This window comes from Lissotriton vulgaris, chromosome 3_1, assembly GCF_964263255.1.
Source record: "Lissotriton vulgaris chromosome 3_1, aLisVul1.2, whole genome shotgun sequence".
In the NCBI taxonomy this organism is placed as follows: domain Eukaryota; kingdom Metazoa; phylum Chordata; class Amphibia; order Caudata; family Salamandridae; genus Lissotriton; species Lissotriton vulgaris.
In genome coordinates, this window is record NC_141689.1 from 467,790,524 (window position 1) to 468,078,881 (window position 288,358).

Here is a 288,358-nt window from a genome sequence, read left to right on the forward strand (position 1 = left end):
ACCCATAAATTGCTGAGTTGCTTTTTTCTGGAAATTTTGTGGAAATTACTTTGTGAAAATGTTGAGAAAACAACAGGAACAAAAAGCTATAAGGTAATGAAGCGTACTCCGAACATCATAACAAAAAGGCATTTACTTAGAGCTTGTGTGCAGCAGGTGGCGCTCGTGAGTCATATTATGGCACCAGCAGTTGCTTTATTCTCAGACAAGGTTAATTCGTCTACGAGATTGACTGACAGTCTGACAGATCGAATGATCATAAGAATCGGGTGGAAAGAGGGAAACTGAGTGCTTCGAGCTGCAGTGACTGCCAAGACTGGAGTTCAGGCAGCTTCTTCCGCCTTCTAGGATGCCAGGGGATCTCGCCGAGGCCTGCTCGAGTTACTACTCTGCCAACAACACCTTTGTAGATAGTTTTGAATGCCCCAGGCGAGGGGATGAGGCGGAACTTTTGTACTGCTGCGGCTTTATCGACATGAAGTACTGCTGCAGTGAGCCCGGGAACTACTTTCCGTACAAGCATGGCTACATGTGGACACTAAGGTAAGGCTTTCTCAGCGTGGAGCTTTAATTTTAACGAGCGTGTGCATTCTGGATGTTGTATTTCTGGTCAACTTCTATTGTACCGAGTAGACTAGTACACCCAAAAAGTATGATTTGTGACAGAAAAGCCCAAGACAGGAGATGTCGGCTAACCCTTCCCATGGATTGGTGTGTGTAAATACCTAACTAGATTCATAGTAATAATACTATTTTGATATAATGGACACCCTTCCTCTATAACTCCCATGTGTGTGTGACATAAAACTGTGTGTGGGACGGTATTACTTACTATATGAATATCTACAGTGGCCACGTCACGATGCTTCGAATATAACACTTTGGGTCATCAGGCGAAGGACCTGGGGGTGTGATGTGACCAGGGAACGGCCAAACACATAACTACAAGGCCCGTAAAACAAAATAGACCATAACGCGAGGAAGGACTATTAAAGTAAATAAATACCCCGCCCCACACACACCAACGTCACTGTTGGTTTCTCGCTGTGCGCTAAAACTTTATTCTTTTTGTCATGCACCTTATTTCTCAACATGTTTATTATATTGAGGTGGAGTGGCAGTGTTTGTTAAGTGTCACTGTAATGTTTGACCTATACCTTGATAGCGTTTAGAAATACGTGAAGTGCGACGGCTAACATGAAGGAAGTCGCATTGAACAGCTCGAATATTTTTTTATTGTACAGGGACAACATTTCAATAAGGAACATTTGACAGGCATTCCGAAATTTTAGAATCTTTGCTGTCAAAAACACAAAATTCATTTTCACTGACTAATTAGTGTCCTTGTAAATGCGGTAGGCAGCACTTTAAAGAAACACATTGTGATCAAATTCGGCAGAAAGGATAGCGACTTACTTAAATGATTGCAATAGATAACAAATTATGTGTAATAATAAACCTAGCGTAGCATAACTTTAAAACCAGTTTCATTAGTGTGCTCAGGTGATTCTGACTCTGGCATTCATTCTCAGGGGAAACAGAGTGGTTGGAACAGTGGGGGAACCATGGTAGGGAGACCCCCGCCCTCCCACTCAGTATTTATTTATTTATAAGTTTATAATGCGCTCTGCCACCTGGAAGGTATTCTAGCGCCAGCCAAATAACACGGGAAAGGGAGGGGTGCAAAAAAATATAGGAGGAGCGATGTATAAAGAATAAAGAATATGAAGAAGAAAGTCATCTGAAACTCCACCCATTTACTCAGGAGAAGAGCGGCGAGCCGTATCTAAAATGCCTTCCGGAACTAGAACAGACCCCGTCGGTTACTTACGGAAGGGAAAAAACGAAGGGGCATATCATCAAGAGGGGGCGATAATTATCGCTAAGCGCACTTAGCGCTAGTATAATTATCGCCACCCAACTCTGAATTTTATCTCAGAGATAGCGTGCTATCAGCAACGCTTATCACCACAGCGATAACATTCAGAGCGCAAGCTGCCTAGCTGTGTGATTATAGCTGGAAATCCAGCGATAATCGCACAACTTTAGGCTATAGCTTGCTGATAGGGCCACACATACTTAGCCATGATATCCACCTCCCATAGGATATCATGGCTAAGTCAGTGTCAAAGCAGGCGTAAGGAAAGTAGCGATAATAGAGGTTATCGCTACTTCTCCTGTCGCTATGCTGCTTTGCGCGATGCTTGACAATAGGAGAAATGTCGCTTGAGGAACGCCCACTCTGCATCTCATTAGAGATGCAAAGCTGGGCGTTGAGGGAAAGTGAGAAGAAGCATGGATTCACGCGTTAGCGTGTCCTAGCTAATAGGACGTTAAAATTATCGCCGCTTTTCGCCCGAAAACGGCCATAAAAGCGGCAATACTTTTTTAACACTGCCTTGTTGATATGCCCCCAAGTCTTAAGTGCCCTCTAAAACTGTCACAGATCGGTCACAGAGAGAGGAAGGGAACTCTCAAGCAGGGCCGCCTGTTGTGTAGTGTGCCCAGGGCCCACATGATAGTCTAATGAATGACACTGAGTCAGGTAGTACATTGGTGCACCCGGGCCCTTTAATTAACAGGCTCATGTCACTCGTGACGCCTGTGATGGATGGGTGTGGGGTGCATGTGTGTCCACTTCCCCAAGGGAATGGTTAACAAACTCAGTGTCTGCTGAGACTCTACATCGTGCCCAGCAGGGCACAACACCGCCCTGACCAGGAAGGACCGAGCACCTTGCCTGGATTTCCTGAACGTGGTCACGCATAGTAGTCAGATTAGCTGCTGTGTGCAGCAAGGACAGCGACGCTCTGTTCCTCACTCCGAGTGGACCAGTGATTGGCTGCTGTGTGCGGCAAGGACAGGAACACTCTTTTCCTCACTTCGAGTGACCAGTGATTGGCGTGATAGTTATCGTACCTGAAAACAATGCGACTCTGTGGGCCAAGACCTCACAGACATGCTACTGAAACTGCTGCATACTTGTTAGCCACGCCCCAGGGTGACATCATCCTCACACCCAGAATTCAGATGTGCCCATGTGGGAGGAGTGTAGACGTAACCTCAAAGTAACTGCGCTTGTGCTTCTTTAAAGACATGCAGTTTTGCCGCTCACTAAAACTTAGGAGAACAAAAAGTATAAGAACTTTGGTGGTTACCTCGAAGTAAAACCCCAGTTCGAGATGACATTACTGTAGGAAGTTATTGTGTAACTGCAGCAAATAATCCGTAGGCAGCAGGCTGTGTTGTAGTGTATGGTTTCCATGTCTGGTAAAGTCAGGGCTTTAAGTGGGGGGGGGGAGAAGGGGGCAGTGGAGGGCTGAGCCCCCCAGTTATTTTGAGGGGCCTCGAAAGGGGGCTCTAGGAGGCTCTATTTTCGGGCCTCAAAGGTCAAAGGTAGGGTGAGCAGGCGTCCCGGTTTTTGTTTAGTATTACTAGTGTGGGTAATATGTCTGGATAGTGAAATACTGGCAATTTCGTTTTTCACTATTGAAAGGCTATCTTGCCCATAGGATAACATGGGTAATGCTGTGTGACATGTTTACCTACAGTTGCTGTGATTGCTGAGCGAGGGACTGTCTGCTGTGTGCTGTGTCCCCCCAACTTGAAGAGGAGCTGTGCTGTGTGCTTTGCCCCTCTGAAGCCTGCCTGTCTCCAAGGGCCTAAGAAGAGCTGGGAAGTCAGGGATACAAACGTTCTCCAGCACCCACCCTTCCAGCTGCAGTGTGGGTCTCTGCGCTGTGCCTTTGTGAACCTCGCCCTCTGTGAAATCTGTCTCAGTGTGCTCATCGGCACACAGCTGGGGCGTAAGGTCATGAGGCCTGCTCTGCCTCAAACGTGATCTGCCACAGGATCGAGTCCCTCGCGCTCTGTGTGTGCGGATTAATGCACCCCTGAGGAACTTTGTAGCACCTGCTTTGCCCCCGAGCGTTGTGTGCGCATTGACTCCACCGAAGCCCCTCAGCCTGTGTTGTGTGCCCCAGGCCGGGTTCGCCGCTCTGAGAAGGAGCCTTGAAAACACCCTGCCAGTATTCACCACCACCGGTGGTCATTTCCATGCCACGCTCGGATTGGTCACAGCAATGAGGATTTCCCCCATTAACGTGGAGGTTCATCAGGCAGAGTTACGTTGCATCTGGAGAGGCGCGAGGCATCCCCTAGCAACAGGGGTTTCCTCTCGCTCGTAATCGAGGAAAGGAGTTGCCTGAACCTGAGGCCGAGGTGCGTCCCAATCAGCAAAAGCGACTTCACCAGAGATCAGCGCGGACTGCAGAGCCCCCTTAACATCCTAAGGTAACCGGTAACCAGAGTTTGCACAGGGGGGGGGAGATTATGATCACACACGCTACCAGCAGGCCTGCCTTCTCTTTACTGGTCGCCCTGTTGCTACTTACGTGTCAGTAGTGTAATGAAACTTGAGGGGGCCCCCTGCAAAGTACCTGGAGGGGGCCCCCTCTGACCACACAGGAGCTTGGGGGGACTGCGGAGGGCCTTTGTTACACCACTGGGGGGAGATTCCTATTCAAGACTTCTGGACTTTAGCCCAATAGCTGCCTTCGCTTTCCAGTTTATAATTCAGTTCACATCTGGTTGGCAGCCCTCGAAGTTGCTCATTGTCGCCCTCTCTATTTCTTGGGTCACCGTTAACACCTCTCCTGCCATGCCCCTTTGTAGTGCTGCTTCTTGCCTACTTTGTTTGGTGGGTCTTACAAGTGTGTTTGCAGCAGTGCGCCGGGTACTTCAGTCAGATTCCTGGCACGCCCCCGGGTCACTGTTGTACCACTCACTGCTGAAACCAGTACGGTTTGTTTCATAAGGAATCTATTCCTTGTTATATGTCCAGTATTATCTGTACAGCACATGCCCTCAGTCCTACAGCCAGTCAGCTTTCCTCCCCTTGTAACACCAAGACAGGGGATGCTGACTCTTGAAACAGAGCTGTGCAAAGGAGGTGGGCTCCAGTTCGCCATTGCTCTCTCCTCCCATTTCCTGGTTCTCTAAAGACAGAGGGATTCTCTTTCTCACCTGATTTCTGGGCCTGTTGGCACTTTCCATCCTGTGCATTAGTGCAGAGATTGAGGGATGACGGGCTTTCAGTGGATTCATGAGTACGAAACTTGACAGCAATTCATGTTAGAATTATTCCCATCACCGTGTTGGTTGTTGCAGCTGACTCCGTAAATGCAGCGGCTACGCCCAGTTGTGTGTACCACGCTCAATTGTCATAGGAACCAAGCTATACCTCTCTGATGAGACCTAAGTACGTTCTGCTGACCCCATCTCTAGTTGCACATTAGGTGCCCCAACTAATCCATTGTAGTGTAATAAGAAGGTGTTTTACAGTTGTGAAATATGGGAAAATGCCACTTTGAGTGATTCTGTGACTGGATGCGACTTCATGATTTTTTTAAGCACACAATGCTAGTTATCTTGATTTAGAGCATGCCCCTACTCGGATAGGCCACACCCCTTTAAGAAATTTGCCACGCCCCTTTTAGAGCACCCCAGTTTTTTTCCCACTTAAAGCCCTGGGTAATGTCCTGCTCTGGAAGCCTCTTAAGGGTATTTTTGAACTATCTTTGTAGGGTATTTTAGTTAAAAAAATTTGGGGCATATCTTCTGTGTTAGTAGCTCCCTGTTTTATGTGCCATATTTTACCAAGGGTGCTTTGACTGCTTGATTTATTTTTGTTTCAAAAAAGTGGTGCATAAGAAGGCTTTTTTGGGAGCCATGGCCACATTCATTGCAGAGCACTGGAACTTCAACTAGAATTTTCAAACAAACTTTGTGTCAATTATTTTTTATAAAGAATCTGTCACCTCGATCATCTACATAACATGTAGTGTTGCAACCGCAGCCGCCACAGCACCCAAAAACTGCGGCACCTTGCGTGGATCTGCGGTTCCAGGGTCTAAGGAAATGCTGCATGAAGCTTGTAGCTGCAGGCTGTGAGTGTCACTCACTTAGGGCTACATGTCCTCGTACTCCTGGTTCCGAGCTGCTGTTCCTTGCTCCTCCAGCTCCAAAAACGCAATCACGTGCCTGAGTGATTGCAGTTGCCTTTCAAAGCTGCTCCGAAGCTAGGCCGCTTCATGGCTTTCCTGCTTCTTTCCCTTTTCCATTATGGCTGTTTCTTACTGGTTTCCCTTCTAGTTTTCTCAAACCTTTTTTGTTTCCTGCTGTGTGATGTTTGATGTCATTTCCCTTTACAGTTCATCTATACTACTATTATAAAGAGAGAACTTGCACCTTTTGGCCAGGTAAACTCGGGAACCACAGCGCCATTCTACACACCCGATACATCTATGAAAATGTCAGGGTGTGTAGATGGACATAGGCTATATACAGTTTTAAAAAAAAGTAAATTAAAAAAATTACGTTTGTAAACAAAGTAGTCCCCTGAAAGTAGCGCCGGCCGGGACCTAGCGCTGGCCGCGACGCAACGTGCGTGATAACGACGAAGGAGTAGGGCGGTGCAGTGACGAGCGGCCGTGCAGTGAGGAGCGGCGGCACAGGTAAGGAAAGGGAAAGTGAGACTGTGATGCAGGGGGAGGAAAGAAGGAGGCAGCAGTAAATGAAAATGTCGGTGCAGGAGGGGGGTGCAAGTGAGTCTGGGCGGGAGGGGCGCGAGTGAGTCTGGGCGGGCGCGAGTGAGTCGGGCGGGAGGGGGGCGCGAGTGAGTCGGGGCGGTAGGGAGTCGGTGCGGGAGGGGGTCGGGGCGGGAGCAGGTGTACTGCCCCCAGCCCCTTTCTGCCCCAGGCAACACTGGGGCGGGCTGCTAGTTTACTATATAAAGGGTTCAGTCCGGTTGGAGGGTGTGTTGCAACAAAAATGTGTTCCTTGCTTGCTGTCTTCATTTGCTGATCCTGACTCCTGAAAAATTCTACTATTGGACTCCGGGTTTTCTTTAGTCCCCTGAAGTCTTCGTCCAGGAAGGAGATTTTTTTACATTTTTGGATTTTACTTCCTCAAAGGTGGCAGTTTCTCAAGGGCACTTGCCTACCACATATTCCTGAGTGTGAAGACATTGTGCCTTCTGGAAACAGTCACCTGTACATTGGACAGAAGAAGACCCGCCCTGAATTACAGGTAAGTGTCTAAACCTGAACAGGAGCCTCTTTGGGTCTTAATGAAGTCATTTTATTGCAAATGCAAAAGGCAGCACAAATAAGTGTGCACATATTTACTGAAGGATGTCTTCCCTGTCATGATACAAGGCTGAATAAGTTGCGTGATTAGATGATCAGGCCATTTATTTTTAGCCATGGCGTTTGGGTACGCTGTAACTTTTTATTCCCAAATATTGAGAAAGAGAGAATGTATGTATGTGGGTGTGTGTGTGAATATATATATCTATATACCTATATATAATATATATATTTTTTTCACTGAAAAAACCACAGGTTACAGGGACGTTATAGTTAGTTGGACATTTTTCTCGTACAAAACCAGAGAAATTCGGCTGTTATAGTTAGTTGAGCTACCTATATCTCAAGCCCTCGCAATGCACTGCTGATGACGTCACATATTACATCATTCATAACATAGTCAGGGACATCACTGATGACATCACTGATGACATCTTAAGTGACATCAATGATGACATCATCCACGTGATAATCTGATGCTCCTCATCATACCCTAAATTAACCTTTGGTACACCCAACTCTAAAATACAGACTACCATTTTCGAAACAATAGACACACCAATAACAGTTACTACATACCTACTCACTGATTCCTAGGTCAACACACTCATCCACCCATTCACCCATACAGTCACTCATACATGCAGTCACTCATCAGTACAGTACTATCATATGCACTCATACTCCTATACAGACACTTACACACCACAACTCATTCATAGAGTTAGTCACACAAGTAGTCAGTCATGCAAAAGAATCAATCGCACTCCCATTTACTCACCTATACAGTTATACACACACCACCTCAATTATTCATACAGATACTAACACATACTTACTCTCTTGTACAATCACTGATACAAGCACACACTCATCCATACAGCCATTCTCACAATCACTCACTCTCACATATAGTCATTTATATACTCCATTACTCACATATACTGTCTTTCACATATGTAGTTATTCACACATGTACCAGTGAGACATCCATTCGCTCACCAACACACCCATACACACATTCGCCCACCCATGCAGCTCTTCACTGATGCACTCTTGAACCCATTCACCAAGTGAATCACCCAGTCAAACATCTATGCACAGAGTCACACACCCCCCACTCACCCTCACAGATACTCAGGCACCCATAGAGTTGCTTAAACAACCAATCAATAACCCAACAACTCATGTAGCTACTCACCAATCCATGCAGCCGCTTAAACACCAACTGATAAAGTGATAGAGAAATTCACACAGTTTAGTCACTAACCAATGCATTCTGTAAGACATGTTTAATCACTCACTTATAAAGTCATTTGAGATGTCATCAGTGATGTCACTGACCATGTCATGAATGAAGTATTATGTGACGTCATCAGTAGTGCATTGCGGGGGCGCGAGTTTTAGTTAGCTGAACTAAGTATAACGCCGGAATTTCTATGGTTTTGTACGTGTGAAATGTCCAACTAAATATAAAGTTCCTGAAACCTATGGTTTTTTTCACTGAATTTCTATGGTTTTTTCAATGCTAATTACTAACTATAACGTGCCTGAAACCTATGTTTTTTTCAGTGAATTTCTATGTTTTTTTAAATGCTAATTTCTAACTATAACATGCCTGAAACCTATGGTTTTGTCAGTGAATTTCAAAGAAATTTTAAATGAAAATTTGTAAGTTTAATGTACCTCAATCCTATGTTTTTTTAATATTCTGAATGTCATATGACAAATAAAGCCAGTATTCAGCCAGCCAGCACTGCGTTAAGTCAGGAGAAGTCAACGACTACTTTGTCACAAGAGATGTTAGATATATGGTTAACTGAAGGAGCAGATTCAATGACGATGGGCACTAATAGACCTGTACCTGATATTAGTACCTCAGGGTTGGCCCCATTGACACCATTTAAACCATCCTCTACCTTTTGCCCTGTTATGCCATGGGATGGTATTGGCGTATTTCATGAGAACGTGACCATTGAACTGAAGGATCTACATAGAAAAACATGCAAGGGTCATTACAAGCATAACCAACTGACAGTGGATTATGAACTGCTGGTGTTCAAGCTCAACAAGGACAAAAATATTATTGTCCGCCCCAGTGATAAAGGGGGCAATGTTGTATTACTAACAAGGACTCAATATGATAAAGAGACATATGCACAATTAAATAATTGTGATCATTATGTAAGAGTGAATGCAGGTGTGATCAAGGATATGCAGAGTGAGTTTCATTTACTGCTGTCTAGATGGAGAACAATGAAACTGATATCCGATTGTGAATACAAATATTTGAAAACCGATTATCCTGTTACCCCTTCCATTTACTTTATGCCAAAAGTTCATAAGGATTTTACTAACCCACCAGGTAGACCTATAATCACTGCCAGGGGGTGGGCCTTCTTGAAAAACATCTGTGTATATCGATTACTTTTTACAAACTTATGTCAAGTCCCTGGACTCATATATCCAAGACACAGGGAATTTTTTATGTAAACTCAAGAACTTCCAGTGGCAGTCTGGTGATTGGATGCTGGTGTTAGATGTTACAGCCCTTTATACCAGCATCCGTCATCATGACGGTATTTTGGCAGTAAAATACTACCTTGAACGAAGGGATGACAGTTTTGATCAACATAATCAGATGCTCATTGAAATGCTTAAGTTTTGCCTGGTAAATAAAGTTTTTATGTTCAATAGCTTGCTCTACAGAGAGCGACAGGGAGTAGCAATAGGGGCCAGTTTTTCCCCAAGCTTCGCATGTTTGCACATGGGAGCTTGGGAGGAACCGGTCCTCAGAACTTGCTTCAAATATGAAATGGCAACCAATGTCATTGCCTGGTACCGTTTCATAGACGACTTGTTCATGGTTTGGAGGGGTAGTCAAGAAGAGGCAGTAAAATTTGTTGGTGAACTTAATGAAAATCAATACAATATTAGGTTCACTGTTACTATGTGTCAGAAACAAGTCCCCTTCTTGGATACAGAAGTGTATGCCAGCGTTGACAAATTGGAGAGTAGGCTGTACCGTAAAAGCACAACCGGGAATACCACTCTACATGCTGGTAGCACCCATCCTGCTCATTTGGTAATGAGTATCCCATATGGGGAAATGTTACGCCTCAGAATACTGTGCAGCAATGATAAGGACCTACAGGAGGCACAGACAGCAAGCACCAACAGGTTTTTAGAAAGAGGTTATCACATCAGCGTCATAAATAGGGCAAGACTAAAATCCATGAAAATAGACCGTTCTGCCCTATTGGCCAAATATGATACCTCTGCTGAGATATCTGAACAAAGAACAGTAGCTAGTGCAGGCGACGCTGATACAGTAGATCCTTTTCGGGTTATCATTGGTTATTGTAACCAACATAAAGAAATTGGGAGAATCATCAACAGGAACTGGCCAATAATACTTAAAGATCCTGTTATTGGCCATGTACTACCTAAAAAGGCCTCCATCACATTCAGTAAAGCCCCCAACATGAGAGATAGGTTGGTGGATACTGGGCCTGAGATGTTGGATAAGTCTGTGTGGTTGAAGAACAACAAAGGTTTCTAAAGATGCAAAACCTGTAAAGCCTGCAGACACGGCACAAATAAATTAACATACAAGGACGGATTTAGTGATCATAAACAACAGATCAACAAATTGCTAACGTGTAAAACAGAATTTGCTATATACGTCCTTGAGTGCCCCTGCGGTCTACGTTATGTGGGGAGCACTAAGCTCCCCATACATAAACGTATTCTGCAGCACCTTAGAGCAATAACGTCTCAGGATAACACCTACCCAGTTGCACGTCATTTTAAGCAGTTACACCAAAGCAACAACAAGGGATTGAAATATTTTGTGGTGGACGCCATACTAGCCAGTAGGCGTGGAGGCAATAGGGAGGCAAACTGGAAACTAAAACTGGAAACTAAATACATTCTAAAAACACCAAGCAGCCTTGTGGGTTAAATCTCACAGAAGACCTGTATACTTGTTTACATTAGGATCTGGCAGTATTTGGTTAGATAGTCTACATTTATAATTAATAGTGCTGGAATCTGAATTCTTAATAAGGTTTTTTAGTGTTTCTACTATTTATTATTTTAATATGACTGTTGATTTTAAGCTTTTACCATCATGTATAGTATAACAGAATGCAATCCAGAATTAACAATAGATGAAATTGTTTTGTGCTATTTTGTACTAGACCTTTACCCCCGACATACTGGTAAAATTGTGGTCAAATGTCTTCATGGAAAGAGATATAGGTGATGTGAAGTGTATTAACTGTGATTTCTTCTCCATCGCCATACCCAGGATATGTCTTAGATTTTCTTAGCATTATCGGTATGTCATCTGTGATCAGTATTTTCGATTATGTCCAATAGGGATCTGTTGGACATCCTCTAAATATTACAATTAGGGAGCACATAAGGTAACTTCATGATGTCTTAGGATCAAAACAGACTGGGCTCAGTCTGTTTTAACTGATTTTTTAAACCAAATATTTTTGAATATTATTTATTTGCACATTTGCACACCCACTCATTTAGCACATTAGGTATGGGTTACCCGTATTTATGTATATAGTTTAGATTAGCTTGGTATTACATTGTACATTGGGGATTTAACCCAGTATTGTTTTTACTAACATTAACGTCGATATATATGACGAGTTATGTTTGCAAAAATCATATATTGCTGATTTTAATACAATTAGTTATTCTTATGTACAAGAAACAGTATTAAATTGTTACAGCAATATTAAGTGAATTCAGGTCTGTCTTCACTGTTAACTAAACTGTGACCAAATCAACTGTTAGCACTAGCACTTTCAAAATTCACCCTTCACCTTAACTCGCTGTCATGTGATCAAGGCTCAGGTGAGCCTAAACTTTATGGCGACAGCAGAATAAAGAAACGAGCATCCAAATACCTTTGGTCCGTGTCTGCTTCCTGTGCGTGTTCGTGGGAGGACAAGCTTGCTTTGAAGACGGAGGTTGCTGTATGTATATATATATATATATATATATATATATATATATATATATATATATATATATATATATATATATATATACTACTATTATAAAGACAGAACTGTGTCCTTTGAGCCAGGTAAACTCGAAAAGTACACCACCAATCACAACACCCAATACAGCGTTGGAAAGGGGAGGTCCAGGAGATGGACATAGGCTGTACATTTGGGCAACATATACATTACAAAGTGAAAACAATATTCGGGGTAAAGTAGTTCCTTGTGGGCGTTCTTCTGCTGTTAGGGAGTAGCATGGGCATGTCAAACTAAAATTGTGGGTGGCAACATTGGCAGAGGGGCATGGTCCATACAACGTCACCCGCTTCCAGGGGCTGCGAGTTTCAGGCACACAGAGCGCAGCAGGCACTCACAAAACACCGTGAGTTCAGTAACACAGAAACTCGCTGCATGAAGACAGAAACTCGCTGCAACATTGAGGCATCTATAGAAGTAAGCGATAGTGACAGTGGGCACATAAAGAGTGTGGGCGTGGGCGAGAGTAACTTAATGAGGGAGGTGACATAAAAAGCATGGGTGGAGGTTTGAGGGACGTCGCCATGTGTAAGTAAACGGAAAAAACATTCACATATGACATGAACGTAGAAGTTGATGTGTATTTACTTCAGGCAGACACACTTGGCACATCAGTTCTATAACTACGCCTTATAAGGGGGGCGGCTTCCATCAATGGCGCGGCTTCCATCAACAAGACGCATTACGTAGGAGCGCTACATTCATGGCCCGCCTATTGCTATTACATACGCCACAGCCTTCACGACGCCACCCAAAGGGTTCCCTAAGGAAAACACACATAGACTCGACGCTCCTGCTGCTCCCGCTGCTGGCCACTCTTCTGAGCGTCTCCTGCAGTGGTGCTGCTCCCAGTCCCCTTCTGCCCCAGACAACGTCGGGATGGGCTGCTAGTATATATATATATATATATAATATATATATATATATATATATTTATATATATATATTACCGCTCCTGGTGCTGCAACCCACCATACAGAGAAAAACGGACACTTCGTAATTCAATTCACTCACTGTTGGCTACAGTGACTCTTTATTCAGCCATCAGCGCAAAATCAGACAAGATGCGCGTTTCGGCCAGCTGAGTGGCCTTGCTCACTACCCGCATTGCTGAAGAGAAATGTTTAAATACACCTGTGATACAGTCACGTGATTTGTGCAAACTACAATTGTAATTGAAAGTGAAAACACACTAACAGGTAAAAACTACAGAATTCCGTTTTGTCGATGCTGTGTTTAAACGATGAGATAGGCAGTCTGACTCAAAGCCAAAAGTATAGTTTACTTTAGACTGGCTTCAAGTAATCTTATATACATTGCACAAAGGTAGCGAAAACAATTCACACTTTTAAGAGGTACTGCCCCTGGAATATAAACTTAAAAAATGCTCGCTATGTATGGAAGAACAGATGTATTCGTGCAAATACACAGGCAATTCATATATCTTTTGTGCCGTCTGCCTTATCTTGAATCTTTATGTCATGGCAAGCTTCAATTTGTAAGATATATTTTCCTTTCCCTTTTGTGCCGTTCAATAAATATAATGTCTGCTCAAATGCATTTACATAACATCAAATTCGAAATCGGCTAAAAATATAAAATTCAAATAGCCAGCCAACAACACTCCTTTTTTGAAGACCATTCTAGCACATTTCTTGACCTGTCATGTGATAATCTCATTAGTGCTAATAAAGTGACTTGTGCAACAAAATATAAAAAAATATACAAAATACATACTAAATCAAAATTCTCAGTATAAAGGAGAGAGCGGCACCGAACTGATACCTGAAAACCTCTCTTGTATGTAAGGACGAATACGACAGTGGTTTATTTCACGTTGGTTATTAAGTGTCAGGGGAAAGCTGACATCACAACTCATAACCTTAATTTCCAGTGTTGTATTTAATTCTAAGATAGAATATCATGACATAAAGAATCAGGAGAATTACACAAAATTCAATCTCAACTCCAACTGTATAGAAATGACTCTAACCTATGGGAACCTTTGTGACTGTGTGAAGCCCTTGCTGCCACTTATCCAGACGCCTATCTGCATCTTTGGGACCTTCAGAACTCGGGTGCTTGCCCTCCCGCCTCCCGCTGCCTGACTCCTCTAACACCTTGGAGCCCGGTAGCCGAGAGGAGTGTGGTCGGAGGGGGGAAAACTACACTACCCAGCATTCAGAGCGGCGCACGCCGCGTCATCTGCGCGCCAGGAGGCGCTGAAATAGCGCGTCACCCCCGTCTCGCGGGACGCGAGCGGGACGCCGGGCAAAGCCCGGGCAAAGGGCGGGCCGTCTGAGGACGATAGAGGACGGGACGGGCCACCCCACTTAGTCCCACGCTATCTGATATTCCCAAGTAAGTTCCCTACAGACACCCCTCCTATTCACGCCTCGCCTCTACAAGGCGACTAATCTTCATATATATCGCCATGTCCACTAGGGGTAGTCGCAGCAAGACCACTGCAGGAGCAGGGAAGGTCACTGGCCCAATCGATAATTTCATATCCAGGGCCAATGAGGCAATTGACCATGGAATATCACTCCTGGAGCGCAGAGTCTCCCTGGAACTGGCCCAAGCCAAACGCTCTTCCTTGGGACTCCTCGCCTCAGCTAACACCCCTAATAGGATTAACCCTGCTGATGGCATACCCGTAGTTATTGCTAGAGCAGAGATTCACACCATGCCTAACACTGTGGATCTATCAGCAACACAACTACTTTCAGAATCATTACGGAGCCTGGAGAAATCTCCAAACCTAGATGTTACAGATAACTTCAACACACAATTAGATCTCGTTACCAACTCTATTCCAGCTATGAGTTTTTCTGAGAATCTGACCACAACGCCTATCTTGTCCCAGCTACCCCCTATTCCGATAACAGATACTACACATGCCCTTGCAACTGACCCTATCCTGATTATAGACTCTGACTTGATGGCTACTAATATATACCCTCCCCGAGAATCAGCCATTATACATACCTTTGAGGACTCAACCCATTTCAAGAGCATCGCGTGGTTTAAGGGAGGGAGCCACACAGAAACAGCCCCAAGGTTCAAACACATCCATACCTAAGGGGAATTCTCTACCTCAGAGAAAGCAGGGGAAAAGTTTATTCAACAACTCAAAAAAGGCAAAAAAGAAAGCAAATACCGGGTTGGATCACAAAGGAGACTCGTCCATCATGGAGTCATTATGCAAAGATTGCCCCTCAACAAACCAACTTATAATGAAGGTTGGGGAATTCTTAAGTGTCCATCTAGCAACTATAGATAAGAGACTAGGGAACATAGAAAAACAACTAAATGAACTAAGTGTCCTAGTCAAAACTCCATCCACAAAAGGAATATCAACTCTAGTGGCAGCCAAACCGCACACTCAACAACCTCCGGGACAACCCGTGAATAAACCTGTTGCAGTTTCGAGCAACACACCCAAGCTAACTTCACCCCCAAAGGATGTCACGAAAAAACCAATCCCACCCACTATAAACACAAACCCACAAGGAAAACAACCTAACCCGTCACAACCAAAGGGGGGTAGTCCCAACAACCACAAGGACAGGAACAAAGGAAATCGAGAAAGATTTCCCGCTAACCTGCCCCCTGGATCAAGTCCATATGTAGTGGTGATGACGGGAGTCCCCGAGATATTAGACAACACTGACAAACCTACTGGGTCCCTACTAAACAAAGTCAGTTATTGGCTAAATAACAATAGACCCTTACCCCCATACTGCAAGAGCAAAATTCTAACAGTTAGGAGAGTACCGTGGGTGGGCCACGAGATAAAGAAAACACATGGTGACTGTGTGATTATTAACTTCGAGGACCCACGCACGGTAGAACACATCTGTTCATGGAGAAGTGAGGGATACAGCGAAGGCACCTCTCTTTTTTCTACCCATCTAGGAATCATGGCAGGTTTGACCAGCACGACCAGGCCTTTGATGGAGGTTGGTGTTGCGTGGGGCAAAGAGACGCGGGGAATAGCTGGGGTGAGTGGGAGCGAAACAACTATAGATACCCTCAGAGAAATATAATAAGTAGAGATGCTTACTGGGGAATTCCAGTTTTCAATAGATTCAGCAGCCTAGAGATGGTTGACTGACTCCCATCACCATCCCGCCCACTGAACACTGAACTGGAGGGAACCAAACAGGGTTGTCCCATCGAGATCACTAAAAACACAGAGGTGTATGATAAGGAGAGCCCTAGTACACTCCTAGCTCAAACCTGTATAAGGATGTCACCAATAAGAGTAGAGCAAGCAGGCGGTAATACTAAAGGGTCCACAACATCTGACCCCGAGATCCCTACAGCCTCCAAAAAGCCCCTGACACGCACATGACCCACGGGAAATCATACCCTCACAAAAAATTTAACAACGAACTAAGGATCATTAGCTGGAACGTAGCTGGACTCCAACAGCGGGTGCAGGACCTAGAATGGTTAAAATGTATATCCAACAAAGATATAATAATGCTACAAGAGACATGGGCCACTTCTGAAATAGCTATAGAGGGCTTTGAATGTCATAGCATTAGTGCACAGAAGCCAGTTTTCGGACGCCCCATGGGAGGCCTCCTGATCGGATTCAGGATAACTTTAGGGGGGGCTATCAAATTAATACCAACTAAAAGCCCAAACATTCAAATAATTGAGTTCACACGCAGGTTCCCGTTATATCTGATCAACTTCTATAATAATGACTTTCACTCGACTCCTGAATGAAAAGTAACAACCTAGGACATTTGATGGTACAAATCACATATAGATCAAAAAAGATGTAAAAGTAAACTACAGCTGGCTAAAAAACAGGCTTTTATTAAACAATTAACACAATTAAAAAAAAAAAAATTCATTCATGTTACATCAAATGACAATTATAAAATCACATTATGTACTTAACAATTACACATAGTAAATTCATAAACAGTTTTTTTATATAAAATATGGGGATAAGTGGCATGAAAATTTGGTCTCTACGCGCGTTTCGGCGGCCAGCGCCTTCTTCCTGGAGCAGCCACACAATATCTACAAAGTCAAGATGCATAAAATATAAATTATATCAATTCCAACTCACAGATTAAAAGCAAGTTTCTAAACATTCTCATTAAGTACAAAGAAAAGCTTTAAAATTATTTTAGCAACTGTAGAAAAAGAGAGGACAACTTAATAGTTTACATATGTCTTGTCATTTCCTTAAAGAATTAGTTCTGTCTCTTTTTGTAGGTTGGAGAGTTTTAGAAAAAAGGTAAATGCCATTGATGGGCCTTTGTGAAAAAATGTTTTCTCTGTAAGTTATCATTTATCCTTGGCACATTCTGTATTAGTCTATGTTGGATTTCTGGAGGTATTCAGGAGGTACAGAGTGGAGTAACCAATTTCCAAAATTACGCAATAGATACAAGACTTTTCAAATTAATTAATGGTTTTCCTATGTCTCAGACTGCAGGGATAAGCTTTTATATTAGATGGTTTAATGCTTACTAATGGTTCGTTTTATCAAAGAGTTGCTTTAAGATAAATTTTCGTTCTCTCATTCGAAATCTTTTGATGATAAATGGATTAAAACTGAGGATAGAAAGGACAATACCATGTTTGTCTGATAATTATAATTTGCAAACCAAATTAGGTGGGTAATTCGGTGATTATTTTACCTGATTGTTTCGATTATTAAATAGTAAATCCCGCCAACCGGAACCCTTTTATGATGATATTGGATAAAATTCGTTCTTGGGTATTTCTGGATTTCTGATTGATGCCATGGTTGGGAGAATAAACATAATGGACGCTTAGGCGTTTTATTTTATTATCAGCTTCTTTTCTTATATAAAGATGATCTATCTCATTATTTAACATAATTATTTAGAATATATGGGTTAACGGTTCTTACCTCCTAGACTTTATCTAGTTTACTTTGGGTTTGGTCAAATAGACTTCAAATTGATAGTTGGTCTATTGTTGGTACTTTCCTTAAGGATCTGATAACCTAGGGGGGTACATGAATATTATGATCAGTGGTTAAACATATGCTGTATATATAGTGGTAACTATGCTCCTTCTAGTAACAAACCATGCCTTACCTAAGAAGAAGAAAAATGCTTGTCTTTTTCAGGTTTCAGATGTAGGAAGGATGTTAATCCTTAGGTGTATTCCGAGCAAAATTTTAAAAGATCTCCCTGCCTATGGATTTAAAAAAATGAAGGGAGACAGGTGTCACTAGAAGTTAAATACCAAAATCTACTTTTACTTCTCTCAAGTGATCTATTTTTGGGGGCTTGTGGTGAGGATCATACCTGTAACTGGTCGGCAGGGCTCCCTATGTCCGGTGGCGGGATGAGATGTCTTGATGAGCGGCAAGCGCGGGAAAAATAAAGGTCAGTAGCCTGTTTCCCAGCGCCGGTATTTATGTGGTCATTAAGTACTTTAAATTGTTTGCACCTGCAGTCACGTAGCTAGAACGTGAAGGTGCGGAGTTGCGGAGTTTTAATTTAGAAGTGGCGGAGTTTAGAGAGCTCTTATTTAATTGGGTCTTGGAAGGTGGCGGAATTTCGTAAACTCGCGTTTGATTGGCGTACGCTCGTTCGGTACTTGTAATTGGTTGTTCTCATGTTCGAGGGGCTCGGCAATGTTTACATTCTTGTCAAAGTTATAATGTGCGCTATTTTCCCAAGCAACTACAAGATGGAGCGTTCCGAGTGGCTCCTATTAATGAATGTTTTTGTGGTTTATATCTCTGACATGAAAGTATGGTACTTTGATGGCAAGAAAGAGATATATGCTTTAAACAATTAATGGGTGACTCGATGGTTCAACGTGAGATCATATTTTCAATTCTTTGTCAAAGTTCGCGTTTAAAGTGGAATTCTTTTATTTTGTGGCTGATCGGTTAAGGAACTGGATGAAATTGTCAATATCTTATGTTAACATATCGATGTTAAGTTATATATAATATATCTAGCGTAGAAGATGTGATATCTCTGTTGCATCACAAAGTTATATCTACGTTAAACCACTACTAGGCGCAATGGGTGATTTCAAGTAAGATCTTCCTATCGATCCTATTACTAAGTCGCGTTAAAGCGCGGCGATTTTTCTTTTCAGATGGTAAGAGTATGCAAAATAAAGGAAGTCTTTGTCCGTATTTCAGTCTTACATATAGGTATTGACTTAGACTGTTGATTATAGGGTTTGGTTACTTCTATATTAGTGTTTATAATTTATCGTTTTGATTTCTAAATTGGTCCGGTGTATGTTATTATTTCAAAGGGGCTATGGATGTTAATCTATGTAGGAGATTCATAAAAAAATGATGAGTATGTGATGGATCAAGGGTCTACTGTTTAACCTATATGATTAAATTAACAGAACACTATCTTGTGATTGTATGGACATAAATGTGTGTCGTTTATATATTGGGGTTACTCACTTTAAAGAATTGCGTGTTCCCACGGGATTTCGCTGTTTAGGCCTTGTCTAAAGGTGTTCAAGACAAAAATCCAGAAAACTTCTCGTTTCTTGCGGATAGATGTGCCTCCTTTTGAGTCTGGAACGTGGATCTTCTCTAAGATCCTCCATTTGAAATCATTAGCACTGTGCCCTTTATCTAGAAAGTGTTTGACCATTGGGCATATAGTTTTTTTGGTTCTTATCGCCGAACGATGTTCATTTAGGCGTGTTTGAATAGCTCTCGAGGTCTCACCTATGTATCCTTGGAGACATGGACATTGTATGAAGTAGACTACGTTATTTGTTTTACAATTCCACATTTCCTTTGCCTTGGTTCTGTGGCCATTGTGCTCAAATTCTTCACCTAACAAGATGCTGTTACATGAATTGCACGATGAGCATGGAAAAGTTCCTTTTAATGGGTGGTTGGTTAGAATTGAACGTTGATTCAGTACATCTTTTTGGGAACTATTCGTAAAGCGAGAGTGAACAATGAATTCTTTTAGATTTTTATTTCTTTTGTGAGCAAAAATCGGTTTCATCAGTTTCTGATCATTTGTACAGTTACTATTTAATATATGCCAATTTGAATTTATGACATATCTTATTTTTTTGTTTATTGTTGAATGCCTTGTTACGCATACTAATTGGTCATTGGGTTTAATCGTTTTTGTTCTGAGTAAGCAGTCCCTATCGTAGTATCGGGCTCGTTTATATGATTCTCTTATTAATCGGTGTGGATAGCCTCTCTCAAGAAATTTAGTTCTCATCACTGCTGCTTGTTTATCGAAGTCTTTTATATTTGTACAATTGCGTCTGACACGTAAGAACTGTGAAAAGGGGATGCTATTTTTCTGGGTCCGAGGGTGGAAACTTTGGTAGTGGAGTAAGGTGTTTCTTGCCGTAGGCTTTATGTGGAGGTCTACTTCCAGGGTTCCTTCATTGTCTAAAATTTCTATATCCAGAAATTCGACTTTCTTGTTGCTAACATGAGAAGTGAAGTTTAGGTTGGGATTCGCTCCATTTATCCATTGCAGGAATTCGTGGAGATTATCTCTCCCATCGGTCCAGACAAAAAAGATGTCATCAATATATCTGGACCAATGGGAGATAGACTCATAGAAAGGGGCAACTACATTATGGATAAATTCTTTCTCAAATGCTGCCATAAAGATGTTGGCTACTGATGGGGCTACTGAAGCCCCCATGCTTACGCCCTTGACTTGGCGGTATAAGTGATTGCCGAATTCGAAAACATTCTCCGTCAATACAATTTCTAGACATTTAAGCAGGAATTCTTTTGGGCATGGTATTTGGTGAAGATCAATGAACCAACTTGTGGTTGTTAATGCGTCTGTCAAGGGAATATTGCTATACAGGGACTCTACGTCCATTGTGACCAATAATTCATTATTTGAATTGAACGGAATTCCTTCAATTTTTTGGATTATATGTCCTGTATCTCGAATGTAGGATTCGATCTTGGGGACAAAAGGACGTAAATAGTTATCCACGTATTTGGAGAGTGGCTCAGTTGGTGTTCCTATTGTAGAAACTATGGGTCTATATGGGGGATTGTTAGCATCTTTATGGATCTTTGGTAGACCATAAATGCAGGCAATTATCCAACATAGACTAATACAGAATGTGCCAAGGATAAATGATAACTTACAGAGAAAACATTTTTTCACAAAGGCCCATCAATGGCATTTACCTTTTTTCTAAAACTCTCCAACCTACAAAAAGAGACAGAACTAATTCTTTAAGGAAATGACAAGACATATGTAAACTATTAAGTTGTCCTCTCTTTTTCTACAGTTGCTAAAATAATTTTAAAGCTTTTCTTTGTACTTAATGAGAATGTTTAGAAACTTGCTTTTAATCTGTGAGTTGGAATTGATATAATTTATATTTTGTGCATCTTGACTTTGTAGATATTGTGTGGCTGCTCCAGGAAGAAGGCGCTGGCCGCCGAAACGCGCGTAGAGACCAAATTTTCATGCCACTTATCCCCATATTTTATATAAAAAAACTGTTTATGAATTTACTATGTGTAATTGTTAAGTACATAATGTGATTTTATAATTGTCATTTGATGTAACATGAATGAATTTTTTTTTTTTTAATTGTGTTAATTGTTTAATAAAAGCCTGTTTTTTAGCCAGCTGTAGTTTACTTTTACATCTTTTTTGATCTATATGTGATTTGTACCATCAAATGTCCTAGGTTGTTACTTTTCATTCGTGCTTATTTCCCTGGCCGAGGAATTGTGAGATTCGTTAATTCAGGGGGTCCTTGATACATACACATTGATTTCACTCGACTCCTAACAGGAATTACATAGAGCTATTCGGGAACATTGCAAAGATAACTGAACCCCTTAACAACTGTGCAAACAATAGGATCATCCTAGCTGGAGATTTTAATGCTAAACTGGCTAAAACTAAAGAAGGTGTCACGCAACTAGACAGGGCTACCAAACGGGGAAAGGAACTAGAAAGTTTCATAAACACGCATACCCTATTGGATATTATGGACATATGCAAAACTAGTGAAACTGCATATATTCCAACCTTTAGAGGCAGAGACTTCTCCAGCACGGTGGACTATATCTTCATGTCTGTAGAACTCTTAGACAGAGTTACCCAGGCAAGAGTCTTAGAAACAGCTTTTGGAGACCATAATGCACTGGAAGCCACCTTAAGACTGGGTCCGATCCAAGCACCGCCTCGCACCTTGGGAGCCAGGGATATTGTGCTATCAACTAACAACTTAAGGCTGAAGTGGAAAGGGGTGGACAGCGGACGCATTATGGACACAATTATAAGTAACCACCAATCAATAGTCGATTCGTGTTCACTCACTGATGGGAACCACCAAAGGATAGTCAAAGACTTTGCAAATCTTTGTAATGTTATTAAGACTCTCTTGACTGTCCCCAACAGAAAACATAATGATGAGCCTAGGTGGTTCGACAGCCGCTGCTCAGCGACAAATAAGGCTCTCCGCAGGGCCTTAAATTCCAAACCCAGGAGCCAAGTAGATGTACGGTCCGCCAGACAAACCTACAAAACAGCTATAGGGATAAGGAAGGCCGCTATGGTGGAAGAACATTGGAAGGAACTAACTGTTTCCGCTGCTGTGGGAAATAGCGCCACCTTCTGGCCTGCTGTAAGGAAGATGCGGGATATGGGAAAACAGTTATCACCGATCAGCTGTACCATCTCAAGCCACCAATGGGAACAACATTTCTCCAAAATATATGCCAACCCTATTGCTTCTACAGAAGATTATAGCCCTGGCAAATTGACCTCACTAGATATAACCCAGGGGGAGGTCATCTTGGCTATTAATCAAAGCCTCGGGAACAAGGCGCCTGGGCTGGATGGCTTCCCAATTGATCTAATCAAACACAAGCCAGAATTCTGGGGACCCATTCTGGTTAATGTTTTCAACTGCTTGCCGTTGACCGCCATTCCTGATACCTGGTCCACAAGTATAATAGTGCCCATCTACAAAAAAGGTGAAAGATCTGACCCTGCAAATTATAGGCCCATCTCACTCTTAGACAACACCTTGAAAATTCTGGGCCGGGTGCTGTATAATAGGGTGAACGATTGGGCCGAAGAAGCAGGGGTGATGGACAGATGCCAAATGGGCTTCAGAAGTAAGGTCGGGACAACAGAACAATGCTTGAATCTCAATCTCGTAATTGGCAAATATACCATAGCTAGGGCTTCACCTATTACCTAGCATTTATGGACTTATCGTCCGCATTCGACCTAGTGAACAGGTCGAAATTGTGGGCGACCCTTCTCTCCTATGGCCTCGACGAACCTTTGGTACATTTCCTGGCTTACCTACACGCAGACACTAAAGCTCAGGTACGAATTGGCATGGAGGGTGAGATCTCGGGCAATCAAGGTTGAAAGAGGCGTCCGACAGGGGTGCGTTTTAGCACCCCTGCTGTTCATAATTTATATAAACGGACTGAGTGACTCTCTGAAAAAGACGACAACCGATGCCCCGAGAGTTCAAGGGAGGCTGTTACCCGCACTCCTGTATGCCGATGATGCGGTGATTATGGGCTTAACACCAAATGCCCTACGTGCCCTGGTCAAGAACTTTGCACATTTTATGGGAAACTTGGACTTGAAAGTGAATTTTAAAAAATTGTTTATTATGACCTGCGGGCCAGGGGCCAAACAACTCAATTCCATCTCCATAGGACAAGATAAGTTGCACTCTACAAAATCGTTTCCCTACTTAGGTATGGTCTTTGCTGCGAACGGCCTGTGGAGTGGGCATCTGGCCCACGCCACAGGCAAGTTCTCAAAGGCCATAAATTCAATCCTTTCCCTTCCACGGCCAAAGAGGACCGAAACAACTAAGGCAATTGTGAAAATATACAGACTGCAATGCGTCCCGGTAGCAACCTATGGCGCTGAGATTTGGGGGATTGGGAAAACATCTAGCCTGCAGACAGAGGAGAATCGGTTATGCAGGAAACTTCTTGGAGCCCCAATCTCTTCATCCGGGTACATTTGCCACGCTGAACTTAACCTGCCCTATATAACTGATTTTATTGCCACGTGGCCTGCTGTATTTTGGCTGGCCATTTGGGCCAATGACCGCGCCACCTTAACACAGGAAATTGTGTCAGAATGTCTAGCTTGTGATAAAGGTATGAGTATCCCGTGGCTCCGGGCGACAAAGGAAAGCCTAAACAGCATTGGCAAAATCCATCTTTTTAACAACCCCTCCCAGATTAAGAGTACGGACAAAAAGGATGTACAATCTGAACTCTACGCCCTTTATAAGGAAAAGAGGTTGGAGAATGAATTGCAAAAACAGACTGTCAAATCATATGTGAATAACGTAAATAATGATTCACCCCCACAGCAAATTCCTCTATACCTAAGACTTCCATTGACCAACTGGGAAAGATCGTTATTATATCGCTTGAGAGACTATAAAATACTCACTTAGCTTCCCCATGGGCCATGGCATGATGAGCTCTGGAAATACGCCATGCCCCTGCGACGGACACAGCAGGCAAAATGATTTACACTTCTTTTTTAACTGTAAATTTTACATGAAATATATTACGTGGTTTTTAGTCCCATATTTTAAAAAACAAAGACCAGTTTCCCTGACTCAATCGTACTCCATGCTTTTAAAACTAGAAAGCGATGAATTGATTTTTCGTGTAAGTTCATTCCTAAAAGTTATCTTTTTTACACGCAAATCGATGGAATCTCCCTGAATTGTTTATGTGCTGTATAGTTCCCCATGCTCTTGCACTTTAGCAAATTGGACTGCACTTTAGTAAATTGAACTATATTGACTGTTTACATTAACGCTCGTATAAACTCTACAGTCTTTAACCATTTGTGAAAGTTACGTAACTATTTTAAATGTATCTTTTAAATGTGCTGCTTTTATGGATTTTTTGTAATCCGAATAAAGTATTTTTGAATTGAATTGACTCTAACCTATTGTCTTACCACCGTTATAACTGTGTATCACTGTGGAGGCATTAGAGGTAATGATGTATATCCTTGCACATGTTAAGCCCCCTCGGTGACTTTGTGTCGAGTTCGATTATATACTTGGTCTCTAGCTGTCTCAGTTTTTTCTCACGGTTACCTCCTCGCTTACAAGGAGAGACGCTATCTATGACAAAGTATTTCAATACATTAAGGTTGCTCGCATGTTCTGAAATTACCTGTCTGGCCACTAGATAGGTGGAATCAGCATTAACTGTGGCACGCAGATGTTGTAGGATTCTTTGGTATGCCGGCAGCTTGGTGCTGCTGACATACCTTAATCCACAGATACATTGAAGGATATACACCACATGGTCAGTGCGACAAGTGTAGTGTCCCTTCAGAGTGATGGGCACATCCAAGAAAGCGTTTGTGTATGATTTGACATTCATGCCGAATTTACATGCTCGGCATGTGCTGCATTTATGGAAGCCTTTGCTCGCGCTAAGCCACCCTACTTTTAGATCGGATTCTGGACTTGTTCTGACTAGGTCACTGCGCATAGAGCGCGCTTTTCTATAGGTATAGTTAGGCTTCCAGGTAACATTTGAGACAACACTGCGTCTGTTTGTACAATCGGCCACTGTGCATTGATAATGCTCTTAATAGACTTGGCCTGCCAACTATATGTTGAAATGAATCTACACGTGATAGATGGACTAGACGTGGAAACATCGTCCTGGGACAAAGAAGTGTCAGAATCTGTGGCTATTACTGAACATATATATATCCTTTCATTTGTGGCTCAATGGGGCCGGAGCATAAAAGATACTAGTGACATGCTAAGACATCTACAAAACATTCCTTGGCAAGAATCTTACAGTTTAATCACAATGGATGTGATTTCACTGTACACAAACATCAAAAATGAGATAGGAATCACAGCTTGTGAGTATTTCCTCAAGAAAAGAAACATCCAATACATCAAGCATAATCAGATGATTCTAGAAATGATCAATCTATGTGTAATGCACAATGTATTCCTATTTGGAGAGGAAATATACAGCCAATCAAGTGGAACAGCAATGTGATTTTCCTTTAGTCCGAGCTACGCGTGCCTGGCAGTGGGCTGGTGGGAGCAGCACTTTGCCTGGCACCCGGACAACAACACACACATGGAAAAAAACATAGTTTGGTTACGTTTCATTGACGATCTATTAATCATCGGGGACAGTAATGAACAAGAATTCATGGATTACTTTTCAATACTGAACACAACAGAGGCAGGATTTAAATTCAAATACTTTATGAGTAAAGTACGAGTAAATTTTCTGGACACAGAAATATATATCAATCAAGGGCAGATCCACACAACATTACATCCAAAAAAGACATCCACTAATTCTGTACTCCATGCCAATAGTTTTCATCAGAGTTCACTAATTCGAAGTATCCCGTATGGGGAATTCGTGAGAATCCGCAGGATCTGCTCAGAGGAAAGTGAATGGGACAAACACAGCAAAAGAACCGCATCAAACTTCAAACGAAGAGGTTACCCTGCAAAGATAATTGAAATGGGTTTACAAAAATGAAAAGAAAAAGTAAGGGAGGAAATAATAAAGGTGAAACCATCAAAGACTGAAACACAAACAATAAGGTTCATCACAACCTTTTCGCAAGAGTCAAGTCAATTAGCGAAAATATTGAAAAAGAATTGGAAAATTCTGAAATTAGATCAAACAGTGGCGGAAATTGTGGGAGAACAGCCCAATAAACCATACAAAAGAGCGGGAAATCTGAAAGATAAACTGGTGCAGAGCCATTATTGGAAAAAACAAAGCAAAAAGAAACAGTGGTTAAAGGCAACAGGTTTTGTCAAATGTTCAAATTGTAAAGTGTGCCAAATTGCGAAGAATCCAAAGGAGGTGATTGGCATAAACCGGAAGACATGGCACATTCGACAATTGATAAATTGCAAAACTCAATATGTTGTATATATATCATCGAGTGCCCATGCCCATTAAGATATGTGGGGAGCACGATCTGTGAAGTCAAAAAACGGATCCTTGAACATGTTCGGGCAATTGTGAAAAAGACAGGAGTAACGCAGTTGCAAAGCACATGGAGGGAAAACATGGAAGTGACTGGAACTTTTGAAATGTTATGGTGTGGAAAGTGTGGAAAAACATGTGCGGGTGGAAATAGCGAAAAAAGACTACGACAGTGTGAGTCACGATGGATTCTATCACATAGAACCTTTGCCCCGCATGGTCTGAATCAGGATGAAGAGATGTATGTACATCTGGGATAAAAACTATTCATTGAAGTAACTATCGTTAAAGAATTAATTTTAACACGAAATTGAAAATCGTGTGGGACCTTTGGCAATTTATAAACTTGCAAAAGTAAACTAAATGGAGCTAAATTTAGTACATGATGGTAATGTATTAGAAATAAGAATATGAAGTGGTCTAACCATGATTTTCTTTTTGATTATTCCCCCTTCCTTCCCTTTCTGAAGAAATTTTTATTTTTTCCTTTCCCTTTCCCTCCTTTCCCGGTTTTTGGATAACTAGCAATTTTAATTGGTACGTAGAAATGTTGAACCAAAAAACTTTTATAGAAAAGTATGCAAATCATTAACTTATAGGATGTGTTAAGTAGCGTCAGTAATCGATATGTCTGTGATCCTATAAAGATTTAATCAAAGTATGAATCTGAACCAGAACATTATAATCTTGACGTCAGAAATTAATGTATGCCCACTGGAGGGCTGGAAACACAGAACGATTAGAAAGTGTTAGAAATTGAACCTAACCCTTCGCTTTATTATTTGGAAATAATAATACACAAAATGAAATGTAAACAGGGTTTAATAACACCACGAAGTAGGGACTGAATGGATAATGAATGAATTATCATTGAAATAATGTATTGAAACTACATGTTCCAGAATTCCTCTGTTGAGGAAACAGGAAGTCAGATGTTATATGCAAAAAAAGTATAAACATTGTAAACTCAGTGTGCAAGATCAACCGTGATCAAGGTGTTGGAGGACACCGAAACGCGTGGGTTGTGCGATGACCCGTGTGGATTACAATAAAAGAACATTAATGTGCAAGTGTCCGTGAGTGCGCCTCCATTCTTCTTGGTGAGAGAACGTTTGAAGAATATATATATATATATATATATATATATATATATATATATATATATATATATATATATATATATATATATATTTTAAAAAAATGTGAATAATGTTTAGTTAGGAAAAGTATATTCATTCTTTTTTTATTATTATACAGAAGTCACGTACCCTTTGCGCATCCTACACGATGGCTACTCGCATTCCGGTAACCATTTTGAAAAGTCGCGCTGGGATCGCAACTTCGGCAAAATATCTTTAAATTAATTATAAATAAAAGTTTTCCTTTAAGTGTTTGTTTTTTAAAGTATTATTTTCAATATAATTTAGACGAATGTAAAGTTACAAAATGCGGGGTGTAGCTGCTTAATGTGCGCAACATCTCCCTGCACATATTTCTGGAGTCGTGACTTTGGCGTATTTATAAAGTTGAAAAAATTACTATAGAAAGTTTGAATATGATATTAGACTGAACTGTTTTGCTAATGTACTTATTAAAAGTCTGTAGACATTTTTATTTATAATGTGTAATGATATATATGATTTGCGCGGGTGCGCGAAGGGTGCGTGATTAATGCACACAACCTAAGCAACTTTATGTCAGCTAAAGAAAAAAGGAATCTGATTGGTTGAAATCAATTTTATTGTGAAAGAAGGAGGATCCATCCTTCTGAAATTTCTCTTACTTTTTGACCTTGATAGAGAGAAGACCTGTTTCTTGCTTCTCGTTGTAGTGATATACCTTTTTCTTTCTTTCTCCCAAAAACCTTTATTGCACCATTAAGTTACACAGCGGAACGCCTACAACCCATCGGGCTGGCCGCTATAGCAATTTGTTAGTCACATTGCAGTACCACAAAGTCTTTAGTAGAGTATCCGTCTTAATACAAAGCAATATAGCCGCTGCGATGATGAGGTGCAGCATATGCATCAGTGTCACAGTTGTTAGTGGTTTTTGATTTTCCCTTTTTCATAAACAACAACAAACCAAAGTAAACGTTAGGAATAGTAATGTGGCCGTGTGCAGAGCAATACTGACTGTGTTGTAAGTACCTCACTAAAGTGTCCCGTTCTAGTCCCTCTCCCACTCACGCTAAGAGCCCCTGGGGGCCATGTTTGTGCTCGAGTATATATCCCTCTTAACTGGAGTTCCATGTAGTCCCCCCCCCTGTCAAACCCGCCTAGTAACGTAGTAAAGAAGTCACTCGCATTGTCCCTGGCTTCCCCCTCCCTAACAAATCGTCCGCAGTGCTAGCCCTCTTCTTCTTCCTCATCTGACTCATCCTGGTCTTCCTCCGGCAAGGGATCACAAATCTCCCCTCTGTATACATTCCATTTGGTCCAGATTTTATTCCATTTCCACGGGCAGGCACGGTTAGAGTACACCGCCCTTTCCGTTATCATTACCTTATCCATGTTCAAACACCATTGTGACTTGGTTGGCACTTCTGCCGCTCCCCAGCGTTGTGCGATTTCTCATTTTGCTACCATCAATCCTATTGTAACCCAGAGTTGCCCATGTCTAGAGAGTGATATACCTTTTTTGTGTGTTTTTTTCGTTAACACACTATGGCTTCTAGTTTTACTGAAGTTGATCCACTTGCAGTAGAGGAGGAAGAACAGATGGTGCAGCAGAAGAAGAAAAGAAAGGAAAGCATAGTTTGGACCTTTTTTAGTGTACCGGAGGGAGACAAAAAGGTAAATGCAAGAAAAGTAACTTGCATTATCTGTGAGAGAGTGCTGTCCAGAGGCTCTGATAAAAAGTACTCTTACTGTACTAGTAGTATGAAAAAGCATATGGAGACCGTCCACCCTGTACACCTTGCAACCGAGGAAAGAAAGAAACAGTTGAATGCTCCTGCTGAAGAAGACCCCAGTACACCATCAACTTCTACACAGATTCCATCTGCACCAAGGCCTCACATCATGCCTAAATTTTTAAATGCAGAATGTTAGTTGCATTAAGTGCACCACCGAGCTCTATGTTGGCAAACAGTGCATTGATGTCATCTCTGCTGCTCTTTAAGTGCACAAATGTTAATTCTTTTTATAATGTGTTTTTGTTTTTGTTCAAGAGATCATTTCCTGATCTTCATTTTTCTATGTTGTTTTTAAAATAAAAAACACACAAAAAAGTAAAAAAAGGTAGAAAACAATACAAAAAAAATGTAAAATTGTTCCGAAAAAAATGAACCGGTTCTTACGGAACCACATCTACTGGTTAAAAAAAGAAAAATTACCTGAGTGATTGCATCAGAATATGGACACTATGTGGGTGATCGGAGAAATGTAAGTATAGTGCATGGTTATTTTATGAATGTTTGAAAAGTGGCAACGTGATTGAATGAGTTCATGGATAATAGCAGGGTAATTGGAGGAGTGCATGAGTAGTGTGTAAGTGATTAGATGAGTGCATGTGTAGTGCACAAGTGATTTTAGTAGTGGATGGTTACTGCCTGGGTCATTCAATTAGTACATGGCTACCCACTGGATGAATAGAGTACTGCAATGACAGTGCATGGTGAATTTATAAGTATTGGCAGAGTGATTGGATAAGTACATGGTGCTGAATGGGTGATTGGAGGAGTGCATTGGAAGTGACAAGGGGATTGCTGGAGTGCATAGGTACTAGCTGAGTAATTGGCGGAGTGAATCAGTAGTCTGTAGGTGGTTAGACGTCTGCATGAGTAGTGTATGGAGGATTGTAGCAGCGCATGAGTTACTGCCTGGATCATTGAATGAGTACACAGTTAGTGACTGGATGATTAGAGTACTGCAAAGAGAATGCATGGTGAATTCATAAGTGCTTGGGTATTGGCGGAGTATTTGGATAAGTCTATGGTGCTGCATGGGTGATTGGAGGAGTGCATGTGAAGTGAGAGTGGGATTGCTGGAGTGCATGGGTACTACCTGAGAAAATGAAGGTGTGAATAACCAGTGTATAAGTGGTTAGGACCGCATGGGTAGTGAACATGTTATTGTAGCACTGCATGTGTTAGTGTCTGGGTTATTGCATGAGTACATGGTTAGTGACTGGATGATTAGAGTACTGCAAGGAGAGTGTATGTTGAATTTATAAGTGATTGGGTATTATCAGAGTGATTTGATTAGTATATGGTACTAACTGGGTGACTGGAGAAATGCATGGGGAGTAACAGTGTAATTGCGGGACTGCATGGGTACTACCTGGGAAAATTAAGGTGTGAATAAGCACTGTATAAGTGGTTAGAGGACTGCATGGATAGTGCACATGTTATTGTAGCACTGCAAGTGTTAGTGTCTGGGTGTTGCATGAATACTTAGGTAGTGACTGGATGATTAGAGTACTGCAAGGAGAGTGTATGGTGAATTTATAAGTGCTTGGGTATTGGCGGAGTGATTGGGTTAGCATGTGGTACTGGCTGGGTGACTGGAGGAGTGTACGGGGAGTGACAGTGTTATTGCTGGACTGTACGGGTACTACCTGGGAAAATGGAGGTGTCAATAAGCGGTGTATAAGTGGTTAGAGGACTGCATGGATAGTGCACATGTTATTGTGGCACTGCATGTGTTAGTGTCTGGGTCAGTGCATGAGTACATGGGTACTGACTGGTTGATTAGAGTACTGCAAGGAGAGTTCATGGTGAATTTTTAAGTGCTTCGATATTGGCGCAGTGATTTGATAAGGACATGGTACTGGCTGGATGATTGGAGGAGTGCACGGAAAGTGACAGTGTGCTTGCTGGACTGCATGGGTACTACCTGGGTAATTGGAGGCGTGAATTAGTAGTGTGCAAGAGGGTAGAAGACTGCATGGATAGTGTACATCTAATTGTACCACTACATGTGTTAGTGCCTGGGTCATTGCATGAGTGCATGGATAGTGACTGGATACTTGGAGTAATTGCAGGAGTAAATCAGTAGTGTGTAGGTGGTTAGAGGCCTGCATAGATAGTGCACATGTGATTATAGCACTGCATGTCTTAGTGCCTGGGTCACTGCATGAGTATATGGATAATGACTGGATATTTGGAGAGCTGCAACGAGAGTGCATGATGAATTTATAAGTGCTTGGGTTTTGGGAGAGGAATTGGATAAGGATATGGGACTGGCTGAGTAACAGGAGGAGTTCATTAGTAGTAACAGGGAGATTAGTAAACTGTATAGATAACAGTCAAAGGAATGTAGAAGTGCATGACTAAGTGCCTGGGTAATTGCATGAGTATATGGGTACTGATTGGATGATAAGATTGCTGCAAGTTGACAGCATGGGGAAATTATAAGTGCTTGGGTTTTGGCTAGATGACTGGAAGAGTGCACGGAGAGTGACAGTGTGATTGCTGGACTGCATGGGTACTACTTGGGTAATTGGAGGAGTGAATCAGTAGTATGGAGGTGATTAGAGGACTACATAGATAGTGCACATTTGAGTGTAGGCACTGCATGTGTTAATGCCCGAGCCATTGTACAAGTACATGGTTAGTGACTGGATACTTAGAGTGCTGCAAGTTGACAGCATGGTGAATTTTTGAGTGCTTCGGTTTTGGGGGAGTGATTGGATTAGTACATGGTACTGGCTTGTTTTTGGAGGAGTACACTCGGCATGACATTGTGATTGCTAGACTGCATGGCTACTACCTGGGTAATTAGAGGAGTGAATCAGTAGTGTTTAGGTAGTTAGAAGACTGCATAGATAGTTGCACTGTGATTGTAGCACTGCATGTGTTAGTGCCTGGGTCATTGCATGACTACATGGATAGTAACTGGATACTTAAACTGCTGCAAGTTGACCGCATGGTGAATTTATAAGTGCTTGGGTTTTGGCGCAGTGATTAGATAAGGACATGGTACTGGCTGGATTATTGGAGGAGTGCATGAAGACTGACAGTGTGATTGCTGGAGTACATGGGTACTACCAGGGTAAATAGAGGAATGATTCAGTAGAGTGGAGGTGGTTAGATGACTGCATGGATAGTGCACATCTACGTGTAGCACTGCATGTGTTAGTGTGTGGGTCATTGTACAAGTACATGGATAGTGACTGGATACTTAGAGTGCTGAAAGTTGACAGCATGGTGAATTTGTAAGTTCTTGTGTTTTGGAGTAGTGATTGGATTAGTACATGGTACTGGCTGGTTGTGTAGAGGAGGCCAAGGGGAGTCACAGTGTGATTGCTGGACTGCATGGGTACTACCTTGGTAATTGTAGGAGTGAATCAGTATTGTGTAGGTTATTAGAGGGCTACATAGACAGTGCACATGTGGTTTGTAGCACTGCATGTCTTAGTGCCTGGGCCATTGCATGAGTACATGGATAGAGACTGGATATTTAGAGTGCTGCAACAAGAGTGCATGATGAATTTATAAGTGCTTGGGTTTTGTCAGAGTGATTGGCTAAGTACATGGGATGGGTTGGGTTATTGAAGGAGTGCATAGGTAGTAACAGGGAGATTAGTAAACTGTATCGGTAGCAGTCAAAGGAATGTAGACGTGCATGAATAAGTGCCTGGAAAATTGCATCATTAGATTGGTACTGACTGGATGATTAGAGTACTACAATGTGACTGCATGCTGAATTTATAATTGCTTGGGTATTGGTGCAGTGATGAGGTAAGGTCATGGTACTGGCTGGATGATTGGAGAAGTGCACGGAAAGTGACAGTGTGTTTGCTAGACTGCATGGGTCCTACCTGGATAATTGGAGGAGTGAACCAGTAGTGTGGAGGTGGTTAGAGGACTGCATGGATATTGCACATGTTATTGTAGCACTGCATCTGTTAGTGTCTTGGTCATTACATAAGTACATGGGCACTGACTGGATGATTAGAGTATTATTATTATTATTATGCATCTTATAAAGCGCATGGTTATCACTGATGGGAGTTTCCCGGCGCTGAGCAGAGAAAGAAGAAATGCAGGGCAGCATGGTGGGACCCGTCAGAACTATGGTTGACTGAAGAGCCACGTCTTCACTAACTTACGAAAATTGGGTACGGATGGGGCCAATTTAATATGTTGCTGTAAAGAATTCCACAGGGAGACTGCTTTTACTGAAAAAGACCATCCACCCAGTCTGGCTTTTGAAAAGCGGGGGATAACAAGAAGTTCTTGGTAGTTTGACCTTAAGTTTCTCGTATGACTTCGTTTTTTACTGCATTTTCTTAGATAGTGCGGGCCAGTACCTTTTATTGCTCTGTAATTGAGAATTAGTTCCTTAAATTCTGTGTGTTTTCTTACTGGAAGCTAGTGAAGGGTACACAGATGTGGCGAGATGTGATGTCTTGTGGCTGCATTCTGTAGTCTCTGCAGCTTTCTGTACATGTAGGCTGGCAGGCCTAGATATAGACTATTAGCGTAGTCCAATTGGGATGTCACTAGTGCATGAACAATCGTTTTTCTACATTCAACCGGAAGCAGGTGAAGAAATGTACGTAAGGCTTTTAGTTTCTAAAAGCACATAGATGAAAACTGAGCTATCTGGTTTTTACATGACAAAGTCTCGTCGATTTTAAAGCCCAGATTTCTTGCTGATGGAACAGGACAGGGAGCTGGATTGAGTACCGATGGCCACCAGAGGTCTGATTTAAGGGGTGATGGTTGATTTAAGAAAAGAACTTCGTTTTTTCGGCATTAAGCCGTAGACAGTTTCTGGTCATCCAGGTGGCTATATCAGCTAGAGAGTCCCGAAATTTGGTGAAGGCTGCTTCCGAATGATCCTTGAAGGAAAACATCAGCTGAGTGTCATCAGCATATGAAATGAAATGACACTAACATCGTAATGTTCAATGAGTGGGGCCAGTGGTGCGAGATAAACATTAAAAAGAGTTGGGCTAAAGGCCGAGCCCTGAGGAACTCCACATATTAGGGGGTGGGGTGATGAAACAAATGGCTGTAATCGTATTTTCTGGACTCATCCTTCGAGGAAGGATTAGAACCAGGCCAGCATGGTCCCAGAGATCCTTAAATGCCTGAGCCTGTCAAGTAGGGTATTGTGTGAGACCGTGTCAAATGCTGCTGAGAAGTCAAGTAGCACCAACATTGCACAGCAGCCTTTGTCAAGGGATTCTCGGATGGATTCGGTGACTTCCAGTAAAGCTGTTTCGGTACTGTAGCCAGCACGAAATCCGGATTGTGTGTCATGCAATAGTTTGTTAGATTCTAAAAAGCTGGACAGCCATTTTTGAACCTCCTTCTCGAGAACCTTAGCCGGGGCTGTTAAAAGGGAAATAGGTCAACATATTTTTTAAAAGGCCGGATCAGCATTTTCTTTTTTTAGGATGGGTTGTATGAGGGCTGTTTTCCATACAGATGGATAGATACCAGTATATAGTGAGGCATTCGAAAGTTCATTTAATGAGGGAATAATCAGATGTGCTAATGTACTGAAAAATCTGGCCGGAATGGGGTCCAGGGGGGAGACAGTCTTAGTTTTTAGCAGTAGTTTAAGCGAGTCTTCCATACTGAAAGGGCCAAAGTCCGTCCATGTTTCTTTGTGTGGAGACCGAGGTGTAACTGGGCTATCACTCTCAGTGAATGAGGTAGATATATCTTCAATTTTATCATGGAAAAAACTTGCTAAGTTCTCACAAAGAGTTTCTGATGGAGTTATATTACTGTTCAAGGCCTCTGGCTTCATAAAGCTTTGAACGATTTTAAAAACTTCTTTTTTTAGAGTTTTTGGATGCTTTAATTCGGCTAGCAAAGTAATCTTTTATAGCTATGCGTTTCACTTTATGGAATTGATTCACTGCCTTCCTATAGATGTTTTTTGCATCCATGCTGTAGGATTTTCGTCATATTCGCTCAAGTCTTTTGCAACAGCTTTTTTCTAATTGGAGATCTTGCGTAAACCAGGGTGCGGAGGGTTTAAGCTTGGCTGATTTTATTTCTTTTACGGGTGCAATAGTATCCAAAGCGGTAGTGACCCAATGATTAAAGCTTATTGCATCACTATCAGGTTCACCTGAAAAAACATGAGAAGTATTCTGAAGTATAGGGCCAATAGTTTCTGGGGTAATTTTCCGGCAATTTCTTTAAATCTCATGTTTATTGTCCCTGCTGTCTAGGCTGGTAGTGAAGCTAAGATTGAATGGGACCAAGTAGTGGTCTGACCATGTCACTGGGATCGGTTTCTCGGCCACAAGGGTAGAGATGTTTGTAAAAACAAGATCTAAAACATGAGCAGTTATATGTGTAGGTGCTGTAACCATTTGATTAAGATTTATACCTTTAAGGGAATCGATCAGTTGGGACGCTGAGGAACAATATACCTCGTCTATATGAATGTTAAAGTCCCCTAAGACCAGATAATTTGTGTACTTCAGCGAATGATCAGCTATTAGGTCGCATATATTCCATAGCTCCATCGGTTTTAAGCCAGGTTTTCTATAGATAAGTATTCCTACAGTGCTTCAATGTGAGTGCATGGTGTATTTATACGTGTTCAATATTGGCGCAGTGATTAGATAAGGACATAGTACTGGCTAGATGATTGGAGGAGTGCTCGGAAAGTGACAGTGTGATTGCTGGACTGCATGGGTACTACCTGGGTAATTGGAGGAGTGAATTAGCAGTGTGGAGTTGGTTAGAGGACTGCATGGATAGTTCACATCTGATTGTACCACTACATGTGTTAGTTTCTGGGTCATTGCACGAGTACATGGATAGTGACTGGATACTTAGAGTGTTGCAAGGAGAGTGCATGATGAATTTATAAGTGCTTGGGTTTTGGCAGAGTGATTGGATAAGGACATGGGACTGGCTGGGTAATTGAAGGAGTGCATAGGTAGTAATAGGGAGATTAGTAAACTGACTGTACAAGTAGCACTCAAAGGAATGTAGATGTGCATGAATAAGTGCCTGGATAATTGCATGAGTACATGGGTACTGACGGGATGATTAGAGTACTGGAATGTGCCTTCATGCTGAATTTATAGGTGCATGGTTATTGGCGCAGTGATGAGGTAAGGACATGGTACTGGCTGGATGATTGAAGAAGTGCACGGAAAGTGACAGTGTGATTGCTGGACTGGATGGCTACTACCTGGATAATTGGGTGAGTGAATCGGTAGAGTGGACGTGGTTAGAGGACTGCATGGATAGTTCACATCTGATTGTAGCACTGCATGTATTAATGCCTGAGTCATTGTACAAGTACATGGATAGTGACTGGATACTTAGAGTGCTGCAAGTTGACAGCATGGTGAATTTATAAGTGCTTGGGTTTTCGCGCAGTGATTAGATAAGGACATGGTATAGGCTGGATGTTTGGAGGAGGCACGGAGAGTGACAGTGTGATTGCTGGACTGCATGGGTTCTACTGGATCTCTCGGCTGCATTCGACACCGTCTGCCACCACACCCTATGCACACGCCTACATGACGCAGGAATATGTGACAAAGCCCTGGACTGGACCACCTCCTTCCTTACCGACAGAACTCCGAGGGTTCGCCTCCCCCCTTTCCTTTCTGAAGCTTCCAAGATCATCTGCGGCGTGCCCCAAGGATCATCACTCAGCCATATCCTTTTCAACGTGTACATGGCACCGCTCACCAATATCTTCCGCTCGCACAACCTCAACATCGTCTCCTATGCCGACGACACTCAGCTGACCCTCTGTCTCACCAAGAATCCCGCCACCGCCAAAACCAATCTCCACGAAGGAATGAAGGCCGTTGCCTACTGGATGCAGAACAGCCGCCTAAAACTTAACTCAGACAAGACAGAGGTCCTCATCCTCGGCTCCACCCCCTCCACCTGGGATGACTCTTGGTGGCCAACTGCCCTCCGAGCTGCACCCACACCCACTAACCACGCATGCAACCTGGGGTTCATCCTCGGCTCATCGCTCTCAATGACCCAGCAAGTCAACGCCGTCCCTCCTTCTGCTTCAGCACCCTCCGCATGCTCTGCACGATCTACAGATGGATCCCTACCAGAACCAGAAGGACAGTCACCCAGGCCCTCGTCAGCAGCAGACAGGACTACAGCAACGTCCTCCACCCGGGAACCATGGCCATGCTCCAGAAAAGACTGCAACGCATACAGAACGCCTACGCACGCCTCATCCTCTATATACCTGACCACATCCACATCACCACCCACCTGAAAGACCTGCACTGGCTCCCAGTCAACAAGAGGATCACCTTCAAGCTCCTCAACCATGCTCACAAAGCACTCTACAACGCCGGGCCAGCATACCTCAACAAACGTCTCACCTTCTACATCCCAAACCGCCAGCTTCGCTCCAACAACCTTGCCCTCGCCATTGTCCCATGCATCCACAGGACCTCCACCGGTGGCAGATATTCTCCTACTTTGCCGCCAAGAGATGGAACACCCTACCCACTTAGCTGTGATAGACACAGGACCTGCTGACTTTCAGGAGACTTCTCAAAACCTGGCTGTTCGAGCCGTAGCTGAACCCCCCCTTCAGCGCATTGAGACCCTTACGGGTGATTAGTGCGCTCTACAAATGATTGATTGATTGATTGATTGATTCAATCACTCTTGCTATCCAGACTCGACTATGGGAATGCCACCCTCACTGGTACAACAAAATTTCACCTAGCTCCCCTCAAAACTACTCTCAACGCAGCAGCCAGAATGTTCACTGGAATTAGGAAATACGATCACATTTTACCAGCACTCAGAGAACTAAAATGACTCACAATCGAATTGCGTGCCAGTTTTAGAACTGCCTGCCTCACGCACAAAGCCTTGCACACAGTAAAACCTGAGTATCTGGCTGCTAAACTCAAGAGGGCTGGTCAGACAAGAAACCTCAGGAGCTCCAGCACCTTACTGCTCAGCCCATCGTTGTCTCAGCACCACTGGTTGAATTAGTCATCGATATGGAGGTGTACTAATCGGTCCTTGAAACAGCCAATGCCTTCGAATAGCTGTGTAAATTTGAGATGCAGATCATCCACACCTCCTGATGGATACTGAATACAAACTAGACAAACCGGAGACAGCTCAGCAGAATGTCAGAGCCTCCTTTGGTGTCATACACTGTGGCTAGTTAAGTGTGTCTCTCATGGGAGACTTCAGTTGTGAATACACCTGCCAGCGGGAGTGGAATTGATGAACCAAAACCGAATACCTGTGTAGTTGAGGGGCGCAGAACAGGCTGCGAGGGTAGGCTTGAAGCAATGGTAGGCTTTGTAGAAAGGAGTGTGCCGAAATGTTAATGGAAGCGCCTGCAGTCACTCTGTAGTCTTTATCAAGTTGGTCACAAGCTAGGCTTTTATGCTTTTTCTTTACTGCAAACTTTATTTGATTTGCCTACTCAAGTACACCCTGACAGTATTATCCTAAAATCAAATTTTCTGAAAAAAGCAATGGTAATGGAGACAGTCATATAAGTTGCTAATAGCGCCATAAGCACCCACATCCCTATCTTTGTCACAAAAATCAGACCACAACATTATCACTAATAAGCTTATGTATGAGTAGACCTTTCAGAAGGCAAAGCATGCCTGTTAAGTCTTGTAATGCTTAAGCGTGTAACTTTGTGTCTCACAAATGGATCCCTAAATAACATGCCTTTGAGTCCAGCCATTTATGTCTCGTGCAGCAACCACCCGCCAGTTTCTGACTATATCACCCTGAACAAGAAGTAGACCTAAAATAAGAAAACCTTCAATGTATCTATCAGTGCCCAGTTCATCTAGGATATGAAGCAGAGCCAGATTTGGAGTTGGGAGAACCGACCAGCTGACCTCTGCAGACATCTTCTCAGTTACTTGAGGCCATATGCGCTAATTACACTACGTTTCCAAACAGTGTCAATAAAATCATCTTCTGTCACCTGACAATGAAGGTAGCGTGAATAGGAATCCCTCTTAAAGAGCCACCTAGTCCTGATCATTAATTATTGCTGTGCCAAGAAACCCTTCAGGGTGAACATCTGCTTTACAAATACACATGGTTGATGAAACTCTGAAGTAAAAATTAGGTTGTCTGCGTACAGTGTGACCAATAAGATTGATTTGGTGGCCATAGATGTTAACCTCCTTCGCTTGGATCTCCAGAAAGTGGCAAACCGGGTCACAGTAACAGAAGATAATGTGAAGGTGTTGCAACGTGAAATGACTGTGTTAAGAGAGAGTGTCATAGCTTTAGAAGCTCAAGGTGTGCATGGAGGAATGCATAGAAGATTCAAAGGGAAGAACCAGAAGAAATATTCTCTGATTTGTAGGATTTCCAGAAAAAGCGGAGGATCAATCAGCGTAACTGTTCTTCAAAGAATTGAGACACTCAGCCCGGCTACGAAAATGGCAGATGCGAACAGCCGACCGAGACATCTTCAATTTGATATGGAGAATTGTGGCCTGTCCAGATGGCACCCTTATGAATACAGGTGGGTTGTCGGGTTACCAAGTTCCTCTTCAGTGCCGTCAGAGTGACCCATGCATGGGCAGTGACAGCACCATCGTGGGTCCCTACTAACTGACATCCTTGAAACTGTGAGTACAGTCCTGCTGAGAGGAGGGGGCCTGAAAGGATGGCTGCAGGGTGACAGGGGAGAGAATCCCACCTTCCAGGACTTCCCTGAAACTGTTAACACATAATTGTATATGGGGGGGGAGGTGGGCAACAGATAATTGTTCTCTTCTATGTCTTGTATTTATTTTTAAAAATCATGGCATTATGGTTCGAAGACTACATCGAGTAAGTAGGTGCGGCCTACCTGTATACAACATGTTCTTTATGGCCAGCAGGAGCAATAGGGAAGAAAGGGGAACAAGCACAAAGGGGGCTGCTTGAGAGCTTCTGCCTTGTGGCAACCACTGGGCTCCCCCCTCTAGCACAGTTTGAAGTTTTCTCTTTGCATTAAGAGGCCTGTGTTGACTATTCACTTATCTTATGCGTATGCAGTGGGAGACGCAAGTTTACAATCTGCCTAGTCTTAGACGGGACAAGTAAGCACTACTGCCCAAGGGGTAAGGGTGTTGGAAGGGGACTTTTGCTTTAAAGGTTTCACTGGTTTGGGTACTTACTCAATGCTCTTATATGTTGATGATATGGTAATTATCTCTGTTCTTTCCTGTGGGATTGCTGAGTGCCGACATGTTCTGGAGTCTTGAGTGGTTGTTGGACATTGTTCTGAGTGATGATGACAGATGATGCATTTAATTTTATGACATGTAATGTCAGGGGCTTGGCACAAAGGAAGAAACGCTGTACAGTGCATGCCTATCTGTAACGTTATCATGTTTCTATTGACTTTTTGGAAGAAACTTATGTTTGGGGAGCAATCTAAACTGGGAGAATAAAGACAAACACATAAAGATTTATTAGACGACTGCCGCAGGTTGGAGAAACATACATATATGGCACACCACCTGATGTTACACGAGGGTGATAAAACAAGAGCAATGCTAGCCCGTTTGAGGAAACAACTAGAGGGTTGAGAACCACTGCTGCTTCTCCGGAACAATGCTGGGACTCTGGTCTGTTCCCATGTGGCCATCAATGATGCCTTCATGCCCATCTTAGTGCAACATATACAGCACAGGGGGTGGCACAGGTAACCGTGGGGTCGGCTTTCTAGCCTGCATACACCTTCTACGGTTACCTGACAATGACTGAACCTCGCTGGTGGGGCACATTACTCGAGAGGAGATGCTGGTCTCCATTACAAAATTATACACTGCCAGATGAATTTTTATCAAAAATACAAGGACTCAGTTGTAGACAAACTACTGGAGGTATACTAGGAAGCTCTCCAGAGGGGACACTTACCCAATACTATGCTTGATGCCCTTTTAATACTAAGTCCCAAGCTGGGAAAAGACTCGCTGGATGCCTCCTCTTATAGGCCGATCTTGCTTTTAAATGTAGACATAAAAATCATTAGTGGCATAGTAGCAGCCCGATTAGTACCACATCTGCCGGCATTGGTCAACGTTGACCAATGTAGTTTCATACCATGCAAAATCTCAAGTGCTTATCACACATCTACGGTACCAAGCATTGGGATGATGGCGACTATGCCCTGGTTATTTTAGACATCAAACAAGCATTCGATTCTGTGAACAGGGAATACCTCCGTTAAGTACTTGCTAATGTGGGGCTTGGCCCACGATACATAGCTTGGAACAAACTACTTTATATGGATCCGGGAGCTAGAGTTTGCATGGGGGGAATTGTCTCCAGAAAATTCCAACTACCCAGGGGCACACACCAGGACTGTTCCCTGTCACCTCCTGTTTGCACTGGTCATGGAGCCTCTGGCAGTGTTCACACGCCATACACTGGGATCCTGAGGGACTAAAGGGGGTGATGTCACCCATGTGATATCCTTGTATGCGAATGACGCCATAGTGGTTCTAATAAGCTCTGAATATTCGGTACCCATACTTCTGAACGTCCTAAAAATGTTTAGAGGAGCCTGTGGCCTGTATGCCAACATAAAAGTCTCAACTCTTCCCATTGGGACGTTTGGCTGGTGCTCCTGCGGCAGCTGTTTGACGGTTGGGACTCCCTTGGGGAATGGAAAGGATTTGCTATTTGGGAGTTAGACTGGCTTACACAGAACCAACTTATTTGGAACTCAACTATGGTAGAGTGTTGGAGGGTCTCCCAGTCTCGGTTCACTTCTGGAGGGACTTAACCTGTCCTTGATGGGCATGGCTGTGATTGTGAAAATGGTGGCTCTATTAACTGCAGGGCATGTGCTGCAACATTTTTTGGCATTGCTTTATCAAACTTGATTGACTTATTATAGCCTTCCTATGGGCCCAGAATAGAAAACTCATCGGACTATCCATTCTCAGACAGACCTGGGAGAGGGGTGGATTAGGGATGCCAAATATAGAATTCTACTACTTAGCAGCACACTTACAACATGCGATCCACTGGTTAGACCCGGCCTACAACTGGAAAAAGAAATTGCTACGCAGCTCTCATGGGGTCCAGCCACTCTCCATTCTGCTTATGAGTGGGGCGCGTGTCCCACCAAATACGTTTTTGATGGGCATGGCTGTGATTGTGAAAATGGTGGCTCTATTAACTGCAGGGCATGTGCTGCAACATTTTTTGGCATTGCTTTATCAAACTTGATTGACTTATTATAGCCTTCCTATGGGCCCAGAAGAGAAAACTCATCGGACTATCCATTCTCAGACAGACCTGGGAGAGGAGTGGATTAGGGATGCCTAATATAGAATTCTACTACTTAGCAGCACACTTACAACATGCGATCCACTGGTTAGACCCGGCCTACAACTGGAAAAAGAAATTGCTACGCAGCTCTCATGGGGTCCAGCCACTCTCCATTCTGCTTATGAGTGCGGCGCGTGTCCCACCAAATACGTTTTTTTTTTAGTAAGACAGGTATGCTGAATATGAGAAATGACAGTACAAAGAGTTTTACTGCATGCCCTGTATGCGAGGGATATGCCAATATGGGATCTGAAACTGTTTGCACAAATTGTAGATGTAATGTCAATATAGAAGTGGAAAGACGGAGGTTGCGCCGTCCTCGAAGACTTATTCCTTAGGGGCCAATTTATAACCCGAAAGGACGCTATGGACTCCATTGCGCTTCATACGGGACAATATTTTCAATGTATAAAGATTTCCGCAACAGCACAGGAGATATGGCCTTGTTTTCCAGAAGAGCCAGAACCCTCCCAGACGTTAATATCACTCTTATTAGTGACGGGGAGGCGCAGATTGATTTCACACCAAAGGCACTCAAAGTGAACTCCCCGGCAATGACCCCAAAGCCCACGCTAAATGGGAGGTGGCCCTGGGAGAGCCCCTGTCCACTCAAACTTGGGAAAAAGTCCATGCAGGGGTACAGAAGATAAGCTCAAATGCATGGTTTAAGCCTACTCCAGGCATATCTCTCTCCTAAAATCTTACACACCATTTTTTACCACCCGGTTGGCCCGATCAGCAACAAAGAAAACTGTTTGAAAAACTCAACAGGAACACAATTCAGCCTCAGAGTTTTCACAACTGAGGCTTCCTCAGCGGAGGTCAGTACCTCCACCTGCTGCCTCGCCAACGGATTATGTCACCCAATTCGGAGAGAAATCTTGAGTTCTCAAAGTTGGTAGCCAGTAGAAGGCCGTCTACCTCACGAAAAAAGGAGGCAAAGACCTCTGCCAGCGCATGTCTTCATAATCCGCTGACCGTCTCCTTTCTGAATCTCATCCACATGCCTCTTAAATCTTCCCTTTTACTAAGCTCATGCAGTAACATAAATGCAAAGGTCTGAGTCTATCCATGTTATTGCGGCGTCCTCTAATAATTTAAAGTAGAGGGCCAGCTTAGCTTGCTGTGGGTCATTTCTTACATCTTTTACATTCCTGCTATGGCCCCCATGATATTGGTCCTCAAGATCCATAAATCAATAATCAAGGGAATTGTAAGCGCGCTACTCACCTGTGAGGGTCTCAAGGGGCTGGGGGGAATATGCAGCTCCGCTCACTCGAAGAGCCAGGTCTTGAGTGTCTTGCTGAAGATGTTCGGGGAGGGGGCGCGTCTGATGTCGATCAGGAGCTTGTTCCAGGTATTGGCCGTGATGTAGGAGAAGGCTCTTCCACCTGTTGAGGCGGATGCGCAGGGTTTCGGCGAGGGCGAGATCAGCTGATCGAGGTTTCTCTTGGGTACGTGGAAGGAGAGTCTCTCGTTGAGGATATGGGGTTGGGTGTTGTGGAGGCATTTGTATGCGTGGGTGAGTATTTTGAAAGTGACTCTCATCTCGACGAGGAGCCAGAGGAAGTTACACAAGTGTTGGGTAATGTGTTTGTGCCGAGGGATGCCTAGGACGAGTCTGGCTGGCGACGTTCTGTATGGTCTGGAGTTTGTGGAGCAGGGACTTGTTGATCCCAGCATAGAGGGCTTTTCCGTAGTCCAGTCTGCTGGCTATGAGTGTGTGGGTGACGGTCTTCCTTGACTCAGGGGTGGATCCATTTGAAGGTCTTTTGGAGGATGTGGAGGGTGTTGAGGCGACGGCTTTGACCTGTTGGGTCATGGAGAGGGAGGAGTCAAGTATGATACAGAGGTTTCGGGCATGTTCCGTGGGGGTGGGAAGGCTGCCGAGGGCGGTGGGCCACCAGGTGTCGTCCCATGCAGAGGGGGAGGGTCCAAGGACGAGGACCTTAGACTTCTCCGAGTTGAGCTTCTGGCCACTGCTGCTCCTCCAGGATGCGATGTCTTTCATTCCTTCCTGGAAACTGAGTCTGGTAGTGAGGGAGAGGATGAGCTGGGTGTCGTTGGCGTAGGATACTATGCTGAGTCCGTGCTGTCTGACAATGGTGGCGAGGGGTGCCATGTAGATGTTGAAGAGCATGGGGCTGAGGGATGATCCTTGGGAACTCCGCAGTTGATTTCTGTGGGTTCGGTAGGAGAGGGTGGCAGTCTGATTCTATGGGTTCTGCCAGTGAGAAAGGAGCAGATCCAATCAAGGGTGGTTCCCTCTATGCCGGCGTTGTGGAGTCTGGCAGTGAGTGTGCAGTGGGAGAGGGTGTTGAACACTGTAGAGAGGCCGAGTAGGAACAGGGCTCTGGTGTGTCCTTGGTCTAGGAGAGGAGGGTGCTGATGTCGTCTGTGGCAGCGAGTATAGCGGTCTCCATGCTATGATTGCTGTGGAATCCGGATTGGGAGGGGTCGAGGATGGAGTTTTCTTTGCTGTGTTTTGTTAGCTGGGCATTGACATCGGCCAGCCAGCAAGAGAGAGTCGGAGCAGTGGCCTCAGTGGTGAGTGCAACGGAGTCACTGTCGCAGAGCAGCTCGGGAGCGGCTTGATCCTGCAGGGAAGGCTGATAGGCAACAGAGGGACCACCCCCCTCCGCTCAGGTACCGTGGGTAATTATGTACTTTTGGAGAAGACAGCCCGGTCCAAGAACTGAATGGGACACTGACTGGTGTCTCACCCGCGGCCCGCTGTGGGCAGCTGAAGCCGCCCTTATGGTGGCCCTTTGTTTCTTGTTTTTTTTCCCTTTTATGTTGCCCCCTCGGGGCTTTTGCAGTTACCGGTTGGGGAGGCACTCCTGTTGAGGCTCTCCAGACCTGAAGGGGGGGAGGGGGGTGGGCGTTTGGGGGGGAGTTGGAGGGGGATGAGGGGGGGTGGTGGTGGTAGAGTGAATGTGTGTCGAGGTTTGTTTCTGCTCTTGTAGTCTCAAGGTGGGGGGTACGAGAGAGGGAGCTGGGGGGGTCTGGGCTTGTTGAGGTTCCAAAGGTGCTGGATGGAGTGGTGTGTGTCGGGTATAGGGTGAAGGGACGCTGAGCTGAGTGAAAGTACTTATCTGTGATGCCGGTCACTGTCGGTACATGGAACGTGAAGGGGCTGAATTCCCCTCAAAAGAGGCAGACGGTGTGGAAATATATTCTTGATCATGATCTGGATGTGGTGGGCCTCCAAGAAACGCATCTGGCGAGGAAGGACGAGTCCCGCCTCAAGCATAAACAGTATCCGCTGATTTATAGATCCTCAGCCCACACTAAGCACAGAGGGGTGGCTCTTATGTTCCATTCAGCAGTGCGATTTCAGCCGTTATGGGTTAGGAACGATAAAGAGGGTAGATGGATCTTGGTCAAGGGGGTGCTCCGTGGCAAATTGTGCACCTTTCTAGTCCTATACGCTCCCAATGCTGGTCAGAATAAGTTCCTCCAAGACTTACTGACTACGGTGGAGGACTTTGTTGAGGGGGCACTTGTGGTACTGGGGGATTTTAACTTGGTATGGGATCGTGAGCTGGACTGCTCTCGGCCCCAGAGGGCTGACGCAGGAGTCTGTTCGGCTGAGACACGTAGGCGGTTTACGGACTGTGGGCTAGATGACGGGTGGCGGGCCCTTCATCCCCTCGCCCGAGATTACACTTACTACTCACATGTCCATCAGTCTTATTCCCGCCTGGACTATGGGTTTCTGAGCCGGTCCTTGCGGGGAGCCTTGAGCGATGCTAGGATCTTCCCCCTTTCAGTCTCCGATCATAGCCTACTGGCCCTCTGTTTTCATTGGGCTCCGGATGGTACAGGAACGCGCAAGTGGTATTTCCCAGCCTCCTTGGTCAGAGACGACCCCTCCTGTAGAGCCCTGCGGGCTGCGATCCGCAAATTGTTTGACCTTAACCCTGTCCAGGACACCCGCCCCCAGGCCTGCACTGAGGAGCGAGGGGCTCTCCTGGGGGCTCCCTAAACCTAGAACCGCCGGCGGCCCATATCTGTGACGGCCCCCGGTGGCGGCCTTCTAGCGGTGCGTCGCAGGCTACCTAACTGCTGCCTCGCACACAAGTGGGCCGGGACATGAGAGTGCGGCCCGTGGAGGTGATGCTCCTCTCCTGCTAAAGGAGGCGCGGGACACGCGGATCCGCGCTTGGAGTGACCTGCGCTACCGGAGGGGAGCAGAGAGGGGTCCCCTGGCAGAGTGGCCTGGCCCTGGTAACGACACAGAGGGGAGCACCGTGGGCCCACTGGGGGGCGATTGAGAGCTGCACCGAGACCTCGGGGTTGCGGCGGAGCCTCTGGCGCGACTTGCAGGGGATCGCCATTGTTGCAAAGGGCTCACCAGCTGGCGCCAGCGACTTGACGGATCGCGATGGCTCAAAGAAATCGCAAGGACAAACCCGGCAAAGAGGGGCCCCTGAGGGGATCGCAGGCGACGACATCCCCAGGCGCTAGCTCCAGCTCGTCTCCACGGCTGCGGGATGATGAGGCTCTGGCCACCAAAGCCTTCATGCTAGAACTCTTTTCGGCCATCAAGGAGGACATCTCGGAGCTTCGATCTCAGCTCGCCTCGGACCTCCGGGAGGTGAGGAGGGATGTCGTTGCATTGGCGAGAGGGTCGCGACGTTGGAAGAGCACGATCTGGGCACGGCAGGGGACGTACATCAGCTCCAACAAGATGTGATCAGGCTGACGGAGCAAAACCTGGATCTACAGGCCCACGCTGAGGACTTGGAGAACCGTTCTCGCCGAAATAACATCCGCATACGTGCGGTGCCCTGGGGAGGAGAGGCGGGGGACTTGCGTGGATATGTGGAGGCACTTTTTTTGCAGATCCTTGGTGAAGAAGACCTGCATGAGATTAGAATGGACAGAGTGCATAGAGTGGGGCTACCGAGAGGCACGGGGGCTCCACCCCCGGACATTTTGGTCCGCATTCACGACTTTCTGCTCAAGGAACGCATACTCCGGAAAGCGAGAGGGATTGCTGACTTGTAGTTGAGAGAGCATCATCCCCAACTCTTCCAGGATTTGGCCGCTTCAACGCTACAAAAGAGGTGCACCTTTAAACCTGTGACGACCTACCTGAGGGAACAGGGTGTGACGTACTCCTGGGGTCATCCCTTTCGCCTTATCTTTCGCTGGCAGAATAGGCTGGTCCAGGTTCGATCGCTGCAGGCGGCCAGGGAGTTGCTGGGCCTGGACGACGCAGCCCCCTCCCCAGGGGCGGATCGATCACCGGCGCGGCGGCGGCGCCGTTCGTCTTCCTGGCAGAGGGTGGGGCGCCCGACGGGGCACGGTAGGCCGGATCCATCGGCCAGCCAGCAAGAGAGAGTCGGAGCAGTGGCCTCAGTGGTGAGTGCAACGGAGTCACTGTCGCAGAGCAGCTCGGGAGTGGCTTGATCCTGCAGGGAAGGCTGATAGGCAACAGAGGGACCACCCCCCTCCGCTCAGGTACCGTGGGTAATTATGTACTTTTGGAGAAGACAGCCCGGTCCAAGAACTGAATGGGACACTGACTGGTGTCTCACCCGCGGCCCGCTGTGGGCAGCTGAAGCCGCCCTTATGGTGGCCCTTTGTTTCTTGTTTTTTTTCCCTTTTATGTTGCCCCCTCGGGGCTTTTGCAGTTACCGGTTGGGGAGGCACTCCTGTTGAGGCTCTCCAGACCTGAAGGGGGGGAGGGGGGTGGGCGTTTGGGGGGGAGTTGGAGGGGGATGAGGGGGGGTGGTGGTGGTAGAGTGAATGTGTGTCGAGGTTTGTTTCTGCTCTTGTAGTCTCAAGGTGGGGGGTACGAGGGAGGGAGCTGGGGGGGTCTGGGCTTGTTGAGGTTCCAAAGGTGCTGGATGGAGTGGTGTGTGTCGGGTATAGGGTGAAGGGACGCTGAGCTGAGTGAAAGTACTTATCTGTGATGCCGGTCACTGTCGGTACATGGAACGTGAAGGGGCTGAATTCCCCTCAAAAGAGGCAGACGGTGTGGAAATATATTCTTGATCATGATCTGGATGTGGTGGGCCTCCAAGAAACACATCTGGCGAGGAAGGACGAGTCCCGCCTCAAGCATAAACAGTATCCGCTGATTTATAGATCCTCAGCCCACACTAAGCACAGAGGGGTGGCTCTTATGTTCCATTCAGCAGTGCGATTTCAGCCGTTATGGGTTAGGAACGATAAAGAGGGTAGATGGATCTTGGTCAAGGGGGTGCTCCGTGGCAAATTGTGCACCTTTCTAGTCCTATACGCTCCCAATGCTGGTCAGAATAAGTTCCTCCAAGACTTACTGACTACGGTGGAGGACTTTGTTGAGGGGGCACTTGTGGTACTGGGGGATTTTAACTTGGTATGGGATCGTGAGCTGGACTGCTCTCGGCCCCAGAGGGCTGACGCAGGAGTCTGTTCGGCTGAGACACGTAGGCGGTTTACGGACTGTGGGCTAGATGACGGGTGGCGGGCCCTTCATCCCCTCGCCCGAGATTACACTTACTACTCACATGTCCATCAGTCTTATTCCCGCCTGGACTATGGGTTTCTGAGCCGGTCCTTGCGGGGAGCCTTGAGCGATGCTAGGATCTTCCCCCTTTCAGTCTCCGATCATAGCCTACTGGCCCTCTGTTTTCATTGGGCTCCGGATGGTACGGGAACGCGCAAGTGGTATTTCCCAGCCTCCTTGGTCAGAGACGACCCCTCCTGTAGAGCCCTGCGGGCTGCGATCCGCAAATTGTTTGACCTTAACCCTGTCCAGGACACCTCGGTTTTTGTCACTTGGGATGCCTTCAAGGCGTCGATCAGGGGTAGTTGCTTAGCACTCAACGCGGCTATTAATAGGCAGCGGCGGGTAGAAAGAGAAGGGTTAGAGGACGAACTGGCCAGGTTGGAATTGACACATAAACAGAATCCCACCAGACAGACGCTCCGCTTGCTGACTGTGGTCCGGGGTAAACTTAGGTCCCACTATAATAATAGAGCGGAGTTCACTCTCCTGAAACTGCGCCGTCTCTCCTACTCACAGGGTAACAAGATTGGGAAGCACCTAGTGCGCCAGTTGAGGGACAAACGGGAGAAGGAGTATATAGGCGGTATCCAGGACCCCGGGGGTGACCTGCACCATCGTGAGGAGGAAAAGGCAGAACTTTTTGGCGAGTTCTATGCTGCGCTATACTCGGGTGATTCCCTAGACCCTGCGACACAGCGTGACTACCTTACTGCACTTCCACTTCCTCACGTCTCTCCCGAGTGGAACGACTTGCTTGAGGCCCCCTTCACTAGGGAGGAGGTTCTGACGGCGATCAAAGCCCTGAAACCCAATAAGGCACCCGGGGCGGACGGCTATACGGCACTCTTTTATCGAACCTTTGCGGCAGAGTTGTGTGACCACCTGGTACTCCTCTTCAATGCCATGGCGGAATCGGGCACGACCACGAACTCCATGGCAGAGGCCGTTGTATCGGTTATCCCCAAGCCAGGGAAGGACCCTACCAAATGTGCCTCCTATAGGCCTATAGCCCTGCTGAATATAGACGCCAAATTATACTCGTCCATATTGGCAGCTAGGTTGCAGGATCTCATGCCCGCTCTCATCCACCCCGACCAATCGGATTCATTAAGGGGCGCCAGACCCATGATAACACTCGCCGTGTGGTCCACCTTATTGAAAAGGCTAATCGCTTTCGTATTCCGGCGGTATTGGTGGGGTTGGATGCGGAAAAAGCCTTTGATCGGGTGGACTGGGGATTCCTTTTCCAGACCCTAACGGCTTTTGGCTTTTCGTCCAAGTTTGTATCCATGATACGAGCGAACTATAGCTGCCCTCGCTCCAGGGTCTCGGTCAACGGTCACCTGTCGGCCTTCTTCCCCCACTCCCGTGGCACGAGGCAGGGATGCCCACTTTCGCCCCTACTCTTTGCCCTGAGTATAGAGCCGCTGACGATGGCGCTGCGGGAACACCCTGACATCCGGGGACTGCCTTTCACGGGCGAACAACATAAAATCTTGCTATTTGCAGATGACGTCTTGCTGTCTTTAGCAGATCCTGCACGCTCCCTACCCCAGGTCCAAACTGAACTGGAACGCTTTGAGGAGGTTGCGGGCTTTAAGGTCAACTACAACAAGTCCTTAATTTTTAACCTTACGCTCTCCCTGGCGGAGGTGGACCGCCTTCGCCCGCTGTCTCCCCTGCCATGGACCCTTTCTTCCCTTCTGTACCTGAGGATCCACCTCACTCCTACTGTGGGGAAACTGTACGCCGCCAACTCCCCCCCCCTGCTGACACGTATCCGCTCCGATCTGAGGCGCTGGCTACCTCTCTACATCTCGTGGCTGGGGCGGATTCACGCAATTAAAATGACGCTTCTCCCCAAGCTGCTATATTTATTCCAGGCGCTCCCCATCGTGGTCGATGCCGACTTCTTTCGCAGTATAAAAACCCTCATGCTCCGCTTTATTTGGCGGGGAGGGAGGGCTCGCCTTTCCTTTGCCGCACTTAGGCACCCGCGAGAGGAGGGGGGGGTCGGCCTTCCTGATATGCTTCTCTACTATAAGGCGGCGCTGCTCCGAGTACTGGTAGAGTGGTCTCAACCGATGTCAGAAAAACACTGGCTCCATATGGACAGGAGTGTGGCGGGGAGGACGATATGGGATCTGGCGTGGAAGCCCAAGAGGGACAGGCCTAAAAATGCGTATATCAGCACCCCCACGGGTACCACCTTGAAGGTGTGGGATTCACTCGCTGGGGATGAGAGGTGGAATGAGGTCCTGCCGACGGAACGATACCATCATGCCCAGCTTCTCCACTGGGCGCTTTCCCCTACTGTTCGCGACGCCGCTACTAGAGCTCTCACCCCCTTTGAGGCCTTTATCGCTCGGACCTCTGGCATGAGGGGAGCTATCTCCTTTCTTTACCGTCGCCTCCTGTCCACGGCAATGTCCCCCAGGCCGCGATACATGGGATCGTGGGAGGATTTGTTGGACCGCGAGATTTCTGATGTAGAGTGGTCGCAGTTGTGGAGGGATTTGGCGAAACACAATCACTCAGTTGAACTCCGAGAGGCCCATCTTAAAACGATGATGGACTGGTACCTCACCCCAGCCAAACCACACCGTATATATCCGGGCGCTTCCGATAGATGCTGGCGGGGCTGTGGACTGTTAGGTGACTTCCGCCACGTGTGGTGGGACTGCCCCGCTATTCACCCCTATTGGGAGGAAATCCTCTCTCATATTAAAGAGATCCTGGGACACCCCTTGGCGGACTCACTGACACGTGCTACTAGGCCTCCGAGATCCACTGCTGGAACATCAGACCCGGGTGGATAAAAAGACCTTATGGTTGTGCATCTGGGCGGCCAAGACTACCCTGGCAGCGGCCTGGAAGAAAAGGGAGGCCCCAGTGATTTCTTTATGGTATGCTAGACTGTGGCGTTTGTTAAGCATGGAGCGCATGGCTGAGGTCTTCCTGGGGGATTTTAAAAACTTTACCTTCCGCTGGGGTCCACTGGTCCGCTTCCTCTCTAAGGGGCTTCCATCTGCGGTCTACCCACCCACATTGCGGGCCCTACATCTCTTCCAGGTATGAGTATTAGTCGTATGATTGAGTGTGAACGAAGGACGCTACCACCACCGGGAGGGGTGGTGGGGGTTGGGGGGGGTTTCTGGGGTTCTTTAGTTGAATTTTCTGGGACACCATTCCTCGATTGTGGCGGGAGAGGTACAAAGATGCTCCGAAGAGGCTGCTGCTGGTTGCAGTCATCCATGATATCGAGGGCTACCGGGTCTGTGTCACTAACACCCGTGGGCACACATTGGACCTGGAGTGCACGAACTGTGACGGTTTATCTTACGAGCCCCGGCCCTCTGGATGAGGGTCTTCACCTTTATTCTTAATCTCTCCCGCCTGCCAGGATTGCCCCCTGTGAGGGGAGTTGTGCGAGATTGTCGCAAATGTTTTTCTCTCTGTTTTCTATCAATAAAATACACCTTTGACAAAAAGAAATGGTCTTAGAGGCCCTTGATTTTTAGATGGAAGTAGAATCCGAGCCTGGATGGTGGCCACTGCCTGTTGTTTCTCACTTTTTATTCCAGTAATGTATTTCCTTCGCTTTAATGCGTTCCCAGAATGTCACCAAGTGTTCTCTTGATTCTGTACATATCTGGAAGTAAACGTCAGTCTCGTCTCTAAAAAAATCTGTAAGGTTTTCGTCTGTTGGCCACCACGCATTAATTTGTCACATACTCCCCGTGTAACTAGTAGGACAACAAATTCAACGGGAGAGTGCAATCTTGTATGAATTCTTGGTAGAGCTATTTTACAGTGTGGTCTGTGTGGGAAGAATTGAGTGTTGTGTGTGAGGGCCAGGGGCGTGCTGCAGTGTAGTAGTTAAAGTTGGCACTGCAAACAGCAGGCAGCCTTCCAAGTGCTCCTAGTGTGTATGCAATGTAAAAAATGTAATGTATTACTTGTAAAGTGCACTGTTGCCAGCCGGCGTCCTGGCGCTGTATACCGCTGGGGAACCCGTCCTGGCTTTCCCTGTGGGATGGTCCCTACTGGGAGTCCCCAAGTGGAGCCAAGCATCCCCGGCGTTGATGGGGCCATTGTGGAGATTAGGCAAGCTAATGCCCAGTGTTGCCAAGTGGAACCCCTGGTTAGAGTAGGCACCGAGGCGAGAATTATCGAGTCTGCTGACCCTGGTCCACGACCCTGCCGCGTCGGGAATTGAACCCTGGTCCCGGGCCGACTTCTGCTTCCAGGTCTGCTGCCTCTAACCAGTGAGCCACACCACTCCACTGTATGGAGGTTGATGATACATTTCTCTGCTGCATGGTCCTTGGGATTATGCTGTTTGGTATACACTGTTACTCTGCGTCAAACAGATGATTTTACAGGTGGCAGTATATTCACAGAGCCTTCTCTGACACTAAACTGAAGGTTTGCATGTTGTGTGATGAGGTAAGGTGCATACGGGGGAAAGGGGTGGAGGGGAGTTAATAATTCTTCAAAATTCCTGGTGATTTGGGAGCTTTCCTATTCAGGATTGGGGAGAAATCAAATGCTTGGTTGTATCTAGTCTGTGTAGTGAGGTTCAATGGTGTACTGTGTTAGATGCTGAAAAGAGGTAAATTAGGAGTCCTGTTGCCCGGTTCTGGTTAGCTGTTGCTTTGAGGGTAATACAGATAGCTATTAGTGATGCCTCAGTGCAATTGCCAGGATGGAGCCTGGTTTGGTAATCAGATAAAATGTTCCATTTGAGGAACACAAATGGTTGCATGAAGGCAGGTATCTTGATTAGTATGCCTATTAACAGTGGCAGCTGCCAGCTATGCAGAGTGGTGTGGTGGGCAAATAGCTGGTGGGTGCATACACGAGCAAACCTACATTAACTATATTCATGGTAGCATGCATTACATTATCGATTTCAAGTTAAAATGTTAAACTTTAAAACAGCAATGTAATGCATGTTGGAAATTTAGGGCATACATACACACATCCAATACTTATAAAAATGAAATAAAATCACTTACCTTGCAGGAGGTCTTTGCTCAGTTCCTGGTGTTCTTCTCTCCTCCATTATGGACCCAGCCAACTCCCCTAACCAATCCTGGCACTTCTCTCATGCAGTTAACAAGCATGAGAGAAGCAACAGGATTGTATGGAGCAGGCTCTCTCAGTGCTCCAAAAAGCATTGGAGGCAGTGCTTAATCTGCAGCAGTGGTTTCCAGTGCTTCACACCAGCACTTAACTGTCAACACCGTAACTTATCACAGTCTACTACAGGGTAGCACTGTTTGTCTCATTTAGAGAGCAGCACAACAACATTGGTTTATTTATTCAACAAATACAAAAATTACTAATAACTGCAGCAAAAAAAACTTTGGGGTTCTGGAATATTCTGAAATGGGACAATTGTGGGAGTGTAATGGTTAGTAGTTGTGTTGGTACTGTAAAGAAGAAAGCAAAACGGTCCTGGAATCCCGAGACTGGATATGAATCCCAAGTACGTTTTTTAGCTTGGAGGAAAGTTGGCTCAAGGCTCTGACCTTTCCAGCCTCTAGAGAACAAAAGTACATAAGGGTTGCAAGCATTTTTTCCTCCTTTACCAAAAGGTTTTTTTCATTCATTCCCATCAATGGGCATGTTTTTCCTTTAAATACTCCAGTAACAGTTGATTTGTGTAAGCAGATTTCTTTTTATTGGTACTTTCGCTTGATTGTATCCATTTTTGCACATTTTTCATTTATCCATTATACAGTTGATTCTTACAACAAAGGACAGAACAGCCAACACGTGTTTCGCCCTGTTTGGCTAGTAAGGCCAGGGCTTTCTCAAGGCTGTTAATTGGAAAAAAAGGGGCAAATGTAAGTAATGGGTCAGTCAAAGAAGGACTGAAAGTACAGAGAGATTTAGAAATGGGTGAAAAGAAGTAAGCCCTAATACTACACCCAGTGCTGTTTAAAAAAACCTTTAGAAAAAGCTGGGCTTTCTAAAGTTTCATATAGATAGTATAAAAAGTCGTGAGATTTAAGATCAAAAAAGTATATTTTATATCAGTTGTGTTGGTACTGTCGTTAGCAGCAGTTGCTCTCTTCAGCAAATATTTGATGTAGGGTGTCTTAAAGTCTTTTGAAAGGGAGTTGGAGCCAAGAGACCAGTTGATGGTGGACCTAGCTGGTGGGATGAGCTTGAAAAAGGATAACGATTGAGAAAGACAAAGAGAGTGATAGCAGAGAAAGTTCCCTTTCATTCTCTTTCTGTCTTGTTTGTCGTCTCTTTCTTCTATTTAAAATTTTAGAACAATGCAAGCCTAATGTTTTTAATATATGAGTTGTTTGCCCTCAATAGTGTTCTCGAGTAAGTGAAGTACATGGGGAAAGCAGTGAGGGTAATATACTGTATCAGGCTTTAATTACAGTCCTGTATGTCATTGCCTCATCATTAGCACCTCTGAATTATTTTAAAAAACTTTATTGAGTTTTTCACTTTAAATGCTTGTAGGAAAGTAGGATCTGCTTTCATGGTTACCCCTACTTTTTGCTGATGCTATTCTGTTTTCTCACTAGTCTGACTGGGAGCTTGCTAATCAGGACCCCAGTCACTGTGCTTCCTCCCTAAATGTGACAGTGGTAAGTACTTTGGTACCTTCCCAATTGGCTACTGGTGTACCATGTAAGTCCCTAGTATATGGTACTGAGGTACCCAGGGCATAGGTACACCAAGGGTCTCCCATGGGCTGCAGCATGTATTATGCCACCCATGAGAGACCACTCAAACTTTGACTATAGGCCTGACATTGCAGCCTGTGTAAGTCGGTGCTAGCACCACTTACAACAGATTTAAGTTTCCTTTTATCTGAGGTCGCCACACTGAAAACATATAAGTCACCCCTATGGTAGGCTCTTTAGTCCGGAGGGCAGGATACTTTGTTACAAGTGTGAGGCTACCCCTGCATGAGCAGGACCCTGCAAATGACCCCAGAGTCGATTCTCTAGGCTTTGTAAGTGCGGCCAGACATTTAATACATATAGTGGACATCAAGTCAAATACAAGATGTTTAACTATATATTGGCTGCACCGAAAGCAGTCATTTTTGGTATCAAACATGTTGGAATCCCACCCTAACACCGATTCGAGTGTTGGAAGTGGGATCCCATGTACTAGGGGGCTCCCCTAGGGTGCTCCCCTGTATCCCTTTTCCCGGCACCAGCCTTTCAGAGTCTAACAGCCAGCTATTGCTGATGCTGACCACAGACATAATTCTGCCCTCTTGCTGCTGAGCCAAGCTTGAGCAGGGAAAGGTAATTATGCTTGACTTCGGTGCCACCTTCGACACTGTAGCCCATTACACCTTCCTACAGTGTCTGAATAAAGGAGGCATCTCGGGCCCTGCTCTGAAATGGTTGAAATCTTTTTTAGTTGATCGTAGCTTTCAGGTTAGACAGTGTCATATAGCTAATTCTTTTCAATATACTGTGTTAAGTTAGCATGAGCTTATTAAATGTTTAAACGCCATTTTTCCTTTTTTCTTCATTTTGCACAGGACACATAATTGTTGTTTTAGCTTTCAACCCAGAAGAGCTTTGTGATTTACTTGAGAATTAATATGTTATTGCTCTGATATCAGGTTTGCTCAGTACACTGTCTGCACAGTGAGTGCTGAAGGCTCCAAGGATAACTCGACACAGAGTTGTTGTGAGGTCTGATCTTCGCACCTCCATAGACATAACACACATGCTGCTGCCAAAATCTGGCTCTAGGCGGGTTTTATATTGTTGTGCTGAACACACACGTAACACACTTGATGGTGCTTTGCATGCAGAGAGCTGGTGGAAGATGATGCGATCCTCTGCCACTGAGATTTTGAGGTATGGGCCCGCCCTGCCAAAACCCAAATGAGACCTTCATAGATATAAAATATTATGCTAAATAGGGAGGGTGAGAATTAGGTGTTGTTAATTCCTATTCATTACAGCATCTTAGTATGCTGTCACCATTCGCCTTTAATGGACTGATAACTATGCTGATAACTTTGTTGCTTATAATATGTTTGCTTGTATTATGTAATATACTAGGTTTGAGAACCCTGCATTAGTAAATAAGTATTTCAAATTTGCACGTGTCCTCATTTACTCCACGTTCTGGTTTGAAATGATTATATAGCGAAAGAGTGTTCATGTGTTCCACGATACCTGAGGTAATCTAAGTTCATGTTCTGGTTTGTCTAAACAGCACTGAGACGGCTCTGATTAAGTCCACGGAGGAGATCCGGAAGGTGCTTGACGAAGGGGGCCAGGCGGTGCTGATTCTTTTAGACCTGTCAGCAGCCTTCGATACCGTCCACCATGCTTTGTTACTAGATCGGTTGGAGGGCTGCGGGGTTCGCGGCCAAGCACTCAAGCTCCTGGAGGCCTTTTTAACTGAGCGGGTACAAGTGGTGGCCATGGGGGAGTATGAATCAAGACCTTTCGAGCTCCCGGGGGGGGGGTCCCGCAGGGATCCTCCCTAAGCCCCACTTTATTCAACATCTATGTAGCCGCTCTTGCCCCTGTAATCAGATCCTTCGGGTTCGAGTTAACATCATACGCCGATGACACCCAGATTGTGGTCTCGGTGCTCCCGGGGACTGAGAGGGAGGTGGCAGGCAGGTTTCAGGATTGCATGTCAGCAGTCAGCTTGTGGATGGCAAAAAGCTGTTTAAAACTGAACTCATCAAAGACTGAGGTGATCATTTTTGGCCCAAGTACTAATCTTTGGAGCCCTAACTGGTGGCCCACTGATATGGGGGCCCCTCCTATCCCTGTTACAAAGGTGAAGAATTTGGGGGTCGTCATGGATAACCTTCTCACCTTCAAACCCCAAGTCAATGCGCTGAGTTCCTCAGTACATCACATTCTGAGAATTATCAGAAAGGTTCTACCGTACCTTCCTGAGGGCTGTAGAAAGACGGTGGTGACAGCCCTTGTCCTATCACGCATTGACTATTGTAACAGTCTTTTTCTCGAGGCACAACAGGGAGTGCTCAATAAGCTTCAAGTCTTACAAAATGCGGCTGCCCGCTTGATTGGGGGTTTGCCCAAGTTTTCCTCAGTCTCTAAGGAGTTGGATAAACTGCACTGGCTTCCGGTACGGAAACGAATTAGGTTCAAGACCCTTTGTATTGTCTTTAAGGCACTGCATGGCCTTGGCCCAGTGTTCCTTCAAGATCTTTTTCAGTGGTATAGACCAAGTAGACAACTGAGGTCGGCCAGTCTGGGGCTGGTTAAAACCACCCGAATCAAGAGGGCACGCTGGGGTGGAAGGAGCTTTGTCAGGGGAGCTGCGATGGCGTGGAACTCCCTCCCTCTCTCCCTCAAACTCAATACAAATCTCCTGGCATTCAGGAAGGATCTAAAAACATGGCTTTTCTCCCAATAAGTACCTAGACTTTCGATTCTCTGGAAGTATCACTTCCGCGCCAGGACGCCGACTGGTATCAGTGCGCTCTATAAGTGTAAAAAATAAATAAATAAATAAATAAATTGGGAGTTTGTTATGACCAATGAGACACTGTAGCTAGCTCGGTAAGGGGATTTTGGGTACTGAGGTGAGTTTTGGGCCATCCTAATTCACCGAGGTTCCAGGTCTCTATGCACAGTTCTGTAGGAGAACGGAATTCCCGCTACAACAGGAAATACACTACTCCAAGTATTTTAAACTGGATCAGTGAGTTCCTCAGGGCTCTGCCTTTAGTCCCTGTTTAACCTGTACATGTCTCCTTAGGTGGAGATAGTTAAGGGTTTTGGAGTAGAGGTGGTATCTTATGCTGACGAAACCCAGCTCCTTATCCCAGTCATCGGAGATTGCTGCCTCCAATTTCAAGGCCTGCATGCAAGATCTGGACTCCTGGATGGATAAGAACTGCTTGAAGCTGAATGGCAGCAAGACCGAGGTAATGGTGGTTGGAGGTGATTCTTCAAGCTGGACGTCAGAATGGTGGCCTCCGAGTTTAGGCCCCACCCCCATACCCTCCACTGAGGCAAAAAATCTGGGTATATGGATGGACTCTACTCTTTCATATGATGGACATATTAGGCGGGTAGTCAGGAAATGTTACAGAGTACTAAAAAACTCTGTAAAACATTGGACCTCCTACCGCTAGGGGCTAGGAAGACGATGGTGCATGCTTTAATTACCTCGCGCCTTGACTATGGTAACATCCTAGATCTTGGGGCCACAGCAAAGGGTCTTGGCAGACTGCAAGTCTTGCAGAATGCGGCCGCAAGGCTGGTTCTTATGCTGCCTAGGAGAGCAGCTTCAAAAAAAGCCCTGGACTCACTTCACTGGCTCCCAGTTAGGGAAAGAGTTATGTTTAAGACCTTATGCATCTGCCACCGTATATCTCAGAACACTGGCCCTGCCTACCTGAGCGACCTGGTCACCAGGTATGTGCCTAAGGGGTGTCTTAGATCTAGTGGGACGGGGCTGCTGTTAATCCCTAAAGTTAAAAAGGCCAGAATGGGGGGTCGTTCCTTCAGGTTCCAGGCTGTTCAGAACTGGAATAAGCTCCTGCAAAAACTGAGGTTGGAATGCTCTGAAGCGAAATTTCGAAAGCTGCTTAAGACATATCTGTTCTCCAGCTAGCATGAAGTGGTCCCAATTTTGGCTATGTCATTTCTTCTCACCCAGCGCGGGGACACGCCGAGATGGCGTAACCATGCGCTTTATAAATTTCTTATTATATATTATTATTATATAGAACAATAGGTTTCTTTTCGTAGGGAGGTGTGACGACCTCCCCAGACAGGACTTAGTGTATTGGGCTGGGGTGGGAGCGCTTGCCAGCGCCACCATACTGCTTTGAAGGGCACATTTGGTGCCCTCCTTGCATACTCTGGTTTTAGCCCCTGGCTCCCACTCTGGTGCGAAACTTGACAAAAGACATGGGAGTATCCTCCCCTCTGTCCAGCCCCTCCTCTGAGAGAGTCCCTTGAATAGTCCCAATCATTTCCCTAGGGTAAGTAAGGGCTTACCTGTGGGTGGCTCTTCCGATTCACCCTGGGGCAAGATTCAAACCTTAAACCATTCAATTTCTACTCTCTAGGCACTTTGGACTCCGTTGGACTTTGCATGGAACCAGGACTGCACCAACAAAGATTCCTGCTGCTCCTGGTCTTGTCGACCTGCCAGACGTCTGCGCCGTTTGTGCCTGTGTTTCATCCAGGTTCCTCTGCAGGCCTGTGGCCAACAAAGACACTGAAAGGAATCTCCCTTAGAGTGAAGGAGTCACTCCTCTGCATCTGCAGCCACCGCAAACAAGCTGACCGGTTTGCTGCTGCTGACGTCCTTCGGACTCCGAAAGGCTCAGCAACACAGGTGGTAGTTCTGCAACTCCCTCGAGGCCGGCACTGTCTTCTCAGCAAGCTTGAAGCCAGTATCCCTTGCTGGAACCGTGGAGTAGAACCCCTTTGGACTTGCTGTTGCCAAGGCTTGTTGACTCTGTTCTCCAGAGATCTTTGGACTACAACAAGCTCTAGCCTTGAGCATCTCTTCCTGCCAAGGTCTTTGTCCTCGCCGCATCCTCTGCACCGTGGGCCTGCCTCTTTGGTGAGCTGCTCAAGGTACTCTTGCAACTCCTATACCTTCGGCCTGTGGGTCCTCTGGAGGGTCTTCTTTGACTTCAGTGGGCTCCCCTGCTTGCGTGGGGCCGTCTTTGACTTTCTTGCGAGTTCCAACTGTGCACCTTCTTTGTTTACCATGCCTGTTGTTGCTGCCAAGGCTTGTTGGTGCTCTCGCCGGACACCGACCCCCTGGTTCTTGACTTCCAACATGGGCAGCTCTTGAATGGCTCCTGGTCTTCCACGGCGTCATCTGTTTCTCACAGCTTCAGGGACAAGGTCACTGTCATAACTCCTGCATCTTCTGTCATCAGTGGTCATTGGTCCTCCGTGCCTCCTAGTCACTTCAGAATGGCATAGACCCAGTCCCATCTGCTTGCAGGTACTCCTCTTCAGGAATCCATCCTTGGATTCCACCGAACTCTTTCACCTTCTTTGCCAGCAACATCTTTTCTAAAGTCCTCCATTGTGATCTACGGCGGTTTCCGACGTCACTTCACACTTATGCACCTGGCTTCCTTGGTGTAGGTATCCTGGCTCCTGGGGTATCCATGGGTGGGGTGATTCTCCTGGGTCAGGCGACTCTCCAGCCTTCCATTTTCCACAGGGTTTCTTCAGGGTCCACTGGGAAGGGTCCTTCTTAAAAACTGCAACTGCGACTTTCCCAATGACTTTCATTGAGTATGCAGCTGTGTTTCCACTCTGCACTCAACCTATGTGGGGTTCCTGGGTACGTACTTCAGGTGGTTTCTTGTGTCCAAAGCTCTGAGTCTTCTGGTCCAAGTCCTGGCTTTGGTTGCAGTTCGCATTCCACTTCTTTAGTATAGGGTTTGGTCTCACCTGTATTGTGTTGATATCTCTGGGTAGGAGATATACCAATGTGTTAGTGAGTGATTATAATAAATATAACTATTTTTATAACTACACTGTGTGATTATATTTCATTTAAAATACACTATATCATTAGTTCTGGTAAACCATGCAGGTGTGGAGTGCCTGAATGTGGGTGGTCTTCCCAATTTTGTTGTTGTCAGTATGCTGATGTTCTGTTTGAATCTAATGGATAATCTGTACGTAATTCTCTCTAAGTAAAGTGAGCCGGGTCTCTCTATTTTTCTCGGCTGGGTTCTGCACGTCTCGTTCGCTATTTCTTCATGGGTCACCCACATTCAGGCGCTCCACGCCTGCATGGTTGAAAACAAGATACAAAAGAAATCCATGAGAATCTGCCAAAGGGTTGATAAGAGACACTTGGTCCTGAGGAGAATCCCTTGAACAAAGGGATTCGAAATGCGTCGACCACAATATTTTAGGCCAATCAAGTTTAATCATCTTTTCAAGTATTGTATGGTTTTTTGAATCATGGATGGCCTATTTTGAAATTTATCATTCTATGTTTGTTTTTTAAAGCTGTACATCTACATATAAAAAGATTTGTTTTAGGCACCCCGGGGTGGGTTTAGAGTGAATCAAGGATGGATGTATGAATGTGGTTATGAGTCCAAACACAAGTATGAATGCAACACTATATGTGAGTATGAAAGGGAGAGTGCTGCTGGAAGATTGTTGAAAAAGGAACACTAATTAGGAATTAGGTTCCATAAAGGGTGATATTTTCTGTGGGGAGATTTGTTCAGTTTGTATTGATTATTGAGATTTTGTCATGAGTTGCTTTTGAAAAAATTCTGAAAATTGAAAAAATAAAATAGATTGATTCAAACGGAAAGAATGGTTAAGAGGGACTGGTTTAATTCCTTTTCCTTTCTTGAAATACCAAAGCAAGTGGCAGAATTGGCGGTTCTAGTTGTTTATTGTTAAGGTGATCTAGTGTCATCTTTGATGCATTCTCTAAAGGCGAAAAGTATCTCGTCCCATAGTGATGCAATAGATTTTCTAGGTAGGACGTTGCCTCCTCACGCCTCAGTGGCACAGACTCCACCTCAGCCCAGTGGGTCACTGTGGCATGCCCGTGAGTCAGTCGGGGCAGTGAGGCAGCATTCCATTGCATGATTGACCTCCTAGTGATCAGTAAGTGAGTCCGCATTCCATTGCATGATTGACCTAGTGATCAGTAGGTCTAAATCAAGGAATTGGTTGCTATTCTTCCAGCCTTCCAAAACCTTTAGAGCCCTTGAATGTAGCCTTCTAGTATACACAGCTCACAGCTTCCGGTTGCAGTCGACAGTTTAGTGCAGACAGCACCCCAAAAGTATTGAGCAGCAGGACAGTCCCAAAACATGTATCAGCTGTCTGTATGTGGGGTAGAGCATTGTGGACAGTCGGATGAGGCTGTGGGATAGATTCTGTAGACCCGCTCTGGTGTCAGGTAAACACAATGGAGTATGTTATGTTGAATGTACTGGAATTAAGCGTTCCGGGAACTTTTGTGTCAAAAGAGATAGATAGTTCCCATTTCTTCGGTGTAGGAGTGCATCTGACATCACCTCCCATTTGACATGGAGGTTCGCCAGGGAAGGTTGCATCTGATCTGGCTTGTCAAGGCATCCGAGATCAGTCTCCTACCTGCTCAATCGTGTACAATATCTTGGTCAGGTAGTGTGGCTCTCTGTTGGTAATGCCCCAAATGAGTTCCATCTTCACAGTGAGGCATCTGTAGGATGATCTGCTGGGAGATCAAAGTGTTCCATCAGTGAGTCGAAGGGTATCACAGCCTCATTGTGAAACAAGACTTCAGTACAATTGATCGCAGCCTTAACTAACGCTACTCCTGCATCATCTTTTATAGGCAGCCGGAAACTGTTCAGTACAGTAACATTGACCCCTGCATCGTTTTTGAAGGCTGAACCCCCGTCTCTTGTCAGGTCGGTCTCCTGTCAGAAGGCAATGTGGGTAAACCTGCGTTTGAGGAATATATATATATATACATATATTCGCTCGAAAAACAAAAGACGTCCAACAGAGAACCAAGCCAACAAAAAGCGACCACCAATGTTAACAATGACATTTATGCTTCTACATCTGATGTTAGTACAATTCCTAGCAACGCAGAATCTGAGCAAAGTGGAGAACATTCATCCAAATTAGGATCTGATATGGGACATCTAACTTTGGCTAAGGAGATGGATTTTATAAGGGAACAGCGAAAACAGACCTTACGACCGCAGAATACAAATGTCTTGCAAAACAAAAAAGAAACATCCGAAGGCACGAAAGTCACAAATGCCTCAGGCACCAAAGGAAGGGGGCAGCAGAAGAAACGTTGGCAACAACGCTAGCCTCAATTGATAAAACTATAATCAACATGACTGACATTGATCTAAACCAGGCTGAAAAACAGTTGCTCACCCTAGATTTAAGTTATTGCCCAGAAAGCAATTTTGAGGTGTAAAAAGGGGCGTGGCCTTGGACCACCTCTCTGCAACGTAGCTCTGTGGTGCTTACTGGAGGTACCTGGTGGGCTAGTTGGCCCCAGAGACCCTCAGGATTCAAGGGAAATGAATCCCCCAACTTAAAGCCTGCCATGGGGCGCGTTTGCACAGTGGTGAAGGGAGGGGCGGGAGTGATGTGACATGTATGTACGTATCTAATCACTCCGCCAAAACCCAGGCACTTATAAATTTGCCATGCACACTGCTTGACGTACTCTAATCATCCAGTCAGTACCCATGCACTCATGCAATGACCCATGCACTAACTCATGCACTGGTACAATACCCTGAGCACTACCCATGCAGTCCGGCCATCACCCTGTCAGTAACCATGCACTCCTTCAATCACCCAGCCAGCACCATGTACTTATCCAATCACTCCACCAAAACCCAAGCACTTACAAATTCACCATGCACTCTCCTTGCAGTACTCTAATCTTCCAGTCAGTACCCATGTACTTGTGGAATGGCCCAGGCACTAACACATGCACAGCTACAATCCCCTAAGCACTTCCCATGCAGACCTCTAACCATCTACACACTACTGATTCACTCCCCCAATTATCCAGGTAGTACCCATGCACTCCAGAAATCCCTCTGTCACTACCCATCTCCAATCACCCAGCCAGCACTATGTACTTATGCAATCACTCCGCCAAAATCCAAGCAGTTATAAAATCACCCTGTACTGTCCTTGCAGCACTCTAATCATCCAGTCACTACCCATGTACTCATGTAATGACCCGGTCACTAACACATGCACTGCTGCAATCCATTGAGGACTACCTATGCAGTCCAGTAATCTCCCTGGTACTACCTATACTTGTAGGTGTGTGATTGACTCTATAAGTGAGTGATTAAACATATCTTACTGAATGCATGGGTTAGTGACTAAACTGTGCGAATGTCTGTGTCTGTCTGTTGGTGTGTAAGCGGCTGCATGGGTTTGTGAATAGCTACATGAGTGTATATATGAGTTATTGATTGGTTGTCTGGGTATCTGTATGGGTGCCTGAGTGTTTGTGTGGGTGTGATGTGTGTGACCCTGTGCATAGATGTGTGAGTGGGTGATTCACTGGGCGCATGGTTTCAAGAGTGCATCTGTGATGGACTGTATGGGTGGGCGAGTATGTGTATGGGTGTGTTAGTGAAGGAATATATATCTCAATGGTACATGTGTGCCTAACTACATATGTGAAAGGCAGTATATATGCGTGTTAGAGTATTTAAATGACTATAAGTGAGAGTGTGTGATTGTGAGAGTGGCTGTATGGATGAGTGTGTGCTTGTATCAGTGATTGTATAAGAGCGTAAGAATGTGCTAGTATTTGTATGAGTAAGTGAGCTGGTGTGTGTATAACTGTATAGGTGAGTAAATTGCAGTGTGATTAATTTTTTGCATGACTGACTAGGTGTGTAAGTACCTCTATGGATGAGTGGCGGTGTGTGAGTGTTTATATAGGTTTATGAGTGCATATGATAGTCCTGTACTGAGTGACCGTAAGGATGAGTGACTGTACGGGTGAGTAAGTGGATCTGTGTAGATCTAATAATCATTGATTGGGTATGTAGTTATTGGTGTTGGAGTGCCTATGGTTTTGAGAATGGCAGTCTGTAATTTAGAGTGGGTGTATCAAAAGTTATATTAGGGTGTGAGAAGATGCATGAAATTATGACATGGATGATGTCATCAGTGATGTCATCAGTGATGTCACTGACCATGTCATGAGTAATGTAATATGTGACGTCATCAGCAGTGCATTGCGGGGCGCTGGTTATAGTTAGCTGAACTAACTGTAATGGGGAAATTTGACTGGTTTTGTACGAGTGAAAAGTCCAACCAACTATAACGCCCCTGAAACCTATGTTTTTTTTGTGAATTTCCAAGGTTTTTTAAATGCTAATTTCTAACTAAACGTGCCTGAAACCTACGTTTTTTTCAGTGAACTTCTAAGGTTTTTTAAATGCTAATTTCTAACTATAACATGCCTGAAACCTCAGTATTGTTGTTGTAGAGGAAGGTGCCACTACTACACAACAACAATCATCCCCGCAGCGCAGGTACCCTTGCAGCATGGCTGTGTTGGTGCACAGCTGTATTAGTGCCGGCGCAGTGGAGGGCACAGGGGTGCCCCATAATCTTGTAAATGCGGCTCATCCCTGTGGTTTTTAAATGATGCAGCTCGGCGCAGCAAAATTGTTTGCCGCGCTGCGCTATTTCATTCTAAATATGCCCCTGTGTGTTTACAGTGCACCAAACTTTACATGGAAAACACCCTGGGGCTTATCTTACAAGCCCCTTGCGCCACCAGTGCATCAGTTTTAATGTGGGAAAAACTGACCTACTGGCGGTGCAGGGGGCTTGTAAATAAGTCCCTCCTGTTTGTAAACCACATACTGCACTATACATAAAGGTACTTTATGTGGGTACATTGTACCTGGGTGACCAGGTCTCTAATGCCGAATCCCACACTTTAAATGGGGCACACACCTCGTACACCTGGCCTCACTCGTTAGACGGTGCATGCGCTGCTCGTGCACCGCATCCCGCACTTTACATGAAAGCACTTTATATGAGTGGACTTTACACCGCATCCCCACTTTACATTACAGCACTTTATGTGAGTGTACTGTACACCGCATCCCGCACTTTACCTGCACGCACTTTATTTGAGTGCACTGTACACCAAATCCCGCATTTTACATTAAAGCACTTTACATGAGTGTTCTGTGCACCGCATCCCAAACTTTACCTGCACGCACTTTATATGAGTGCACTGTACACCGCATCCCACACTTTACATTAAAGCACTTTACATGAGTGTACTGTACACCGCATCCTGCACTTTACCTGCATGCACTTTATATGAGTGCACTGTACACCGCATCCCACACTTTACATTAAAGCACTTTACATGAGTGTACTGTACACCGCATCCTGCACTTTACCTGCATGCACTTTATATGAGTGCACTGTACACTGCATCCCACACTTTACTTAAAGCACTTTATATGACTGGACTGCACTTGGACCAACACTGCTCATATACCCAGTTTCACACTTGCCATTGGTGCACACGAGGGTGCACTTTATACGGGTGCTTGCAAACAGTCCTTCCCAAGCTACAGAAAGAACCAACTCTCCCCTTCACGCCCTGGAGCTCGGCTTGGCTAACAGCAAGACGAAGGCGCTAGTGCCCAGAGGCTGCTATGGTGGCCTCCCTGTGCCATGCCCATTACTCCCGTACCCCCAACCCCGCTCACCTGTGAGTCTGTCTTTGGCGAATCTCCAGCTGCTCTCCATCCAGGGAAATGTGACACTGGGCAGGCTGTCCATGCACGGCATTGGGGGCACCCCGGCGGGCATTCCCTGCCGCTGGGGTGCTGGGGGCACAGGCCTCTGGGCAGGCACCGGATGACCCCCCGCCCAGGCCCCCCTGGTTCACGTTGATGTTCAGGCTCATGTTGAGATTATAGGAGCCGGGGAGGGCCGCCGTGGAGCAGGCTGGGTTGTAGACGTTGTTGTAGATGTCTGTGTACCCGCTGGTGGCCACATGGTATGCCTGGTGGTCGGCGCCCCTGCCGCCGGAGACCATGCAGCTGCTGGGGTGCTCAGAGCTGCTGAGGATCTGGTCGATGCCGATGCTGATGGGCTCATGGTGGGCCTGGGGCTGCTCCTCGGGCTTCATCCCTGGGCGGTGTATGGGGGCAGGTCGGAGGGTGGCTTGGATGGGACGAAGGGGGGACGCACCTGCCTGGAGACCCCGCCTCACGGTTATCTGTACACATCCAGTCTGGGGGTGAAGGATACCCTTGCAGCCTCCCTTGGACTATGCCTCTAGGCGCTATGGAAGCAATCCAGGACACGAAGGCGACGAGGAACTATGATCATCATCCGAGGAGTGACCAGCGGGCGCAGTGCTCTCCCCTCCCATTGAAGACTGGCGGTGGGCACTGTAGCAGATCCCCAAAATAATCCACAGAGGAGCGTGCCCGGTCTGGACCAGCCCACCTTGGCATCTGGAAGCTGTTTCAAGAGATTTACATACGTCAAGGGTCCCACACACATTAAAAAAGAAGCCTCGGGGTGGCGGTCCCCGGGACCCCGCAACTCATTAATCTTGCCCCGGTGTGGTGGTGGTCCCCGGGGCAGTGTGGCAGGGATTGGGGCCCGCATATTTTTTTCACTGCCCTCAGGACCTGGCCCACCCGGGGACTTCAATACAATGAAGCGCGGGAGCCCACGCTCCTTTTTTTAAAATGTTCTCTGCTGGATTTGCACACCCAGCGCAAATTCCGCCTATTTCTTCTTTTTAATGCTTTTTTGGGCCCTGGGGGTCCTTGTGGGACCCCCTGATCAGGTCTAGGGGGTCAGGGTGTTTCTACCCTGCCCCCTTTTCTTGTTTTTTGCGTTCTACCGAGTCACAAGATGGCTGCCAACACTTCCTCGTCTGGAGTGTTGACAGCCAATTAGAATAAAGCTTGTGGTCGGGAGGGTCCGTGGATCCACTGCGCCTCTAAATATCGAAACTTTAGATTTTTTAATTTTCTCAGCAACTACTGAATGGATTTACACCATTTAAAAAAAGGCGCTTTCTGAACCAAGTACTACCTTTTTGCCAAACTTGGTGTAATTCCGTTCAGCAGTTCGAGCTGTAGCCGTGTCTAAAGTTTCCTATGGGAAATTCATTTTCTGACCTTTTTTTTTTTTTATTTCTCAGGAACTACTGAACGGATTTACACCATTTAACAAAAAGAGTTCTGTCTGAAACATGGGCTACATTTTTGCCAAATTTGGTGTAATTCCGTTCAGCAGTTCGAGCTGTAGCCATGTCTAAAGTTTCCTATGGAAAAAACACATTTTGGGCCCCACGAGTTTTGAAAATTTTGCAAAGATTTGTCAACCTGTGCCAAAGTTATTGGGAAAAGAAAAAACGCTTTTCCTATGGAAACTAGGTCCTAACTATAACTATCTACTGGCGACCGCCAGTAGATAATACATTGTGTTGTTTCTTAGCAGAGCTCATGCCATGGACATTCCATGTCATGTGCGCCAGGTTGGCCATGCTGTACAACATATGAGATGGGAAGGACAGAGACCACTTGAGTGTTCCGGTGGTGACCGTTATGTCCTCCGACTGCCCCCATGGTGTGACGTGAACGCATCATATGACAGTAACTGAGGACCAGGGCTGGTCATGTAAACTTCCCAACTCAATTCACCATGGCCAAAGATTGGCGTATGACAGCCCAAGCAACAAACGTGTGGTAGCACTTGAACTGTGGGAACAGTAATTGGTAGCGATGGTGAGACTGATGGGCAGTAAGTGGCCCGCAGCAGGGCCCAACAAGAATATATGGAATAGCTGGGAGGCAGGGTTTCGCTCAAGCAGGATAAACTGAGGACAAAAGCAGGTGCAGTCACATGCCAGCTCCAGATGAGCACCCAAGTCCCGTGGGCCAAGTGTAGACGTGCATCGGGTGAAGTAGAACTGAGTGAATACTCTCTGTCCCAAGGTTTGCGTGCAGTATGGCCAATCATAGGGGTGAGATGTTGCCAGTCAAGAGGCCTGTGATCAGATGAAGAGATGAGCACAATAGAAAAAGTCACAGAGCGCCAGCTCCATGCATGTCAAGGAAACATTATTTAACACAGCTGGGGCTAGCTCACAGCATGTAGGCCACGATACAACAGATACGGTGGTCACCAAGTCATGGTCTTATACAGTGCTTTAAATAGAAAAAAGTAAGTGCAGGTACTCACCTGAGATGTGGACTAGGTGGTGGAGTTAGGGGGGCAGGGCTATGGGGGCGGGTTATCGGCAGTGCAGGAACGGGGCCAGGGGCACACATTTAATTTGATTGAGGTTTAATTGGTGTGCACATATGCACACTGCAGACAACACTCACTCAAACAAGCACATGCACAGGGACATAAAAGCACTTGTGCACGCAGACAGGATATTTAGTTCATGTGTTTTAGAAACGCATATCCGCTGGTGTCCACGTTACTAAAACTTGATTCCCCGACCTCTCCCCCCCACCGCTGTGCTACAATGTCACGATCACCACCTTCCTCCTGGATCTGGTTCCAATCAAGTGCTGCCCTACTCTGCTATGCCAGCAGGAAGCCTTCTCTTAGGTTTATGTGAGATGTTCCTGTTAGGATTGGCTGTACTCTAGCGCAGATTTCTACAGTTTTAAATTCATTGAATACCTATAACAATTCTCAGTGTACATACTACTGATTGTTGTTGCTTGAACACCATAAGTTGTCCCGGGACAGGCTGGGATGATATCCTTGTTGAATATTGTTGCTTCCGGATTTCTCCTTCTCTTGTAAAGTTGTGCACTCTGATGCAGTCAATGGTCCATGATTTGGGGAGGCAGCATCACTCTAGCATGGGCCAGCATAGCTCAGGCAGGTCCAATTGAAGGTCCAGAAAGGATCTGTTGCAGCAGGTCATATAGGCAGTTGTAGGGAAGCCTCTGGAACGTGTATCCCTGTAGCTCAGACAGGTGGTCAGCTATCTGACCCTTGGAGCCACTCCGGTAGCCTTGGATGATGAGGGCAGGTCCAATCTTTCTTCTCAAAGAGCAGGGCATTCCTCTGGGGAACAAGGTAGTCCTTCTTTGGTAATGTCCACAGATCCAGTAGTGCACTGAAGAGTGGCTCTGGAGGTCCAATATTTATACTTTGTGCCAGACTTTGAAGCAGGAGAATTCCCTGTTGTATCTTTACTTCTGGTTCTGGGAAATTCTTCCCATTTCAAGACTCATGAAGTTTTAGGTGACAAAAGACTAGTGTTGTGTTCCTTTGTGTGTGCTGGAGACACGTCCTTTGAAATGTAAGTGGGTCAGGGAACAGCTCTGCCACCAGTCATCCTGACAGGATGGCCCATCCTGCCTACACCCTGTCCCCTTTAGTGTCACTGTCTGGAGGAAGGAAAATTGTATCAGAAACATGGTGATAGAATGCACACCTTCTACAACGAAACTTGTACGATGCTTGAAAATGTTAATCAGGCGTGTGCAGCCTGGAGTTATGTGATCTGCCCCTTCACTATTCTGAAAAGTAATGAATTTTGCTGTGCGTCTGGCAGAGGACCGTTATTACACAAAAGTCTTGTGGACTGTCTGGAGGAATACATAAACCTCAACAGCAAAGCCATTCACAGTCATTTGACCCAGGACACTGGCAGAAAGCACAAATGTTTACGACAAAAAATGTTAACTTTTGAAAAGGAGCATTTTCAGAATTGAGACTTAAATCTGACTTTACCATTGAACAGGATTTTAAATTACAATTCATTTGAGTGTATCCCCGTAGGGAATTGGGTTTCTGGTTGAGAGGGGTGAACTCACAATCTTAGTCTGGGTGAAACATAAGCAAACCCCAAATTAACCTGTGCTCAACCCTCTAATTGTTTGGCACAAAAGCAGTCAGGCTTAACTTAGAAGCAATGAGTAGAGTATTTATGCAGCATTTCAAACAGTAATAAAGTTAAACCACAACATAAGAAAAATCCCTCACCAATCGAGAAAAATAGAGTTACATTTAACAAATTATTTTAGACCAAAACAACAAAAATCCAATCAGTGCCAGAGATATGCATTTTCAAGGACTTAAGTGAATACAGTGCATAAAAGCATAAACCTAACTGTGGTTATCTGGTCGAGCCGGACTGGGACGAAGTCACAAGTTCATGCCGACAGCGATGCAGAGTGGGCAAGCTACAGAGACGCAGTTAGGCCAGCTGAACAAAGTACTTCAAATCCTGGTGCGCAGTCTGCACGGCATTGCTTTGCGAGGCTTCACGTTGTCTGGCATTGCTTCTGAGGAGCTGCAAGGCCCACAATGAGATGTCCTGTGCCGGGATACATTGACTGCCTCGTTTCCAACGAAGTTTGCAGCAAGGCTTTGCATTGTGTCAGTTCCGATAGGCTGGCAGCTGGGCGGTGAGACTTTGCGTTGCTTGGCATCAATTCCATTGAGGTTGGCAGATGTGCCGCGTGCCCTTGCATGGCTCTAAATGGCTCTGCATTGTTAGGTGTTGGTTCCAATAACGATTGTAGCTGTGTGGCAAGGCTTTGCAGGACTTCGCATTGCTTCGTGCCTGTTTTTATGAAGACCACAGCTGGGCTGGCAAAGTACCGTCAGGTCCACTTCCAAGAGTCCAGATCTGGGGTGGCAGTACTTTGGGGGTAGGAATCACTGCTCACTGCCTGCAGAGTCCAGGTGTGGGCTTCATATTTAGACTTGGAGCCAGCTTTGAAGTAGGAGAAGGTTCTGGAATTGCCCGCCTCCAGCTTGTCTGGTGGCACAAAAGTCTAGTGTCAAATCCTTTGTGAGTGTGCCCAGGCGTAGCCTTTGTGATGTGTAAAGGGTGGTGGGTGACAGCTTCTTCCCCTCATCAAGAACACCTATTCCCTCTTGGTCTCAATTTCTGGGAGCAATACACAAAGACCAACTGTCAGCTGTACTTAGTCATGTGATCCAAGATACAGGCTGCAGGCATCAAAAGGTTTGGACAAGAATAAGCAACTTTCTAAAAGTGGCATTTTCAGATTTCTGACTTAAAATTCGACTTTACCATTGAAGAGGGTTTAAACCCTTTCACTGCTAGGCCTTTCCCCCCCCTGGGCTAAGCCTTATTTGGCTATTGGGGTAGTGCGCGCTTAGGCCCCTGTACCTGTTTGTCCACGTAAGGTATTCCCTAGATGGCCGCTGAGCCTGAGGCCAAAAACTCTGGTGAGCCCTTGCAAAACCAGGTTGTTTTAGGATAGGTAATTTTGATATCTCCACAACATGCTTTGGGCCTTTGCCTGTCGCGGGTACTTGGACCACCTACACGAGTGAGATACCATTTTTATCGGGAGACCTGGGGTAATGCTGGGTGGTAGGAAATTTGTGTCACCCCTGTGAACCTCCAACTTTCCCACACAGTAATTTGAGAAAATTTTGATTTTTTAGCTAAATTTGAGGTTTTCAGAGGATTCTGGGTAGGAAAACAGTGGGAGGTCCACACATGCCATACCTCCCTGAACTCCCCCAGGTGTCTAGTTTTCAAAGATATCTGGGTTTGGTAGGGTTCGCCTAGCCGAGCACGGGGCCAAAAACCAAGATGAGCCACTTTGCAAAACCAGGTCGTTTTGTGATAGGTAATTTTGATGTCTCCACAATACATTTTTGGCCCTTCCCTGCCGCGGACACTTGTCCCACCCGCACAAGTGAGGTACCATTTCTATCTGGAGACTTTGGATAATGTGGGGTGGGTGGAAGTTTGTGGACCCACGCAAATTCCAGAACTTTCCATCACAGAAATGTGGGGAAAATGTTTTTTTTTTTACAAAGTTTGATGTTTGGAAGGGATTCTGGGTAAAAGAACTTGGTGACAGCCACACAAGTCACCCCATCCTAAATTTCCATGGGTGTCTAGTTTTCTAAAATGTATAGGTTTGCTAGGTTTCCCTAATTGCGAGCAGAGCTAGGGTTCAAAATCCACAGCTAGGCACTTTCCAAAAAAAGGGTCAGTTTTCACTGTTGTAAAACTGTTGTGTGTCCACGTTGTGATTTGGGCCCTTTCCTGTCGCAGGCAATAGGCCTACCCACACAAGTGGTACCATTTTTATCGGGAGACTTGGGGAATTCGGGGTCGGTGGAACTTTGTGGATCCACGCAGATTCCAGAACTTTCTGGCACAGAAATGTGAGGCAAATTCGTTTTTTACAAAGTTTAAGGTCTGCAACGGATTCTGGGTAAGAGAATCTGGTGAGAGACACACAAGTCACTCCATTCTGTATTCCCTTTGATGTCTAGTTTGCAAACATGGACAGGTGTGCTATGTTTCCCTAGGTACCGGCTGCTCTAGGGCCCAAAATCCACAGCAAGGTACTTTGCGAAAAAAAGGTCAGTGCATAGTGGCCTTCTGCCACCCTGGGGGGCGGGGGAGACTGGGGCAATTGCCCTGATATGCCCCCAAGAGGGCAGAAAGACTGTGACTATTTTTTGAAGGGGTGGGCGCATTGGTATGCCCATTCTGGGCAGCCCCCACCCCTACGTACAAAAAAGCCAGCGTAATCCCAGGTGACTAGTGGGTCCTCTGCCCGATCAGGGGCTATTGTCCCCAACTGCCTCCTGGGGGGGGGGAGCAGGAAGTCTGTGGCATTTTTTGAGGGGGGGTTTGAGGCATTGGCATGCCCATTCTGGGCAACCCCCACCCCTACGTGTAAAAAAAAATCCCTGGTGCCAAGTGGGCTTTTGTGCCCCCCCAACCCCCAGGAGCAGATCAGAGGCTACTGCCCCCATCTGCCTCCTGGGGGGGCTGAACGAATGTGGCATTCTTTTGGTGGGTGGACACATTGACATGCCCTTTCTGGGCAGCCCCCATCTGGAACTTTGAAAATAAAAAATCCCTGTTGCCTAGTTGGCTCTCTTCCCCCTGGGGGTGCAGAAAGCCAGTAGCAAATTGTATGGAGTGGGGGCACTGGCATGCTCATTCTGGGCAGCCTCCACCCTTGGCCTATAAAAAAATAAACCCTGGCGCCTAGGGTGCTTTCTGTCCCCCAAGAGGGGCAGATAGGGGGATGCTGCCCCCATCTACCCCCTCGGGGGCCAGAAAGAATGGTTATGGAAGAATAAAATGGGGGGGAGCAAAGGCTCTTGCCCAAGGGGTCAATCCCCCCTCCCTGATGGCTAGTGCGTGGATCCCTGCTTGGGGATTGCCCAAGCAGGGATCCACTAGGGAAGGGTACCATTGGAAAGGGGAAATTTCCCCCTTTCCCACGATACCTCTCCCATGTGTTTCGATGCTCAGTGGCTGAGATAGCCCCATGAGCACAAAAACTGTAAAAATTGAAACTACGTTTCAGTTTTGTTGTAATGACGTCAGCGCGCCATACACGCAATCGTCATTAGAAGGAAAACAAAAAGTATGCCTCGGGAGGTTGGGGAAGCTCTTCTCCATCTCCCAAGGCAAAAAAGAAAAATAGGAAGTCCCTCTGCTGTTTACAGCCGAGGGATTTTGTGCAAGTATGCTCATGGCGGAATTGTTCCGTCATGGGCACACTTGAACTTGTGCTCATGACGGAACCATTCCATCATGAGCACAGAAGGGGTTAAATTACAATTCTTTAGACATCAAACTCGATATTTCTAGCTGCTCCCAATTGAAATGTAACATATAGTAAATGTAATAAGGTAACCCAATGTTATCCTATGGAAAGGAAAGGCCTTTCACTACCAAGTCATGTAAAAGTTTAAAGAACATGTCTATTTTTTAAATAACCTGCACCCTGCCCCGTGGGCTGATTAGGACGTACCCTAGGAGTCACATATATGTATTTAAATGGGAGGTTTAGGCCTAGCAAGAGGTGTTTCTTGCCAGGTACAAATGGCAATTTAAAACTGAACTCACAGGTTGCAATTGCAGACCTGAGACATGTTTGACAGGCTACTTAAGTGGTTGGCACAATTACTGTTGCAGGTCCAATAGTAGTATGTTTAATTCATAGGCCCTGGGTACATGTAGTATCACTTTAACTAGTGACTTTCAGTAAATTTAATGCGCCAATTGGGTGTGAGCCGAACCATGCTTTAGGGAGTGAGCACACACACGTTAGCACTGGTTGCAGTAGTAAAGAGCACAGAGTCCTATAATGTCAACAAAAACGGGTTTAGCGATAGAAAGGCAGAAATATGGAGTAGACCCTGCAGCAAGGGCCTGGCCCAATACAAATTCTTTTAGTACAACTCCTCTTTTGGATGCTCCCAACTAATTCAATCGGGTGTAATTTTAGTTGAGTCATTTACATGTTCTAAAAGGTTGCTCAGTCATAAATGTCCTGAACTTCTTCTTCAAACTCTGACTCTTGGACTTGCCAACCCCAAATTTCACTACTATTCCCTCTATAGCTTCAAGACCTTCACACTCATGCGTAACAGAGTCTCTGCACAGGACGAAAAGATCTTCTATGTTATATTTGCCTATGAATTCCAACTCCAAATTTCCCTTCACAATCTCCTCAAACTCTCTCTTTGTCTTCGGAACGTCCAACGCTGGGGCATCTTCTCATGAGTCTTCTGGCTCAGAGCTTTCCTCTACAATGGGCACACTCACAAGAGGAGTTGTTACAGTTTGGGATCGCAATACCAATTCCAAACTAGTACCAGGGGTAGATGTGACGGGGACTGTTGAAATTGTAAGAGAGATTCGGGGTATAAATGAAAATAGTACTTGGAACTCCCAGTGGTTGACCAGGGACAACTAGGGGTTACAGTGGTGGACCTGACACGTTGGCAACCCCAATGGAGCAACCTGGTGTCACAAGGGGCGAGCCTACCACTGAAATGCTCAGATCTATCCATGCATTCACACCTGTGTTGACAGGCTGTCGGGCACTAAGGGCTGATGCTTCCCTCCAGCATGCTGAACAGCATTATACAGAAGTGACCGGAAAGTCAACAGATCATCCAAACGTCATCACTGGAGTCACTATCACTCATCTCATCTTTCTTTTCTTTTCTTGACTTCCATTTTCCACAAAACTTTCTTCCTTTCTGTTCTGTCTCTTGTTAGTGCAGTGTAAATCCTTAAACCTCCAATTACATCTCCCTCCACTCTTGCTGTTCTGCATCTACCCTTGCTTTCAACCACCTATGTACCTTATTCTTAGTTTGGGTATGATCTTTCTCCTTCTCACTGCATATGTGGCACAGTCCCATGCATTCAGAGCCCCATACTGAGCTGGACTGATGAGTGTTTCATTTCATACAGTAATCGCCTCAGATTCTCAATCACTCTCAGATTACAAGTACTATGTTGGGGAAAATGCAAGGACCCATCACTCACAGTGATCTTATTCCACTGTTTGATCCAAATACACATGTGTAAACAGACATTAGTTGTCATGTAATATTGGTGTATGCCCCCTGGAGGGGACCCATTGCCCTCACAAACAGGTATTATTACATCATGAAATGAAATGAAATGAAATGAAATTTGATTTGTAGAGCGCATGGCTGCCCGAAAGCGTCCCAGCGCTTGCTTAGGGAACCCGTCCTGGTATTCCCCTGCGAGATAACCCATTACTGGGCATCCCCAAGGTGAAAGCCAGGCATCCCGCTGCGAGAGGCCGTTGTGGAGATTAAGCAAGCTAATGCCCAGAGTTACAGAGTGGGACTCCATGATTGGAATAGGCACCGAGGCGAGAATTGTCAGGTCCGGGGAAATTTGAGCCCAAGACCCACCAAGGCGGGGAATTGAACCCTGGTCCGGGCTAGACCTCTGCATCAGGGTCTGCCGCTCCAACCACTAGAGCCACACTTCTCATAAATAAGAAAGATTTAATTTCTTTAAAAATTAACTTTTTTCTCGTGTACAGCACAACACAAAATCAGTAAGCTTTAGCTGAAACAACCAGTAGTTCTCAGCCAACCACAATACAAAACGCAACAATACTAACACTCTCCTGGCATTATTACACACTCAAAGCAAATTCTTGGCCATCCGGATATCACCCCGGCTAGTGGGGTCTACTTCTCCGTGCAAAAGGATTAACCAAAGGCCAATCTCAGTTAGCACACTCTCATGCTTTGATTGTGCTTCACAGCACAGTTTGACACCACAAACCTCAGCAGACAAGTTACAACTTAATATCTATCCTGGAATCTTAATCTTCAAGTTCTTGAGTTCCTTGCAACAAGCGTGTTTCTCTTTATAAGCACAAGCAGTAAGAGCTAAACAGCATTTGAAATCTCAACTTTCAATCTGGAGCCCTTTTGAACCCAAAAAGACACCATACCACTTAATACAACAAACATCACAATCCCTGAAAACAAGCAGTCAAAACGCATAATCCTACTATGTTCACACCACAGGGATAATGCAGCAACTTCACGAATGCTGGACAATGTCAATTCTCCCAACTGGACCATGGAACCTCGGGGATGCAGACTGGGTTGGGGCAAATTCTTACTGATTCTAGGACAAATTCTAACTCTCTAAGCCTACAGTGAGAACCATCCTCTGCTATTAATAGAAGCAGCACGGATGGGCTCTGCACAGTGCAAATCCTTGGTGCAAATTTATGCAAAAACTGAACTCGAGTAGATGGACATTTGTCTCGAATTGAGGCTTAACATCAACAGTTCAACAATAAATCAATAACAGTGAAGCGGATCACTGAAATAATATCGACGGACAAAATATCGACTTGCCAAAATATCGTGGACAAAATATCGACAGTCAAAATATCGAGTTTGTATCTACAAACAGGTAAGTACAAAAATATCGAGTACAAAATATCGTTAACAATAATATAGATGTAAAAAATATCGACTTTATTAAAAACAGTGTTAAATTAAATTAATATTAAATTTAAATTACTAAAATATACTTAAAACTACTTAAATTAAATTATAATAATTAAATAATAAATGAAAATAATAAAAATAATTTTTTACAATCTTATTAGTTGACCCTGAAACCTAAAAATACCCCTTTACCCAAAAACCCCAAACTGACCCTGAACCCTAAAAATACCCCTTTACCCAAAAACCCAAAACTGACCCTGAACCCTAAAAATACCCCTTTACCCAAAAACTGAAAACTGACCCTGAACCCTAAAAATGCCCCTTTACCCAAAAACTGAAAACTGACCCTGAACCCTAAAAATACCCCTTTACCCAAGAACTGAAAACTGACCCTGAACCCTAAAAATACCCCTTTACCCATGAACTGAAAACTGACCCTGAACCCTAAAAATACCCCTTTACCCATGAACTGAAAACTGACCCTGAACCCTAAAAATGCCCCTTTACCCAAAAACTGAAAACTGACCCTGAACCCCAAAAAAAACCCTTTACCCTAAAACTGAAAACTGACCCTGAACCCTAAAAATGCTCCTTTTCCCAAAATGTATCAATATTATTTAATTACCAATTAATTATTAATTAACAATAACAATAAAGTAAATATATTAGAACATTAGCTGTAATTATTTTAATAATTAATATTATTTTTTCCAAATTAATGACTTAAAAATAACACAAAATTATATATATTAAAAATTTACTCTAATTAATGTAATTAACTAATTACAAATAATTAATTAACAATTAATTACTAATACAAAATATGTTCAAACTTATATTAATTAATTAACTAATTAATATTAATTAATTATCAATTAATTATTAATTAAAAATATTAACAAACATATATTAATTAATTAATTATTATTAAATTACTTCCCACCCTATTCCCCTATAAACCCACAACCCGCTACAGAATTACATTACGCAATTATTATTAAAACAAAATTCATTTAATAAAATATTTTATAACATTAATACACACTATTCACACATATTATTACATAAAAATACACTATAAAATATTATATATTATTAAAAATTCGATATTTTTGCTATCTATATTTTATACAGTCGATATTACTTCACTTACCTGAAAAACTATATTTTTGTAGTCGATATTATGTCCAGTCGATATTTTGTCCAGTCTATATTTAAAACTCGATATTATGTCCAGTCGATATTTTGGAGTCGATATTTTGTCTGTACACCCAGTGAAGCACATCAGGCCACACAATGATGAGAGGTAATAGTAAATTTACAAACCATGGAGGTTTATTAGCAGATTAGCAAAGTTACAAACTCAAATTAAATCAATTAGATATCATAAGTCAATAATCACCTTAGTAAAGCATGATTCATTATAGGCAAATACGAATCAAAATAGCAAATAGAAAGATAGATTATAAAAAAGGCTGCTATTTGCACATCAATTAAGATTCAGTTTTCTCAAAAACCAAATTTCTCTAATGCTTAGCTGGGGATTCAAGTGAGGTCTAAAGTAAATCAGCAAGTGTCAGTAACTGAAGTTTCTGAAAGGCAGAACCAAATTAAGGTTCGGTTACGCAAGCCAAAGAACAGATTTGCTTGAGAATTTACCTCAGTGACCATGGACAAAGTAATAGTTGGTCTCCTGAGAGTGGCATGGGACAACTGCTCTCGAAAGAGTAGATAGGAGCATCTGCACTCTAGTATGGACAAGTGCGTTATGCTATAAAAATAGCTCAGCAATATACAATTAAATCATTCAGTTCAACATAGCACAATTCCCCATGGTTCTCAGGAGGCGAGGAACCAATAAAAAGCTAACATTATGCCGATAAGGTGTCTTCTGTCTTCCAGGGCATCAAACAAAGGAAGCTCACAGCTGCATGACCTTCAGAAAACATCTCGTTCAGGCTGAAACATTGCGGTCAGCCGTCCCCAACGCAGGTGTAAAACCTATTAGCCTGATTTACAAAGGTAAACTTATACTTTTGTGTAAGTTTACTACTTTTGGAGGCATTTTCAAACTAAAAGTTAAATTTTACTAATAGTAATTTTACGACTGCGGAGACTCCACACACGTGGTGGAGACTAGCCCATAAAAAGATTGGCCTTTCCTATATTTATATGTTTATAGTTCTCTACCCTGACTACAGAATCTCCACCGTCGTAAAATTACTATTGATAAAATTAATCACGTAGTTTGGGAATCCCAAAAAATAGTAAACTTATACAAAATTGAAAGTGTACCTTTGTTAATTTTGCATTCATTATAAAAAATGTGATAAGACACAGCAGGGAAGGGCACATTTCAAAGTTTAACGTGAATAAGAACATTGAAAATTAATCACGTAGTTTGGGAATCCCAAAAAATAGTAAACTTAAACAAAATTGAAAGTGTACCTTTGTTAATTTTGCATTCATTATAAAAAATGTGATAAGACACAGCAGGGAAGGGCACATTTCAAAGTTTAACGTGAATAAGAACATTGAAATGCTGGGAGCTCCATTGAAAAGAATGTAGTGCTCCGGGTTTCTAATGGCCAGTAGAGTCCCAGATCGCCAACATTCCAATGTTGTCGTTAACAGCATTTGCTGTGAACAAAGTCCTCATGGATCCCAAAAAAGAAACAACTGTCTGCAACCCACCTTAACTTAATTATATTTGGGCACAAAGTTTGACTCCCCTGTTAAAAACCGAAAAGCACAAAAGAAAAAAAAACTTGAAAACACAACTTAGATTGCAATATTACATCACAATTAAGAAACTGGATAGAATTGAACATGAATATGTAGTCCTGATTTCCAAACAAAAAGTATCTAATGTAGGAAAGTTGAAGTATGATAGTGCTATCTTAGCTCAAATTCTGAAATTTCATGACAAGTGAAGGCTTGACCCCAGGACTCGGTCAGAATGGATCAGAGAGAATCCACCTGCAGCTGTAAGACCATTCCTGGAGATGTCAATGTCTGGCACTGACTTCCAATATGAAGGGCAAAAGAGCATACTTGGGAACACGCATATAGACCCAATGGTTAAAAAAACAATCAACATCTAACCCTACCTTTCATAAAATGTGCATGTGACGAACAGTACAAGGCGCATCCTTGCTCTTTATTCACGCTTTTATCTACAGAGCCTCCCTTAATACTCTGAACTGGACTAGAAATAAATCTATAATGTGGGAGCAATAGCTCAGCTCAACATTTCAATGAAGATTAATCAATTAGCAAAGCAATGATGAATGCTTACTTTTGTAACAAAAGTAATCCAGGCCACATCAGCCAAGGTGTGAGAAGGAGAGGGGGGGCAGAGGGAAAAAGTATAATGGATGTCTAGCAGCATTAACTCAGCTTCAACCTTATCGTGAAGAAGCATCAACTCAAGAAGTGGTAAATGGAAGCAGGGAAAAAGCAAGGGAGAAGCTACCAGAATGTATGCAGGAAAGAGGACATACACTTTGCAATACCAAGCCATCTCCTCGTAAAACAACAAAATGCCTAAAAGGAATTTCTCCAGCCGTTCTTACGGATTTCTCTCTCTCTCACACTCACCACTGCGGTGGATCTATCATTGTAAGAGCTTCTTGGACTGTCCTTTCTTCCTAGGTACTATATGGTGCATCAGAGAGCGGATTCAGATATCCCATGATCCTCATTTTATACTTATGGCCTTTGCTGTACTGAACACACACACGCAACAGAAATGTTCTTTCTATATTTTCTAGTTGGTCTACTTTCCCTGTGAATTCTTCTGATAAGTTAGGGGTCATGTGTAACTGAAAGTGTTTTGCTTAACGATCCCTCTAATAAATCAGTCATAACCTTAGTTGATATCTTTATAGATATTACCATGTCCCAATAGATCCAAGTTCCCACTCATGAGAAAGGTCACACGTTGGATCATATTTGGGCAGAATACAGCTTCTTAGCTATTATAATGATCAAACCTATTACTTGCACTGACCAAATATTTGAGAGTTTCAAAGTAACTCTCTTTTATTCATTTCTCTCTCCTCAAAACCTACGAAAGAGATCATTAGCTGTCTTAACTAGCCCAACATCCCTCTGACCACTGCAACAGTTAATCTAGATAATTATTTAGTGTCCCTTTCCTGTATCTCGTGTATGGATTAAAATGCATCCACCTGTAACTGGATCACCTAAGCTGCTAATATGCTTGTGCTCGTTCAGGACAAAATAAAATAAAGGTGCGCTGATCCTGTTGCAGGGTTCAATACCTACTACTGGGGATCTGCTTCTGTACTGACATGGAATTTAAGGGGCCTATCATCACTGCCTACAACAGCAGCAACAACAAAGCAAGGGTTCATAAATCTTTCTGAGACCCTGCAAGAAGGAGTCCAGAAGATGGGTACTGTTTCCATCCCACTGTAGCCCTAAACGTGCCTGCAACATCAGGGTGAAGGTGCTCGGCATTGTTTGTTCTCAGGTGCGCTTGTGTGCAGAACATCAATCTTCATGCTTAATTATTTTCTGGTTTGCATCCTGGGATGTACTCAATAATCATATGATTTACATACTTATAAAGGGGATTATTTAAATGATTATCCTGATATAAGCGTGTGCATATTTTCTATACTGAAAGCTTACAATTATGTTAACTATGTCTTTCTTTCAGCATCGGTGCTCTGATCGGATTGGGAATTGCTGCATTGGTTTTGCTGGCATTCCTCATCAGTGTCTTTGTCCTTTGTTATTTGTTCCTCTACACAAAACCACAGAAATTAGATACTGGACTGAAAATGCAACAAATAGAGTCCTCATCTACCCAAGAAGGTAAGGTTAAAAGATTATGCTCTTTCTAAGCTGAAATAAAACCACACTGTTGTGTTTTTTACGAGCCTCCATCAGCAAAAAAAAAATGTATGATAAACTTTTTACTTCATACTAAGTTGCAAATTAATGTTGTGAATTATTTTTGCAAAAATATGCATGCCAGTGTTGTGTTGTGTTTACTGTATGGGGTATGTAATAGTGACGTAAGGTCATCTTGGACAGCTATAAGAAAAACAACCCTACCGGGCACTGCACGACCTGCACCTCATGCTTTGGTACTTGAAAAGTAGAATGTCCTGTGCACAAATCCTCTGGCACGTGCCGTTGTTCAGTGCCACTGTTCAACAGATCCTGGGTATATGAAGCATATTTAGGTGCACCAGATAAAGAAGTCCAATCAAATGTCTTTTCACAAATCCTTTTTTTTTTCTTCAAATGTCTTTTCTTTATACTTACACAAGTAGTCGAGCCAACGCGTTTCGTTCCACAAACACTTGGAACTTCATCAGGGCTGAAAACCAATTTATATAAAAACACATCAAAACACGACACAAGACACTACAGAACAATACAAAAATAAGTACATTCAGATAATTTTTTGAAAATACAAAAGACAGTACAAAAGGAGAGACACCACAAACCAAACTGAAATCCAAATTTTAATAAAAACATTACAAAACATGTGGGTACATACATTCACAATTTCTTAAAATTATCCAAAATGCTCCATACCCAGTGATCTAACACACGTAGCTGACCCCAATGTGAAAAAGATCACTGATCATTTATTGTTAAGAAAAATCACCCCCAAAATATGCCAGTCTTCCCATTGAATTTAATCATTAAGGTCCACCGGAAACGAAAACCTAGAGGTTCTTTGTTTATTAGACACATCCACAATGAGAAGAAGAAACGGAGTATACATATAATTGTGTAGGAGACAAAAAGTGACTAAACAGAACCAAGATCACAGCCATCATTAGTGAAGAGGGGAAAACATAGTGATGGTCAAGTAAGCTACAATGATACCAACTCAAATGGCCTAACTCCTAAATAGAGTTGTTATTGAGTCTCGCCTTGAACTCTTAATATAATCAAAGGTTTCTCGAATTTGTGCAAACAATAGAAGCTCCAGCTCAAATTTGTTGGAAACTAGAAGTTTCCAAAGGGCAATAAAAAAGCAATAAAAAAGCTGAAGCTGTCTGTTGCGCGACCTAAAAAGAGCCATCATCTCATCATGGAGCCCTGCCATTTCATAATCACATCCCCTATTTTGCACAAGTAAAATGTTAGTCGCCGACCTCTGATGATGCTAGCCACCACATATTGCACATTATTCAGTCACGGCTGCTGCTAATATGCAGTGGCGGGCGGCAGAGCAGCAGCAGCTGTGGCAAGTGGGGGGGAATGTTGAATACAAATTATTTTAAAACATACCAGATCCTGCGGCAGCTTCGTTCTCCGGTGCTCCTCCATTCTCCTGCTGCTCCCGGCAGTCCCCCAGAGAGACTTCCTATCCAGTCCAGATGCTGCTCTCATACTATTGGCCTGAGCAGGCTGGTTTGATGCTCTGCTTAGGCACAGGGATTCTTTGCAATTTCCCCACTGGCTGTAGAATGCAATCAGGTTATAGAAACCTAATAGCTCATGTCTGTTTGGCCAGCATAAGACAGCCAGCCAAACAGACATGCTCACTTAGAATTGCACATAACACTTAATTCCTCCTTCCTACCATCACCCAGCCCGGATCCTCCCTACACACGCTGGCTCAGCCACAGCTGAAAAATCAAACAATAATAAAATATTCTCTTTTTTTCAGCTGCTGGCTCTAAGCCAGTGGTGCGACGCTCATCCGCCATTGCTTAGGAGCCGCCGTTGAGGTTACTGGAAGAATATGGTTCATACAAAGCTTCCCTTTACCCCCCTCCTTGCATGCCTACTAATTAACACCGTTATTGACCTGGCACGCAGATGCTTTGTAGTCAAGCTTGTACTGTTTCAATATATACACACTTATCTAAATGAATGAATGAGAATGAATAAACAAAGGCTCTAGTATAGCATATGGACTGTAGGAAGCTGACTCTTTATATGGTATGCCACTAGGTGGTTATACCATGCACTGAGTTCAGGGGTTCCCCATAAGTGTTCAGGGCTCAATGTAAAAGCAAAAGTGCTCTAATAGTGGTAGTGTGGGTGAGCAGCCTTATGCCTAACACAGAGGAGTGTAAGATGTTTATTGCACAACATTGACCAATAATGGACACACTACTCAATAAGAAGGAGATCCAACCCAATTGTAGAAAAATAAGCTGTTTGTACTTTCTTTTAAGACTAAGATCTTTGCAATAAGGTAAGTACATTTTTAAATATAAATACTTTTCATTTTCAAAAGTCGACAGAACAATTTCTGAACAGTTCAATGTTATTCTATGGGGAACACAATATTGCGGTTAAACAGGTAAGTATCACACTTACAGTCTTCGGGACCAAAGGTCAGCAAGGGACAATGGTTAGGTGAGTACTAAAACTACACCACCAGTGGCACAAGGGCGGCTTGGTGCAGAGGTCAAAATCGGAGTACGACCAAATGTGTTTCAATTGAGACTGGGGGTGCTCAAAGCCACACTGTTTGCAGGTAGGTAAATCAGTTGCAGGGGCCAGGCTTTGGGGATTAAGGTAAGGGGGAGGCACAAAGCAGCGCCAAACATACACTGCCAGCAGCACAGAGGAGGCCAGGTGCAGGGAACAAATTCAGCATCGGTCACCCAGTGTTTTCAATGCAGTTTCTGTTTTCAACAAACATGCTACAGGCATCGCAGCGGAGGTTGCAGGAGAATGATCAACAACAGCAGGTAAGTAGAGATATAGGGGTTTGCAGGATTACCATTAATTCAGCTCACCAAGGCGCAGGGGCTTTGGGTGCAGGGGTGCCTTTTGACGTCAGAGTGTTCTTACCGGAGACGGTAGCGATCAGGGGCAGCCTCTGGATTCACACTGCTGGCGCCGTCATGGAGATCAGAAGAGGTCAGCCAATGCTGGACTTGAGGTCAGGATTGGGAGACTTCACTGGGCAGATGAGCAACTCAGACTTGGGCTGTGGGTGTTGGGTGCAGAGTGGGCATGCGCGCGGTTCCAGCTGGATCTAGAGCCCATGGAACAGTGGCAGCTCTTCTACTATGCGGGAGGAGCATTGCTTCACTAGTTTTAAGCAGTGTGAAGTAGAAACATAAAGTGATAATAACTTTGAGTTATCATTTTATGCTTCGTGCTTCTTTGCAGGCTGGTGGGCGGGGCGGCAGGGCAGGGAAGGAGGGGTTTGCCCTCTTCTAAGTGCAGATGACTTTGACCAGCCCTCTCTTTCTGCCCAAAACAGTCACTGCATGCTTTCCCTGTTCTCCACGCAGCCTGCATGGAGAACATGCCCAGGTCCCCATTCCCTGGCTGAGCGTTCAACCAAGACGCTCAGAGGAATCACAACTCTTCATTGTAGATTTGTGATTGATCAGGGGAGCGTGGGTGCTTTCCAATCACAACGCTGCATTGCAGCATTGTGATTGGTCAGTGGGGCCTGGCAGTGCTTCCTGTTCCTCGAGTTCCACGAGGAGAGCTGGAGTAAAGATGCGGGACCCGGCTGCAAGGTAAGTCTCTTTTTCTTTTTTTTATATTGCACCCCCCCCTGCAACCCCTATACGCGACCCCAGCACGCGTGTCCCCCTCGACCCACCCACCACCCGCGAGACAGGTCCTCTGTACACAGGAGATTGGAGTCTTTTTTTAAGGCAGCAGTCCTTCCAGGGTTTTCAGAGGTTGCTAACTGCGAGACAGGTCTCAGCATCGTCAAAGCTGGAGACAGGCCAGAATAGCTGGGGCCAAAGCAGTCGTCTTCAGTCTTCTCTGCAGGGATGTCTTTTTTCTTCTTAGGTTGTCGCAGATCTAATTTCCAGGTCTGAGGGAGCCATCTAAATACTAAAGTTATGGGTGTTTTAAGGGAAGTAGCAATTAGGGCCAATGGGCACCATACCTGGGGTGACTATACCCTCAATTATGCCAGGCTCCGGTGGGAGGGACATAGATCTAGCCCTGATTGGAGAAGTCCCGTCATCTTCAAGATGGAGGGGACTGCAAAGTGAGCTTAACTTCACCTCCTGCACCTGAGGGGTGGAGTTGACAAAGTTGGGCACACCTCCTAGTCTATCTGAGTTTTCCCACCGGCTTTCCCACCCAAAGTGGGGCTGTAAACCGAGGCTGCCATCAGTTGCTAGCAGCAGAGTCTGGGGGTTGCATTACAAATGCAGCAGGACTTTGAAGCTTTCCTATCGAGCGGCACCTCTGCCAAGGATGTTCATTGTTTCTGGTCAGAGAGAGCAGACGCTCTCCACCCAGGTGCCCTCTGAGTACATGTTTTAACAACTCTCACACTGGCATCAGTGTGGATTTATTACAAGAATCTGTTTGGTACCAAACACTCTGGTTTCAGTAAAGTCATCATTGTGCTGGGGAACTCGAGTTATCCAGTTTCCAGCCCATGTACTCCTTATGGCTTCCCTGGCACTTACAATATTTAAGAATTGACGTAAGTATTGTAGGTGTATATCTATTCATGCAGATATGCTCTCACCTTAGGGTTGTAAGGGGTGACTTACTTATACCTACAGTCAGTGCTGGGTGGCATGGCACCCAGGCAGGGTGTCATTTTCACTTTTACATTTTTCCCCTCCAAAGGCCATGTAACCTGCAAGGGCAGTGGCATGGTCCTAGTAAGGGGGATCCCAGGAGACCCTCTTCAGCTACCAGGCTGATACCTAGGGTATCCCATGGGGATATGTTTTAGGGAATAAGCAGTGGCACTGGGGACTTGGTTAGCAGGGATCCTGTGCACTACAATTGAAACCACATCAAAACCAGTGGAGGCTAACCATGTCAAAAGAGGCACTTTCTCACAAGTACCAAGTACCATGCAGGATTCTTTCAGGTGTTATTTCAAGGATTCTTGGGAATATATGGTAAATGAAAAGCTGTAAGGCTTTAAAGGTCACTTAACAGAGCTTTTGGGGGTTCTCCATCCGTGGAGTTTGGGCAAATGTATCGTACATCTGAACAATTCATAAGATATTAGGCCAGAAACATTTCTCAAGGTAACTGCAAAAATGATTTTTAAACAGGGGTGGGGTGGTCAACCAAGGAATTTATGGGAAATGTACAGCGGCGGCTCCTAAGCAATGCTGGAGGAGCATCGCCCGACTGGCTTGCGGCCAGCAGATGAAAAATAAAACAATATTTTGTTATCTTCGAATTTTTCAGCAGCAGGCTGAGCCTGGGTGTGTAGGGAGGAGCAGGACCAGACCATGGGAGGGCGGAGGAATTAACTGCTATGGGCATTTCTAAGTGCGCATGTTTGTTTGCCTGCTGTCTTAGGCCAAACAGAGGGTAATAGGCAAGCTTGTGAATCTTAGAGGCCACCCTGGGTAGGTCTAGTATAATCTTTGAGGCATCCATTAAGGGAGAAAATCATCAGGTCCCACAAAGGTGGGGGAAGGGTTTTCTTAACCCTCTGGCTTCTTCCCTCCTCAGGGAGGTGGACTCAACTTTAGCCTAAGGTGGCAGGCTGGCTTGCTCGTGGGGTATCCCAGTCAAGGAGGAGGCTTTCCAATGCATTGTTCTCGCACGGTGAGCCAGCAGGGAACGAGGTTCACAAATCTACTATCTGCTTTGTCTGATTTGGGGCATGTGTAAAGCCCTAGTGTGCAACAGTTCAGGTTGAATAAGCCCTGGTGGCCAGTGGAGGATGGACTGCAGCCTGATAATATACAAAAAGCTTTGGCGCAGAAGCCCAAAAATGTATTACATTCCAGTGGCAAGTTTAAGTTAGACCAGCATTTTAATGTCAGATTGTTGCAGGTATTCTGACTAAAAACAGAACTATGCACAGGATTATAGGACCTTGGTGTATAGGGACTGAGTCATCCTACCACCTGAGTACTCATCAGCCCAGGACCGACTAGCTATAGTGATTCACTTGCTCTCCTACTCACTCACAGAGAAACAAATGATTAGACACCCCAGAACACATCACTCCCAGATCTCTCAGGAATCGCGGTAACAAGACACATCCTTTCGCTCGCACTCTTGTACTTGTCCACAATAAGATCTGACAGAGACATGAAACAGTTTAAAATATTTATTTTAAATAATGTGCCCTAACATGCAGTATACATGCCACAACAAGCAGGAAAATGCATAGTACAAATACAGTCAGCATTGCAGCTTGTCCATATATCTTAAACGGGGATGTCATAATGAAAGGACAATAAAGCCTAACCCCCTCCCCTTGCTAAGAAGCAGTATTATTATATGTTAGAAGATCTCTGGGCTTTTCAGCAGACCCCATGCCTTAGCCTATAGAGAGTAGATCTACATCATAGGTGCTGTCTCGTTCTTCTCCCTGAAAAGGTCCCTCTCCAAGTGTGTGCTACCTATTCAGGTAATCCAATATAACTAAAGTTCGTTGTCCAAACAACAGTTGCATCGGTATGTTTTGTCTAGGGGGTAAGGCCTGGCCAGAACAAAATGGCAAGGGTGATTGTTGTTCGACCTTGCTCACAATGTACAGTCAAAATCCCAGGAACATGCAGAGAGTGAACACAGCAATCAGTTCTCATGTGAAAACAGCCATAGAAGTTATTTCAAAATAAAGTTGTGTAGTAACGTGCGCAAAGCAGCAGGCAAGCTGCAGTGTGCACATGCCAACTTAGTGAAGACAGCAATGTCCCTATGGGCCACGTGACACCCTCCTCCTGGCCAGGTCATTAGCACAATGCTAAAACAAAATTCAGAGGTAAGCAAAGGCAAAGCAACTCGGTGGTATCCTAATTAGAATAGTCATTAATCAAAGACAAAAAAACCAAAAAGATTTGTCTCCCAAATTAAAAAAACAACCAACTGGGTACCGAAAACGATATCCATTCACAGCGAATCTTCAGAGCCAAAAATGTTGCGGGAAAAGCGCAATGCCATGAACTACAATATGTTCAAAACATAGCCAACAGCCAACGCGTTTCGTTCCCAGTGCCTCTGGAACTTCGTCAGGGCTTTTTATAATATATATACCCGATACATAAAGCATCAATCTAATGAACTTTGGAAGACTCCCAAGTCCTTTGCTTAATTTCGTGAAGCTTACTATCTGACCCAGGACTACGCGATTTGGTCGTGACTTCCCAATGACTCATACATGAGTAATCACGAAACATCTTATCCTACAGGTTACTGAACCTATATATTATAAAAAGCCCTGACGAAGTTCCTGTGGCACTGGGGAACGAAACGCGTTGGCTGTGTGCCGGTGGTTTTTTCAAGAATTCGATAAAAAGAAGAATTTATGAAGTATTTACTTGTCACTTGTCCTGACTTCTATGAAGTGCACCTTCCTTTGGTTTTGAAACTCTTATTGTAAATATGCACCTTTCAGCAGCAGATGCCAGAAGTTGTTGCACTTATTCTGTTTATTTTTTTAAACTAAAAGAGTGGAGGTGCTTGACCTTGGTCTGCTGTTGTGTTTGTACGTGTTTCTTGTTGAAACTCCAATATGTTGTCTGAACCTTCCATAGTAAGAAGGTATGCCATCCAATTAAGTAAGTCGAACGAGCATACATGCTTCTCATATCCAGAGTACATTAGGAGCATATCAGGGCAACCTGCATGAACGTCAATAAAACTGTGATCCAAGAGGCACTGCGCACAAGCACAGGTACTCAAGTCTGCGGTTGGTCCAAGTAGAGGATCGCACACTAGACGCCTACCTATGGAAGAGTCCTGGTCATAGGCCTTCAATGGACCCATTAACAGTTCATAATCCAGGGCAGCGTGTGTTGTATTGGAGGGGCAGACATCCAGGGCACATTGAAACGGGCACCAGAGGCAGTGGAACACAGGCTGCACACAGCTGAAGTAGGCATAATGGAAGGATAGCCAATAGTCGATGTTCCGAGCTCTCAACGGAATTGCACCAAAAAGCTGGCGCATCCGATCATGGTACAGCTGCAACTGGACCGGGTTTGGTAGCTCCACAGATCAAACTACCATTGCGGAGCAACAGTAAAAGTACAGTATGTCGCAAATCAGCAGGAGCATCAGGGGAAACCCTCCGAATGCGCTGGAAAAAGAATGGATAAAAGCTGCTTTTACTCTAAAAATAGTCTGAAAAGAGGTGAAGAGACCTGATCCCACAAGTTGTAGGCAAGACCCTCTGTATCAGCGGCATTAAATATTTGGTGAATTACTTCGCCAAAATGGAGTGGGAGATTCGTTTTTAGCAGTGATTGAATCTCACTTGCGTTTCTAGCCACCTGCAATTCAAAGGTCTGTCGAGCTGATGTAAGAGCCACTTCTTGTTGAAACAATAAATCTTTGAGTCTGCTTAGCTTATGGAAATCTGTTTTCAAAGTCGAAATGTAAGACCAAAGCGAACTATCTACAATCCCATGCAGGGTGGACACAGGACATTGCTGCAACATGTAACAAGTTGTGATACTGTTACTGTATACGAGATGCCTGCCCGTAAGCCACAGCAATTGTGATTATTTAGAAGCAAATAACTGCCGTTAAAATGCAAAGTTAGTGCAGGAATAACAGCTGGGACTGGGGTCCCCTTTAAAAAACAAGCCAGTTTAGGGGCTGAAACGTTGCAAGCACCGTGAAGTTTTACTTGTTTGCAGACTTGGGAGTGTCCTACTGTAGAATTACAATTCTCCCCTGTAAGGAAAACCTCCTTATCTGCTCATTGACACCGAAATGTGAAAGGCAACAACCATAATTCATGACTATAGCTACTCCCAAGGGGCTCATATGTACCAACTGGATAGTGTTTCAAGCAGGCCGTAAACTGGAAGATTAAGATCGGCAATGAAATAACCCCATGGATTAACCACACAGCTGAATCCGTTTCTGCCACAGAAAATGGTAATTGTTCTAGTTTTTCAATATGTAACATTGTGTATGTTGCGTCCTTCATTGACATCAATTTCTGCTTATCAGTCAAATTAAATGGCAAAAACAGTGCAGAAGCATTTAAGTAATCCTATGGTACTTTCCAAATTTTGAGTGTTTGCAAGGTCCACCCAAATTGCATTACAGAACATAACTGATTTTGACCATGGCACAAGACAGACACTTCATTTTAAACAATGTTAATGAATGACGATACAATATTATCCAAGGTGTCTATATGCGAAAATAGAGTATTAATGCTGTTATCGACAACTGCAAGAACGTTTTCCCAACTATCTTGGTCAATTTGGCGCAGGTGCACCGCAGCGTCCATCTGTGATAGCTACCAAAAATAATTATATGCCGCATAAATAAAACGTTGTGTTCGAAGGGATTTTGGACTAAAAACAAAATCAGCAAGATCAATGTCACCTGATAAAAGGGAAAGATGCTGTTTCACAGATGGCAATGTGGAATGTACCAACCACTGTTGACATAATTTACCTACAGAATACATGGTAACAGTATGGGAAAGTGGAAAATGAGGATCAGGTCTACTTTGTGTAACCCCTTTTGTGATATTCATAAAGCGTACTTGACATGCATTTGAGTTCGTTGGCCACAATAACCATCCCAAGGCGTCAATATTGCAAGAGTTGAGTGTGCCATTCTGAAACATGACAGTTAATTCCTCAATTGAGTAGTTGGTATCTGTTTGCCATGTGTCATAAGCAGCCAATAACGGAATCAAAGGAGTATTTAGATTTTTAGCTGTGGCTAAACCAAAACAAGTAGTCTGTTGTACTGTCTCATTTAAAAATATGAGCTGAGACGGTATCAGACACTCGCGAAGCAATGATTCAGTGTCCTGCACTTGCCAAACTTTGGTACCCCAAATAGATTTTAAATCAGCCGTGTCCTTCCAGTAATGATAACCTTTCACAGACAAATCAGTTATGAAGGACAAGGAGTAGACCAATTTAGTATGGGTCAGCATGAACTTGGTTTGGGTGGGAATGTTCAGTTTATAAAAATAGGACAGAGGATAAGAAAGAGTGTAACCAGTAAAATACTTAAATGTACTCCGTTAGGTCTTTGATCTTCCCTATAACGGGGTTTAGCAATGTTCCTAATGTTCCTACTGGGTATAATTAAAATTTGGTCTCTGAGTATTGGTTTTGTGTGAATAAATGATGGCCAAAATGTTGGTAAGAGAATAAATCTGCATAATTTGCAGAATTCAAATACAAATCCTCAGTGTTAAAAGCAGTATAATATTTCAAATCTGAAAACAAGGAATAAACTGTATTAACATCCCAGTCTTCTGAGTGTATTCCAGGCAAAACCACATCTCCTAAAGAAACGCGGAGTTTGTATGGAATGTTGAAAATCTTGTTTGTCTATGGATATCGAATGGTACTTTGTCCTAAACTAAGCCATCAACAATTGGGAAGGTTGAAATATTAACTAGGGCTTGATCTATATGACGTTAGCACGCATACTTTACAACGCATACTTTTACAACGCATTTTTTACAACACAATAACTATTACAACGCATGTTTTTACAACGAGTACTATTACAACGCAATATAACACAATAAATAGAAAAATACTATTACAACAAAAACATTAACTACGCATACCATTACAACGCAAATAAAATATATATATATATTTTTTGTACAATAAAACCAGGAACGGGATGCAGGGAAAATAGGGGTTTTGGGTGGGGAAGTGTATTAAAAAATGTAAAGAAAAACTACAACGTAATAAACAAAGATGCGATATTTTTAAAAAATTAATACGCAAGTATTAAAATTAATACTCGAGTATTAAAAATAATACTCTTAATTTCCAAAATGTAGAAATTATTCCCTACACAACGATTCCACTAAAAATAAACATAAACATAAATAGAAATAACTAAAATTATTAATTTAAACACATCAAATTCATACATATATGTACTGACAAACAGTCGCCATTTTCAATAAGTAACTCATACGATAGTCCTACTACTATTTCTATCAAATAATACCACAACACTACTTTCAAAATGGATGCCAAAACGGCACGATAAACGCTAAGTACATATCTTTTAACTAAGTTTTAAAAAATACATTTACACAGAAATAAAACATATATAAAACCACCATACCAACGCTATCCTTTAAAAAAAAACCAGAGGCAGTAACCCAAACTTATAAATACGAGACAGACACCATTTTTAAAACAGTTGATCCTCAAATACCAGAGTGACCAGACGCCAAACCTGACTCTCTGACCTTTTCACCTTATCGAAATCATTATCAAAACGCCGGAGAATTATTATTCGATTTACAAGTGAGTTACTTAAATACTTTACGACATATTAAACTAATTCATTAATAACGCATTTACAATATGTAGAATATTATTATTTAATGATAATTTTTTGCAACACACATATTAGAATTAAGTAAACATATATACGTATTTAGATAACCCGACATTTTTTAAACCGAGAAATACATTTTTACAAAATGCGAGTAATTTTTTTAAATGAAAATAATATCTAAAAGTTAAATATTTTGTTATAACATGTCTAAATGTTGTTTTATTTATTAGTCGAACCACTCAAAACTTGGGCGCAAAAGACGTGTATCCAAAAAATTGTACTTTAAAAATCTGCCAACACTACTGTGCTAAAATAATTTGAAGGTACATGTAAGACTTTTTTCCGACAATTCTAAACACGCGAAATGTAAATAAATGAATTAATACACATTTTTTTTCCATTTTAACAGAAAACATCACTTTAGAATAAATACATTAATTTTTTCGACTTCGAAAATTGAAACGTCATCCAAACAAATAGGTAATGAAATAAATATTTATGAAATTGTTGTACGAAAATTAGACAAAAATGTCCTAGTCTGATTTTTAACACAAATTTTCAAATGTGGCAGCAATGTACTAAGTGTAGAATATTATAACAGTAATATTATGAAAAAACATTTCCATTCTCATTATCCTTTTAAAAAATAATCTAAGTAATCTCCAGAACATCAACATCAGAAAATCCTTAGAAGCAACATAGCAAAAAATTACATTATTTATTTCCTTGCATTAGAAACTCAAAGAAAGCTTTGAAATCGAAGAAGCAAAGAGCAGCCAAGAGAAAGAAAATCTGAAATCCAAGCATCATTCTTAAAGGTAAATAAATAAAATTGCACATAAATCACATTTTTAAAATTGTATGCAAATTTATTTGGAGTAGAAAAAGTACTGGATATTGTAAGGGTATCAAATGCGAATATAACTCAAATAAGTGCAACAGAACGTAAATATTGGTTTAAAATGACAGTATCAAATATAAATGTAACTCAAAGAAATTACCGCACTAGTGAAAATGCAGAATAGTGTTTGGGAAACAATTTCTAATCTAACTCCAGGAAAGTACTGCACTAGGAAATACACAAGATAAAGTGGGGTTATTATAAACTAGTCTATATCTAGATAAATACTGCACTAGGGAAAGAGCTAGATAGTGTAGCGGTATCAACAGATAAGTGCAACAGGTAAGTGCTATAGTGGAGAAAAATGCTGGATAATGTTCAATTCTCAATTTCAATTAAAATAGCAGGAAAGTATTGCAGTAAGGAAAGTGATGATATCAAAATGAATATTTTTAATTTCCAAAATCCAACGACATACAAACGAAAACCAAAAATTGTTTCTAATTTCATATTTTAATCCTTTAGAAACTCCAAACAATCTTTAAAGAAGACTAACCAAAACATCAACGACCTAAAGAAAACTATTAATCAAAACAACCAAATTAAAGGTAATAAAGAATCATTTTACGTAAAAACCATTTTAAAAATTGTATGCTAAATTGCTTGCAGTTGAAAACGTTCTGGACAGTGTGAGGGTATCAAACACTATTATTATTCAAAGAAGTGCAATAGCAGGTATTCTAACTCCAGGTAAGTGCTGCAGTAGGGAAAGTGCCGGATAGTGTAGGAGTATTACTTACTATTCTAACTCAAGAAAAGTGCAGCAGTAAGAAAATGCTGGATAGTGTAGGGGTATTACTTACTATTCTAACTCCAGGAAATTCCTGTAATATAGAAAGTGCTGGATAGTGTAGGGGTATTACTTACTATTCTAACACCAGGAAAGTGCTGCAGTAGGAAAAGTGCTGGATAGTGTAGAGGTATTACATACTATTCTAACTCCAGGTAAGTGCTGCAGTAGGGAAAGTGCTGGATAGTGTAGGGGTATCAATTACTATTCTAACTCCAGGAAAGTGCTGCATTAGGGAAAGTGCTGGATAGTGTAGGGGTATCAATTAGTATACTTACTCAAGGTAAGTGCTGCAGTAGAGAAAGTGCTGGTTAATGTTAAAGTGTCAATTCTCTTTTCACACTCAAATAAAGTAAAGCAGTAAGAACAATGATAAATATATTTTCAATGTAAAATTTCCCTAAAAAATGTAGTAACAGAGAACGAAAAACATAAGAATCATTAACATTTCTTTTTCCCTTTTTTTAGAAACTCAAATCAATCTTTCATCAAAACTACATTCAACACCAAAAGAAACCATCAAACAGAATAACAAGCTATCAAAACTAGTCCACAAATACAAGCAACAATCTTTAAGGTAAATAAATACCATTACAGGTGAAACACGTTTTAGTGCTGGATAGTGTAGGGGTATTACTTCCTATTCTAACTCCAGTAAAGTGCTTCAGTAGGGAAAGTGCTGGATAGTGTAGGAGTATTACTTACTATTCTAACTCCAGGTAAGTGCTGCAGTAGGGAAAGTGCTGGATAGTGTAGGGGTATCAATTACTATTCTAACTCCAGGAAAGTGCTTCAGTAGGTAAAGTGCTGGATAGTGTAGGAGTATTACTTACTATTCTAACTCCAGGTAAGTGCTGCAGTAGGGAAAGTGCTGGATAGTGTAGGGGTATCAATTACTATTCTAACTCCAGGAAAGTGCTTCAGTAGAGAAAGTGCTGGATAGTGTAGGAGTATTACTTACTATTCTAACTCCAGGTAAGTGCTGCAGTAGGGAAAGTGCTGGATAGTGTGGGGTATCAATTACTATTCTAACTCCAGAAAACTGCTTCAGTAGGGAAAGTGCTGGATAGTGTAGGGGAATCAATTACTATTCTTACTCCAGGAAAGTGTTGCAGTAGGGAAAGTGCTGGATAGTGTAGTGGTATTACTTACTATTCTAACTCCAGTAAAGTGCTTCAGTAGGGAAAGTGCTGGATAGTGTAGGAGTATTACTTACTATTCTAACTCCAGGTAAGTGCTGCAGTAGGGAAAGTTCTGGATAGTGTAGGGGTATCACTTACTATTCTAACTCCAGGAAAGTGCTTCAGTAGGGAAAGTGCTGGATAGTGTAGGGGTATCAATTACTATTCTAACTCCAGGTAAGTGCTGCAGTAGAGAAAGTGCTGGTTAATGTTAAAGTGTCAATTCTCTTTTCACACTCAAATAAAGAAAAGCATTAAGAACAATGATAAATATATTTTCAAAGTAAAATTTTCACTAAAAAATGTAGTAACAAAGAATGATAAACATAAGAATCATTAACATTTCTTTTTCCCTTTTTTTAGAAACTCAAATCAATCTTTCATCAAAACTACATTCAACACCAAAAGAAACCATCAAACAGAAAAACAAGCTATCAAAACTAGTCCACAAATACAAGCAACAATCTTTAAGGTAAATAAATACCATTACACGTGAAACACGTTTTAGTGCTGGATAGTGTAGAGGTATTACTTACTATTCTAACTCCAGGTAAGTGCTTCTGTAGGGAAAGTGCTGGATAGTGTAGGGGTATCAATTACAATTCTAACTCCAGGAAAGTGCTTCAGTAGGGAAAGTGCTGGATAGTGTAGGAGTATTACTTACTATTCTAACTCCAGGTAAGTGCTGCAGTAGGGAAAGTGCTGGATAGTGTAGGGGTATCAATTACTATTCTAACTCCAGGAAAGTGCTTCAGTAGGGAAAGTGCTGGATAGTGTAGGAGTATTTCTTACTATTCTAACTCCAGGTAAGTGCTGCAGTAGGGAAAGTGCTGGATAGTGTAGGGGTATCAATTACTATTCTAACTCCAGGAAAGTGCTTCAGTAGGGAAAGTGCTGGATAGTGTAGGGGTATCAATTACTATTCTAACTCCAGGAAAGTGCTTCAGTAGGGAAAGTGCTGGATAGTGTAGGGGTATCAATTACTATTCTAACTCCAGGTAAGCGCTGCAGTAGAGAAAGTGCTGGTTAATGTTAAAGTGTCAATTCTCTTTTCACACTCAAATAAAGAAAAGCTGTAAGAACAATGATAAATATATTTTCAAAGTAAAATTTTCACTAAAAAATGTAATAACAAAGAACGATAAACATAAGAATCATTAACATTTCTTTTTCCCTTTTTTTAGAAACTCAGATCAATCTTTCATCAAAACTACATTCAACACCAAAAGAAACCATCAAACAGAAAAACAAACTATCAAAACTAGTCCACAAATACAAGCAGCAATCTTTAAGGTAAATAAATACCATTACACATGAAACACATTTTAGTGCTGGATAGTGTAGGAGTATTACTTACTATTCTAACTCCAGGTAAGTGCTGCAGTAGGGAAAGTGCACAATAGTGTAGGAGTATTACTTACTATTCTAACTCCAGGTAAGTGCTGCAGTAGGGAAAGTGCTGGATAGTGTAGGGGTATCAATTACTATTCTAACTCCAGGTAAGTGCTTCAGTAGGGAAAGTGCTGGATAGTGTAGGGGAATCAATTACTATTCTTACTCCAGGAAAGTGTTACAGTAAGGAAAGTGCTGAATAGTGTAGGGGTATTACTTACTATTCTTACTCCAGGAAAGTTCTGCAGTAGGGAAAGTGCTGGATAGTGTAGGGGTATCAATTACTATTCTAACTCCAGGAAAGTGCTGCAGTAGGGAAAGTGCTGGATAGTGTAGGGGTATTACTTACTATTCTAACTCCAGGAAAGTGCTTCAGTAGGGAAAGTGCTGGATAGTGTGGAGGAATCAATTACTATTCTTACTCCAGGAAAGTGCTGCAGTAGGGAAAGTGCTGGATAGTGTAGGGGTGTTACTTACTATTTAAACTCCAGTAAAGTGCTGCAGTAGGGAAAGTGCTGGATAGTGTAGGGGTATTACTTAATATTCTAACTCCAGAAAACTGCTGTAGTAGAGAAACTGTTTCTTTTTTTGTTAAAAATTTTAAAAAAACATAACAAGTAACTAAATTTCCTAATTTATTTCTTTGCAGAAAATGTCTACTCATCCTACTGCGAAATATATTAAGTCCAGAAAAGGAAACCGACTACTGAATCATGCAGGTTACATTTATTGTAAGGAAAGGATAAGTTTTCCAAGGAATCATTGGAGGTGCGTGCAATACTTTTCAACCCGTTGCAGCGGCAGAGCGGTTACGGTTGATGATATTATTGTAAGAACAACTGACCATAACCACTCTGCCTCTGCAATGGAGGTTGATGTTAGAGAAACAGTAAACGAAATGAAAGTAATTGCAAGCACCTCCAATGATTCTACAGGATCCATTTTAAGAGAGGTTGCTCAGCATGTCGCTACTCATATAGCTAGTAATATGCCTACCATCCATAATTTGCGAAGAATTATTCAACGTCAAAAGCAGGCAAGTAATACACAAACGAATACACCTCATACCTTTTCTGACATAGTTATACCTCACGAACTTACTATTTCTTTTGCTGATGAACCTTTCCTTCTGCATGATAATGAAAACCCTCAAAAACGTATATTAATTTTTAGTACACCCCGCAACAATTTAAAACTTGAAAGTAGTGAAATTTGGATGATGGATGGGACGTTTAAAAGCACGCCCCATCCATTCACCCAAATTTATATTATACATGCTAAAATTAACAATAGTGTAATCCCCCTAGTATATAGTTTGCTGCCTGATAAGACTTCTGCAACATACACAGAATTTTAATCTGTTATTAAATCAAAAACTAACCAAAGCCCTAGGAAAATAATTATGGATTTTGAATTGAGCATGATCAATGTGATCACCAAAACGTACACGGATACCCAAATTCAGGGGTGTTTCTTCCATTTTTCCCAGGCATTCTGGCGTAAACTACAAAAAACACCCCTAGTTAAAGAATACTCGTCAGACAACAAACTACAGGTTGAATTAAAAAAATTAACTGCTCTTTGTTTTGTCCCTCCCGAAAGTGTAGACGAGTACTACACTGCCATTACAGAATCAGATTATTACATTACAAATGAGGAAAAATTGGCACCCATTCTAAATTATATGGAAGACACATGGATTGGACACCTAAGCAGATCGGGTCGCAGGAGGAAGCCACGTTTCCATGTGGAGTGGTAGAACTGGTATTCAAGTTGCTTACAGGGAGAGGCTAAAACAAATAATGCCATTGAGGGATGGCATAACTCCTTCAACCATGTAATTGGGAAACCCCACCCTAATTTCTACTCTTTTTTGGAAACTTTGAAGAAGGAGCAAAGTTTTCAGGAATTGAGAATTTCTCAAACTCTAACAGGTAGTCTAAAATCACGAATTACTCAAAAAACAAAAGAAATGTCGGAGAGACTATTGGCACTATTACAACAGTTTACGTTGTGTGTCGCTCTAGATTACCTGGAAAATCTAGCTAACATTCTATCTTTTTAAATTTCTCCTTCACATTACTTTCCTGCTTTGCTCCAAATTTACATCCTCTCTAAATTTAATTGGCTAATACATTTTTTAAAATTCCAATTTATCCAAAAAAATAGTCGGGTCTCCTTACCTTTAATTTGTTTCAATTTTTTTTAACTCCATTATGCAACTTTTAAAAAACCCTTAGTTGCAAATTAATTCAAAAATCCAAATATTCCAAGGATTTTTTTTCAATAAAGTAGGAATAATTATCCATTTTTTTCCACAATTTTTTTTTCTAAATGTTGATTCATTTAAAAATGCATTTTTGAAAAATAGTAAAACTCTTCTGCTCTTCACTTTTCCCCAAAAAATTGTTTTGAAAAAGCTTCTTCAAATGAGTAAGCATAATTTTTAGAAATATTTTCTATTCTGTCAACTATTTTTGTCAATTTTTTTAATACATGCAAAAAAAAAGCCATCCATCTCCATTGGCATATGGTAGAAAATTACAAAATATTTTGATTTCATACATTTTTAAACAATCCATCTTTTTTCAGATTGGATATTTTTTTTTCCCCATCTTGTTTGGCATAATGTCGAATACCACAATTTTTTTTTTAAATAAAAAGAACTATACTTTTTTAAATTCACAAAATAATACAAAGCATTTTCATTCACCACTTATACAAGTTCATTTTTCTCATAGCACTACATGTGTTAAAAAAAAAAACGATCTTGTTTTTTCCTTTTTAATTTTTTACCAATACAACGTATTAAAAATACAATAAAGTAAACAATCATTTCTTCAAATAATACCAAATACAATCTGAACTCTTCTTTTACAATAGAATTTTTATAGAATTTTTTTTAAAAAAAAGACAAAAAGATTCTCTCTCCAAAATATATCCAACTAAATCCGCAAACATTTTTGTCTTTAACCTAAAATCTGAAAAACCGATAAATCCCTTTCAAACTACGTAATCTGTTTGTTCTGTGTTCTACAAAACCTCCAATCTCCAAAAAGCAATCCATATGACAAAACCATCAAAATACAAAAGTTTACTCTCGAAGAAGCTTTTTTCAACAATTATCTAACCACATTTTTCTCTTTCATTTCTTTTCCAAAAGCTATCGATACATTCAAAATTGCATTTTTAAACATTGCTTTCGAAGCGATAACAAATCTCATAAACATAAACAACACATTCTTATTCACATTTTTTACCTGAAATACAACTATATCAAAACGAAATAAAGTTATCGATCTTTTTTCCCCACAGACCCGACATAGGCATATTCTAGATATACGAGTAGCGACATGCATTTGTACGTACTTAACATCATTTACTATTACAGCAACCTCTACTTATCCTTCCCTTACAATAAATGTATATCTTTTTAACAATATTTCTTTAAAATAAAGTTTAAAATGTTTCCTACCTGGATGCAGATCAGCTTCCAGCTGCTTCCTCCTTCGATGCTCTTCAAAATGGCCGCTTACGCTCACTTTTACGTCATTACGTCATAGAATGCTGCAACAATAAAAAAGGGACTACTTTATTTAATAATAATTAATAAAAATTACTTAATTTATTTAATATTGTTGCTATATTGTTACAAATGTACAAAAATATGTCATAAATCGTAAAAAATACCTTCATTTTTCTATGATTTTTTGATAAATAAAACAATTATTAATAAAAAATTATCATCTGTATAATGTGTTCTTTTATTTATGCATTATATCTTTTAATAAATGTATATTTTCTAAATTAACTACTTTGTCTCCTTACCTGTTTTCTAGTTTCATCTCCCTTATTTTATTCTTCTTCTTCTTCTTTTCTTCATTCTTTTTCTGTTCCGCAGGACACATATCCATTATCCTGAAAATAAAAGAAGGACAATTTTACCAATAGAAATCAATGTAAAACCGTGGGAACCAAAAGTTTCATGAATGTTATTTGTTTCCTTCATTTTTTTTAAAAATGAAAGATATTTTTTTAAAAATTTTAATAAACATATAAATGAATATACAAATTTTAATTATTTTTATATTTTTTTTAATAAAATATTTTTAATTTCATAAAATTATTAATTAAAATTTCAGTAATAATTTTATTCATACATACTTTTCATAAAGGAATACATTTAATAAAAAATAAGTAATATAAATAAAAAATAGTAAAATAAATACCCTATTATAAAACCGGATACTCATATCATTTAAAAAAAAGATTACTTTGAATTCCAATTTTTTAGATATTATTTATTTTAGAATTTTTTATTTATTTATTTAATAGAATTTAAAAATTAAAATACTTACTAAAATATGTCAATATATTCTTTAATACAATAAATATAAGCAATAAAAATCACATTAATAATAAAATAAATAATAAAAATAATAATAAAAATCAGTTAAGAATCTCTTATAAATATAAAATATTTTTACAAATATTTTTAATCAACTTCACAAAATACTCTAGTATAATCTAGTAATAATATATTGCATTAATATTTACATAATAAAACTTAAAATACACAATTACAATATATTTTAACAACTATAAAATACTCAAGTACTCTAAAACACTCTAGCAAAAATAAATACTCAAGTACTCTAAAATACTCTAGCAAAAATAATAAATCAATTAAAAATAAAATTACTTTTAAATAATACAATACAAATAAACTCATTTCAATAAAAATACGTTGTAAAAGTACTTACCCGACACGTATCGTACTTGCTGGGTCGTAAAAACCAGCCGTGAACTGTATAGATGTCACATACAGCAGGTTCCAAGGGAGAATCGTACAGAGATTAGAGTCGTACGGTGTTTTGTACGACTCGTACGGAGTACGGCTCCTGGTATGAATCGTACTTCGTCGTACGTACGGGAGACGTTGCAGGGTACGATTCGTACAGGAAAAATGCTCCGAACGGCTATTCGGAGCGGTTTTTCCCGATTCGGAATCGACCCCAAAGTGTGAGGAGCCAGAACTCCGTCAACGAAGTTCACAGCAGAGCGTTGAGGTAAGTAATGGCCATTAATCAACAGGAAAAACACAGTCACGAACCCAATCCACATGAAAAGGAACACCATCGTCAGCACCATCCAGACATATGTCCAGGGCGGGATCTGTATGCTTTTGTTTAAGGGCTTAGGCCTGGCCAGAACAAAATAACAAGGTGCATTGTTGTTCGACCTTGCTCACAATGTTCTGTCAAAAAACCCAGGAACATACAGAGAGTGAACACAGCTATGAGTTCTTATGTGAAAATAGCCATAGAAGTTATTGCAAAATAAAGTTGTGTAGTAACATGCGCAAAGCAGCAGGCAAGCTGCAGCATGCTCATGTTAACTTAGTGAAGACAACAATGACCTATGGGCCACGAGACAAGATGAGTTGATTCCTCTGCCATTATTGAATAATATCTATTTTTCAGTACCATTTTATTTGTACTTAACTTCTAATGGAACTCATTTATAAGTGGGCCTCTTCAGTTAGTCTTGGCAGTGTAGCCAAGGTCACATTGCATTCTGGTTGGTGCTTCATATGTAAACAAGCATTTTACAAATGCAATAGGTCTAGCAATTGTTCCAGGTAGACGTATTAGCATTGCAAATGGTAATGCATTAATGGAATTAGGTGATATAAGGTAAAAGCAAGCAGAATTATTGGGAAAAAAGAATAGCAAAATGAAGTGAATTTCTTTGTAATACAGAAACGGACAGTAAATATTGTAAAGTAATGTATATTTTTTAACGTTGTTAAAGTCTTTAATTTACAAGGTAACTTTTTATGCAATTTGTAGATGTACAGTATTTAAAAGACCTTTACTATTTTGCTTGTATAAGATATTTTTTTATATGGTAGTAATTTCGCAACTGTGGCAGCACACTTAAAAGTTTCCGTCTGTAGGAAATTAGAAAGTTGAATGTCCCTTTGGTGTGAGCCCTGGCTTAACATGGGAGCTTTAAGCAAGTAAACAACTGCTAACTGTTATCAACAGTGCGAACTCTGTCGACATGACGTAGGAAGAAGTTCTCCTTTGTTCAGTTCTTCCCTGCGCCAAGAAGTGTGGGATGGTGCGAAATATTCCAATTGTTTCGAACTGTTCTTTAATTGGAGGCTGTGGCAGCATAATAAAAACACATGGAGCCTGACTGTTGGCTGGGTTTTTACTGCTTGTCGCTTAAAACCTTTCACATTTAACACACCCAGGGATTTGTGACTATTATTTCTGCTGCAATCCTCCAGGACGATGTGATAGCTGAAATTGAGGCAGCCTCCCATATCAACAAGAAATAACTCAATCCAGCGGAATCCTAGTTAAATGGATGATCGTTCGGTTGAGCTGCTCAATGCAACGGAGAGGAGACAGGCTTGAATAATAATTCCTTGGCTATCACCTACCTTCCTGACTCGGCTACTTGTACTCTGCATTCAGCCACAACTGCTTCTCACTGGTAATTAACACTTGGATTTCCTTCGAGACAACAGCCCTGCTAGTTTTCCTGCTGCGGCTGTCGAGGTCCATGGGGTGATTTCCCCCGTTCGGAGCGGAGAGAGAGCCCTTCTCGCCCCCTGAACTGACATTCTGAAACCCTGAAGAAGCCAATTAATTTCTCGAAACACATGTTGGCTTGGCTGTTCTGTACCACTACTATGTGAAGAGAATTTTGTGATCAAGCATGTGATGTACTTCAAGTGTTACTTCTACCAAAGTTGAAGAGAACTTGTTTCGTGGCTTAACAAGAATGGGCGATAATCAAAGAATTTTTCATGGACACTTAGGATGCATAGACTATGTTTTATCAGTGCATAACCTAAAATATATATATATATATATATATATATATATATATATATATATATATATATATATATATATATATATATATGTGTGTGTGTGTGTGTGTGTTGCTTTCTTCGCCTGGTGTCACTCCTGCATCACTCCAATGACGAAAACAGACCCAGATTCGGTGCAATATTCATTAAATTCAAATAAAAGCCCTTAAGTTTCAAAACATTTTTAAACCAAGGCTTATAGCACAAACCATATACAATTTCATAATTGATCTGGTTCTAAATTATGTGCAAAATAGCAAAAAGGGCAATGTAAACTAAGCGTTGACTCTTTGTAATATATATATATATATATATATATATATATATATATATATATATATATTCACTGAAAAAACCATAGGTTTTAGGCCTTATATAGTTAGGAATTAACATATAAAAAACCATTGAAATTCACTGAAAAAACCATAGGTTTTAGGCCTTATATAGTTAGGAATTAGCATTTAAAAAACCTTCAAAATTCACTGAAAAAAACATAGGTTTCAGGCCCTATATAGTTAGGAATTAACATATAAAAAACCACTGAAATTGCTCCTATATAGTTAGTTGAACTAACTATATATTTCGCGCATTCGCAATCCACTGCTGATGATGTCACATATTACATCATTCATGACATGGTCAGTGACATCACTGATGACATCACTGATGACATCTCAAATGACATCACTGATGACATCACTGATGACATCTAATTTGACATCTAATTTGACATCAATGATCACACCACTGATGATATACTTCATGTGATAATACAATGCTCCTCCTTACACTCTAATATAACCTCTGTTACACCTAGTGTTAAATACAGAGTATCATTTTTGAAACCATTGACACACGAATACCAGTTACTACATACGCACTCACTGATTCCTACGTCTACACACACATTCACTCATTCAGCCATACAATCACTCGTACATACAGTCACTCATTATTACAACACTATCATATGCACTCATACACCTATGCAGACACTCACACACTGCCACTCATCCATGGAGTTACTCACACACCTAGTCAGTCCTGTAAAGAATCAATCACACTTTGATTTCTTCATCTATACAGTTAAACACAGAACAGCTTACATTTTCACAGATATACTAACACATACTTACTCACTTATACAATCAAATCCTTCATCCATACTCTTATACATCCACTCATTCTTCAATATGTAAAACATATTTAAACTTTACAAAAACACACAGACACTGGATGATGTCATCAGTGATGTCATCAGTGATGTCATTTGAGATGTCATCAGTGATGTCACTGACCATGTCATGAATGATGTAATATGTGACATCATCAGCAGTGGATTGCGAATGCGCGAAATATATAGTTAGTTCAACTAACTATATAGGAGCAATTTCAGTGGTTTTTTATATGTTAATTCCTAACTATATAGGGCCTGAAACCTATGGTTTTTTCAGTGAATTTTCAAGGTTTTTTAAATACTAATTCTTAACTATATAAGGCCTAAAACCTATGGTTTTTTCAGTGAATTTCAAAGGTTTTTTAAATGCCAATTCCTACCTGAATAAGGCCTGAAACCTATGGTTTTTTCAGTGAATTTGCAAGGTTTTGAAAATGCAAATTCTATTAGCGGATAACGTTTAAATATGTTAATATTCTTGTGGGACCACCTGAGCAGCCCTAGGGATCCGATTTTTGGACCGGAGCAAGATGCGCTCTGATTGGGCCGTATTTCTTGCCTTCTGCCCCCCTGGTTGTGCCGTATTTCTTGGCTTCTGCCCCCCTGATTATGCCGTATTTCCTGCCTCATGCACCCTGATTGTGCCATATTTCTTGCCTTCTGCACCCTAATTGTGCTGTATTTTTTGCCTTCTGCTCCCTGATTGTGCCGTATTTGTTGCCTTCTGCCCACTAATTGTGCCGTTTTTTCTTGCCTTCTGCCCACTGATTGTGCTGTTTGTCGGGCCTTCTGTCCCCTGATTGTGCCGTTTTTTGTGCCCCTGCCCCCCTGATTGTATTATCTTTGCCAGTGTTGGTTCGCTGCTGGTATTGCCTTTGTCCGTGTTTTTTTTTGCTGCCGTTATTGTCTTTGCCTTTTTTTTCTGCCGTTATTGTCTTTGCCAGTGTTTGTTTGCTGCCGTTATTGTCTTTGCCAGTGATTGTTCTCTGCTGGTATTATCTTTGCCAGAGCTGTGTGGGCTGTGGGAGCTGTGTGGGCTGTGAGAGCTGTGTGGGCTGTGAGAGCTGTTTGGGCTGTGAGAGCTGTGTGGGCTATGAGAGCTGTTTGGGCTGTGAGAGTATGGGCTGTGTGGGCTGTGAAGGCTGTGAGAGCTGTGTGGGCTGTGAGAGCTGTGTGGGCTGTGAGAGCTGTGTGGGCTGTGAGGGCTGTGTGGGCTGTGATGCCTGTGAGAGCTGTGTGGGCTGTGAGACCTGTGGGGCTGTGAGAACTGTGTTGGCTGTGAGAGCTGTGTGTGCTGTGAGGGCTATGTGGGCTGTGTGGGCTATGTGGGCTGTGAGGGCTGTGTGGGCTGTGAGAGCTGTGTGGGCTGTGAGAGCTGTGTGGGCTGTGAGAGCTGTGTGGGCTGTGAGCTCTGCTTCTTTTGTGCCTCGGTCTACCTAGGCGGGCTGTGAGAGCTGTGTGGGATGTGAGAGCTGTGTGGGCTGTGAGGACTGTGTGGGCTGTGAGGTCTCTGTGGGCTGTGAGAGCTGTGAGAGCTGTTTGGGCTGTGAGAGTGTGAGCCATGTGGGCTGTAAGAGCTGTGTGGGCTGTGAGAGCTGTGTGGGCTGTGAGAACTGTATGGGCTGTGTTGGCTGTGTGAGCTGTGAGGGCTGTATGGGCTGTGAGGGCTGTGTGGGCTGTGAGAGCTGTGTTGGCTGTGAGAGCTGTGTGGGCTGTGAGAGCTGTGTGGGCTGTGAGAGCTGTGTGGGCTGTGAGAGCTGTGTGGGCTGTGAGCTCTGCTTCTTTTGTGCCTCGGTCTACCTAGCAAAAGATGGATGCCAACACTTCCTGGTTTGTAGTGTTGACAGCCAATGAGCATGCAACTTTCTCCGGAAGGCATGCTGATTGGCTGCTACTGTCTATCAACACTCCAAAACAGAAACAGTTGGCAGCCATCTTGTGCCTCAGTAGACTAAGGCACAGGAAAGCAGGAAAACAAATGTGTAGAACTCAAAAAGGGGGCAGGGTAGAAGCACCCTGACCCTCTAGGCCTGCTCAGGGGGTCCCACAAGGACCCCCAAGGCCCCTAAAAATATTTTTTTTTTTTAAAAATCGCGGGGTGCTCGCACGGTGCGCGCACGGTGCTCGCACTGTGCGCGCTTATAGATATATAATTGATTTCAATTTGAATTTTCTCAGCAACTACTGGAGGGATTTACACCATTTAAGCAAAAGCGTGATCTGCGAATCAGACTCTACCATTTTGCCAAATTTCTTGTAATTCCGTTCAGCCGTTTGGGCTGTAGCCGTGTCTAAAGGTCCTATGGAAAATTGCATGGGAAAAACACGTTTTGGGACCCCCCTTTTTTCTCGACCCTCGCGTCACGAATCCCCCCGAAACTTTCAGGGAAGGAGCGGAGCGTAACGCGCCATCTTCTTTGAGAAATTCACATAGATTGATCAACCGGTGCCAAAGTTATTCCCAATAGAATGTTGCGGATTTCCTATGGAAACTAGGTCCTAACTATATATACCTACTGGCGATACAAGATCATCCGTAAGGACCGCATCAAGCAAACAGGAGGAGGCATCGCTATCGTCCATAAGAATTCCATCCGCATCTCAACCAGCTCTGACTCCAACCTTGCCAGCGCCGAACACCTCCACTTCCAGATCCACACCGACCCCAAGACCACACTAAGAGGCACCCTCCTCTACCGGCCTCCAGGACCCCGTGCACAATTCAGGGACAACATCACTGACTTTATCACCCCACACGCCCTCCCCTTCGAGGACTACATTCTATTGGGAGACCTCAATTTTCACCTGGAAAAGAGCAATGACAGCAGCACCACCACCCTTCTGAACAATCTCGCCAACCTCGGACTCAAACAACTTGTCACTACCCCCACCCACAATGCAGGTCACACACTCGACCCTATCTTCACCTCCAGCAAACATGTCTCCTTCTGTCACACCACAACTCTCCATTGGACGGACCACAGCTGCGTTCACTTTATCTACAAGAAGACCACAACCCACAACCATCCTCAACCTACTATGCGAAGAAACTGGAACAAAATCACCATCGATCAGATCTCCTCATCGCTTCTTCAAAACCCCCTGCCCACTCCCCAAACCCCGACCAAGCAGCCATTAACCTCACCCAATGGCTATCCAACAGCGCCGACATCCTAGCACCGTTGAAAAAACGTCAAATCAAACCAGGCAGCAAAAACGCCTCCTGGTTCAACGATGATATTAAGAAATCGAAGAAACTCTGTCGCTCCCTTGAGTTGGTCTGGAAAAAAGACCCAAACACCAGCACCAAGGACGCCTTCAAAAACGCCACCCGCATACACCACCAACTAATCCGGTCTGCCAAGAAAGCCGCATTCAAAGACCGACTAGATAACAACGCCCACAACAGCAAGGAATTATTCAACATCGTCAAAGAGTTTACCAACCCAACAGCCAACTCCAACGACATCACCCCCTCCCAAGCCCTCTGCGACTCCCTAGCTTCCTTCTTCCACAATAAAATCGCAGACATCCACAACAGCTTCGACAACCGACCCGGAGACCAACCCACCCAACCTTCTGCAGGACCTTCACCCCCCTTGAACACCCTCAACGACTGGAACCCAATCTCCACTGAGGACACATCCGCCTGATGAACTCCATCCACTCAGGATCCCCAACTGACCCATGCCCTCACCACATCTTCAACAAAGCAGACTCCATCATAGCACCACACCTTCGAGATGTCATCAACTGCTCCCTCATCTCCGCCACCTTCCCGGAAAGCTGGAAACACGCAGAACTCAGCGCCCTTCTGAAAAAACCCACAGCTGACCCCACCGAACTCAAAAACTACCGCCCCATCTCGCTTCTTCCATTCCCGGCCAAAGTCATCGAGAAAGCTGTCAACAACCAGCTCGCCACCTTCCTCGAAGCCAACAAATCCCTCGACTCCTCACAGTCCGGCTTCCGAGCCAAACACAGCACCGAGACCGCACTTATCGCAGCAGCAGATGACATTCGAACTCTACTGGACAATGGAGACACAGCCGCCCTCATCCTCCTTGACCTCTCCGCTGCCTTCGACACAGTCTGTCATAGCACCCTGTTACAACGCCTCAGAAACGTCGGAATCCAAGGAAAAGCACTGGAATGGATCACCTCGTTCCTCACCGGAAGAACCCAGAGAGTCCGCCTCCCACCATTCAAGTCAGAGTCTTCCGAAGTCATCTGCGGCGTGCCACAAGGATCGTCACTCAGCCCCACCCTCTTCAACGTATACATGACCCCCCTTGCGGCCATCGCTCGCCAACACAATCTCAACATCATCTCCTACGCTGACGACACTCAACTGATCCTCTCACTCACCAAAGACCCTAACACCGCCAAAACAAACTTACACGAAGGAATGAAAGAAGTAGCCGAGTGGATGAAGCACAGCCGTCTGAAACTGAACTCAGACAAAACAGAAGTCCTCATCTTAGGCACCTCCCCCTCCGCCTGGGATGACTCTTGGTGGCCAGAGGCCCTTGGAAAAGCACCCATCCCGACGGACCACGCACGGAACCTGGGCGTCATCCTGGACTCCTCACTCTCGATGACCAGACAAGTCATCGCCGTTTCATCATCTTGCTACAACATCCTTCGCATGCTCAAAAAAACATTTCCCTGGATCCCCACCGAAACTAGAAAAACGGTCACCCACGCACTGGTCACGAGCCGCCTGGACTACGGAAACACCCTATACGCCGGTACCACCGCAAAACTCCAGAAAAAACTCCAACGCATCCAGAACGCTTCAGCCAGGCTCATACTAGACATCCTGCGTAAAGATCACATCTCTGGTCACCTGAAAAACTTCCACTGGCTCCCCGTAAATAAGAGGATTACTTTGCGCCTCCTAACCCACGCACACAAAGCACTTTACGAACTTTGTCCCGAATGCTTCAACACACGACTGTCCTTCTACACCCCCTCCCGTAAGCTACGATCCTCCTACCAAGCCCTTGCCACTGTACCTCGCATCAACAAAACCACCATGGGAGGTAGATCCTTCTCCTACCTGGCAGCTAAAACCTGGAACTCACTTCCCACTCACCTTCGCCTTACTCAGAACCACCTAGCATTCAGAAAGCAACTTAAAACTTGGATATTCGACAAGTAATTCCCCACCCTGCCTCAAGCGCCTTGAGACCCTATGGGTATGTAGCGCGCTATATAAATCTCTTGACTTGACTTGACTTGAATATGTTTAGTGTGTTCCGAATGCTTTTCGTTCCACGCTATTGTCTCCTCCCACCATCCCATGGTGATACAAGCATAGCTGGGGCTATAGGAAAAGCCCATTGCAGCTCCATTCTTTTGTCGGAAAGTCAATTCCCCAAATAGGAAGATATTGTTCGTGAGTGATTTGACGATCATTTGCAAGAGCATGTTGTTGTGATCTCTGAAATGAATATTGCGTTCTTGGAGAAAATATTTACAAGCATTTATACCGAGGTCATTATTAATGTTGGTATATAATGCTGTCACATCCATAGTGATCAGGAGGAATTCAGGTTGCCAAGATAGTTCTTTTAACATGCATAGAAAATCAGTTGTGTCCCTTAGATAGGATTTGAGTTTTTGTACAAAAGGGTTTAGAAAATAGTCAATGTAATTGGCTAGGGGCTCGAACAAAGACCCCTTGGCTGACACAATGGGTCTTCCTGGTGGTTTCGTGGGATTTTTATGGATCTTGGGCAAGAAATATATTGTTGCCATTTTGGGGAAATCGACTGTTAGGTATTTCTTTTCATCGTAATCCAATAAACCATTCATTTCCCACTCAAGTTTTTATCAAATTCTCTTTTGATTTTTTCCAGCAGATTTGAGTTTAATTTCTCATAATATTCTGGGTTGTTTAGTTGTTCCATGACAAAATAACATCATCAAAAAGACTCACCAAAGGCAGGATTACCGGTGCAACCTTGTGGACCACAAGACCCACAAATCCTAAGGGGAGGACGCAGCGAAACTGATCTCATCAATTTCAGTTGGCCCACTGGAGGGCAATACTCTGAACTAATTCTGTTACATATCTCCCATCCAAAAAAAAGGCGAAACAATTGGTAGCCATATGAATGTCTCCGTGAAAACAACGGAAAATAACATTGCATAAATTGGACTACATAACCCAGAATTCTGAAGGGTGGGATTTGATGTAATAGACCATGTGATACTAACCACACCCATTTGGGGAGTGACTCTGTGTTTCAAGAAATGTGGTTTGTTTATATATCTGTGGCAATGCACTTTTCAAACTGACCATGACCAAGACAGCGGAGGCTGTCGAAACGCGTTGGTTGTTGACTTGGTTTTGTTTGACACCCCATGGATTGAAATAAATAACTTGAAACCAACTTCCTTGTGAATTATATTGGGTAAATTGCGACTCCAGGATATCCTCTCGAGGGAGGAATCGTTGTTTGGATATATATATATATATATATATCGACAAATGCAGCCCCCCGAGCTCCGAACTCAACGACCCAGGAAACCACGCGGATCCAATAATTATAAGCACAGTTCTTTTTATTTAGAAGCTGAACCAGGCAATCTGACGCGTTTCGGGCATCCGCCCTTGCTCACAGACAGTCAGAGCTGGTAATGCATCCGTTTTAAATAGTGCTCACTAAACAGTGGAAAAAAAGTGCATTTTTTTCTCTTTTTTTCTTAGTACACCACGTGATAATAGACAGCGAGGACAAACTACAGGTAAATGGTAGCCTAGTCTGTTTTCCAAATTGCATGGAAAAAATAACAGTTCGAATATTGCATTTACAGGTTAAAATCCAAATATTCAATTAATAAAGATAAAACCCATGATATAAAAGTTAAAAAGGTTTAAATAAACTTTTTTTTCTATACAAAGCATAAAGTGCAAGTGCCAAACAATTGTGTATAGCCCACAGTAGTTTATGTACATTAGCCTTCCCAATCTATGATATTGATAGTGCAAAATAGCATATTAAAGTGCAAGTGCATATTAAAAAGGTTGAGTTTTTACCATAACAGATGCAATTAAAAACCAGTAATAATGTTATTGGTTATGTGCAAAATATGCTAGAGTGTAAACCATATGCTGTTGCATCTGTAACTATCAAAGTGCAAACCAGCAAGGTATGTAAACATATGACTGTAGCAGCAAAGTGGTAAGGCATGGGCTACAAAGGCATCCAATCATGGGAATATCATGGTCAAAAAAAAGGACTGTTATGAAAACATGTATTTACACGGAATACAGAACAAACTGATTATGTCTATGTCCTCAATAAAGTGTGCCAAAAGAAATAAACATAAACACCTAAATGATGAATCACCATAAAATAATGTATAAATGATACGTGCAACAACCCAACAAGGAGACAAAACTATGAAAAATGTGGAAAAGGGGGCGGGGGCATAGACCGACTGAACCCCACCACCCAAGGTAACATACAGAATAGTGGACAGAAACAGGGCCTGAATTACAAAAACACATGTAGGTCTTCCGTGTTGTTAAGACCATTAGGGGATCTACTGTCTAATTCAAGAATGAAATGAGATTCCATTCTTCTCAGCATCTTTAACCTATCCCCGCCTCTCCTAGGTTTATCAATTGCGGAGATGACAAAATAGGACAGGCACTCCAGTTTGTTGTTATGCATTGCCTTGAAGTGCCTGGCTACAGGGTAAGTTGGGTCGTTATTAACAATTGCACGTAGATGCTGGAGGATCCTAACGTGTACAGGTTGTCGAGTGCTACCGACATACCTGAGTCCACATGTGCAGGTTAAGACATATATGGCAAATTCAGTCTTACAATTATATTGGCCCTTGATTTGAATTGGGTCTGGACTGAATGGCGTGTTGTATTGCCGGGTACTTTTGCCAAATTTACAAGCCCTGCAGGAGGTGCAGCGTAAGAAGCCAGATCTAGTTTTCAACCATTCCTGCTTTTTTCTTAATTCAGGAAATTCATGGCAGACATGAGATCTGAGAGAGGGACCCTTCCTAAAGGTGACAGTGGGAATTTCTGCTAGTTGAGGTTTTAGTACAGGATCTGTGGCAAGCACTGGCCATCTTTTAGAAAGAATTGATTTTATTTGTCTTGCCTGTCTGCTATATGGTGTGAGGAACCTAGGATTGGTGGTGTCCTCATCAGAAGTGCAGGAAGTATTGGCACTGCTGTTGGTTTCAAGTAAGGAGGCACGGGATCTAGTTTTAGCCTTGGCCAAAGCCGTTGTAAGGACTGATTCACGGTACCCCCTAGCACGAAACCTAGCCAAAGCTTCATTGGTACAAGATACCAAATCAGATTCTGTACTGCATATTCGCTTAATTCTCAATAGTTCACCTAGGGGAATGTTATCAACCACATGGCGCGGATGTGCACTGCTGGCGTGCAAGATACTATTGCCAGCAGTACTCTTTCGATGTAATTTAGTGGTAATCCGGCCATTGTGGATCTGTATTTTAACATCCAGGAATTCAGCCTCACATTCACTGATAGAACTAGTGAATTTCAGATTTTCATTGTTCACATTGATAGAATCAATGAACAATTGTGCACTCTGTTTGTCACCCTGCCATAACAAAAAAACGTCATCTATGTAGCGGAGCCAAAGTAAAACATGTCCCGAATACATTTGGGCATGTTGCCGCCTGAGGACATGTTCCTCCCACCAGCCCACGTGCAAGCACGCGTAGCTAGGAGAGAAACATGCCCCCATAGCGACTCCACGCTTCTGCAGATAAAGATCACTCCCAAAAAGAAAGAAATTATTATGGAGACACCAGGATGTTAATTCGGTCAAAACTTTGTTGTGTTGGTAACAGTTGATGGGTCTATTACCAAGAAAAAATTCTAGAGCCTTAATACCACATGCATGTTCTATACTGGTATAGAGCGACTCTATGTCCAAAGTTATCAGAAGCATTTGTTCATTCCACTGGATGTTTTGAATTTTAGCCAGGAAATCGCCAGTGTCTCTGACATATGTAGGTAAATCCTGAACCAGGCTCTGTAAAAAATAATCAATATATTCAGTGATGTGTTCAGCCACTCCTGCAATGGCTGAAATGATAGGCCGGCCTGGCACTGGTCTTATATATATATATTTACAAACTTAAAGTTTGCTGCAGAAAGAGAGCCCGCAACAGGTAAGTTTCATCTGCACATCTTTTTAATGGACCAAAACAGCGAAAATCAGAAGGGTGCCTTGCTCAATGTGAAAGTCAAGCCTGACGCGTTTCGGCTTCAGGAGCACTTCTTAATGGGCTGATGGCTTTGTTATTGAATGGTTTTGCCGGCATATTCAAATAACACGCAAAGTTTCTTGATATGCCACCCAAGTGGGCTTGCCCACTCCTGTGGCCTATTGGTAATTGAAGTGTTGAAGTGTTCCTCATGTAAGGTGCCGTGTAGTCATTCCTGTTTGTCAAATTGATCCCCAGTGGGTTGCAGGAGAGCACTTCTGCCGCATTCAGGCTGCTGTTTACTTCCTCCATCGGCGTTACCTGCCCCGTAATGCTGCCATGTCGGTTGACATTTCAGCAGGGCTGCTAACACAGCCGGGCTAGTCTCGCTTCTCAGGCAATGCCGCAAACATCCAAACTTAAAGTTCTCCTGCAGAAAGAGAGCCCGCAACAGGTAAGTTTCATCTCCACATCTTTTTAATGGAGCAAAACAGCGAAAATCACCAGGGTGCCTTGCTCAAAGTGAAAGTCAAGCCCAACGCATTTCGTGCTTCAAGAGCACTTCTTCATGGGCTTATGGCTTTGTTATTGAATGGTTTCCCCAGCACATTCAAATAACACACAAAGGTTCTCGATATCCCGCCCATGTGTGCGTGGCCACTCCCGTGGCCTGTTGGTAATTGAAGTGTGGAAGTGTTCCTCATGTAGTCATTCCTGTTTGTCAAATTGATCCCCAGTGGGTTGCAGGAGAGCACTTCTGCCGCATTCAGGCTGCTGTTTACTTCCTCCATCGGCGTTACCTGCCCTGTAATGCTGCCATGTCGTTGACATTTCAGCAGGGCTGCTAACACAGCGGGCTAGTCTCGCTTCTCAGGCAATGCCGCAAACATACAAACTTAAAGTTCGCCTGCAGAAAGAGAGCCCGCAACAGGTAAGTTTCATCTCCACTGTAGGAGAGTAGGGTCTGATATCCTATGGTCACCCCAAATCTTTGCTTTTTTGCTTCACTGGTTTATGACTTAATGTGGCTGTGGGCCTGCTAATCAGACCCACAGCCTGCTGTTCTTTCTCTAAATTACTGTCAATGCACTCTAGGTGCATTACGAATTGGAACTGGTTCACCTTATTGGCCCCTGTAACAGTGTACCCTAGGTACCCAGGGCATAGGTGTTTCCAAGGCCTACCAGGGGCTGCAGCATGTATTGCGCCACCCCTGGCCTGGCCTCCACATTTGACACATCTGGCTGATCACTCAGCTGGGGTAAGTTGGTGTAATCACCTCTTGCTTAGATATAGTAACCCTATATCTAACCTTCACTGGACACATGTTAACCTATAAGCCATTCCTATGGAAGGTCCCTGCAATCCTGGGGGCAGAGTGCGTGGTTTCATGTGAGATGGTGATCTAGCATGAGCTGAGCCTGTCTGCAGCTGTCGGGAACAACTCCCTTAGCTGTTCCGGGATATTGCCATACCATATACTTTTTTTTTTTTTTTAAACCTTTATTTATGAAATGCACGTTACACAGTGTCTGCCTACTACCCCTCAGGGCCGGCCGCTATGACACATATTGAAAGAATAAAGCAGGACAGTATACTTGTGAGACGATCTCTGAGCACACATTATAGTGTGGAGCATAAAACAGTACTTAAAGGATATCAAAGGTTTAATTTTATGATTTTGTCGAAGAAAAACAACAAACACAAACACATGGCATCATACTGGCAAGGGTCATAAGAGGGGGGGAAGGGGAAGGAGTACATATAAGAAGGAACGAATCTGACGAGGGGGGGTGATCATGAAGGAAGAAAGGATACAGGTGATATGGGAAACAGAAACGGAACGCCAATCATGGGACAGGAACCTCATAATCGAGTGGAGGAGAACAAATATCACCACGGTACGAATTCCACTGTGCCCAAACCCTGGACCATTTCCTGGGGCGACCCCGTGCCTCGTACACCGTCTTTTCTCGAAACATGCACCAGTCCATGTTATCTTTCCAGGCACTGAGCCGTGGTGGCCTGGCGGAGCCCCAGAGCTGAGCTATGTCCCTCTTGGCAACCAGAGTGACCCAGAACGTCTGAGCAGCAGTACAGTCCGTAGGCTCCCACACATTGAGCAAGCAGCGCCGTGCCTCAGGAAGGAGGGGGACTCCAGTGACAAGTCCCATCACATCATGCACCCTGGACCAGAAGGCCGAGACAACCGGACATTCCCATAGAACATGAAGAAAAGTACCATCCATACCACACCCACGCCTACACCGTCCATCCGTTGCAAGCCCCATTCGCACCAGTCGCATACCAGTTACATACACACGGTGGAGGATCTTTAGCTGGAGAAAACGAAGTCGGGCCGGAATAGCCACTTCCTTAGGGGAAGAAACAGCCGACTGCCAATCCTCATCGTCTAATTCAAGCCCGTCCGCCGTCCAGGAAGCACGAAGTTTCCCCAGCTGGTCAGCCCTGTTGTTAATGAGATTCTTATATATTAAGGAAATCGTACTATCAGGGACGTGGCCGTCTAGGATACGATCCTCAAGTGGGGAGGATTGCGGAATATCAGTCCCGGGGGGAAAGGCTGAGGACAAGGCATGTCGAACCTGCATATACCGAAAATGCTCCCTATCATCAAGCTGGTATTCCAGTTTTAGGGCTTCAAAGGACTTCACAGTGCCCCTGGCCCAAAGATCCTCCACCTTACTGATCCCAATCATGTCCCACCTGTCAAACCCTTTCCTCAGCCAAAGGTTGCCCAATCGATCAGAGTCGTACAGTGGGGTCATACGTTTCAACTTGCCGCTCCAGCCCGTAGCCACAGTTGCATCCCTCCAGGCCCGCACCGCACACTTCGTAGGACCCGTAAGGAGACGGATTGGTGACTTCGAGTACAAAGCCCTATTGAAGTTGCCACCGGGCAGTAAAAATTTGTCCAGGGCAAAGGCAGGAGCGGGTTCCGATGAATACGTTACGTGATTAATGGCGCTCAGGTGCGAGGCCCAGTAGTATCGTTTGATATCTGGCAAAGCGATACCGCCGTCGTACCAGGGAAGGGTGAGCTTAGACAGCGCAATACGGGCACGACCGTCCCAGATCAATTGCCGCTGTAGACTTTCGATTTCGCGGAAGTAGCGAGCAGGGACCGGGTCGAAGAAATTCTGCAACGCATAGAGAAATCGAGGGAGCAACATCATTTTAAAGAGCGCCGCTCGGCCCAGCGGAGACAAGGGCAATTCACGCCATCGCCTCACATCCTGTTTAAGACGACGGAGCGGAGCATAAAGATTCCGTTCATAACGCACCACAGAAACCGTAGAGACATAGATCCCCAAATATTTAAAACCGTCCTCCGCTACCAGAATTGGAAACCTATGAGGCAACGGCGGCAGAACCCCGGCTATAACATATACACAGGATTTGGTCCAATTGATGACCAATCCGGAATTCTTACCGAAGAACGTCGAAGAGCACGTTCAAGGACTTTTGAGGGGAAGTAAAATAAAGGAGGATGTCGTCGGCATACAGTGAGACGCGATCTTCCAGATCTGGCGCCCACCGGATCCCTTTAATCGAGGGTTCCCACCGGAGCCATGCCGCAAGGGGTTCAAGCGCCAGTGCAAACAGAAGCGGGGAAAGCGGACATCCCTGACGGGTGCCGCGTCCCAATGGGAAGGGGTCAGAACTCCTGCCATTAACCACGACCTGGGCCAGCAGTTGTTCATAAAGAAGCCTGACCCACGCAATAAAGTTAGGGCCGAAGCCGAACTTGGAGAGGGCCGCCCAAAGATAAGGCCATTCAATGGTGTCAAAAGCCATCGTAACGTCCAGGGAGGCTACCACCGCAGGCTCCGTGAGGGTTGCAGCTCTCGCGAGAACACCATGAAGCCTACGCAGATTCAGGGCCGTGTTCCTATGTGGTATGAAGCCGGATTGATCCGGATGGATCAGGTCACAAATCACCGTCAACAACCGATTGGCCAGAACCTTGGCAAGGATTTTAGGTTCTGCGTTTAGCAGGGAAATGGGGCGGTAGGAGGTACAGCGATCACAAGGCTTGCCATCCTTATAAATGACCACTATAGTGGCTAGGCGCTGTTCAAGCGGAAGGACTCCTGCCTCAAACGTGTCTAGAAACATGCTGCGCAGATGGGCGGCCATCTTGTCTGGACGAAGTTTGTAAAGCTCGATAGGCAAACCATTGGGCCCCATCGCCTTGCCCGAGCGCAGGGATCTGATAGCAAGGGCAATCTCATCCACCGTAAAGGGAGCCTCCAGAGCCAGACCCTCCTCCTCCGAGATACAAGGAAGGGATATCGGCATTCAGGGCATAGCATTGGCATGGTTCACATCCTTTCTTCAAGGGAGGACGCAGAAAGTGCAATTGGGTGACATGCTTTCTACCGCAACCTCGATCACTTGCGGGGTCCCACAAGGGTCGGCTCTGTCACCCCTATTGTTCAATATATACCTGCAGCCTTTGATTCGGATGCTTAATCAAATGGACTGTCAGGTATATAACTACGCAGACGACACCCAGATTATTATCCAGCTGGAGGATAGCCAGAATGCCTTTACCAGACTGCAAAACATTCTGAGAAGCACAGCCAACTGGATGTCCGGCAACTCCCTAAAAATCAATCCGGACAAAACCGAGGTGTTGCCGATTACCATCGCTGGCAACCCTTGGTGTGATCGTTTCTGGCCTAGGGAGTTGGGCACGCCGCCAGAACCGGCAGAGGTGGTCAAGAGTCTGGGCATCCAGGTGGACAGTAAGTTGTCCATGAAAAAGCAAGTCTCAGCTGTGGTGGGCTGTTGCGTCGGTCTCCTTCGCCAACTTAGGAAAGTTTCCCCGTTACTTTCTTTTTCCACCTTAAGGAGCGCGGTTTCTGCAATGATTTTGGCCAGGCTGGATTATGGCAATTCATTGTATATAGGACTCCCACAGGGTCTCTTAAATAGAATGCAGACGGTAATGAATGATGCTGCTAGGCTCATCTTCAAGAAACCAAGGAGTACTCAGGCATCCCCCCTCCTGCGGGAACTCCATTGGTTACCAGTGAGGCAGAGATTAATGTTCAAGGGGCTCTGCATTGTACACAAGGCGCTTCATGGCAGAGCACCCACCTATCTGAAATCTCGTCTGTCCCTTTACAAACCAGGGAGGGCGCTTAGATCTGCAGACTCTATTTATCTGGTTCAGCCACGCTGTAGACTGACTACTGTGGGTGGACGCGCTTTTTCACATACTCTGCCAGCTATGTGGAATAAATTACCGCTGAAACTCCGCAATGAAAAGAAACTAATGCCTTTCCGCAAACAACTAAAAACTGTGCTTTTCCAGCAAGCGTGGGGTGGCCTTTAAATGTAATTCTGATGCATCTTTTATTGTCTAGCTGATCCTAACAAAGCGCTTAGAGACCCCTGGGTTATAGGGCGCTATATAAGTCACAATAAATAAATAAATAAATAAATAAGGAAGAGCTATATCATGCAACAGTAAACGGGAATCAGCCTCATCACGAACACTCACCGGGTTATAAACCTTCCGGAAATGATCAACAAAACAGTCAACAATCTCACCGGGGTCAGACACACATTCACCAGACTCACGAACAATGACGGGTACAACACGATTCGCTCTTTCAGCCTTATCCAGCCACGCTAGGAGTTTGCTAGCCTTGTCACCCACATCATACAGCCAGCCCAACTGATTCGCTCGCATCAACTTAGCAGCATCGGTCACACAAGCCTTGTAATCCGCCTGTTTCAACTCCAGAGTATGTAAAAGCGCAGGCATGTCATCCCCACCCAGCTCACTTTCAAGTGCTGTAATTTCAGTCTCAAGGGCCAGCACGCCCTCCCTCTTAGCCCTCCGCTCAGCAGCAATAAGAGACAGTGCGGATCCCCGAATGACCGTTTTAAAGGCCTCCCAGAGAACCGTAGGGGAGGTCACCGAACCCATATTTTCATCGAAATAACAGTCAATAGCCTTTACCAAGTCTGAGCGGAGCCGGGGGTTCCGAAAGTGCCAGGGGGGAACAGGGGGAACTCTGTTACCAAATAGACCACCCACAGAGATCTTAATCAGCAAGGGGGAATGATCCGAGATACCCCGGGGGAGATGACGAACTTCCCGTACCAAGGATAGGGTAGAAGCCAGCATAAAGAAGTAGTCTATCCGAGAGAGGCTGCCATGCGCACCAGAGTGGAAGGTATACTGCGTCTGGGTGGGGTGCAGCGAACGCCAAACATCCACCAGACCAAAAGTTTCAGTCATATCATTGAGCCACATCTGGGACTGCGGCAGAACTCTAGGGGGCAGTCGATCACATTCACCAGACATCACGGAGTTAAAGTCTCCACCCACGATCAGCAAACCATCGGGGAGACCAAGAAGAGTCTTGCCAAGATCGGCGTACGTGGTGGCCTGCAGCCCCGGGGGTATATAAACAACCACTAACACAATTGGCTTCCCTTCCCATCTCCCCGAAACAGCAGCATATCGTCCCCGATCATCTAGGACAACATCATCAATCTCAAGGGCTAGGGAGGATTTAACCATTATACCCACTCCCCGGGAGCCGGAGGTGAAACCAGCGTGGGCGGCCAATCGGTAGCCCCGACGGTCAAGAGCTTTACAGGCATTACCAATCAAGTGGGTTTCTTGGAGGAACACAACATCAGGGGCATGACTCCTTATGAATTGTAACACAATGCCACGTTTAATCCTGTCACCCAAACCATTGACGTTCCAAGAAAGAACCTGCATCTCACCCCCCCCCCCCCATCCCAGGAAGAACGACCCAACCCAACCCCCTCCCATAACCACAGATCCAGCATGCTTGCAATCAATAATATACCATGAAAAGAGAAAGAGAACAGAAAACACACAACACAACCAAGTCCCCACCAACCACCCCCCAACCAAGAACCCGTTACAACGCCCCCCACCCTGCACCCCTGCTGACTAGAAAGCCACCCCAAACTGCAGTGTGCCTGTCGCCCCATCTGATCTACACAAAGAAACCCCAGAGGAGGAAGGGAGAAACCACCCGTACCCGCACCACCACGGGCACAATCATAAAGCAAACAATATAGGTTACTCTGTAAAGTTCACAGTCTCAAGTCGGACCTCTGGGGCCCCAAGTTAAACCTGGGCCGTCGCACCACCTTCCGCGCCGCCGGGGCCTCCGCTCTCGGTGTCATCTTTTGGCAACGAGTCCAACCAGTCACTAGCACGATCAGGCTGATCGAAAAAATAGGCACGTTCTCTGTACTCAATCCGCCAGCGAGCAGGAAACAGCATTGCGTATTTCAGTCCCAAATCCCTCAGGCGACGCTTCACTCCAAGGAAACCAGAACGTTGCCGTTGCACTTGGGGGGTGAAATCAGGATAAATCGAGACAGAGTTATTATCGTACTTCAACGGGCCGTGTTTACGAGCGGCCTGAAGGATAGCGTCTCTGTCCCGAAAGTGAAACAGTCTAGCGATGATAGGCCTCGGAGGGCCCCCTGGCTTCACCTGACCGCCTGGGAAGCGATAGGCACGCTCGACCGCAAAAAACTTGCTGAGACCTGCGGGAGCGAGTTTAGTGACAATGAGTTCCTCGACCAGTAGATCGATCGAGGCGGCACCATTGTCTTCCGGCACTCCGACCAAGCGTATGTTGTTCCGCCGGGCCCTATTATCGTAGTCTTCCATGCGTTTGAGCAAAAGGTCGTGCGAGGAACGCAAATTCCCTATCTCAGACTTTGCCTCCGCCATGTCCGTCACCAAACTCGATGCCTTTAAGTCCAATGCCTTGACCCTCTCGTTCGTCTTGGCCAAATCGGCACGAATAAGAGTAGCATCCACTGCCACCGTGTCTATCTTGGACACGATGGCCTCGTATTGTTGACTCATATCGGCCTTGAGGCCTGCAATGGCGGCCAACAGGTCTTGAAGGGACACTTCTGAGGAAGACGACATGTCTGTCTTCGGGTCCTCCAAGCCACGACTGGCAGCGCCGGGGGAACCTCTCGGCTGGGTATAGCGCTCGATCATGTTGGACTGGATCGACCCCCCGCGAGTATTGGTCTTCCTGCGTTTCTCCGCCTCGGGTTTCGTCGCCATGTTGTATTCAGCACCGGCCAGGGACACCCGGGTGCCACTGAGTGGTGACGAGTCTCGGACCCCAAAAGTCTAGTTTCACGAGAAAATGTCACGGGCCACCTAGCCGGCACCGAGAGGGAAAGCATTCACAGTGAGAGCAGTAGACCAGGATGAAGTAGCAAGTCCCAAGGAGTCAGAGACGAGAGGGCTGGAAACCGAAAGTGAAAGTGGCACACCACCGGTGGAGTAGATGCCAGGCAGCCGTTGTTGTTGCATTACAGCTCGGCCATACTAGGCAGCAGAGACCCCGGTCTCGTCGGGGGTTAGGCCAGAAAGTTGGAGATGATGCAAAAATGGTCCCCGAGGTCCGATCTCGGCCAAAAAAGGATCGATAGTATCAGTGAGAGTAGCACTTCAAAAGCCCGTCGAAGTGATCAGGATAACTGCAGGATAAATCAAGAAGGGCGGCGCGGGTCTCAGGAGCTCTCTGCTCACGCGACCATCTTGGATGCCCGCGTAGCTCCTCCCCATACCATATACTCTTAAGTGCATTATAATCCTCGCGGTTATGTCGACGGGGATAGCATTCCACCCTTCTAGAGGGACACAACATGTACCTAGCATTAACCCCGGTTAAAGTTAACCAGAGCCTCAGCATCACAAAATGGATGCTGCCACCACAGACACAAGTCTGACCTCCTGCTGCGCTGCTGGGAGTCCTTCCAGCGAGGGAGGCTTGGACAAAGGGTTTCCTGCCTTGGGAGGTGCGAGCACCACCCCAGACAGGATTTTGTGTATTGGGTAGGACAGGGCTGAATAGAATCAGACTTGCCCGGGGCACACAAGGTGTCCCCGTGCATAAGTCAGTCCAAACCGGTCCTGGGACTTTCCAGACCCAGGCCTGGCGAGGAGCTGGACAAAGGAAAGGGGGTGTAACCGCCCCCCTTCCTGGTCCCACCCAGAGGAGGGACCTAGCAGGTGATCCACCCCTCAGATTGGGAATAAGAGTGGGAGCAGTGCCATAGCACCTCTGATCATCCTGAATGAACTTGAAACTAAGAAGATGACTGGACTTGAACATTCTGCTGCACAGAAGACTGAAGAGCATCTCCCTTGTGGCCTAGGAGTGGCCACCCTGTGAACACAGGCACCATCCAGCAACTCGACGTCTGCTTTGCCGCTGCCTCCCGCCGAAGCCCAGAGCCTGACAAGACCCAGACTCCCAGACTTCTCACAGCCCGATCCACAGTCCCTGCAAAGAAGGGACCAGTGGAGGCACCGAGAGACGTCCGACCGGACCTCTTGAAAGACCCCCGAGAAGCTGACTGCGCAGCACCCGAGGCACCCTCGACACTGTGCTTTGGGGTTTGAGAAGCCCCACAACCGAGCAGCCCTTGCACCGAAAATCAGCTCCCAGCATCTCCACGATCTGCGTGGGGCCCTTTTGCATTGTGCCACTCGACGCGCCATCCCGGCCACTTGCCACGTGGTCAGCGGCCATCTTGGCGACGAAACCTACAATCTACACTGCGGGTCTGGTTGCTCAAGACTTGCCCTCGCTCCTGTAAAAGGGAGCACCCGCTCTAACCTTGCTGGTCCGAGTGATAAGCCTTTTTCGATTCCTGCGTGGCTTGCATTAGCCAAGGCCTGTTTGCTCCAATCAAGTTGCCGACACTGCCAACAGCGAGAAACTTGCATGGGACAGCTCGTGATTGACTCCTGGACATCCTCGACCTCTTCGTGTCCACGTGCCTGCAGAGAGAAGCTACACCTCATCGCCTGTTTGCACCCAACATCGCCTGGTTCCAATCTGGTTCCACGGTAGTCACTGGCTAGTGACTTTGAACATTGTCCCCTCTGCTTTCAGGTCTTCACCACTTCAGATCCACCCTTGGATCCACCGGAACTCTTCCCATCGAGCCGCCTGCAGCATCTTCAGCTCCAAGCACCATCGACCTGCATGGAGAAACCCGACACTACTTTGCACCTGTGCACCCGCTTCCTGTGGGTGAGGTAACTCATCAACGCCAGTGTTCCCACACTGGTACACATCTCTAGTGCCTGTGTCTTAAGTTTCACTCCTCTAGGTCACTCGAAAGGTTCCTAAATAACTAACTTTATAACTTTTACGCACCATAGATAATGCATTGGTGAGTGCGTGCACTTTAAACACTGCACCCGAGTCCCGCGGGCCTTTCCCGACTTAGTCACTGCTAGTCCCGATCAGCTCCAGCAATTCCCAAGGCCCTAGGCCTATTTCCTTTTCGATTGGTATCTCTTATATCACTTTCTTAGTATATGGTTTAGGTGGCCCCTAGGGCTCATCCATATTGTGCAACTTTTGTGTATTTTAACTGTGTTTTGTTTTAATGCTTGTGCTTCTGTGCTCATAAAGAGTATAGGGGATATTTGTAGTTAATATATATATATATATATATATATATATATATATATATATATATATATATATATATACATATATATATATATATATATATATATATATATATATATATATATATAATATATATCTGTGTGGTGTCCTTTCATTGGTATTCAAGGGGGTTGTATATGGTAAAACAGCTTGCTTCACATGCCTTTCAGAGTTTAGCCTAAGACTGCTTTGTCCACGCTACCACTAGGATAGCTAGTCTATAAGGTTGACTTACAACCAATCATCATAAGGGTTGCTTGGCATGGTACAAGGTGATCACTAGAATTAGTGAGCATCACATACCAGGCCAACTTCTCAAATCCACATCTTTTTAATGGAGCAAAACAGCGAAAATCAGCAGGGTGCCTTGCTCAATGTGAAAGTCAAGCCCAACGCATTTCATGCTTCAAGAGCACTTCTTCATGGGCTGATGGCTTTGTTATTGAATAGTTTCCCCAGCACATTCAAATTACACACAAAGGTTCTCGATATCCCGCCCATGTGTGCGTGGCCACTCCCGTGGCATGTTGGTAATTGAAGTGTGGAAGTGTTCCTCATGTGAGGTGCCGTGTAGTCATTCCTGTTTGTCAAATTGATCCCCAGTGGGTTGCAGGAGAGCACTTCTGCCGCATTCAGGCTGCTGTTTACTTCCTCCATCGGCGTTACCTGCCCCGTAATGCTGCCATGTCGGTTGACATTTCAGCAGGGCTGCTAACACAGCGGGGCTAGTCTTGCTTCTCAGGCAATGCCACAAACATCCAAACTTAAAGTTTGCCTGCAGAAAGAGAGCCGGCATCAGGTAAGTTTCATCTGCACTTCTTCATGGGCTGATGGCTTTGTTACTGAATGGTTTCCCCGCCGATGGATGAAGTAAGCAGCAGCCTGAATGCATTATCTGCTGGATATCAGGAGCGATTGTTGGGATGTTGGCAAGGCATACATCCATTCACCAGTCAAATGGGCAAGTTTTGCAATCAAACAATGGTTGTACGCATATTGCATAAGTGTAGATAAATGTTATGTTGCAGCTAGCTCCGATAATAGATAGAGGCAGGTCGCCGAAAAGTTTTTCAGTTTTTTTACAGTATTGATGTAGCTTGGCGTAGAGGCGTATTCTGTCGGACGTAGTTGTTTCCACAGAGAGCGTAGCCATTTTTAAAAGTAGAATTAGAAGTAGGGTGGCCGTAACGAGAGCGAGAATTATGGGTACTGTTCCTGTTATTCCAGAAATGATGGAATTAATGTAGTCTGGTATTAAAAGAAGAACAGTTTGAAAACATGTAAGAAGGCCGTAGGAGACTGTGTTAAAAAAGTGTGCCAGACCTTGAGTTTGACATGTGTTGAAAATTGTGTAACAATTCACAAAGTGTAATTGACGGTTTGTATTTAAAAGGGAGTGTATTTTACTTGAAGTATGTTGTATCTGCAGTCGATAAATTTCTTTTGCGGAAGTGAGGGAGAGTTCTGTTCTGAACAAAAGCGCTTTTAGTTTGGTTTGTCAAACGAAGAATTGAAGGCCAAGTTAAAGTTTGGGAGTTAGTTTGTGTGGGTGGGAATAGACACAGTAAGTTACTGTGTTTGGAAACAGTAAGGACATGCGGTGTGCCAGCTCACATTACGTAGTAGTGCATGGTATTGAGAAGCAGATAACTGTCAACATACAATGATGGTCTATTGAGTGAAGTGGACAGTGGGCGTAATCATGAAAGTACAGTCGGTAGGGAAGATTACGGAATGGTAGCACGTACGTGCCTCCTCCCCCCTAAATGTTTAGAGTAGTGGGCTGGCTCGGCGTACGCAAAGCTAGCGTAGGGGTTTGAAGAAGAGGCACGTTTCTCTGGGTGTGGTTATCATCTGGATTGGCGAATGTGTCTGCCAGGTCTGCGCAGCTTACACCGCTACGAGGCTGACGCCGTGAGCAAAGGTGGCTGCGTGAATGATGCTTTCAGCGTGCTGGTATCTACAAAGCGTAATGGCCGTAAAGTTCACCTTTTGATACTGCCGTATGTGAAAGAGGGCCCACCACGTGCCAGCAGAAGTTCCTGGGCTGAGGTCTCCGAGCTCGGAAGGGTCCTGAGATTAACCCTGGGTATCGCGACACAGCCACACAGCGCCCAGCCTGAGGCCCAGCACCGTGGAGTGCTCTGTATACTACTAACACAGAAGTTCGACAGGTACCAACAGTGGAATGGTATTTTTTATATCATAGTGGGCGATGCTAGAACTGTATCTGAGAGTGGAGATGGAGGTACTCCCTTCGACCAGCTGCAACCAACTCTAGGTCCCAACAGTGGAACGGTGTCTTGATCCCACAATGGACGATGTTAGAACTGTGTCTGAGAGTGGAGATGGAGGTACACCCTTTGACCAGCTGCAACCAATTCTAGGTCCCAACAGTGGAACGGTGTCTTGATCCCACAATGGACAATGTCCGATATTACCTGCTGCTGGCTTTTGTCAGAAGTTCATGTGTTGAGGTGCATCACAGTCTGTGCTTCCATAGCTAACTGCTGCACATGATTATTGGGCTTGGTTGACAGTACTTGGTGGAGTATACTGTGGTACAGCAGGTGCGAACAGTGAAATTGGGTTTTGATTGTATGATTGAGGATGTCATAAGTTAAAGTCGGTGATGATTTCTGTGTACCCTCTCTGATCAGGTGCAACCAACTCTGTGCTTTCAAATCAAATGGTATGTGGCTGTGAGGTGTTAATGACCACTGCATCTAGTCAAGACTGCGGTTCGCAGGGTTCACAATTTAGATTGAGTGGTGATTGTTTAATTACAGAATCCAGTAGTTAAGTAATTAGAATGTATATTGAAACATAAACAATATTGTTTTATTAGAACATTGGAATGTTTGGATCGCCATTGAAAACAATGGAGTAGCTCTGTTCTTATAATGGCTTGTATAAGATTGGGGCTCCAACATTCCAAATTTTTTTCTTCACAGCTCTGGCTGTAAAGAAATGCTTCAGGGAGCTTGAAGGGATTCCAATCCCCTTGCGCTCTCTTAAGGCTCTGCTTTATTTTTTAGAACATTCTACCCTCTAGTGGCAGAATGTTCAAATAACCTTATAGCCCTTTGTAGCTGAACTATAGTGGCTATTAGTGGCTATTAAAGTCCCTCTCCCTTGTTAAAGGCCATCTCCTTCGGTTTGGCCTTTAATGCTGGAGAGGGCCTTTAATAGCTAGTATAGCCTGCTACGGCGGCTATAAAGCTATAGTATACTTGCTTTAAGAAGTTTTTTTAGATGAGTTATAGGTTTAGTAAAATTATCAAATTCATCTTGTAAGTTGAAAGGAACAGTGAATAGTGTAGACTGTGGACAGATGAAATCCCAATTTGAATTGTTTTGATGTATTTATTGTAGAATTTTATGTAATTTATGTTGTATTTTGTAAAGAGGGAGTGAGAAAAAGTATTAATGGTTTTGTGTGTCAGTACTGCCTTCAATTAACAGTGCAGACAGTAGTATTCACAAATCAGATTGAGTCGCTATTGTAGATGATGCAGTCCTGTAAGAGAAGAGATTGCTGTAGTGTGCTCTGTTTGCACCAGTTATACGCATCATTGCAGGCTCCGCACACTTTTTTTTGTTTTGCTTATTGCAAACTGTAGAGCTCAGGTCAATGCCACGTGACTGTGGGCTCTTGCTGAATGCTCTCTCTGGCCTGTACTGCAGACTTCAGTATTCACATTTGACATTGAGTTGGTATTGTAGATGATGCAGTTCTGTAGGAAAAAACATTGCTCCAGTGCACTCTGTCTGCACCACTCATATGCATCATTGCAGGCTTTGCACACGTTTTTTTTGCTTCGCGTATTGCAAACTGTAGAGCTCAAGCCAATGCCATGTGGCTGTGGGCCCTGGCTGACTGCTCTCTCTGGCCTAAACTGCAGATGGGAGTGTTCACAATTGAGATCAATTTGATATTGTAGATGAGGTAGTCTTGTAGGAAAAGACATTGCTCCAGTGCTTACTGTCTGCCCCTCTCATATGTATCATTGAAGGCTCTGCACACTTTTTTTTGTTGCTGTGTGTATTGCAAACTTTAGAGCTCAAGTCAATGCCATGTGGTTGTGGGCCCTTGCTGAACGCTCTCTCTGGCCTATACTGCAGACTTCAGTTTTCACATTTGACATTGAGTCAGTATTGTAGATGATGCAGTCCTGTGGAAAAGACAGTGCTCCAGTGTACTCATACGCATCATTGCAGGCTTTGCGTACGTTTTTCTTGCTTCGCGTATTGCAAACTGTAGAGCTCAAGTCAATGCCATGTGGCTGTGGGCCATTGCTGATGGCTCTCTCTGGCCTACACTGCAGATAGCAGTGTTCATAATTGAGATTGAGTTGCTATTGTAGATGAGGTAGTCCTGTAGGAAAAGACATTGCTGCAGTGCGTACTGTCTGCACCAGTCACACGCTTCATTGCAGGCTCTTCACATGTTTTCTTTTTTGCTGCGTGTATTGCAAACTGTAAAGCTCAAGTCAATGCCACATGGTTGTGGGCCCTTGCTGAACGCTCTCTCTGGCCTGTACTGTAGAATTCGGTATTCACATTTGCAATTGAGTCGGTATTGTAGATGATGCCGTGCTGTAGGAAAAACATTGCTCCAGTGTGCTCTGTCTGCACCACTCATATCCATCATAGCAGGCTCTGCACACTTTTTTTTGCTTCGCCTATTGCAAACAGTAGAGCTCAAGTCGATGCCTTGTGGCTGATGGCTCTTGCTGACTGCTGTCTCAGGCCTACACTGCAGATAGCAGTGTTCACAATTGAGATCGAGTTGATATTGTAAATGAGGTAGTCTTGTAGGAAAAGACATTGCTCCAGTGCGTACTGTCTGCACCACCCATAAGCATCATTGCAGGCTCTGCACACGTTTTTTTTTGCTTTGCGTACTGCAAACTGTAGAGCTCAAGTCAATGCCACGTGGCTGTGGGCCCTTGCTGATTGCTCACTGTGGCCTACACTGCAGACAGCAGTGTTCACAATGGAGATCGAGTCGCTATTGTAGATGAGGTAGTCCTGTTGGAAAAGACATTGCTCTAGTGCGTACAGTCTGCACCATGCAAATTTATAATTTCAGGCTCCACACACGCTTTTTCGTTGCTTCTCTATGACACACTGGGCAGCTCAAGTCACCTTATGTAGGTATGGGTCGTTGCTGACCACTCTCTAAAGCCAACACTGCAGACAGCAGTGCTCACAATTCAGATTGAGTTGCTATTGCAGATGATGCAGTGTTGATGGCAACAGATATTGCTCCTAGTACGGCCTGTCTACAGCACACATTATTGCTGGCTGTGCACATGCTGAATGCATTTGATGTGGCTTTGTAAGTGCACTAGAACTGATGGAGCGTGTATGATATAATCTTTTTCTGTATTATTTCAGATCTATTGATTGTGTGTCACTATACTACAATTTGTGGTTCTTTTACAATAGAAATATTTCTGTATTATTTCACATCTACTGTCCCTACCTTACTGCACCACAAATTATTGATTCTTTTAATATTGAATCTCTGTGTGTGATGGAATGATTACTGTTGTAGTTGATGCTAGCAGCAACCATTCCCTGAGGGCTGACCTGACTGACCTGCCTGCCTGACCTGCCTGCAGGCCGGGCCGCCTCCCCGACTGCCACTCAGCTCCTCCTGCTGACGCCTCGCTGCTGGCTCCCAGCGCGAGCCCGCACCGGCTGTGACCGCTGCTACTGCTCCTCTGCCTCTTCTATAGTTGTCTCTGATTGTGCTGTATTGTATTTTGCCTAATCTCTGTCTCTTCTCCACCTGTTATTTACTGTATCTTTCGCCGTTTTTCACTGTATTTTTTGCCGCTCTAAACCCCCGACTCACCCTCTTTTGCCTTTTGTATCCCGGTCTCTTCCGCCACCTCCTCCCGAGGCCACGCCCCCTCGCCGCCCCGCTCCCAGCTGCTCCTCCCTCCCTCTCTGATTGTGCTGTATTGTATTTTTACTTAATCTCTGTCTTTTATTCTTGTTATTTACTGTATTTTCCACAGTTTTTTACTGTATTTCTTCACCGCTCTACACCCCCCCACCCCGCCTCTTTTGCCTTCTGTATCCCGGTCTTTTCCGCCACCTCCTCCTGAGGCCAGCCCCCTCGCCGCCCCGCTCCCGCCTCCCAGCTGCTCCTCCCTCCCTTCCGCCTTAAATGGCAACCGCCACCCGGTCGCGCGCAGCTGGCGCGCCGATTGCACGCCAAATGGACTGCGCCCAGCGCCAGAACCCCTGGACCCCGCGCACTCCCGGACGGCTACAAGATCTCCCGCAGAGACCGCACCAATGGAATCGGAGGAGGAAAAGCCATCGTCCACAAGTCCACCCTCCAGGTCCACACCCTCACAGACGACTGCATCAACTCACCCGAACACCTCCATTTCCGGATCCACACCGACCCCAACACCACCCTCAGAGGAACACTCGTCTACAGACCCACCGGACCATGGGCCCCATTCAGCGACTCCATTGCCGACCTCTCCAGCACCCACGCTCTCGCCTCCAGGAACTATATCCTCCTTGGGGATCTGAACTTCCACCTCGAGAACAACAACAACGCCAACTCCATCACCCTGATCGACAACCTCCCCAACCTTGCCCTCAGACAGCTCGTTACCAAACCCACCCACGCCGCCGGCCACACACTCGACTCCGTCTTCTCCACAAGCACCCACGTCGCCTTCAACAACACCACCGAAGTCCACTGGACCGACCACCGCTGTATCCACTTCACCTTCATGAAACCAACAACGCACCACCGCACCCAACAGCTGGCCTGCGGTCGCTGGAGCAAAGTCACTGAGGACCAGCTAACCTCTACCCTCACCCAGAACCAACCCAACGACCCCAATGACCCAGATGCCACCGCACGTAACTTCAGCCAGTGGATCGACTACTGCGCCAACACTCTTGCCCCCCTGGACCCCGCGCACTCCACAACACCAGAATCCTATACAACGCCAACACTCTCCATGCTCTCAACACCGGCAGGGACCACCGCTGCTTCCAGGCCGCCCCGAAACACACCCACGGACCCTTCTCCTGTCACGCCTGCAACTTCACCCGCAACAGAATCACCAAGCCTCCAAGAACCAAACCCAACCACCTTCAATGCATACTCCTCAACACCCGCTCCGCACGCAAACACGCCGTCGAGCTCTGGGACCTGCTTGACACCTCTGTCCCAGATGTTGCCTTCCTAACCGAGACCTGGTGGAACGACTCCTCGGCACCGGACATCGCCATAGCCACCCCGGACGGCTACAAGATCTCCCGCAGAGACCGCACCAATGGAATCTGAGGAGGAATAGCCATCGTCCACAAGTCCACCCTCCAGGTCCACACCCTCACAGACGACTCCCTCAACTCGGCCAAACACCTTCATTTCCGGAACCACATCGACCCCAACACCACCCTCAGAGGAACACTCGTCTACAGACCCACCGGACCCCGGGCCCCATTCAGCGACTCCAGCGCAGACCTCGCCAGCACCCGCGCTCTCTCCTCCATGGACTATATCCTCCTCGGGGATCTGAACTTGCACCTCGAGAACAACAACGACGCCAAGTCCACCACCATGAACGACAACCTCGCCAACCTTGGCCTCAGACAGCTCGTTACCAAACCCACCCACGCCGCCGGCCACACAGTCGACCCTGTCTTCTCCACAAGCACCCACGTCGCCTTCAACTACACACCGAACTCCACTGGACCGACCACCGCTACATCCATTTCACCTTCATGAAACCAACAACGCACCACCGCACCCAACAGCTGGCCTGCCGTGACTGGAGCAAAGTCACTGAGGACCAGCTGATCTCTACCCTCGCCCAGAACCAACCCAACGACCCCACCGACCCAGACGCCGCCGCTCATTAACTTCAGCCAGTGGATCGACTACTGTGCCAACACTCTCACCCCGCTCAAGACACCCCCCATCAACCACCCCAGCAAGAAAGCCACCTGGTTCACCGAAGAACTCCAGACCTCCAAACGGACATGCCGGAAGCTGGAGAAGAAATGGCTGCACAACCGCACACCAGACAGCCACGCAGCCCACAAGGACACCAACCGGAGACACCACCACCTCATCAGAACATCCAAGAGATCGTCCTTCAAATCCTGACTGAAGAACAACGCACACGACAGCAAAGAACTTTTCAACATAGTGAAGGAACTCTCCAACCCCAGCTCCAACGACATCCCGCCCTCCCAGGAACTGTGCAATTCACTGGCCACCTTTTTCCATCGCAAGATCGCCGACATCCACGACAGCCTCAATGCCTCATCCCCCAGACCGCAACTTACCACCCCCGAATGCCACCTGCACCGATAATCTGACCTCCTGGACTCCCATCAACGACAAAGAGACACGCAAGATCATGAACTCAATCCACTCGGGATCTCCATCAGACCCCTGCCCACACCGCATCTTCATCGAAGCTGCCCAGCCATTGCACCTCAACTGCGAAAAATCATCAACATCGTCTTCGACACCGCAACATTCCAGGAAAGCTGGAGCACGCCGAAGTCAACGCACTCCTCAAAAAACCCAAAAGACCTCAAGTACTTCCGGCCCATCTCCCTGCTCCCCTTCCCGGCGAAGGTCATTGAGAAAATCGCCAACATGCAGCTGACCCAGCCCCTCGAGGACAACAGCATCCTAGACCCATCCCAGTCCGGATTCAGAAGCAACCATAGCACCGAGACTGCCCTTATCGCCGCCACAGACGACATCAGGCATCTGCTGGACAACGGCGAAACCTCAGCCCTCAACCTCCTGGACCTATCAGCCGCCTTTGACGTGGTCTGCCACTGCACACTCAGAACACGCCTCCAAGAAGCCAGAATCCAGCAGAAGGCCCTCGACTGGACCACGTCCTTCCTCTCTGGCAGAACCTAGAGAGTCCGGCTCCCGCCCTACCGCTCCGAAGCCAGCGGCATCATCTGCAGCGTACCCCAAGGCTCATCCCTCAGCCCGACCTTGTTCAATGTCTACATGGCCCCCCTCGCACAAGTGGCCCACTAGCACAAACTAAACATCATCTCCTACGCTGACGACACCCAGCTCATCCTCTCCCTCACCAAGGACCCGCACACCGCCAAAACCAACCTCCAAGAGGGAATGAAGGCCGTCGCTGATTGGATGAGGAGCAGCCGTCTGAAACTGAACTCGGACAAGACGGAGGTCCTCATCCTAGGTCCCACCCCCTCGCCCTGGGGCGACTCCTGGTGGCCGACCGCACTGGGAACAGCTCCGACACCCACGGACCACGCACGCAACCTGAGATTCATCCTTGACTCCTCCCTCTCCATGTCAAAGCAGGTCAACGCCATCTCCTCCTCCTGCTACAACACCCTCCGCATGCTCTACAAGTGGATCCCGACCGAAACAAGAAGAACGGTTACCCAGGCCCTCGTCAGCAGCAGGCTGGACTATGGCAACGCACTCTACACAGGAATATCAGCCAAACACCTGCAGCGACTACAACGCATCCGGAACGCCTCAGCCCGACTGATCCTCAACGTCCCCCGCTGCAGCCACATCTCCCAACTAAGAGACGTGCACTTGCTTCCCGTCAACAAAAGGATCACCTTCAAACTCCTCACACACACACACAAAGCACTCCACAGCGCCGGACCAGCCTTCCTGAACAACAGACTCAACTTCTACACCCCAGCCCGCCAGCTCCGCTCCGCCAGCCTCGCCCAGGCCGCCGTCCCGCGCATCCAACGAACTACCTCCGGCGGCAGATCCTGCTCCTACCTCGCTGCCAAGACCTAGAACACTCTCCTCAACCACCTACGGCAGACCCAAGACCTGCTCACCTTCAGAAGGCTCCTCAAGACCTGGCTCTTCGAACAGTAGCAGCTCCCCCCTCAGCGCCTTGAGACCCTCACTGGCAAGTAGAGCGCTTTACAAATCCCTGATTGATTGAGGGCTGGTTTACACTCACTCCACACGCGTCCAGCACAACCATGTTACCTCTGGTATTGGAGAAAATTTTGGTAATGTAACTTTTAGGTGTATGGCTATCACAGGTGGAAGGCTACTTTACAGAGCATGAATATTGATGAAAATGATGGCTGCATGTTGTGTGTAGTGTAAGATATGTGTATATTGCAAAAAGTTTAGAACAAAGCTCTCTAAGCAGAAAAGGTGTGTTTCATGAAATGCAGTACAGAAATTGACTACAATGGGTGGCGTTTTCGAACTGTTACAATGGGAAATGTTATGAACTAATGATTTTTTTTTTATGGTCACATGGCAATCAATAACTCATACAGACACTCATGTAGCTACTCACCAGCCCATGCAGCCACTTACACACCTACTGAGAGACTAATACAGACTTTCACATAGTTAAGTCACTAACCCATGCATTCAGTAAGACACGTTCAATCACTCACTTATACAGTCAGGCACGCACCTACTAAATAATCCCTTCAGGCACTTGTAAATCCACTCATTCTTCAATACACCTTGGCATAGATATATATGCAAAATATTTAAACTTTACAGAAACACACATTTACTGGATGATGTCATCAGTGATGTCATTTGAGATGTCATCAGTGATGTCATCAGTGATGTCACTGACCATGTCATGAGTGATGTAATATGTGACATCATCAGCAGTGCATTGTGGGCGCGCAACTTATAGTTAGCTCAACTAACTATAACTTGCGAATTTCTCTGGTTTTATATGAGTCAAATGTCCAACTAACTAGCACGTCCCTGAAACCTATGGTTTTTTCAGTGAATATATAAATATATATATATATATATATATATATATATATATATATATATATATATATATATATATATATATATATCCACACACAAAAAGAGTTGCCCCTACGGAAAGAGCCACACCGGTAGGTATAATTTCTTCCTTTAATGAAGGTGCAGACAGAGTGCGCAAAATTCGAAGCCAAAACAAGTCTTGCAGCCTTACGCGTTTCAGGCGGACAACGCCCTTGATCACAGGCACAGCCAAAGTCTCGCAACACAGATTCACAGTTCCACTGTTTAAATGAATGGCAGTCCCGCCCCCAATTGGGCTTCAAAGCCTTCTGGTATTTGGAGTTCTGATAGTATTACCCATGTGGGTTTCCGTGTTGCTCGCATTTATGGCACAGAAATTAACATCCACAGTGGGCTGGCTTTCGGAGATTTACGTACCCTCTGCAAATATCTCAGCCTTCATTAGAAACCCACCAGTCCTTGCGCTGACACACCTTTCGTTGTCACCAATCAATCATTCAATCAATCAGGAGTTTGTTAAAGCGCGACTACTCCCCCGTGAGGGTCTCAAGGCGCTAGGGGTGTGGGGGGAGGGGGTGCAGGTTCCATTCCATCAAGAAGGGGTCTGTCGAAGAGCCAGGTTTTGAGGTTTCTTGCGAAGATGGGGAGCAATGTTGTCTGTCTGAGGTGGAGCGGAAGGGCGTTCCATGCTTTGGCAGCGAGGAAGGAGAAGGAAAGGCCCCCCGATCTGGTCTTTCTGGTGTGAGGGACCACGGCATAGGAAAGCTGGGCTGATCGTAGGGTCTTTTGGGGTGCGTGGAATTTGAGTCGACTGTTCAGGTATGCTGGTCCGTTGCCGTGGAGGGCCTTGTGTGCGTGGGTGAGCATCTTAAAGGTGATTCTTGCCTCGACAGGGAGCCAGTGGAGTGTGCGCAGGTGCTGGGAGATGTGGCAGTGTTTTGGCAGGTTGAGGACCAGTCTTGCAGCGGCGTTCTGGATGTTCTGTAGCTTGCGGATGAGGTTTTTGTTTATTCTGGCGTAGAGTGCGTTGCCGTAGTCGAGTCTGCTGGTGACCAGGGCGTGAGTGACTGTCTTTCGGTGTTCGAGGGGGATCCATTTGAAGGTCTTACGAAGGAGCCGGAGGGTGTGGAAGCAGGAAGATGAGACAGAGTTGATCTGGCGGTCCATTTTGAGCTCGGAGTCCAGGATGATTCCCAGGTTGCGTGCGTGGTCTGTGGGGGTTGGCGGGTTTCCGAGGGCGGTGGGCCACCAGGTGTCGCTCCAGGCATCGGGGTTTGGGCCCATGATGAGTACTTCTGTTTTGTTGGAGTTTAGTTGTAGGCAGCTGTTTTTCATCCATTTGGCGACGGCTTCCATGCCTTCTCGATAGTTGTGTCTGGCGGTGTTGGGCTCGTTGGATAGGGAGAGGATGAGCTGGGTGTCGTCTGCGTATGACACGATGTTGAGTCCGTAGGTTCTGACAATGGGGGCAAGTGGAGCCATGTAGACGTTGAAGAGCGTCGGGCTGAGGGAGGAGCCTTGGGGGACTCCGCAGGTGGTAGGTATGGGGTCCAAGAGGAAAGGGAGGAGTCTGACCCACTGCGTCCTGCCGGAGAGGAAGGAGCAGATCCAATCGAGGGCCTTGTCCTGGATTCCTGCATCCTAGAGTCTGCATACTAGGGTGCGGTGGGAGACTGTGTCGAACGCCACTGATAGGTTGAGGAGGATGAGGGCTACAGTTTCTCCTTTGTCCAGTAAGGTGCGGATGTCGTCTGTTGCGGCGAGGAGGGCGGTTTCCGTACTGTGGTTTTTTCTGAAGCCGGATTGGGAGGAGTTGAGGATGTTGTGTTCTTCAATGAATGTGGCGAGTTGGCTGTTGATGGCTTTCTCGATTACTTTCGCTGGGAACGGGAGCAGGGAGATGGGTCTGTAGTTTTTGAGGTCGGTGGGGTCCGCTGAGGGTGTCTTCAGGAGGGGGGTGACCTCGGCCTGTTTCCAGTCGTCGGGGAACGAGGCGGTCGCCAGGGAGCGGTTGATGGTGTGGCAGAGCCTGGGTGCGATGGTGTTGGCGGCTCTGTTGAAGATGTGGTTGGGCAGGGGTCCGTGGGGGCCCCTGAGTGGATTGACTTCATTGCCTTCAGTGTGTCTTCGGTGGTGAGGGCTGTCCAGTCATTAATCGCTGGGTTCCGGGTGTCGGGGGTGGTTGGTGAGGGTTCAGTGTGTTGGATGTCTTCGTCGAAGTTGTCGTAGATGCACTTGATTTTGTGGTGGAAAAAGATGCTGAGTTTGTCGCAGAGGTCTTGTGAGGGAGGGATGTCGGTAGACTCGCTGGTGGGTTGGGCGAACTCCTTGATGATGCTGAAGAGTTCCTTGCTGTTGTGTGCGTGGGTGAAGATTTTGTCTTCAATCGCTTTTTTCCTCGTTTCTCTGATGAGTTGATGGTGGGCGTTGGTGGCGGCTCTGAAGTTGTTGTGGGCTTCTGTGGATTTGGTGTTTCTCCAGGTCTTTTCGAGGCGGCGGCATGTGCGCCTGGACTCTCGAAGTTCGGTGGTAAACCATCTGGCTTTCTTGGCACGGGTATTGTTGTTTTTCTTGAGGGGGGCTATGGTGTTGGTGCTGTCCGAGATCCATCTATGCAGGGTTCGGGCTGCGGTGTTGGGGTCGTCGTTTTCCGCGATGGTTGGGGTGGAGTCGTTGAGTGAGGAGGTGAGCTGGTCATCTGTGATTTTGGTCCAGTTTCTTTGTGGAAGCAGGTGCTGGTGTCTGTGGATGGTGGGTGTTCTGAAGGTGAAGTAGACGCAACAATGGTCGGTCCATGGGAGTTCGGTGGTGTGGCTGAAGGTGATGGAGTTTCATGTAGTGAAAAGGGGGTCGAGGGTGTGTCCTGCTGAGTGCGTGGGCTCGGTCACGATCTGGCGGAGTCCAGTGTTGTAGAGGTTGTCCAGGAGGCATGTGGTGTTGGGGTCCAGTTGATTGTCGAGGTGGAAGTTGAGGTCTCCCAGCAGGGTGTAGTTGGTGGATGCGATGGCCTGTGGGGAGATAATGTCTGTGATGGAGTTGGCGAAGGGTCCGCGGGGTCCAGGGGGTCGGTAAATGAGGGTTCCTCGGAGGGCGGCGGTGGGGCTGGCCAGTATCTTGAAGTGAAGGTGTTCCATCAGTTTTGTGGACTCGTCAGGGAGTGTGCTGAGGCGGAGGCTGGATTTGTGGACGATGGCGATTCCTCCTCCTGGGTGGGTGGAGCGGTCCTTCCTGGAGATCTTGTATCCTTGGGGGATGGCGATGGCGATGTCCGGTCCCGAGGTGGTGTTGGTCCAGGTTTCGGTGAAAAATGCTACATCTGGGGTGGTGCTGTCGAGGAGGTCCCAGATTTCTGTGGCGTGTTTGTGGAGGGATCGGAAGTTAAGGAGGATGCATTGCAGGGTCTTCGGTTCAGTTGTGTTCTTGTGGACGGGTTGTGCTGGATCCGTGTTCTTGGCGGTGCTGCAGGTGTGCCGGCAGCGGTGACAGCTGAAGGGTCCATGGGTGTCGGCTGGTGATGCTAGCTTGCAGTTGTTGTTGCAGCCTGGGTTGAGTGCGTGGAGTGCTGCTGGGTCGTAGCGTTGGTGGGGCGGAGGTCCAGGGTTCCTGGTGCTGGTCGCGGACGGGTCGCAGACGGGCGAGACGTGCTTGCCTTTGACGCGCCTTCGGTGCACCAGCTGCGAGGGTGGGAGAGCAATTTCACTGACAATGAGTCAGTGGTCTTGCTCGCCTGTCCTAGCAGTGGCCGCCATTAAGTAGGGGTCGGGGAGGGCTGGACAGCTGGGAGGCGGGAGCAGGGAGGGGAGCTGGATTGGGCCGGTTGCGCGGGGGGGAGGGGCCGCGGGGGCAGCAGCGGCGGGGAAAGGTAAAGGGAGGAAAGAAGGGATAAAGAAAAAAGGGAAAATAAGCAGAAATAAGGCACAAAAGAGCAGAGATGCAGAAAAGAGCAGAAAGTTGAAAGATAGAAAGGGTAGAAAACGAGTGAAAACGAGTGAAGGAGCAGAGGGAGAGAAAGGGAAAATGGGCAGAAATAAGGCACAAAAGAGCAGAGGTGCAGAAAGGTGAAAGATAGAAAGGGGAGAAAAACGAGTGAAAACGAGTGAAGGAGCAGAGGGAGAGAAAGGGAAAATGGGAAGAAATAAGGCGCAAAAGAGCAGAGGTACAGAAAGGTGAATGATAGAAAGGAGAGAAAAACAAGTGAAGGAGCAGAAAGAAAGAAAGTAGACAGAGGTCCACCAGGAATGAGGCGCAGGGAAACCTGCGGGTTGAGGAGGGCCTTGATCACCAACACTCAAGAGTGCAGGGGCAGGGGCACCTCACTTAATGGTGGAGCTGCGAGGGTGGGAGAGCAATTTCACTTACAATGAGTCAGTGGTCTTGCTCGCCTGTCCCCGCAGTAGCCGCCATTAAGTAGGGGTCGGGAAGGGCTGGTCAGCTGGGAGGCGGGAGCGGGGAGGGGAGCTGGATTGGGCCAGTCACGCTGGGGAGGGAGGGGCCGCGGGGGCAGCAGCGGCGGGGAAAGGTAAAGGGAGGAAAGAAGGGATAAAGAAAAAAGGGAAAATAAGCAGTAATAAGGCACAAAAGAGCAGAGATGCCGAAAAGAGCAGAAAGGTGAAAGATAGAAAGGGTAGAAAACGAGTGAAAACGAGTGAAGGAGCATAGGGAGAGAAAGGGAAAATGGGAAGAAATAAGGCGCAAAAGAGCAGAGGGGCAGAAAAGTGAAAGATAGAAAGGGGAGAAAAACGAGTGAAGGAGTAGAAAGAAAGAAAGGAGACAGAGGTCCACTGACCACCAGGGATGAGGTGCAGGAAAACCTGCGGGTGGAGGAGGGCTTGGATCACCAACACTCAAGAGTGCAGGGGCAGGGGCACCTCACTTAATGGTGGAGCTGCGAGGGTGGGAGAGCAATTTCACTGACAATGAGTCAGTGGTCTTGCTCGCCTGTCTCCGCAGTGGCCGCCATTAAGTAGGGGTCAGGGAGGGCTGGACAGCTGGGATGCGGGAGCGGGGAGGGGAGCTGGATTGGGCCGGTCGCACTGGGGGGGGGCCGCGGGGGCAGTAGCGGCGGGGAAAGGTAAAGGGAGGAAAGAAGGGATAAAGAAAAAAGGGAAAATAAGCAGAAATAAGGCACAAAAGAGCAGAGATGCAGAAAAGAGCAGAAAGTTGAAAGATAGAAAGGGTAGAAAACGAGTGAAGGAGTAGAGGGAGAGAAAGAGAAAATGGGCAGAAATAAGGCACAAAAGAGCAGAGGTGCAGAAAGGTGAAAGATAGAAAGGGGAGAAAAACGAGTGAAAACGAGTGAAGGAGCAGAGGAAGAGAAAGGGAAAATGGGAAGAAATAAGGCGCAAAAGAGCAGAGGTGCAGAAAAGTGAAAGATAGAAAGGGGAGAAAAACGAGTGAAGGAGCAGAAAGAAAGAAAGGAGACAGAGGTCCATTGGACCGCCAGGGATGAGGCGCAGGGAAACCTGCGGGTGGAGGACGGCCTCGATCACCAACACTCAAGAGTGCAGGGGCAGCGGCACCTCACTTAATGGTGGAGCTGCTAGGGTGGGAGAGCAATTTCACTGACAATGAGTCAGTGGTCTTGCTCGCCTGTCCCCGCAGTGGCCGCCATTAAGTAGGGGTCGGGGAGGGCTGGACAGCTGGGAGGCGGGAGCGGGGAGGGGAGCTGGATCGGGCAAGTCGTGCTGGGGGGGAGGGGCCGCGGGGGCAGCAGCGGCGGGGAAAGGTAAAGGGAGGAAAGAAGGGATAAAGAAAATAGGGAAAATAAGCAGAAATAAGGCACAAAAGAGCAGAGATGCAGAAAAGAGCAGAAAGGTGAAAGATAAAAAAAGGGTAGAAAACGAGTGAAAACGAGTGAAGGAGCAGAGGGAGAGAAAGGGAAAATGGGCAGAAATAAGGCATAAAAGAACAGGGGTCCAGAAAGGTGAAAGATAGAAAGGGGAGAAAAACGAGTGAAGGAGCAGATAGAAAGAAAGGAGGCAGAGGTCCACTGGACCACCAGGGATGAGGCGCAGGGAAACCTGCGGGTGGAGGAGAGCCTCGATCACCAACACTCAAGAGTGCAGGGGCAGGGGCACCTCACTTAATGGTGGAGCTGCGAGGGTGGGAGAGCAATTTCACTGACAATGAGTCAGTGGTCTTGCTCGCCTGTCCCCGCAGTGGCCGCCATTAAGTAGGGGTCGGAGAGGGCTGGACAGCTAGGAGGCGGGAGCGGGGAGGGGAGCTGGATTGGGCCGGTCGCGCTGGGGGGAAGGGGCCGCGGGGGCAGCAGCGGCGGGGAAAGGTGAAGGGATGAAGAAAAAAGGGGAAATAAGCAGAAATAAGGCACAAAAGAGCAGAGATGCAGAAAGGTGAAAGATAGAAAGGGTAGAAAACGAGTGAAGGAGCAGAGGGGGAGAAAGGGAAAATGGGCAGAAATAAGGCACAAAAGAGCAGAGGTGCAGAAAGGTGAAAGATAGAAAGGGGAGAAAAACGAGTGAAAACGAGTGAAGGAGCAGAGGGAGAGAAAGGGAAAATGGGAAGAAATAAGGCGCAAAAGAGCAGAGGTGCAGAAAGGTGAAAGATAGAAAGGGGAGAAAAACGAGTGAAGGAGCAGAAAGAAAGAAAGGAGACAGAGGTCCACTGGACCACCAGGGATGAGGCACAGGGAAACCTGCGGGTGGAGGAGGGCCGCCATTAAGTAGGGGTCGGGGAGGGCTGGACAGCTGGGAGGGGGGAGCGGGGAGGGGAGGTGGATTGGGCCGGTCGCGCTGGGGGGGGAGGGGCCGCGGGGGCAGCAGCGGCAGGGAAAGGTAAAGGGAGGAAAGAAGGGATAAAGAAAAAAGGGAAAATAAGCAGAAATAAGGCACAAAAGAGCAGAGATGCAGAAAAAAGCAGAAAGGTGAAAGATAGAAAGGGTAGAAAACGAGTGAAAACGAGTGAAGGAGCAGAGGGAGAGAAAGGGAAAATGGGCAGAAATAACCAGGATCCGCACACATGCAGCGGGTAATTTCCACGACCAGGCGGGCCGTCATTAATCCACACACAAAAAGAGTTGCCCCTACGGAAAGAGCCACACCGGTAGGTATAATTTCTTCCTTTAATGAAGGTGCAGACAGAGTGCGCAAAATTCGAAGCCAAAACAAGTCTTGCAGCCTTACGCGTTTCGGGCGGATAACGCCCTTGATCACAGGCACAGCCAAAGTCTCTCAACACAGATTCACAGTTCCACTGTTTAAATGAATGGCAGTCCCGCCCCCAATTGGGCTTCAAAGCCTTCTGTTATTTGGAGTTCTGATAGTATTACCCATGTGGGTTTCCGTGTTGCTCGCATTTATGGCACAAAAATTAACATCCACATGGGGTTGGCTTTCGGAGATTTACGTACCCTCTGCAAATATCTCAGCCTTCATTAGAAACCCACCAGTCCTTGCGCTGACACACCTTTCGTTGTCACCAGGATCCGCACACATGCAGCGGGCAATTTCCACGACCAGGCGGGCCGTCATTAATCCACACACAAAAAGAGTTGCCCCTACGGAAAGAGCCACACCGGTAGGTATAATTTCTTCCTTTAATGAAGGTGCAGACAGAGTGCGCAAAATTCGAAGCCAAAACAATTCTTGCAGCCTTACGCGTTTCGAGTGGACAACGCCCTTGATCACAGGCACAGCCAAAGTCTCGCAACACAGATTCACAGTTCCACTGTTTAAATGAATGGCAGTCCCACCCCCAATTGGTCTTCAAAGCCTTCTGGTATTTGGAGTTCTGATAGTATTACCCATGTGGGTTTCCGTGTTGCTCGCATTTATGGCACAAAAATTAACATCCACAGTGGGCTGGCTTTCGGAGATTTACGTACCCTCTGCAAATATCTCAGCCTTCATTACAAACCCACCAGTCCTTGCGCTGACACACCTTTCGTTGTCACCAGGATCCGCACACATGCAGCGGGCAATTTCCACGACCAGGCGGGCCGTCATTAATCCACACACAAAAAGAGTTGCCCCTACGGAAAGAGCCACACCGGTAGGTATAATTTCTTCCTTTAATGAAGGTGCAGACAGAGTGCGCAAAATTCGAAGCCAAAACAAGTCTTGCAGCCTTAGGCGTTTCGGGCGGACAACGCCCTTGATCACAGGCACAGCCAAAGTCTCGCAACACAGATTCACAGTTCCACTGTTTAAATGAATGGCAGTCCCGCCCCCAATTGGGCTTCAAAGCCTTCTGGTATTTGGAGTTCTGTGATCAAGGGCGTTGTCCGCCCGAAACACGTAAGGCTGCATGTCATGAGTGATGTAATATGTGGCGTCATCAGCAGTGCATTACACGCGCAAGTTATAGTGAGTCCAACTAACTATAACGTGGAATTTCAATGGTTTTATGTCAGTAAAAGTTCCAGCTAACTATAACTGGTGTGAAACCTATGGTTTTTTTAGTGAATTTAATAGGTTTTTTAAATGCTAATTCCTAACTATAACTGGTGTGAAACCTATGTTTTTTTCAGTGAATTTCAAAGGTGTTTTAAATACTAATTCCTAACTATAACTGGTCTGAAACCTATGGTTTTTTCAGTGAATTTCATAGGTTTTTTAAATGCTAATTCCTAACTATATATAAGGCCCCAAACCTATATTTTCTTCTTTGAATTTCAAAAAATTTTGTTAATAGCAAATGTCTATAGCTATGAAATGTAATATTTTAGAAAATTAATCCTATAGTATATTTCTATTTAAAACAATTTTTTAAATGTATATTGTTTTATTTATTTTTTGTCCTGGAGCGCTCCCGGTGCGCGCCCCAGTGAGCGCCCCGGAAAGCGCTGTGTTTTGAAGCGCCCCGGTGCGCGAACCGGGAAGCGTCCCGTTAGCGCTAATGTCGCGAACGAAAACATGACAAAAAAAGACAGGCGGCGGAATTGCCTGTATTTACAGAAGCAACCTTTCAGTTACTAGAGCGTCCGCCCCCTCCCTTACTTCCTGTGAATACCTCTGTCTGGATGTCATCAGCGAAAGCAAACCGGTATGCTCACTACATATCATGTACCACCCACCTGGGGACAAGCTCTCCTTCTCCCAACAACTCATGGACACAATCTCAACCAACTCAGGACGGCAAAACACCCAAATTTTCCTTGGCGACTACAATCTCCATTGGAATGACTGCAATGACACAGTGGTAAAGAGCCTCAAAAACTTCCTCAACGCCCTTGATCTCACCCAAATATGCAATAGCCCAACCCATGAGAAAGGCTCTATCCTCGACCTCATCATCTCTAAAGAGGACGCTACTCAACTTGAGTCAATCCAACCTTGTGACTGGTCAGATCATCATATTGTATCCTTCCTTATCAATGAAAAAGTTAAATTTAACGCAGTGCAATCCTCTAAGCCCAAAGTTTAGAAAAGAGACATGAAGAAACTCAACCCAAACTCCTTACCGCCTAACAGCTGCAATCTCCTACTCCCCCCTACCGGTGCTACGGACGTCCAGCTCCTGACTGACCACTATCTCAATGCTATGACCTCAATAATCAATGAGGCCGAACCCATGCAACTGAAAAGAGTTACGTCCAAGATCTCCAACCCATGGTATGACGGAAGCCTCAATGAAGATAGAAGGGCCATGCGAATGGCAGAGCGCACCTGGAGATCAGCCCCCTCTGCACTGCACCTAAAAACCCTGAAGAAACAGAGAAACGCCTACTTCAGGAAAATAAAACGCTCAAAAACAGATTTCTTTAGCCTCCAGCTCGCCCAAGCAAAAAACCGCCCAAGAAAGCTGTTTGAGCTAATCAGAACACAATCCAAAGAACAACCCCAGACACTCAGCTCCATGGGCGTTACACCTTCCTGTGAAGACTTCTCTGCTTTCTTTAACCGAAAAACTGACAACATAAGAAGCGATCTCCTCAATGACGCAATCCTTTACTCCAACCCCCAACACACAGCAATGTCTGAACCAAAGAACAATGCTACATGGTCATCCTTTGGCACCTACTCCGAAGATGAAATCGGCAGATTGCTCAGCACCCTGAAACCATCCAATCACCTCACTGACCCCCTCCCTGCTAATACTGTAAAAGACTTTATCCCTTTGCTCCTCCCACTCTGGATTAAGATTATCAATAGCTCTCTTCAACAAGGATCCATCCCCAACGCCCTCAAAGTCGGACAAGTCACACCGCTACTAAAAAAACCAACAGCAGACCCCACTGATCTAAACAATTACCGTCCTATTACAAATATTCCCACTCTCGCTAAACTGTTGGAAAAATGGCTACAGCTACAACTGACTAAACACATAGATAAGTTTAATCTCCTCAACACTCATCAATCAGGGTTCCGAGCAGGGTACAGTACCGAAACTGCTATGACCCACATAGTTGACGACGCTCTCCAAATCCTAGACAAAAACGATACCTGTCTCCTCATCCTTCTTGATCTCTCTTCAGCATTCGACACAGTTAAACATGAGAACCTACTCGAACTACTAAACACAAGAATGGGCATTTCGGGGACTGTTCTCAAGTGGTTCACTTCCTTTCTACACAACCGATCTCAGAGATTCAAAAGCAACAACCTGATGTCCTCTCCGGTACCTGTTTCGCTAGGCGTCCCTCAAGGATCCTCCCTCTCCCCAACACTGTTCAATCTAGTTATGGAACCTCTCACTACCTTGTTACAAGCATCCAACGTGCACTTTCACATGTATGCCGATGACACCCAACTTTATCTCAAAATACAATCTCCCAAGGACATCATGCTTCTGAACACCACGATCAGAAACACCCAATCCTGGCTTGCCGAGAATCACCTCAAACTCAATGCGCTGAAGACCGAGTACCTCCTGATCGCACCTCCCGCAAAAATCTCTACCGCTCAAATATGGCTTAAACACCTAACTGCTCTAAATGTACAACCTACTATCGTAGACTCAGCAAAATCTTTAGGTATAACACTTGACGCCAATCTCAACATGCAGCAGCAAATCAGCAAGGCAACCAAAGGAGCGAACTTCCAAATCAATACCTTGAGAAAACTTAAACCCTTCCTTCCAGCCAAAGACTTCCAAACTGCAGTACAATCCATAGTTGTCCCGCACATAGAATACGGAAACACCGCCCTCTGCCCCTAAGAGCATCCCTTAACGCTGCAGCGAGACTCATCACTGGCTTAAAAAAGCACTCGCATATTTCCCCTGACTTTAAATCCCTGAACTGGCTACCTTTTGAAGCCAGAATACATCTGAAAATCACCTGCATGACACACAAGGCTGTACACATGAACTCACCCGCCTACCTCACTCAAAAGCTGACAATCTCTGGTGGCTCTAGAACTACTAGAAGCACAAACAATCTACTGTTGAAGCCCCGAAGATTTCGGAAGGAAAAAACCTATAAACACTCCTTCTCAGGAATGGCGCCCAAGATCTGGAACTCACTCCCTCCTGAAACCAGGCTCATCTCCTCCAACAAACTTTTTAAGAAAGAAGTAAAAGCGATTCTCATGGCTAAATAAACATGATCTATTATTCAGCACTTTTCAAGAATCCACTCTTACTACCTGCCTGACCCCTTGGACTATGTGTAGTACTTGTATTACCGATTTAGTTGATTGTATACGTTCCCTCTTTGTATATCTCTATATTATTGACGCACCTGTCTGACTCTGCATATTGTACCTACACCACCTCAACTATTCCTACTCTTGTATTACTGATCCACCTGTATTACTATGCACCCTGTACTCATTTACCTCAACTATGCCTACCTTTATGCTATCTCCAAAAGCATTTTGAGAACGCTTAAACAAGTATATGCTCCTTCTTTTTGTACTTTTATATTATTGGCGCACCTGTTGACTATGCACCTTGTACCTACACTACCTCAATTTTGACCTACCTCTTGTATTTTGATATACCTATGTAACTATGCACCTTGTACCTAATTACCTCAACTATTACATACTATTATTCTATCACCCCCTTGTCCTTGTAAAGCGCTCTGATATCTGTAAAGATCTTGTTCGCGCTATATAAAACTTTTCAAATAAATAAATAAATAAATGATCGTGACGTATCGCGTAGCCGCGTCTGCGTGATGCGCACGGCGTAAGCGCACCCGGAAGCACTCGAGCGAATACGATCACGCAACGCAAGCATCTGACGCGCTTATGCGACGCGCCCCGGGGCGCGTAGCGTAAGCGCGTCGGGTCATGTGACCTGAAAATAACACTTTTTATTGGTTCATAACAGTTTTGGTTTCATAATGATGAAACCCCTGGTCTTGTGACCTGAAAATAACACTTTTCATTGGTTCAGAACAGTTTTCTTTTCCAAATGATGAAAGACCCCACCTTATTTTCCTCATTCTAACTTTCTGCTTTGAGAGAGGTAGACCTGCAGTTATTTCAGTTGAAAATGGCTACATTAGCTGCAGCTGCTGGATCTTCTGGACCACCACCACCACAAGGACCACCACGACTTCACAGTGGTGGAGATCAAGAAGAGGAGGAGGATGAAGAGGAGGAGAAGAGGAGATTCGTCCAAGAGGACAATATTACCTACAAACCTAAAGAGCACATCATCTGGCAATTTTTTTCAATCCCCAACGACAAAAAAAAAGTAAATGCGCCTTAGGCAACCTGCCTAATATGTCATCAGGAGCTGTCAAGGGGGAATCCCAACAACAAAATACTCCTTCGGCAACCACACGATGATCAGACACATGCTACGAAAGCATCCAAATAACTATACTAGGGCAGAGGTCAGGGAACTGACCAGAAACCCTGTCAAATCTTCTGCCAGCACCTCCCAAACTAATGTTTCCACTCCATCGGGACCGGAAGTTAGGGAGATGTGCTCCACTATACAAAGAAACTTTTCGAATTTTAAAATGGTTTGTATTTTTTGTGGACAAACAATATGCTATGGAGAGCAATGCATCACACCTATTAACCGTGCTTGGGATAACCACAAGTGCCCAAGGAAACATTAATTTTTTCCGCTTTTTTTTTGCTCCTGTTGAGCCCTTTAGAATTCTCTGTTTTTTGTTTCTCCCCTTAAAAAATACAAAAAAAATAAAAAATGTTCAGAAAAGTCAAAAAAAGTAAAAAATATTCAAAAAAAATAAACAAAATATAAAACAACAAAAAAAAACTGTTCTTTTTAGAACTACCTCCAATTTATAAAAAAATGCTACATTTTTTGAAAACTCTATCATTCTTTTTTTCCCATGGTACACTCCCCGGTTCGCTCCCCGGTGCGCGTACTGGGCGCTCCACCCGCGCAAACCTAGAGGGTCAGGGGGGATCTACTCTGCCCCCTTATGGTCATTTCCCCCTTTGTTTTTCCCACCTCTTGTGTCTCGATTCTACCGAGACACAAGATGGCGGCCGCTCCGGACTGTTTCGGATGTTTACAGACACCCGAGAGCCAATCAGCTTTCCGCGCGCAAGTCGCGTAGCGCACCCGGAGCGCTCCCCGATGCGCGTATCGGGGCGCTGCCATAGATATATATATTTTTTTTTTACCTAAATTACTCAAGAACCACTGGAGCACATATCTTGAGACATAGCAAAGGCACATCGGGCTACCAGTCCCTACAATTTTGCCAAGTTTGGTGGAAATCCATTCAGCAGTTCGGGCTAAAAGTGAGTTTGACCGCCCTATGGAAATTAACATGGGGAAAACACGTTTTGGCACCCCCCTTTTATCTCGGCCCCCGCTTGACGAATCCCCCCGGGAAGGACCGGAGCTCCGCGAGGCAAATTTGAGGACATTTTCAGGTAGATTCGTCAACCGGCACCAAAGTTATTCACAATAGAATTTTGAGAATTTGCATTGAAAAAAATCCTAACTATAACTACCTACTGGCGACCGAACTACCCCGTGGCTAGACATGTGAAAGCAGAACATGACAATGATCTGAATGTTCTCACATATTGTGTGATTGACCATGTCCAAAGCAGTAAAAGAGGGGGTGACCGAGAGAAAACACTTCGTAGGCTGGAAACCAGCTACATCCTAGAACTGGACAGTAAAAGCCCCAAGGGCCTTAACACATGTGATGATTTCCATCATTTCCTATAAATAGTCCAAGTGGCACCAGTCATTATAGTTTTTTCTGGAATTAGGAACGAACCGCCAATACCCTAGGATTCAGAAGTGTAACATTAAGCACTCTTTTTCCTTTAACAATACTAAGAGTAGGATAACCTTATATATTTTATATTAGGGTTTTAAACTATTTATGTATTTATACAGTTAAATATATTTAGGTATTGTATATAAGGGGCTCCTTAAATATAGGAATTACAAAGTGAGACGTCTATCACACAATATCATCCGGAATGGGCCTAGACATCTTCCTGAACAGGCTTTCTTAAAATCAATTAAAGTCTGTAAAGAAAGAATTAAATCACCTTCATAAAGAAAGGGCAGGCTGTCCACAATATAAACTTCAAAATACCCTAACCCCATTCAATCATCTTATTCTGCAACAATGTATTTGGACAGGTATAAAAAGTATCCATACGGACAACCGCCTCATTGTCCCTCACAAACCCCTCCTTACATATACCAAAGTGAATCGTATTGCCAATGACAACTTGATACAATCGGCTGAAAAAGAGATAATTGTCATTACTAAGCAGAAATTCACACATGATCATTTATTTTCAATTAATTTTATTTATACTTCACTTTATATAACACACATACACATCAATGGGTGAAGAGATTGGTCTGCTAACTATGAACAATAAGTGTCAACCACTAGCATAATAGATGAAAAGAACTCATAACATATGGGGAATTTTGTTACCACAGTCACATTTAATACAATACTATATTGGTTTTTCAATTATAAAATTTGATGAATAGCAATTGTATACATTACTGTGTACGTGATTATCAGTTTTTCAAACTTGTATTCCTAATCTAATATGAAGGAAATTTACAAAGTTATATGTGTAAAAGATCCAAGTCACGTTCGTTTTAAACTGTTTCAATGGGTTCTTTAGTCCGCAATGCATAGTATGTTGTTTATGTTCATCACATACGCTGTAACCAATCACAATGCACTTTTTTCAGTCAAATAATGGAGGGAACCTCACACTCACTACCAGCGAGCAAGGCGTCAGGTACGCCGAAACGCGTTTGGGAAAGCATGGTAATGCACTTTAAAATAATGAAATAATAAAATATTGCAGCGGCTGCTGTTCATACTAAGAGTCCATCTCTCTCATTGTTCTGGGGACGCAGTGGTGCTATCGGCGTCAAGAGTGGAATATGGATATATATATATATCCACACTAAGGTGCAGACAGAGTGCGCACCTTATAGTGAGTCCAACTAACTATAACATGGAATTTCAATGGTTTGATGTCAGTAAAATTTCCAGCTAACTATAACTGGTGTGAAACCTATGGTTTTTCCATAGGACGCTCTGACACGGCTACAGTCCGAATCGCTGAACGGAATTATGCCAAACTTTGCAAAATTGTAGGGACTGGTACGCAGATGTGCCTTTGCTATATTTGGTGATATTTGCTCCGGTGGTTTTTTTGAAAATTAACTTCAAAACACACATATATCTATAGGCGCGCTCCAAGCGCTCACCGGTACGCGTACTGTGGAGCGCACCCGGCGCACTACGGGAGCGCGCGAGCGGAAAGCTGATTGGCTGTCGGATGTCTGTCAACATTCTAAACAGTCCGGAGAGTCCGCCATCTTGTGTCTCGGTAGAATCGAGACACAAGAGGTGAAAATAAAAAGGGGGAAATGTTTAAAAGGGGGCAGGGTACACAACCCCTGACCCCCTAGGTTTTCTGAGGGGGGCCTAGAAGGACGCTGAAGGACAAAAAAACTTTTATTTTTTTTTGCAATTTTCGCGGGGTAAGCGCTGGGTGCGTTCCCATGAACGCTCACCGGTACGAGCACGCTGAGCGCACCACAGGGTAAAACAGTGAAAGAAAATAGTTTTAAATAACAACTTGGATTGCTTAGAGGTAGGGTAGCTCGAAAAAGAGCTGTTGTGTTATGGTTTTTCTTTCTTTTTCCGAACGTTTTTAATTTTTTTGGGTATTTTTATCAGAACAAAAACAAAAATAGGGAATGCCAAACTGCTCAACAGGAGCAAAAAAAAGGGGAAAAATTAGGGCTGGGGAGGGCATCGGTGTTCTTCCCTTTTGCGAACAATCAGGAGGATACTCTGCTCTCCAACACAAAGCAGTTCGTTACACTGCTTACACCTAATGTTGATGTCAGTGAAAACAGGCTGAATGTTGGGTATCATCTCAACTGATCTTCCTCTCCCCGATGATGTTGCTCCACCGGTGGAAGTTGAGGCGCCATCTCTCGGGGCAATCCGTGCCAGGTCCCTGACACTCTCCCAGGCATAGTTCTGGGGGTGCCTTCTTTGAACATGCCGAATCATCGTGGGGTTCCCAAAACTATATTTATTGGTACGGTCACCACGAGAAAGAACAGTGTTGCAAATCTTGCACTCCACTTTAGGTGCATTTACCTTTTTCTCCCCTTTCTGGATTTGTAAAAAATTTCCATATGAAGTGCTGCTTCACTTTAGGCTGAGGAGGGTCCCCCTGGAGAAACCCATCTGAGTCTTCACTGCTGCTTGGTGGTCTTGCAGCCATTGTTTGCAAAGAAATGAAGACAAGAAGAGAATAGGTCTTGCTCTCTCCAAAGTGAAAGAGGTAGTGAAGGAAATGGGTGATGTCATCAGTGATGTCATTTGAGATGTCGTCAGTGATGTCACTGACCATGTCATAAATTATGTAATATGTGACATCATCAGCAGTGGATTGTGGGCGCGCGAGCTATAGTGAGTCCAACTAACTATAATGTGGGAATTTCAATGGTTTTGTATGAGTAAAATGTTCAGCTAACTATAACTGGTGAGAAACCTATGGTTTTTTCAGTGAATTTCAAAGGTTTTTTAAATGCTAATTCCTAACTATAACGAGTGTGAAACCTATGGTTTTTTTAGTGAATATATCAATTGGCAAATTGAATGGAACATAAAAGCATTTATGCTGATATAAAATGACAAGATTAAATGAATTGAAGTAATGAGAATGTCATCCAACCATAGACATATTTATTTATTATTACTTTATTTCGGCCAATTTGGCCATAAAAGTCACATACATACATAGAAAATTAAGCAGTAAGCATGGCAGTAATTAAGAAAATGGTACATGGAAAAAGAATAGCTTTTACAATTCATTTTTTAAAAACAAACACGCAATATATTTCATTTCAAATTTAAAAATATATAAAAATATTAAAAATGTAAGGGTTGTGTAAACATATACACCTTTCCAACTCAAAGTACATGTCCTTGTTTTTTACGGGTTATGTAAACAGAATATAGAAATTTACTTATGCTAAATACAATGTACTGGGTCGAATTACTTTTCATGATCCTAAAAGCTATTGAGCAGGACCTGGTTCCCACACATTGGTTTTAGCCATTTCTTTCTAGCATTCATGTATGCGCTACAAACAAAAAACATGTGAACCTCATTCTCAGGACAGACATTGGAACACATAGGGCAACACCCAGTTTTAACATTCGATTCTCCCAGTCTTTTTTGTGCCCATCTTTCGGTATTGTAATTCAGCATAAGTATCCCGTATCTGAACTTTAAATAAAGGGTTTTTGCAATGGGTGGCTCAATCTCGTCCAAGAATGTTTCAAAACGGAATTCATCCTTAAATGATAAGAAGGCCTGGACTGCGGAACCAACACTACTACCATTCACTAATTTTCCACTCATGTGGGTCCAGAAGGCTCGCTTAACTACTAGTTTGGAAAATGTGGGCATTTTGTCTGGAGTCTCCCACATTGAATATAAGCCCAAGAGTGCAAACCATTTTTTAATATGCACTAGCCAATGGATGGAGTTAAAAGAATCAAAAGTCATCAGTTCTTGCAGGCCATTTCTATATTCTATCAGCTCTGGAGTAGTCCAAAGCCTAACCCAGAATAATAATGGCCTTAGGATAACTAGATGGTCTGTTCTCCTGAAGTTCAGGTCAAGTTGGAGAGGTAAAAGGGGTGTACTATTAGGAACCCTTACAGATGCACGCATGAATTTATTGTCCAGAATTTGAAAACTATTCTTTGCCCACGGGCCCCATATCTCTGCTCCATATAGCACAGCAGACTGTATTTTAAATTTAAAAAGTTCTAAAACCAGGGTTACACTTTTGCTTGTGCTAGTATTCATTTTGCATAAAATTGGTTTGACGTTTTGGGCATATGTTATCTTGCTTTTCTCGATTTGGGGTTTCCAACTTTGCTTGGAATCGAGTACAACACCCAAATAGGAAAAGTTATCCACAGTACCTAGTTTTTGGCTATTCAAGGTCAGAAGCCCTCTATCTGGCATACTGGGATTTAATGACATGCATTTTGTTTTATTAGCATTAATTTCCAAGCCCTTTGTCAGGCAATAGCAGCTGAAGGAATTAAGAAGTGCCTGGAGGCCCTTTTTTGTTTGAGATATAAGTATTGTATCGTCTGCGAAGAGCAACGCAGGCACCCTTACACCATTGAGCTGCGGCGAATCATTAACACAAGCATTCAAATATTCAGGGACATCATTAATAAACAGAGAGAACAAGGTAGGGGCCAGGACACATCCCTGGCGCACCCCGCGTTCGATGGGAATATTGCGTGTCAACTCGCCATTAGGGCCCCACCTGATGTTTGCGAAATTGTCAGCATGCAGCTCGACTATTTGGGCTAGGAGGCATCCCGGTAAACCTATTTCTCTTAAAGTTTTCCAAAGTAGACTGCGTGGGACAAGATCGAATGCAGCCCTCAGGTCAACGAAGGCTACATACAGATGACCTTTTTTGAGTTGCACATACTTCCAAATCAAACAACAAAAACGAAAAATTTGGTCTATAGTGCTGGTCTTACTCCTGAAACCAGCTTGGAATTTGGAAATTATGTTCGAATCTTCCAGCCAGTCGTTGATCCTGAATAGCAAGTGTTTAGCATATAATTTTTGGAGCGTGTCCATCAGACTAATTGGTCTGTAATTAGAGGGTATCAGTCTATCCCCCTTTTTAAATATTAACACAACCTCCGCTGCCCGCCAACTGTCTGGAAAGTTGCAGTTTGAGGATAAGACATTGAACAGACGGTTCACATAGGTTGCCCAGACGTCAACTTCGTGTTTGTAAAGATCCCCCGGTATTTTATCCGGACCAGGGGCTTTGGTGTTTTTAAGTTCGTTGATCGCCCTTACTGTCTCTTCCAATGTAAAGTTGAGGGGTTCAATAGGGGGGGAGGACCATAAGCTCCCTTGGCTGTCACCATCGTATTGTTTGTAGAGATTTGTAAAGTGAGTTACCCAGGTCATCTCATCCAGGAATACATCTTTCACAGCTCTCCCAGCATGCCCCCCATTAGCCACTAACCTCCAGAAGCCAACATTGTCATTAATTTTTGCAGCAGCTAGCATTTCAGCCCAAATTGATTCCTCCCAAAGTTTTTTGGATGTTTTTAATGTACGTTTGTATTCCACCCTTGCAAGTTTAACTTCTTCTTTTGCCTTATTTTTAATGGCAAGCAATAAGGTTCTTTTAGCAATCCTACACGAGTGGTCATACCATAACTTTCCGTAATTGGCCACTCTTGTGTTTTGTTGCTTCTTTCTCGGCATTTTTGATAGATACGTTTTTAGTTCTGAAAAGAAGACTTTGTGTAGATCGACAAAATGATCAAAGTGTTCAGGTAAGAAGGCATGGTCAGCTATATGTGCAAACATTTGCTCAAAGAGAGAATACACCAACGCTATGGCCTTACCATCCGCCAGAACACGTGGCCATCTTACTGCGCGTCTGTTGTTATTTATATGGACGTCCTCACATATGCTGACATGGGTAGATTCAGTCGATGTTGTGATGGTGTCACTAACCATGTTCGTGTTGATGTAAAGTTCCAAAGGATAGTGATCACTTTCCCCCCTGCCTACTACTTTCAGATCAATCAAAAAGTGCCAGATGCTAAGAGAAACGAGTACAAAGTCTAGATTACTATTAGCTTTAGAGAAGGTTGGTTGTTTTTGCAAGTCCGATGGGAGACGGCCATTGCCTGCTCTAAGGCCGTGATCTGCGGTAAGTCTTAATAGTTGGCTGGCCAATGTAGAATATTTAACAGATTTGGTGGTTTCAAGCTGGGGAATGTTATACGCTTGGTCCTCGTCTTCAAACACATCAGAGATGCCCGGGACAGGTTCGAAATTACAATTTAAGTCTCCTCCCAAGATGACCGGGGTATCCCCAACTACGTTTTTCAAGAGGAGATCCAGGGCTTCGAGTGTTGGTGACACCTTGGAGTGGCTGATCGGTCTGTTGTAAACATTGACGATGTAACATTCGTTTCCACAGGGTGGAATGACCCTTAGGGCCAGAATATCCGGAGAACCTGTGTCAACAAATTCAACCTGCATGACCAGGGTAATTTTTAGCCACATTATTAGGCCCCCTGATGGTCTTCCTCTATCAGACTGGACTGCCTTGATACCATAAGTTTTATATCCTACCCGGTGTGGAACTTCTGTAGCCCAAGTTTCTTGTAGGAGACAAATGTCACAGGTGTCAATATAGTTTGCCCAGTCAGGGTCTTTTAGGTTCTTGCAAACACCTGCGATGTTCCATGATAGAATGAGTAAGCGAGGTGCAATGCTCTTAGAGTCAGGGGAAGGATTGACTACACACTGTTTGGGTAGGCTGCCTACCTGCAGATTTGATATATCTTTCTCTGCATCCCTGGCTTTTTCTCTATCTGCAGTAATTAATCCCCCATCCAGACCACCCTCAGCTGTACTATAGCATACATTTCCAGCTTTATAAGATAATTCCATTTTCAGGGGATTTGAGATGGTCCTATGCAACATATCCTTAGTGATCTGATCATCATCTTGCAATTGTAGGACATTTTTAAGATGGGAATTACCTTTGCCCATTCTACAGAAGGTGTCATATAACTCAGAGATATAGTCAGGCATAGTGCCAAGTCAATCGACAGCATCTAGGCAACTGAATCTATTGAAGGTGGGAATGCCAGACCACATATTATAATCACCATGTCTAGCCAAGTTAGGAGCACTGCCATAATACTGGTTGACAGGGTTCCACTTGGGGCCATGATGAATGGATCTAGGTGGAGGGTAAAAGAATGATAGGGGTCTGGCTTCGATGGGGGGATTCGCACCGTACGATTTCCAATTGCAGATTTGTTCAGCACTTTGGGGTTCTTCGAAGGATATGACAATACAGTCACCCGTGATTGATTTGGCCGTTGGCCCTACCCATGGTACCCTCCTAACCATAAGGATCTTACTTTTCATCTGGTTAGGAATGGGTTTATATTTATTTAGCCAAAAAATCACTTTGTTTTTTAACGATTGGAAGTTTTCTTCATATTGGCTGTCCAATTCTGGCACCCCTGTGAGAACAGCTACAAATGGACTAGCGTCTGGTGGCAGATCTATATACCCTCCTCTAAAATTGCTATACGTGTGGCTAGACTGATGGTTTGGCTTATGGGTGGTATTTAAAAAGGATTTATCAGGCAAGGATTGGTTGCTTGCAGAAGTAATATAAGGGTATACAGGCGGATTGAATTGGGGTTTATTTGGGGCTAATACACTCTGATTGGAAGAGTGGGTAGAGGGAGGAATTGGCAATTGGGAAGTGTTACTATGTACCTGATTTTTCTGTGAGGATTTACTAATAGTATTTACAGCTGCAGAAGTTGAGGGAGTTGGATTCGATTTGTTTTTAGTGCTAGTTGATTGATTAGCATTTATATTACTTACTATCCCCTCCTTTTTTTTCTGCACGTTCAATGGATTAGTATTTGTATTTGTTGCTAAGACCGGGGCGGGGACTGGAAGTTGCTGAGTGGCTCTAGGCACTTCAGTACAGTTAAGGCTTAAACTTGACAGGGTGATGACACTTTTCTCAACTTCAAGAAGCTGGTTCTCAATGCCAGTTAGCCTGATTTCTAGTGGTTTAAGTAGTCTCTTAAGCGTCTCCCACACTAATTTTAAAAATTCTTCCCTTCCACCATCTTGTTCAGCCATGTCAGAAGAGACTCTTTGCCCCTCACTAACTGAATGATCAGACATAGTAATAGAGATTTGTTCATCTATGCTGGCATTAGTATTTTCTACAGTTACTGGCGCTACATCGTGTACAGTGTTCTCAGTTGTTACAGTAGGCATATTTGGTGTTCCCCCCCTAATGTTGTGGCTAAGTGCTACTTTTGCTTTTTTCCTAGCGAAAGCGGTTAGGTGTTTGCGCTTTCTTTTATGCTTTGTTGGAACCTTGGCGGGTGACTTGCTTTTGTTAGACTCTGTCTCAACTGGTAGCCGGCAGGTAGGTGTTTGGCTTTTGATAGACTCCGTCTCTACTAGTGACTGACAGGATGCCCCATTTGGAATGTCCTCAACACTCTCCTTTAAAAGAATCAGCTGTAATGGGCTTTCGGACTCGGCCCTAACGGAAGGCCCAGGAGGTTCATGGTTATTAGGAGGGATTGTTTCCTCTACTGTCGAATAAACCTCGGCCAAAGTTATGATTGGTTTTGGGCCAGAAATGCGTTCAGGAGTTTTGGAAGTTGCAATGCTGCCTAAAGAAGATTTTTTTCTGAGTGCAAGTTCAGTTGAGAGCCTCCTAGCACACTCAAGTTCAATTGATACTTTGTGCTGAAGTTTAGTTATTTCATTATCAATAGAGAGGCTGGTCCTGGTGATAAAATCATCTAAGGTGCCTGTGGCTTTTTTGGAGGTCTTGGTAGCCTTGCTCCTGGTTTCGCGTGAGGACATTGTGTGGAAGGGTTATTACAATAGATATATAAATAGTGCAGGAAAACTAACTAATGGAACTCAAAAATTAAGACCAAGAGAAGTGGCCCGGTCCGGTCTTAAACGGTCTCTAACGGCCTTAAACGGCCCTGTCTTTGCCCAGTCTTAGCCCGGGCTGCGTCCCGCGCTGCGGGAGTTAGTTGGCTTTTTATAGGAGGAGCTGAAAGGGCGGGGGATGGGCCAGCAGGGAGAGCGGACCGGAAGCTCTTCCTTGGTCTCGCAGGGACTTCTGGGAAATGAAGTCCCTGCACGCTCGCAGCCCTGCTGATGCCTCGCGCCCCTTACCGCCTTCCTGCTAAACTCCTCACGTCTCCTCCCAAGGCTGCTGGCGCTGTAACCCAGCAGCGAAGCGGCACCCGCGGAGCGGGTGCGGCGAGGGGTTGACAGGAAGCCTCGAACGCTGGATAAAGTGTCCTCGTGCGCTGGGAAGCTTCGTTCCTCTGTGCCTGTGTCCTCTGTAAGTAAGTGTCCCACTGATGGTCTGAGCTGGAACGCTTTTAAAAGAACTTTGATGGGCGGGGGACGGGCCAGCAGGGAGAGCGGACCGGAAGCTCTTCCTTGGTCTCGCAGGGACTTCTGGGAAATGAAGTCCCTGCACGCTCGCAGCCCTGCTGATGCCTCGCGCCCCTTACCGCCTTGCCGCTAAACTCCTCACGTCTCCTCCCAAGGCTGCTGGCGCTGTAACCCAGCAGCGAAGCGGCACCCGCGGAGCGGGTGCGGCGAGGGGTTGACAGGAAGCCTCGAACGCTGGATAAAGTGTCCTCGTGCGCTGGGAAGCTTCGTTCCTCTGTGCCTGTGTCCTCTGTAAGTAAGTGTCCCACTGATGGTCTGAGCTGGAACGCTTTTAAAAGAACTTTGATGGGCGGGGGACGGGCCAGCAGGGAGAGCGGACCGGAAGCTCTTCCTTGGTCTCGCAGGGACTTCTGGGAAATGAAGTCCCTGCACGCTCGCAGCCCTGCTGATGCCTCGCGCCCCTTACCGCCTTGCTGCTAAACTCCTCACGTCTCCTCCCAAGGCTGCTGGCGCTGTAACCCAGCAGCGAAGCGGCACCCGCGGTGCGGGTGCGGCGAGGGGTTGACAGGAAGCCTCGAACGCTGGATAAAGTGTCCTCGTGCGCTGGGAAGCTTCGTTCCTCTGTGCCTGTGTCCTCTGGTGGTCCGGTGAGAAAAACGTGTTTGAGCATGACATATGTTATCAAAGGCACTTTACATTGTATCAACATGTGACCTATAAGTATTTTCTTTATATTCATTATTTATGCATCACATGGTGTTCATGAAGAGGTTTAAAAAGAGGCATTATGGGAAACATTTTTTATGTGAGCAAGGGCATCCGCCCGAAACGCGTCATCTGTGAGCGCTGCTATGACCTTCACTTGAATAAAGTACCTCTTGCCAGCAATTTGGGATTCGTTGGTTTTTCTTCTTGGGACAGAAACAACAACTGGCATTCCTAAGGTTAACTTACATTGTCTGATATATATATATATATATATATATATATATATATATATATATATATATAATGAAGGTTGCCCCACTGAAGCCATCACTCACGAGGGGGTAAGCACACTGATGCCCCAGGTGGAAGTAGTCACAGCATGTCACTCGGGCTTCTTAATTTCAGCCCATTAACCATATGCGTTTCAAGCATCTCTGCTCTCTTGTTCACTGGTAGGCTAACAACTCATTAATGCACAAGAGCAACAAACGTGTAGTAGGACATTGTTTATTTAATCACCAAGCACCGCCCCACTGGGCATCCTCGTGGCTAACTGGATGTTGTAGTCCATTTGTTATTCGCCATGCTTGTAGTCCCAACATCCAGTTAGCCACGAGGACGCCCTGTTGGGGGGTGCCTCGTGATTAAATAAACGATGTCCTACTACACGTTTGCTGATCCTGTGAAGTAGTCTGCAAGGGTGGCTGAGGGAAGGGAAGGATGTTCCTTGGTAGGGAGGAGCTTTACGTGCCTCCCCATGCCTTGTTAGAGGATCGGGGCAGACCCAGGCTGCACTGAAGATGTTTCTCAAAGCTATTTTATTGGCTGGATTCTCTGCCCAGTAAATCTGGGTCCAGTGTTCCCACACCTGGCAAATCTGGTTGCAGGAACAACACCAACTTAATACTGTGTGAAGAGGAATTCCACAAAATAATAGGCACTTTACACTCTAAAAAGGGACAACGAAATATCAGTCTATTTGTGGCAGATGTCCTACAGCTGGCAAACTCTAAATAATTCCTTTGAAGCCTTAAGAGAGTGACAACCAGACTTTAAGGTGTTCACAATAACATGGCTCTCTAAAAACATTGTTATATGTTTAGTAACATATATTTATCCATGATCTTAGCAACAGGAGGGAGTAGCGTGATATGACTGAATAGAGAGTGACTTAGAATCCATTATTTTTCAGTAAAGAACTAAAAACTGGCTACTTGAGGAGCATTGGGTCTATGCAGTGTCAGGCTGTAGAGAACAGCTAAATGAGCCTACTCTTCAAGACCATTTTGTGCTCTCATGTCTCCTCTCCTCTGGGCCAAGGAGAGGGTTCCCTTCACCAGCCAAATGTATTTCTTCTATGTCATTCAGTTGAAAACAAGTATATTGTCCTTCTTACTGGTTATTGCTTGTTGTTGGCAAGCTGTTTATCCCAATAAAGGAAATGCATTACTCAGATGGAGAATGAAATTTCCTTGAACGTAATGTAAAAACAGAGTATAAAGCAGATTACATTTCTATATCCATAAAGCAGATAGTGTAAGCATGTTTAGAGAATTATACATGGACGGTGAACGGTTTTCTTTTCTTTAACGATGTATTGAATGACCTCTTTGTTTTTTATCATTACTAGATGCAGAGATCCAGAGGGAGAGATCTTCGATTCCAAACCATGTGGAGAACAGTGAACACAACCAAGGTCAAGGGATTATTGAATGCAGCTGAAATGATAGGTCCTAGTTTGCGTGCCTGGAGATTGTATGGGCACACTATCTCTTTATGGGTCTGGAGAGGACATTTCATTACTGCTCTCATCTGAGAAGATGATGACGTACTGTGGTTACATTATTCAGTTGACAAAGAAAGAGCATATTCAGATGTCACTACATCTTTCTGTAGGGCACATTGTATAATGCCTACAGGCAGTGTTGTGAAATTGGATTTGATCTTGTTGCTTGGGTGTATTTCTCTGTGCCAAGGTTTTGTTAGTCAATGGCTGTCCCTCAGTATAGTACGTGGCATCACCGTGAAGTGAACATAGTCTTCACAAACTATGTCCTGCTGCACTGTGAAGAAAACAGAAAACATCAAAATGAGGACACGGAAATTCACATCTGGATTTCTCTAGTGGTCAGGAAAGCTCTCTAATTTGTCTTATCGTCTGAATAATGGACATGTTCACTGTTAACAAACTGAGTACCTCGAGACCTAAAAATAAATGAAGCTCTTTTTATACCTGGGGAACAGTGAAGACACGGGTAATGCCCAGTGCCGCTGGGACATCCACATTCGGCATTTGAGAATGGAAATCTCCAAATAAATCCAGAGTAAAGTTTGGATTGACACCTTCAGCAAACTGCATATCCTTGTAATCTGCTGAAAACCATAAAATGTTGTTGTGGGAGAGTTTTGGAATATGATCATTATACCTAAATGTTTATAAGAAAGTGGCTTATCGTACAAGCCTTGCCACAAAGCAACTGAGTCACGTACACAATGGAGTATTACAGTGGGTAGTGCAGATAATTTGGAAGATTGAAGAGGGAGTGGAAGGATACAGCATTATGGTTAATGGTTTACAATGGCGAGGCTTAAAGAGAGGGTCAGTCAGCAAACAGAATGCCATAGCTGTGAGCAGGAGAAAGGGTGAGGCAGGAAAGGGTCCGATCCAGAACTCTTTAGGGGTAGTTCAACATTAGCGTGGTTACCATGTGAATTGTTTTAGCTTAAAGAGATTTTTTTCAGCTTTTCGAGCAGGTGGAAAAGGGATGGAGCTTGGCGATTGGGACAGACACAACATTCCATATCTTAAGACTGTAGCAGCAGAATGCCTGGCATTATGTCTTCTCCTACCTAATTTTCCTGATTTGAAGCATGGTGATGTCGATGCTACATTATATGAACCACCCAAATTCTTAATATTGATCGCAAAGTGTTGAGTGCCTTGTTGATGTTGTATCTGATCTTAAATGTGATGCATATGTTCAGTGCGAATCAAGGACATTCTGTGAGGGTCAGTGTTTTCCTTCCATACTTGTGAAGACCATTGATTAGGCGTTCAGTGCTGTCAAGTGAAATCTCTAACTCTAGATGTTTCTAAAAAGCATACACACTTCACCGGGGTCGTGGTTGTCTTCTCTGATTCAGCAAAGACGTTGTATGTTTTAAAGAAGTTGATTTATCAACAATAGAATGGACTCTCACTGGAAAGCTGCTACAGTAACAACAAGCATTTACAATGCAATGGTTTCGCCTTTTGAACAGTTTGAGCTATTGGCATTGTAAATGACAAAATTTGTAATTATGTGTTGGTTTTGAAAACAGATAAATTAATGGCATTGTCATTTACAATGCCAATAGTTTAATCTCTGGCAAATGCCACACAAAAACACACAGACCCACACACACACACAGACCCACACACACCAACAGAGCCCCACACACACACACAGAGCCACAAACACACACAGAGCCACACACACAGAGCCACACACACAGACCCACACACACACACACCCACACACACACACACCCACACACACACAGACCCACACACACACAGACCCACACACACAGATCCACACCCACCCAGAGAGAGCCACAAAGAGCCACACCCAGAGACACACACACACACCCAGAGACACACACCCAGAGCCACACACACACACCCAGAGCCACACACACCCACCCAGAGCAACACACACCCACCCAGAGCCACACACACACTCAGGAGAGCAAGCACAGCGAGGGGGCAGGGAAGCAAGCACAGCGATGGGGCAGGGAAGCAAGCACAGTGAGGGGGCAGGGAAGCAAGCACAGCGAGAGGGCAGGGAAGCAAGCACAGCGAGGGGGCAGGGAAGCAAGCACAGCCAGGTGGCAGGGGAGCAAGCACAGCCAGGGGAAGGTGAACCAGGGGGCGGGGGAGCAAGCACAGCCAGGGGGCAGGGAATAATAAACCAATATAAAAAGTGTATTCAATATTATCTTACCTATTCCTAATCACATATTAGTTTTCATATATTAAATAAATGTAGTAGACTGACTTAAAAGGGCCTGTGTCTCATCAAAGTAGGTTGCACCAGTGGTGGAAGTGAACTGTCCCGGGGTGGAAGTGGTCGGTAGTCTTCGAAGACAAATTCTGGGCACTTGCACTTTCTTCACCAAATCAAACACTGATTGTGGAGGTGAGCATTGGGGCATGAACTGTACCTCTGTGTGAGATGGGACCTGCGTTGCTGGTGCCCATGAAGTGCGTGTCCCCTGCATGTGAGTAAGGGGCTGCCCAAGCCCAGTTGTTTCTAGTTGGGTAGAGTCTCGCACATCTGTGGTGATTGCGTGTGGCGGGGGGGACTGCACCGCTGCTGTTCACATGCAGTATGCCTTGCTAAACTTAAAAATATAAATCTTTACAAAGTCCATAATACCATCCCAAAAATCCCGATGCCCAAGAGCCGCCTGTGACAAAGGAGGCAGCGGCGGCCACATCCTTCAGTTGTCACCTCCCAAGCACAGCCCTCGGAGGGTTCCCAAGTTCCTTCCTCATGCCTTGCAGCCTTACCGTTCTTAATCCGGACGCTCTGGAACACCCGCAGCCCCTCGTCCTCCACCGCCATGTGGATGCCCCTGGTCTACAGCTGCAGCCGCTGTTCTCCTCCGATCCAGCCGCGGCTGCTCCCATGCGCGCGTGCCGCCCGCAAACACACCCTGAGCTCGCGGCACCAGACGGCTCCAGCAGCGGTGGCGGCGCTCGCGCCACGGCCCCAGCGCTCACCCACCGGGCTACTCCCCACACACACCCACGCCTCAGACACCCATTGACTAACGAGGGGAGGGGAAGGGACAGCGGGAGGGGGGAAGGCACACGGACAGCGGGAGGGGGGACGGCCTCATGGACAACGGGAGGGGGGACGGGCTCACGGACAGCGGGAGGGGGCGGGTTAACGGGCACACGAACAGCGGGAGGGGGGCGGGAACGGGCAAACGGACAGCTGGAGGGGGGGAGGCAACGGACAGCGGGACATCGCGCAACCTACCCCTGCAAACAACACTTACAAAATGGCGAAAACAAAGCGTTAAAAATAAATAAATAACCACCGTCCACTGCCGCATGACGATCGCAATGGGGAAGGGTGAGTAAAAATCGCCGGAACGCCCACAAATCTGCTCCGGCAATGACGGACAGATCTCTCTTCCATTGGCTAGCCTCCATTTATGGAGCTAGCCAATGGAAGTGAAGGCGGAACCAAAGCCAGTACTGTTCTAACATTAGATTTCGCCTGCGCAAACGCTGCTGCGCAGCGGACTCCAAGCGAAACCTAAAAAGGACCAGATATAATTGTTGTTATCCATGTATCACCATAGACACATCATGGACAGCTAACTGAAAAATGCATCATTATATAAAAAATTAGGCACCGGAGCAAAGACTTTGTTTGAACAGCACAATCCTAACATTTGCAGATATAATTTATTAATGTTATGTTAACCAACAGTCAGTAAATGTGGGGGACCAAAAACTTCTTGGAGTTCCGTATAGGTTTGGGCAATCTCAATGGCATTTCTTGTATTTACTGGAAATAGCATGATTAGATATAGAGTCTCTACACAGAGATGGAGATGGGGAGCATAACACAAGTCAACATCCTTGTACGACATGTAATATGGAAACATGAGAAGAAAGAGATGAGGCAAGAAGTTAAAACCGAGGCGAACAGGCCTGTGACAGGCTTTCCTTGAATGACTGAGAGGGCTTGTCTTGAGAAGGAAAGGAAAAGTGAACTGGAGAAAGAGAAGGGTTTTCTGTTCCCAAAAGTTGATATTCTTATTACAATGTCAGAGGATTGATAGTACTGTGAACGCCTTATCAGACCCGTCTAACTTACATTAAACTAGACTTATGAGATTACTTTGTACATATGCATTCACATGTTTTTTAATGTCTGTGTTAAGGTACTCTTGATGTAATAAGAACTATGTGGTACCTATCCCTTATAAATACTAGGACTTTTAAAGATTTAAAAGACATAAGAGCTTCTGGTCTACAAATAAGAAGACTAGAAGGATTACACAAATAATGGAATGCTAGGAACTGTCTGCGCAGAGCCTGTCTAATCACTGTTGAGATAGGAATGGCTAGTAAAGACTTTGCTATTATATAACTGTATTGTCCGAAGATTGTGATGTCCCCTTTATGTATACATCATAGATATGAACATATGTTGCCTGTGCATTTTTTCTGTACTCATATTTCCTAAAAGAATATGGTTTATATATGCATATGTCTGTACTATTGATCACAGCACATTCTCAGGCCTTTTCATATGTCTGCAATGTATTTTCAATTGTTTAATTTGATTATAAATGCGTACACGATTAATATGTCGCTATAGATCTGCCTATAGGACTGCTCACATTGATGGTAAAAACAAGACTTGCCTATATAGACCTTATGATGGTAAATGTGATGTTGTGTATATGTTTCACACTGAATGTACTATCATGGCTGTTTAAGCTTTCTTGCATCTGCAGTTTTTAAAAAAAATAAGTGGGATATATGTAGAAGTTGCATAAATATGCATATATGTATATACATGTGCCGGCATAACTGCACCAAATGTATATTTCAAAAGTACTCATATGCAATATACCACATGTTGGGCCATATTTGCATATTTACTAATAAATTGAGAGACTACATTATAGTCATTTGCCACAGAGTAGGAAATAGCCATCTAAGCTGTAATCTAAGGAATTCCCCAGACTGCGATATATGTCCCTCGTGAAAATCGTGAGAAATGAATAGTGCTTATAAATGAAAAAACGTATGCTGTGCAACTATCGCAACAATTGTGTGTTTACACTGAAGTTGCCCTGTGTCACTATAACAATTAAATTATTGCTAGGTGAAGTAAGTTCGTCATCTGGTATCGCTAGATGTACCGAGTCCGTCGTTTAGAAACGTTTGTTTACAATCCCCCACGACCCGGAAATACTTCGTTTTCCGGAAGCCGAGCGGGCCGTATGATTAATAACACGCTTCTGTTTCGCGCGCGAATGGGGAATAAAAGCATTGGTCCTCACTCGCCTCGATGACAGCGGAGTGAACAGGACACAGAAACCCACGTCGCGGCGATAAGTCCACACGAGCAGGTATGCGCATTGGCTGAGGGTTTGGGCGTACCAAGGCATATGCTGATTAGCCTTTCCTGATCCCCTGTTTTTATAAAATCCCTTTAGGCTGCGGGCGGTGTGGCTCAGAGGAGAACAGAAGAATTTCTTCTGCCCATATTAATGAGAGACGCGACTTAGCCGTCATTAAAGATAAAGTGCAGTATATTTTTATACGCACACTGGATACGGATTCTGAGGTACATTTATCCTTTTATAAATCAATGGGTCCTATCAATAAGAGTAGTCGGTTTGAACTATTTGGTCAATGAAATACTATTATTGACTTATTGTGTGATGGGCTTACTGTCATACTGCGTAGGCTCAATGTCAAACTGCGTAGGCTTACTAGCATATGTGTTGGGTGATGTGCCACACCGGGGCGATTTTTATACATTTAAGCAGCAGAAACGCGACTTAAAGAATGCTGCTTCTTATTAACAAAATAATATCTGTTAATAACCTTATTTGCATTCAATATTTAAAGTCTTTTGCACATGTCACAATTCTCGCTGTGAAGACTTAATATTGACTAGTAATATCTAAGTGGACATATTTCTGCCGCACCCAGATACAATGCCCGGTATTTTCAGGGCGTGTTTGTATTATAATTCTTATAACAATACTAACAACTAGGGTATTACTAATTACTATCAACTATTGTAGGTACTTGTTGAAGGCAGATGACCCTAGCAGTACCGTTGAAAATATCCATTTGCTGATTTATAAGGTAAATACCGCACTGTGTGTATACCTTTGTGCTAAGGTGGCAAAGGCTAAATTCCGATTTTTGAGCCATCAGCTCTTTTTAATCATTAACTGATACTAGATACTACCTGTGTTAGTTATAGTTGGTATATTAAAGTATGACCAACTGCCAATTTCACTCTAGTATTACAAATAAGTTGTTGACTACTTTGCAACAAGGTTTTTCTTATGTGATTGTTGCTGTCTTGAGTAAACAATAAAATCTTAATTTTTTAATATCCACAGATAAAATGTAGTAAATGTTGTGTGCTTGTAGGAGCAGTGTTGTATAACATGTTTTTATGGTTGTATTCTTTTCAGTCATGCTATGTATATCTTATATTGTGTATTTTTATTTCAGATATTGTGTATTAGTGGGATACTATTATTTTAATCCTGAAGAAGGTTTTTGGCTTTGAACATTTACATGCCTTACCGAAACGCGTCGATGCAATTGTTTGGGTGGAGAAACACTAAGCCATTGAGAAAAGATACTCCTAAAACTGTGAAATTGAATGTATAATCTGGAGTAGGAATCATCAATCAATTCATACTAGTGATTTCTTCCCCCTATTTAATTGGAATTATTTTCCTAGTGTGTTGTCCCATTTTTTGTACAATGAACCTTTGATGTGTCATAATGTTCTGTTTTTAATTTTTGCTTTTAAATTACCTAATTAAAATGTAAATTTTTGTATGACTGTTTCATGTTGATCATTAGCTGCTCCTAGTCTATATGAGTGTATGTACTTTATGTATGCTTAGTGTTAAACTGTGGTTTACTTATAAGTTCACCCAAAGGGGAAAACTTTATTGACAGTTTGTCTTCTGGTACCCTACTCCTTTGGGTTGGTTTGGGTCCCTCTCTTTTATTAGAAACATATGGTAAACAGCCTTTACAACGAAACTTTTACCACGCACTACCATTACGACGCAACCATTACAACGCAAACCATTACAACGCATTGCGCTGGGAGGCACTCTAGGATAGGGAATAGATTTAATTTACTATCCAACACCTTCCCTACTATCCACGGGGACTGGAGTTGGAATAGTAAATTAAACTATTCACTATCCAGCACCCCAAAGCGCTATGCGTTGTAATGGTATGCGTTGTAAAAACTGCGTTGTAACGGCATGCGTGGTAAAAGCATGCGTTGTAATGTCATACATCCGAACATATAGCTAAGTGTTCTCTGGTAAACTACTCATACATATGGCAGTATGGTATAACAATATGGAGGTATTAATATTAAGCTGCAATAAAATCAACTGCAGAATATTGATTGCTGCTAGATCCTGAAGATAAGTATGTATATGTAAGTGTACATTAATTGTCTAACTTAATAACCAGTTCTTTAAATCCCCTAGGCTTCCGATCCTGAGTGTCCTTTTCTTGCTGCATTAGCACCTAAAGTTCCAATATGTTTAGCCATACTGAATACAATGAGTTCCTAATGTTCTGATTCCGAAGGAACATAAGCATTGTCAGCACTGGTAACTATAAACAATGCGTTTTACATTCCTTCTCCGGAGTATGTTCTGGCGTGCTCAAGTTGTTGCTTGAGCAAGTGGAAGTGTGTTTACAGACCTTGAGATTACGCTTTGTTCCAGCTTGTTTTGCTCATGCTCACTGCACTCCGTCTTGAGTGCATTCTGACGCAGTCATTTTTTTCACCAACAAGTGGAAGCCGGTTCTCCCACCTTGCGGTAACGTTCTTAACATCAGCCCCGCGTTTTGACTCCGACCCGCTTAACAGCGGGTACTCATGATTCATTCTTTGCAATATTGGATTCACGTTTTGGTCTTGAATAGGGCCTGTGTGGGACCTTTACTCACAATTCCTAACAATTTTGAGAGCATTTGGTTCCTGTTTCTGACAGTCCCTACCATGTGAGGTAAGATAATTAACCCTTATTGCCTCCCCTCCTTATTGCCTCCCCTCCTCGCGATAATTCCTTTAGTATTTTTTGTTGTACTTCGCTAACCAGGTATCTGAATTTTCTCATTACCAGAGGTTTTTCATGACTACTGCCCATGTGAGTATTTCGCATCCTCTTTCTAGGGCTCCTGGTTTGAGCTTTTTCCCCTTTATTACATTTTTGGCATATTGATTCATTTTTTTCAGATTGAATTAGCCTGTGGTTCCAACTATTCGTTTCCTCCAACCCATGCCCTGGGACCCTGGCCCTTATAAGACCGTGTGATAGAGCGCGCAGGTCACCCGACCAAACATAATGCACACTCGGGCCCATAAAATACTTTTCATATATACTTTAATCACGTGTACCTGACTTACCAATCCTTGTAACAGGTACCTAAGATCACAATGGATCAGGAGCTAGTTTTGAGAGTAAGTAAATAGCATAAAAATACCATGCAACATTTGAAAAACAGCTTGTAATTTATAATAACCACAGACGCAAGAAGTTTTCAAAACCTTTATCTAATTTTCTTCTTCCTCAATTGCCATGAGCCACAAATTTACACAGATCAAACTGTCTATAACTAGGATTAAGAAGATGGTATAACTATGAATTAGAGTAAGAAACATTTAGAAATCGAAAAATAAAGGGAAGGAAAAATAAGGAACACACTGTTTATAGTTCAGCAGACTTTCACAACTTTACTAAAGGCGAGTAAAGAAAGGGAACATACTAATCAAAGCAGACTTTCAGTTATCACTAACGGTTTATAAGAAACGAAACTTATGCAATTTGATTTGTTCAGATGGGCTTATTCTCTAAAGGGAGGGTAAGAATGGAACAACTATATATGCAAACGGTTCTGCATTTGACTAAGGGTAAGGAGAGAGTGGAACAAGCCAAAAGACAAGTATGCACGTAAACCTTATTTATAGAGACAGGGTAAAAGACATAGGCAATTATGCTTTATTCGGGACAAGAAAGAGAAGTTTAGATAGACAAATACCCCCACTTAGTTATATTTACCTGGGATAGATTGAAGACTAACCCTGGCCACGGGTCAGTGGGAAAAGGCGGGAAAGGACGCTCAAGGACTTAGGCTGCCAGTAGGCGAGCAGGTACAGCTCATGGACAGTCAAGACAGGATAACCCAAGGATTTTGGATCAGGACCGGGCTCACCAGAGGGTACGACCAACACCTGCAGCTTCAGATGCAACGCCTGCGCTACCCCCTCTCTGCCAGGAATCTGCCAATAACCCCGTTTGGGCTTTCGAATCTCCCAGCAAAGTGCTTCGCCAGCACTTAAGGTTTCCCAAACCCCGACTGTCTGTCTGTGGAAATTACGGACAGAGTGCTCCGCAGCTCTCTGTATCAATCACCTATAGAGTTTGTTGGGTCAGTGACAGGTCAGCTATTCGGACAAGTCGGACAATTTCTCTAGCTAAACCTAGGTTAATTATACTGTTTTCGGGTCAATGTACTACCCACAAATGTTGCAAGTGAAAGGTTCCCTAAATTCTGATTGGGCAAGGGAGGAGGTTAGGTCATATTCATTTTCGAACCCACCCCTTACCTTCCAGTTCCCATGGCAAGAGAGTTTTAGAAGACAATAGGGTACACAGTAAGGTTTATACAATTGTAGCAAGTGCAGGTACAGTTCATCTTCGTCTTGCTGGGTCGCAGGTCGGTTCCCAGGAGCATCTTGGCTTCGGCTGCCAGCTGGCTGGGTTCCACTGCTGCATGACTTTCTTTTCCCCCATCACATGACTGGTACTATACGGGCTTCAAAGATGGAGTAGCAAGACCCTCCCAGGCCCACAGAGAACGATACATGAAAGGTAAGCGAAAACAATTTAGAAACACAGAAAAAATGAATACACTGTATACCATGATTGTCTATACTACACCCCTTACTTTATAATAACTATAGCATTAGGAGTTAGGCAGAACAGACAGCTTTGCAAAAGCGGCAATGCAAGCACGGAGCATGTGAGAAAACCAAGCGGCCATTTTAGCAATACTGCGCATGAGCAACAAGTTCCCTCCAGAACTGCGAGTGCGTCATATCACATGGGTATGACCGACGCATGCGCAGACTAAATTCCCGCAAAGCAGCGACCATTTTAAAAGCAAGCGTTATTACTGTTTAGTAAACACATAGGCAAGCTTCTCTGGGACACCCCCGTGTAGTGTAAAAGTGCAATATTAATAAGACAAACAAATTGATTACAGAGTTAAGGTTATTCGAGGTTCATGAATACAAGCAAGTCGCGTAACGTGCGAATACTTGCTCCATCAATCCCCTCTTTAATGATATTTACTATCATCACTATTAATGGAACCAGATGCCAACTTGTCACAATTTTCCCAGTTCAATCTCTTCAAGCACTCGATTCATCTTTCTTTTGTTTCTTTATTAGGGTGAGAATTTTCACCCTTTTATAAATTTGATTATTCAGTTCCTCTAGTTCCAATTCATCCACATTTCTCTTCACTCCTCTCTTATTCACAGTGTACTTTTTCTGATGTTTGCGACATTTACAACAAATGAATATAATAAACACTATAATACTTATCCCCATGATTGGCATCAGTATCTTACTCAAAAGACTCTTCCCTAAGTTAGAAAACCAATGACCCGCAGAGGAGAGACCATCAGTTAGTCTCTTCCAGGCACTGTCAACTTCCAGTGTTTTGAGCTCTTTTTCCAAATTTGTAATGTCCCTCACATACCTTGTGATTTCCACACTTTTGTCAGGTATGTAAGTGCAACAATGTTGCGCTTTCAACATTCTAAAGACTCCGCCCTCTTTTGCTAATAAGGTGTCAAGAGCAAGCCTGTTTTGTAAAACCATAGATCTGATCGCAACCATTTTGGTATTGACCATCAGGAATCCTCCAGCAGTGTCAGTAGATAACCGATCCACTACTGTTGACAATTTGCAAATAAATTCTGTGTGTATTCAGAGTCACTCCCACTGCAGGTATCAATGCACTAAAAATATCTCCCACTATTTCTCCGGCACTCTCTCTTTTTGTGCGTGCTAATTTGTTAGTCTTTTCAGTGCTTCCAGTGCTTTTCCCCACATGGTATATCTTTGGAAAGACAATACCAAAGTAACAGCTTCCGTACCAATGGTCCGATAATTTGAAATAAGCCTTGTTTCCGAATATAAAATAAATTCCAGGAAACACTGGCTCTGACCCATCTTTGAATCCCCAACCCCAAATTACCTTGTAATTATGTTCGCATTCACTGGAACCAATGAATATGTTATTATAGTACCTAGTCGTTTCTCTGTGAAGACAAAGTTTCCCTTTCTTTTCGAAATCCAGTAACAAGGCAGCATTTGCTCCACCATTTGAGGTGCTCCCTATATTTTCTGCCCATTTAGGAACTTTCTGAGTTTTATCTTTGGCCTTCTTTTGGAAACTCTCTCCTCTCTTTTCTACCATATCAAGAAATTCTTTTTCCTTTTCATGTAAAGAACAAGTCAAGTTATTTTTGTGTGCGTCATCTATGTTAATTTTTCCTACAGTTAGAAAATAATCACCCATATATTTAGCTACATCTCTAGTCGTATGTACAGGGTTCAGGTTTCTTCGAACAGGAATTTCAGAAAATGTCACGTCAAGGTTTGAGTAGTAATACTGTAACGGTCCTCTTCTGTAAAATAAGCTAGTTAGTATACTACAGGAAATTCCATAGGTTAAGGGTAAGTGATGGTAAGTCACACCTTCAGCTACTGAAGTGGGTAGCTTCATGCAGACATAACAGTCATCTATTTCCATCGTCTCTGCATAGTGTACTAATAGGTTTGCAAAAACATTTAAATGAGTTTTGTTCTTTATCTTCTTAAAGTGTGAGTCTTCTTCATCTGATACTTCTAAATCTAGTTTTGTTTGTTTCAGGCTAAGTGGTCTGTCTAGTACGTCTATACTTTGTGGTGTATTTCTAGTATGCGATTCTACAGTGTCTTCCGGTAGGTTATTATTGGGGTACAGACTTGGGTTTTTGCTCATCATAGAAGGAATGGTTATAGTCAGTCCTATCCATAGTATTAGAATTAGTCCATACTACATACACATATTTAACAGCATGTTTTACAACAATTACGCCTAGGTCTTCCATTAACATTGGAATCAGACATTTTGGCTCGAAAGAAGCTTTTCAACCCCTCTTTACACTTTATACAGGTTTCTTACACAGAGCAACGTTCAGGTTGGTTCTTCTTCTTCGGTACTCTGATTAGCAATCACTTCCTCATCACTTTCGTCACTTATATCAAGATTCTCAAATTCTTCCAATACCAGATAAGTCCATTCGGGATTCTGATATTTACTGTTTTGTCTTTTTACTCGGGCACTTCTTCTCTTAGGTTTTACTCCAGACTGCTCTGCTTTACTGGAGGCCTGTTTCCTTTGCTCAAGTTTCTAGTCTTAGTCTCAGTCTTTTTATGAATCTTGGTTCTTTATTCTTCTTCTTGAATCTTTTGACTGGCACTGTTACTTGGCTTTCTTCTAATGCTCTTTTATTTTCTATCAGTTGTGGCACATCTATTTCGATGGTTTCTTTTTCCCTATCTGTCTGACTAGTTCCAGGTCTTGGATCTGTTTCTTCTGCCTGGTCACTAAGCTGGCATTGTTCAGGTGTATGCTGGATTTGACTTTGTTTGATTTCAATTTCTTCTTCCTGAACACATTTATCTATTTCTATCTGATCCTCTTCAAGCACTTCGAACCTTTGATTTCCTTCTGCTTGAACTTCCGCCCTATTCTCTATTTGTCCATTTTCAGTCTCAGGCGTTCTTGGAGGTGTGTCGATAACCTGTTCTGTCCCTATCTGACCTTCCTCGTTATCTGATTTGACATGGATTTCGATGATCTGATTATCTCTTTCTATTCCTGTCTCGTCCTCACTATCCCACTCTCTATCTAAATAGGTTTGTCTTCTGGTTCTTATGGGATCAAATGTCAGGTCGATTACTGTGATCCACTCATTTTGACTGGTGCTCGGTTGTTCGTCATCAGCTACTTCAGGACCAACGTCAGGAGACCCCTCAGCTGCACAACCTTCAGCCTCAGTTTCTTCATCTTCAGTCACTCTTTTCGAGTGGCTGGCATGGATCCACGTCTTCACCCCTGCACACTTCACCGCTGTTGTGGTACCAAGAATCACTTATCTCGGTTTTCCCCACTTTGGTGCAAGGCAACTCAACCGGGTGTGTTTCTTTAGCACAACCCAATCCCCTGAGTTCAGATTATGGGCTGGAGTTGCTGGCCTGGTGACGGCGTCTTCCCACAATCTGGTGAGAGATAGAACACACTTGGTCACCCAGTTGCTTGCAGTACTCTAGCACCAAATCATCAGAAATGCTTAGCAGTTTGTGACCTGGTACCCATGTTTGTCGCATTACTCTTCCCAGCAGTATCTCATGGGGGCTCAGGCCTGTCTTCCGATTTGGAATACTTCTGATTCCCATCAGGACAAGGGGTAAGGCGTCTGTCCAATTCATTCCAGTAGAGTCACACGTTTTTCCTAATCTTGACTTTATAGTGCCATTCAGTTGTTCTACCACTCCAGAAGCCTCTGGGCGATATGCACAGTGCAATTTTTGGGTAATTTTGAATGCTTCACAGAGCTGGCCTATTACCTCATTTTGAAAATGCCTACCTCTGTCTGATTCAATTGTGACTGGAAAACCGAACCTAGGTATCAATTCCCTCAGTAACAACTTGGCTATAGTTTTGCCGTCATTTTTCTTAGCAGGATAAGCTTCTACCCATTTTGAAAATAAACAGACAATGACAAGGACATACCTCATTCCTTTACAAAGGGGTAACTGAATAAAGTCAATTTGTAATCTGACAAAAGGACCTTCTGCTTTTCCAATTGTACCTGGTAAAACTACTGCTTTCTTTCCAGGATTGTATTGCTGACAAGTTAAGCACCTCTGGCAGAGTGCCTCTGCAATGTTCCTGTACTTCGAATTGAACCATGTCTGTTTGAAGACACGGACCATAGCATCTCTCCCCATGTGTGCATCTTCATTAATCAGCCTAGCCATAGGAGCAAGCAAGCCGTCAGGCAGTACAGGCATACCATCAGTGTAAACCATGACACCATCCTCATTTCTTCTCTGACAACCAAACTTTCTCCACCTTATCTTTTCCTTGGCTCCTGCTGCATTTTGCAATTCTTTCAGCTCTTCCCATGTTTGTACATTTTCAAACACCATAAGTTGGCAGCTGTTTCCAATTCCCCCCAACTTGATATTGACTGACATTTTATACCTTGCACAATGGTGGGCTAGTTGGTCAGCATATCGATTACCTGCTATCACATCGTCATTGCCAGATTTGTGAGCAGCACACTTGACCACTGCCAATTATTTAGGTAACTGGATTGCTTCCAGTAGCTCCTGTACAACTTTCCCATTTCTGATAGGAGTACCTGAAGAAGTCAGGAACTCCCTTTGCAGCCACAATTGGCCGAAGTCATGCACAACCCCATACCCATACTGGCTATCCGTGTATATGGTTATTCTTTTGTTTTTCCCAATTTTACAGGCTCGTGCCATTGCTACCAATTCGGCTACTTGTGCAGACTTGACTCCAAACAAATAGGATGCTTCTACTGCGCGTTCAAATGTGCATACAGCATAAGCAGCGCTTAGGCCTCCATCCTCATGTCTTAGACACAAGCCATCTACAAACAGTTCATAATCTTCAACAGGCAAGGGCATTTCTTTAATGTCTGGGCGGGGTTTTGTACTGAACTCAGTCAGGTCAAAGCAATCATGCTCGACCTCTCCCTTTACTTCTGCAATAAGGGAATCTGGTAATAGAGTAGCTGGATTCAGTATGTTACATCGAGTAATGGTTACATTTGCTGCACCCACCAGAATTCTTTCATACTTAGTCAGCCGACTAGGTGTGAGATACTGGGTTTTAGTTCGGGTCAGTAAGATTGCAACTGCATGTGGAACATACACATTTACAGGATGTCCCACAATGATGGATTCACTTTGCTCAAGACTCATGCAAGTTGCAGCTACTTCTTTCAGACATCCAGGCAATCCAGCAGCCACTGGATCCAAAGTAGCAGAAAAATATGCTACAAGACGTCTAGTCAAACCGTGTGCTTGGGTTAGGACTGACAGTGCACAATTGTCTCGTGTGTCACAAAACAGTGCAAACTCTTTCGAATAATCAGGCATCCCTAATGCAGGAGCTGTACACAGACAGTCTCGTAATTTTGTAAAAGCTGACATGCTTTCTTCATCCCACTCCACTGGGTCTTTTGCTCCTTCCTTTGTCATCTTTATTAATGGTTTTGCTAGAACTGCAAATCCCACAATCCACTGTCTACAGTATCCTTCAACCCCAAGAAACATTCTGATCTCTTTCTGAGTATTGGGTAGATGCATGTTTCGAATTATCCCAATTCTTTCTGTGGTTACTTTCCTGATACCTTTTTCTATCTGGTGCTCCAGATATTTCACTGAAGAGGTACAGAACTGCAATTTGTCTGGTGATACTTTATGCCCTCCTTCACCTAGGTGGTTCAGTAAGGCGATGGTGTCAACAACACAGTCTTTCCGACTTTTAGACGCCACCAAGAGGTCGTCTATGTATTGCACCAGGACTGATTCTCCAGGTAAGACCAAGGATTCGAGGCATTTTTTCAGAATCTGATTAAAGATTGAAGGACTCTCTGTGTACCCCTGAGGGACACCATTCCAGACATAGACATGACTGTCGAATTCAAATGAGAAAAGAAATTTGCTGTCTGGATGTAATGGGATTGAAAAGAATGTGTGACATAGGTCAATGACGGTAAACCATTCAGCATTCCATGGAATTTGGTACAAAATCACTGCAGGATTTGGCACAATAGGACACCAAGGAACGACAATTTTGTTTACCTTGCGCAGGTCCTGCACTACCCTGTACTTTCTTGATTCCAATTATGGGCAAGTTACAAGGACTGCTCATTACCTCCTGTATGATGTTTGCTTCTAACAATCTTTTTATTTCGATGGCAACTCCTGCTGTTACTTCTGCACTCATTTTGTACTGTTTGGTATTTGGGTAAACTGCATCTTCTTTTATGGCTTTTTTAATTGGGTCAACATTTGCCATTAATCCTTCATCTTTCCCAGTAAAATCCCATACCTCTGGTTTCACGGTCTGTTGGAGCTCTTCACGTAAGTCTTGTATTGTCAGTCTTTTAATTTCTGAGTCAGGCCTTATCAACATTAATTTATAAATTCCATCTACATCTGGGGTCGGAATTTCAACGCCTTTTGGTGTGCAAAAGATGGTACAATTCATTTTGCACAGCAAATCACGTCCTAGTAAGTTCACAGGACTGGAATCACAGACTACATATCTGTGCATCTCTTTGAAGTTCCCTATTGTGATCTCCATGGGCTCTGTAACTGGGGTACTAATTAATTGATTAGAAACACCCACTACTTGGATTGCTTCTCCCGAGAGGGGTAGGTTTGGAACATCTGCTGTTCTCACAGTAGAACGGGTAGCACCAGTGTCCAACAGAAAGGTGACATCATTTCCTTCAACCTTTCCTTCAATGTATGGTCCTGACTGGTCTACCGGCAAGGAGGCGCAAAGCACGCACACCTCGTCCCCCCCCCTCAGGCACCGTCAGTAAGGTTCATCACAGAGGAATGTATCATTCAACAGGAATTGCGAAGTTGCAGCATTTCTATCCTCTCTTCCTTCCCAAACCTCTGCTTCCTCACTCTGTTGTGCTCTATTCCTATAGTTTGGCCTAGGTGCACGAGGCAACTGTTGCTGTTTTACCTGTTGCTGTGTCTTTCATGGCCCCTCATTCTGCACCTGTGGATTCAAATCATTATTTTGCAAGTTATCATTCTGCACAGCCTTACACTCGTCCCTCCAGTGCCCTATCTTTCCGCACCCTTGACAGGGAAACTTTTTTCGGGCCTCTTCTCGTCTCATTTTTACTCAGGGCTTTCCTCCACCCCCAGAGTTCTGATTCTGAGTATTATTCACTTTACTTAACTGCTGTTCTTGGCGCTCTGCTAATTTTACTTGCGCCCACATAACTTTTTCTTTTAATTCTTTTTGTTTATTTTCCAGCTCATCTTCACAATATTTAGCATACTTCAGAACCTCATCAATTGGTTTTGCTTGCCAACAAATTTTATTGTCTTTGATCCACTGGGAAATCTAAGGTCTTAACCTTAACACGAATCGATAAATCAAGTGGGTCATGTCCTTCATCTCGATGTTATCTAATCCGCTGTACGTTTGGAACACCTGTAACAGTCGTTCATAATATGAGTGTACAGTTTCATCACGATTCTGGGTAGTTCTATCTATGCGGGTCCAATCAGTTTCTTTAGCAGGCACCTTTCCTTTTAAGTACAGTATTACCTGGTCATACTTTCTCATCACCTCTGCTGAGAGAGCTCCTGTCTTTTTGTCTCAGGCATATTCTTCACTTGGCCAATCAACAGCAATTTTACATTCTGTCCACAAATCTACTGGAACTACAATGTCAAAGAACCCATCTAGATCTTTCAGGAGACATTTATGAACTTTAACAAATCTCTCAACCTGTCTGTACCAATCTACAGGTTTTTCTCGTAATTTTGGGAAATCATTTGTAAATGACACAATATCCTGTCTGGACCATGGAACATGTACATATCCTCCACCTGGCACTTCTCTCATGGGATACAATGTTTCTGCCTTGTCAGCTTCCTTTAGGACATATTCAGAGGACATTTGTCTGGATCTACTGTCTTCCTTTTTCTTTGACAACCGGGCTTTCCATTTTTCTAGATCCCCCCATTTCTGTAATAGGTTCAGTAATTCTCTTATCTGCACCTTTTTCCCTAACACGTTCATGTTTTCTAAGTTTTTGTCAGAAAATTCTGCTCTGTAGGGTTTTGCAATACTTTGGATCTGCTGACATCTATTCCCATATTAGCTGCTGTGTCCATTAGTTTCTCATGGAACACTCTAGTGTTTCTGGTAATACTTTTACAAATGAACAATAGCTCTTCCTTACTAAGCGTGTTCAGCCTGTCCAGTCCTACGTTCCCAGCCATCAGTTCTTCCAATTCTATTCTTAACTTGTAAATATCTAATGGTTTAGGCTGAGGATTTATTTTTTCTAATTCTCGGGTCCATCGATCTATTTCTTCCGGAGTCACTACCGTGGCCCTTCGAGTACCTGCAGATGACTCTATCAGGACTTCTCTTGCACTAGTCTGAGTGTTCTTTCTCTGTGCACTGCCTTCGGGTTCCCTTATGGGCAAATCCATCAGGGAAATTACAGACTCGCATTCACTTGCCTGGTCATCAACTATTAAGGGCTCTTTTCTTGGCTGCACTAGAGCTGGAGTAATAACTGGAGTCTTTGGACTAGTCTGCCTATCCCCATAAAGAGGAACAACTGGGCCAATGGTCACTGGAATTGTCAAAGCTTCAGGACTTGAATTTAACTGGGATATTTTCTGAATGAGTTCGGTTCTCCGTTTAGTTAAGGCCTCTCTTTCTCGATCCTGTAAAACCCTTTCCATGGAGGTCTCATGTATTACTTGTGGGATTAGAGGAGGGTAAAGATTCGGGGCAGTTGGAATTGTCGTACTTGGTCCTTCACCACAGGACGGTCTATAACATGGAACAGTTGTATCTGGCATGTTCGGTCCCTCATTACTACTAGATCTATAACCTGGACCTGTTGTGTCAGATGCACTGGCCCTTCTATTACTGGAAGGCCTAAAGAATGGATTTTTCGAACTCAAGGACCTAGACTCCTCATCAGATGGTGGTGGATTTTTCATTAATAAATCCTCCAGGTATTCATCTTCTGAATCACCCGCAGTCATTGAGTGTCGGGTTTTCTCTGTCCTTTTTCCTCCTGTGGGTTCATCTACAGCACGTACTGGGAATAGTCCTTCCACCAACATATTCTGTCTCCACTGTTTCACTTTTTTTCTCTCGGGTCTCCCTCTGATTCTTTGGATAATATTTTGCTAACCCCTTATCCATTCTGGGTGTGTCTCGCTCAAATGCCTCAATCTCCCATTCTTTTAAAGCCTCATATTGCGTCAGTCTTGGTCTGGGGTGTAAATCATTCATTCGGGTCCTTAAATTAAACAAAATTCTACTGTTAAAGGTACCATCTAAGGGAAATGCCAAAACTCCGTCATCTTTGGTATATTCCACCCAATTTTCTAACCATACACAGGTATGATACTGGGGGGAGAGCCACACAAGCCGACAGAGGCGCGGAGGACATCACTTACCTGGCGGACACCGACTCCTGGGGCCCAAATGCTGTGGTCTCGCCGCGCCGCACAGCTCCATCTCGTGGCCGGCGGCTGGAGACTACAGCTCCCAGGGAGCCTAGCAGCAACTTCCGGTTTACCGCTACTTGAGCGGGACGCTTCCCCGGCGGAGTGGGGGAGAGCCACACAAGTGGACAGAGGCGCGGAGGACATCACTTACCTGGCGGACACCGACTCCTGGGGCCCAAACGCTGTAGTCTCGCCGCGCCGCACAGCTCCATCTCGCGGCCGGCGGCTGGAGACTACAGCTTCCAGGGAGCCTAGCGGCAACTTCCGGTTTACCACTACTTGAGCGGGACGCTTCCCCCGTGTCGCGGGACGCGCGCGGGCGGAGCCGGGCGGAGCCCAGGCAGAGGGCGGGCCGTCTGAGGCCGTCAGAGGCAGGAGGAGGCTGGGCTGGGCCAGAGACCCTGTGAGTAGCAAACTGTGCTTCTTTTGTCACTTGGAGCTGTGTCGGATAAGGCTGTGGGACTTTCATGCATATACCCCGAGAAACTGGTCGCAGTTTTCCTGGTGACACCTATGCAAAGGCAAAGGCGTAAATAAACACCATATGAACTTTTGTCATGTCGGGCACAAAGAAAGATAAGGTGGTCCCGGGGGCAGGTTCCATTGACAATTTCCTAGTCAAAATGGTGAACAATATCAACAACGACAGAAGGGCTTCATTGGGCAAAGGTGGTTCTTCAGACCATGATCTTTCTTCAGTAGGATTAACTCCGTTGGAGGCGCCACCAGAGATTGAAAATAGCACTGATTGCGGGCTAGGTGGAGCTAATGTAGCTAGTGCAGTAGTAGCTCTGATCCATCAGGCCCCCGACACAATAACGCTTGACAAATCATCTTCGGACTCTGAGGGAGAGGTAGCTGAAGAGAATAAAAGTGTGAGACCTGTTAGAACCTGTAGAAAGCAGCAAAGCAAGAGGGGGGGGGGGCAGGATCACCCATAGGAGAAGGGGGTACATTCACTTGCCTGATAGCCCCATCTCCCCTAAGGAGACACCGAACTTAGAGAGCAAAAAAGAAACAAGTATTACCTTGAGCCCTGAGCAGTTTGGTTTGCTAATTAAAACCATAGAGGCCACAATTGATCTAAAACTTAAGGATTCCCTCAGCTGGGGGCGTGGCCAAGCAGTATGGCCGACAGGACGTGAGCTCCTCCAGCTCCGTCCCGAAGACCGACTGAATCCTGTTGAAAATCCTGCCCGGGCTCTCCTGACTGCTACAAAGCGTGTGGGAGGGGTAGTGGTCACCCCGCCGAGACTCCGGTGACCCGAGGAACTGACCCGCGCCCGGCAATCTGCTGCGAGAATCTGGCCTGACTGCTGCGGTGAGCGGAGCCGGCGCCTTCCCTCGCGCAACGCCGCGGCTTGGGCCTGCGCTTTTGGGCCGAGTGGCGGCTGTGGCGTGAAGTGACCCCCGGACGGAGCAAATCCTCTTCCGACCCCCTGCGACCTGGCAGGTGCTCCCGGTTTGCGAGCGGGGGTCGGGCATCAGCTGCACGGCGGTATCCCTACGGTGAGGTGAGGAGGGGGACGAGGAGGTGGAGGCGCCCTCCATTTTGAACTGCCATATTGCCCAGGAGAACGGAGGGCTTCCCCTGCAATAGCTGGGGATTGAGCGTCTAGTCGTCGGGGCGCCTTCGCCCGGAGGTGGAACCTGTGCACGCAGCTTGTCCTGGATCCCGTGTGGGGCGCGGGGGTACACACAGGAGGCTCCCGGATACTGGTGGGCCGATCTGGGTCCGGCCCCGGTAGCAGTGCCCACGGAGTTTTGCAGCCCCGGTTCCTCCTCCCGCTGGACCTTATCCTGCACTCTGGGGGGGGGCTGTTGAACTCTCCCTGCTCCTAAACTCTGGTGGCCATCTCGGGGCGGACTTCTTGGGCCCGTGGACGACCTGCGCCCCTCCCCCACACGCCCACCATCTTGAGACCGAGGCCGGGCAGCCCCTAGGAAATCGGTAGCGGCTGGGAACCGGGTGCCTCTGTGCGCCGCTCTGCCTGGTGCTGCCGGGGCCCTGGGGAGGTGCACGACAGGAGAAGGTGGTCGGACCCGTGCTTTATCCTGTGCTGTTCACTGTTGGCTGGCCGAGGCCCTGAATCCCAGTCCCCCAGAGGGGTTGGAAGAACGCGAGCGGCTCCTACGCCATCTTGCCTCCTGGATTGTTTGGCCTGCCTGGAGGCCGATTCCTCCCTATCCCTCGAACGCTGTGGTGTGCGCCTGCCCTATTTTGGACTGTGTTGCTCCTGAGAGGCCCTCCCTGACCGGGACGGGAGGTCCCCTGACAGTGGACATGGCGGGCCGTTCTGGACGTGGCCCTAAGGCCACCCAACCTAATACAATTGTGCAATACACTACCCCTCGCCTACAGCCACAGAGGATCACGCGCCAGACGGGCGCCGACGTTGGGGCCGGGGACCCGCTGGAGCCGTCCAGAGCAGAACTTCTCAAGGCTATACAGGGCTCGCACTCTGCCCTGGAGCACCAGATAGAGACGGTATCCATTGATGTGAATCTCTTGCGGACGGACCTTCGCAAGGTGGCGGATAAAGTTTCGGATGCGGAGGGCAATATCACACAGCTGCAGGGGGAGGTCGCTGCCCTACAGAAGTCACACTCCCAACTTACCTCTACTACCCGTGCTTTGGAGAGGCGCGCCGAGGACGCGGAAGGGAGGGCGCGTCGTAGCAACATACGGGTCCTGGGAGTACCGGAGCGCCTGGAGGCGGGGAATCCTGAGCGCTTCCTGGAGACTTGGATCCGTGAACACCTGTGTCCGAGTGGCCTGTCCAGCGTCTTCATTGTGGAGCGGGCGCACAGAGCTCTGGTGCCTCCTCTGCGACCGGGAGAGACCCCTAGAGCCCTCATTGCGAAAATCCTGAACTATAAGGACCGCGACTGCATCCTTAAGGCGGCAAGGGAGTCAGGGCCACATACGATTGAGAATAGCCGAATCTCCATTTATCCCGACTACACCCAGCAGGTACAAGAACAGAGGAAATCCTACCTGGGAGTCAAGCAAAAGCTACGCGACATGCAGCTTCAGTATATGCTTCTATACCCCGCCAAGCTCAAGGTGCTCTCCCAGGGCCGGGCACACTTCTTTGAGACACCGGCGGAGGTCTGGGAATGGCTTGAGATCAGAGGAGATGATCTCCCCCCGGGTGAGAGAGGAGGTTCGAGAGACACTTGGGGGACTCGGCCGCAGCAGAGGGACGTGGCAGGAGAAATCGCCGTTCTGGATCTCGTGGCCCTCCTGAGACTCGACCCACGGTGGGACCGGACGGGGCCATCCTAATGGACGCTTCACCTGAGAGGACTGGCTCGAGCTCAACTGGGGAGGTCGCCCCTAATGACATTCTTGTACCAGATACTTTACAGGAGACGCCACTGGGCGCGGACTCTACGGCTCCGGTGGTTCCGGAGACTGCTTTACCGGCGCCGGAGCTGGAATGATTCTTGCCCTGCCTGCATTGCCTCCGCTGTGTGCCTGCCTTTGTTATGTGGTTCCCGAAGGCCCTGCAACTCTTTCCGTTGTGACTTTTCTGTCTTGATGCTGGGGACATTTGGATACTGGTTGGTACCTTGCACTGGGCATTTGGGTTGTCTGGGCTCCGGGTGCTGGGAGGTGTGGGTGGCGGTTCTCTTCCCACATTGCTAACTCGGCGGAGGAGATATGACCAGGTTCGTATTATAGTTTTGTTGGGTCTTTCGGGAGCTGGGAGGGTGGGTGGGGGAGGTTGGTCTGATGTGTGTGAGTGTGGGTGAAGTGTGTGGTATGGGGTGGCTGTGCACGTCCTGGCACTGGCATGGGAAGGGCGGGGTGGCGGTTTTGGTTGTTGCTATCCTATTGCTCGCGGGTGGGGGGGTTGAGGGGGTTACTGCAGAAGTTTTGAATGTTGGGATTGTTGGGGGGTGGGAAAGGGGATGTGACAACGATGACTTTGGCAGTCTGCGCATGTTGATTCCGATTGATGGGGTGCTGGTACTACGTGACGCATCCCTAGAATTCTGTGTTGCGAGGGCCTACTGGAGACGGCCGGGGTTGTGCTTGCGATGTGGCCCGATTGGGCGTGATTGTTGGTCATGGGATTTAAATTCTTAACGTGGAATGTGCGTGGCTTGGGTACGTGCACTAAGAGACACAGGGTCCTTACCTTTCTCAAACGCCATGGGATTTCAGTTGCTTGTTTGCAGAAGACCCACCTAGATGAGGACGGTGCGCAGAGGCTGGCCAAGAAGTGGGGAGGCCAGATCTTCCACTCCTCCTATTCTACATATGCTAGGGGGGGTATTAATTTGGGTGGCCCCTGGGGTTCCCTGTGAGGTTCAATATATAGATGCGGATGTGGAAGGCAGGTACATATTGGCGAAACTCAGGCTGGACGATAAAGTCCTCCTGATCCTTAATACATACGCACCGAATGTCGATGACCCGACCTTCTTTTCCCAGATGCAGGATCTGGTGGCCCCGAGCCTAGACGCACCCCTCCTTTAGTTCGGAGATTTCAATTGCGTGCTACATCATGAGCTAGACCGTCATCCGCCTAGGGTGGGCACTAAGCCCCGCATGACGGCGCGGCTGCGGGAAGTGATGCATAATATAGGGGCAGTGGATGTGTGGCGTACCTGCCACCCGACACAGAAGCTTTATACATGCTACACCCCGACGCATAATACACATAGCAGGCTAGACCGAGTGCTGGCGGCCAACCTCCCTTCCTATCTTACATTAACGGTTACGCACCAGGCCAGATACCTATCTGATCATGCTCTGGTCACGTGCCTGACACAGTGGCCTGATCGCACGGAGCGTCCGCAAACCTGGAGGCTGCCGTCTGACCTGCTTCAGGATCCAGTGGCCCGGGACCATGTGGCGTCGTCGCTCTCCGACTACCTTGAACTCAACCAGGCGGAAAGGGACTTGTCCTATTCCACCAAATGGGAAGCACTGAAAGCGGTCGTGCGTGGGGCGTGCATGGGTCTGTCGTATGGGGTCAGGAAACTGCTTGCTGACTTGCAGGCTGCGGAAGCTGAGCTTCTGCACACTCAAACCCGGTCTGATCCAGACGTGTCGGACCTGCGGGCGGAGGGACTTGCCTTGGCGTCGATTCACGACATACTCACGCGGCTCGATAAATTCACACTGGGCCAATATAGGCAGAGACTGCACCGCGAGGGGGATAAGTCTGGACGCTTATTGGCCTGGATACTTCGCCGTGAGTTTGCGGCCGAACGTATAGTGGCCCTGCGGACACCCAGTGGAGGAATGGCACACTCGGAGGCGGGTGTACTCGCGGTCCTGCGGGACCATTTGCGCTCGGTGTATGAGGTTGACCCATCCATTTCTGAGGATGGCTATCACTTATACCTTGAGGACCTCGGTCTGCAGACCCTACCGGAGGCAGCGGCGAAGGAACTGGATGTCAAGATATCGTTGAGTGAGGTCGCCGCGGCAATAGCCGCCCTTCCCCGGGCCAAGGCCCCTGGCGGAGATGGGTTCCCTGCGGAGTTTTATCAGGAGTTCGGGCATACCCTAGCCCCCCTCCTCCTACAGGTCTATAATGAGGCCTTGCGTGTGGGCGCCCTCCCACCTACCTTGAACCAGGGTGAGGTATGCATGATTTTGAAGCCGGGCGGTGATAAAACAGACCCCACGGCCTACCGCCCTATCACCCTGATAAATTCAGACGCTAAAATCCTCACCATGCTGCTGGCCAATCGCCTTGACCCACACGTCGCCCAACTCGTCCACCAGGACCAGTGTGGTTTTGTCCCGGGGCGTAATACGGCAATGAATCTGCGTCGCCTAACTCACATTTTACATGAGGTCCGGGGGCGGGAGGTCCCCCATGTCTTGGTTTCCGTTGACCTGGCTAAAGCCTTCGATACAGTGCATTGGGGTTATCTGATGCATGTCCTATTGAAGATGGGATTTGGTCCGAGTTTTCGCGACTATATCCGGGTGCTCTACGGAGCGCCCCGGGCCAGGGTGCGCCTGGGGTCAGCCCGCTCTGAGGAGTGGCCACTGGGGAGGGGTACTCGGCAGGGTTGCCCCCTCTCCCCCCTCCTATTCGCTCTCGCAATCGAGCCCCTGGCCGTATCTGCCCGCAGGGAACTGCATGACTGGGGTATTGTGGTGGGGGACACTACTAATGTCATCTCCCTCTACGCCGATGATGCACTATTCTACCTGACCTCCCCGCTGGAGGCTCTCCCCGCTTTACTGCGGCTTTTGGACCGCTTTGGCGCAGCCTCTGGGCTCCGCATGAATGTCAATAAGTCCCTAGTGTTCCCACTTTCTCCTACCGTTCCCGATTTAGACGCGGATTCTCGCTACCTGGGCCTCCGGTGTGAACGCATGGCGTTCCGGTACCTGGGTATTCAGGTGGCCGCCTCCGACGATGCTCTCTTGACTCATAATATAGACAAAATACTCGCTGGCCTCCGGAAGTCCATTGATTTTTGGAATACACTCCCGCTCTCCCTCATGGGGTGTCTGGCAGTTGCCAAGATGGTGATGCTCCCCAGAGTACTCTATGTGCTAAAAAATACCCTATGCCCGTTGCCTCCCCGAATCTTTCGCACGCTGAACTCACTGCTCACCTCCCTCCTGTGGGCGGGTGGTCGTAGTAGGGTAGCGCTGCGCACGGTGACACAGTGCTGGGAGGAGGGTGGCCTAGAGGCCCCGGGGTTCGACTTGTACTACTATGCGGCGCAGCTTCTCCCGGCGGCAGGTGGTTTGCTGACAACGAGAATTGGGAGTTGGCATTGTTGGCGGGTGTGGCCTCGGACAGAGACTTGCAGGAGGCTTTCATGCAAGGCCGGGGCGCCTCTGGTGCTCTGCCCTATGTCGTACGGCACACGGCAAATATATGGCAGCGCTTCGTTGAAAGGGTTCTGCGACGCGCGCCGTTCCACAGGGAGCTATCCATTTGGAGCCTGGCCCCGATTCTCAAGATGGAGGCGAATATGTCCTTCCGGGAGTGGCGGCTGGGCGGTTGCGACACCCTCGCAGATCTTTATCCGGACGACTCCTTTGTGTCCTTTGAGAGAGCAGTGGACTCCTTTGGACTCAGGGAGGGCCAGTACTTGCATTACGGATGCCTTAGAGATGTGGCCAGAGTGACGTGGCCTCAGTTCCCGGAGGCGCCCCAGCTCACTAATACCCTGGACGTTATATTATCCTGTGGTAGGGGTAGACGTTTAGTCTCCCTACTATACTCTGCTATGCGCAGGGACTCCACTCCCCCGGTGGCGCCAGCTTGGGGGGCTTGGGAGGCGGACCTGGGGATCGAATTGGACCCGGCCCAGAGGAAGCAAATTGGATTATTGACTCGTAAGGTTTCCTGCAATGCGCGCTTCAAACTAATTCATTTTAACTTTGTGCATCGCACCTATATGACACCTGTCTCCCTCCACCGCATTTCCTCAGATAGAAGCCATAATAGCCCTAGATGTGGTGCAGTAAGGGCGGGATTCCTTCATCTGGCCTGGGAATGCCCCTTGGTTCATGATTTCTGGCACGAGGTGGTGGGTCGCATTAACCGGATTACACAAATTCGGTTGCAACTTGACCCGCTTCATTGTTTACTGGCGTTAGTTCCCAAACCCAGGAGGAAGGGACTGTCTTACAAACTGCTTCAACTGCTTTCGGTTCTAGCGAGGAGACGGGTGGCCATTACCTGGATGGGCCAGATGTGCTCCCGCTGTCCGCCTTTGTCAGTGCCATCCCTTCTCCTCAGTAACGCGGAGCCGCATGTGAGTCACCCAAGTCCCTTACCTCCCGTGCCTACTGACTCTGCAATTGAAAAGTAAGGTCCAAAAAGCCAGGATGATGACCCCGCCTATTCCTGCCGACCCAGAATCCGGACAACACTGCCAATCCCCCCACCCTTCGTCTGAGCTGTCCTAATCTGCCCCTTCACTGTCCCCCTGCTCTGGCAGTCTTGACCTTCACCTCTCTACCACCCCCAGAATGCCCCCTGCTGTGCTGGAGCCCCCCGGGTCCATTCCCCAGCGCATTTATACTTTGGCCGGTGACCTACACACCGCAACCCCCACCAACACCCCCTCTTGTTCCTCCTTGTCACTCCACTCCAGCATTGCTGCCACTATTGCAGATGCTGGTCCCCATCCTTGTCTCTCCTCCCTGCCTGCCACCCCTCCCCTCTTTTCCCTTTTCCTGCCCATAGGCCTTGTCTGTCCCACCGCAACCATCTACCCTCCTCTGAATAACATGACCTGATCCCCACGGGGCCCTCTCTAACCACCCTCCCAACTCCAATGATTGTGTTTGCCCCACCTTGCCCCGCCTGCTCTTCCCTGTTGTCGGACCTTCCCCACCTCCCTTCCATTCATCCTCAATTCCCTTGTTCCCTTCTCAGTCCCCCAAAACCCTTCTGCTCCCTCTCTTACCTTAACCCCTTCCACCCACTCCACTATGCTCCTCACCCTCTTTTGCTCTGCCTGCCCTCTCTCATGTCCCCTCCCTCCCACTCCTACAGGAGTGTGCTGCCTGTTTGCTGGCCCTTGCTGGCCCTTCTCACTGCCAATAATCTGTGGCCCCTCCCACTCCTCCACCACCATCTTGCTCTTGCCTTTATTTCCCCCACTTTCCCTTATTTGTGTCACTTGCGGCCTCAGCGGCTGCAGCGGCCTAATTACTTAGCCCAATGCTGGCCGGCCCGCTCCCTCAGCAAACGTGAGCACCCAGTGCTGCGCAGCGCCCACCCCCTCCCACGTCATATGTTGACGTGGGTGACTGCTCTCCTCTGGCAGCTGCTCAGCACCTACCAGCCTCATGTTTCCTCCTTTCCAGGACCGCGGCAGTGAACAGGCCCGCACCGCCGCCGCTACCCCGTCTGCTGCCCGGCGTGCCGGCCACACTTCCTGCTCCATTCGGAGCATATCCATGCGCCCTGCTTTGGTAAGCAGGTGCATGGCTTCCACTACCATGGGGTGGATCGTCTCAGGTAAGGATGCCATCTAAATATCTGCTAACAACATTCTTCACAAACCCACCTCCCTACTAACCCAGGCACCCAAACCGGCTACACAATGATGGTGACACTAAAATGGTGACACAGTTAACAAAATGTCTGATTAGCACAAATGAAGCCCATCATGCCCAAGTGGGGTCTGGGCTGCACCATAGCTCAAAAAAAGCCTCCTGGGCAAGACTCCCTGGGGGTATGCCAACCCCCTTAGCCTCGACCGGCGACTGTGCGGCCTGAGACAGAGCCTTTCACTTAGTGGTTCTTTTGCTGTGAAGGGCCTGCTTGCCAATAGGCCCAGCCGGCTGTTATGCCGGGGAAATAAGGACAGCAAGCCAATTAAGTTTACGAATGTGAGACCACGTACGATGCTGGTGTGAGGACGGAGCTTGCCTGAGCCCAAGATGGCCGCCTAAAGCGAGTGCTCCGCATTGCCATCACACAATCTGTCATTAAATCTACATCTGTGCTGTGCGCACTGCCCCAAAATGCTACACTGAGGAAGGGGTCCGAACGCATTACAAAAAGAAATGTTTGCTTACCCCCGTTGCTGTGTGGAGGCGCATCTGCTGCATGCTGCGGAGGGGGCCTGGATCGGGCTTGCTGGCATGGCAGAGGCCGGGAGGCAGGTGGCTTTCCCTGAGCCGAGTGGTTGCAGACTGCAGAGCCCTGAAGACAACTGCTAAAAAGGCCATCTCTGTGAGGAGTGGTTGCTTGGCCGGGAGACCTGCCCACCGATTCCCGTGGCAGAGCGGCTGCCGGTAGCTACGCAGGAGGCCTCGACCTGGCTCATGGACGGAGCGGAGGCCCCGAGGTGAGCAGCACTCCCTGCGATGAAGGGCTGTGGGATGGGGAGCCCCATAAAGAAATCCCTGGTGTAGTGCTGCACACTAAAAGACAATAGCAAGTGAAGACCCCCAATGCCGATGCGACCTATGCAATCAGTGGCACAAAGGAAGCAGGGGCACTATACGTAGCCGGGCCCGATGGGGGCGAGCTACGCACCTCCGACTGAGCTGGAGTATCGAGAAGGCAGCTGATGGCGTTTGTCACTGAGCATGCTTACCCCTATCCGGACGACGCCTGCGGTGGTGAGAACGGGCGCTATTGCAAATTGAGCAGAGGCTATTTGGTGCAAACGGACTACGAAGGGGGGCCCCTGCCACATGCAGTGAGTAGACTCCAAAGTGTCAAACAGGACAACTAGAGAGGTCCCACTAGGTTCAACTCTAAAAAAGCCCTTACATGTACTACCCCGATAACTCACAATGCCAGCTAGAAGTGTATACAAAATTACTAAGTTTTAAACATATATTGAAAATGTCATGATATCAGAAATCATAAAAAATACATAAGAAAAACATGTGTGTTTGGTTAAAAAACAATTTATTACAAAATATTAAAATCAATGTCATATAACATCTGTAGTGCCGTACATACAAATAAAGATTTGGTTATTGTTAAAAAAATTCTGGTCAGAATAATTACAAGAATAAAAATGTAAAAGATCACAGTTGTTTAAGATTGTCGACGCAGCGTTTCGGTGTGTAGCGATACCACCTTCATCAGGACAAAACAATTCTGTGAGTAATAGTTGTGCCTCTCTTCTTAATTGGAGGTAGCTTAATCGGTATCTCTCGATTGATAAAGGGTCTGGTCTTTTATTTTTATATGGGGGCATGGAAATAAATGTGGAAGAGCTTTTGGTTTGGCTACTAGGCCAGGACAATTTCTCCCCAACTTTTGTAGTCGAGCGCGCCCATCGATTGCTTGTCCCGAGACCACCACCGGGAACCCCGCCCTGACCCATAATCGCCAAATTGTTGAACTATAGGGACCGTGACGCAGCACTGAGAGTTTCTAGAGAGAAGCCAAATCTCCAGCATGAAGGTTCCACAATCTCTCTCTACCCTGACTTCAATCTGCGTGTGCAAGAAGCGAGAAAACAGTTTGCCCCCCTAAAGAGACAACTGAGAGAAAAGAACCTAGACTATGTAATGCTTTACCCAGCGCGCCTCAGAGTGAACAGGCAGGGGAAATCTAATATATTCACGGACCCCAAGCTGCTGCAGAAAGACCTTAAAGAATGGTCAAAGAACGACACAAGACAAAATGACCCAGGCGCTGGCGAAGCCGCATGCGGAGGAAGCCTGGAGGAGCAAGATTAAGTGGTTGCAGTGTTCTAAGGCCACTAAGGTTTGAGATTTCTTTGCTGGGGGACACACGCTTGACTCTCAACCTGCAGAGCCGAGGGAAACTTAGTGTTTAGTAAGAATAGAGCATTTAGGTAATCACTGACTATGAGGGGGATGCGTTACAAAACTCAGAACATGGTTATTTGTAGCCAAACTATCCAAAGCCCACTGGCAGGAAGTACTATAGTCAAGACAGCAGATATGATGCCCAGATGTATGAGATATGCGAGCTGGTTAACTGCAGACAACTAGTCCATAAGAGAGTATAAAAAATGTTTTATCTGGGAATTTTAGTCTTACTTACCCACACGTCTTTAGCATGCACTTCCGGACTCCTGGGGGGACACACTAGACCGTCATTTTGTGCACGGTGCAAGCTAGTTGCCAGGGGCTGTGGGCTACTTAACATGCGCGATGGGTGGCCGCGCAGCGGGTGTGCCTAAGGCAAGTCCGTCTGCGCCCGTCCACTTCACGGAAGCGGCCAGCGCCAGCCATGCTGGCCGTTGCATACAAGACCTGCCTAAGGCCCGCTTGGGGCTGAGTTGCACTGTAATCCTGGCAATAGGGGGACATACATGTCAGGGATGGGGGTACATCAAAAACAGAATCTCTAGATGGCACACAGATCTCTCATCTATACTTGTTCCAAAGTCCCCAAATTGATGCCCATTTTCGAGGGCGGCCTCTCGCCGTGTAAACAGTCTTCTCCCGGAACATACTCCAATCTAAATCATTTTTCCATACCTCAAGGGGAGGAGGCAGCTCGGATCCCCACTGCTGGGCAATATCTTTTTTGCTATCATGAAACCTAGCGTGGCACACTGTGTTTGTGCTGAGTTAAGGTCAGTGAGTTCCCATATATTAAGGAGGCATATCCTCGCCTCTGGCAGCAAGGCGACCCCCAAGAACTCGTGTATAGTGTTATGAATCTTACCTCAGTACTCGGCGATATATCGAGACTCCCAGATGATATGGAGGAATGTACCCACAAGACCACACTTTCGTCTACACAATCCGACTTCCTATAACCCCATCCGTACAAGGCGGGGCCTGTGACATAGACCCTGTGTAGTGTTTTCAACTGAACGAGCCCCAACCTTGCAGGAATAGCAACCACTTTTGGAGAGGACACAGCCAATTGCCAGTCCTCATCATCCAATTCTATGCCATCTCGCGTCCCTGAAAATCAACAAAATACCTGAACCCGCCCGTAGTAATTTGGACGGGACAATTTCGCGGAGGGACCGGGGTCTCCCCTTTAAGAACAAACAAGAGAGATTTCCCCAATTGATGGTAAGCCCGGAGTTCTTACCAAAAGAGGCCAGGACATCACACACAACAATAAAGGACTTCCGAGGGGAGGTCAGGTAAAGCAGTTTATCATCCGCATACAAGGAGATCCGGTCCTCCCAATCAGGGGACCATCGAATGCCCCGGATAGATGGCTCCCACCGAATCGAGGCCGCTAGGGGTTCCAGGGTCAGCGAGAAAAGAAGGGGAGAGAGGGGACAGCCCTGCCGAGTGCCCCGACCGAGAGGAAAGGATGCTGAGACATGATTATTAACCACTATTTGGGCGAGCGGCTCAGTGTACAATAAACGCACCCAGCCAATAAAGCCAGGGCCGATCCGAGACCAAGGTATACATAGTCTGTAAATATGCTGCGAAGCTGTCGACAATACTCTGGGGTTCAGTAAGCAAGCTCCCTCGTCCGTAACAAGTCCTGGGACGACACGCTCAGCCCTGTTCTTTTTGTCCAACCAAGCAATACGTTTTCCTGCCTTATCCCTGAGGTCGTAAAGCCTACCCTGCTGCTCCCTACCGAGAGCCCTAGCATTATCGGTGACCAGAGATTTATAATCATACTGCTTAAGGCTCAAAATATACAATTTAGCCCGAGTTACCTCCTGCTCCAGTTCCCCTTCCAGGCGACCAATCTTAAGCTCCGCCTCAACAACCTCTTTATTCCTTTCCTTTTTTGTTCCAGCTATCAGTGATAGAGCCTGACCCCTGATGACCGTTTTAAAGGCTTCCCAGAGGAGGACACCGATCCTTCATTATCCATAAAATAATGATCTAGAGCCTTAATGAGATCCTTATGAAGTTTGCGGTTACGCATATACCAGGGGTTAATAGGGGCTACCCTACCCACCGATCCCAAAGCGAAACAAAACTGGAACCAAAGTGGGGAATAATCAGAGGTACCCCTGGCAAGATGGACTGCTTCAGTGATGTAAGACGCCTGAGCCGCCGGAACCAAACAGTAGTCCAGGCGGGAGAGGCTACCATGGGCACCAGAGTGAAATGGGTATTGCTTCTGGTCAGGGTGGAGCAGGCTCCAGCTATTCACTAAACCCATTGCATGAATAAAGTCGGGCAGCCATCGCTGGGCGCGCCCCATATCTCGCTGGGGATGTCTATCCATGACTCCAGAAACCACTGCGTTGAAGTCACCCCCCAAGATCAAAAGCCCTACCGGCAGTTCAAGCAGAAGCTTTCCCAAATCAACGAATGTAGAGGACTGCATACCCAGGGGGATTTAGGCCGACAAGAGGGTAAGGACATGCCCCTCCCAACGACCCATAATTCCAACATATCTGCCCCTATCATCCTCCAACGTGGAGTCTATCACCAACGCGAGCACCTTCCGAATCAGGATGCCCACCCCCCTGGACCCAGACGTGAATCCCGCATGAGCCACCAACTTGTACTCCATTCTACGCATCGCCTTACATGAATTACCCACTAAATGTTTTTCTTGTAGCAAGACCACATCCGGCGCATGACGTTTAAGATACCGAAGAACCACACTATGTTTAATTTTGTCCCCCAACCCATTCACATTCCAACTCAAAACCTTCAGTCCCCTACCCCCCATCATCGTGTATGAAAAGGAAGCGACAATCTTCTGTCTGCTGCATGCTAATCAAACACAATATACTGATGCCATCAACGATCCAAAATATAAAAACAATTTAAACATACTGCTAATAATGTGACACAATAGAAGCTTGAGTACGAAAAAACCCCAACTCTCCACCCATTTCACCCCCCACCCTTCACCCCTGCCTGCAGCTTACGCACATCCCCAACTAGCAGTGTGCCTGTCGCCCCCAATCACCACAACACTAATCTACAGCTAACTAGAGGTAGAAAATAGAGGGAGGGCCCAAACTAACCCGTCAATCCCCCCCCCTGCTCCCTGCCCTGCCGCAACCCCATATCAGATCAAACTATAGCGACATCTTTACTTCGCTGCAAGTCAGGAGAACCGTTACATACCCGCCCCACCCCCGGTCATTACATACAACTATTTAAGCCCCACAGATACCATTTTAGAGTAGATCACTGTTCTTCTGCTTCGCCTCGGTCTCGGCTCTCTGCCTCAGTCGCGTGTACACTGTCCAACCAGTCCGCCGCCGCCTCAGGATTGTCAAAGAACCAGGCCTTCCCATTGAGCTCCACCCGGAGACGGGCCGGAAACATCATAGCATATTTTAGTCCCTTGTCTCTCAATTTCTTCTTCACCGATAAGAAGCTCTGACGCTGCTTTTGTACCATTTGGGTAAAGTCTGGGAAGAAGGAGAGAGTTGCATTTTCATATTTCAAGGGGGGCGCATTACGAGCCGCCTGTAAAATCACGTCCCTGTCACGAAAATTAAGAATACTTGCAATCATAGGGCGGGGGGGTCGCTCCCGGTCTCGGCCTGCCCCCAGGGACTCTATGCGCACGTTCGACCGTAAAAAAATTACTAAGGCCTTTAAGATTGAGGTGGTTGAGAACAATATTCTCAACGAACAGATCCGGCGTTTGGCCTTCTGATTTCTTGGGTACCCCAAGAATACGGACGTTGTTACGCCTGACCCTTCCTTCATAATCACCCAGCTTGCGATCCGTGAGGCCTTTTGAGACCTTGAGGTCCCGCACCTCCTGTTACAGCAAGTTCACGTCGTCAATCAGGCTGGCTGTCTTGAGCTCCAGTGACTTAACCTTTTCATTGGTCTTTGTGAGGTCTGCCTGTATCAATCCCATCTCGATCGGGACTGTGTCGAGCTTGTTGTCCAGGGCTTCCATCTTCTGGCCCAGGGATGCCTGAACCCCATTGATAGCCGCCATAAGATCCGTCAACGATGGTTCAGTGGCAGCAAAAATGACCTCCCCACCCTCCGACGGGGTCTTTTTCGATTCCACCGGGGACCCCCTAGGTAAAGTGTAGCGATCCAGCCGGTTCGATTGGATGTTCCTGGGCCCCTTGGAGGACCGAGGTGGAGGCTTGTCCAACTCCATCTTCGTCGCCATCTTGCCAACTTGCTCCACTAGGCCAGGCCAGGTTGAACTTCACCCTTGAGGTCAGGGTCACAGATCAGTCACATTCCCCTGTTGCCTACCAACGGGCCGCATTTGATCTCGTCCCCACCGGGCCTCCACTAGCATGTCCGGTCACCCAGTCGAGAGCACTCCAACAAACTCCACCGCTTCTGGAAAGTGACCAACGATTCAAGGGTCTCACTCCTCATCAGGAGTCCACATGCCAATCGCAGTGAACAACCGACTCTGATAGGGTCAGACTGCACCATCACGGATCTCTGCCACCCCCCTTCGCATAGTCTATCACTGGCACACCTCTTCGGAGTCCCACCATGCCGCGGCCGTGCCCGGTAGTTATTCTCCCTGGTGCCTTTTTATCGACCCGGAGAGTGCTCAACAGGTACACAATTCCCGCCCCGTCTTCGGGCACTTTCTTCCTCTTCGATGCTGGGCAGCCAGTGGGCACCCCGCAGGCACCTCCCGGTACAACTGCTGTAGCACAAGACATCCAAAGGGGGTCTCCCAAGTCGGCCTGGACAGGTCTCTCCTTTATTTGGCCACCAACGTGTTCTCCACCACTTGCGGGCCTTTACAAGGCAGCACAGCCAAAGCTCTCCCAAGTCAACATCATTCCTGAGCTCCTCGGGGTAATGCAGGCTTATCGGTCAGTTCCTGCACCCCTCCTACTCTGTACCACCACTCCCAGGATCACAACGGGCTCTTTTATTGCCCCGAGGGTGTCTGCATTCAATAACCAGGGCTGACCGGCATCGGCAATCCACAGTCCCGGTCGTGCATGTCCTGCGGCGGCCGCGGCACCGCGCATCCCCAACAGATGGTTCCTTGGGCCGGGCCGGTGCATCACGAGCGTCCGCTCCCTTCCCAACCCATCTTCGCTTCACTGGCAGAGACGATGGGGCCCACCGAAGAACCCGGCGAATTCGCTTCACATGTCGGGCTGGACCAATGTAAACTGGTCCGCAGCCCCAGTTGTTATTGCACTCCAGTCTGCCTCACTTATCACTCGAGGCCCCGGCTTCCACGCTGGACAAACCCCAGAACTTCTGAGCGGTGTAACTCCGCCGCCGGACAACGGAGACAACCAAGGGCAGTTCCTACAGGCGTCACTTTTACTCCCAAATCAGGGAGTGGGGCTCGGGCACAGGATGGGCATCAGGATGTAATGACAGGGAACTGAGGTCGGCGGAGCCGAGTCCCTACTCGGCCATCTTGGTCGCCGGCTAGGCTCCTTTCCCCCCGGGAGGAGATTTTAACTGTGTGTTGGATCTGACAGATCAGGAGACCCAACTCGACGTTCCTCTGCTGCTGCCAGAGCCATCCTTGATGCTACCTTACAGCTAGAGTTGTGTGATGTGTGGAGAGTGAGGTCTTGTGGGCAGGGAGGATACTGTCATTACTCAGCATATCATGACTTACACACCAGAATCGAGTACTGGCTGTCTTCAAGGACGCTATATAATCAGATTTGTACTTGTGCGATCCATCAACGCACATATTTAGCCCACTCTCTGATACAACTAGTGGTTGACTGCCCTTTAAAGACAATTCCCCCTTTCATCAGGAGGTTTTCACCTTACTCACTGCTGCACATTGTCTTTAAGATAGAGATAGCGGAGGCCATAGACAGTTTCTTCGACATAAACATAGGATCAGTAGACAAATTTACAACAGTATGGGATACATTTAAGGTGCCGTCTATTTGTTGTAGGTCCCGCACTCCTGGTGAATATTTTAAACTTGGTTGATTTATAAATGTGAAACTGTCGTTGGTGCAATGAATGGTAATCTTGCTGGGCTTCCAAGATTAGAGTATTTCAAAGTAGAAGTATGTATCCTGTGACACAAGATGCATTCCATTCATGCACTCCTTTCCAAACTTTCATAAATTTTCATACAGTTTTTTCAAATGTTCAATAATTCATTTATTCATAGCGAAGTTTTGTTAGAAACATATCATTATTTTCATGACTGTTCAACATATCCAGTGTCTCATGTTTTTTATAATGCTAGTATTGCCCAATGCATTTCAAGCGTATCGCCCTTCCTCAGGGGACTTCCATTACATCTGGAAACAGTAATCATAAGTCTTAGTTAGTACCCAAATGAAACATAACAATCTCTGTGGAATCAAAAAGTTTTGAAACAAGAACATGATATATAGGTGCTACCCCACATGCTATAGTGAACGTGCGCATTTCGTGAGGAAATAATGTGTACTCAAAAAGAGAGAACACTCGTGTTTAATCATGGAAACGGAGCGTGAAGCCCAATGGTTGGGCACTGACCTTAATACATGGAATCTGTCGATCGCGGAATTTAGCTGCAAAAAGTAAACAGACTCGTTTAGGTAAAGTGTAACATGACGCCGGTGTCTCGTTTCTAAATTTGTTAGCCAACCGTATCTTACCGGGGTAATGATGCCGTGGTGCTTCCCTCGCTATGCTTGGCGTGCGGCGCTCTACGTGGACGCGCTCTATGGTATTAGAGCACTGTGGTTACAACGTGTGTTTACGTTGGTGACGGGCGTAAGCGAGTGACGCTCTACATTCTCTATGGTAATGGAGCACTATGGTAACGGCGTAAACATAAAAAACAGACTTATTGTCAGGCAGCAAACGAATGCATATTATTTACAAATAGCGTATTTAAGAGATAAATGCATGTGGGGTGCGAAGGTAAAAGAAGATGAAATGGTAAAAAGAAAAATATATATACATAGCAAAACGTGCGCAAAATATCGTATTTCAGATAATGTTATTACATGCTCATATATTGTGAGCTGAACAATAATAACTGAATAAGGTCAGTGCCCAACCATTGGGCTTCACGCTCCGTTTCCATGATTAAACACAAGTGTTCTCTCTTTTTGAGTACACATTATTTCCTCACGAAATGCGCACGTTCACTATAGCATGTGGGGTAGCACATATATATCATGTTCTTGTTTCAAAACTTTTTGATTCCACAGAGATTGTTATGTTTCATTTGGGTACTAACTAAGACTTATGATTACTGTTTCCAGATGTAATGGAAGTCCCCTGAGGAAGGGCGATACGCTTGAAATGCATTGGGCAATACTAGCATTATAAAAAACATGAGACACTGGATATGTTGAACAGTCATGAAAATAATGATATGTTTCTAACAAAACTTCGCTATGAATAAATGAATTATTGAACATTTGAAAAAACTGTATGAAAATTTATGAAAGTTTGGAAAGGAGTGCATGAATGGAATGCATCTTGTGTCACAGGATACATACTTCTACTTTGAAATACATTTAAGGTGTACATAAGAGGGACCGCCCTTAGAAAGAGGTTAGCAGACTTGGAAGACTAACTGAAAGCGCTAGAGTGTGATCTGGCGGCGGGAGCGGATAGTGGCGTCAAGGAGGAACTCAAATTAATGTTACAGGAATTTCATGACATGGCGGACACAAAAGTCAAACACTTAGGGAAATATGCTACTGCCCATTCCTATGGAGAGGGAGAAAGGCCGGGCTCGGTTCTCGCCTCATTATTAAAGAATTGAAGAGAGAGGACGATGGTTACCGAAATATATTCGGAGGAAGGTGAGACGCTCACAGACACGACTGAGATAGCTAATAGATTTCGACAATATTACTCAATGCTATACAGTACTAAGACAGTAGCAAGTGACTCAGAAATCCTGGACTACCTGGAATATATTAAGCTACCAAACTTAGACACTAAGATATATGCCAAAATCTTAGCTAACCGTCTGGCCCATTTAATCCCGATGCTGGTGGCGCCATAGCAAGCAGGTTTCGTCCCAGGGCGTAACCTGACATACAATTTGAGAACTGTATTTGGGCCATACAACACACTAGGCGGGAAATAAAAGCAGTTACTGTTTTCTTAGATATTGAAAAAGAATTCGACTCTTTGGAATGGGTATTTATGAAGTAAGTACTACTAAGGATGGGACCGGGTGAAATGTTTTTACAAATGATAGGAGTCTTGTATAACTCCACTTCAGCTAGAATCAGTTTTGGAGATCAGGTCACTGCCCCATCGTGATATCTAGAGGCACCCGACAGGGATGCCCACTCTCGGCATTGCTGTATGCTTTGGTTGCTGAGCCACTAGCTTGCGCTCTCTGAGAATATCGCAGCCGGAAGGGAATTTTCTTTCCAGGGTATAATTTAATCATATCTACAAATGGGGATGATATGTTACTGTATATACAGGACCCAGAGGAAAACCTGTTGCCTGTTCTCCACGAGGTGGTTAAATATGGGGAGCTGTCAGGACTTAAGGTTAATTGGCTTAAATCCATTATATTCCCGCTTATCCAGCAGCGTAGCCTTCGAGCCTGAGTACCCCCTGCAATGGACCACCGAACCAGTATGATATTTGGGAGTTTAAAATGCATACGAATTCGGAAGTCGTCTTTCGAGAAAACTATGGAAGGGCTGTAAGTAGGCAAGATGGCCGCGGACTGGTCTCAGGAGTAAGACGTTACCGCGACTCTCTCCCAGCAGGTTGTGAAATGGAGGAAATTCTAAGAAGATATACAGAGGTTTGAAATACTCAGAAGCTTTGTTAATAACATCCTGACACTTATACATCAAAGTGTTCATCGGAAGGCTTTTCCGCAGAACTGGTCTTAGAGGGCTCATGCAAAAGCTGCTGGACAGGGCGTTTACAAGCTTTATCGTGTGGAGATGCCGGCAGTCGGGGCTAAGGTGAAGGATACGGCTAAGACTAAAGATGTGTCAAGAACAGCTACTGACCCGACTGACCTGATTAAGCAAGCCGAAGCGTATAACCATTCCGTAACAAGAAGACAAGCAACTGGCAAAACTATGAGTAGCACAGCAGACTCTGCTTCAAAAATGAAGGCAAAAGTAGTTAGAGAGAAAGACACCGAACAGAGAGCAGAACAAAGAGCGGAACAACGGGCTGAGTTGAAAGCCGAAAAGAGAGCGGCTGCTATGGCGGCCAAGAAGAACGCGAACATGAATCTAAAGGTAACCCGGGAGAGACGAACAGCAAAACACCCAAGGGATCTACACTCAGACAACCTACCATCCCAGAAGCTTCTGCCGGGGTGTCCGTGCGGACTGATTCGGTCCCAGAGGATAGCCCAGGGCAAATGTAGCAGCATGCAGAGCAGGCAAACACAGAGGCTGTGGACGGAGCAGCGTCAGCACCTGTGACAGAGTCGGGAGAGGCGGTAGGAGCGGCACACGCACAGGGAACGCCGAGCGGGTCAATCCTAGATGCACCACAGCCAGAGCTGCCGATATAGGAGCAATCGCCAACAACAGCAGAGGAGCAGAAACTAACAGGGCGGAGTGCCGGGGAACCGGCTTTGAACGGTGGCGGAGAGGCGGAGGCGAGCAGGAAGGTAAGCCGCACATTGAACTTGGTTGATGGCTGTAGTGCTGAGATAGGTGCGGCTGGCAATGGAGGGGGAGCCGATACTCTACTAATAAGTGCGGCCGCTGAGGGGCAAATGGTGCAAAAGATACAAGCTGCACAAGGGTCAGACCTGCTGGGTAACGATGATAACACCAACAGTGCAGCTGGTCAGGAGATGAGCACAAACTCATTTTTGGACACAGAGACAGCCACATTTGAGCTAGGGGCCATTTCAGATATGGCAGGGAAAGTGCTGGCGGACATGATAGATACTATTAATATCAATGACGAAAGTGTTCCTATGTTAAACTTGGAGCGCGGTAGTGCAAATGAGGATGTAACTGCACACTGCTCACAGACTGTGATAGATTTGGGGTCGACAGCACCAGGCTCCCCAAACGAAGAGTGCTTCTATTCAGTGAATGATGAGACTGGGTCCTCGTCTGGGAGTGGTGAGTCAGAGGAGCTAGAGGAGAGCGAAGCAGAAAGCTCGGCCACAAACACAGACCTAGAGTCCATATCCTCAGAGGACACAGAGGTGTCAGAAGAGACCATTCAAAGGGCATCCTCAAACCGAAGAAAGAAATCTCGGAAGAGTCGCCAAAGACTTAGCAAGAAAACTCATACTAGCCCAGCACAAGATGATATGGCTAAAAAATTAGTTTGGGACTACTCAGCAACATCTAATTTAAATCATGAGGAAATAGGGTCTGGAGAGCAACAGAGGAGACCCCAAGGTACACACCAGCAACCTCCTACGATGGACCTACTTTATGCCACCCTGAAACAAATGCAGGGAGAGGCCAGGTCAGAGAGTAAAAGAGGCAAGCAAGCAAATAAACAGATTCAAGGGTCTCTAAGCAAAATGAATAAGTTATATGCAGAAATGGCAGGAAGAGTGAATGAAGTAGAGGAAAGAACTGGAAAGCTGGAAGATGAGGTGACTCGCTGGCAGGAATTTAGGGAGGCCCAAGAAAGAGCCACAGAAGACATTCAATGGAAGCTCGAAGATTTCGAGAACAGACAGAGACGCAATAACATTCGGCTACTGGGCATTCCGGAGGGGGCAGAGGAGCAGGATGCCAGGTCTTTTGTAATCACACTCCTAAAAGGTGCCTTCCCGGAAATTGAGAACTGGAACTGGGATAATGAGGTGCAGCGAGCACATAGTTTTCCCATGACACAAAAGATGATGTTTGGCGCTGCACAGAAAGCCAAGCCAAGAGCTATGCTGGTGTTTATAGGAAACTTTCTGGCCAGGCAGGAAATCATGGACAGAGTTAAACCACAGGACCGTCGTACATTCAAAGGGATAACCTTCTTTCCTCGACCAGACTTCTGTCACGTTACCGTGGAGAGGAGGTGGAGACTGAGACAGTTGATAGACCCATTCAAAAACATAGGTTGTGAAGCATATTTGTTATTCCCAGCAAGGCTTAAAATAAATCGGGATTCCTGTTCCTGTTTACAAATATACCAATAGTCCTCCCAAAATCCTTTTTTAAAACAATCACATCGCTCCTAGTTAATTTGGCATGGGCTGGAAAACACTAAAGGGTCAGTTGGGGTATACTCACATTGCCGTACAGCATGGGTGGCCTAGGCGCTCCAAACATGGACATATATTACAGGGCGGCACAAAGTTCTCATGCTCATTATTGTTTACCCGAGACACCAGGGCGTCCCCCGTATACAAATTCAAAAGATGGTAGCAGCTCCCCTCCAAGTGCCAACACTCCTGTTTAAACCTCCCTCCCGCAGCACTCTGTAAACGCAGTAGTACACGCCTGGCAGCAGCTGCTTCATCTACAGTTGGGAGCCCTACTATACTCCCCATTGACACCAATAGCGTAGTGCCATTGGCTACCGCTGTGGGGTGAAAAGGAGTTATCCACGCACTTGAGTCGGTTAACATTATACCAATAGGGGATATGTTCCTAGACGGCACAGTAAGAGAGTGGTCGGACGTAGAAATGGGTGAACAGCAGAGCACACTAATCACAAGATTCCATTATTACAGGATGAGATTAGCACTGAAAGATATACTAGGAAAAGACTTAACAGAACGCCAGACGTGATTGCCTTCACATTTATCATTAAGACATTTGTTAAAATAGTTTCCTGTATATACAAGATCATGCAAGGTTACCGGAAAAATCAGTACACCAAAGCCAGACTAGCATGGCAAGCAGACTTTGGGGTGACTTTGGATGATGATATGTGGAAATACTGTTGTGAAAACACAAAGAGAATCTCCTTAAATGGGAGACACCGGTTAATCCACTTTAAATTCTTAAACAGGGTCTACTACACACCAGAACGTCTGCATAGATACGGGCTTTGGGAAACAGCTGACTGTGAACGCTGTAGAGTGAGTCCAGCAGAGTTTTTTCATTTAGCCTGGCTGTGCCCAGGAATTGCACATTTCTGGGATTTGGTATTTAAAGCACTAGGAGATATTACATCCCTGACACTGACTCCAAACCCTCAGTTACCGTTATTAGGCCATTCTAAAAACCTGCCAAAGACAGTGAGACGTTTAGTAGATATGGGGCTACTCCTAGCCAGATGCAGAGTAGCCAATAGCTGGGCCCGCGGTCCAACTCCCGCAATGGCGGGCTGGTCCAATGACATGGTCTACTGTAATACGCAGACGGAACTTTACAGTGAATTACTTCCACCCCGTAGCAGGCCCAAAAACTTTTAGGAGCTATATCAGAGCTACACTACCACAAAAGCAACAGACAACACCACTGCAGATAGCCCTAGTGCAGATGCAAACCTGATGTCAGATGTTATACAAGATAACGGACCCATTGCAAAAACTCTCTGATAAGATTATCACACCTAAAGCAGAACGCAGAGGCCGCCAAATGGGATTTGCAACCTGGTATTACTTTACTAGACATCTTTTTTTTTATCCAATTGTGCTGTAAGACTAAAAATGCAGTTTCATACATGGACTAATTTGTCTCCACAGAGTTAATGATGTGAATGCTTACTATATGAGACAAGTAACAAATGATGTACTGTAGTGTAGTTCCTATTTTCCCAATAGGCCCTGCGCACTGGAATAACAAAAACAGTAGTATCGACGTAGAAGTGCGGATCTTCCAGGCCTCTACTGACTATGCTAAACTTAATTGGGTTTGTTACCAACTAGCTCAGAGGTCACTGGAAACTTTCTTGACTGAATAGGAAGTGATCAGCTTCCTTGGTACAGACAAGAAGGGATTCAGTTTTCCAACAACCGTGCAACATGACAACTTTGCTCCTCAGATAAGAGTCAATCTCTAGAGTCGTGTGAAACAATAGACAGTTATTTTACTCAGTCAGTTGTTGTGCAGATTACTTTCACAATATGTAGAGAATAGAGAGACGGGCGTTTTCAATAAAAGGTATTATTTATTGAACAGTCTTTCTTCTCATACAAGAGAAATGAACTGCCACAATTGCAAGACTTGTTATTATAAAAAGTGCGTACATTAAAATGAACATTGCGAAATAATACTGTAAAAGCATTGATATGGTTTCTTAGCCACACAATGGTTTAGAATGAATAAAACATATATACATTCATATATACATTAGCTAACGTACTCAACTGGTGCTTCTAACTACGCCTACCCCAGTGTGCCTGACCTAAGCCTAATACTTGGGAGGGGAGTAAGTAAGTAGCTTTAAGTTAAGTTGGTTTTGCCAAGGTTTGCTTCAAGAATGCTCTCTAAGGGTTTAGTCAACACCATACCTCTGGAATAGAATGTTGGAGGCCTGGTATCTCCTTCCAGGGACTCGATATCCCAGTCACTCGCAAGAGTAGGCTGGAAACGCTGGAGCTGGATTTCTCGGCATGAGAAAAGGCAGCGTCTCTCTCAGCGCGTCGAAGAAGAGGAGGAGGGGCAGCGTCCGCGGGCAGCTTGCATCTGCTGGGCTCTTGCAGGGGACGGCTGTTCAGCTCCTGTGATCACCACACCATTGTTCGCTCGTTCGCAGCGATAGCATCAGCAACGATAACGGCAGCGATGTCTATGAGGCAGCTAGCCAGCATCAGCATCAGCGTGACAGCGTTTGCTTAAGGCAACATTGGTAATATTTATACCTGAAAGGTGCCTTGTTTGACGTACGTTTTTGGACATAAGACTTCAATAAAGATTTCACTAGGAAGTGATCGTCTCTCAGTGCTCATTAGAGTTCTATTACTAATCAAAACATAGCAAGCGGGGCTTTCCCAGGTTGCTGAGTTTTTATCTTGTTGAAGAACTCGGAGTGTTAATCTAGGAATCTTAGATAGTGGCTTCTGCTATGTCATCTGCACTAATGAGCTGCAAAGGAAGTTGCAGAGGAAGCGATTCTGAAATGTGGCTCTGTTCGTGTGAGGCCAGAGACGAGTTTCTGAATATTGCATTTGATCGGTTATGCCAATATAGGGAATAAATGGATTTATAGCCGTATAGGGGCATAAGGTCACAGTATCGATCAGGGTCCTAGATTAGAACGCGACACCCACTCCTGTGTTCACCACACCATCGTTCGCTCGTTCGCAGCGATAGCATCAGCAACGATAACGGCAGCGATCTCTATGAGGCAGCTAGCCAGCATCAGCATCAGCGTGACAGCGTTTGCTTAAGGCAACATTGATAATATTTATACCTGAAAGGTGCCTTGTTTGACGTACGTTTTTGGACATAAGACGTCAATAAAGATGTCACTAGGAAGTGATCGTCTCTCAGTGCTCATTAGAGTTCTATTACTAATCAAAACATAGCAAGCGGGGCTTTCCCAGGTTGCTGAGTTTTTATCTTGTTGAAGAACTCGGAGTGTTAATCTAGGAATCTTAGATAGTGGCTTCTGCTATGTCATCTGCACTAATGAGCTGCAAAGGAAGTTGCAGAGGAAGCGATTCTGAAATGTGGCTCTGTTCGTGTGAGGCCAGAGACGAGTTTCTGAATATTGCATTTGATCGGTTATGCCAATATAGGGAATAAATGGATTTATAGCCGTATAGGGGCATAAGGTCACAGTATCGATCAGGGTCCTAGATTAGAACGCGACACCCACTCCTGTGTTCACCACACCATCGTTCGCTCGTTCGCAGCGATAGCATCAGCAAGGATAACGGCAGCGATCTCTATGAGGCAGCTAGCCAGCATCAGCATCAGCGTGACAGCGTTTGCTTAAGGCAACATTGGTAATATTTATACCTGAAAGGTGCCTTGTTTGACGTACGTTTTTGGACATAAGACGTCAATAAAGATGTCACTAGGAAGTGATCGTCTCTCAGTGCTCATTAGAGTTCTATTACTAATCAAAACATAGCAAGCGGGGCTTTCCCAGGTTGCTGAGTTTTTATCTTGTTGAAGAACTCGGAGTGTTAATCTAGGAATCTTAGATAGTGGCTTCTGCTATGTCATCTGCACTAATGAGCTGCAAAGGAAGTTGCAGAGGAAGCGATTCTGAAATGTGGCTCTGTTCGTGTGAGGCCAGAGACGAGTTTCTGAATATTGCATTTGATTGGTTATGCCAATATAGGGAATAAATGGATTTATAGCCTTATAGGGGCATAAGGTCACAGTATCGATCAGGGTCCTAGATTAGAACGCGACACCCACTCCACAAATTTATGTCCATCAATTTACTAAAAGTATAGCAAAAGATGCATGTGTAACATTGCCCACCCCAAAATACATATATGCATTTGAAATAGGCGTATTTGAAATACGTGAAAATACAGGTACTGTACGTTTTTGAAGCATAGAAATCATTCAAAATTGTAGCATATGTAATCAATGAACGATTTTGCAAAAGAATTACACATGAAATATCTCTGAATACAGAAAAGAAGGGCGAGATAATTTCATCACATATAAATGCATTTCAGTAAAATGTGCTAGAGGCTGGTGTTAAGTTATTATGTCTCTAGATTTACCTAAATAGAAGTAGAAGCTTCTGTTCTTTATGAATAGGTCTACTTTAAGCAAAGAATACGTGCCAGAAAAAGGGGAAAATATTATGAAAAATAGTTCAATCCCAAAAATATTTTCTTATGAACGGGGGAATAGAGTTCCAACTCTTTTTAGCAGTTTTTGTTGATGTCATGGGAACGCTGTGTGTCGGAATGCTTCTCTAAAGTTATTGTTTCTGTTCGGGTGAGAACATCATATCAGACAGGCTCTCAAAGAATTGCTCTACAAAATCAGGTGACAGTTCGACCAAATTCGATAGTGCTGTAACTTGGCAGGTGTGAGAATGATTGCTATCATCAAAGTCTGGGCCAGCAATGCTCACAGAAGGTCGTACCTGGGTGATGTTGCTTTTGTCACTCGCTCCACTGTTACCACCTAGTCGTAGTACAGGAGTCTCAACGAATGCCGTCATCAGGATTGGTAGCCGCTGGGGACAACACAATGCGTGAGCCGTTATCGGACTGAGCAAAGTATCAATATCCATTGGTACTGCTGATGGAAGTGCAAGACAGATGTCCAACACGCACTCATCTCCGCATAGCATACATCGTAGTACAGGTAAGATGCAGGATTGCCATATAGGTCTGAATGAAAGGAACCAGGTCATGTTTAGATCTCTCAGCCTGGCCAATCCAAGGACTCTAGTTATTCTGTCCAGGTAGCGCACTGCTAGGATTGCTTCTTCCATCCTTGTAGGAGTCATGTCTGAGCTGTGGCTTGCCATATCGGAGCAGGAGGGTCAAAAATTAAATTCCTGCTACAAGTCCCAAAAATAGGGGTATGCTGCCAAAGACTGAATGGACAAAATTAGGAATGATTCCCAGAATTGCTTTGAATGGTGTTAGCAGTCCCGTAAAAATCGTCTTAAATACGCCTGGGATGCCTATGGCACTAGACATGTTAAGAATTTGGCTAAGCATTTCTACGAAATGCACGGGGTAATTTGTTGATAAAAGGTCATGTATCTCTGTAGCTGTCCTTGTAACTAGGAGATCATACATCTCTTTTGATGACGTGATGGGCACTGTTGTCTGCAAAAGCACAGACTTCATTCTGCTTAAAGTATCAATTCGTATAGAAGAGAAATTCAAACGAGGCCAGATGGGAGTCTATGTCTCCAGGGCCGCTCAGAAACAATGCTTGCATACAGCATTTGACCATGGAAGTTACGCTTACGAGATAGGCTTTCCCTGGCAAAAGGCCACAACAGCTGTGATCCGTTATTAGAATGTAACTCCCATTTGCCAGTTGCATAAAGAAAGGCTCTATCTGCGTTGCAGGTGTGACATGCTGGTGGCATGAAAGGTTTTTAGAATTTCCTTCACAGGCTCCGTGTAAATTAATACCCTGGCACAAAAGTATACCGCTTAGTGAACGTTTACAGTTTACACCACTAAGAAATACATTTTTGTTGCTGTCACTGTAGCATGTATGTGTGTATGGTAATTTCCACGTTGACTTAATGTAACCTTTACCCAGTCGTTCATACTGGCCAGTAGGTATGTATTCAAGGCAATTTTTAAATCGGAAAGTTGTTATCGGAATTGTGATAATCCCGTGTATTATCCATTCAATGACAGGACTTTCTGACATTGCCAAAGGTAATCTCTCAAGTTTTTCGATGCTCAGGATTGTATAGTCTGCTCCTTTCTGTGCCAAGCTGATTTGTTTATCAGTACGGTTAAAGATGGAATACAATGACGTTGTGTTGATTAAACGCCAAGGCACATAGCCTGAACGAAGATTTTCAGCGTCCAGCCTAACTGTACAATAGAACGCAATTGTGACTGGCCATGCTGTAACATTAGCAAGTCTCTGTCTATTATATCAAAGGCAGATGATACAATATTGTCCAACAAATATATTCTGGAGGACAGAGTCATTAACCCATTGTCCACTACAGAAAGTGATTTTTCCAAATTAATACGATCAATTTCTCGTATTTTCTCTGCTGTTTCAATTTGTGTGACTTTCCAAGCCTCGTTGTATACCGCATAGATACTGGTCGCTATGAAACGCTTTTGATGCTGTTTGCGAGGTCCCATAATAAAATCGCGCAAATCAGCACCCTCTTTAAGTAAAGACAAGTGTTGCTTAATTTCAGCTAGTGTGGATGATCCTAGCCATTCGAGGCAGAGTTTCCCTACACTGTATGTTGTTACTATCCCTGGATGTTGTCTCTGGGAGTATCTAGGGTCTTGTCTGGTCATTTCTAACCCCTGTGTTTTATTCAGGAATCTATTTTGACAGTTGTTTGTGTCAGTAGGCCAGATTAACCACTTTTTCCAATCAGGATGTGTTCTGTTTAAATGTAAAATTTTAGATACGTCTATTTCAATATCTGTTGTTGCATTTTCAGGTATTGGCTTTGGAATAGACGGTTTGTTAAGGTCTTTAATCTTAGCTAGGCCAAGACAGGATGTTTGGTGAATTGTGTCATTTAAAAACATCATTTGTTCTGGGATCATGCAGGCTCGAAAAAGTGCTTCTAGGCCTTGTACCTGCCACTCTTTTGTACCCCAGATGGTTTTTGTTTCAATGTTATTTTTCCAATAATCAAAACCAAATGTCATCATTTTTTCATAAAATGCTTCTGAATATATCAATTTAGTATTTGTCAGCATTGTTTTCAACCCTGTTTTATCTAACAGTTTATAATACAACGTTTCTGCATCACTGGTGTTAAACCCTGAGAAGTACTTGAATTTCTCATAGAATGCTTTTAGGTGGTGTAGCACAATGTTCCCATTGATTATACTTAAAAAGATTTCTAGGCTGTGCAGATTTATGCAAGTAATGATCACCATAGTGTGTGAAGCAGAACATCTGTTCATAACTAGACGAACCTTGCAAATAATCATGCTCTGTGAATCTAGCTGACATTACTAAATCAGACATCATATTATTAATACTTTCAAAGTCCCAATCATCAGAGAATGTACTAGGTTTTACAAAGTCACTTAAGGAAACCTTGAATTGATGAGGATACTTCAGGATCTCGACCGGACCATAGATTTCATAGTCAGTTTTCTCCCATACTACCCCACCGGGTATTGGAATGGCTGTGACATTTACTGTTGACAGTTCTCTTTTCTTCACGTGGGATGATCTGTGTGGTTTGAGGACTAAATTGATGTTCTGACTTGCTGTGTCCATTGTACTATATTTTCCCTCAATGAATTTTCCCAAACAAAGTACCATGATGAGCCAAAGCAGGAGGAAAAATATACCTAGACCAAACCAGAACTCTAACCATGGAGAAATAAGGCAAATTTCCTTCGGTTGATGAAAGAGCTCAGTTGCTTTTTCTTTAAAAGTCTTTGTTTCTGGCATCACTACGGGGTTGCATTGATCTTCTGAAAAGTTATCGAAGTTGATGAAATAGCCAGAGGCAGTTCTGTCAATTGTTGGGATTGTTCTTTCAATTTGTCTTTCGGTAGCACATTCTGATGCCACATCATTGTAGACTGGTGTTTCTTGACGAACTGTTTCAATCTGTGTTTCAAGAGGCACGAGTTCCATGGCATTATTGCATAGTCCCTCTCTGTGCACTGCAGGCTGATCGAATGTGATTAGTCTTTCAGTTTGAACCTCTTGGATTGTTGCAAGTTTGGGTATTCTGTTGTTTCTTGGGAGTCTACTGGGCCTACTGTTGATTATAGGCCACATGCTTGTGGTTTTACCAGGTCGATTGATACAACTCTGTTCTCCTTTTTACCAGCAAGGGGCGGTAGTACTACTGATCTTGTTCCGTTGATTGCTAAGAGAGGTACTGCTTTTCTGTAAGAAGGCCCAAATTCCTTCTTCACCGCTATTTTTTCTCTGACTAGATCCCCAATCTTTGGAATCCAGACAGGCCTTGCTGGGGCTGTTGCTGGTGGTGCCTCGTCAGTGGTAGCTGGCTGGTGCTTTAACTTTATTTTGCTTAAGGATTTTCTTGTTTCATTCAAGTCCTGTAAAACAGCCAAACGGTCTTTGATGTCAAAGTCTGTTTTCTTATCTTGTACCACTGATACCTGACTATCTAAGTCCTGAATTCGCATTCTAGTTCCGAACAATAGTTCGTATGGGCTGAAACCTTTTAGAGAATTTCTTGGCAAGTTATTTAGGCTTAACTGGACACTTATTAAATGTTTGGCCCACCCAGCACCCGAACCTAATACCTTCGCTGTTATAGATTGCTTTATGTCCCGGTTTTTTCTTTCTACCATACTGTTCCCTTCGGGGTGTGACAGACAAGAATACCGCAACCCAACTCCCATGCTGGCCATGGTCTCCTTATAAGCTCGAGAGCTGAAAGCAGGACCCTGGTCAGAATGGAACATGGCAATTGCGTATGTGCCGATAAAGACTCGCAGATCTTTTATAACCGTTCTGGCGTCAGCCGAGCGCTGGGGCCACATTTTGTAAGTGTGTTTAGCCTTAATGATTAATAGGACGCTGGATGGCAGGTAGACAGCATTATGCCTACCATGGCATTAATGCGCTTGACTCCTTGCTGCGATCTCTGTCGCAGTCCGGGCAGTTCTTTACATATCTGTAGTGGTGTAGGCTCATTCCTGGCCACCAGTACACTGATTGTAATTCGGTCAGAGATTCCCTCATTGCATTGTGCCTAGGACCTTCACCCATGTCTGCGTCTGCTATTAATAACTTTCTCCGGTTCGTGTTTGGAATTACCCTATCCCCCACTCCAGGGATTCGAGCAAAAGGAACGGAGTTTGCATCGATTATGTATGCATAATTGAGTGGATAGTTCACGGGTAGTGCTGCACAGTCGCCTTTAACGGACGGTTTGATTGCCAGCATGGTTTCCCCGTCTATGTATTTTTCTGCACGCTTTTTTGTGGCTACGGAAGCCAGTTTAGTTGCTTCCGCTGTGGCTGTATTAGCCAATGAATTCCCTGCAACGTGAACGCCATCACGTTGAAGACTCTGTGCGTGTATCATGTGAGTCTTTTGTAGTTCTTTCTGTAAAAGAGCTACCTGGTTCCAGAGCAATTTATGCTTTATTGTGGCACCTGTGTCATCTTTGTAATCGTTTTCAATCCAGCTCTGCAGTTTATTATTGTAAGAGTTGACGCAAAAATGAGAATCGCACACGATAAGTGTGGGGAATTCACGTTCTGCATTTTCAAGCGCCATCTTTAAACATCTTATTTCAGCTCTCTGAGCCGAACAGTATTTTACTGATTCCGTTTTTGTTATTTTCGGTCTGAATTTACCGCACAGCCAGCGACCTTTAACAATCGCGTAGGCTGCATCGTAGGATTTGTTCTCTACGTTGAAATGCTGTACAAATCTATCTGTATAGATTATACAGGCGTACTGTGGGAGAGACAGAAGTTCGATTGGCAGAGGATATTCTTCTTCATATTCTAAATCATTCAGTTTTTTGAATTGCGGGGCGAAATAGTATTTCACATCTTCCGCTCCAAGAGAATTTATACACTGTATCCATTTCGGATCCAGTGACACTGTAGGCAGGTTTACTGGGCTGAATAGCGCCTCGAAGGCGGATTCCGCTGTGAGGATATTAATCCTTTTACCATGTGCTAGTTCTCGTTCATTTGCTATTGTAGTCTGCACTGCTTTCACAGTATTTTCTGTGGGACTGAATGTTTTTCTGCTTGTGTGTACAAGTGAGATTTAATTGAAATTGGTACCTTTTCTCCCTCATTAGAGGTCAGGTACGTGAATCTGCATCTTGCTAGGATGACTCGGATTACGAGATTGCGTGTGTTGTCACGTGTATCTAATTTTGTTTTTGCTAACATGTCTGTTTGCAGTGATCTCAAAATTTCTGTGTGTTTTTGAGTCCAGGTGATTTGTTTAAAATCAGGTTTGATTAGTTCGTAGAGAGGTTTAACCCTCTCTGCGTAATTTAGAATGTAAGTTCTACCGAAATTCAGAAAGCCTAGAATCGATTGTAAATTCTTCAGCGTTTTTGGAGCTTGGAGTACAGCGCACTTCTCTAAGAAGTTGTCCCCTAGGCTTTTCCCTTCACTTGATAATTCGTATCCTAAAAATAATACTGTCAGATGGGCAATTCGAGACTTTTTGAAGTTAAATTTGTAACCTTCTGCAGCGAACCCAAGTATTATGGTGTTCACTCTTTTCAAGTGAGTATCCAAGTCGTCGTCTGTGAGATAGATATCATCTACTTAAGATAATGCCTCATCATCATATATTTGTAGTAACTCTGTTACTCTAGCTGAGAATAGTCCTGGGCTGTTCTTGAACCCCTGTGGGAGCCTACAGAAATTTTTCTGTGACCCCATTACTGAGAAAGCGGTCAAATATCCGCTTTCTGGTGCAATGTTTTGACAAAAGAAAGCATTAGATATGTCTAATGTCGTTTTATATTTTTTCCTAACTATGTTGTTCATTAGTGCAGCACTATGCGAATTTTGTACTGCAAAAGTTTTGCAACATGCATTAAGGTGTCTGTAGTCCAAAACTAGACGATATGAATTGTCTGGTTTGGAGACAGGAAACAAAGGATTGTTCATTTGAGAGGTGCATGTTTCAATCACCCCATGATATTCAAGTTGATCTAAAATCTCCCTGACTTGTTTTTTAGCTTCTTGCTTAATGGGATACTGCCTTTGTGCAGTTGGTTCACTTTTTAATTGGAATTTGTGAGGAGGAGAGTCCTCATCCTATCCTACATGATTTTTATATAATGCCGGTGCCTGGGCTACTGCCCATTTCCTTGCATAAGTATATTTTTTGTGAATCGGAATGTGATTCGAGAAGGCAGGCATAATCATTTCTTCGCCACGAGGGCACTCCCTGACAAACTCTGGGGGCCAATCTTTTTCAGCTAACAGGATGTCATAGCCTTTTGAGAGATTATCGCAAAATAGACCCCTTATTTTCCTAGTCTTATCACCCTCTATACGCAATGTTATTTCGTATATCTTATGGGGCTCGCTAACTCCGGTGTCGGCAGTTTCAACCTGAATGTATTCATTCGTGTCCACTGTCTCCAGATGACTCATCAGGATCTTGCGGGCTATACTGATTTCTGCTGCACTGTCTAGCATTGCCTGTGCCCACTCCCCGTTTTTCAACTGTGTGCTCAGTATTCTCGGCATGTTCGATTACTCTAATACTGGCTACCTTCTTCTTTGGAAATTGAGATTTTTTACTCTGAGCAAGTTCCTTGTCTTTAGACTTGGTGTGCTCTCCTGGGTCTGACAGTCCTCTTCTTTCCGATTTCTGCTAAAAAGATCGAGAGGGACGTGTATCAATACTTTGATATCTATCAGTTTTTTTCAAATTATCCCTATTTCTAAGGTTATATCTTTTCTCAGAGGGCTCCCTCTGGGGAGACTGGTGTTCTCGAGTCGGAGTTCTTTCCCTCCGTCGAGGAGACCTTCCGCTGGACTGGAAAACTTTTTCTTTGGGAGTGGATTGTTTATTTCCATCCCAGCTCTTTTTAGGAGTGTTTGAATTATTTTTAATAAATAATTTTACTAACTCTCTATATGCTTTTGTTAATTCTCTTATGTTAACTAAGAGTTCTTCACTTGACATTTTTTCAATGTCCGGATGTGGTGTGTAGCTGGCTAGAACCGGCCACGTTGCTCCTGGTCCACCTAGTGGACCGAGCCTGGTTATATGATCATTATGTTTTAGGGCGCCTTTAAACCAAAGTAAATGTTCTTGGTATTTTAATGGGATTTCAATCTCCTCGAAGGGAGTGTATTCATCCGGTGGAACTCCTACTACATAGTAGTGGAACTCGTGTGTTGCGGTGTGCCTCTATCACGAAGACGACTGTGCCACCTTGTGTGGTCAGTCCATTTTCTATAAGTTTTGACGTTATAGATTTTCTTAAATGTGCCGGGATGATTAATGCACCCGGTTCAGTCCCGTCGGGACCCTGCTGAGTCGCATCTGCTGCGGCATCAGTTCCGTTGTTTTCTACTGACATTTTATAAATGCAGGTTTTGCAGAGCAGGTCTCCAAGGAATTTGAATTTATTTGAATTTAAAAGCATTTATATAGCGCACTTATACCATGCGGTTTCATGGCGCTTCAGATTGCGAGGGGATGGCAAACGAGGAGAAATTAGGCAGCAAAAGCACGAGAAAAGAGGAAGGTTTTGAGGTTTTTCCTAAATTCAGTGTAGGAGGGTGTTGTGCGGAGTGTCACGGGCAAGGAGTTCCAAAACACAGGGGCCAGAACAGAAAACTTAGTGCCGCCAGCCCTTTTCTTTTTGAAACGGGGGACAGTTAGGAGGGCCAGGTGAGAGGAGCGAAGCTCTCTCCCTGGGGTGTAAGGCTTGATAGCCGAGCAGATGAACTCTGGTGCAGTGCCCATTCTGGCCTGAAAGGTGAGGCACCCAAGCTTGAACAGGGCCCGCTCTTTCACCGGCAGCCAGTGCAGTGCCTGCAGTAAAGGGGTGGCCCGATGATATTTAGGCAGGCCGTAGACAAGTCGGGCCGCCTGGTTCTGCACTAGTTGCAGCCGGTGAATGGCGTAGGCAGGCGCGCCATTGTAAATAATGTTGCCGTAGTCGAGGCGCGACAACACCATCGCCAGCACGATGATCTTTAGGGCGGGGAGTGAAAAAAACCGAGAGATCTTCCTGATGGTTCTGAGGGAGAAAAAACAAGAGGAGACAACAGAACTAACCTGTGAATGAACAGAAAGTGAGGGGTTAAGGAAGATACCAAGGGTTTTAACTTTGGGGACCGGGAGTGGGGGAGCACCGAGTGGGGAGGGCCAGTGAGAAGGGGACCAAGGACTGCAACCACCTCCGGTCAAGACTAGTTCAGTCTTGTCCGGATTAAGTTTGAGGTGGTTGCAGTTCATCCAATCCTGAATGAACAACATGACAGATTGGACATTCTGGGAGGATGAAGGGGAATGGGAAAGGTTAAAAATAAGCTGGAGGTCATCGGCGTAGTTGTACACCGTGACCTCGAGCTGCTGTAACATAAAAATGAGGGGGAAAATGTATAAATTAAACAGGAGGGGGGAAAGTGAGGAACCCTGGGGGACCCCACACGTCACCTTGTGGGAGGCCGCAGTGAAGCCAGTGAGATGGACTGCCTGAGCTCTACCGCTTAGAAAGGACTCAAGCCAAGCGAAGGCTAGACCCTCTATGCCCGCCGCCTTGACACGGGAAAGTAAGGTGGAATGGTCCACCGTGTCAAACGCGGCGGACAGATCTAAAAGAATGAGGGCCTGAGGGAGGTTGGTGTCAATGCCCTCGTGTAGGCTGTCCATAACTGAGACCACTACCTTTTCCGTGGAATGGAGGGGGCGAAAGCCCGCCTGCCGAGGGGAAAGGCAGTGGTTGATTTCCACGTGGGAGCTCAGAGTGGCGGTGACGTGGGATTCTAGAACCTTTGCCAGGTAGGGAAGGAGGGAAATGGGACGATAGTTGGAAGGGGATGAAGGGTCCGCACCAGCCTTTTTTAGAATAGGAATAACGGCTGCACATTTGTGGGGGGCGGGAACCACTCCATTACTGAGGGAATCATTTAGAAGTGTGAGGGGAGGGGATGGGCATGTTCGGAAGATTTCTCTCAAGATGTGGGCGGGGGCGAAATCTAGGGGGGAACCTGATTTCACCCTGTGAAGCAGGGGGAGAAGCGTGGCTGTGGTCAAGGGGGGGATGGAGGTGAGTTTGGAGGAAACGGGGGGGGGAAGGATTGGTGAAAGTGGGGGATGGGGGAGGGATATTGGCCTTAATCTTTATCACCTTGTCCACAAAGAAGTCGTTGAGCGAGTCACAGAGAGATTGAGAGGGTGGAATAGAGGCCGAGACTCTGTTAGATGACGCGAGCTCGTGCACTGTGGCGAAAATTTCCTTCGACTGTGACTCTGCTGACAATATTCTATTAGAATAGAATAAGGTCTTGGCGTCAAGGATGCTCTGCTTATATTCCTTGAGCACGGAGAGATAGGTGGTTTTTAGAGAAGGACAATATGCTTTTCTCCATGCTCGTTCTGCCCTACGTGCGGCCAGCTTTTTCTCCTTAAGAGTGGGAGTGAACCACCGGTTGGCGGCGTGGGCTCGCTTGACCGTGATACGTCTGAGGGGGGCGAAGGCGTCGCCCGCATGGGTCAACCAGTTGTTAATGGTGTCCAGTTGGACAGGGGCGGCGAGGCCTGAGAGGTCAGGGCAAAGGAGAAAGGAGACAAAGATTAGGTGCACAATATTTTGGAACACTGTATCCTTCAACGTTGAATAAACCAGAGCTTTACATAGGAATCTCTTCCTACTAAGGTCGGGCGGATTTTAACCTTTCACCCACTCCAGACGTCTATTGGAGTTTTTATGGGAGAAAGGGGTCTGTGTGAAAAGTGTGTGACTGAGTTACTCTAACGTCTTGCGTTAGTTTATCGCCTTACCAAACGTTTGGGCGCCATCTAGTGTAGTTCCTATTTTCCCAATTGGCCCTGCGCATTGGAATAACATAAACAGTAGTATCGACGTAGAAGTGCGGATCTTCCAGGCCTCTACTGACTAAGCTAAACTTAATTGGGTTTGTTACCAACTAGCTCAGAGGTCACTGGAAACTTTCTTGACTGAATAGGAAGTGATCAGCTTCCTTGGTACAGACAAGAAGGGATTCAGTTTTCCAACAACCGTGCAACATGACAACTTTGCTCCTCAGATAAGAGTCAATCTCTAGAGTCGTGTGAAACAATAGACATTTATTTTACTCAGTCAGTTGTTGTGCAGATTACTTTCACAATATGTAGAGAATAGAGAGACGGGCGTTTTCAATAAAAGGTATTATTTATTGAACAGTCTTTCTTCTCATACAAGAGAAATGAATCGCCACAATTGCAAGACTTGTTATTATAAAAAGTGCGTACATTAAAATGAACATTGCGAAATAATACTGTAAAAGCATTGATATGGTTTCTTAGCCACACAATGGTTTAAAATGAATAAAACATATATACATTCATATATACATTAGCTAACGTACTCAACTGGTGCTTCTAACTACGCCTACCCCAGTGTACCTGACCTAAGCCTAATACTTGGGAGGGGAGTAAGTAAGTAGCTTTAAGTTAAATTGGTTTTGCCAAGGTTTGCTTCAAGAATTCTCTCTAAGGGTTTAGTCAACACCATACCTCTGGAATAGAATGTTGGAGGTCTGGTATCTCCTTCCAGGGACTCGATATCCCAGTCACTCGCAAGAGTAGGCTGGAAACGCTGGAGCTGGATTTCTCGGCATGAGAAAAGACAGCGTCTCTCTCAGCGCGTCGAGGAAGAGGAGGAGGGGCAGCGTCCGCGGGCAGCTTGCATCTGCTGGGCTCTTGCAGGGGACGGCTGTTCAGCTCCTGTGTTCACCACACCATCGTTCGCTCGTTCGCAGCGATAGCATCAGCAGCGATGTCTATGAGGCAGCTAGCCAGCATCAGCATCAGCGTGACAGCGTTTGCTTAAGGCAACGTTGGTAATATTTATTCCTGAAAGGTGCCTTGTTTGACGTAAGTTTTTGGACATAAGACGTCAATAAAGATGTCACTAGGAAGTGATCGTCTCTCAGTGCTCATTAGAGTTCTATTACTAATCAAAACATAGCAAGCGGGGCTTTCCCAGGTTGCTGAGTTTTTATCTTGTTGAAGAACTCGGAGTGTTAGTCTAGGAATCTTAGATAGTGGCTTCTGGTATGTCATCTGCACTAATGAGCTGCAAAGGAAGTTGCAGAGGAAGTGATTCTGAAATGTGGCTCTGTTCGTGTGAGGCCAGAGACGAGTTTCTGAATATTGCATTTGATCGGTTATGCCAATATAGGGAATAAATGGATTTATAGCTGTATAGCTGTATAGGGGCATAAGGTCACAGTATCGATCAGGGTCCTAGATTAGAACGCGACAGTACTCCATGATGTCTTTCTTTTCTTTTCTCTATGCTAAAAGGAACGCATGTATTTTTGTATGGCAATAAAAGTCAATTAAAAAAAAGAGATGCTGGTTTGGGTCAGCGGGGCACGGGGCTGTGTTCTGCGCCTCACTCTACTTTGCCATTGCCTGTTGCAATGGCTAGCCTTGTGAGGCCCATGTAGACGACCGCTGTGGACTGGTGAGAAGTGCCCATACGAACTGCAGAGCCCTGCGGATGACCTCGGGTTGATGGGAGGCGTGCTGGAACCTTCCTGGGACAACTCAGTAGACCCCAGTTATTGGCATGCTATGGGGGGATTGGCGCTTCCCCCAGCACCCCACAGCATTTCAGCCGACTTGAGGAGACACCGAAACTCCTAGCACCACCCACTTGTGATCACCCCACTGCGCTGAGCCCAGGAAACAATGTGTGCGCTGGTGAGTTGGTAACCATATGACCGGGCCTAAATGACCAAAACTGGATACCTGGTGAAGCTCTGCATCACATCAGGACCAGTCAACTGGAGTCTTAGCATCATCCAGGGGACTTTTGCAGCCTGCCGTTGAGAGCTTTGGGACATTAAACTAAAGACTTGGCACATGTGAGACCATTGTGCAGTCTCTGGAGGACATGCAGTAGCCTATAATGCTTTTTAGGTTTTGGCTAGCCAGCTGCGCACTGCGCAGCTGTAGGGAAAACCTCATGAGAAGAGTAGAGTGGCTTTGGTCCCCGCCTCTGTTTCCATTGGCTATCTCCATAAATGGAGGCTAGCCATTGGAACAGACATCTGCTCGTCATCCTGAGAGCAGATTCGGGGGCGTTCCTGCAAATTTTAGGCTTTCCGCCTCTTTAGAAATCGTCATGCGGCGGTGTTTATTTTTTGTCGCGTCCATGTTTATTTTGCTCATTGTGCGTCCGACCGCCACCGGAGGAAGTCCAGGTGAGTGCCCATTCCCGCTGACCGTGTGCCGTTCCCGCCCCCTCCACTCCCGCTGACCGTGTTCCGTTCCCGCTCCCTCCCCGCTGACCGTGTGCCGTTCTCGCCCCCCCTCCCGCTGACCGTGTGCCGTTCCCGCCCCCCCTTCCGCTGTCCGTGTTCGCGAGCCGTGATCGCAGAAGGGCCGTGCCCCCCGGGGCCCCACTGCTTGCCAGACACAGTGTTTAATTACTGTCTGTCACTGGACCCCCTCCCCTCCCCTAGGACTCACGGGAGTCCAGACAGCCGTGCCTGGACAATTATCAGAAGAGACGGGTCGGGCGGCAAACTCGTGAATTTCCGCCGCGGCTCACGGCATGAGCCTGCCTGCTGCTGGCCAGCCCTGCAGAGTAGAGTCACTCCCCGCAATTATGGAGCTCCACCTGCAAGTCTTCTCGTCACTCGTCAGGAGTGACTCTCATCTGCCAACGACGGCCGAGTACCAGCCTGTGTATGGTAACTACAAATGCCGACTCCCTAACTCCAGACTCTGGAACACTAAGAATTGAATCTATTGATGTTGGCGTGCACTGCCTGTCCTCCTCATACGTAACACGGTCGTAAATAAACTCACCCGAGGTACCAGAAGGGAAGCAGCGATGGCAGCGCCTACCATGTCACCTGAGCCCTCTAGTGCTTCTCTCGCCAGTCGCAGCTCACTGTTCAGGTACAGTCCGGAGTTTCAACCTCTCTGGTAAATCCGATCGTTAATCCTTGCTGCAGCGCCATCCATAGGCCCATTGATCACCTTTGTTGGCATCCAGGTGCCCGTAATTAGGATGATAAAAACTTGATCACCCGTCAAGTGGGAGGACGTGGCGAGTACCCAGCCTCCTAACCTTTAAGGACCTGGCGCCATACCAGCGCCCACACCTACGCCTAGACTTTTTAAGTACCTGTGCAAATCACGCCGCCCTCGACTAGTACAGACAACGTGGAGCGCTTTCCTCAGGGCAGTGGTGAGTGCAGATTTATGGCGCATGTAGCAACATTTTACAATTCAAGTATGTGGGTACTGCCTGATTGTATTTTCAACTGAGTGTGTAAAAGAGTTTTAAAGTCCCCCCTCCCGCTGTCCGTGTGCCCGTCTCCCTCCCCCCTCCGGCTGTCCGTGTGCCCGTCCCCCCTCCCCCTCCCGCTATCCGTGTGCCCGGATAAGATGGGTTTTTTTAATCTCTGTGCTTTTGCGTTCCCTACTTGTGCAATAACCCGGCGTGTTTACAAATCGTTTTTCCCCCTAAATGGCACGCGGAGGCACTATCTGTTTTGAATGTTTGGCTGTGGTGACCCTGTGTTCCTGCTTGGTTAGCCACCAACCCCCTTTCGGAGACAAGCAGAAAATGCCATCATTTTTAGTAACCCACCCTCAGTGGTTGGCGGCCCGTGCACTTTGTCAAAGTATTCAGAGGGGTCACAAAGAATAAGGCCTCGGCGTACAAGTTCAAGCCTTTACACTGACGGTGATTGTTGCAAATCTTTTTTGTTGTTGTTACCTTGAAAACGATACACCAGATATGCTTGACTAAGGTTGGTTGCGATAATGCATGCAGGCACGTCATTTTCCAAATATATGTCAATGAGGGTTTATGCAGTAGCAATTTCAGAAGAATCAGAACAAATGCCGAGTTGGAGGCAGGTCTGGTGCGCAGGCACCACCGAGATCTCGATGAAAGCTGCAGCGGCTCCAGAGCCCGTTTCACTGGGGTCCCTGCCGTTCAACAGCGACCTCCCTGGGTGCCACTGTTTACGGGCTGTGGGCCCCAGCAGTTTTGCTGCCTAATTGTCAGGTTATTGAGGGCATCATCTGGTGGTCCCCCGAGGCAGAGGCTAAGCGCCATTTTTAGCACATTGGATTATCCAGTGGTCTCCCCGGAGCGCGCACGCGCTCTCCGTTCTGAAGTCACCCCTCCTCCCGATGTCCGTTAGCCCGTTAACCCGCCCCCCTCCCGCTAAATGCATTTCCCGATTTCCCCCCCCCAATCATAGGGACTCTATCTCCATCTCTTGAAGACTTTGGGGCTTTCAGTCCAGGCTCTTTCCTCACCCCTTCTCTCTCTGCATTCATCCCGTCCTGCTCAGCACCCTCTTTTCGCCCCTCCCTCCCCATCCCCTCCCGCCTCCTATTCTCTCCAGCGCCAGCTTTCGCAGCAGGCGCTTCCCTCTCCATGGTGTAAGTGTAACCATATATCGCGTCCTGCTCCTGACGAGGTGTTGAAGCGTTTTACGGAGTGTAGCCACCTCTTCCTCCCCCATCTGCAGCTCTAGCCTCTTCCTCATCTCAGGGTCTCTCCTCTCCATTTTTCTACACCCCCACCAACTGCTGCTTCTCCATAGTCTCTCCCCTACAACCGCTGAGTCCTCCGACCTCTTCCCCACCTCTCCGTCCCATGCCCCCTGCTCCCGCCATCCATTTATTTATGTTTACTCAAAAAAACCAAAAAAAAGATTTTAACATTTACAATGCCAATAACTCTAACATTGTCAAAGGGAAAACAGTTGCATTGTAAATGCTTGTTGCTATTTCTGCAGACCCTGGTTATAAACTTTTGGCAAGAGTAGTTGACACCCCCTCCCCGCCAATAGACACCCGATTGCTCTAAGAAACCACTTTGTATTTATGGCACCAGTTTACTAAGCCTACTGTGCGGCTCTCCTTGGGGTACCCCCCTCCCCATGTTGCCCTGACAAGGGCCCAGCGAACTATGAGCTGTACACCTTGGTTGCCCCAACTTTTGGACTCTGGTGGGGCAGGTGGCTGGGTGAGCCTGGGTTACTTAGGGATTCCTGCTTGTCCTCTTGCCTCTCCCCTGCTGTTTCCCCTACTACTGGAGAGGTGTTGTGCAGCCGCCAGGGCAGCTGACTTCGAAGCACAGGGTTCAGGGTTCGATCTCCGGCTCTGGCAGCAGCTCAGCTCAGCACCATGTGAACCTGGGCAATAGCTCACATAATTTCCACAACTGCCCCCAGTGCCTTGAAACCCGTAAGGGTGAGTAGTTCGCACTTTACCAATACAGATTTACATTTACTGCTTCCCAAGCCCGGGGTCCACATTTTGATGGGACCGAGATCCTACCTGATTGATGGGATGATACAAAAGAGAATAGTGCTCTAGGTTTCCGGGAGCATGGTACCCAGTCTCTGTGCCTACCGTGAACACACTCCTACAGGGAGGCACTTGAACTGAAGATTGACACAACAGTGGTAGACATGGGTCTATTGCAAGATGACCAGTGACAACTAGCTGAATGAGTTACCGCCGTGGAACATGCAGTAGATGATCTAACCCCGGAAATGGCCTCAGTGCAGACCTGGATGTCCACCATGGAAACTAAGATTAAAGTTTTAGAGACTGGGGGGATATTCACAATGACTTAACTCCGATGTATCCCCACCTTAAATCATCAAAAGTGGAGATAGATCTAACACCCCATTCACAAGCTGGTGCAAACTGCAGACATCGCCTGTATTCTCGCGATAACTGCCCCGAAATGTACCACCAACTAACACTAATGAGATGCAGAGTAGCCATTCCCGGGCAAAAACACAAGAAAAAACCACAACACCACTTTCACAACAAATTGCCAGAACTGCGAAGCGAAACAAAAACATGAGGTAAGCTGCGATAGCACAAGAGATTTAACACCTGTCTGGTGCTAAGCAGGATGACTACCCACAGCATGAAAGGGAGCCCTGCCAAGAGCCACACCTGAAGACCCGCAGATGCCATGGAGACAATGATCATGAGCTCCGATACCCATGAGGGCCACAACATCCCTCGCCACCACCCCTGCCCCCCCCCCACGGACATAAACATACTGTGCACGACACAAGAGCCACAACAAACACATGGTGAAGCACATTGCCAAAATAAATACACACATGTGTGGCCAGAAGAACGAGAAAGAGTCACACAGTACTGAAGTAACAACCAAAAACTTTATTGAAACACAACACAAAACACCAATGCCGAAGACTTCTGTTGGGTCCGTCAGGGACAATCTCGAAGTCACTACCTGGACAGGAAAGCACAAAATTAGGACGTTTCTCATGCACACATCAAAGGAGCGAGACACAGAGAAGGAAAGTGAGCCAGAGAGAGAAAGAGAGGGAAGGAAAGGAAGGGAGAGAGAGAGGGGGAAGGGAGAGAGAGGGAGCGAGTGAGAAGGAAAGGAAGGGAGAGAGAGACACCGCCGCCCCGGTGCACACAGGCCCCACTGTTCACCTGCTGCCACCGGTGTGTCCATCCGTAAGCACACCACGTGCCATGAAAACTCCAGGCCCCGGTCACACCACCATGGCATGGTCCACATCATGCGGGCCCGCCCCGCGGCCCAGCAGGTCCCACACATGACGTTGAGTAAATGTAAATGTAAATGTTTTGTACTTGTATAGCGCACAGCTACCCGGACCGGGTCTCCCGGCGGTTGTACTCATACCGCTAAGGAACCCTTCCTGGCTTTTCCCTGTGAAATGTCCACTCCTGGGCATCCCCAAGGTGAAGCCAGGCGCTGTTGGGGCCATTGTGGAGATTAAGCAAGCTATTGCCCAGAGTTGCAGCGTGGGACCCATGATTAGAATAGGCACTGAGGCGAGAAATCAGGTCCGAGGAATTTAGAGCTCAAGACCCGCCAAGACCGGCCGAGGCGGAAATTGAACCCTGGTCCCGGGCCAGACCTCTGCATCAGGGTCTGCCGCTCTAACCATCGAGCCACACTTCTCCACACTTCTCCTGAGTCATCAATGGCGGAGACCACATCAGTGCACACGTCATCATCGCAGGCTGCACACCCGCTAAGATATTACGGGTGCCACCAAACCTGTGCAACACCAGTCAGCGCCACGTGGTGGTAGGCCCGTGACGGCCGCAAGGCCTCTGGTGCCACTAACCCTGTGCGCAGCAACTCATGGACCCTTTATGATTGAGCACCGTGGAGCGTCCGTCATCCAGTCACCACCAGCAGAGGGGAATGTGACGTTGTCGGCCACTTATATTTGTGGTGTCACATGGCCTGTGTCGCCTGTGCTGGATGGGTGTGGTGTGTTTGCAAACCTGCCCTCAGGGAGTGGCCGTGACATGCTGACAACTAGACCAGTGACCTGCACAACACCAGCGAGTACGCCTGCGACAGGTAGCTATGTGGGCTTCCCCGCAGAGCATAAGCGGAGTGGTCTGGCCTGGCGTATGCCGGACCAGCATAGAGCTTGCAACAATGAGTCAGGTGCTCTGGGCGTGGTTCCGTCCATGTCCGAACCAGGAAGTGACTAATGTAGCTCCAGTCTGTTAGGGACTGGATCTAGTCCCTGATGGGACCTAGACACCCATGGATGGCGTCCAGTTTGGTAGCCATGAGGCCAAACCCCACCCATACTTGCTCAGCAGTCTCCCTCTGGCCTTCCAATACACGGTGTTGGAAGGCCATGGTTTGTTCCTGGGGGTCTTCGGAGACTGCCGGAATTGTGGGTGCCTCCTGCTGGGTGGTTTGGGTAGTGAGTGGGGTCTCCTCGATGCAGCTGGGCTACCCTGATCCTGGAGGTGAGTTGCAGGTGATGTCCATGATGTGTTGGAGGGCTTGTGTGTCAATGCTGTCCATCAACTGTGTTTTTTGCAATTTTCACCCCGAGTGGGCTGGGTATGCTCAGACGTGAGTCCCAGGCTCTCCACATCACTGAAGTCAAGCTATCCAGGCTGAAGAAGGCTGATAGCCAGAAACCAGTCCTTGGATGCTTGATTCCGGTCTAGGAAAGACATGGCTTGGTAGTTTGGGCTGGACTGTTCCCATGAGGCACCGGGTCAAGGCTGATTTGCATATAGCCATTGTCTGACTTAGGGTGGTGTGGAGTGCAAAAAAACAATAGATTTAGGCCCAGATCTTTGTACTGGGGTGAATGTAAGACATTGTTCTGCATTCTGTCCATCAACTGTGTTTTTTGCAATTTTCACCCCGAGTGGGCTGGGTATGCTGAGACGTGAGTCCCAGGCTCTCCACATCACTGGAGTCAAGCTATCCAGGCTGAAGAAGGCTGATAGCCAGAAACCAGTCCTTGGATGCTTGATTCCGGTCTAGGAAAGACATGGCTTGGTAGTTCGGGCTGGACTGTTTACATGAGGCACAGGGTCAAGGCATTTGCATATAACCATTGTCTGACCTAGGGTGGTGTGGAGTGCAAAAAAACGATGGATTTAGGCCCAGATCTTTGTACTGGGGTGAATGTAAGACATTGTTCTGCATTCTGTCCATCAACTGTGTTTTTTGCAATTTTCACCCCGAGTGGGCTGGGTATGCTGAGACGTGAGTCCCAGGCTCTCCACATCACTGGAGTCAAGCTATCCAGGCTGAAGAAGGCTGATAGCCAGAAACCAGTCCTTGGATGCTTGATTCCGGTCTAGGAAAGACATGGCTTGGTAGTTCGGGCTGGACTGTTTACATGAGGCACAGGGTCAAGGCATTTGCATATAACCATTGTCTGACCTAGGGTGGTGTGGAGTGCAAAAAAACGATGGATTTAGGCCCAGATCTTTGTACTGGGGTGAATGTAAGACATTGTTCTGCATTCTGTCCATCAACTGTGTTTTTTGCAATTTTCACCCCGAGTGGGCTGGGTATGCTCAGACGTGAGTCCCAGGCTCTCCACATCACTGGAGTCAAGCTATCCAGGCTGAAGAAGGCTGATAGCCAGAAACCAGTCCTTGGATGCTTGATTCCGGTCTAGGAAAGACATGGCTTGGTAGTTTGGGCTGGACTGTTCCCATGAGGCACCGGGTCGAGGCTGATTTGCATATAGCCATTGTCTGACCTAGGGTGGTGTGGAGTGCAAAAAAACGATGGATTTAGGCCCAGATCTTTGTACTGGGGTTAATGTAAGACATTGTTCTGCATTCTGTCCATCAACTTTGTTTTTTGCAATTTTCACCCCGAGTGGGCTTGGTATGCTGAGACGTGAGTCCCAGGCTCTCCACATCACTGGAGTCAAGCTATCCAAGCTGAAGAAGGCTGATAGCCAGAAACCAGTCCTTGGATGCTTGATTCCGGTCTAGGAAAGACATGGCTTGGTAGTTCGGGCTGGACTGTTCCCATGAGGCACAGGGTCAAAGCTGATTTGCATATAGCCATTGTCTGACCTAGGGTGGTGTGGAGTGCAAAAAAACGATGGATTTAGACCCAGATCTTTGTACTGGGGTGAATGTAAGACATTGTTCTGCATTCTGTCCATCAACTGTGTTTTTTGCAATATCACCCAGAGTGGGCTGGGTATGCTCAGGCGTGAGTCCCAGGCTCTCCACATCACTGGAGTCAAGCTATCCAGGCTGAAGAAGGCTGATAGCCAGAAACCAGTCCTTGGATGCTTGATTCCGGTCTAGGAAAGACATGGCTTGGTAGTTCGGGCTGGACTGTTCCCATGAGGCACAGGGTCAAGGCTGATTTGCATATAGTCATTGTCTGACCTAGGGTGGTGTGGAGTGCAAAAAAACGATGGATTTAGGCCCGGATCTTTGTACTGGGGTGAATGTAAGACATTGTTCTGCATTCTGTCCATCAACTGTGTTTTTTGGCGGTTTCCTCCTCGTTATCAATGAAGGTGGCAGGGACTGCTGTGCAGGAGGTGTTGATGGTGCCTCTGCAATGTGAAGGGGAGATGGTGTATTACAATGTGTCTACATGTATGTAGTCGCATGGTACATATTGACATACAGACAGCATGGCATTGTACATTGTGACAGTGTGTAGATCAGGGCCATGACCCAGAGTCATTGTGGATGTGTACTGACTCGATTACTTACCGGTAATGTTCATTACTCCGAGTCATAGTCTTCCTCGTCACAGTCACAAAGGAGCACCCTGTGTTCCAGACACAGCATTTACCCATAAATAAAAAAGGTCCTCACCCAATATTGCCGCCTGACAGGAAATACCTGTCACCTGGCCTATAAGGGTGGGACCAACACAGGAAACATCCTGAAATACAAAAGCAGAAACAAAAGAAAAAACAAGAAATTGTTTGGCCCACCCCACCACCAAGGGTGGGCAGGAGGGAATATGACTGTGACGAGGAAGACAATGACTCAGAGTAATGAACATTACCGGTAAGTAACCGAGTCATTACCATCCTCGTCCGTCTTCCTCATCACAGTCACAAAGGAGCGTATACCCAAGCGCCGGATGAACAAAGAAACAGACATCCAGGACGCCAAGGAAAAAAACTATGCGGACTATCACAACCAGGGAAAAGCCGCAAGGACGGCGGAGCTTAAATCCCACAGTCCAAGAAGACCCACTCCCAACTGCAAAGAAACGGGAGAAAAAGACACGAGGGGAGGCCCAAGACTCCGAAGCACAAAGTACCAACAAGGAGGCCCCTGAGAGAAGCTCAGGAGGAAGACACTCACCGAGAGTAAGGACCCCGAACGACCGGGGGAAGAGAGACCCCTGGAATCAGGAAGGCCACGCCAACCAAAAAAGGGGCACGAACCCAAGAAAAAAAGGCACAGGCCTTATCTGAGAAAGAGCCACATGTGCAACCAACGAGCCAGTCAGGCAGAGAAGTAGACCGAACCCAACAGGAACAGAGGCCTGCGCAGGACGACGGCCCCATCTGGTAACGCCAAGGGCGATAAGAAAAAAAAACACCAGGCGAAGAGAGGCCACACGCGGCACCAGACTGGACAGGACAAAGGCCCAGGCAGGCAGGCAGGAAAGGAAGGCAAGAAGAGGATGACAAGCAAACGACAAGCACCCCCAACGGTCCCCAAACGGAAAGGACCAGAATGCAAAGCACGAAGGACCAGGGCCACCGGAAGACCCTGCCAGGACCAGCCAAACCGCACACAACCCAATCGCGCCGAACTAAAAAGAGCAGAGCGAGTATCCCCCTCCAAAGGAGAAGGAGGCACGGGAAACATGAAGACCGGACGGACCTGAACCCCACAGGTTGACAGTAGGAGGCCAAAGGGCACAAGAGCAGCGAACACAGCAACCAGCACCACCCAAGACAAGGACACCCAACGAAAAGCGGGGAACCAAGAACCCTGAGCGCAGGAGAAGTGAGTAGATGGCCGAGCCACAAAAATGCCACCACCACCAGGGCAAAAGGTAGACGAGGAAGAAACATCAGCGACCCGGAGCAGTGACCAGCGAGAGCCAATGCCACCAAAGGCACAAGACCAACAAACGAGTCAAAACCCCGGGCGAACCAATAGCCCCCCCAGGGGAGTCAAGGTTGAAGGAAACACACAAGGGACTGAAGACAAAAAGGAGGAGCCAAGGTGGGGTAAGCCGGTCCACCCATCAGGAAAGTACACGGCCACCCGTAGCAACGGGGAGCCGAAAGACAACGCCCGTACCCTACACAATGGTACACACAACACCAACCTGAGAAGGACGAAAGGCGGAGCGGGCCCCCTGGGATCGGAACCTGTGGCCAAGAGTATGAACACAGGAGCCTGCAGCGGATGCATTAGTCCACCGAGCCACCAGCCCCTCACCACAGGCAGCCCACAGCACCAGGAACAAGCTGGCGGGCACACTGAAAATAAAAGATATCTCCCATAAATTCACTGTTTAAAAATGTACCACATGGGGACACTTTTACAGCATTGGCAGGATTCGAACCCCGGCCAGTGAGAGCCGGCGGCACCAAAGGAAACAAGACTCACCTTTGAGCTATAGCTCCTTGGTCACAACAGAGAAGTGCCAATTGCCATAATTGCACTCATAAAGCACAACAGTGGAAACACTTGGATTTGAACACATCCCAGGGCAAGGACACCACTGAAACAGAGGACGACAGAGAACAGATGACAATGTTGGACGGCAGTAGGCCCCAAAGGGCCAAGGAGCCAGAAGGGCCCCAGAGGAAACAAGAAGCAGGAGCCGCAGTAACACCCCAACATGACCAGAAGGACACAGAAGACCATGGACAAGCCAAGAAAGGACAGAGACCCCTGACGGGCCAGAAACAGAGCAACCCAGACCCAACACCAGCACGGGAACCAACCACCACCAGGCGAAGTATCCAGAAGCCGGAGAAGGCGTGAGAGCCAAACCGGCCACCCACCACGAGAGAGGCAGGATGAGGCAGAGGCATCGGGAAGGGTAGCACCAGAAGGCAGAAACCGGGAAACGGCACAGAAGGAGCGCCAGGACCACAACGCCACTCCCGAAAGGGCAGGGAGGAATCCCGCACAAGACGGGGGATGTGCCCACATGAGCCCGTGACACCAGACATGCAGGACGAGCCAACGAGCAAGAGCACTGTGGGACCAAGTGCCTGTCCAACAGAACATGAGTTATAGGAAAACGCAAGTACCATCCAAGGGCCCAAGGCGCCGTACAACAGATGTACCCACGACCCACTCAATAGAACTCATTATTATTGACTTCAGACGGATGAAAGGCTGAGTGACCCTCGGGGATCAGAACCTGTGATCATGAGGGCGAACACAGGTCCCTACAGGGGAAGCAGCAGACTACAGTGCCAGCAGACCGGCTCCACACAGAGGTAATCCGAGGACTAAAAACTCAGGACCAAAGAGACCCACAGGAACAAAGTCACTGAAGCACCAGGGAGCAAGCAAAGCACAATGTCCGGTGAATACAATCCAACACAGATTTAAAATTCAGTAGCCAATTAAAACATAACGTGCATTTGTAAAGCGCACGCCCACCACTACGGGCATCTTGGAGCTGAATAACAGACGTTTTGCTGTTACCCAACACAATGCTCAAACACATAGCCCATGTAGCAAAAGACAGTCATGCAAAAGGTAGAAAAATGTCACGGGGAGTGCAAGGGACTTGTAGCACAGCACGAAGACCATGACAAACACTGAGACTCAATGCCTCGCCGTGACACGAACTGGGAACCCCAGCCCCGAGGACGAAGGCAACAGCCGCAAGGCAAGAAAAATGAACTGGTGGAGATGACGGGGACTGAACTCGGGGCCTCATACATGCGCAGCATGAGCCTTAACACTCAACTACAACCCCCCACCTACCCTTGCACAGTGCCAGTTAAAGAACAGGGATCGATGAAGGAGAAGGGTCCATGAGAGGGCAAGGAGCCCAGCCTGCACACCACAGATCCTGGTGCTCAGCCCCCGCCCCAAGCAGCCCAGCTGCCGGCGGCGGGACCACAAGACGCCCACCATGAGGAGGAAAAATAGTGCCTCGTGCAGCGTTACCATAAGGAAAGCGCAACACAGCACCGGAAGCATGAAGACGAGATTCTGAAGAAAAAAGAAGCATTGAATCGCGGTGCTGGCAGATGCATAGTGAAATAGACTAGAGGACCGGGGGAAGATCGAACGCTCCCCTCATTGTACACTCCTCGAAGACACTCCCTGGGACACGCAAGCCACCCGCATTTTTAAAATGAAAGGCTGAGGCAACCTTGCCGAGAATTGAACCCGCGACTATGCAGATCACATACTGATCTCAGCAACCAGAGATAAACTCACTGAGCTATCCAAGCTGCATAGTGGAGTGACACAAACCCAGCACCACCGCATCCCAGATGCTCAGCGTGGGGCGGCGGTGCAAAGCAAATACATGCCGGGCAAATGGACAGGCAGCCACTCCCATCGCTCAGCGGGAGCGGCGTCAAACAAAACCTCTGCCCAAGTAACAAGTAACAAGTAAAAAAGAAAGGAACACACTTCGTATTGCACCTCAAAAAAACATTGTTCCAAAAACTCACAACAAGTGAAAAAGAAGAGGGCAGCGGCGGACGTGAAATAAACGGGGACGCTAGATCAGACCCCGGACCGCCTCGGACACTGCAGATAGGTGTACCAGGATGTTTCCTATGTTGGTCCCACCCTTATAGGCCAGGTGACAGGTACTTCCTGTCGGGCGGCCAGATTTGGTGAGGACCTTTTTTATTTATGAGTAAATGCTTTGTCTGGAACACGGGGTGCTCATTTGTGACTGTGACGAGGAAGACGGACGAGGATGATAATTTGCTCTGCTTGATTGTGCCTGTGTGCCTTTGTGGCCATCTCCACCCGTCCCCCCAGTACCTGGTAGTCACTCACCCTGTTGCGGTTGTGTTGTGTCCTGTTGAGCAGTGTCTGGTCCCCCGACACCGGTCACAGTCTTCACACGGATGACTGTCGACACTAGCTCCTCCATGTCATCCAGCACGAGCTGTGGCGCTGGGCTCCCACCTCTAGTCTGCATTGCTGCCTTCTGGTTGGCTGTGAGTATCTCCTTTTTCTTTCGCTTGATGTCAATCCATTGCCTCTTGGCCTAGGCCATTGACCTCTTGTGCTCTCCGACGGCATTCACCTTGTCCACGATGTCCCGCCATATTTCATTTTTGGTACCCAATGACACATTGGAGGTGACAAACAGTTGTTGATGGTGATCCATCACCTCTGTGACTTGGATCCTGTTTTCCTGCAAACTGAACTTTGTCTTCCTCTTCATCTTGTCCTTGCCCTTCCCCCGAGGTCACAGGCTGGTCGTCCGGGGTTGCGCTCGTCCTCTGCACCTGCTCCAACTCCCTCCATGGTGCTTGGGTGTTGGTCAGTTTGTGTTTGGGTGTTTTTTCTACTTTTATAGTGATTTTTCCCATCTGCCATGTGTGTATTGAAGGCCTGGCACTGCTTATTGCTGATTTCCTCATCGCGCTTTTGCCCATCGCATGTTTTTTCGCTTTGAGGTTTGTGTTTTTATCTCCGTCGAGGTGGTTGTATCGCGGACATTGGCCGTGGTTTCGGCAGACTATTGCATGCTACTGCCTTGTTGTGAATTCCATGTTAACATGGGGTTATTTTCCCGCGATAGTCTGCGATGTGTAAAGATGCGTTAGCATTTTTTGGTGATGTTTAGCACATGTTCTTGTGAATATATTCCTAGGACTGAGGATGCCAAAAATAGGACGTGTCAGAACAACATAAGAATCATTGCGCTCCCGGAGCGTGTTGAAGGTATCGCCATGAATATGATCGACTTCCTGGAATAAGTAAATAAGGAGCAGTGTCTCTTTCCTTTTTATGCGCTAGAGTGTGCTTACTGTGTTCCGGCTTTACCCCTGCTACCCAGAGCAGCTCCACTCCCAGTAGTGGTGAAACTTTAACACTACATGGACAATGATCATATTCTGAATCAAGCCAGACTCCGTGGGGATATTATGGTTGAAAATCACTAGTCATTTTCTTTCACAACTTCACAAGAGAGATCCAGAAACAAACAGCTTAATTCACTGATGCCAAAAAACACCTCTGTCGCCTAGGCCTCAAGTACGCTATGCAATTTCCAATGAGACTAACAGTGACTGCAGGAGACAAAGTGCAATTCTTTAAATCGCCACAATTGCTATGTGAATTGTTGGATTGCTTTCCTCAACACGGTGGTAACACCTCTTTGGAAAACAAACAATACAGACGGCCGCCGTAGGAAAGTAGGACCTTTCTGGCATTGCTACTCCCATGTTAGGCCTGTTGTCAATATGTGTTGACTGTAGTTTACTGGGATTATGCTAACCAGGACCTCAGTGGCTGTGCTTTCTCATCTATTTTTGCTGGTAAGTACTTTATTCACCCCACAATTGCCATACTGGGTAAGTCCCTAGTATATTGTACTGAGGTACCCAGGGCATTGGTACACCAGGGGTCTCCCATGGGCCGCAGCATGTATTGTGCCACCCATGACAGTCCATGCAAATTGTGTCTGTAGTGCTGCTATCGCAGTCTTTGTGAAATGGTGCATTCACCTTTCACTTTAGATATAAGGGTTTCCTTATATCCCGGTCACTGCACTTTAAACCTATAAGTCACCCCTAAGGTAGCTCTTGAGTCCAAGGGAAGGGTGCATGGTACTAAGTGAGGAGGTACCTCTGATAAAGTAGAGGTACCCCTACAAACCCCGGAATCCATTATCTGGGCTTTGTAAGTGCGGGGCAGCCAATTTTAAGGTATCTAGTGGACACTGGCAAGTCGAGATGTCCAACTACATACTGCCTGCTCCGAGCCTGGTCATATTTGGTATTAAGCATGTTGGAGTCATGCAGCTGTACTGATTCCAAAGTTAGTTTCATGATACCATGGACTGGGGGGGCTCCTTAAAGGACCCCTCAATACCTACCTGTGTAACCTTACAGGGTCTGCCTGCCAGCCCGCACAGCTCCTGGCTTCAGACACTGTTCTGCCACTTTCCTGATGAGCCTAACTCTGGCAGGGGAGCTGAGCAAAGGATTTCCTACTAAGGAGAGGTGTGACTACCTCTCCTTTAGAATTAAGTAGGGTGGGGGTGCTTCCAAGTGCCACCAGACTGCTTTGAAGGGCACATTTGGTGCCCCCCTTGCATAATTCAGTTTCGCCCAGTTCAAGAGCCCCTGGCTCCATTTCTAGAGTGAAACTACACAAAGAACAGGGGAGTGCCCTTCCTTCTGTCCAGCTTCTCACAAAGGAGGTGCCCAGAGCTCCTCCAGGTGGTCACTTGATTCTGCCATGTTGAATCTTGGACCCCTGGGAGCATCTGCCTGGCTAGGCCAGCTGAGTAGCATCCCTGACATCCCCTGATAGGTGGGTCACCACAGAAGATATCCTTCCCCCTATTAGGGTTACTTAATGGCTACCCAGAGGGTGGGTCCTTAGATTTGTTGGACCATCATCTTCAAGAACCAACTTCCTATCTTCGGAAGATTGTCTAAAAACTCTTCTTCTGTTGGACACTGGAGCTTTGCTGCTGGATCAAGCTAGGACCAAAGACAAGACTGCTCTTGGTTGGACGATTCCTGCTGCAGCTTCGTCTCCACGCGCTTCCAAGCTTCTTCAACTCCGTGGCCATGCATCCTCAGAGTCAGCAAGGACTCTGCATGCATCCAAGCAAGAAGGAATCTCCCTAGGTGTGAAGGAGACACTTCCCTGCATCTACAGGCAAGTGGCTCTACGTTGACTCTACGTTGATGACCAGTTTGCTTATCCTGTGGTCCCACGGACAGCTCCAGGCTCTGGTGGGGGGTTGGCTCCCTAGAGGCCTGACCAGTCTTCCCTGCAACTTGGGAGACTGTAATCCCTCTCCAGCTGGCTTGAACTGCCTCCTTGGGCATTGCGTCTGTCTGCTATTGCCGAGGTTTGTTGCCCCCCGTTATGGAAGATCCTCGAGCTCCAAGAAGCCCCAGCCACCAGGATCACCCAGCTCCAAGAACAATATCCTGCCTGAATGCTTTGCACCGTGGGCCTCCATCTCCTGTGGGTTGCTGAGGCTTCCGTGCCTGCTGACAGAGGGTCCTCAAGGGGGCTCTAATGATACCTACTAGCTCTCCTGCCTGCTGAGGGCTGGTACTGACTTACCCTTGCTGAGTTAGTCCCACAAACCTTGCTGGCCAGCAACAAAGCCTCTTTTCCTTTAAACCCGACTGTTGTGGTTGTTCAAGGGTAGTTGGTGGTCCTGCTGGCCACTGACCTTTCTGCATTCCTCACCCATCGTGAGACAGCTCGTGGATTGCTTCTGTGCTCCTGCATCATCGCCTGTGCTCTACAGCTGCCTCATCAATATGGTTGTGCTGCAGCAAGTACCTCTGACAAGGGGTGGCATTGTCTTTCTGAACCTCCTGGACACCTCCGGGTGGTTTGGCCTCTGTCCCATCTGCTTTCAAGTACTCCTCATCCAGAAATGATGTTTAGGTTCCACCGTCCCGGTCCATGAGTTGTGTAGCCGCCGGACTGCAAATATCCTCCATTGGCTTCAATGGGCAGTTCTGACACCACTTCACCCCTATGCACCTAGGCTCACTGGTGTAGGTATCCTGGTTTCCTGTGTATCCACAGGTGGGGCAGCTTTCCAACCTTCCCTGATCCAATTGGTGTCCTTGGGGTCCTTGGGGAGGGTCCTGAAACAAGAAAAACCAACCGTGACTTACCCTCTGTTGACCTATAGATGCCTGACCCCTTGTAACCACTGGGCACCCGGGCGCCTTGAGGCTTCCTAGCTACTCACCTTTGGTGGTTCCTTCATTCCCCTTGGGTGTCCATCACATTTTGGTAATTACCTCACATACCACTTTCTTAGCATATGGTTTGCCCCCCCCCATAGGAGCCATTGTGTTTTTTATGCTACTTATCTGTTTTTAAAGTATTTCCTTTGGGTATTTGCGTAGGAGATATATCAGGTTAGTTATTAGTGTAGTGATGATAAATACTACTGCATTTTTGTAAACACTTGTGCGGTTCTTTCTTCTACGATAGCTTGCTGACTGAATATGCGGTAAATGTACCTGATGTACACCCTTCTGAATAAGCATTAGCTGCTCTCCACAGCTACCCCTTGAGGGCTTTGGTTATTAGGGACCTAACCACTATCAATAAGGGCTGCCTGGACTCAGTGTACAATGCCTCACCATAGGTGGACACTACATACTGAGCCAGCCTCCTACAACGGCCACCTCTGAAGAGGGCCAAACGTGGCCAGAATGCTACTCAGTTTCAATCCTAGGTGCGCCGTGAGCACCAGCTGGTGGTGGAGGCGATGGCTGCCATGAGCTGGGTGGAGGGCTCCGCTCCACCATTTCTTAAGAGTGAAGGTGAACCACGAGACACTGATTCCGAAGGGGCATCTGCTTCTACTCAATACTGTGCTGACTACTTGCCCAAGATTATGCCTGTCGCTTCCAATAAAATAATTTGTGGAGGCCTTTATAGACCGGCTACGTTTGAACACTCATGAAGTGCTTATAGCAGAAATGATTTATCTGCTTCAATATACTCTCTTTTCCTACTTCACAACTGTGATTTTTCTCATGCAGGGCCGCATGTGGTAATGATTATCCTGTGGTAGGGTGTTCAGCCGGTAGGATGTTTGGCTGGGATGCGCTTTTGCAGGGGCCCCCTCATAATATAGTTGTGCTTGTGATGCATGCACATGTGTTAGTTGCTTTTTCAACTGGTTTGGATGGGGAGTAGTTTGCTTCTGATCCTAGGGATGGGGGGTTGGATTGGTCATTGTTTATGGAATGTTTATTGGGTTGCCCCTGCTTGCATTTCCAAGACACTATTAATGGAGAACCTGACCCATATCATAAAGATGAGGGTGAACCCGACACCCTTGGTCATCTGCCTCATTATGATAGCTAACCCCGATGGCGACCACCTTGACTTACAACATTGTCTCCTGGAATGTGCGAGGCCATAACAATATGTCAAAGAGATATAAAGTGTATAAATACCTTAAAAGACGAGGAGCCCATATAGCCTTGCTGCAAGAAACCCACATTACGGTCTCTGAATGGTTAGCTCTTCATAAGAGATTGCGGGCCAGGTATATGCAACAATTTATTCTGCCTTTGCCCGAGGGTTCTGTTGTGGGTGAGACAACGGGTTCCCTTCCAGAACACAAATTAACTCATAGACCCGGAAGGCAGATACATAGTAGTTACGGGGAGATTGGTGGGACACGACCCGGCCATAGTTGGAGTATATGCGCCAATATAGATGGGGGGTTCTTTGTGGAGCTCTCTAGAACATTTGCCCTCTATTGGACGCAAAACATACTACTGGGAAGAGACTTCAATAGCGTTACTGACCCCGCCCGTTATCGGTCCCACCCACCACTAACATACTTCCCGGTGACCCGCTTTCGGCACACTTTCTCAGACTGGCAGAGGCAGTGGGGACTGGTGGGCTCATGGAGATGCCTCCACCCTATTACACGTGACTGTTTATTTTACTCGGGCATGCATGAACTTCATATTCGCCTATATAACTTTCTCTGTACACCAGCTGTCCCTGAAGTGGTTCATGATGTAGAATGACTTTGCTGAATTGGTAATGCAAACGCCCTTACGTCCCTGACTGGCGACTGCCGGTTGAAGCACTGGATGATCCAGTCTTTCAGCATAACATCAGTGAGGCAATAACCAATGACTTTGCTAATAACACTTGGACGGCTGCCTCCCCTTTGATTGAGTGGAACGCTTTTCAAACAGTTGTCAGGGGCTGGTGCATTGCTGAAACAGTGGGAGTGCGGCGCACACTAATTGGTGAAGTTGAGGACCAAGAAAAGTGCTGAGGGACCTCGAAACGCCGGGACTGTGAAATCCAGCACTCAAGCGCCTGTTATTAGGGGGCGTGGCTAGCGAGCCATGATGGCGGACGGAGTCTGTTAGAGCTCCGGTGCCCCCGGGGATATTACATCCTGATAGGGCCTCTGGGGGGCCAACACTCTGACCGCAACTTTTAGCCCCGGAGCCGTGGGGACCAGCGGTGGCTCCGGAGCGCTTCTAGGGCTCGAGGAATACCGGAGGCCGGAGATCTGCGACGAGGGAGGTCTTCCCCTGCGTGGTCGGCCGGGGCCTGGCGTGGGAGGAGACACCGAGAGGCTTCGGCCGTGGCGGACCGGAAGTGCCGCCGAGGGTCCGCGAGACGCGGCCGAGACACCTTAGACTCCTGATGGCCTGCCTGGCGGCCCCCCATTGGCAAGACCTATTTGCAGTCTGGCGGTCCTGATTGTGCTGGGATCCGGAGACGGCAGAGACCGTAATCTGAATGGCGGACGGCCGACGAGCCCTGTGAGGGAGAGAGTGAGGCGACGGCTGGTGCAGGTTCCTATGACGGCGACTCCGGGAGCGGGGGTGCGGAGCTGGTGACTCTCGAGGGGCATAGTGAGACGGGCCTTCCGTAGGGCGCTTCCCCCCCCCACACTGACTGGTCTCCCTACATGCTCCTCTCCTCTCCCCTTTGACGACGGGGGCGGCTGCTGCCATTGGGAGACACCGGATTCTCCCCTGCCATCGCCCTTCGTGACCGGGCGGTGAGGACCTGGACAACACCGGACCGCCGGCCCACTGAGCGGAATTGTGCCCCACTGGCCGGGGTAGAGGCCCGACGGCCGGCTTCCCCACTGACCTTGGCGATCGGCACGGAAGGATCCAGAAGACACGAAACTGGACGACCTACCCCCCGGAACTGCAACGTGTGACGGGGCACTGGGGAAGAGGGTGTTGACCCTGCTCGCTTGACCGGCAGGGGGTGTGGAGACGAGAGGAGGCCACTGCCTGAAGGTGATCCCAGATTTTACCTCTCTATTCTTCCGGCCCCCCCCCGCCCGATCTGACATCCTTCCCCGTGACTCCGAAAACCTTCTGGGGGCAGCTGAGGCCACTGACGATGCTGCTGTAGCCTGTAGGCCGACCTCTGAGTCGGTACACACCGCTGGGAGACGCCGGGGAGACTCCGGAGCCGCCTGGACTTTCGTGCTGCGGCCTTGTGGGGCCAGTGGAGTGCGGTGCTGCGGCACGTGGGAGAAGGAGTGAGGCGATTATAACGCCTAGCAATCTGGTGAGAGTGGGACACCTAGAGTGGACAAGGAGTTACCAGGAGTGACCCCAGCGCAGACGACTGCGCCCGATGGCTGGCCGAGCCGGACTGAGACAACCATGGTCCGAAAGGGAGCTCGAGCATTGGATGGGAAGGATGGCCTGGCGACCACGGGTCCGGCCCCGGGGGCTGTGCAGGACGGCTCCACACTACCCCCCTTGACCAAGCCTCGGACAGGGATAAGCAGAGTGACAAGCTGGACTTGATCCTCCAAGATATCAGAGACTCTCGCCTGGCTATGGAAACCCAGCTGGGCGCCCTCATCACGAATCTCTCTCTATTAAAAGCAGACCACGGTAGGCTGGCTGGAAGGGTGAAGGACCAGGGGATAACGTTGGCGGAGCTGTCTCCGACGGTGGCAGAGCACACTACCTCTATCAAGCAACTGCAGTAGCAAGTGACAACTCTCATGGACCGTGTGGAGGATGCTGAAGGGCGTAATCGACGCAACAACATCCGCGTCATTGAGCTTCCGGAACGCAGTGAGGGGTCCCGCGCAACGGAGTTCATGGAGCAGTGGTTCCGCGATTATGCCGCCCCGGAGGGACTGTCGCCGTTCTTCTGCGTGGAGCGGGCACACCGGATCCCTACGGGGAGGCCTAGAGCGGGACAGCCACCGCAACCGTTGATAGCCAAGATCCTGAACTACCGGGATAGAGACATGCTCCTGCAGAAGGCCCAGGAGATATCGCTCATTGAATATGTGAACCAGCGACTACACGAATCAAGTGCAACGACAAAGGTCATCCTACTTTGCGGTAAAAAAAAAGCTCCAGAAGGCTAACCTCCGGTACGCCCTGTTATTCCCGGCCCGCCTCAAGGTCATCCACGACAACAAGACCCACTTCTTCGAGAGCCCTACTGACGCAGAGGAATGGTTGGAGTTGATGGGCGTTGAGGCGACTCAGGAAGGGGTGTCTGGCAGGTCCGGGAGCGGCTCAGATCACGGAGGGAGAACTTCACCCGCAACATCGATGCAACCCAGACGACGCAAGCCCTCTATCGCACAACAACGGGAAGATCAGATGACAGCGGTCAACATGGTGGGCTCTTTCCGCGACGAACACGTACTGATTAACACGGATACGGAAGATAGCACACCACATTCAGACTCGGAACACAGCGTGATACTGTTCCCAACGGTGACGCCGAGAGCAGCGGACGAAATGCTGGACAATGGTCTGGAGTGAGGGTCCAACCCGGAGTGCCCTAAAAACCTTTTTTCTCCTACTGATATCCTTTTGATGATGCTTGGCGGGGGGTGGGGGTGTGGGGTGGAGGTTGCGGGCACTCTGTACTTTGGGAGGCGCTCCCTCCTGCGATACTGGGAAGGTGCCTACAAGCTTAGACATTGAGGGCTCGGACCTTTAATGACTGGACTCTATTGTCTGGCTTTTTCTGGCCTTTTCGAACTGAGACCCTCAGGTATGTATGGATTGTGAGGGATGCGCGAGCAAGGGACCCCCCCTTCCTCTTTTTCCCTTTCTCTCCCCTTCCCCTCCTTGGTCTCACCCCCCTCCCTGACTCCCCCCCACCCCCCCTTATTCCCTACTCCCCTAAGGAGGTTGTTGAGAGACATATAGCTCGTGCACAGATTTCCCCGGCGGCGCTGTTGAGCCGACAGCGTAACACTGTTAGACTTGATGGACAGGGTACAAGCTATGCCACCCCCCAATGGCGAAAGCACCACTGTTTGGTTGGTTATGTTTTACATTTCATGGTTCGGCACAGCAATGTTCTTTAGCTGCGCCACAAGAGTTCGAGTTTGGGGTGGGTCGAAGTACGTCTTCTGGCTTATAGCTGTTAGAATTTGTGATATGGCTACGGGCACAGTTTCCTACGATGTGTATCATCGAATATGGCAGACACTGTAGGGAAGTATAGGCTGGCAACCTGGAATGTGCGGGGACTTGGTGCCATACAAAAGCGACACAGAGTACATGCATACTTGCTCCGACAGCATGCCCACATCGTCTTCCTCCAGGAATCCCACCTGACGCATACTGAGACACTAACACTGCCGAAGAAGTGGAGGGGGACTGTGTTCTCTACGACATATTCCGCCTTCTCCAGGGGGGCTACCATCTGGGTGAGGTACGGTACCCCCTTTGTTGAACTGGACAGGAGGGTTGACGACCAGGGTAGGTATATCCTAGCAAAAGGTGAATTGGACGGCTCACTCGTAGTTCTGGGAAGCGTATATGCCCCGAACTTTGATCATGACACATTCCTTGTGAGGGTGGGGCGAGCATTGGCTGACTGGGGGGATATCCCTTGGATTCTAGGGGGACACTGGAACATGGTACTGGACGTAGCCCATGATAGGTCGCACCCCCCCTCCAGGCGACAGGTGTCCAAAGAACAGCAGACTCGTTTAGGACATGGATGCAGGGTTGGGGCCTGACAGATACATGGCGCACACTCTACCCGACAAACAGGGAATACTCCTACTACTCCCCGGCCCATGACTTGCATACCCGGTTGGACAGATTCTTGTGTACTCAGTCCTTGGTGTCTAAATGCACGTCCTCCGATTATCTGGCTAAAACCTTCTCTGACCACAGGCCTCTGACACTCGACTTACACTGGGGGAGGGTACCATCTCCGGTGCCCACCTGGAGACTTAATCCGGCGCTGCTGAAGGATGCCCCTTTCCGCACTTTCCTGTCGGACACCCTCGACAATTACTTTCGGAAAAACTGGGGCTCAGCGACCTCTAACTTGATAGTGTGGGACGTTATGAAGGCTGTGATAAGGGGGGCGGTTATTGGTCAGGTGGTAGGTGCCCGGCAGGAGATCCACAGGAAGCTGTGTGATGTAGAGACTCGCCTACAGACGCTAGAATCGGCAAATGGGTGAGAACCCTGATCGCTTTGGAGAGTTACGACTGTGTAATATTGAGCATGCCGAACTCTTGGAAACTTTGCGAGTTATTGATTACAAAGACTACCTGAGACGACAACAGGCCGACTCAGACAGATCGGGTGCTTTACTGGCCCGGCTGGTACGAGACAGCCCCGAGACCCCAATGATCACACAGATTAGGGATAGCGCGGGTGGGCTGGTAACTACACAATTGGCCATTAATGATGCTTTTAGGGATCACCTTAGCACGCTATATGCTCCCCCCCCCATAGAGGACCGTGTAGCGATGATGGACTTTCTGAGGGCCTTGCCTTTCCCGGTCTTGTCCCGAGCGGAGCAGTCGGGGATAGAAAAACCCATCACGCACCAGGAAATTAAATTAGCCATCCGATCCCTTAACCGGGGTAAGACTCCTGGACAGGACGGTCTACCGGTAGAGTTTTACCAGTCATATTCTAAGACCCTGGTCCCTGTCTTGGAGAACATCTATAAGGAATCATATGAACGTGGTCACCTGCCTGGAACGACAATGCAGGCCTCAGTTATCTCAATCCCAAGCCCGGCCGGGACGCCCTTGACCTTACCAATTACAGACCCCTCTCAATGCTCTCTACGGAGTATAAAATACTCAGTAAAGCCTTTGCTCTGCGGATACAGTCCCACCTTCCGGCCTTGATTCATTCGGATCAGTGCGGATTCCTGCCGGGGAAAAGTACGTCCCAGAACACGAGGAGACTCCATGCCCTCATGGCCGCGGCGCCGCCGACTCTACCTCGGGCCGGCTGTGTCGCTCTGGACCTCCGTCAAGCGTTCGACTCACTGTCCTGGGGGTTTATGTTTGAGGTCCTGCAACGTTTTGTCCTCCCTGACTCCCTGATACGATGGATCCGGCTGTTGTACACACGCCCGACGGCTCGGGCGCGCACGGGTCGACACGTCTCCTCTAGTTATAACATATATCAAGGCACTCGACAGGGCTGCCCACTGTCGCCCCTGTTGTTTGTCTTGACCCTCGAACCTCTGGCGATCGCCCTCCGGATTGGGATGGCTAAGAGGGGCATCTTCGTCGGTGGCACACCCAATTTGATATCAATTTACGCCGACGATATCCTTCTGTATTTTCGGGATCTGGAGGAGAATCACTCGGCCTTAGCGACCATTTTTACCCGGTTCGCAGACGTGTCGGGACTGGCGATCAACCCGGCGAAGTCGGTGGGGTTTTATTTCCAGGAGGGTCAACGGCACCCCACATACTTTTTGGCACCTCCCAAATCCCGATAGCGCAGGATTCGTTTAAGTATTTAGGCATACGGGTCTATAGACGGCCGGAGGACCAGATCGATGGCAATATTAGGCGGGCCATTGCTGGCCTTCGGAGTAGTGTGTAATTCTGGACTTCTCTGCCGCTGTCCGTCATGGGTAGGATTGCCATCTCTAAAATGGTCATGCTTCCCCGATTGCTTTATTATTTTGTAAATATACCGGTTCTCCTCCCACAGACTATTTTTAATATTTTGAATACACTCTTGACCACCCTAATCTGGGGCTCTGGCCGGCGGAGAATAAGCCTCAAAAAACTTAAACTGGGAAACAGGCGTGGAGGCCTGGGTGTACCAGACTTTTGCGGTTATTATTACGCAAGCCAATTACAATGGCTATCAAGATGGGTGGCGGGTAGCCATCTGCACAAAATCGGCTTTACCGGTGAACGGCTGGCGCGTGGTGAACTGCACTCCCTACTACTTCCCAAGGCCAAAGTGCCCCGAGACTGCCACCCTCTTTTGCATACCACTCTGCTATGTTGGCGAAAAGCTTTGGCATACACGTCACCGGCCCCATCGTACGGCGACAACATCCCCCTCTTGGGAATCCCAACGGCACAAGGTCGGTTGACGCACAGTAGATTAGGGCCTTGGACGGATGCGGGGATAGACAGAGTAGGCGATTTGTTTGCGTTATTAGACCACGCCTCCTTTGTGCAGGCCACGGGTGCCCCTCCACGACTATACCTCCTACATGCCACGGTAACACACTACATACGCACTACATGGGCCCCACAGCGTAGCAGACCGGAGCAACATGAGCTAGTGCACCTACTACATTACATGGGAACTGGAGGTCATCTTGTGAGGTGGTTATACACTGGCATCAGGGAACACGCTGCTATGTCCCTTATTTCCCTCAGGACCACCTGGACTTGGACACGGGGGAGGATATGACAGATGGAGCATGGAAGGTTGTTATGGAACACCCTAGAAGAGTGTCCAGAAATGTGAAGTTTAAATTTATCCAAGCCATGTTACTACATTGAGCATACCTTACCCCACAAAGACTGCACAGGATGTTTCCTGCCTCTTCCCATTGCTGCCCCGATGTCATGCGGAGGAGGCTGGCCTTCTCCACATGTTATGGTCCTGCCCACGTATAGATGGCTATTGAGGTCAGGTCCGACACATCCTCTACACTGCCACGGGCATGCAGATACCAGAGGGAGCGCTGCCGTGCTTGCTGGGACACAGGAAAAGACCTAAAGGACGTAGGGCCCCACTGAAGTTTATGGACTTAGCATTACTACTAGCGGTCAGGACATTGACTATGAGGTGGAAATCCGCACGACCCCCGACTGTAGAGGTCTGGCGGTCCGAAGTACTGAAGTGGGGTAGGGCGGAAGGTACAATACTCAGGAGGGAGAAGGAACGAGGGCTACGGAAACACACAATAGCACAGGACTGGGAACTGATCCTGTTGGAGCTGGAGGACATGGACTTGATGCCCTCCCAGACAGGGACCGCGTAATGGGGTTGGCTGGACAAGAGAGGTGGGTCCACGAATGGAGAATGGCCCAGGTTGTGCACAGGTTGGCCAGAGGATGCCGATCACACTTATTTAGATGATTCAGTTCTCCGAGATCACTAGGCCCGGGGAGATACCATGGCCTGTGCAGAGATGTCAGGAGACGTACGGAACGGGGTGGGGGGTTGGGAGGGATAGGGACTGGCGACGCCTTTACTCATGAAGTCACAGATGTATACATGATGAGAACTGATTGAGCATCGACAGCTTGCATTTACTTGTAAAGAACTGCCACCCTTATATAGAGATGTCCAGGCTGATGTGGATGATTTGTGTAGACTAAGTAGCATGAGGGACACTAAGCCAGATGTTTAAAGTTGACGGGGGGAGAAAAAACAGAAAAGACTGTATAAGATGTGTAGAAACTGTATGCACAACGTAATGTCTGGTTGCAGTCATCAATAAAAAGTTTTTTTTAAAAGTGCCTTTTATTAGTAGCAAAGGAATTACTAGCAGCCTGCACGGAGAAACTCCGCTACTTTGATTATTGGGAATACCTGGCCTGCTTCCATGCTGATCTTGATAAAACAGGCACCCTAATAGCATGGCTCACCAATCCCAACATTTAGGGTTCCTTAATTTTGGATATGGAATCTGATACCGCCGAGCTCATATATGGCCAGACCACCATCAATGCTTGCTTTCGGGACTATTACACAACCCTGTATGTCCCATCACTGCGGTGCCACTGAGGAATTAGAGGAATTCCTCTCCCCAGTGCTCCTCCTGGTGATTGCACAAGATGTGGATGAGCTGGGGGGTGCCATCATGATCCCTGGGGCTAGGGCTGCTATTAAAAATCTGGCACAGAGTAAAGTGCCAGATGCAGACAGCCTGCCAGTTGAGTTTTTGCTACCTATAAGGGCACTCTAGTCCAGAAGGGGGTTGCCCTTTACACTGCAGTTCGAGACTTAGGCCACCTCCCAGTCTACATATATGAGGCACTTGTTATTTGTCTTCTGAAACCAGGTCACCCTTCGATGGATGTCTGAACCTATGTCCCCTTATCCATGCTAAACGTGGACTATAAGATTCTTAGTCGAATATTGGCAACTGTCTACTACCCCAAATGTCCATCCTGATTCAGGCCAATCAAACAGGTTTTATCCTAGGGCATACGACAGCGCTCAATTTCCCTAGCCTTCTCCCGTTTATGAATGATGACTCTATGGATAAGAGAATGGCAGTTCGTGAAGAAAAGCCTTGGGGGCTTAAAACTAGTTGACCAATGAAACCCAGGGACATCACCCCATAGGAGACGATGTATAGTCCGTGGTTTCTGACAATGGCTGCCATTTTAGCTTTGGCGTGCTCTAGTTGTCATAGGGGCTTAGCTATTAATATGCGTACCGCATGGACGCGCGCAGCGGGCGCTCAGATGGTGCGCCAAAGGCGCACCTGAGGCAAGCCTGTCTGTGCCCATCAGCGTCCCGGAAGCGGACAGCACCAGCCATGCTGCCCGTGACTCCCACCAAGTGTGAACAGGTTGTGCTACACTAACGATCAAATGTGGATACTCTGCCCTTGCCCTCACTTTAGCAGGTGTGATTTGCGTGTGTGTCATGAATCCATCTGTTCTACCTGTGGCTTAGGCTCGGAGCTGGCATTGCCGACACAGCTTGTCTCAGCATCCCTTCCAGTAAGGGCAAGCTGTGGCCTTTAATTCACGCTGCCTTGATTAACACTCGCTTGCTCAAGAAGCACCATCAAGATGTCTTTGACCTCCTCATGGACAAGCCACTTGATCTCCTGTTTATCACCGAGACATGGATGGATCAATTTTCCAATCCCACTCTCATGATGACTATCCCTGACAGTTACAGGGCTCTAGAGTGGACCGCTCAGGGGGTAGAGGGGTGGCTACTTTATATAGGGATAAGTGGGTCCTCCAGTGGGTGAGGTTATGTCATGGGGAGACGGCAAAGTCATGGATTTTAGTATCAGCTTCTTGGCACACTTCACCCTGGGAGGCTCTTTAATTTATAGGCCCGGGTCTGGCAGGGGCCTTTCTTAAGACACTGGGAGATATTGTTTTGGGGGATTTGAATATACACCTTGACCAGGTAGTTGCTGGGGATACTCTAGATACAGTGAATCTTGGCCAACTTAACCAATGGGTCAGACTTCCGACGGATCTTGGAGGCCACATCCTCAACCTAATTTGCTTGAATTTCCCATCTTGGTCAAAGATCCTGTCCCAGTATCTTGGTCCACCCACTTCTTGACCTACTTTTCCTGGGTGACAGCTGGCATCAATGCCCCGCCACTGACCAACTGTGAGCCTGCCTTTGCCAAAATTGACCTGCTCACGTTTAACCAGGCTCTGCGGCCTCTAGACCCGCTCCCGCCAATGACCTTGAAGGGGGGGGCTCGCCCTCTTTACAAGCTGGATCTCTAAAACAGTGGATCTGTTATCCCCTGCCATCCCCCATAAGTATTCCAGGGTCTCTCCTTCTAAACTGTGGTTCACGCCGAACTTGAGGGACTTAGAATAGAAGTGCAAGAAATTGGAGTGTGGTTGGCGGAAGGAATTTTGCCCATTGGCGAAGCTCATGCTTAGGACAAAACAAAAAACCTATTACACCGCCATAGCCCATGCAAAAAGTCTTTACTACTCGTCCCGTTTTGACCTAGCCAGGAACAACACCAAGGACATTTTTTCCATCGTTCAGAGCTTTATGACGCCCAGTCCACTTGTGTTCGCCTCCACCTTCAAACACCTGAGGTGATCAACTTTCCAGTTTTTTAATGGATAAAATTTGCACAATACAGGCATCATTCAGTTCCTGAAGAGGGGACACCAATGCGCCCTTGACATCAGGGGCTCCACTTCTTTCTTCCACGCAATGCCGAGACCTTGTTTTAAGTAGCACGGCACGTCATTCTTTATCCTATGTTTTTTTTTTAAACAGTGCTGTATGTCGCACCATATATTATATATATTTTAAGCATTGTGGCATGCTTCAGCTTCAACAATAGCAGCTGCGCCATTCTTTTCTTTCACACACACACACACACACACAAACCCACACACACAACCTCACACACACAAACCCCAACACACACAACCCCCACACACAAATCCACACACACAATCCTCTCCATACACACCAACACACACAACCCCCCACATACACCCACACACACACCCCACACACACACACCCCACACACACACCCCCCACCCCCCCTCCACACACACCCCCACACACAAACCCCCACACACAAACCCCCATACACACCCCCCACACACACACACCCCCGCACCCAACCCCCCCCACACACAACACCCACACAACACCCACACACAACCCCCCCACACACACAACCCCCCACACACACAACCATCTATCTATCTATCTATCTATCTATCTATCTATCTATCTATGGCCCTCACTCTATCTATCGCCCTCACTCTATCTGTCTATCAATCACCCTCACTCTATCTATCACCCTTACTCTATCTATCACCCTCACTCTATCCATCTATCGCCCTCACTCTATCCCTCTATTGCCCTCACTCTATCTATCCATCTATCGCCCTCACTCTATCTATCTGGAGAAGTGTGGCTCACTGGTTAGAGGAGGCAGACCTGGAAGCAGAGGTCAGCCCAGGACCAGGGTTCAATTCCCAGCTCGGCGGGGTCTTGAGTCCTAAAATGTCCATGGACTCGACAATTCTCGCTCCGGTGCCTACTCGATTCACGGGGTCACACTCTGCGACTCTGGGCAATATTTTGCTTAATCTCCACAACGGCGGGATGCCTGGCTTTCACCTTGCGGACACCCTGCCGGGGTTATCTCACAGGGGAATACCAGGACGGGTTCCCTAAGCAAGCGCTTAGAAACCGCTCAGTGATTTGCGCTATATAAATTCCTGTACATTTACATTTCTATCGCCCTCACTCTATCTATCTATCTATCTATCTATCTATCTATCTATCTATCTATCTATCTATCTATCTATCTATCTATCTATCTATCTATCTATCGACCTCGCCGCCGTCCCCCGCATCCGAAGAGTGACAACAGGAGGAAGGTCCTTCTCCTACCTGGCCGCCAAGACCTGGAACTCCCTCCCAACCGACCTGCGCCTGACCCAAGACCACCTCTCCTTCAGGAAGAAGCTGAAGACCTGGCTGTTCGAGCAGTAACGGCACCCCCTCCCCCCAGCGCCTTGAGACCCTACGGGTAAGTAGTGCGCTCTATAAATGTCTTTGATTGATTATCTATCGTCCTCAGTCTATCTATCTATCTATCGCCCTCACTCTATCTATCGGCCTCACTCTATCTATCTATCGGACTCACTCTATCTATCTATCGGCTTCACTCTATCTATTGCCCTCACTCTATCTGTTGCCCTCACTCTATCTATCGCCCTCACTCTATCTATCGGCCTCACTCTATCTATCGTCCCTCACTCTATCTATCGTCCCTCACTCTATCTATCGCCCTCACTCTATCTCTCGCCCTCACTCTATCTCTCGCCCTCACTCTATCTATCGCCCTCACTCTATCTATCGCCCTCTATCTATCTATCGCCCTCACTCGATTTATCTATCACCCTCACTCTATCTATCACCCTGCTTACATACTCCCTCCCAAGTATTAGGCTTAGGTCAGGTACACTGGGGTAGGCGTAGTTAGAAGCACCAGTTGAGGACGTTAGCTAAATGTATATATGAATGTATATATTTTACTCATTTTAACTATCGTATGGCTAAGAAACCATATCAATGCTTTTACAGTATTATTTCGCGATACTCCTTTTACTGTACGCACTTTTTATAATAACAAGTCTTGCAATTGTGATGAATTCAGGCCTCAGCAAGGCCTGCGAGTGCGAAAAGGGTTCGCCCTTCTGTACGATAAGTCCTCAGACTACATAAGAAATTGGCACGGAAACTGGAAATACAAAAACATAGTTTAATAAACCTTTAAAGGTGGTACTACAGCCCACACAACACTCTACAGTATTGTACAAGGTAGCACAAAGAACTCGGACATGCGGTCCCCTTTTATACACAAAGAAGGGGCTCATAAGTGGGCGGTTACCGCTCAAAAGCATGATTTATAGCCTTATATGGACATTTCTCAAACATGATCGATACATGGGTGGAGTCAATGGTTTATGAAGCCCCTCGAATGCACATTCCAATCCCCTCTAAGCAGAAACAGATGTTACACATACTTGGCATGCGCTAGATAAGCTGGAACTATTTATAGCCTGTTGCTGGGCAAACTCCAGGGGTGACGGTCAGTGAGGTACGACTTGCCTCATGGCGAGCACATGGCCTACAAGATGGAGGCCGGAAAACAAAATGGAGTCTGGCCGTACTTTCGAGTATGAGCGGGAAAACTATACTAAAGACACAATAGCATGTCTTCAGCGAATGCTTAACATTATCGCTGTTTTATTTACCACAGACGACCCTTTCAGCATTTGCTGAAGACATTCGGTTTCCTTGGATAATCTAAATACTCATCGTTTATATCGATGCTCATCATATCCGCTATCTCCCTAGTTATAGTTTTCTTATGGGCAGCATCCGCAACAGCTTGTTTATTGGGCACACAGAATGAAACACATAACGAACATATTTAGGACTACACTGGATACATACACAGCAGGTGAATAATATAGCAACAATTATACATAGTCCAGTAAGAACCTTCCAACCCCATGTGGAAATCAGGGTCCAAAACCACCCAGAGAAAGTCTAAGACCCATTTTCTTGATGTATATCAGCCGCAATTTTGTGCAATTTGTTAATGGCTTTGTACACAGAAGGAGTGTGGTCAGGTATAAAGACGCAACAGCTACTTCCGATAATTCTACAAGCTTCACCTCTATCTGGTAACATAACATCGAGAACCATTCGGTTCTGCAACGCAACAATCCTAGTAATCTGTAGCTCTTCAGTAAGATTCCCCAGAGCTGCTGCAGTTTGATTAGTAACAGCTTCCACTACTCTTGTTAATCGTCGTATTTTCCTGCTATTCAGGGCAGCTCCCACAAAGAAAAACAATCCTAAATTGAAATCTATGTACTGTTGCAGACTAGTGTCCGTTTGATCAACCTCATCTATGGATAAAGTCCATTTGAATCTGTTCACAGTTACATTATTCAACAACTTCAAGTCTTTATGATATGATGCAGGTGCCAAAAATACAGGTGGCAATAGAAACGATACATAACATACTCCAGACCAACCGGCTGGTAATCGATAATAGCCCTTATTCCCACATACAAAATAAGTGTTATGCGAAGCACGGAAAGTACTGTTGTTCAGGGCGTCAATGTTCAGAACGACAATGCAATCGCTAACACCTACAGGAATATGGCCTACACTTTGTACACATAAATCAGCTTGTGCTTGTGCTACAGAAATTACAAATCTCTCTTGTCCAACAGTGTCTCTTGTGTTCGTGAAGATATAAGGGGTCGATTCATTGTCCAGTCGATATTCTTCCCACTCCCATATAGTTCCGTTGGCTTGTGGATAGCCGTCTTTATCTTGATGGCATTCTTTATTCAGTTTGAAATCAATCCTCCTACGGTAGGCTTCCTTGTAGCAAAAAGCAAAGTATACCACGCTCTACAGGAGCCATTGTGAGAAAAGGGAAGTGGTATGAACGGAGTTCCCCCTCTCTTTTGATGCGCTGGCATCATCCCACATATCCAGCAATCTGTGGCATTTGTAGCAACGTGGGTATGATGCAACATCTGAATGAAAGTGTTGTTCAAATATGACTGCCGATGCTTTAACTCTTGATAAGGGAGTGTATAGAAAAGGTGCTCATCAGGGACTGGAGTAGAAACAACATACAGTTCACGGGCAGGAGCTTTCTCCTCAACAAACCACATGACTGCAGCAATGACTGCTATGACGAGAATAAACCCTATTGAACTAAAAATCTTTCTTTTATCCATCTCGAGCAAAATGTACACAGTATCTTCCTGAAACTAAAGTGTTGTCAGAACTCTTACCCCTAGGTAGCCGTTGTTTTCTTCACCATCGGGCCAAGACGGGTGTCACTACTCTAATGCATGGCTGATCCCCCCCCTTGCCTCATTGGCTCTCCGTTTCACAAACCTAGGGACCGTTCTGACAACTTCTCATACAACTGCAGATTCTTTTCTTGGTCGTAGATTGTATCTTCTTGATGCAGGCGTTATTTGGTCCGGGAAGAACTCCTCAGTGTTGTCAGGTACCACAGCACGGCCTCTCTCCGTAGTCAGGATATCTCGATGGTCAGTCAGTACAGCAGGTTCCACCAGATCAGGTTGCACTTTCCGGCAGTGAACAGAATGGATCCAGTTTCTGCGATTCGTCACTCGTACTGATGTTCTCGTGGCTAGGAGGACCTGTTCAGGGCCACACCATCTCGGCTCCAGACTACTCGACCTCTCAAATGATTTTATTAAAACAAAATCACCAGGCCGGAGACTGTGACCTTCTCCTGTGGACCGATCAGGGAGTGCTTCTCGAACCTGTTGATGAATAGAAACCAAACTATCAGTTAATTGTGCCAAATAGTCATTCATTAAAACAGAAGGTACATCATACACTGAACTCGTTTTGGGCACCCCCCATATGTTCATGGGGCGCCCGAATACGATCTCATAAGGCGTTAAGCCCGTCCGAGAGTGTGGTACAGATCTGATAGACAACAACGCCAAAGGCAGAGCATCTGGCCAAGTCAGAGAAGTAGAAGCCTGTATCTTTGCAATTTTCAACTTCAGAGTGCCATTGTATTTCTCCACCAATCCTGCTGATTGCGGGTGGAATACGGCGTGGAACTTTTGCACGATGCCTAATCCCTTCAGGACATACTTAATAACGTCCGCCACAAAATGAGGTCCGTTATCACTCCACAACAATCTACAAACACCGAAACGAGGAAATAATTCCTTCAGAAGCACCTTAGCAGTATTGTCCTTAGTAGGGTATGCTTCAATCCATTTACTGAATGCACAAACCACAACCAGAACGTACTTTAGATTATTGCAGCGTTCCAGCTGTATATAATCCATCTGCAGTACTTCAAAAGGTGCAGTGGGTGTTGCAAATCCTCCTGCTGTAGTTTGTGTCCCTTTTCCTGGATTATATTTAAGACAAATCATGCAAGTCTGTACCACTCTCTTAGCTGTGCTAGCAATCTCTGGATGCTCCCAAACTTGTGTAAGCAATTTCACAATTGCCAAAGCTCCAACATGTGCTAGCCCATGTGCCATCTGAACCATAGGTTGTACAAAGGCTGTAGGTAACTTCCATCTATCCATCTGCTTATTCCTCCAACAACCCTCATCGTCCAATTCTCCCTCTTTGGACCATTGTTCTCGTTCTTTCTCAGTAGCAGTCTTTTGCATTTCTAATACTTTCTCCCTAACATCATGCCATCGTTCAGCTTGTGACTTCACAACATACATTGAAGTAGAGCCAGGCTGCATCGCAGTGTCACGTGCCACTCAATCTACAAAAGCATTTCCTTGTCCCACTTTGTCTGTCACTTTCTTATGTGCACTACATTTCACTATAGCTATCTTCTTAGGGAACGTCAACGCAGTCAAAAGGTTTTGTACTAATTCTCCATACATTATCTGAGTTCCATGCGATGTCAAAAACCCCTTTTCCTTCCAGAGCAGGCCGAAATCGTGCGCTACTCCGAAAGCATAGCGGCTGTCTGTGTAAACATTCACACATAATCCTGCACTAAGCTCACAAGCTCGTGTCAACGCTATCAGTTCTGCTGCCTGAGCTGATTTCTGTGGTATGCGTGCTGTCTCCACTATCGTGTGTAATGTGGTAATTGCATATGCTGCGGAAGTGGTTCCATCTGGTAACTTTAAACAGGACCCATCCACCAACAGCTCTCCATCCACCTCTGCAAAGGGCGTATCCTGTAAATCAATACGACCCTTTGTCTGTTCCTCGGTCACAAAGACACAGTCATGCGTCTCTTGCGCCTCAGGCTGAGTCGCTGGGAAAGGCAACAACGTAGCTGGATTCAGTGTTGCACATCTCTTCAAAGTTATGTGAGGAGCCAACAATGTCAGCTCGTATCCTGTCAGACGAGCACTAGTTAAATGCTGCGTCTTCGTCTGATTCAAAAGGGCATCAACAGCATGGGGGACCAACACCAACAGCTTATGAGATAAGACTATCCCTTCACTCTGGCGTATTGACACAGCTGTCGCCGCAACTGAGCGAAAACACCCAGGCAACGCTCGGGCAACAGGATCAAGTACTACCGAGAAGTATGCACATGGGCGCTGCTTATCGCCGTGCATCTGCACTAACACTGATAACGCGCATCCATCTCTCTCGTGCACATACAATGTAAAAGGCTTTGTATAGTCAGGGGTGCCTAACACTGGTGCTGAACAAAGGGCCTGACGTAATTGGTGAAAAGCATTCCCACATTCATCTGTCCAGGGAAGGGGAACTGGGGTATCCTTCATCAACAAGCCTAACAATGGTTTAACTATGTATGAAAACCCTAATAGCCACTGTCTACAAAAGGATGTAAGGCCCAGAAAGGCTCGAACCTCTTTCTGCGTAGTTGGCACTGGTGTGTCTAAAATGGCTTGAGTACGATCTGGTGTGAGTGCACGTCCCTCCTTAGACAAAAGGTGACCTAAGTAGGTTACCTTTGGTCTACAATATTGCAGTTTCTTATTCGAGACTTTGTGATTGTGTGATGCCAAGAAGGTAAGCAAAGACAAAGTGCGCTGTTCACACTGCTCAGGGGTGTCGGCGGCCAACAAGATGTTATCGACATATTGTATAAGCGGCACACCGTCAGGTAACACAAAGGAGTCTAATTGTCGTTTCAATGCCTGACTGTAAATACTAGGGCTCTCAGTATAGCCTTGAGGAACTCTGCAAAATCTGTACGATCTATTATTCAATGTGAAACCGAAGAGGTATCGGCTATCAGGATGAATAGGGATCGAAAAGAAGGCGTTCTTCAAGTCTATAACAGAAAACGTCGTTGCAGTTGGCGGAACCAAAGTAAGGAGTGTCGTAATGTCAGAAACCACTGGATATTGAGGTATCACTATCTTGTTAACCTCCCTCAAATCAATAATGAATCGATAAACCCTGGTATCAGTGTCTTTCTTCAAAATCGGTAAAATAGGACTGTTGCACACATTGTATGGAACTTCTTCAACCACCCCTACTTTAATCAAGTCCTGCACTATCTGCATGAGCGCCACCTCCCCCTCCTGTGAAATCTGATACTGAGGCAGGCATGGCAGCACAGCTCCCTCCTTTACACTGATGTGCACCGGAGGGATGATCATCTGTCCCACGTCGGTATCGGACATGGCCCACAAAGATTCAGGCAAAGAGGCCAGTGCAGCCTCTATGGCAATCATGTACACCCTTTCTGATGGTGGATAATTATCATTCAAAATAACACGTACTCCCTCAGGGGAGCACCGTATCGTGGCCCGAAAATATTTGAGCATATCCAGGCCAACGATATTATCAGGAGTGTTCGGGGAAAGGAGGAATGGGCATGGTGCAGCAAACTGATCTACATAGAGTGCAAGAGGTTGTGACAGTGGGCTAACAGAAGGCATTCCATCGAACCCTATTGACGTAATCCTTGAGCCAGACAGGGGTGCCCTCGGAACCAATTTTTGGGACAAAGCGCTACGAGTAGCTCCTGTGTCAACCAGGAAACTATCAGTAGAGCCCAAAACATGTGCTGTAACATAAGGACCCCTCTGATCTACTGGCACTTCAACTGGTTCCTTACCCCATCCTACGCAATCCTTTGCATACTGCGAATCCTGCTGCTCGGGCGGTGTGTAGTCAGACATTTGGTATTGGTTTCGTCGATCAAAAACATTAGACCCATCTCAGGGTCGCACATTAGACTCAAATCTAGCTCGATCATTCGTATTATTTCGAGGGCCTGAAAAATTTCCTCTACCCCTTAGCGACCCCTGGCCACTTTCCTGGTGCTGCGCTCGCAACACTGGACACTCGCTCGCCCAAAGGCCTTTCTGTCTACAATATGCACATTGATCCCGGGCCAAATCAGTATGGCCCGAAGGAAAGTTAGGAAAATTCCTGCCGCCCCGATCGTTACCCCTATGAGGCGGCCCATATACTTGTGCTAACATAACCTTTGTTTTTAGATCTTTAGATTTCTTTTCCTCACTCCCCTTTGCTTCAAGTTCCTGACGCTCGTAATACTGAGCCATCGTCAGGAGGGATGCTGGTGTCGAAGTTGTCCAAGAACTTTCACTCGCTTTTAATCGAGCTGCTATACTTGGTAATAAATTTGAGACATATTTATCAACAAAAAGATGTCGACCCGTGTCGTCCGTAAGCGACTGACCACTAAAATCATGGAATGTTTCCTCAAACCGCGTAAAGAAATCCGAAACGGATTCATCTGCTTTCTGTTTACAGGATGCTAGCATAGTCCAATCAATCTTTTTAGGGGGGATAAGCGTTTTTAATTTAGTTACAATGGCAGTAGGAAGATCTAAAATCGATTGGGGCAGCTTCTGTGCTGGTTTTCTCTCCCTATCCTCATCCTCAAGATCCACCCATCGAGCTTTAAACGCCGGAAGATCATCAATCTTTCGTATTGATCTCCACATATCTGGAGGTAATATAAGCCCGAAGAACAAATCAATATCGGCCAACGTCATAGTACAAGAATTCAAAGCCCCTCAACTCCCTCATAAAAGGCTGCGGGATTCTTTCGGGGATCAGGTAATGCTCCCTTCAGTGCCATAACATCAGCCCTATTCCAAGGAGTATAAACCCAATTATAGATGAAATACCCTTGAGCATCAGGAGACCCTCTATTCATACTAGTACCCGCTCCCTTAGGGGGAACGTACAAAGGCGCCGCCTCCCGCATTGGCTTAACATGCACTGCATCGGTCTTATCTGAATAAAAGATGGATGACTGCTTCCCGCCGCCGGCCGGATTCGATGGCTCGTCGCCAGCCTTCCGTTTCCGTGCTTCATCCCGGAGCGGAAACATTTCATCCCGTAATGCAAATAGCCGTCGAATTGCATTGGGCACCTGGGGAGAAAGAAAAAGACCTTTACACAGTTCCTTTGCATCAGCTATCACATCCGCTGGTTCAAGAACATCAGAATATTTCCGAAAGGCTGACACCACTTCATCAGAAAGAAAACCAGCAAAATACAATCTTTCCCTATCTTCCCATGTCTCAAGCTCTGTCAATAAATCGGCAAGGGGCATAGTATCTTTGGTGAACCGATAAGCAATCTAACGAAGATCAGCCATACGATCGGCCGATAACATAGACCACATATCCCTCTTCTGGTCGGGCGGCCTAGAATCTTGATCTCCTCCATTCGGGGCGGACGGACCAGAGTACGGCGGTGGTGAATGATCTAATAACGAAAAAACATCATCCAATTTTTTAAGGACAGGATAGAGAGGCTGACGAACAGGGTACTGGCCAGATATTTGCAACCAACGTTCTTTCTCCTGCTTCTCTTCTAATTCCTTTGCTTCTCGCTTTTTCACCTCATGCGCCTTCTCACGCTCACTCTTTCGCTGCTCTTTCTCAATCAACGCTTGCTCACGCTTCTCACGTTCTCGCACCTCTTTCACCCACATTCGTATACATTCAAACATATCTTGTCGCACTCTCCGCTTACACATACACTGTTCCACATACTCAATCTTCCTCAAATCAAACGATCCATACATAGGCCATCGTAACTCAGGATCCTTCTTTGTGTATTTCCTCCACAACCTGCTGTACATTATGGGGGAAAGACCAAATTTCGCATACATGTCCCTATTCGGCGTCCCCTCTGGGGGAGCCGGCTGTGATTCTTCAAGTACCAACCGGTCATTTCCAAAACAGCAGCACCACTTACGGAGTGCGCTAGAAACAGGCATGTCTAAAAAATAATGCAGAATATGCAATATTATACAAAAATGGCACTTAAACGTTGCGTCGTTCAAATTCACAGATCAGGAATAATATCCCCACATTGCCTGCCTATATGGGTTGCAACACATATATCACTCTCATAGGTTCAATAATATGACTAGTCATCCAATCAATCAAACAAATTAGTCGGGGCAAGAGTATCCTAAAACTGCCTTGCCAATCAAGACTACCAAAGGCTCGGAGCAAGGATCGTACAACGATTCTTACCAATCAAGAGCGTCCAGATTCCAACTGCCAAGTTCCGAATTCGCCCAAACGGCCACTATGCAGCAAACCGACAGAAGAGGTCTCAGTCGATGACCGGCACCACCCAGATGGTCAGATCAGAAGGGAAGGAAAAATACCTCGGAATACCAGGACTAAAGGCGCCGCTGGCAGTGATCACGTCCCCGGCAAAGTTCCAATCCTTCGTCACGACCAGTCCTTCGAGCATCCGAGTCACAGATGAGCCCCACGTGACGGGCGCCAATTGATGAATTCAGGCCTCAGCAAGGACTGCGAGGGCGAAAAGGGTTCGCCCTTCTGTACGATAAGTACTCAGACTACATGAGAAATTGGCACGGAAACTGGAAATACAAAAACATAGTTTAATAAACCTTTAAAGGTGGTACTACAGCCCACACAACACTCTACAGTATTGTACAAGGTAGCACAAAGAACTCGGACATGCAGTCCCCTTTTATACACAAAGAAGGGGCTCATAAGTGGGCGGTTACAGCTCAAAAGCATGATTTATAGCCTTATATGGACATTTCTTAAACATGATCGATACATGGGTGGTGTCAATGGTTCATGAAGCCCCTCGAATGCACATTCCAATCCCCTCTAAGAAGAAACAGATGTTACACGTACTGGGCATGCGCTAGATAAGCTGGAACTATTTATAGCCTGTTGCTGGGCAAACTCCAGGGGTGACGGTCAGTGAGGTAGGACTTGCCTCGTGGCGAGCACATGGCACAATGTAGCCTACAAGATGGAGGCTGGAAAACAAAATGGAGTCCGGCCGTACTTTCGAGTATGAGCGGGAAAACTATACTAAAGACGCAATAGCATGTCTTCAGCGAATGCTTAACATTATCGCTGTTTTATTTACAACAATTGTGGCAATTCATTTCTCTTGCATGAGAAGAAAGACTGTTCAATAAATAATACCTTTTATTGAAAACGCCCGTCTCTCTATTCTCTGCATCCTGGTGAAAGTAATTCTTGCACAACTGACTGAGTGAAATAGCTGTCTATTGTTTCACACAACTCTAGAGATTGACTCTTATTCTAAGGAGCAAAGTTGTCATGTTTATGCGGTTGGAAAACTGAATCCCTTCTTGTCTGAGCCAGGGAAGCTGATCACTTCCTATTCAGTCAAGAAAGTTTCCAGTGACCTCTGAGCTAGTTGGTAAAAAACCCAATTAAGTCTAGCATAGTCAGTAGAGACCTGGAAGACCGCACTTCTACATCTACACTGCTGTTTATGTTATTCCAATGCGCAGGGCCTATAGGGAAAATAGGAACTACACTACATGGCGCCCAACGTTTGGTAAGGCGATAAAACTAACGCAAGACGTTAGAGTAACTCAGTCGTGCTTTTTCACACAGACCCTTTCTCCCGTAAATACTCCAATAGACTTCTGGAGTGGGTGAAAGGCTAAAATCCACCCGAACTTAGTAGGAAGAGATTCCTATGTAGAGTTTCTGGTTTATTCAATGTTGAAGGATACAGTGTTCCAAAATATTGTGGACCTAATCTTTGTCCTCCTTGAAACCTGATCTGCAACAAAAGACCTTCCTGACAGTATAATGTCAGAAGAAGTCAACGGAACCACTGATGCCGCAGTAAATGCGACTCAGCAGGGTCCTGATGAAACAGGAATTAATGAACCGGGTGCGATTATCATCCCGGTCAACATGAGAAAAACTATAACGTTAAAACTTATTGAAAATGGACTGACCACACAAGGTGGCACAGTCGTCTTCGTGATAGAGGCACACGAATATCGGCAGACAGAGGTATTCTATTCTTGGATAAAATTTCCAGCGGCAAACGCTGCAACACACGAGTTCCACTATTACAAAATAGTGGATCCACCGGATAAATACGCTCCTTTCGAGGAGATTGAAATCCCATTAAAATACCAAGAGCATCTGCTCTGGTTTAAAGGCGCCCTAAAACACAATGATCATATTACCAGGCTCGGTCCACTAGGTAGACCAGGAGCAAAGTGGGCGGTTCTAGCCAGCTACACACCACATCCGGACATTGAAAAAATGTCTCGCTAAGAGCTGTTAGCACAGCTAAAAACATTAATTAAAATACATAGACAATTAGTCCAATATGTAATGCGGACTGCAACAGTCCGAACAGCTGTTAATGTCCCACAGCTGACCACTCATCAGGGGAACACAAATAAAATTACACCACAGAACATACAATCATGTCTTGGTAAAACACCCATAAAACGGGAACAAATTCCTTTCTGGTTAGCGCAGAAAATTACTCAAATAGAGGCAGTATTTCCGAATACTACCCCTATTGAGAAACACAGAATTCTGACCATCTGCCTTCCAATGGGGGTCACACCACATGTGGAGGACTGTGACACTTGGGGTACAGTTTTTGCTTCCATTTACACAAAAACACATGGGGTTCCGTCAATGGCGGTAATACCAGATGTGCTAAAACAGATTCAGAATGAATACGGTCCAGAACCTGCTTTAACTCTTGGTATGAAATTACTGAAAGACTTCAAGCAGGTCTCGGCTATATTACTAGTCAATATAAAAGGAGAAGCAGCATCTGTGGCGATCCGCCAGAAATTGAAGGAAACAGATATAACAAATCAACCAATTGAGCTTGCCAGAATTATAGAAAAATGTTATGAAGAAGTAGGTAGAGATAGTTTGGGTGGGAAACCAGTAAAACCCCAACTACTCAAAAATCCCAAAAAATTATTTATAAAAAATAATTCAAACACTCCTAAAAAGAACTGGGATGGAAATAAACAATCCACTCCCAAGGAAAAAGTTTTCCAGTCCAGAGGAAGGTCTCCTCGACGGAGGGAAAGAACTCCGACTCGAGAACACCAATCCCCCCAGAGGGAGCCCTCTGAGAAAAGATATAACCCTAGAAATAGGGATAACTTGAAGAAGCCTGATAGATATCAAAGTATTGATACACGTCCCTCTCGATCTTTTTCGCAGAAATCGGAAAGAAGAGGACGGTCAGACCCAGAAGAGCACACCAAGTCCAAAGACAAGGAACCTGCTCAAAGTAAAAAATCACAATTTCCAAGAAAGAAGGTAGCCAGTATTCGAGTAATCGAACATGCCGAGAATACTGAGGACACAGCTGAAAAACGGGGAGTGGGCACAGACAATGCTAGACAGTGCAGCAGAAATCACCATAGCTCGCAAGATCCTGATGAGTCATCTGGAGACAGTGGACACGAATGAATACATTCAAGTGCCGACACCAGAGTTAGCGAACCTCATAAGATATACGAAATAACACTGCGTATAGAGGGAGATAAGACTAGGAAAATAAGGGGTCTATTTTGGGATACACTCTCAAAAGGCTATGACATCCTGTTAGCTGAAAAAGATTGGCCCCCGGAGTTTGTCAGGGAGTGCCCTCGTGGCGAAGAAATGATTATGCCTGCCTTCTCGAATCACATTCCGATTCACACTAAATGTATATATGCGAGGATATGGGCAGTAGCTCAGGTACAAGCATTATATAAAAATCATGTAGGATGGTATGAGGACTCTCCTCCTCACAAAATCCAGTTAAAAAGTCAACCGACTGTACAAAGGCAGTATCCAATTAAGCAAGAAGCTAAAAAACAGGTCAGGGAGATTTTAGATCAACTTGAATACCAGGGGGTGATTGAAACATGCACCTCTCAAATGAACAATCCTTTGTTTCCTGTCTCCAAACCGGACGATTCATATCGTTTAGTCTTGGACTACAGACACCTTAACTCATGTTGCAAAACATTTGCAGTACAAAATTTGCATAGTGCTGCACTAATGAATAACATAGTTTTCAAAAAATATAAAACGACATTAGACATATCTAATGGGTTCTTTTGTCAAAATATTGCACCAGAAAGCAGATACTTGACCGCTTCTCAATAATGGGGTCACAGAAAAATTTCTGTAGGCTCCCACAGGGATTCAAGAACAGCCCAGGACTATTCTCAGCCAGAGTAACAGAGTTACTACAAATATATGATGATGAGGCATTATCTTACGTCGATGACATCTATCTAACAGACGACGACTTGGAGACTCACTTGAAAAGGGTGAACACCATAATACTTGGGTTCGCTGCAGAGGGTTACAAATTCAACTTTAAAAAGTCAAGAATTGCCCATCTGACAGTATTATTTTTAGGACACGAAATTATCAAGTGAAGGAAAAAGCCTAGCAGACAACTTCTTAGAGAAGTGCGCTGTACTCCAAGCACCAAAAAACAAAATTAGATACACGTGACAATACAATCAACCTTGTAATTCGAGTCATCCCAGGAAGATGCGGATTCACGTACCTGACCTCTATTGAGGGAGAAACGGTACCAATAGCTTACAAATCTCACTTGTACACACAAGCAGAAAAAACATTCAGTCTCACAGAAAATACTGTAAAAGCAGTACAAACTGCTATAGCTAAAGAACGAGAACAAGCACAAGGCAAAAGGATCACTGTTCTCACAGCAGAATCCGCCTTCGAGGCACTATTCAGCCCAGTAAACCTGCCTACAGTGTCACTGGATCCGAAATGGATATAGTGGGAAAATTCTCTTACTGCGGAAGACGTGAAATACTATTTCGCCCCGCACATGAAAAAACTGAAGGATTTAACTTATGAAAAAGAATATCCTCTGCCAATCGAAATTCTTCCTCTACAACAATACTCCTGTATAATCTACATAGACAGATTTGTACAGCACTACAATGTAGAAAATAAATCCTACGATGCAGCCTGTGCGATTGTTAAAGGTCGCTGGCTCTGCGGTAAATTCAGACTGAAAATAACAAAAACTGAGTCACTGAGAAAATGTTCGGCTCAGCGAGCTGAAATTAGATCTTTAAAGATGGCGCTTGAAAATGCAGAACGTGAATTCCCGACACTAATCGTGTGCGATTCGCATTTTTGCGTCAACTCTTAATGAGTTGCAGAGCTGGATTCAAAATGATTACAAAGATGACACAGGTGCCACAATCAAGCATAAAATGCTTTGGAAACAGGTAGTTCTTTTACAGAAAGAACTACAAAAGACTCACGTGATACACACTCTGAGTCATCAACGTGATGGCGTTCACGTTGCAGGGAATTCATTGGCTATTACAGCCACAGCGGAAGCAACTAAACCGGCTTCTGTAGCCACAAAAAAGCGTTCAGAAAAATATATAGACGGGGAAACCATGCTGGCAGTAAAAACGTCCTTAAAAAGCGACTGTGCAGCACTACCCATTACCTATTCACTCAATTATGCATACGTAATTGATGCAAACTCCATTCCTTTTGCTCGAATCCCTGGAGTGGGGGATAGGGTAATTCCAAACACGAACCGGAGAAAGTTATTAATAGCAGACGCACACATGGGTGAAGGTCCAAGGCACAAACAGATGAAAGAATCGCTGACTGAATTACAATCAGTATACTGGTGGCCGGAGATGAGCCTGCACCACTATAAATATGTAAAAAACTGTCAGGACTGCGACAGAGATCGCAGCAGCGAGTCAAGCGGAGTAATGCCATGGCCTGGTATGTAGGTAGCGTAATGCTGTCTATATGCAATCCAGCGTCCTATTAATTGTTTAAGACTACATTCACTTAAAAAATGTGGCCCCAGCGCTCGGCTGACGCCAAAACTGTTATAAAAGATCTCCGAGTCTTTATCGGCACATACGCAATTGCCATGTTCCATTCTGACCAGGGTCCTGCTTTTAGCTCTCGAGCTTATAAGGAGGCCATGGTCAGTATGGGTGTTGGGTTGCGATTCTCTTGTCCATTTCACTCTGAGGGGAACAGTGTAGTTTAAAGAAAAAACCGGGACATAAAGCAATCTATAACGGCGAAGGTATTAGGTTCGGGTGATGGGTGGGTCAAACATTTAATAAGTGTCCAACTTAGTCTAAATAATTTGCCAAGAAATTCTCTAAAAGGTTTCAGCCCGTACAAACTATTGTTCGGAACTAGAATGCATATTCAGGATCTTGATAGTCAGGCTTCAGTGGTAAAAGATAAGAATAAAGACTTTGACATCAAAGATCGTTTGACTGTTTTACAGGACTTGAATGAAACAAGAAAATCCTTAAGCAACATAAAAATAAAGCAACAGCCAACTACCACAGAAGACACACCACCAGTCCCAGCAAGACCTGTCTGGATTCCAAAGATTGGGGATCTAGTCAGAGAGAAAATAGCGGTGAAGAAGGAATTTGGGCCTTCTTACAGAAAAGCAGTACCTGTCTTGGCAATCAACGGAACAAGATCAGTAGTACTACCGCCTCTTGCAGGTAAAAAGGAGAACCGAGTTGTATCAATCGACCTGGTAAAACCACAATCATGTGGCCTATAATCAACAGTAGGCCAAGTGGACTCCCAAGAAATAACAGAATACCCAAATTTGCAACAATCCAAGAGGTTCAAACTGAAAGACTAATCACATTTGATAAACCTGCAGTTCACAGAGAAGGACTATGCAATAATGCCATGGAACTCGTGCCTCTTGAAACACAGATTGAAACAGTTCGTCATGAAACACCAGTCTACAATGATGTGGCATCAGAATGTGCTAATGAAAATCAAATGGAGAAAACAATTCCAACAATTGACAGAACTGCCTCTGGTTACTTCATCTATTTCGATAACTTTTCTGAAGATCAAAGCGACCCTGAAGTGACACCAGAAACAAAGACTTTTAAAGAAAAAGCAACAGAACTCTTTCATCAAATCAAAGAAACCTATCTTATTTCTCCATGGTTAGAATTTTGGTTTGGGTTAGGTGTATTTTTTCTCCTGGTTTGGCTCATCATGGTACTTTGTTTGGGAAAATTCATTGAGGGAAAATACAGTTCAATGGACACAGCAAGTCAGAACATCAACTTAGTCCTGAAACCACACAAATCATCTCACGTCAAGAAAAGAGGACTATCATCGGTAAATGTCACAGCCATTCCAATACCCGGCGGGGTAGTGTGGGACAAGACTGACTATGAAGTATATGGCCCGTTGAGATCTTGAAATATCCTCACCAGTCAAAGGTTTCATTAAGTGACTTTGTAAAACCGAGTACATTCTCTGATGATTGGGATTTTGAAAGTATAAATAATATGATGTCGGATTTAGTGTTGTCAGCAAGATTTACAGAACATGATTATTTACAAGGTTCGTCTAATTATGAACAGATGTACTGCTTTTCACATTACGCAGACCACTACTTACATAAATCTGCACAGCCTAGAAATGTTTTTAAATATAACCAATGGGAACATTGTGCTACTCCACCTAAAAGTAGTTCGAAAACATTCTATGAGAAATTCCAGTACTTCTCAGGGTTTAACACAAGTGATGCAGAAACGTTTTATTATAAACTGTTGGATAAAACAGGGTTGAAAACAATGCTGACAAATACTAAATTGATATATTCAGAAGCATTTTATGAAAAAATGATGACATTTGGTTTTGATTTCTGGAAAAACAACATTGAAACAAAAAACATCTGGGGTACGAAAGAGTGGCAGGTACAAGGCCTAGAAGCATTATTTCGAGCCTGCATGATCCCAGAACAAATAATGTTCTTAAATGACACAATTCACCAAACAACCTGTCTTGGCCTAGCTAAGATTAAAGACCTTAACAAACCGTCTATTCCAAAGCCAATACCTGATAATGCAACCACAGATATTGAAATAGACGTATCAAAAATTTTACATCTAAACAGAACACATCCTGATTGGAAAAAGTGGTTAATCTGGCCTACTGACACGAATAACTGTCAAGATAGATTCCTGAACAAAACACAGGGGTTAAAAATGACCAGACCACACCCTAGATACTCCCAGAGACAACATACAGGGATAGTAACAAACATACAGTGTAGGGAAACTGTGCCTTGAATGGCTAGAATCATCCACTCTGGCAGAAATTAAGCAACACTTATCTTTACTTAAAGATGGTGCTGATTTGCGCGATTTCATTATGGGACCACGCAAGCAGCGTCAAAAACGTTTCATAGCGGCAAGTGTATATGCGGCTTACAGCGAGGCATGGAAAATAATGCAAATTGAAACAGCTGAAAAAATAAGAGAAATTGATCGTATTAATTTGGAAAAATCACTTTCTGTTGTGGACAATGGGTTAATGACTCTGTCCTCCAGAATATATTCACTGGATAGTATTGTATCATCTGCCATCGATATAGTAGATAAAGACTTGCTAACGTTACAGCATGGCCAGTCGCAATTGCGTTCTATTGTACAGCTAGGCTGGACGCTGCAAAATCTTCGTTCAGGCTATGTGCCATGGAGTTTAATCAACACAACATCATTGTTTTCCATCTTTAACCTTACTGATAAACAAATCAGCTTGGCACAGAAAGGAGCAGACTATACAATCCCGAGCATCGAAAAGCTTGAGAGATTACCATTGACAATGTCAGAAAGACCTGTCATTGAATGGATAATACACGGGATTATCACAATTCCGACAACAACTTTCCAATTTAAAAATTGCCTTGAGTATATACCGACTGGCCAGTATGAACGATTGGGTAAAGGGTACATTAAGTCAGCATGGAAATTACCATATACACACACATACTATAGTGACAGCAACAAAAATGTATTTCTTAGTGGTGAAAATTGCAAACATTCACTAAGCGGTATACTTTTGTGCCAGGGTATTAATTTACACGAGGCCTGTGAAGGAACTTCAAACAACCTTTCATGCCACCAACATGTCACACCTGCAACGCAGATAAAGCCCTTCTTTAGGCAGCTTTCTAACGGGAGTTACATTCTAATAACGGATCACAGCTGTTGTGGCTTGGTGCAAGGGAAAGCATATCTCGTAAGCGTAACTTCCATGGTCACTTGCTGTATGCAAGCATTGTTTCCAAACGGCCCTGGAGTTCCGAGACGCCGATTTGGCCTCCTTTGAATGTCTCTTCTATACAAATTGATACTTTAAGCAGAATGAAGTCTGCGCTTTTACAGACAACAGTGTCCATAATGTCATCAAAAGAGACGTATGATCTCCAAGTTGCAAGGACAACATCGGAGATACATGACCTTTTATCAACAAATTGCCCCGTGCATTTCACAGAAATGCTTAGCCAAATTCTAAATATGTCGGATGCCGTAGGTATCTCAAACGTATTTAAGACGATTTTTTCGGGACTGTTAACAATATTCAAAGCAATCCTGGGAATTATTCCCAATTTTGTCCATTCAGTCTTTGGCGGCATACCCCTAACTTTGGGACTCGTAGCAGGCATTTTATTTTTGAACCTCCTCCTCCGATATGGCAAGCCAAAACACAGACATGACTCCGGCAAGGATGGAAGAAACGATCCTAGCAGTACGCTACCGGGACCGCATATCTAGAGTCCTTGGATTGGCCAGGCTGGGAGATCTGAACCTGACCTGGTTTCTTTCATTCAGACCTATATGGCAGACCTGCATCTTACCTGTGCTTTGATGTATGCTATGCGGAGAAGAATGCGTGTTAGACACCTGTCTTGCACTACCATCAGCAGTACCAATGGATATTGATACTTTGCTAATCCTGTAACGGCTCATGCATCGTGTTGTCCCCAGCGGCTACCAATCCTGATGACGGCATTCGTTGAGACTCCTGTGCTACGACTAGGTGGCGGCAGTGAAGCGATACATGAAAGCAACATCACCCAGGTACGGCCTTCTGTGATCATTGCTGATCCAGACATCGATGATAGCAATCATTCTCACACCTGCCAAGTTACAGCATTATCGAACTTGGTCGAACTGTCACCTGAATATGTAGACCTATTCTTTAAGAGCCTGTTTGATGTGATGTTCTCCCCTGAACAACAACAATGATTTTTTGGAAAAGCATTCCGGCGCACAGCGTTCCCAGGAACTCTGAATTCGGCCTTCAGTTTTGATCAACAAAAACTACTGAAAAGCGTTGGAACTCTATTTCCCCGTTCACCATGAACATTTTTTACATTGAACATTTTTCAAAATATTTACCTTTTTTTCCTGGCACGAATACCTTTGCTTAAAGTACAACTATTCATAAAGAACAGAACTTCTATTTTTAGTAAATCTAGAGACAAAATAACTTTAGCTCAGCCTCTAGCACATTTTACAGCAAATGCATTTATATGTGATGAAATAGTCTCGCCCTTCTTTTCTGTATTAAGAGACATTTCATGTGTAATTTTTTTGCAAAATCGGTCAACTGATTACATATTCTATCATTTTTTATTGATTTCTATGCTTAAAGACGTACAGTACCTATATTTTCATGTATTTCAAATACGCCATTTCAAATGCAATATGTATTTTGGGGTGGGAAGTATTAAACGCACATCTTATTGCTTTAGTTTTTAGTAATTTGATGGACATAAATTCGTGGAGTGGGTGTCGTGTTCTATCTAGGACCCGGATCAATATTGTGACCTTATGCCCCTATACGGCAATAATAAATCCATACCCCTATAATGGCATAAACGATCAGAGCCATATTTCAGAAACTCGTCTCTGCAGCTCATTACAGTAGATGACACAGCAGAAGCCACTATCTTAGATTCCTAGATTACACACCGAGTTCTTTCGACAGATAAAACCCCCAGCAACCTGGGAAAGCCCTGCTTGCTTTGTTTTCATTAGTAAAAGAACTCTAATGAGCACTGTAAGAACGACCAGTTCTTAGTGACATCTTTATTGACGTCTTATGTCCAAAAACTAACGTCAAGCAAGGCACCTTCCAGGTATAAATAATACCAACGTTGCCTTAAGCAAACACAGCGATGGTGGTGGTGAATACAGGAGCAGAACAGCTGTCCCTTGCAGAGCCCAGCAGATGCGGTAAGCCCACGGACGCCTCCCCTCCTCGACGCGCTGAGAAAGATGCTGACTTTTCTCCTGCCGAGATAATCCAGCTCCGGCGTTTCCAGCCTACCCTTGCGGGTAACTGGAATATCGAGTCCTGAGGGTAGATACCAGACCTCCAACATTCTATTCCAGAGGTACAGTGCTGACAAAACCCTTAGAGAGAATTCTTGAAGCAAACTCTTGGCAAAACCAACTTAACTTAAATTGCTACTCACTTACTCCCTCCCAAGTATTAGGCTTAGGTCAGGTACACTGGGGTAGGCGTAGTTAGAACCAACAGTTGAGGACGTTAGCTAAATGTATATATGAATGTATATATTTTACTCATTTTAACTATTGTATGGCTACAAACCATATTAATGCTTTTACAGTATTATTTCGCAATACTCCTTTTACTGTACGCACTTTTTATAATAACAAGTCTTGCAATTGTGGCAATTCATTTCTCTTGAATGAGAATAAAGACTGTTCAATAAATAATACCTTTTATTGAAAACGCCCGTCTCTCTATTCTCTGCATACTGGTGAAAGTAATTCTTGCACAACTGACTGAGTGAAATAGCTGTCTATTGTTTCACACGACTCTAGAGATTGACTCTTATTCTAAGGAGCAAAGTTGTCATGTTTATGCAGTTGTTGGAAAACTGAATCCCTTCTTGTCTGAGCCAGGGAAGCTGATCACTTCCTATTCAGTCAAGAAAGTTTCCAGTGACCTCTGAGCTAGTTGGTACAAACCCAATTAAGTCTAACATAGTCAGTAGAGACCTGGAAGACCGCACTTCTACGTCTACACTGCTGTTTATGTTATTCCAATGAGCAGGGCCTATTGGGAAAATAGGAACTACACTACAACCTCACTCTTAACTTCTGCTGATCTGCTGCTCTCTTCTACCCTGCCTACTTCTCTAACTCCCTGTTCTCTTCTCTTCTCCTGTGCTGATCTGATGCTCTCTTCCACCCGACCTCCTTCTTGAACTCCCGGTTCTCTTTCGCTGTGCTGATCTGCTGCTCTCTTCCACCCCAGCTCCTTCTTTAACTCTGTTCTTTTCTCCTGTGCTGATCTGCTGTTCCCTTTCACCACCTCCTTCTTTAACACCCTGTTCTCTTCTCCCATGCTGATCTGCTGTTCTCTTCCACCCATCCTCCTTCTCTAACTCCCAGTTCTCTTCTCTCATGCTGATCTGCTGTTCTCTTCCTCCCGCCTCATTCTCTAACTCCCTGTTCTCTTCTCCTGTGCTGATATTCTGTTCTCTTTCACCCCGCCTCCTTCTCTAACTCCCTTTTCTCTTCTCCTGTGCCAATCTGCTGTTCTCTTTCACCCCACATCCTTCTCTAACTCCCTGTTCACTTCTCCTGTGCTGGTGCTGATCTCTTCAACTCCACCTCCTTCTTTAACTCCATATTCTCTTCACCTGTGCTGATCAGCTGCTCTATTCCACCTCGCCTCCTTCTTTAACTCTGTTCTTTTCTTCTGTGCAGATCTGCTGTACTCTTCATCCCGCCTCCTTCTTTAACTCCCTGTTCTCTTCTCTTGTGCTGATCTGCTGCTCTCTTCCACCCCACCTCCTTCTTTAACTCCCTGTTCTCTTCTCTTCTCCTGTGCTGATCTGCTACTCACTTCCACCAGCCTCCTTCTTTAACTCCCTGTTCTGTTCTCCTATGCTGATCTGCTGCTCTTTTCCACCCGCCCCTTCTCTAGCTCCCTGTTCTCTTATCCTGTGCAGATCTGCTCTTCTCTTCCACCGCGCCTCATTCTCTAACTCCTTGTTGCCTTTTCCTGTGATTATCTTTTGCTCTCTTGCATCCGCCTCCTTCTCTAAATCCCTTTTCTCTTCTCTGGTGCTGATCTGCTGTTCTCTTTCACCCGCCTCCTTCTCTAACTCCCTGTTCTCTTCTCCTGTTCTGATCTGCTGTTCTTTTCCACCGCCTCTTTCTGTAACTCCCGGTTCTCTTCTCCTGTGCCGATCTGCTGTTCTCTTCCACCCGCCTCCTTCTTTAACTCCCTGTTCTCTTCTCCAGTGATGATCTGCTACTCTCATCCACCCACCTCCTTCTTTAACTCCCTGTTCTCTCTTGTGCTGATCTGCTGTTCTCTTCCACCCCACCTCCTTCTCTACCTCCCTGTTCTCTTCTCCCGTGCTGCTCTGCTGCTCTCTTCCACCCCACCTCCTTCTTTAACTCCCAGTTCTCTTCTGCTGCGCTGATCTGCTGCTCTCTTCCACCTCACCTCCTTCTCTAACTCCCTGTTCTCCTGTGCTGATCTGCTGCTCTCTTCCACCCCTACCTCCTTCTTTAACTCCCTGTTCTCTTCTGCTGTGCTGATCTGCTGCTCTATTCCACCGACCTTCTTCTCTAACTCCCTGTTCTTTTCTCTTCTCCTGTGCTGATCTGCTGCTCTCTTCCACCCGCCTCCTTCTTTAACTCCCTGTTCTCTTCTCCTGTGCTGATCTGTTGCTCTCTTCCACCCGCCTCCTTCTTTAACTCACTCTTAACTTCTTCTGATCTGCTGCTCTCTTCCACCCGCCCCCTTCTTTAACTCCCTGTTCTGTTTTGCTGTGCTGATCTGCTGCTCTCTTCCACCCACCTCCTTCAATAATTCCCTGTTCTCTTCTACCGTACTGATCTGCTGCTCTCTTCCACCGCCTCCTTTTCTAGCTCCCTGTTCTCTTCTCTTCTCCTGTGCCGATCTGCTGTTCTCTTCCACCGCCTCCTTCTTTAACTCCCTGTTCTCTTCTCCTGTGCTGATCTGCTGCTCTCTTCCACCCTACCTCCTTCTTTAACTCCCTGTTCTCTTCTCCTGTGTTGATCTGCTACTCTCTTCCACCGCCTCCTTCTTTAACTCCTTGTTCTCTTCTCCTGTGCTAATCTGCTGTTCTCTTCCACCGCCTCCTTCTTTAACTCCCTGTTCTCTTCTCCTGTGCTGATCTGCTGCTCTCTTCCACCCTACCTCCTTCTTTAACTCCCTGTTCTCTTCTCCTGTGTTGATCTGCTACTCTCTTCCACCGCCTCCTTCTTTAACTCCCTGTTCTCTTCTCCTTTGCTGATCTGCTGCTCTCTTCCACCCCACCTCCTTCTTTTACTCCCTGTTCTCTTCTCCTGTGCTGATCTACTGCTCTCTTCCACCCCAACTCCTTCTTTACCTCCCTGTTCTCTTCTCCTGTGCTGATCTGCTGCTCTCTTCCACCCCGCCTCCTTCTGTAACTCCCTGTTCTTTTCTCCCTTACTGATCTGCTGTTCTCTTCCACCCGCTTCCTTCTTTAACTCCCTGTTCTCTTCTCCTGTGCTGATCTGCTGCTCTCTTCCACCACGCCCCTTTCTCCAACTCCCTGTTCTCTTCTCCCGTTCTGATCTGCTGTTCCCTACCATCGCCTCCTTCTCTAACTCCCTGTTTTCATCTCCGGTGCTGATCTGTTTTTCTCTTCCACCCACCTCTTTCTCTAACTCCCTGTTCTCTTCTTCTTTGCTGGTCTGCTGCTCTCTTCCACCCTCCTCCTTCTTTAACTCCCTGTTCTCTTCTGCTGTGCTGATCTGCTGCTCTCTTCCACGTACATCCTTCTGTAACTGCACACACACACATACAACCACACACACACAACCACACAAACACACACAACCACACCACACACAATCTCACTCACAACCACACACACAACCACACACACAACCGCACACACAACTACACCCAACCACACACACAACCACACTTACAACCACACACACACACACACAGAACCACACACAAGCACACACAACCACACACACAACCACAAACACACACACAACCACACCCACAACCACACACACACAACCACACACACAACCACACACACAACCACACACAACCACACACACAACCACAAACACAACACACACATCCACAACACACACAAACACAACACACACACAACCACACACAACACACACACACACAACCACACACAGCCACACACAGCCACACACAACCACAACCACACACACAACCAAAAACTCACAACCACACACACACACACACACAACCACACACACAACCACACACACAACCACACCCAACCACACACCCAACTACACACACAACTACACGCACAACCACACACACATACAACCACACACAACCACACACACACAACCACACACAACCACACACACACAACGATACACACACAACCACACACACACAACCACACACATACACCCACACACACACAACCACACACATACAACCACACACATCTATCGCCCTCACTCTATCTATCTATCTGTCGCCCTCACTCTATCCATATCGCCCTCACTCTATCTATCTATTGCCCTCACTCTATCTATCTATCTATCTATCTATCTATCTATCTATCTATCTATCTATCTATCTATCTATCTATCTATCTATCTATCTATCTATCTATCTATCTATCGCCCTCACTCTATCTATCTATCGCCCTCACTCTATCTATCTATCGCCCTCACTCTATCTATCTATCTATTGCCCTCACTCTATCTATCGCCCTCACTCTCTATCTATCTATCTATCTATCTATCTATCTATCTATCTATCTATCTATCTATCTATCTATCTATCTGCCTCACTCTATCTATCTATCGATCTAGCTATCTATCGCCCTCACTCTATCTATCTATCTATGTATCTATCTATCTATCTTTCGCCCTCACTGTATCTATCTATCTATCTATCCATCGCCCTCACTCTATATATCTATCGCCCTCTAGCTCTATCAATCTATCACCCTCTATCTATCTATCGCCCTCACTCTATCTATCTCTCTATTGCCCTCTATCTATCTATCTATCTATCTATCTATCTATCTATCTATCTATCTATCTATCTATCTATCTATCTATCTATCTATCTATCTATCTATCTATCTATCTAGCTATCTAGCAATCTTGCTAGCTATCTATCACCCTCACTCTATCTATCTATCTATCTATCGCCCTTACTCTATCTATCGCCCTTTATCTATCTATTGCCCTCTATCTATCTATCTATCTATCTATCTATCCATCTATCTATCACACTCTAGCTATCTATCTATCGTCCTCACTCTATCCATCTATCTATCTTTCTATCTATCACCCTCACTCTATCTATCTATCTATTGCCCTCACTCTATCTATCTATCGCACCACCACAGCATCACTCAGGGGCACCACAGCATCACTCAGGGGCACCACAACATCACTATGCGCTACCACAACATCACTGAACACCACAGCATCATTTGTCGCCACCACAACATCACTCAGCGCCACCACAGCATCAATCTGTGCAACCATTTAACAACAACTGGTTCAAATATGTTCTCTCAATGTTTCAAGCTTTATTACAAATGTCACAAAAAGATGTTAATATTTCACTTCTGTTCTTGGATTTTCGTCACAATAAAATACACTGAACATAATCTTCACAAAAGTTATTTACATAAGTTTAAGCTATTGCCATTATAAATTACGATAACTTTTATTTAAGTATTAATTATTTAAAAAAATTAAAAGCCATTGTTATTTGTAATATCAATACATCTAAGTCATGTAAATACAAAACATGTTGCATTACAAATGCTATAGATGTCACATTTGCAAAAGTTAAAAGTATTGGCATTGTAAATGACAAAGCTATTAATTTCGCTATTTTCAAAACCAACACATAAATAAAAAATGTGTTATTTACAAGACCAATAGCTCAAACTTTCCTAATGCGAGAACTATTGCATTGCAAATGCTTGTTATGATTGCTACTCGCCCCATTAGGGACAGAGGTAGGTCCTTACAAAATCTTATGGAGCCACTTGTACCCTCCACTACTTTTCCTATTTTATTCTTCAATTAGGAAGGGGCAGTGTGCATCAGGTGAATTTCTAAGTATTTTGTTCCGTCATTCACCCACAGGAGGCCCACCTCTGGTAGTTCGTCTTTTGACCTTCTTGCCAGTCTCCCAACAGGAATCAGATTGGATTTTTTCCTAGTTTATATGGAGTCCGGATACTGCCCCAAATTTCTGCAACTCTGTGAGAAGCACCGATACCTCCCTGGCTGTTTACCGTATGTGTATCAATGTATCATCAGCATATAAGGAGAATACGTGAGTGGTATCGTCCAAAGAAAATTCACCATCTTTTCCCTCAGAGCTGCCGCCAGGGGATCCATCGCCGCTGTGAAGAGGAGCAGCAACAAGGGGCAACCCTGTTGGGTACCTTGCGCCAGTGCAAACAGCCCCAACACCATTCCTCAAAGCTGAATGCAGGCTACTGGGTTGTTTTACAGCAGTTGGACCCATTTGAGGAACCCCCGCCCCACTCCCAGTCCTTGAAGAACCGATCAGGCATATTCCCACTCCACCGAGTCGAATGCTTGCTCGATATTGAGCATTGCTAGAGCTCCATCCTCGCACATAAGACACAGAGCATGCTAAACATGTACTTGTCGTCGTAGATTGAGAGTTGTGCTCTGCTGTGGCATAAATCTGGCCTGACCAGGATGTACGAGTTGGGGCATATACAGCAGCAGCCAGGCCGCCACTATCCCACTCAGAAGCTTAACGTCTAAGTTTAGGAGTGAAATTGGCCTGTATGAACCAGGAAATAGGGGGTAATTATCAGGTTTTAATATCATGGTCACTACTGCCTCTTGCACAGAGGCAGGCAAGGACTGCCTCTCCAATGCCTCACTGTACACTTCTATGAGACGATCCGCTAGAAGTGGAGTGAACCTTTGGTAAAACTCGGCCTCGAGCCGATTGCTTCCAGGACTTTTAGCCAGTTTAAGACACCTGGTGGCTGCTAACAGTTCTTTGGTTATTGGGACCCCCAGCATTGCCACTGCATCATGATCCAACTGTGGTAGAGCTATTGTAATACCTCTTGGGTCGGGTAGAGTTTGTTCAGATAGAAGGCGGTTAAGTGTTTGGCCAATGTGCTAGTGAATGCGCCTTGGGTGCATACTAATTCTCCATTGTAGCTGGAATATTGGCGTTACGGAGGCCTATTTTTTTGTCTCGCCAGGAGAGCCTCTGTTTTGTCCCCCTCCATGTGTAAATGCTGTTGATACACCATGTATGTACATTTTTCCAATCTGTGCCAGGAATTCAGCAGAGCCTTTCGGGCAGTATAACATTCTTCCATTACCTGTGAAGCTGTCGGTAGGGCCGCCTCTACCTTACCTAGCTGTTGTTCTTGCGTTCGAATATCTTGCTCCAACTGGTGTCATATCCCATACGTTTTTTTATACAAGCTCCCCAGGATAACTACCTTTATGGCCTCCCACTCCATTGTCCTGTTGGACGCAGTCCCCCAATTGTCTTCAAAGTACAGCGATAGAGCATCTGAGATTGTAACCATGTATGGGCATTCTGACAACGCCTCTGCTCTAAGTCGCCACAACTGTATCGCTTGGAGGTCCACACCACCCCCAAAACTGAGCAAGGCCCATGAGTGGTCAGATAAGTAGCGGAGCAAGTATGTCATCTCTGGTACATCTGGAGACAGCTCGGGTGAAAGACAACAATTGCACGGAGCGTCCGCCCCAAAATGGGGAGTGGACGTGCAGCTTAGGATTCGGGCCCCCGTGGGCCTGGAAAAACGCGCTCTAGCGGGATGCCCGCAACGGGCAGTTTGAGCCGGTTCCTGGTCTGCGCGCCTTCTGGTTACTCGTCCGGATTGGCGAGTGACCGGAACTGCGACATCACGGAGCGCCGTGGACGCCCATGAGTTGTACATTTCCTGTACCTACTTTGAACAGTTTAGTTCACTCTTGCAATGGATATTTACTTCTGCATTAGGCCATAGTGACATAATTCATTACCTCGATGACTTTTGCTGCTAGGCCCCTAGGGGCTCTGACGCCTGTGCTCTGTCCCTGGGGTCTCGAACCTCTTTCTTTAAGGAAGTCAGGGTCCCCATTGCCCCGGAAAAGACTGTTTGCACTTCGACATGCATCACTTTCCTGGGGATTGAGATTGACACGGTTGCCGGGGAGTATCACCTCCCAGCTGACAAGGTCAAGGCTTTCCGCCTGTCTATTGACACTGTGCTGGCTGCCAAGAAAGTGATGTTCCACCAACTACAGGTGCTGGTTGGGCAATTGAATTTTGCACTTCGGATCATACCAATGGCACGCGCCTTCTCGCGGTCCATCGCCAGGTCTATGTTTGGTCTGAAAGAGAAATACCATCATACCCGGCTTTCTAGTGAGGTCAGGGAGGACATAAAGATTTGGCTGCCTTTTTCCAGCAATTTAATGGCGAGGTCCTCTGGCCCACACCCTCTGTCTCTAACACTGAGCTGGGCCTGTATATGGATGCTGCAGGCGGTATTGGTTTCGGGGCTATCCTGGGCCGCGATGGTGCAGGGGGGATTGACCAGATTCCTGGCATGTTAATGGCACGACAAGGAATGTTGCCTTCCTGGAACTCTTTTCAATCATTGTTGCTGTAACCGTATGGAGGGAGGAGCTTAGGGATTGGAGCGTCATTTTTTGGTCTGACAATATGGCCGTAGTTGAGGCAATCAACAGGCACCTGATTTTACTTTGTTTAAAAGATAACATTCCCTTCCGAGCTAAGCATGTACCTGGCATACATAATAATGCTGCTGATGTATTATCTCGGGCCAAAGTTCCTCTTACCAGGGTTGGGTGGTGAGCGTCACATGCCGACTAGGTTTCCTTTTATTTTGGCACGTAGGCCCTGCCCCCTAATCACTTGTGACCACACCGCAGCTTTGTTACTGGCAACACTTGAATGATGGAAGGAACCCTCAGGCCTACCTGGAGCCACGTATTCACATTACGTGTTTGACAGCTTCATCTGTTTTGGCAACTTCCTATTGCATCACGGGATGTGTAGTTTCACTTTTAACCCTGTAAGAATGAACTGAAAAAACTATTGTCTCTGTGTCTAATAATCATGCACCTGCTGTTATCAACTTCAGTTAATTCAGTATTGTCGCAGAAAAGCAGGTATTCACAAAGCCAATAGGTTTCACTTTTATATTTAGTGCGCTCACATGTGCCACTCCCTGCGCTCCACTTCATCACTCCCAAGAAGATGGACAAAAGTCATTACTGTGGTTTAACCAAGGGCGTAGCCTTTTAATCACATATACACAACTCATTGTAAAATGATAAGTGACAACCTTCGTCATAGTAAAGCATACATTGTTATGAGAACACTGTTCATAAGATCAGCCAGATCATACATAATTGTTTTTGAGAAGCAGGATATACGGCAGATGAACAGCTCATCGATTGTATTGTGCAAGCAACACATCAGTATCTCGACCTTCCTCTACAAAGGAACATTTCCGAAAGGTTAATGGCAAGTGCCAGCAGGCCCCTTTACCTTATCTATCGCCCTTACCTTCAACCAAGGGCATCCATTTATTAGTAACTTCCAGGGCACCGCATCGCGGTCCATCCCTGCCCGGGGATACCTACCACTAGGCAAAATCCCCCCAAAAGTTCAATTTTCTGGCATCCGGGGGTAGGGCAGAAAGGTCCAGGACCACCAGCAGGTCAGTCCCCCCTCCTGCCTGCCCAGTGCCCACATTAATAAACGCCCTTCCACCGGGAAAGTCCAGTAAATCAGTCCACATTTGGGGTAGCCCCATTTCTGCTGCAAGAAATTCCGCCACAGGTCGAGTCAGTCACTGACTAACTCACCCCCCGCTACCACTGATGGGCCTCTTTAATACCACTACGATTGTGCTGTTGCCCAAGAAAGGAGCTGCTGGTCCTCGTAAGGCCAAAAGCGCCTCCTCCCTAAGGGGCCTCTCTCCGTCCCCCGCACCCTCACTCTATGGGTGCTTAAAGATATGCCTCTGTTTCAGATTCTCCCATGGGTTCCCATATACTACTTGGTTATGACTGCACCCTGTACACTGGAAGCCATATCGACCTTGTTGTCTGGCTACAGACCCCCTAGCCGAGTAATTTGCTCCATTGCGATATTGTAAGAATACCCACCCCAAGCTCGGCTTCCTCCAAACTAGGGGCTAATAAAATTCACACCTGTTGAGCCCCTGGTGTCTAGGGGTAGATATACTCTTCTGCGTCCTCTTGCCATCCTCAAATCTTACCTACGATTTCGAATCCTACGGATGTGTCCCCGCCACTGGATGATATGCTCAGCTTACCTGACCCAAGAGTCCATATCTTGCCTGCCGAAAACCTAGCTGCAGACCCAGTTGGGCCTGTGAGTTGTGAGAAGGGTGCTGGCTGCGGAATACCAAATACTTATTGAGTGACCTCACACTCACGTCCGGAATCCCATAGAGAAAACAGATCCAGGTGATAACACTTACTCATCAAGGATTGATTCACCACATTTCTTTAGTGCCTCAGCAGCATCCTTCCCCTCCCCCCAGAGTCAATTGCTCCACCCCTATACCCCTAGTGATTCACCCTCCAGGCGTACCAATGACCTAGGACCCTGGCGGAGAGCTGCAGGAAGGAAGCCGGATTCTATTGCAACCCTAGTGTCACTCAGTTAGTACTCTCTTTCCTTTATAGGAGGATTGTGGGCCCGCCTACTTAGTGCTCAATAGGAAGTGAGGAACCCTCCTCCTCCCCATTCCAACTCAAGCCGCCTCTGACTTTGTACTTAGATGTCCACAAGATTTACGGTAAGGTGCGGTTTTAACTGAGTGTGCCATGTGCAGACTGGAACAGTGTACCTTTCAGTGGCGGCTGCTATCAGGGAAAAGTGGCGGGCCAGCAAGGGGAATATATAATAAACAAAAATAAAAGAAAATGTACCTGCCGTCCGCCACCTCAGTGCTCTTCAGCTCTTGATGCAGAGGCTCCATGACTCCCCAGCGCCAATCCAGAACCTGCTGTCATGCTGGTATTGCCCAGAGGACCTTGAATTACGGTGCAGTGCTGGCGGTCAGATCCGTCTGACTCACCGCGTCTGAGAACAGGTGCTGGTGCGAAGTGGCATATTAACTGTGTGGGAGCAGTGTGTTTATCGTGGTAAAAAGCATTTTAAAAAAGCATTTTATTTTAACTAAATTACCTCTGCCCATCATCCCCTTTCCGCCGTGGCTTGTGCCGTTTGTAGCGGAGGGACTACCCGGGCTCTGCAACACCTTCTTCAAACTTCCGGTGTGCCGACTGGTAAGCTGGTCGGTGGTCTAGCTGCGCGTCCTCCCGCACCTATTTTAACACGGCTGGGGTGCGGATGCGCAGCGGACCTTGAATTACAGGGCAGTGCTGGCAGTCAGATCCGTCTGACTCACCGTAGGGTGTTTTTAAAATTCCTTCCTTCGCGTCTGACGAACAGGTGCTGGTGAGAAGTGGCATATTAACTGTGTGGGAGCAGTGTGTTTATCGCGGTAAAAAGCATTTTAAAAAAAAGCATTTTATTTTAACTAAATTACCTTTGCCCATCGTCCCCGTTCCGCCGTGGCTTGTGCCGTTTGAAGCAGAGGGACTACCCGGGCTCTGCAACACCTTCTTCCAACTTCCGGTGTGCCGACTGGTAAGCTGGTCGGTTGTCTAGCTGCGCGTCCTCCCGCACCTATTTTAACACGGCTGGGGTGCGGACACGCGGCGGACGCGAGTAGCGGCGCGCCTCTGGCATGCCTAAGGCAAGCCCGTCCGCGCCCGTCCGCACCAGACCACCGCCAGCCACCAGAATCCCTGCTGGTCGAAGGTTTTTGTTCCTAATAAGTACTACAATTATGGCTAATATGTGCTACACCAGAGATGAGCTTGTGGCCCTAAGAAACACTTCCAGCTCGGCTGTATACACTGACCGTTTGTCAGGTAATAATACTGCTTCTATCCATGAGCATATCCCCTCCAAGTCATCTACTGTGTGTACTGCCAAGGCCAGAGCCATAGGGGAAGCCCCTCCACCCTTGAAGGCCATATACTTCAACGCACGATCGATATCTAAACATGCTTTAAAATCTGGACTCCCTTGGATCAAGAGAAACCGGAGGTCTGTTTCATGACAGAAATCTGCTTTCATGAACACTCCGCCCCAGATATTGCCACTGCCTTCCCTTCTCACTATAAGTTAGTGAGGCGGGACAGAGTAGGTGGGAGAGGAGGGGGCCTAGCTATCGGGACAACAGGTTCTTTAGAAGTTAGTATTATAGATGCTCTGTCCTTAGATAAGGCTGAAATACTACTTTTTAAATTAATGTCGCAATCTAGTAGGAAATGGAAGGGAGGTCTAGTGTATAGATCGCCCGGTTACAAGGCAAAGTTTGTGAACCAATTAATTGAACTGATCGCCCTTTGTGTGATGGGAGCCGAGAATTTCATTCTTATTGGTGATTTCAACTATCATGCTGAACTGTCGCATGACCCCGATACTGACCAGTTGATGACATCTCTCCAGACCTTGGGTCTGGAGCAAATGGTAGTGGGACCGACCCATCAGGCCGGCCACACCCTTGACCTGCTGTTTACGAACTGTACCAGGATCATTATGGACCAACCGGCACAGATGTTGTGGACAGATCATTTTCTGTTACAGTTCAGTCTACCTGCTAAGGAGCCGAGAATAAGACCATCTATCGAAAGCGTCATGACTAGATCTTGGCGCAAAGTTACATCTGTCTCCTTTGCTAATGACTTCAAAGTGTAGCCACACCGAATATTAATGACATTGAGGAAGCGATCACTGACTTTGAACAGGCGATTGCAACTACTTTGGATAAAAAAGCACAGTTTTCCAGAGTTAAGAGGAAGCATAAACCGTCGCCCTGGTTTACTCCAGATCTCAAAACTCGAAAATTAGCTGATAGGAAGGCGGAGCGCCTCTGGAGACAAACGAAGACTGCCATAGATCTAGACAGGTACAGAGAGAGCCACTGTACATATCTAAATAACATCAAAGAGGCTAAAAAGAGGTATCTAGATCGGAGTATAAATAACGCTGCTAATTCAAACAAAGAACTCTATAAAATAATGAAAGAGTTCACCACCCCTGAAAGTATCCAATCCTCTGCGTCTCCTTCCCAGGAGTGGGTTGATAAATTATCCTCCTTTTTCAACAATAAGATCAGGGCGATATACCGTTCCTTCCCACCGGAGGATGGGACCTACTCGTAAATAACCACCAGGGGCGATTCACAAACCGCCCTGTTGACTGAATTCCAACCAGTAACTAGGGAACAAGTCACGGAGGTTACTGTTAAAATCAAAATCGGATCTCCTACAGATCCGTTCCCCCACGAATGATGAATATCTTGGCTCCCTCTCTGATACCTAGGCTCACTAAGATATTCAATCTTTCTCTGAATCAAACCATCGTACCTGCCAGGTGGAAGAAAGCCCTTGTCATGCCTATTTTGAAGAAGCCTACATAAGATGCTAGTGAACCAGCTAACTATCGCCCGATCTCATTGTTGCCCTACTTTGGGAAAGTTCTTGAAGCCTTAGTAAATAGACAACTAAATGGCTATCTTGAAGGTCAGAATCTGCTAGATCCCTCTCAATCAGGGTTTAGGGCAGCACATAGCACCGAGACAGCGAAATGATTGATAACATCAGGCTTTCCCTTGACAAGAAGGAATCGGCTATTTTGGTGTTATTAGATTTATCGGCCGCTTTTGACACCATCTCCCATGACATCTTGTTACAACGGCTCTGGGAGATGGGCGTCCGGGGGAAGGCCTTGGACTGGTTTAAGAACTATTTGAAAGGCCGGTCAACCTCGGTTCACCTTGGTCTTAGGGCAGCATGCAGTAGATCGGTGTGTTTTGGAGTACCGCAGGGCTCCATTTTGAGTCCCATGCTTTTTAATCTGTATCTGACTCCCTGGGCCAAAATAATTAAACTGTTTGGCTTCAAAACGGTATCGTATGCCGAGGATACTCAGTTGCTGATAACTTTCGGCCCTGACCCCTCAGACACTATCATCAGGTTCAAGAAACGCATGACCCACATTGATAACTGGATGGGTCAAAATAAACTGCAACTGAATAAGAGAAAAACAGAGATAATTCTGTTTGGCAGAGTGGAAGATCATTGGTCCAGTGACTGGTGGCAACAATCACTGGGCCCCTGCCCACAACCAAAATCAACTGTTTGCAACTTGGGGATCACCATCGAGCAACCAATCACAATTAGTATTTATTATGATTTAGAATTCCGAAGAATTCCACATAAAATACATATATAAAACATCATTCATTACATACAGAAATACAAAGTAAAAAGTACAATTTTATACTACAATCCCAATACTTAAAGGAGAGGACCTATCCTACAATGGACTAAACTATACACTGGGGGGATACGTCATATCAATACAAAAGGTATTTTTCAGTTAGAAACACGGTATGGGCAGTACGGAGAACCTTAAACAAAATTAGTACACAGAGGAATTAATAAGAAATACCTGAGTTTAAAATTGCACACACAAAACAGTACCAGATGTAATCCGAGTTTAGCGGAAGGGAAAGACAATCCATTGACATAGAAAAGTGCAAATGCTCTGTGCAAAATATGGCGAAGATATTACCAACGCTCCCCTAACAGCTATACAGACATTTCAACCCCAAAACATTAAACAACTATTTACATATCATACAAGAAAAGTGCAAGTGCTTAGTGCAATTTCATTTAACAGATACAACAACGAATGAAGATAATTTACCTTAAGTATTTCAAACTTTCAGTTCACTTACAAATATTACATTCCTACAATCCTAATAGACATTTAAAAATTCTTTAAAAAAAACGAAAAATTTTAAAACACATCAGTTCAGATGGAGGGGACAAAAGACAATTACGGGCCTGTTTAGCTCTGTAAATATTATACTTTAAAAAGGCAATCCTTAAGTATCTTCGTCGTATGGCGTGAAGTGCGGGGCACACAATCAAAACATGATTCAGATCTTGTATTCCACAATTACACAGATGACAAAATCTTTCATTTTTGGGAATACCCTCCCATGCACCTGTTACAACTCTTAGGGGTAATAAATTCAATCTTAGAAACAGAATAACTCTGCAAACACCATGTTCCAAGTTCCACAGAACATATGGCTGGGGATTTTTGACAATAGAACTCCCCGCAATACAGTCCATCCTCCCATTCAATGAACATAGTATCTTATCTCTTTCACGAGAGACCACATAAATTGACTTCTTAATTATCAGTTTTAACACTGTTTTACATAAAACTGCTGCCCCTTCCTTATCCATACCGAACATACTTAAAGCCTTTGTGTAATTTCTAAAAATTACGCTTTTTCCCTTCATATTTAAGAATATTTCTCTGTGCAATGCTGCCCTCAATAAATTATCGGGGCTATTATTCAAAGCATTGCACCATCTTAAACAGGCAGCCATTGATAACACATATGTTGACAGTAGACCAAATTCGAGCCTAAGTGCCGCTATTGGCGCAGCATAATTCAGATTACATATTTGGCGCTAAATCTTTCCCTCCACCTTCTCAAATTTGGCCCATTCACACTCATCTACTGTTTCACTTGCATAATTCAATGTCGGCTGTATTTTTATTTTGTACACCGCAATGATGTGGGAAAAATTTCTTTTCCCACATTGTATGTACAGGCGATTAATTGCAGATGCTTGTGAAAAGGCTTTCCCTTTGCAATGATCCATATGTCTGCTAGCAGAGCACCTGTTTGAGAATATTTTTCCCAAATATGGATAAAATTTCACAACTTCAAGTTTTTCCCTTTCCAAAAACCAACTCAGGTTTTTTCTCACTTTACACCCTTGATAACTAAAAATCATGACTTTGTTCTTTAAAATATTTATTTTTAAAAAATGCTCCTCTGTGTACGTAACCAACTCCCTCAGTCTTCTTTGTAACCCAATTGGTGTTAGATCCATTATTATTGCATCATCTGCATACAACAAACAACTTAATTTGAGAGGACCTAATTGGGG

At 45.9% G+C, this 288,358-nt stretch overlaps 1 protein-coding gene across 1 annotated transcript; it reads left to right on the forward strand.

Moving 5' to 3' along the window:
• The first annotated feature begins 349 nt into the window (after positions 1-349).
• Positions 350-164,180, forward strand: SHISAL2B (shisa like 2B). Its single transcript, XM_086962961.1, has 3 exons — positions 350-543; positions 83,945-84,102; positions 164,089-164,180. Exons 1-3 carry the CDS (start codon positions 350-352, stop codon positions 164,178-164,180), a joined length of 444 nt encoding a protein of 147 aa, XP_086819087.1.
• Positions 164,181-288,358: the final 124,178 nt, after the last annotated feature.

Bases quoted from the DNA above. Each gene is read 5' to 3' on its own strand.
- SHISAL2B (XM_086962961.1), top strand. From the start codon at position 350: ATGCCAGGGGATCTCGCCGAGGCCTGCTCGAGTTACTACTCTGCCAAC. The intron at 544-83,944 runs GTAAGGCTTTCT...TCTTTCTTTCAG, and splicing joins GGCTACATGTGGACACTAAG to CATCGGTGCTCTGATCGGAT. The intron at 84,103-164,088 runs GTAAGGTTAAAA...TATCATTACTAG, and splicing joins GTCCTCATCTACCCAAGAAG to ATGCAGAGATCCAGAGGGAG.